Source organism: Schistocerca gregaria, chromosome 4 (genome assembly GCF_023897955.1).
Source record: "Schistocerca gregaria isolate iqSchGreg1 chromosome 4, iqSchGreg1.2, whole genome shotgun sequence".
Classification (NCBI taxonomy): domain Eukaryota; kingdom Metazoa; phylum Arthropoda; class Insecta; order Orthoptera; family Acrididae; genus Schistocerca; species Schistocerca gregaria.
In genome coordinates, this window is record NC_064923.1 from 305112962 (window position 1) to 305401319 (window position 288358).

A 288358-nucleotide genomic window follows, 5' to 3' on the forward strand; every position below is an offset into this window, starting at 1 on the left:
CAAATATAATAAAGTTCAAAAGGCAAAGAGTAATATTGTTCCATATTGAGCGTTATATTCTTGAAATCAATACATGCGTTGTATTGCATACTTTCTAAAGTATCGTGCGTTCTTCCTCAGCATGCAAACTATCTCCATACCAAATTTCATTGCAACAGTTCGTTCAATCGTGAAAGCGTAACCGAGTTCCTTTCTCATTTAAAATATTAGTATGAATGAATTCATTAATTTCTGTCAGTAACGACCCTATTCAGACCTGAGTATTAAACGCGCAAACAAAATTTGCATTCGGCGCAGTGTCTGATGGGAGCAGCTGCATGTGGCAAATGCCTTTACAGTCGCTCTCAGCAGCCACCGCGCCGAGTGTCAACTTAGTTTCCTGATATAGTAGGCAGTGTATGCTTATCATATCGCATCACCATAGGTACAAATGGTACATCTACATATATATCTGTACTCTGCCAACCATGGTGAAGTGCATGGCATGGGCACGTCCGATTTCACTAGTGATTAGGGTTTCTTTCCGTTCCATGCTGTAATTAATCTATTCTTGCACTTACAATCCCCATGTGACCGACGAGTAGGGGATTACAGCATATTCCTAGGAATCATCATTCCTTGAGTAAGCTTTCTCGGGACAGTTTACGTCTATCTTCAAGAGCCTGCCACTTCGGTTTCCGCGTCTGTGGCACACTGCCTCATGGGTGAAACAAACCTGTGACCATTCGCTCTGCCCTTCTCTGTATACATTCAATGTTCCCTGCTAGTCCTATTTAGTGTGGTTCCAACACACTTCAGCAACACTCCAGAGTGGGTCGCACGAGTGATTTGTAAGCTATCTCCTTTCTAGGATGATTTCATTTTCCCAGCGCTTTACCAATAAATCGAAGTCTACCACCTGCTTTACCCACGACTAAGCATCTGTGATCATTTAATTTCGTATGCCTACAAAGTGTTATACCAAGGTAGTTGGCCCATTCCGGCTGTGACTCACTGATATTAGAGCCACAAAATGCTACTGTTTTCATTTTTTAAGTGACCCGTTTTACATTGTCCAACATTTAAAGCATTTACAAAAAATTGCCAGTCTTTGCCTCACTTTGAAATCGAACTGACTGAATATTAATGTAGCTCCTTTCAGACAGTGTTTCACTATAGTTAACAGCGTCATCTGCAATAAAGTCTGAGGTTACTGTTAGTATTGCCCACGAGGTCAATAATATACCACATGAACAGCAAGGGTCCCAACAAATTTTCTTGCGGAAACCCTGAAGTTACTTCTACATCTGATGATAACTCTTCATCCAAGATAACATTCTGCGTCTTTCCTACCAAATATCTGCCCCAGTCAGAAATTTCGTTTGATATCCCTTATGATCGTACTTTTGACAATAAACGTAGATGTGTTACCGAGTCATACGATTTTAGGAAATCAAGAAATAGTCTATCTATCTGGCTGCCTTGATCCATGGCTTTCACATTATCATGTGAGAAAAGGTTGATTTGAGTTATGCAGGCTCGATGTTTCACAAATCCGCTCTGGTTAGCACGGAGGAGGTCACTGTGTTCTACGGACCTCATTATGTGTCAGCTCTACAACTAATCGGTGTCAAGTATTTTGGACGATAGTTCTGTTGGTCACTTCTACTACACCTCCCGAAAACGAGTTTAAGTTGTGCTTTTTTCCAACTATTTGACACGCTTTTTTCTTCGAGGGCTCTATGATATAAATAGAAGAGGGTCTTACCCAGTGTAGAATCTGATAGGGATTGCATCGGGGACTGTAGATTCGATCAGTTTTAACGATTTCATCTGTTTCTCAACACAGCTGACACTAAAACTTATCTCATTCATCATTAAATTGGGCCAGTTCTCCCTTTATCAAGGAAAATTTGAGAACGGAGTTCAGTGTTTCAGCTTCTGCTTTGCTACTCTCATTTTCAGCTCCTGCCTCATTCCTGAGTGACTGGACATAACTTTGGTGCCACCAACAGCCCTTACACACGATCAGAATTTGTTTGGGGTTTTCTTCTACTCTAGTCACTGAATGCTCCGCGCATTGCACTCTTGGTAGCAAAGCGTGTTTCAGTCAGAATCTCTCTGCCTGTAGCCCTACGCGTTGTTTTACACCTATTGAACAATAGTATCCCTTTATTTGGAAGCTTCTTTACAGTGCCTGTGTACCATGGGGATCTCTCCCATAACGAACTGTTCTACTGGGAGCATATATGACTAGTGCATGGTCAACTGTTCCTTTAAGTATGAGTCATAGTTCCTCCACATGCAGTCACAATCGTCAGCCAAACAAGCTTTGTCTGTTATAAAATTTGAGTATCACATGCATAGCTGCAACATAAATGCTGACACTTTGAAGAAGCTCTTGGCCTACAAAAAATATATAAATATATAAAAATATATATGTATCTTCCTGGATCGCTGGAAAATTTTGTTGCGACTATCTCACTACCCGCGAAAGAACTCAGTTTTCCAGGAATCAGGATGTGCGAACATTTATAGAAACATGACAAGTGACTTGCTAAAGATCAGAATTGGGAACTCTGAAGCAGAAGAAGTGAAAAACTTCTCGTAACCTACAAGATGAGTGTGTAACGGAAATACAGAATTCTCATTTCTTTACTCTTTCCCAAAATCTATTTCCATAATATTTTTATGGTGAACTGTCTTCCTCTGTTTTACTTTAGTTACAGTTAAATTTCACCCAGTGTACTCGTATACTGCACTTACTGTGTAACATCTATACCCTATGATTTTTTTGTCGCAAAATCTTTGTGCATACTGTAACTTGTATGATAACCTGTGGCACAATTTGGTCTACGTAAATAGTCATTTGTATCACCACATCTGTGTGATGGAAATAGATATAGTCGTGTGTGTGTGTGTGTGTGTGTGTGTGTGTGTGTGTGTGTGTGTGTGTGTGTGTGTGTGTGTGTGTGTGTGTGTATGTCTGTACTATCTGTATGTTCAAAGATCAGGAAATGCTTAAATATTGCCTTGCATTCGTCGAAATATACATTTCATCGAAAGCAGTCAACAGCGCAAAAAAGTAAGCAGCATTTATGATGTTAATAACACAAAGCTAATTCAATTATCCTCTCAGAAAGCCGCGTTATCTGTAGGGCATCCCCACCCGAAGGAACTATTACCACAATCACCGCAGATCACATGCACAGATAACGTAACTATAGATGTGAACAGCCGTGTGAAGGTGAAACTGTCGATTAGAAACCGGCAAATGGTTCAAATAGCTCTGAGCACTATGGGACTTAACATCTGAAGTCATCAGCCCCCTAGAGCTTAGAACTACTTAAACCTAACTAACCAAAGGACATCACACACATCCATGCCCGAGGCAGGATTCGGACCTGCGACCGTAGCGGTCGCACGGTTCCAGACTGAAGCGCCTAGAATCGCTCGGCCACACCAGCCGGCCTCGAAACCTGTCTGTTCCTAATGAATACATGGTTGCTACTCTCACCTATTGTAAGGGTTAAGCTACATTCTCACACAGTAGCGTTCACACCATGCGAGTTTTCAACAACGTAATGTATCACAAGTTGACTGAAGAATTGAGGTAGACAGAGACAGCGTTTTTCAACAAAGTACCTCTATAGCTATGAAATATTCACACAGGGACGAGGAAGATGTTTTTAGATCTGTGTGGGTGTCAGAGTATTTTATGAAGCGGCAATGTGGACGCTGTAAAAGTGTGCTGTGAATGAATTGGCTTAGTAAGTTGTGAAATTTCGAGTTTTTGACAAACGCATTTGAGGCGGCCAGTTACAGCTTCCAAGGGATGTAGGATGGAACAGTAGAGACTGGTTGTGGTAAACAAAGATTATAATATCCAAAAGACATTATCGACGACATTAGGTGTACTGGAGATCTACAGATAAAAATTTAGCACAGTATAGTAAGAGGAGATCAAAACACCAATGGGAAGAACGTTTACTGAAGGAAAGCAGAAACATTCTGTAACTGATAGTAATCAACCTAGTCGAGATCTGCAAACTTGAATTAATGTACAGATATGGGTTGGAATGGCAAGGAAATCCATTCTGAAGAAGAGAAATTTGTTAACATCGGGTATAGATGTAAGTGTCAGGAAGTCGTTTCTGAAAGTATTTGTATGGAGTGTAGCCATGTATGGAAGTGAAACATGGACGATAAATAGTTAAGACAAGAAGAGAATAGAAGCTTTCGAAATGTGGTGCTACAGAAGAGTGCTGAAGATTAGATGGATAGATCACATAACTAATGAGGAGGTGTTGAATAGGATTGGGGACAAGAGAAGTTTGTGGCACAATTTGACTAGAAGAAGGGATCGATTGGTAGGACATGTTCTGAGGCATCAAGGGAACACCAATTTAGTATTGGAGGGCAGCGTGGAGGGTAAAAATCGTAGACGGAGACCAAGAGATGAATACACAAAGCAGATTCAGAAGGATGTAGGTTGGAGTAGGTACTGGGAGATGAAGAAGCTTGCACAGGATATAGTAGCATGGAGAGGTGCATCAAACCAGTCTCACAACAACAACAACAACAACAATGTCTTGGAATAATGGCAACGTTGTAAGGCGGCAGAGGTGAATAGACTGTAAGTAATAATTAGAGACCTTTAAGTTTCAAATATACCTCTTGTCTTCATCTGATTCCCAAGTGCAGATAAAAACATGAAAATTTGTATTGATAGCCTATTTGTAATGGAAACATTAACATTTTTAATAACCTGTAAGCATTTTAAAAAAAAATTGGTATATAGATTTAAGTGGAAGTATTTGAACTTCTGAAATGCTTGATAATTAATTACGTCACGAACGTTTAAATATACCGGGTATCTCTCTTACTAGTCGCCCGGAACATTTTCTCTTGTGTTTCCGCACGTGTTTCCAGTTTAGTTTTTGAAATGTGTAGCTGGAGTCAGCCATTCAGGTCCTTTACACGACGCTCAGTGTCGACGGAAAGCGTCGGTTTGTCTTCCGTTAAAAACTTAGCAGCGCCATTGCATGCCAATAGCAGCCAGCACGGGCCAGGGCGATGCCGTCTCCGCTGGAGTACTGATTATTCTTCGTCTTTTATTGTCCCTCTTAATTCTTTTTGATAAGACAAATATCGCACTAGACTAATTTGGGACAGCTCTATCGAATGAGCACGTAAGTTTTCGCTTTTAAAATAATTTTGTTTTTAATGCGAATTAAACCGACGCTCTCCTGCGACACTGGGCGTTGTATGAAAGAGTTGGTGAGCAGTATTTGTGTGGGCCGACTCCAACTACCCGTAGCAAAATCGGAATTTCAAATGTCTGTGGAGACACCAGGGAGAATGCGCCTGACGACTCTCAGGAGTGACACATTTTTTATTTATAAAGTAGTCACGTAATCGGTTTCGGCAAATCTGCAGATGTGATAAAATCCGCTACAAAGCTTCGTACAGATATATAGTAAAAAACAGTTAGGCACCTAGAACAAACTCAAGCTGACTACAATAGTCCAATGCATCTATGTCATATGGTCAGTCCTTTCTACCGCGTGCCAATATGATTAACATTTTTGAAATATTACACTTGCATACATTTTGCTTTACTTTCCCCTAAGAAACCACAATATCGCGTTCGGCGTGCCGTAGAATTCTAAAGCATTTTGATGCTGACATTAGCTCCGAAAACTCGGCGTTCACTTTCTTGCGATTTTAAGTTTACACGTTTAAAACAATCAATAACACGATCAAAATCTTGGCAACTATTTTCTTTTGCCCGGTCAGTGCTAGAAAAATTTCAAAAATCACGCAAAGAAACTGTAGGAACAAAATTATCGCCGTTTTATTAATTTCAATAACACGATAAAAATCTTGGCAATTACTTTCTTTTTCCCGGTCAGTCCTAGAAAAATTTCGAAAATCAGGGAAAGAAACTTCAGAAACAAAATTATCGCCGTTTTAGGAATTCACAATGATGCTACATAGAATGCACATAAAAGAAGCTCGTTGTACTGCCGTGGTAATTAGGTGGAAACCCTTACCTGCCAGGCGATCATGTCTGCGCTGAGTACTCCTCGGGCTGTGATGCTGGGATGCAGTGACAGCTGCAGTAGGAAGTTTGCTGCCACTTTATAAAGCTGCCGGCGGTGCTGTTAGCGCCGCTGACGTGGACGCTGAGGAGTGGGTAGCAAGAGGAGCTCTGCATGGACAGCGCATCGGGTCCTTCGCGGAAATGAGGTCTTCCCCATACTGTGCAGGTAGCTGCAGAATTTCCTGTGTCTCAGGTTTGTACACGTGATTTTGACAGCAATGCGCCCCTGAGATTACACATAGCAAGTTGATACAGCACTCAGAGATGTGTCACAATGCTTTCAGAGGTGCCAGACTTATGGTACCCTCTTTTCTGTGACATATTTTCCACTATATTTAATTTCGTGTTTTATTTTGCACATAAAGAAATGAATTCTGTTGAAAATGTGAAAACATTTAGATTTGAAACTTCCTGGCAGATTAAAACCGTGTGCCGAACCGAGACTCAACCTCGGGACCTTTGCCTTTCGCGGGCAAGTGCTCTACTATCTGAGATACCCAAGCTCGACACGCGTCCTGTCCTCACAACTTTACTTCTGCCAGTACCTCGTCTCCTAACTACCAAACTTTACAGAAGCTCTCCTGCGAACCTTGCAGAACTAGCACTCCTGAAAGAAAGGATATTGCGGAGACATGGCTTAGCCACAGCCTGGGTGATGTTTCCAGAATGAGATTTTTGATCTGCTGTGGAGAGTGCGCAGATATGAAACTTCCTGGCAGATTAAAACTGTGCGCCGGAGCGAGACTCGAACTCGGGACCTTCGATTTCGCGGGCAAGTGCTCTACTGGCAGAAGTAAAGTTGTGAGGACGGGGCGTGAGTCGTGCTTGAGTAGCTCAGCTGGTAGAGCACTTGCCCGTGAAAGGCAAAGGTCCCGAGTTTGAGTCTCGGTCTGGTACACAGTTTTAATCTGCCAGGAAGTTTCAGATTAGCGCACACTCCTTACAGAGTGAAAATCTCATTCTGGAAACATTTGGATTTATTTGATAATAGGCTACGAGACAGCGCACAATCAGAGGTAACATACCATCTATTTGGTTGGTGCATACGTTGGTAGCGTTTTCCATAAGCTTCATAAACATAACATATACTCATAAGAGAGACTTTAGTAACCAATAATATATTCTCTTTCACTGTTTACAACAGTCTGCCAACGTTGGTATAATTTTTTTATTCCGCGACTATAGAAGTCACGTGGTTTTGAGCCGAGGAACTCGTAGAGCCATGTTCGGAGCGTATGTACATCCGGAAGGGAAGTTCTTGAAAGTTGTTAGACAGAGCGGAATAGCTGAAAATGTAACGGCATAAGATAAGGTTAATAAGGTGGAGTAACTCCCCAGATTGCGGGCGGGCGTTGTTGTGGACTAGCATCAACTCACGCAGTCTTCCTGGTCGTTGCTATTGGACTGGACTCAGTTGTTGAGAATAAAGGTCAGCAGTGAAGGTACGCCTCGAGCAAGCATTTCATAATACACCACACCACCGCTGTTCCACCATATGCATAACATTATCTTCTATGGATACGCGCACGTCTTTGTACTGGGAACTGCTGCTTTGTTTCCTTTCTTTTCCTTATGTTAGCATAAAGAAACAATGTACTGTCACCAATACCGATGCAAGATGTGACTGGTCGGTATTGTTCACGAGCCAATTGATGACGAGCAAGCAGAGATGCACATATGACCACCCACTGAGTTTTGTGAACTTGACTTAGAGCATCAGTCGCAGGTTCGAATCCTGCCTCGGGCATGGATGTGTGTGATGTCCTTAGGTTAGTTAGGTTTAAGTAGTTCTAAGTTCTAGGGGACTCATGACCATAGATGTTAAGTCCCATAGTGTTGAGAGCCATTTGAACCATTTTGAACTTAGCATATGCGTACCCATGCATCCAATTTTTGAAACTTCGCCGTTGCATGCAAATCTCGCTCGGTGATGGAATGATCACAGTTCATCACATATGTCAGCTCTCGAGTACGCTGACGTGGAACATTGTCGTTTAACGCGTTTAAGTGATCTTCGTCAAGTCCCGAAGGTCATCTTGAACATGGAAAGTCTCTAATGTCAAAACGATTCTCCTTAAAGCGAGAAAACCATTTTCTGATGTTATCGAATCAGGCTCAAACGTTGCAGACTGCCTCCGCCGTTGTCAACCTTCTATTGAACACAAACGGAAGAATAAGTCGGAAATGTTCGATTTCTACGCTTCGCATTCCATTTCCTAGCTTTTACAGCTCCACTCACTATCTCCAAATGATAAAATGGCAATATGTAAACACTGAATTATAAATAAAAAATGACAATCCATAAATAAACTCTTAGCAACCGGAATACCAACATGCAAAACAGAATCGCTACAAACGTGATATTACTGCAAAAGTGGGTTGCGCCCTCTGAAAAATGGAGAATACTTACTCTTTTAATTTGTTCACATGAAGAGGGAAAGAACTGTAATGAATTTGGACTAATACGATCTGACATTTTGTGGAGATAGCGAGTGCGATTGCCAGAATATATTGTTTTGGGAGGACATCTTGATATATTTTTAAATGATAGAATTACGTCCCACTGTGGACGAGTTTTTAACTGTGATTGTGAGTAATAAATGTTAGACTGACTTTAAGAATTGAAAGTATTAAATTTCAGGTAGGTGTCCAGCGTGTTTCTTGCAATTGCCCGAATCTCAGTTTTTATGTTGAAAGATCTATTTCTACGCAAGTTGTGGGGATGAATAAACGATGATGGGTTAAATACAGCCTGTAGCACGGTCGTCACTTTTGAAGAATTCGTTTGATTGCGTAATGTCATTTCATAAGTGCAGCTAATTAATAACCCATTCATTATCGAATCAGAGCGTCGCAACGGCAGAAATACGGACTCACTATCACTTATCACGACGCAAATCGGAAGAGTGTACGCTTTTGATAATTTGGTATGATTAGCGCACCCGCCAGGTTAGCTGAGGACAGTCTGCCTTCGGCAAGGAAACAGAGCCGACGCGTCCGTGTTTACAGTGTGCTGACCGCTAGCTAGCCTAGCCTCGTTTAAATTTTGCTTACGTGCCGGCTTACCGTATAGGATACATGGCAAACCGTAACAGTAAATCTGCGCTCCGATTTACTTTCTGCAACGATTATGCCCGACCCAAAGCACCCGAGGTGGAGCGTTTTCTGCTAGATTCTGACGACGGATATTATCGGCATACATTTGTCCATCGTGAGCAGCAAGGTCTGTGTCAAAATCATCAATGACGGCGTGGCCGGCCGGCGTGGCCGAGAGATTCTACGCACTACACCGCTACGGTCGCAGGTTCGAATCGTGCCTCGGGCATGGATGTGTGTGATGTCAGGTTAGTTAGGTTTAAGTAGTTCTAGGGGACTGATGACCTCAGAAGTTGTCCCATAGTGCTCAGGGCCACTTTTGGCTCGGCGTGCGAACGCATCCTACGTGAGACCAAACAGGGGCTCCGCTTCTGTCAAGCTGATGGCAATGCGGGGGCGGTAGCCGTCGACCACGCGGGCTTAGGTAAGCGTACGATACGCTTTTCCGAACTGCCATTTGCTGCTGAGGAAGTCGTCGCGGCACTCCGACCATATGGCACAGTCACGGCCATACTGTGGAGAAGTGGACATAATTGTGGACGTATCCTATCGTAAACGCCGTCCGACAGGTCACCATTGATCTCTGAAGCGACGTCCCGTCCTAATTACAGATCGGCGGATGCCGTGCAATGTTTATATATACGACGGCCAGCCTCGGACGTGTTCTGGGTGCGGCAAAGAAGGCCACCTGAGATCCGAATGCTTACAACGGCATATTAAGCAACTTACAGCTGCCGAAAGACCACCCACGTCCTACTGCTTCGAAACGCCGCCTGGACGCCACAGACGAGCCCGTCGGAGAGCGCCTCGGACGGCCCACCCCGCCTCGACCGGCAATCGACTCCACTCCGTCGATGCCGACGCGATCAACTGCCGACCCTACCCTCGGCAACACGATGGAGATCGACTCGGTCATCATCCCTACAGCGGCCTTCCTGCCAGAGCGAGGCGACTCCATTCCGTCGTGGGATACGGAGGTTCGCATAAGGGAACAACGTTGGTTGGTTGGTTTGTGGGATTGAAGGGACCAGGCTGCGACGGTCATCGGTGCCTTAAGGGAACAACGTTCTCCGAAAAGTCGTAAGAGAAAGCGCCGCACCATTTCCGGCCAAGAGTAGACGTTGCAAGTCGAGAATGACGCAACCGTTCACCAGCAAGACGCCCCCAAATCCGCTACTGCCGACGATGACGTTATGAGCGCGGAGACATCCACTGGTGTGCCTGCGCCCGTCTCCCCGACGCCCCATGAGGGCGCTGAAATACTTGATGGACGTATCACAGCCGACACTACACCACGAACCATTAAATCATCTTCCGCAGTCATAATGGACGATACACGGGTGCCCGCCGCCACGGCATTGCACGAGGAGGAGATCGAGGAGCAGGATCTGTTACAGGACCCGGCGCCATCGGAGCCAATCCACTAATCACACGCTCCCCAGAATCCCCTGCGGGCGAGCGGGATAACGTTCCACTGCGACGCCCACGCCCTTGCGCTGACGCCATAGTGGACCAGCCTCCAGCAGTCCGCCACCAGGCCTACCGGATAGCAACCATCAACAACAACATCCGTTATGGGGTGAAAATCCGCCTTATGCAGGAGATTTTGGTCTTGCAGTTATGACAGGTAACCTGCTGGAAGACATGAAGCGTGGAAGGTTGCGGATTGTTCATAATGATTTTTACGTATTATAAAGCCATCATGGTGCCTTCCATTACTATCAAAGGTGCTGTGGAAGCTGAGACGGAAACACCCGTAGCATAATGCTGCTCACGCCGGCCTTTATCTGCGACGCGCTGCACGTTTCGAGCAGACGTTTACCAGGATTACGAGGTATCCGGAAACGACCCATCTGTTGTAACAAGAACGTTATTGATTCGATTAGGGGACACGTCTATATTGATCCACTGTGCTATTTCGATGATCTAGTTCATAGTGCAATCGTAACTGGCGACGTTGTTGGGTTAACATGGAAGCACGTAGATGTCGTCTGCGATCACTTCGAACCGGAAACAAAACTAAAATTCATGAAGTGGCGTCACATCACCTCTCCTTTGGAGAAGAAGTTCAACGCCGCACACTCAGAAGGTGAAGCCGGGGCGACGGTCTTCTGGAACTCCGAAGAGGTTATTCAATTCGAAGTCCTTCCTCATGGTGCAACGATCAACTCTAACATATATTGTGGTACCCTCAGGAAATTGGCGAAAAGACTACAGCGTATTCGTCGCCACAAAAATGCAAACCGAGTTCTTCTTCTCCACGACAACGCAAGCTTCACACATTTTTACACACCCGAGATGAGGTCAGAAAACTTCATTGGACTTCATTAGACTTCATTCAACCTACAGCACGGATATCGCACCTCCCCCTTTTATCTGTTTCAACCATTGAAGGATGAACTCCACGAGAACCAGTATGTGAATGACGGGCAGGTTACTGATGCACCAAGACGTTGGATACGACGTCTACCTGTAGGATGGTATCAAGCGGGCATACAGGCCTTCCCAGTAAGGTGGCGAAAGGCCGTCGTCCTGAGCAGAGATTTTGTGTTGTGCAGCCAAAAGAGTGGGGAATAATACGATGTATTGAAATCCTGATTAAAACCAACCTGCTTTCAGAAAAAGAAGTGTTGCATTACTTACAGAACACCCATCATACCATCAGCCCTTTGTTCGACCCGCTTATATCAACGAATTTTCCAATTGCAACAAGCATCGCCACTAGCATGATTCCCCATACGTCTCTGCTCCGCTTGTAGCTTTAGTTACCGCGTCACGTACTCACAATGCCACCTTGCTGACTCAGTCACGCGGTGGCAGTGGTCATAATCTTTTGTCGAATCGCTATATAATGCACCATGCTTGTCCACAGATGTGTCATTGATGTAAGATATAAAATCACTTATATCTGGGATATCAACTAGTACTTATACGGAACTGCCCGACAGGATTAGAGCTGCGCTCTAGAGAAACAGTAGTTCGGTAGTTTTGTTGCAGTAGTAAATTGTGGGATTACCATTAGTACTGGTAGCACTGATAGAGAAAGAAAAGAAAATGGAGTACGGGAGAGGAACTGAAAGCTGACGACTTCTCCTGTTTTTTTGTCTGTTTGTTTAGCACATAGTTAGAACCGCACACCATTTGGTGTTCGTTCAGTGTGTATTTTATATCCGTACAAAATACAAATTGCATTTTATGACTAACAAAAATTGTCTGCTTCTCGCGTATCTTCTGCGCTTTTATGTAACCAAAGCATTAACGTTCAATGCAAGTACGGTTTACACGCACAAACACGAAAATCTATATAATTATTGCTGTTATTTTGTATTCAATTGACCGTTCTTCATTATGATAAAAGGCAAGAGCTTCCTATTATTACTGATAACTGTGGGAGTTGTTAAGCTGCAAATCGATTTACATAATCTCGGCAAATTACTGACATGATGGTTGATATGTTTTTTTTATCTTTTTTGAGGAAATTGCGTTTTCTAGCGTTATATGATAAATCTCTATATTTTGATTGATTTTTTTTACAGTAACATCCTTCTGTTTCACGTTACAAATCAACAATTTTGGAGCCGGCCTCTGTGGCCGAGCGGTTCTAGGGGCTTCAGTCTAAACTGCGCTGCTGCTTCGGTCGCAGGTTCGAATCCTGCCTCGGATATGGATGTGTGTGATGTCCTTAGGTTAGTTAGGTTTAAGTAGTTCTAAGTCTGACTGATGACCTCAGATGTCAAGTCCCATAGTGCTTAAAGCCATTTGAACAATTTTCGAATAAAACCTCAATTAAATATTGACAATTTCAATTTCTCTGTAAATACTGTTTATTATTTAATTTTCAAGTAACATATGGGAGGATAACGATGTAGAACAAAAATTTTCCGTAGGTTACGTGGCCCTTTTATACATCCTCAATTTCTAGACAGTTCACCGCTTCTGGATTCAAGAAAATATCGTGGGATACTACCGCATACGCAAACGAAGCGATCGAAATGAGGTAATCTCTGATAGGTGGGGAACACACCTAACGTAAAGGTAACTCGGTTACGATCGTAACTGACGAAGACTTCTATGAAAACTACCATAGTCTACATTAGCCTACAACTCTAGGCAGGATTTAGCAACTTACAGTGAGATGCGAAATAATACAAAGATATTTCGAAGTATGAGTAATTAAGCAAATCTTGAATATCGACGTTGTAGAGACTTTCAAATAGTGGGTGACGTTTCGAAGAGCTATTTTGAGGTAGGCAGTGGTGAGTTCTGTTTTCAGAGTTCTTAATGATACGTTACTCATCGTAGTCAGCCACTGGACATTCACTACTGGATAATGAAATAGTAGGGAAAGCAGATACCAGACTCATTGGAAGAATCTTAAGGAAATGTAACTCATCCACGAAGGGAGTGCCTTATAATGGCCTTGTTCGACCCATTCTTGACTATTGCTCGTCTATCTAAGATCCCTACCAGATAGGACTGACGAAGGAGATAGAGAAGATCCAATGAAGCGTGGCACGTTTTGTCATGGTATCGTTTAGTCGGCACGAGAGCATTACGGAGACTCCTTGGCAGACATTGCAAGACATGCATTGTGCATCACGAAGAGATATACTACTACTAAAAATTTCGAGAGAGCACTTTCCCGGAAGAGTTGGACAACATATTAATTCCCCCTACATACGTCCCCCGTAGTGCCCTTGAGAAGAAAATTCAAGAAATTAGAGCAATTACAGAGGCTTACCGACAATAATTTTTTCCATGCGCTATTCGCGAATGGAACAGGATTGGAGAGCTTAGTTAATGGTACAAAAATTACTCTCCGCCACACACCAGTAGGTGGCTTTCGAAATGTGATGTAGATGTAGATGTAGAAGGACATCCGTAAATTTTCCCTTGTATTGCATACGGCCATCAGATATACGCATCTATGTCTTCCTTGCATGTTTTCTAATGTTGTCTACCCAACTTACATTTGTTCGTCATCTCGCTACTTTCTTATTCTTGCGACCGAGACAAGAATTACGTGTTCCATCTACTACAACCCGTTCGGCTGCCTACATGCCGCGCACACGCCAAGTTCGTTTTCATGAGGTTCAGAAATACCCCTTTCCTCCCGAGAGATTTCTGATCGAATTATTTGTTTTCGTCTCTCTCTTAGTAAATGGATCTCTCTCTATTGATCGATACGCAACCATTGTGTTTTGACTGATTTTCGTAGTAAATCTCAATCTGAAACGTAGAAATTCTAAACAAACACCGATTAAAGGCTTTATTCCTCACAGACTGAGTTTGTGTTTCAAAACATTACTTACGCAAGTCCTCTCATTAACCATGTACTTTATTTCAGTGGGATGGCTTGCGTACCTCTGCTGAACAGATAGCAATACCATAGGCGCAACCATAACAGAACGACATTTTTTTAGAGAACCTCATGAACCCTCACGAGGACGAGTATCTTGTCACAAAAGTAAACCGTCGATCTTTTGTAACAAGTTGCTGGTTCCGATGACGCTTCTTATCCCTAGGATTCGTGGTACCGAAAACACACATGAATGTATGTGCAGGGCCTTTAAGGCCCTGCCCTAATTTAAAATTTTCCTCTTTTCATATAATCATTCTTTGGAGTTAAATTTATTTCTGTCAAATTTATTGTCATATTGAAAGATTCCTAAGATACAGTAACAGGATCTTGTGGGCCTGATTAACATTTTATTAATTTAAAAAAGAACTCTAAGAGAGAATTTTTATTAGTTACATCCATTTACATACAATATATATACAATTAATTTTATTAATTCACTTATAAGTTGCTGTTTACATTTTATAACATTTATTACAACCAATTTCTTCAATTAAAACATACTCATTATTCACAATATTATTTATATAGGCAATATTTTGACAAAAAGTTATTATTCATTGTTCACATAAAATTGCATTTTTCTTAGTTTTCAACATGTGGCAAACAAGAAGCACAAAGAACGCCACTATGATTCTTACAAATGTTGGTTTTACACTTAATGCATGTCATAGCACTTTTCTTGTGTTTATTATATGGACAATAATTGCATCTTCTTCTTTTTCCTGAAACAGGTAGTTGGTTCGGCAATATGACATCTTTTTCAACACCACATCTTTGCATGGCATCAAAGAGTTTCTTTGGAAGATTAGGGATCTGAATATGAAGTTCCATAGGTTGTCTTACCATTTCCTCTTCTGAATCTCTTAGGAAAAAACGCCTTTTATCACTTCTTCCACTATGGTATGTAAGATGTTAGGCGGAAAATCAAATTTCACTTTTCATTGCTGCGACGTCCATCATATTCATCCATAATGCAAATGGCCATCTTCTTGTTTGTCTCTTGCAAGTGTAATAACGAATTTTCTGGTCCATTTGATCTACTCCAACCTTCGTAGAGTTATAGAACTTTATTATATCTGGTTTCTTTTTTGCATGAGTTTCATCAATGTTTTTGTGATGCATTGTGCTAATGAGAACTACAGACTTTCTTTTTGGCAACATAACTCACCAATGTAATGTCACCTCTAAATGCAAAGAAAGAGGAATAAATCGCTCTTGAGGCAGATGGTTTCATCTCATTAGGAATTTCTGGTTAATTTTGCTTGTTCCCACCACTGTAATTTGCTTCTGAAGCGTCTCTTGTGCCAGCTGCACACTACTAAAGAAGTTGTCAACAGTAATATTTTTTGACGATCCTTCAATGCTTTTAGCAAGATCTTTCACCACATACAGTCAAAGAGTTTTATGAATAGGTTCATGTGTCTTCCTTCCTGTGTAAACAATTCCGTCTAAAGCATATGCAGATGTAGCATCACATAACCAAAATATTTTTATGCCATACTTGGCTGGTTTGGAGGGCATATACAGGGTGAAGCTGCATCTTCCACGGGATGGGACTAGTTCTTCACCTGTGAGCGAATCATTGGGAATCATTCTATTTCTACACTTGTCAAGAAATAGTTCCCATACATAGCGGACAGCCGCAAGTTTCTAATGTGCAGATCGACCTTCAAGGGTACGCCTGTCATCAAATCTAATCATTCTCCTTATATCCTCGATTATATTTACTGACATGGTGGCCTTACATTTAGGATTTGCCTTTTCATCCAAGAATAATTCTCTAATAGGGACATCCCAACTCTTCTCAACACCAGAAAGCAGTAAAAGACCAAGAAAACCATTTCAGCAAGCGAAACGTTTTTCTAGGTTTTACCACGTAAAGCAGCCACTCTTCTGCCTTCAATATTTGCGCATTTGATGATTTCCTCTAGTTTTTCCTTGGACATGAAATAGTCCCAGGTATTCTTAGGTTTACAGATTTTCAAACCACGGGCAAGACCAGGTGCCTTCTTTACGATATTAGTGACAGGCGTACGAAAAGTTGTAGGAGGATCTAACTTCCAGATCGTTCCATTCCTTCTGTGTGGTCTTCTTTTCCTTTTTGTGGTGGTTCTTCATTTATAGACTCTGATAAAAAGTATTATCGGAAGGACTGTCATCTTCCTCAATATTCACATTTGCAGGTTCATGGGCTGATTCTTCACTACTTGCATCTTCAAAAACATTTCCTTCCTTGCAAGAATCATCTTCTTCAAACCACTGAGCCACAACACTTTCAAATTTAGCTGCATTTGCACGTACTGACTCTCTTGCTTTGCGTGTCGAAGACATAGCAAAAGGCGTGTCTCTCAAACAGCAGCTTGTGCAGCACTAAACGATTCATACCCGTAACAATATGGGCCTTGCACCAACAAATAAAGTACAGTAACAATGAGGCTGACAAGAGCAGCACAGGATAACAATGCTATGCAATAATAAAACATGTGATAGCAAAAAAATCAATAATATACTGACATCGCCAATATATGAAAGTAGTGTGTATTATTTTTTAGTTATACTATTACTACTACAGCTACTGCTGCTGTTGGCACTGCTGTTGCTGGAAACACCACTACAGTTATTGTTGAATTAATAACTGCTCCCAAACAAATGTTGAAGACAATATAGGCTAAAGAACATTTATAAATGTGTGAGGGCTTCTGAAGCCCTGCTTATGCATTCAAGGTGTATGGGTAAAACGTATTGAATTATACAAAAACGTAAAGAGGTATCTCGTTCACACTTGATAGGAGGAATGTCACAATGTTAGTGAAAAAGTACTGGAAAGCAGTTTGAAATCAAACAAATAATTACAGAATTTTTTTAAAAACGAAGACATACAAGGGCCTCGGAAGCCCTGTATATGCATCCTAGGGTTAAGAGTTGAAATCAGTAAACTGCTGGTATGTCGATCCACTGAGATCAAGACATTTGTTAACAAAAAGTATTTCTTTAAAATAGATCGTGATCTCCATGTTGATAATGTTAAAGTTCATTGGACTTAAAGGAAACGTTATTTGATAAAACACACATCTCCAGGACTTTTATACCGTAGTCTCAAAAAGAAAACAATAGACGTGGGGAATGGGAATCTTTGACACATAAAGTATTAACATGTGTGACGAAAGGTAGAGGATTATCAGAATTATCAATGTAAGAGCTCTTCTCCACAATGTCAGACGCACATACGTTGTTTCGTATTTATGGGTTTTGTTCGCTTCGTAGGTGGGAGATAATTTTACTTTGTTTTTCCCTGCTGAATGTTTCTCATTAATGCTTTTCCGGAGTGTGATTTTTTCCTGATTAACATTACATGTCGATTGCCTTTGGGTCATGCATACTAAATGAGGAAATTTTCACAGCAATCAGCGCGCTATCCAGTGCATCTCTGAAAATAATTTCAGTAGTTTTTTATTAGTTCGTATTGGTGAAGCACAGCACATGAAAATAACATGTACAGCTCTGTCGTCTTAATGTCTTATGAATATTAATACAAATATTAAAAAGGAAAACATCCTAATAGTCTGAAAAATTGTATTTATTGGTCACGAATCAGCTTTCTGCTTCTCAGGACATCTTCAGGTAACAATTGAATGGTGTAAACACAGATAAACATGATTTAGACTTATTCAGATATTATTTGTACAGAAGATACAAAAATGACAAACTGTTTACGTAGGAAAAAACTAAAAAAGGGGTAAATTAATATAACACGAGGCAGCTCTGTAATACTCTTTAATACGATCCGTTACTTATCCCTAACACTCGAGCAATACTCAAGAATGGCTCGCACTTGTGCTCTATGCGGGGTCTCCTTTATAAGTGAGCCACACTTTTATAAGTTTCTCCCAATAAACGGAAGTTACCATTCACCGCTCCTTTTAGACGGAAAGTAACGCGCGAACGTTATAAACTACAGTGTTTAGTAGCTATAAGTTGTCTTTTACCGGTTTGAAGCTAACTTTTAGCTGATCAGCGAAAAGCCCAGGCTGTCACAGTCTCCATATGTCTTCAGAAATCGGAATGACAAGTGTAAGCATTCATGGCAATGCCTGTGTTTCAAAAGAGCGATATCCCTCATGAAATACTATCGAATGTCGAAGGTACTCAGAGAGCTATCCTTTTTAACAGAGATATAAGGGAACACGATGTTTTGCCTTTCAGCGAAAAGCCTTGGTTCTAAAACAACGAAATTTTTGTTTGTTGCTGCTGTGATAAACAACTAACACTCAAATGTCAGAGGAAGTTGCTGACGTCGAAGCACTTGTGAGAAGCATAAAATATAAAGCAGTAATCCTGAAAGAAAATATAAATTAACAGCAGTAAAATATCTCGAATAAACAGGAATGTACGTTGAAATTTCAGTAAGGGACGTGGGTACATCTGTCGAAGTGTAGGAACGTTAGTACAAATTCAAGAGAAAATTTCATTATTCGAAAAATTTACTGCAGCAAACTGAGGGGGTGTTAAATTTCTGCTACCGAAAAAAAATCTAGCGATATCATAGCGAGTGATGAGAAAAGCTTTTCTGTGGAACTATTTTGAACGGAAGGTTTGGATACGATTCGTGATAGGCTGGTATTTAACCTGTTACAGTGGGACAGACACTGTATAATCCCTAAAATTCAAACTGAAACTAGTGCAAAATATAAGTACGAGAAGAACATTTACATTTTTGTTAAAACTGATACACAGACTGCCTCTTTCGATATTTAAGCCAGCCACTGAATACGAAGAGAGGACCACGAATTAAAGTGGCTCTAGCTGTGCGACTTGGCATGATGCTACCGACATTAAAATCGTTTTGGGAGGACAGCGTTTGAAAACCACATCCGATACTTTTTTTTACCTGCCTGCCGATAGAAAGGGGTTTTATTTTTACAGTTACTTAATTCATTTGTGATGTATAGCTGTCTCAATCCCAACCACTTGATATAACAGAGGGTGTCATTGTATACAGCGTTTTGGAAAGGGGGGAGGCGGTTGTTGCATGTGTCTCGTGGTGGCAGTGTGCAGGAGGTAGAGCGATCAGGACTTGAGTGTGGGCATCCAGGGCTGCCGTTAAGTAATACAACAGGAAATTAGGTACAGTAAAGAGGACGTATTTCAACGTACGGTGTACAAGGGGCGCACCTAGGGTCGGAAGTTACTAGGCTTAGGCCAGTCTAGAAGGTCGAACAATTAATTGAAATGGGCAACGGAAGGGGAAGCAGTTCATGTTAACTTATGTTGTTGGCCGGTCATGAAAAGCAGAGCCAGACGCTCTGCCTTCCCAAAGGACGACTGTTGCTCTCGAGGTCTGGATTACAAGACAGCGAGGCAACTGTGTTCCGCTCCGCAGATCACTCCAGCGTCCACAGACGTGATCTGTATCCCACGCACACTATTGGCTAAAACCAATGGCGTGAATTCGCTAGCAGTTTCGGCAGAGGGCTCAGGGCGTCTCTTGTCTGCACCTTTCACTAGACAGAACTGCCTCAGTTTTGCAAGGCAGGCGACTTGTGGTTCAAATGGCTCTGAGCACTATGCGACTTAGCATCTGTGGTCATCAGTCGCCTAGAACTTAGAACTAATTAAACCTAACTAACCTAAGGACATCACACATATCCATGCCCGAGGCAGGATTCGAACCTGCGTCCGTAGCAGTCGCGCTGTTCCGGACTGAGCGCCTAGAACCGTGAGACCACCGCGGCCGGCTGCAGGCGACTTGTGTCACTTAGGCACAGCGTAAGATGCTCTGGGAGTAAACATGTAAAGATTTGACTGAGCCTTTGAAATAAATTTTTTAAACCAATTCCCTAAAATATTCCTTGACTGGGTGCCACCATGTACAAGGACCACCGAGAGCGATTGTTTCAGGATAGTCCACCATAGCGTGATGGTTGTCTGGGCGTTCTTTGAAACGTCACCTGATCCTGATGTAGTTAAAAAGTCCTTCTTTAATGCGGCGCCTTTTCAACTGGACCACGGTTTCTTTTGTGATTGCCCACTGAGGGCATCGGTCGTTGCGCTCAATAAAAGCTGGTTTCCTGACTATTTTCCTCCTGTTAGCTTCTCTCCCTAGTCTTTTTCTGCTCATGTGTATCTCGTAACATTCGACCAGTATCCTTTTCTCTCGGACTTAAGACTCCTTCAATGGTAGAACGTGAAAGTCTTCCCAAATAATCGTATATCCACTCTCCATAATTTTTTCCCGCTGATTGAAAAACAGAGTTAAAAGGTAACACACGACAGTTTGCAATGTTTTACAATATCTGATATTTAACTGGTTTTCGGCTGTTAGACCGTAATAAAATACAAAGATACAATTATGTCGCTGTGAATTTTGTGAGATAAAACATACTAAACCAGATGCATCCAAACAGTCCATCAACTCGCTGTCATAGATGGAAATTGGTTCAAATGGCTCTGAGCACTATGGGACTTAACTCCTGAGGTCATCAGCCCCCTAGAACTACTTAAACTTAACTAACCTAAGACTATCACACACGTCCATCCCCGAGGCAGGATTCGAACTTGCGACCGTAGCGGTCGCGTGGTTCCGGACTGAAGCGCCTAGAACCGCTCGGCCACACCGGCCGGCAGATGGAAATTATTAATGTTCGATATAAGACTAAAATGAAAAGAATTATTACGATAAAATGTGAAGTACATACTATTTACTTATGGAAAAATATATGACCAATTTAATTAATAATCTGCTTGACAAATTACAACAACTGTTCAGCGAGGAAAAATCTAACAAAATACAGTAAATCTCGGTGACGTGTTTCAATTGAACGACTGAGCAACATAAAATTTTCTGAAACAAGTATAATATTACAAGCTAGACACATGATGACCAGACTGGTAAAAGAGGGTACTGTTACACACAGTGTAAAATTATACGGCAAAAGAAAGCACAGTAACAGAAATAAAGCAAAATATGGAGCATGTACAGGTAAGTAGGAGGGATGGGTTTATTTGCAGTATCTGGGGTTAGAAGTAAAAAAGGGAACTGTGGCTTATCATTCAGTGGCGAGTTTTTCCAGACAGCCATATGTTTATTAATTACTTTTATTTCAAGGTGATTCACCTTTCTGCCGCTTGGATGTCCCGTAGGACTTCATGTTACATCTTGTAACTGTGGGCTCCATTAAGTAGTTGGTCCGGAAAGACAGAGAACCGTTTTCTGTCTCTAACAGATGTGGTGTTGTATCAAACAGGTGGATACTGCCCTACCAGACTGTCCTCTGTAGCATTTACTGCAGTTACAAATCTTTTTTTTTTTAACATTTCACTCTTTCCCATAGCTTTTGTACTGTCCTTACGATTCGGAAAAACGTCTCCAGTAGTGTTGAGCAAATGAACTAGTGTTTAAAACTTCCTAGATTTATGCTTTCTGCTCACATTCTAAGAGATTTTTCCTAAATATTCAACTGCCTTCCATTTATTAAGGTCCTGAGGTAGTGGATCGACTACAAGATAAAGAAGAGTGGAGATCTATTGTTTCTGTTTCTTATGCGTTATGGAGTTCACGACGGCAGGAGTTTGATGATATTTGTTTAAGGGTGTTTAATAAAGTTTGAAAGTTGCCATCACTCAAAGCTTGTTACTGGTTTATGTATTATATGTTGATGATGCGCTTACCGGTAGATACCATTGTAGAATGTTACACAAGTGCTCTGTGTCTTTCATTCATAATGTATACAATACTATGCAGTAAACCAACGAAATAGTTAGTTCACTGAAAATCTGGGTGTTTCTACGGAAGTGCGTCTGAAAAACTTTGGAAAAAGAGATAACCAACTCATAGGAGTTGATCAAATGCTCCAATGGTTGTCCCTTTCTACATGAATTTTGCTGCCCATCAATGTAGCCACTGTCAGCACATCCAGTCCATACCCGGTGCACGTGAACACTGACAGCGAGGATGAAAAAGTGAGGAATGTTCCTTTAAGCACAGATGTATCCGCTCACCAAACCGCCCGAGGTGCCGCTGTGGTTAGCACACTAGTCTCGCATTCGTTAGCACGACGGTTCAAATCCTCATCCAGCCAACCTGATTTAGGTTTTCTGTGATTTTCCTAAATCGCTCCAGGCAAATGCCAGGGTGGTTCCTTTGGAAGGGGACGAACGACTTCCCTCCTCATCCTTCCTCAATCTGATGGGACCGATGACCTCGCTGTTTGGTCCCACTCCCCCCAAATCAACCAACCAACCAATCCACTCACCAAGACGTTTCCGAAAGCTTCTCCTCGAAGTAAACACACGACTGCACTTTCCTCTTACTTTCATGCAAATGAAAGTCAAATATTGATGCTCTCTCTAAAATGACTCCGGACTGTTTTTTATTTATTTTATTCTTCTAGTTCCGCAGGACCAAATTGAGCAGCAACTCTCCAAGGTCTTTAATCGTCGCATTACAGGAAATTACAATAAAAAGTAATAACAAAATGTTTATGAATCCAAAAAGTGACAATGTAACACATGAATCAGCTTAATTTTTCAAGCAATCCTTGACAGAGTAGAAGGAGTAACTCATGAGGAAACCATCTAGTTTCGATTTAAAAACGCATGAAACACTGCTAAAATTTTTGAATTCTTGTGGTAGCTTTTTGAAAATGGATGCACTCCTCTCTGCACGCGAATCAAGGAAGTACGATACAAATGCAGATTGGATTTGTGCATAGTATTACCTAGGTGAAGGGGTTCTAATTCTTGGGAATAAGCTGATATTGCTAACATGAAACGACAGTAAAGAATATTATAACGATTTTTCCCCTCTAGGAGAGTGGTTGAACTTGAATTCATAATTTCATCTCCGGACGTTTTTCTTATTTGCTTCCCTGAAACTCTTCATCCTCTCATAATGCTCCTTCTTCCATTTTTCAGTCCATTTTCTTCCAGGTTGGCGCCATGTTCTTATTTTATTCCAGCACTCAGTGCGTTCTTCGAGATTTTTATGTTGATCTGCTGCAGATACCTCTGGACTTCTTTCAACCACTCTGTGCCGCATTTACTCTTTGTTATAATACTGAAAAGTTTCCTTGCTGTTCTGGAGTCTTCCATCCTGTAGATATGTGAATAAAATTTGTCTATGCGTTTTCTGATTTCTTCTGTTACTTTGTTGGTCTTTATATAGAACTCGTTTTGTGGTCTCTTCATCCAAATGCCTTTTTTCTTGATTGCCCCGTAAACATTCCTGAAAATTTTTCTTTCCTGCTTTTCTATTCAACTAATTTTGGAATGACCACCAATCACCAGTGTTTCAGCTGCATAGATTGCCTCTGGAAGAATCACTCTTCTATTGAGCCTCAATTTTCCATCTGTCAAAATGCACTTCTTGTAATGCGTCGGCGTTAGCTTATAGGCCTTCTCTGGCTTGGTGATTCTTTGTTCATTGGCGATTCGGTTTAATCCTGAGGTATTTAGAACGGCACACTGTGAAACGTCCCCTTAAAAAAATTTATACATGAGTGTGCTTAAACTGACACACAATATTTTTTTGCGCAACGCAATCTGATTTTCAAAAATCCCTACAAAAGAATGGCCCTGACTAACATTAACCTATTTGTTTCACATATCACTTACTTCACAAAATCTTGGTTACTCGAACTACTGCAATACAGAGAGCACCACTACTGCCAGCTAAATAAAAGATTCAAACTACGGAAGGCACTAACTACTGATAGGGATAGTTAGCAAATGAAAGATTTTAATAGAGAACAAACAATGTATTTACCTTAATATCATCAAAAGTCATAATATATATAGCAGTTCATGACATCCAGTCTTACAAATTTCAAAACTCCGCCATCTCTCTCCCCACATCCACCACTGCTGGCGGCTCACCTCCAACTGCGCAACGCTACGCGCTGTTAGCATCCAGCTGCCGCTGCCCAACACTACAATGGCAGACAACAATGCAAACCAGCCGCAGACTGCACACAGCACAGCCAGTGATTTTCATGCAGAGCGCTACGTGGCGGCGGCGTTACCAATAAAAGAACCTAAACAGCCTACTTACAACACTTGTGCAATTTTACCATGTTTTGTGATAAAGGGGATTTATTTTCTGGCTGTCTTTCCATAGATTTGGTTTTTTCATATCTGTAGTCCGGTTTTCTGTGAAATTTCATGTAGTTTTTCCACTGTGTGAATCGCTTCTGTTTTGTTATTGGTGATAGTTGCAATATCGTCAGCGAAAGCAAGGCACTTGATTTTAACTCTGTTCTCTTTATTGATACCAATTTGGATGTCCTTTACATGAGATTCCCATACCATGATGATCTTTTCAAGAACAATATTGAAAAGCATTGGGGACAGTCCGTCCCCCTGTCGGACTCCAGTTTTGATTTCGAAGGGTTCTGATATTTCGCCCATGGATTTCACTTTGGATGTTGTTCCTGTAAGTGTCTGTTCTATGATTTTTTTTGTGTCTTTCAGTCGATCCCAAATTCTTCCGTGATTTTAAACAGGGTTTTACGGTCAACTGAATAGTATGCTTTCCTGAAGTCGATGCTCGTAATTACCCTGTTTCTGCATTTTCTCATTTGTAACATCGTCTTTAAGCATCAGATCTGTTCCGCACATGATCGTCCTTTTCTGAATCTGGCCTGGTATTCGCCACTTAGTAGATCTGCTTGGGATTCTATCCTGTTTAAAAGTACTTTGGAAAGGATTTTGTAAGCGACTGGGAGCAGGGGAATTACTCTGTAATTGTTAATTGTCATGTCGCCATTTTTGTGTAGCGGGTGAATTAGAGTGCATTTCCAATCCTTTGGTATTTGCTCCACCATCCACATGTCTGATATTATATGATGTAGTTTCTGTATAAGTATAGGATCGTTTAGTTTCCAGAACTCACCAATGATCCCATCTTCTTCTGGTGCTTTGTTACTTTTCAAATGTTCGACCATTTCCATAATTTCTTCGAGATCCGGGGCAAGTGAGTCTGGATGTGTGAATACTAGAGAAGAGAAGACATGTTTTTCTTGGGGTGGTTCGCAACTGAGGAGGGAACTGAAGTATTGGGCTAAGATTTTGTAGTTATTTTTCGTGTTAGTTTCCAAATAGCGGTCGGGTTTTTTGAACCACAAGCTAGGCGCTTGGTATCCCTGCAAGTTTTCTCTGAAAGTTTTCATAGAAATTTCTTCTATTATTTTTGTTGAAATATTGCTGGATTTTGCAGTGACTGTTGTTGCCATATCCCCGTTTTTCTTTTCTAATTATTTTCAGGTCTGTTTTTGGGTTTTGAGAAAGTCCTCCCAGTTTTCTTCAGTTTTGTGACTGCTAAATTTTTTCCACAAAGTTATTCGCTTGTCGATTGCAGGTTGCGTTTCACCGGATATGTTTCCTGGTGCGAGGAGGTTGTCATAATTTTATGGCTTCCTGAATATTCTCTGTTAGTTTCTTCTAGTCTGTTGATTTTTCATGATTTATTTGCTTGATGATTTTTTCTTTTCTGAGTTTCAGATATTCCGGATCTGGTTTGGTACTTTTGAGTGGACTTTTTAGCATTCTTTTGAAATGGAATTTTGTCTTTATTTGGAGAAGATGATCTGATTCAAAGACACCTTTGCGGGTTCTGACGTTTAGAATTTCTTTTATGTTTTCCTTGGAAATTGCGACATGGCCACTTTGGTATTCACCCCCTCTAAGACTGGGTGATATCCATGTGGTTAATTCATGAGTAGTTTTTTGAAATTGGGTACTCTTGATTTTAAGTCCGAAGTTTCTGCTGAAGAGGGTTTATTAGCTGATTTTACTGAATGCTGGGAGACTCTCACTGGGAGACGTGAATTCAATAACTGAGTCGAATATGGAAGGGTGTACGGCGAATCCAGTTCCGAAAAGTGGTAGTGTGTCTCTTACATTTATGGCAGCTTTCCCCTTGTAGAGCCTGTAATTCTCTGTGTTAAAGTGTCCTTCATGCATGAATCTTGTCTCTTCCAGTGCAGTGATTCTCAGGGTAAATTTTCCCATTGCCTTGATGAGTTGCTTTAATTTGCCTGTTTTAGTGAGGGTGTTCAGATTAATTGTGCCAATAAAGTTTTTACGTTTCGTTTTGAGAGTGTGAGGAGTCTTTGTGAAGCTCCAGTTCTTCTCCACACGGTGTCCCTGACCCCCGAGAATCCGATGGTCAGGTGAATCCAGTCTATCGATTGGTGCCTGGGGTAGTGACTCTGTGGTCTTTTCCATCATGCGTTCAAGTTGAATTTTGGTTTTTGTGGTCATCTCTGTTCTGATCACAGATATACGACTCGATTTTTGAGTTCGAGAAGATTTTTGTGCAGCTGCCTCACCACTGGCCGCCAGATGCTGAACATACACCATTGGGGTATGAGTTCTTTTTTTTTTTTTTTTTTTTTTTTGTCTTTGGTCCGCCCTGGGTACCGTTCTCAAAGTAAAAATTTCAGCATTAAGTCTCTGGACAAAACCTGAACGTGGGCTGTCCATGACTGTTTACATTTGAGCACCTTGAAATGTGAACTGTTCGCTCTCCCTAATCATATGCCCATTCTGTGAAATTAATACATCAGGTTTTTTTAATTGTGTGTTGAAAACTGTAAAAACTGAGTCTTAATGTGATTTAGCGCTAGTTTATTTTCTGCAGGCCATGAACGTATATCTTGAATTGCACTTTTTGGAACAGTGCCAACGTTACACGCAACTATCAAGCTAGTGTGATCAGCAAGAACAGAAATATTTTAGAATCACCCATAATATCTGAGGGTATATCATTTATATAAATAAGGAACAGGGGTCGCTATAGCACTGATCCATGGGGCGATCTCCATTTAACTGTGCCCCTCTCGTACCCCACCATTGTCATTCTCAGTATTGTCTGTTATGAAAGTAAGAGGTGAACCAGTTGTGACCTACTCCGCGTATTCCATAATGGTCCAATTTCTGGAGCATCATTTTGTAATCAACACAATCAAACGCCTTAGTTAAATCACAACAGATGCCTAGCGTTCGAAACCTATTGTTTAATCCATCCAGTACCTCACAGAGAAAAGAGAATGTAGCATCTTCAGTTGTTAAACCACTTCTAGAACCAACTGCACATTTGATAGCAAAATAAGTGAAAGAAATTATCAGTCATTAACCTTTGGGATCACATTCTGTTACTCTGTTTTAACTGGTCGAGAACGTACGTAGACTCTACTTAAGTAGAGAGTGTGCCACTCATACGGGGCCTCAAGGAAGTTCTTATAAAGTTGTTAATAAAAGATGATGCGTAGCTAAATTTGTACATGACATAGTATTATGACTGAGAAATAAAGGTACATGACAAGAGTTGATGAAAGTGATCTCTCTCACCTCTATAGACAATTTAATACGGCGCTGCATGTTCGTGAATGTTGCTGTCAGACTACTGGATTTCAAGGCGGATGTTCTGCAGTAACTAGTCGACGTTTCAGCAGCTGTGAAGTGTGGGAACATGAAGGTTCCGTGATCTGTGTGTGGGTTTCCCGTGTCAGTGTAGCATGGCTTACCGTTTGTGTTGTTCTGTGCGACTTTGTTGTTCTGGTGCTGTTTGATTCTGTCTGATAATCCGTGGGAGAGCGTGTGCTTCTACTGAAACAGTACTGGACAAGTGGTTCCTTTTAAACATGTCAGCGACTTGAGACCTTAACTTTCCCGGCGAATTAAATGCTCAAATAACTTACGGATTTGCTGCCGGGTGACGTCGTCGAACACCGCCGATATTTCGACAGGAGCACACCCTGCCATTCTCAAGGCAAAAATGCAAGGAAGAAGAAATGTGCTAGCAAATTTAATAACTCGGTTCACAGAGGCGAAACAAGGAAGATACCACACACAGATAAAGTGTCAACACAAACAAAGATAACCAACATCAGAAACATCGATAGTTAACTATTAATCAACAGGTGAGGTAGCACTAATTCTGTTAGTGTTGCAATGGGAAGCCAGTTGGCACCTATTGTGGCCAATTTGTTAATGGAGGACTTTGAGAAACGTGCATTGGAGTCAGTGACCTTGAAACCTGCGTGTTTTTTCAGACATGTAGACGATATTTATGTTGTTTGGCCTCATGGTAGTGAGAATTTAAACCGGTTTTTGGAACATCTGAATTCAATCCACCCGAATATTCAGTTCACTATGGAGGTGGAAAAGAATGGATGCCTTCCCTTCCTTGACGTGTTGGTCAAAAGGAAGACTGCTGGTACGTTGGGACATTCTGTTTATAGGAAGCCTACCCATACTGACTTGTATCTGCAAGTTGATAGTTGTCACCATCCAGCTCAGCGTGAAGGAGTACTTCGCACCTTGGTTCACAGGGCCCACGATATCTCAGACCCTGAAAGTTTGCCAGCTGAGCTATCACATCTCGAAGTCACCTTTCGTCAGAATGGTTATAGTGAGAGGCAGATCAAACGTGCGTTGCGCCATCAGCCTTCTGTGCAAGGGGTGAGTGACGATAGCAACGAAGTGGCACCTAAGTCTACGGCCTTTTTGCCTTACGCAGGAAGCATTTCCAACAGGATTGGCCGTATTTTGTGGAAATGTGAAATGTGTTTTTCGACCATCTTCTAAGATTAAGGCCCTGTTGGCGTCAGTAAAAGATGATCTTGGTTTGCTTAAGGCTGGGGTTTATCGTATTCCTTGCAGTTGTGGCATGTCATATATTGGTCAGAATCAGGACTGTGGAAGACCGGTCTATTGAACATAAGCGTCACACACGTTTACAACAGCCAAGCAAATCCGGTATTGCAGAACATTGCCTTGACAACGGTCATCCTATGGAATACAACAACACGGAGATTTTGGCTTGCACGTCCAGCTATTGGGATAAAGAAGCTGTTGAAAGCAGGCTATCAAGCAACCTTATTAACAGATATGGTGGATTTTGTTTAATTGCTGCTTGGAATCCGGCTCTGTCTCTCATCAAAAAACAGAGGGACAGAATTGGTGCTAAATGGTTCAAATGGCTCTGAGCACTATGGGACTTAACATCTGTGGTCATCAGTCCCCTAGAACATAGAACTACTTAAACCTAACCAACCCAAGGACATCACACACATCCATGCCCGAGGCAGGATTCGAACCTGCGACCGTAGTAGTCGGAATTAGTGCTACCTCACCTGTTGATTAATAGTAACTATTTATATTTCTGATGTTGGTTATCTTTGTTTGTGTTGACACTTGTTCTGTGTGTGGTATCTTCCTCGGTTCGCCTCTGTGAACCAAGGTATTAATTTTGTTAGCACATTTCTTCTTCCTTGCATTTGTGCCTTGAGAATGGCACGGTGTGCTGCTGTCGAAATATCGGCGGTGTTCGACGACGTCACCCGGCAGCAAACCCGTAAGTTATTTGAATATGTCAGCGACTGTTTCTAGAAAGTTCCGGTGGTCGACGTAAACCATCTAAACACTGCATTCGAGGCTTGGTAATGAAGGTGGAGATAAAGGTTGTAAGGTGCAATATTTTTCGTTTTTCTTATTCTAGGTTTGACGACAACTGTGTAAGTTGAAATGGCAATTTTAATGTCGCGATAATAGCACACAAATACACGCTTTTACACAGTTTTCAATGTGACAACAGAAAACAGTTGTCAGGATGACGCATCTCGTCAACATCAAAAAGTGAAATATTCCTAAACACAAGAATATTAAATATTAACTCCCACAAGGTTAAATTATCCTAAATATGAAAAATTCAAAGTTTAACTAAAAGTTTCTTCACAATATTGTTCCTACACTCACGTTATGATGTTGGTCAGTACTTCGAAAATCGTTCGATTCCGGTTCAAACTTCGGTTCTATTTTTAGGGTGACAATCAAGTCTATGGTGGATGGTTAGTTATGTGATAAATTGAGCAAAAGATTACCCAAGGTCGCTCGAGTTTACAGTGGACGCAAGTTGGTGAACCCACAAGTTCACACCTCTGCACGTAGTATTTACCTTAAGCCTCAATGATCTGTCGTTTGCTAGGCCGTTCTCTTCCGCTGAAATTCCTGTAAAACTAATTATACGTTTGCTGAATTTTCCAGTGGAAACTTTCCCTATGTTTCTCGTTAGGTGAGAGAACATGTATTCATCCCTAGGAATAGAATGTGGCGCATGGTTGGAGCGGAGTGCATATTATAATGCCCTCTCAGTTCTCGCAAGAACAATTAACTAATGGTCTGGTTTGTTTCTCCACAGATGGAGCTAAACGATGCTACAGCTAATTTCTAGCTGGATATCAGACGCTGTGAACGCAGTGTTCACACAAATTACTCCTGTGTGTCGTACAGAGCATTATGCCCTCCATTCTGCACTTCACGCCAGTTCAGAGAAGAGTCCTCGAAAATTTCCGTCTTGTCTTACTCATAGCCGAACTGTCTCCCCACCTGGGTTCTTTTGTTCTTCACGTCATGGGTTTTTTCGGCCAATACGAGCGTTCCTCTTATTTTGTGGAAACTCTCTCTACAAATTGCAAGGTCCCTACCATTAAACTGCGTCGAAACTTTGGCTCTTTTCTCCTTCCTAGCGTATTTCCGTTTTCTGCCCATTCCAGACGCCTAAATACGTAAATTGACTCTCTCACGTGTGCGCCACTCGCTGGACATGTGATCGAAAATGCGTCACTCCTCTTGTTTCGTATCCATTTTAAATTCGGAAACGCATTATTCTATAAGATTTCTTTCCTGTCCTCCATAATATGGGTCATTATACTCGCTCTCCTCATCTGCATCTCCTGGTCAGTCGTTAACTTTCTGCCTGGGACACCCCTTTAAGTGGTTTCTTTGGTACTCCTGTAGCGCAGCCTTGCCTCTGCATCATCCTTCTGAATTCCAAACTAAAACAACTCTCGCTGCTTGTTTCACATTCCACTCAAACATGCACTACAGGATCGGTGTATTAGTTACCATCGATTGAATGTCGTCCCTTTTTGAATTACATACTGCTAGGCAAATTTGCTCGTTACCTCCAAATTAAGTTAGGTGCCATATTCACCTTCCTATTGCAATGTATAAAGCTCTCATGTAAGGTGCGAATCTGGCCATTTATTCTGCCACCTTACAGGGTGACACTGTTAGACCTGCTTGGCGGGGATCACTCGCAATTATCGGAATAAAGTGTGACTGAAGTAAAGACACGATTGTTGGCATCACCCACAAATTCTCTTCAACGTTCAAAGGACGAATACGGACTATGGCGTTGCCCAAGTCACTGAAATGCTAAGAAAGCAGGCCTGTATTCCCACTAAGAAAGCAGGCCTGTATTCCCACAAGCTTACAGTTCTTCATGAACTGATACGGACTGATCATGGCAAACACCTAACCCACTGCCAAGTTTTCAGCGATTCATCACTGAAAGCCCAAAAATATTGCAGTACGTGTGGTACAGAGATGAAGTGTGGTTCCACTTATCAGCATACAGAAACTCACAAAACATACGTTTATGCAGTAGTGTTAACTGGCATGTAGTCATTGAGGAATCGTTTCATTCACAGAAGGTGGGTGAGTTCTATGAATTATCACAGCATGGCATCATAGGGCCAATTTTTTTTTATACTGTCACCAGCGAAGTGTACTGGGATTTGTTTCGTGAATTTGTGAACCAGCTTAATCACACTCCACTGGTACCAGCAAGATGCGGCAATGTGACATACATCTAAAGAAGCAATTTCGGTTAACAACTGCAGAGTTTGGTGTGGGACACTGTGAAATATTCCCGCTTCAGCCCCTACAGTTTCATGAGGTTCTTGTAGGTGGCAACACTATACATAGTCTTCAAAATGGCGTCAGTAACAGAGGTGCAATCCAAGCATTGAGCTATCATTGAGCTTTGTTTGTCAGAAAACCAGAGCATCACAGATATTCACAGGGGCTTGCAGAATGTCTGATGAGGCATGAGAGTGAACAACATCCCAGGAACCTGTCCAACCTCTTGCGTCCCAGGGGACCACACACAGCTGTGACTCAAGCAATGTTGGAGGGTGCAGACACTCTCATTCGATATGATTCACGGATCACAAACACCTCGCTGCACAACTGGCTATCCACCAGCTGGGGAACTCAAAGGTGTGGGCCCGCCGGTTCCCTCACCATCTAACAGAACATGAAGCTCAACGAAGGACCATCTATGGGGAATTTCTTTCGCGTTACTAGGCGGATCTTGACAATTTTTTGTCGAACGTCGTCATTGGCAATGAAAAAGTTTCATCACTCCGAGGAAAAAGCTCAAAGCCGTACGATCAGTCGGTAAAGTCATGGTGATGGTCTCCTGGGACTACGAAGTGGTTATTCTGTTTGAAGTCATCCGTCATGGTGCAACGATCAGCTCTGATATGTGTAGCGCTAGCCTCAGGAAACTGAAGAAGCTTCTATGTGTTCGTCTCCACAAAAATGTAAAGGAACTTTTCCTTTTTCATGACAAATCTGCGCACCCGAGAGGAGCTCATAAAATTTCATTAGACTGTCGTTCTACATCCAGCCTACATCAGCACCTTCTACTTCCATCTGTCTGGTACTCTGCGGGAAGTAATACATCGATGATGTGGACGTTATTGATGTAGCAGAACGTAGGCTCCGACATCGACCAGACCCTCCCACCAATGTGGCGTAACAGACTCGCATTCAACGGAGATTATGTTGAAAAACAGGGATTTGTAGCTAACAGTGTGGGGAATAATACTGTGCATTGGAATCCCGTATAAAACCGACCTGCTTTCAGAAAAAAGAAGCAATGCATGTTGTTACTTATGGAAAGCTCCTCATACATCTTAACTTATTCTAACGTACAAGGGTCACTCCAAAAGAAATGCATACTATTTTTTTAAAAATCCATCTTTTATTCTACATATTTGAAAGTTTTAGAGTGGGTAGATACATCCTTTAGGAACAATAGTTTCAATTCTCCACATAATTCCCATCCATCTCAACTGCCTTACGCCATCTTGGAACCAGCGCCTGTATACCCACATGGTAAAATTCTGGACCAACCTGTTGGAGCCACTATTTGGCAGTGTGCACAAGGGCGTCATCATCTTCAAACCTTGTTTCACGAAGAGAGTCTTTCAGTTTACCAAAGAGATGATAGTCACCTGGAGCCGGGTGTTTCAGTGTTGTCCATCCGAGTTTTGTGATCGCTTCCATGGTTTTTTGACTGACATGTGGCCGTGCATTGTCGTGCAACGGCAAAACATCCTGCTTTTGCCGATGTGGTCGAACACGACTCAGTCGAGCTTGATGTTTCTTCGGTGTCGTCACATATGCATCAGAATTTATGGTGGTTCCACTTGGCATGATGTCCACAAGCAAGAGTCCTTTGGAATCGAAAAACACCGTAGCCATAACTTTTCCAACATAAAGCGTGGTTTTGAACTTTTTTTTCTTGGGTGAATTTGCCACTCCACTGATTGCCTCGTCGTCTCTGGTGAAAAATGACGGAGCCATGTTTCATCACCTGTCACAATTCTTCCAAGAAATTCATCTCCACCATTCTCGTACTGTTCCAAAAGTTCGCTGCATACCGTTTTTCTTGTTTCTTTGTGAGCCACTGTCATCATCCTGGGAACCCACCTGGCACAAACTTTTTTAGCGCCAACACTTTCAATATTCTGCAAACACTTCCTTCCCTTATCCCAACGTAGCGTGACAATTCGTTCACTGTGATGCGTCTGTCAGCAGTCACCAATTCATTAACTCTCTGCACATTGTCTGGAGTGTGTGCAGTACGAGGCGTGCCGCTGCGAGGACAATCCTCAATATTGCCGTGCCCGCTTTCATCATGTAACCTGCTTGCCCATCGACTAACTGTACTGCGATAGACAGCAGCATCTCCATACACCTTTTTCAATCTCTTTCGGATGTTTCCCACTGTCTCGTTTTCACAGCACAGGAATTCTATGACAGCACGTTGCTTCTGACGAACGTCAAGTGTAGCAGGCATCTCGAAGACATACTGTGACGGCGCCACTCACGGGAACAGGCTGAACTAAGTTTGAAACCAAGCGGGAAGGATGTAGCTACACACTATACAACTTTCACACATGCATAATGAAAACTCTATTTTTACAAAAATAGTGTGCATTTCTTTTGGAGTGACCCTTGAAAATTTGGGTTTTACTACTGCGTTTCTTGGTGGGCTAGAACTGTAACCAATAGGGAAATTTATAGTTTAGATACAAGATTTAATAAATTTTGACCCTGGTTTTTGTTAGTTATTTAGGATTATAACTTGTTTTAGGCGTTATGCGTTCATGGAAGTTTTTAGATGGGGGATTGTGTCTCTGGAAAATACGAATTTGCTTTCATATATATCACATGAAACTATGGGTAACTGAAAACTGCTTGTCCCAGTAGTTCCAAAGTGAAATCACCTAGTTAAAAGACTTGAATGTTTACTTTTTGCCTATTCTTCTTCTATTTGTTGGTTGTTATCATATCAAAGGTTAAATTTGTGAAAAATTTTAAAACTATGTTTTTTCATGTTGTTACGATTGAATGGGTTAAAGGTAATGTGCACAATAACAAACTACGCATCATCGACGAAGTACGCGAAAACATCCGCCGTCGAGTCCACTCATGCTCAATATTCTGGCAACAATATTCACGAACATGTAGCGCCATGTTGAACTGTGTATGCAGGTATGGAGGATCATTTTAACACTTTTTCCCTTGGTACTTTACGAATGGGACATCCGTCACTATTCCAGTCCTACCTACGTGATGTTGAGTTGGTCAGTGGAGGAAGCAACACATGGAATCCCCAGTGCTCTATAACTGGTTTCCACCGGGTACTTCTTTCGATAAGTGTACTAATTGAGTTGCTGAGAGAAGGCTTGTGACGGGGAAGCACGCTTCTGTTTCGTGACTAGATTGTTGTAATTGGTGTCTAATGCTCGACAGGAAGATTCTTCACGGTCACTTTCGTCATCGTTGCTCACTGAACATCAATAGTACTTTCAAAAATTACACAGGGGAAGAATTTTTTTTTTCTGCGGCGTAAGTTTAGGGAGTCCATTTAGATAAATGTGATAATGAAGTACGTAGCCTGTATTATTATTGTATTTGAATAGACTCTGGTCCTCATGATAAACCGTCCTTTAACAGATACTAGTTTTTTTTTTTACAAATCTAGCGTCATCAACGTGTCTTTTTCGAAGTGAGATTACTGTACTCAATGTGGCCTCTGACTGCATTTCGCCTAGTGCCTATGCCTTGATAACTATGGCAGGAATCCGACAGATGGCACCTCATGCGCATTTGGCAAACTACGTTAATTACCTCTGCTTCTCATAGAGAGCGCCGTGACTATCAGCCATTTCACAGATGAGCTTACGTTGTTCGCCGCTCAGCCGTTATTATTTTGTGCAGATAAGCTTTCTGTGTACCCATTCGTTACAATTTTTCTACAAACGTGATACTGTGTCAGTTACTTCATGCAGCTGTCCTGTTTTGGTGTTTTCGTTCCAGGAAGTATCACAGAAGTCTTGTGTTAATAATCCCGATCATTTCTGCTACATATGTGATAAATACTCTCAAGAAAAGCGATGACGGAATATATATGGTTTAGTAAAATAAAGCTATCATGCATATTTTGGAAAAGTACTTGTACAACAAGGTAAATGTTGGGTCCCACACAACGTTTATAAAACTTGCGTGGAGTTAATTCGATACTGGAGTCATGGAGGACTAAAAGGCTTCCGTCTGGAATACCGAGGACATGGACAGAGCCAAGAAACAACCTCGAGGATTGCTACTTTTATGGTGTGAATGTTAAAGGTATGAATCGATACAAAAAGCGCTCCTTGGTTTATCAAAACATACAATCCGCTACGCCACCAGTCTGGCATAGTGAAGATATGCCAAAACCGGTATTTACTTCCTTATTAGACGGTTTATGTGATGATGTCGGAATTAAAGACAGAGTAAAAGCAATAGTGAAGGCGAATTCAAAGAGTGCAATGCTATTCTGCAAGGCTTTCCTCACGGCTAGTTTCGAGATTTAAATTTATCTAAGAAATTAGCCGAGCTTCTTGGTTCAAATGGTTCAAATGGCTCTGAACACTATGGGACTTAACATCTGTGGTCATCAGTCCTCTAGAACGTATAACTACTTAAACCTAACTAAACGAAGATTGGAGCAGGAAAGACTGGCCGTCGAGAACGAACCTGAATATGGGAAAAGATAACATCGTTCTCGAACCATTGAGAGAGAATTATTCTTGCGCCATTACTCATTAAACTTAGGCTTATAAAACAATTTGTTAAAGCTTTAGATAGGAATGGCGATTGCTTAAAATATATTTGACGATGATTCATTGGCCTCCGTATAGACAAGTTAAAAGCAGGAGTTTTTGATAAGCGACAAATTCGTACCCTTATAAACAACAATGGTTTCGCAAAACCAAATGACTCAAGTTGAATTGGAAGCATGGACAATATTTGTATTAGTTGTCGAAATTATTTTGAGGAATTCCAAAGCTGAAGAATATTCCGAAATAGTAGACAAAATGCTCAAGAATTTCCAAAATCTAGCAACTAATAAGAGTGTCAGAAGCATTTTAGATAAATTTCTTAACAACTTCGGCGATTACAACGAAGAAAAAGGGGAACAATTCCACCAAGAATCAAGATTATGGACGGAAGTTATTAAGGCCATTTGGATCGCCATATGATGGCAGACTACTGCTGGAACCTGAAGAGAGACTGTCTGGACCAAAAGCACCGAAGAAAATCCCATAAAACGGTTTTCTTAATTCTTATTTAAATATTTTGGTTGTTATGGTTAATTTTATTGAAACTTCCTGGCAGATTAAAACTGTATGCCCGACCGAGACTCGAACTCGGGACCTTTGCCTTTCGCGGGCAAGTGCTCTACCATTTTTTTAAAATTTTTTTATCTCGATTTGTTCGGTTTTGCTTGTTGCATCTGCTCGGGGCGGACGTCGTAAGACATCCATTTATGTTCGTTGTTGATCGACTGACTCAGTTTTTTTTATTACAGATGGCACATAATCCTCTGACCAAACACGCTGAACTACCGTGCCGGCAGTCTATCTGAGCTACCGAAGCCCGACTCACGCCCGGTCCTCACAGCTTTACTTCTGCCAGTATCTTGTCTCCTACCTTCCAAACTTTACAGAAGCTCTCCTGCGAACCTTGCAGAACTAGCACTCCTGAAAGAAAGGATATTGCGGAGACATGGTTTAGCCACAGCTTGGAGGATGTTTCCAGGTTCCGAGTTCGAGTCTCGGTTGGGCACACAGTTTTAATCTGCCAGGAAGTTTCATATCAGCGCACACTCCGTTGCAGAGTGAAAATCTCATTCTGGTTAAATTTATTATTCTTTGTATCATTTATAACACTTTGTTTGTCTGAAATCATCTGATAACTTTAAAATAAACGTTTAAAAAAATAGTCTCCACTTTTTTGTAAATTAATATCCGGTATAAATGGACTGCCTATATCACAAAAAGTCAATTCAACACAAATATTATTATTTTCGTGTGAAGCAAATCAAAATTACCTAACACTACTAATAAATCTCATTCTACAGGATCAGTGTTACCCCGTGTTATCAGGACAAGACTTCATTATATCCGGACCACATTTTGTTTTATAACGTGTTAGGCTGCAGTTCAAAGGTAATTAAGATTTGCGAAACATTAACTTTAACTAAAAACTCTTTACACTACGAATAGTACCTCTTGAAGCGGAATTCACACACTAATTTGCCAGTAACAAGCACATGTCCCTTATCGAGTAACTGAGCGATAACGGCGAAAACACCAAACAGAGTTGTTGCTAAATGCAATGAATAGATTATCATGAGGGCCAATCTTTAGTAATTCGTGCTCGCTAATTCCTTCTTTCTTTCACAGAAAATATTACTTCTTTCTTCTTGAAATGCTGTACCCAAATTTTTCATATTTCACTTGTTCATAAAATGTTCATCATAAGAACCTGTATCAAATAAACATATTGTCGCAGATGACGCTGAGTAGCACAGTGGCGTAGTGATTATGATACTAAACTGTTTCATGTTGGCTCGTGAGTTCAAATTTTGCCGGCACGGTAGCTTAGCGTGTTCGGTCAGTAATACAAAAACTGAGCTAATCGATCAACAACGAACTTAAGCGGATGTCTTACAACGTCCACCCCGAGCAGATGAAACGAACAACATGAGATTTTAAAAACAACTCACCTAGACTGTACGATTTTAATTTCTGTATTAGGTTCCAGTTCATTTTAGGAGTATCCACAAATGTCAAGAATCATTGCACTGGAATGTTTTGTAGCTGTATATATACTGTATGTATTCTGGCCGGAATCAGTTCGCTCTGCCCTCTTGTATGTGCAAGTTCTGAATAAACCTTCGTTAAGTGAAGTTAGTGTTCGTCATTCATCTTCTTCTACGTGTTGTTGTTGTTTCTGTTGTGGCCTTCAGCCCAGAGTCTGGTTTGATACAGCTCTCCGTGCTACTCTATCCTGTACAAGCTTCTTCAAGTAACTACTGCACTTTACATCCTTCTGAATCTGCATAGTGTATTCATCTCTTGACCTCGCGCTACAATTTTTACCCTCCATGCTACCCTCCAATTCTATTTTGGTGATCTCCTGATGCCTCAGAATATGTCCTTCCAAGCGATCCCTTCTTCTGTTCAAGTTGTGCCACAAATCCCTCTTCTCCCCAATTATGGTCAGTACCTCCTCATTACTTACGTGATCTACCCATCTCATCTTCAGAATTCTTCTGTAGCATCACTGAGCCGTGTGGAGGTCGCATTCTTGCTGTTCTTAACTTGACGTGTTGTAATAGCAGTAGTGAAGTCTCGTTTCCTTCTTGTGTTATTGGCGGCACTGAGTTTGCTAGTGTTGTTTGTTCAAGATTGACAGCAGCAGCGGTTATCGATAGCCAGTACTGTGGTACTGTCTTTGGTGCCATGGCTAGTATTTCTGAGTCATCGTGTGTGTCAGGCAGTTTGGCTTAGAACGGAGCAGCTAAGAGGTCCGCAGACCGGGACCACTGGTGGCGTGCAGGCACTGTCGGACCGAGCGGCTGTAGCCGACGACCGAACCCAGGACATCTGAAGTTGAGTGAACCTTATCCGGTAGTGAAACCTCCACTGTTCGAGATCTCCCTGTTGTTTGGTGTTGCTGCTTCCAGGGTCGGTGAGACCTACCGCAACAAGTGCAGTCTGTCAGGCTGGCGGAGGGTATTAGCCGGCTTCTGCTGCTTGATTTTAGTTTGGTTTTGGTGTTATTATTGCTGAAGAACAACCAGCAGTATCTTACTGCCTAGTGGCCGCTAACTGGAGGTTAGTGTATTTTGTGGCAGTGTACTTTTCTTCGTCTTGCCGATGCTGTCTGGCATGGGGTGTAATTTGACAGCTTCCTTGATTGGGGTATGGGAAATTGTTTTCCTGGCCTGTGCTATAGTGGTTCCTTCTACCTTTTTGTGTTTTAAACACCGGATTCTGGAGATGTAGTGCTGTCACTTGGCTCATGCCTGAATTATTCCATCGTTGTACTGGTTATCTGGCATTAGGCTGATTTGCTAAGAAAGTTAATCAGCATTTGAACCGTCTCTAGTTTGAGTAGCCCTCCTTAGGTGAACATTACTCTTGGCTGCCTGTCTCACCGCTTACACAGTTGTGATCACCTTCCTCAGGTCGATCCAGGAAGCACTGTCTGTGAATCACTCCGACTTACTTGGTCAAGTTGTTATAATAGTTTAAATTTTACCCTAATTCTGTAACGTGTAGTTGCCTTCCTCACTTGTAATTCAGGCCTTCATCCGTTGATTGTTTGTAACACTCCTTGTGGGTTTCAGCCGACAAAAAATTTTCAATTCTGTCTTAATAAGGCCTTCAGCCATCAGTATAGCCTGTTGCAGTTTGTTAAGACGTTTTAGTATTTGTTAACATGTAACTGCCTTCCTTATTTGTAATTCAGGCCTTCAGCAGTAGTGTGTTCTGAAATTGCTTGTGGCCTTCAGGCGACGAATAATTTTGAATTTTTCTTAATAATCTCTTCAGCTATTGATTGTGTGTGACATTGCTTGTGGCCTTCAGCCGACAAATAATTTGCAATTCTTTCTTAATGACGCTTTCAGCCATTACTATAGCTTGTAACAGTTTCTGATTACTTAAGAAGAAAATGTCTTAGCATTTGTTAATGTGTAACTGCCTTCCTCGCTTGTAATTCAGGCCTTCAGTTGTTGAGTATTCTGAAGGTTCCTGTGATCATCAGCCGGTAAAAAAAAAAAAAAAAAAAAAAAAAAAAAAATTGAATTCTATCTTAGTAAGGCCTACAACCGTCAGTGTAGTAAAATGTTTAACATGATTCTTGAAAGTTATTTCGTCAAATAAAGTGGATGTGTTTACTGTAGCCAACCGTAGCTGATTATGGCCCCATCTACAATCGTTGCCTTATGCTGCCTCTCCCTGACTACCAGATTACAACTGGTGGTAGCAGAGCGTGGCTAAGATTGTGATATTGCCGTTTCAATAACCGTTGGTTCAATTGGAATTTTGTCAGATTATAACCACATTTCGAAAGCTTCTATTATCTTCTTATGTAAACTATTTATGGTCCATGTATGACGTCCATACAAGGCTACACGCCATACAAATAAGCCTTCCTATGTGGCCGAGCGGTTCTAGGTTCTTTAGTCTGGGACCGCACGACCGCTACGGTCGAGGGTTCGAATCCTGCCTCGGGCATAGATGTGTGTGATGTCCTTAGGTTAGTTAGGTTTAAGTAGTTCTAAGTTCTAGGGGACTGATGAGTTCAGAAGTTAAGTCCCATAGTGCTCAGAGCCATTTGAACCACTTTTTTGCGTTTTTTTTGAATAGGAACTCCCATCTTTTATTACATATTCGTGTAGTACTTAAAGAAATATGAATATTTTAGTTGGACCACTTTTTTCGCTTTGTAATAGCTGACGATGTAAGAGTCACAAACATATGGCTCACAATTTTAGACGAACAGTTGGTAACAGGAAGGTTTTTTAAATCAAAATACAGAACGTAGTTACGGTTGAACATTTTATTTCGGTTATTCCAGTGCGATACATGTACCTTTCTGAACTTACTATTTCTGAGAACGCATGCTGTTACAGCGTGATTACCTGTAAATACAACAATACTGCAACAAATGCTCAAAATGATGTCCGTCAACCTCAACGCATTTGGTAATATGTGTAACCACATTCCTCTTAACGGCGAGTAGTTCGCCTTACGTAATGTTCGCACATGCATTGACAATGCGGTGACGCATGTTGTCAGGCGTTGTCTGTGGATCAGGATAGCAAATATCCTTAAACTTTCCCCACAGAAAGAGTTCCGGGGACGTCAGATCCGGTGAACTTGCGGGCCATGGTATGGTGCTTCGACGACCAATCCACCTGTCATGAAATATGCTATTCAATACCGCTTCAACCGCACGCGAGCTATGTGCCGGACATCCATCATGTTGGAAGTACATCGCCATTCTGCCATGCAGTGAAACATCTTGTAGTAACATCGCTAGAACATTACGTAGGAAATCAGCATACACTGCACCATTTAGATTGCCATCGATAAAATGGGGGCCAATTATCCTTCCTCCCTTAATGCTGCACCGTACATTAACCCGCCAAGTTCGCTGATGTTCCACCTGTGGCAGCCATCACGCATTTTCCGTTGCCCAATAGTGCATATTATGTCGGTTTACTGTTGCTGAATGACGCTTCGTCGCTAAATAGAACGTGGGCAAAAAATCTGTCATGATCCCGCAATTTCTCTTGTGCCCAGTAGCAGAACTGTACACGACGTTCAAAGTCGTCGCCATGCAGTCCGTGGTGCACAGAAATATGCTACGGGTGCAATCGATGTTGATGTAGTATTCTCAACACCGACATTTTTGAGATTTCTTATTCTCGCGCAGTTTGTCTGCTACCGATGTGCGGATTAGCCGCGACAGCAGCTAAAACACCTACTTGGGCATCATCATTTGTTGCAGGTCGTGGTTGACGTTTCACATGAGGCTGAACACTTCCAATTTCCTTAAATAACGTAACTATCCGGCGAACGGTCCGGACACTTGGATGATGTCGTCCAGGATACCGAGCAGCATACATAGTACACGTTCGTTGGGCATTTTGATCACAACAGCCATACATCAACACGATTTCGACCTTTTTCGCAATTGGTAAATAGTCCATTTCAACTCGGGTAATGTATCACGAAGCAAATACCGTCAGCACTGGGGGAATGTTGCGTGATACCACGTACTTATACGTTTGTGACTTTACAGCTCCATTTATCACAAACCGAAAAAAAAACTGGTCCCACTAAAACATTCATATTTCTTTACGTACTACACGAATATGTAATAAATAATGGGGGTTTCTACTTTTTTAAAAAACGCAATTGATATCAGTTTGACCTATGGCAGCGCCATCTAGCGGGCCAAGCATACCGCCATCTTGTTTTCCCCTTCAAGCTAGACAAGTTTCGTTCTTTGTAGTTTTTTCGTTTGATGTTTTTCGTGAGATATTTGCAATGGACTACCCTTCATCAACATAAATGAAGAGATAAATGCAATATACAAAAAATTTTAACAAAACGGAAGGACAGCAGAAACTGCACTGAAGTCCCCAGATACTGTCATGAGGAAAATAAGGACAGTGTTTCTGCACATACATAATGTCCAAATAATGTCCAAAAAATTAGATTTGAAGAAAAATTCCACTTTCGGTGATTTACACTCATACAAACTAGATGTCATTGGATAATTGCCCAACAGATGCAACAGAGTCCTACTAAGCATAACTAAGTAAAAAGTAGTTTAGCACATTACAAAATAGACAGGAGGGAGGAACTGATGTAAAAACTGAAGTAGAAAAACGAAACAAAATTAATAGATCGGGCACTGTCAGATAAATTACAGGATAGTCAAGAGATGCGAACACAATAACAAAGAGATGTAAAAATAGTTGTTATAAAATTTTAAAAAAAAAGTTGTAGAAGATATGGTTAGAGTATTAAAAAAAGTTGAAGTACATTTAAAGTACAGGCTAACAACAAAATTGCAAACACCGTAACAGAAATGTGATCATACTGACAGTGAAGGCACGAGACATAGAAAAAGAAGAAATCTAAACGAATTATATCATCTTAAGGAACTGTTAAAAAGATATACTAGCTCTCCTTTTTTAATTTTACATGTATTACTGTTCTTTTGATTATTCGGTGAGCACACTTTTAAGGAAGGTAACTTAACAACAGATTACGTGCGACGCAGGAATAAATCATCTATCTAGAATCGATTACGCCCGACACAGAAATAAACCATCTACCTATTCTTTGTGACACGTCTGCGATTAATTGCTATCGACTTGGCAATTGCACATGATGTTCATAAATTTAGTTTATTGGTTCCCAGAAATGAATGTTCCTAACTATGCATTCCACAGCCACATTTATATAATCCACGCCGATAATTTTTCATTCCGAAGAAGTCACCATTTTATTGCTCTCGAACCTTCCATCGACACCAGTTTCAACTTTTGCTGCAATCTGCTATAGGTCGTTTATTCAGGTAAATTCTAATCAGTACCGGTAACATTAGCTCTAATCACACTAGGAAGACTCGCTCCTTCTGTTTGATTTTTATACAGATAAGACTGTTCATTAATAACTGCTGCACTCCTTAATATAGTTCTACTTCTCATCTTTAGCTTTTACCGCGACCAAATTCTGTCATTGGACAGGCCCCTCTTGCCCCAGACTCCTCCTTATCAGTGTTGCCAACACTCCAAAACGAAATAAGCTAAACGTGCCCACAGAAAGACCAGAAAGAAGCTAAAATAAAACAAGAATTATTATTGTCCACTTCTATTTTTGTAGTAATATTACTGTGTAAGGGATTTAAGGAATTGGGGGCTTTATGAAAATGGAGAAAGGTAGATGTTGTGCAATAACTTCAACTGTATTAAATCACTTCAGGAAACAACTGTTACACAGGATTTTGTAATATATTTTAAATGCGTATACGTTGGTTCATTTAATAAGCCTTAACAGCTGGACAGAAAATGCATAGATATTCAACACTGTAAAGCTTCCGGAAACATAAGACTGAAGATTTAGAGATGTATCCCAATACCCCGTTAGAGAAAAGATTTCAGGAGGCACTTGTACTTTGAATGCGGACATAAAAATTTAAGATTTTATTTCTACGATATGCCTACAAAATCTCTAAGGTCTGTTTAAAATACGATATTTTGATGGAAAAAACTGTTGAAATAAAGATTCTCATGTGAATTCCTTTCGCATAAATTTTTTTACTCGCAATAAAAATATAATTAACGTTTCTTCTAGGTACTTTACAGGCAAATTCTTCACAGCACCTACACTGTAATACTAGATTATTTCTTACACTTAGCAAACTACTGTACTAAATACAACTTCGCTTTTCCTCGGTTCCGTCGCTAGCACATTGTTTATTTTAACTGTGAAGCCTATGTTCTGATTCATCCGGCATAAGTCAGTCTGTTTTGCTTACGATAGCTTCCTTCGTTATTGTGAAGTTGCGATACTTTGTTGATGTCAGCAATGCTTTTGCTATGTTTTTGGTCTTCTTTATTACGTGTGTGCTGACGCGTCTGGAACACACTCCAACGAAGTTAGAGTTTGCTTTGTAGTGATTTTTAATTTAATCTAATAGTACATTTGCATCAAATATTAAAGCGTGTTTTGAAATTTTAGTTCGGTGCAAGTAATTTCCCTTTAACCAAAGTGGATTTTACAGTTTTCCTATAATCAATAAAAATGTTACATAAGAAGTCAAATGGTTGTGAAACAAGCCATACTTACGGAACCCAGTGAAATTAGTCATTTGGTACCTAAATGGTATTAATAAGAAGCCAGAATTAGGCCTAAAAAGCTGATTTGGTAACACTGCTCGTTGTGTTCGGATAACTTTAGGGATTTTTTTTTTTTTTGCTTGGTATTGGCAAATTTCGAGAATTCAGTGTGGAAACGCTGCGCTTATGCGGAAAAATCTTCTCGAACCGTGTACGATTGTAGCGCCCTCCGTGATGCCGCGGAGGAGGGAGGCCGGCAGGTCGACAGTGCTCGGCTGCAGGCCCTCCTCTTCCCCAATATGGCTGCCGCAGCCGACGACAGCGATGACGGGAGCGTCATGGAGTTTGACGACGACCATCGGCGCCCGGTCGCTGAGCGTCGGAAGCGGCAGTTAGCCTCGTCCGATTCCGAGGCTAAGCAGCCTGCTGAACGCGGGCTAACGAAGAAGAAGAAGGCTGTTACTGACGCGGAGGGGTTCCAGGTGCCGCGCAAAGCGGCACCCCGCCGTCAGTTCACCACGTCGCTGACGGATGTGCCCGTCAGCAACGCATTTGCCGCTATCGATGGCACAGCAGACACCCCCCCAAATCCTCCTCCCCCCCCCCCACCCTCAGCCACACCCCCCCGCTCCGCCTCCCATCTATATCCAGCACAAAGGGCCCTACAAAGAGCTCGCTGACATCCTGACCACACACACAGACTACCCCTTCCGCATAAAGTGGTCAGGAAGTGACAACTATAGACTGTCTGTTCAGTCCCCCTCAGACCTGGCCAAGACGCTCATTATACTGAGCAAACTAAAAATAGGTTTTTCCACCCCCCCCCCCCCCCCCCACCAGGACACGCCGCCTCCGCGTCGTCGTCAGAGGGCTTCCCATGGAGTACTCTGACGATGACCTGAGGAAGGCACTCACCTCATTAAATATCACCCCCAGCATCATATCACGCATCATCTCCCCTAGAACCCGTCGCCCCACTCCACTCTTCTTCGTCTCCGCCCCTGACACGCCGGAGAACCGCCACCTCCTATCCCTCACGCTCCTCGATCACGCCAGCGTGACGATCGAGAAACCGCGCTCCAGGAGGATGACCCTGGTGTGCTATCGCTGCCAGGGACTGGCGCACTTCGCAATTGACTGCACCCGCGAGGTGCGTTGCGTGAAGTGTGCCGGTGGACACGCCTCCTCGGAGTGCTCTAAACCCCGAGACGCCCCCCCCCCCCCCCCACCTGTGCCCGCTGTGGCGGGAATCACACGGGCAGCTACATGGGCTGCCCGAAAATCAAACAATTCAGGGAAAATCAAGCAAGGGCTGCAAGGCCGTCGGCGGCGACCCGCGGGGGCACCAGTTATTCTGGTGCCCTGGTGGGATCGGCGCCGCGGACCTACTCCCAACGTGCGTCTCGCTCCCATCCCGCCCCTCTGGGCTCCTACCCACCCCCCCCTCCTCTCCATCCCCATCCCACCCCCCCCCCCCCAGCAGCCTTCCCACACCTCCCCACCCGGCAGGCGTTAAGCACTGCCCCCCCCTCCCCACAGCGGGTGTCACGCTCCTCTGTTCCTTCCCCATCCATCCAGCAGGTGTCAAGCACTGCTGCCCCCCTCCCCACCCCGGTACAATCTCAGCAGCACCCTATCCCAACCCCACCCTCTCTTCCCAACCACTTCAGCGACCTCATCAACAATGTTGTTGAGGCGCTGACCTTAGCTATCTCAACCACTTTCCACTCCCTCCTACAAACCATCCCGCACCAACTTGCCACTGCCCTCTCCCAATCCATGCCCCCCACCACCACCACCACTCCCGTTCCAACCAGTCATGGCTGTTAGACATCACGGACTGACAGCCATGATCTGGAACGCCAACGGCCTCCACAAACAACAGGGCGAGTTCCGACAATTCCTCCTTGATGAGAGGGTTGATATCTGCCTTGTTGCTGAGACGCACCTCAAACCTGGTGTTTTTGTCCGTGTAGCAAACTACTCCTGCTACAGGACAGACAGGCCCACCGCCTATGGCGGCACGGCGGTGTACGTACGTAACTCCCTCCGCCACCACCCCATTCCCCTCCCCCAACTTAACACCGTGGAAGCCACTGGCGTTGTTGTCCACACGGTGAGGGGTCCCATCACGTTCGTGGCTCTTTATAGACCACCTCGAGGCCTTCTTGAAACACCAGACTACGAGGCATTGCTGTCGCTCGGCAACGACGTCTTCGTTGGCGGTGACTTCAATGCCAAACATGCTGCCTGGAATAGTAGAATAACAAACACATCTGGTCGTCGCCTTCTCCGGGTCGCTGAGCGGCACCACGCCCGCACCATCGGCCCGCATGACCCCACCATATACCCCACTGGAGGACGTCTCCCAGATGTCTTGGACATCGCAGTGGTGAAAGGTCTACCCCACCACATCACTGCAGCCACCCGCATCGCTCTAGCCTCTGACCACCGGTCGGTCATCTACTCCATCGATCTCGTTGGAGTCCCGACCGCGCCGAGTGAAGGCCTGAACAACCGCGGAATTGACTGGCAGTCCTACCAGCGACGGGTCGAAGCAGGCCTACCCACAATCCCTGCTGCCGATCAAACTGACGCAGATCGCACCCTCATTCACCTCACCACCATAGCCCTAGATGCTGCAGTAGCAGCGACCCCTCACCGTCCACCCCGGCCCCCAGACCATCTGCGTCCGCTCCCCCCCAACATCCTTGCTCTCATCACAGAGAAAAACCGGATCATCCGAGAATGGCAGCTCACTCGGAATCCGGCAACCAAGCGCCTCATCAATAGATTACAGCGCCAAATCAAGGCTGCGGTGCAAGACCACCGCAATCAGGCATGGGAGAACAAAATCTCTGCCATTGACCTGAGTGACCCATCCGCTTGGCGGCTCACAAAAAGCCTTCTGAGACGAGAGCAAAGGATTCCCTCCCTCCAGGTCGGCAATGATTTTGTGTCCGAACCAGACGCCAAGGCAAATGCCTTGGCTGATGTCTTCGCACGCAACTTCACCCCGGTCAACGACCCCATTGACCCCGACCACATCCGCCTGGTAACGGCACGCCTCCCACAATTCCTTGCCGTTCAAGACCCTGAGGATGAAATCAACCCCATCAATGAAGAAGAGGTTGAACTGCAATTGCGGTACCTCAAATCCAAGAAAGCTGGCGGCCCCGATAAGCTGACGAATGCCCTCCTCAAGCAGCTACCCCCAGCTTCTATTCCCATCCTGACGGCTACCTTCAACAACATCCTCACAACCAGGCAATATCCCACTGCCTGGAAACATGCTGAGGTGGTCGCCATCCCCAAGGCTGGGAAGGATCTTCGTTCCCCTGCCAGCTACCGCCCCATCAGCCTCTTGCCCGCCATTTCCAAGGTGTTCGAGAGGCTGTACCTTAAACGACTGCTCATCCATATTGCTCGAGAACGAGTCCTCCCTGATGAGCAGTTTGGCTTCAGGCAGGGACACGCAACCACCCACCAACTCCTGCGCCTTGTAGAAGAGGCACTGGACGCCATAGAACGTAGGGAGTACTTCGGGGCCATACTCCTCGACGTGTCCAGAGCGTTTGACTCGGTCTGGCACGAAGGGCTGCTCTACAAACTATTTTCCCTTGGCTTTCCAGTGTCTCACGTAAGGCTAATAGCCACATACCTGGAAGGTCGCACCTTCCACGTTAGGATCCCTGATGGGAAATCTACACGATGACGCATTAGGGCAGGAGTACCACAAGGCAGCGTACTTGGACCGCTACTCTACTCCCTCTTCACAGCCGATCTGCCCTCTGCGCCGAGGGTACATTTAGCTCTCTACGCAGATGATACTGCACTCTTCTCTCGTTCTCGGAGTGCGGCAGGTCTACAACAGCGGCTCCAGGGGGCTACAGAATCCTTAACCGATTGGGCTAGGACCTGGCGTCTGGCATTTAATCCCTCCAAGACCCAAGCCCTTATCATCTGCCGACGCCATATTCCCATTCGGCTCCCTCAGGTGACGGTCCTTGGTACCCCAGTCCCCTGGACTCGTACTGCGAAGTACTTGGGTGTTACCCTGGACCAGCGCCTTACCTGGCGCCCCCACATCGACGACGTGCGTCGTAAAGCAATGGGGCGGCTCTGCCTGCTCTATCCTCTCATCAATCCAACCTCTACACTCCCCACACACCTTGCTGTTAGATTGTACACCTCCCTTGTTCGTCCCATCCTTGAATATGCGGCGGTGGTGTGGGGCAATGCTGCCCCCACCCACCTCCGCCGACTCCAAACCGTCCAGAATCGGGCTCTCCGGCGTGCCCTCCACCTCCCTTTCGACTTCCCAACCCAAGAACTCCACAACCTGGCCGACGTGCCGCTCCTTCGCACCCGCATCCTATCTGCAGCCAATTCCTTCTACCAACAAACACGTCACTCTCCTAATCCCTTAAGCCTCTCCCTGGGTACCCGTGTTCATCGTCTGGCCACCACTCGATGGCCAGACCTTCTTTTCCGCCCCCCATGAATTCACATCATCGATCATCCACCATCATGTCATGTAATTCACAGTCACAAGCACGCCACCCCCCCCCCCCTTCCACCCACTCGGCCCCCCAATGATGGCCTAATCACGACAGGCCCTTCCTCTTTCCACTTCTCAAGCTGTCACTCTCTGACTACTTTCTCTTCCCCCCCCCCACAAACCATCACTTCAAAACTGTCTGCCATCATCAAGACGCCGCTACGAGGACGAGGCGGCCAGGATAATGGCCTTTCGATTTCACTCACTCTAACTATTCCTCCTACTATCCTTTATTCTATAACTTAGTATAATAGTATTCCTGGCTAGTCAATGGGCCGTTCCTTTTCCGCCATCTTCTACTGTTCCTTTCTCTGTCCTGTCTTCTTTCAAAAAAAAAAAAAAAAAAAAAAACAGCACAACAGTCAAAAGCAACAACAATAAATCACGACATCATATCTCCCAACGTCACGCCAGAAGGAGAAGCACATTACAGGTGCTAGAACTTCAATAACAGCTAAGGGTTAAACCTCCACCATGTGCGCGGCGGCGGCATTTGCCGTGTGTGTGTGTGGGGGGGGGGGGGGGGAGGAGCGCTTCAACAATCCCTAATGACGTGCTGTAAGTGTACGGCAACAATGCATCATTACACTATATTTTGTTAGGAGGCACAGGCGGTATCAGTGTGAGCAAGTAAGTCTGAATGAACAAGAACGAAATGACAGACCATCTCTGTGAAGGATCGACAGTCACAAGAGGGGCCTCTAGTATTCGAAGGCCAGCGTATCACAACGGATATGATAGCAAGAAATGTGAAAATCAGTTTTCAGTATCTTGGGTCACATTTTGTAGATGAGAAACGTTGGTGACCGTTGCGTTTTTTCGACTGCTCACACTCACTCAGAAAGCCACTGGGCCGAGGCAGCAACGCAAACTTGCAGCTGTGTTACGCCAAGCAACACGTGCAGTTGCCTAATTAGCGAGTAGTCGGGTATGACCCCGAGAAAAAGGATCATAGCAAGCAGTGCCGAAGATGGCGAAACACATCCATCACCGGACAAGCTCATACTATTTCTTGGCTCTGCCCTGGTGTCGTTACAATCGTACACGGTTCGAGAAGATTTTTCCGCATAAGCGCAGCGTTTCCACACTGAATTCTCGAAATTTGCCAATACCAAGCAAAAAAAAAAAAAAAAAATCCCTAAAGTTATCCGAACCGGCAATTTTCCCAAATATCTCAAACCTACCTACTGATATCAGTGTTGGAGCTTCAATAGGTGGAATGATGTGTTCAGGACAGTAAAATTATTATGTACATCAAGAAATGATAGAACATAAACTACAATAAAATAACTAAGTAAGTAAAAACAATATCCTGTAGGGCCGCCTCATTTTCTTTCTCCGTGCTTTTCTCATTGTTCTGTTGATTTCCCATCAGCCCGCCTGGAATTTCGCGATAGCCACGAACTAGTTGGTGGAAAGGTAAGGGCTGGGTTAGCTAATAAACACATAATAAGAGAGTTAAGAATCAGTTAAAACCTTACCGACCATTCTATTGAATGAGTTAGTTTTTGAGCCACATACACAATTAAATATTACGCATACGTAAGGTTGCACATCACCTCCAGAATTGCAGTAATAACAGGCATCACGCCCAGAAGCAATGGGCGTAACTACTGGCATCAGATGACGGAATAATTACACGCAGCGGTAACAATGGATTACTAAGCCAGCACACACACAATGCTTGTCAGCCGTCAGTGCTCTAGGATATGCAAGCAACATTACTGAGCTACCTGGAAAACATGAAATAAATATAGGAAGAGGCTCAGAACAAATGAATGCAAACAGTTTGAAGGAACCGTTTCAGATGTCCACAATTAAACAAAATTTAACTATTTGAACTTCAGCTGGTTATATGCTGATTAAGGAGCCGACTAAAAATAACAATTTAAGTGTATCAAAAGCTCTGACCAGTGTCCCCTTAATATTACTTAACAACTATCAGGACAAATATTACAAATACACTGGTGTCCAAAATTAAAGCAACACACCGCTACGTCCCTGCCCTGTGTCGAATTCTCGATATAATAATATAAACTATCAATAGATGCCCGTAAAATCGTGTTGTGCATGGGAGGTGACATTTCGGCCAAGGGGAAACCTCGCCAACGATGACAGCAGGGCACCTATCAAACAGGGTAGTGCTTCCCGGGTAGACTCACATCCACAATCGCTGTGTACAGTATGGTATAGGAAAGACACCTACCAGACTCTGAGCGGTGGAGGGCCATAGGAAGAATGGGAGCAGGACAGTTGAAAACTCATGTGGACAGATGGTTTAATGTGAATCGTTCTGTTGTTTCTCGAAAGTGGCGACAGTTCGAAAACCAGGGCAGAGCCGACCATTCGTGATATGAGAAAGAGAGGACCGTTATTTGGCTATAAGGGCACAACGGTACCGCCTTAGCAGTGCACGGAAACTGACATCTAACCCCGCAGCGTCCACTGTACGTGTTGTACCGAAGCAAACGGTGTACAGTAGGCTTCGGCAAAGTGACCTTTATTGTGGGAGACCTGCTGTATGTCTGCCTCTGACGCGTCACCACAGAAGGGAACGTGTAGTGCGGTGTTATCAATATGCCAAATGGACCGTCGAACGGTAGCCAAAGTTCTCTCAGATGAGTCCCGATTTGATATGGAGAATTACTCTCTGCGGATTCGCTTCTGGAGGGGACGTGGAACACAATTTAGGACACAAACATTGTGTAAAGAGACCGGTATCGAGGGGGATCCCTAACGGTGTGGGAAGGGATTATGTTGAACACTCTAACACCTCTTCATGAAATTGTACGAGTGAATCGCAAGGTTTAATTGTTGTCGAGTATCGTGACGAGATCTTGGGACCTCATGTGCGGTTGTTGCAATGTACTGTGGGCCCAGACTTCGTACTGATGGACGATGATGCTCAAACTAATATAGCACGGGCGGTTGATGTTTTCATGGAAACCAAAGGTATCGCATGCATGGCCTGGCCTGCTCACTCTCCCGATTTAAATCCTACAGAGCACGTGTGGTATGCCGTAGGGAGACGGGTTGCCTGACCAATCACTCTCCTCAGCTCTGCAGGAAGAACAGCCTCAACACGGGATTGATGACATCATTCAAAGCATACCCCGTCGCTGTCAGGTCTGTATTGCTGCCAATGATGGTCACACCTCTTACTGAGCACGTTAACCAGTTGTCGGAATGTGTGTGCAAATCCCGTAATCTGGAAAAAACGAAGAACATTTTTGTGTACCGTTATGTATGTTGCAGTTATTTACGTTCTGCGTTCTTTACATTGTTTCTATTTTACTATCATCAGTTATACTGTTTTGAGGCAAAATAAACTTAAGTTTGCAAAATTTCCGTTTATTGCTTTAATTTTGGACACCAGTGTATTATAATAATCTCATTCCTGGACGTACGGTGCCAGACAACGAGATTGCGATAAGGCTGGTAGGTTTCCCCATACCATTCGGACAGATCAAGTCAGATCCACAGGATGTTCACGAACCGGGTGAGATGCCACGTCCCACTGCTGTTTTACAGCATTCGTGGCTCCTCGCAAGATGCCCAGTAAACTTTTCCGACCGCTGTGCCTGAGGCCAGAGCACCCTCTCACCTCGATGCGCTTCAAGGCCTGCATCGTCCATTTGCCACTCAAGGCCACTAGGAGAGCACCATAGCTCACGCCGTCTCAACCAGCGCTATCCCGCCTTGTTTACATGGAGGCCATTCAGTAAGAGAGGCCTAACGAGCACTTCCTACCCACCATCGTGCCCTCAATCAAACCAAAGAGTTGACCATTGTCAGTATATGAGACGGTATGGAGTCTAGGATCAAATAGCTTACTGGAAATAACTGCTTAACCGACGCTTAGGGACGCCTGCCGTTATTTCACTGGTCTATCTCCCTCTGATGTGTCATACGAATCTTTTTCCTCGCAGCTTCCCAGTTCGTTCAGATGGTTTGGGGATTGGTATTCTCCGGTAACAGACCATTTGTTGACCGCAAACTGTATGGCAGGGAATTGACAGGAAAAGTGAACATCAATTTAGCAAGCGTTGTGCCATGACTCTCACGCACTGCCGTGTTGAACGTGATGTTAACCAAGTCAAGAGTCCCATATCATCTAATTCCGATTCACTCTTTCAACAAACGACGGCTATGGGCGGTATGGTATGATGGAAATATGTCAGACTGACCTCCCGAAACAAAGTCTTTTAAATTCCCTAGGTACAAATTCTGGCGCTTTATCAGTAACAACAGCTTTAATAACGCCAAAGGTTGAAAATATCTTACTTAGATACGTTATGTCTACGCCACACTAACGCACTAGATAGGGCGTTTTTCAACAGTTCAAACACTGCCTGTTGGTTCTCTGCCAATTTGAACAATAACACCGTTCGTCTCAATTGATTTAACGTTTCAGTTACCAGGGCGATATTGGTTATGAGCTTTCTATATAAATTAATCATATCGATGAACCGTGCTACTGCCTTTTTATCCTTAGGTAGCAAAAAGAATGGACTGCCCGTATAGTCTCAGGATCTACTCTGACACCTGCAGCTGTCACAATGTGCTCCAGCAAGAATATCTCCCTAGGAGGCAAATCCACTTTCTCGGGTTTCACAATTAAGCCTGTTGAATATAATCATCGTGTTCGTTGAAGAAACGACAGTAAATAACAACGTCGTCCAAACAATTATAAACATAATTAAGTTTCACATAACCCAGAAGTGAATCCAACAATCTAGACAGCAATGCGATATCCCTCCCAACAGGAAAGGAACTCGGTTGTACTCGAACAGGTTCCAGTCCTTATTGAAAGCTGTCACCACCTCCAATTCATCCGTCAAGGGCACCTGGTAATACGCCTGATTTAGGTCCAAGGGGGTAAATCATTTCTCCCCAGTGATACAAAAAAAACAGTTATGTAGACCAGATAAGGCAACAGATTTTATTACGACCTTTTTATTTGTTGTTGTTGTGGTCTTCAGTCCTGAGACTGGTTTGATGCAGCTCTCCATGCTACTCTATCCTGTGCAAGCTTCTTCATCTCCCAGAACCCACTGCAACCCACATCCGTCTGAATCTGCTTAGTGTAGTCATCTGTTGGTCTCCCTCTACGATTTTTACCCTCTACGCTGCCCTCCAATACTAAATTGGTGATCCCTTGAGGCCTCAGAACGTGTCCTACCAACCAATCCCTCCTTCTGGTCAAGTTGTGCCACAAACTTCTCTTCTCCCCAATCCTATTCAATACTTCCTCATTAGTTATGTAATCTACCCATCTAATCTTCAGCATTCTCCTGTAGCACCACATTTCGAAAGCTTCTATTCTCTTCTTGTCCAAACTATTTATCGTCCATGTTTCACTTCCATACTCCACTCCATACAAATACTTTCAGAAATGACTTCCTGACACTTAAATCTATACTCGATGTTAACAAATTTCTCTTCTTCCGAAACGCTTTCCTTGCCATTGCCAGTCTACATTTTATATCCTCTCTACTTCGACCATCATCAGTTATTTTACTCCATAAATAGCAAAACTTCTTTACTACTTTAAGTGTCTCATTTGCTAATCTAATTCCCTCAGCATCACCCGACTTAATTCGACTACATTCAATTAACCTCGTTTTGCTCTTGTTGATGTTCACCTTATATCCTCCTTTCAAGACACTATCAATTCATTTCAACTGCTCTTCCAATTCCTTTGCTGTCTCTGACAGAATTACGATGTCATCGGCGAACCTCAAAGTTTTTATTTCTTCTCCATGGATTTTAATACCTACTCAAAATTTTTCTTTTGTTTCCTTTACTCCTTGCTCAATATACAGATTGAATAACATCGGGGAGAGACTACAACCTTGTCTCACTCCCTTCGCAACCACTGCCTCCCTTTCATGTCCCTCGACTCTTACAACTGCCATCTGGTTTCTGTACAAATTCTAAATAGCCTTTCGCTCCCTGTATTTTACCCCTGCCACCTTCACAACTTGAAAGAGAGTATTCCAGTCAACATTGTCAAAAACTTTCTCTAAGTCTACAAATGCTAGAAACGTAGGTTCGCCCTTCCTTAATCTAGCTTCTAAGATAAGTGATAGGGTCAGTATTGCCTCACGTGTTCCAACATTTCTACGGAATCCAAACTAATCTTCCGCTAGGTCGGCTTCTACTAGTTTTTCCATTCGTCTGTAAAGAATTCGCGTTATTATTTTGCAGCTGTGACTTATTAAACTGATAGTTCGGTGATTTTCACATCTGTCAACACCTGCTTTCTTCGGGATTGGAATTATTATATTCTTCTTGAAGTCTGAGGGTATTTCGCCTGTCTCATACATCTTTCTCACCAGATGGTAGAGTTTTGTCAGGACTGGCTCTCCCAAAGCCGTCAGTAGTTCCAGTGGAATGTTGTCTACTCCGGGGGCCTTGTTTCGACTGAGGTCTTTCAGTGCTCTGTCAAACTCTACACGCAGTATCGTATCTCCCATTTCGTCTTCATCTACATCCTCTTCCATTTCCATAATATTGTCCTCAAGTACATCGCCCTTGTACAGACCCTCTATATACTCCTTCCACCTTTCTGCTTTCCCTTCTTTCCTTAGAACTGGGTTTCCATCTGAGCTCTTGATGTTCATACAAGTGGTTCTCTTATCTCCAAAGGTCTCTTTAATTTTCCTGTAGGCAGGAGAGAGTGAGATAAGCCTCTACATCCTTGCATTTGTACTCCAGCCATCCCTGCTTAGCCATTTTGCACTTCCTGTCGATCTCATTTATGATACGTCTGTATTCCTTTTTGCCTGCTTCATTTACTGCATTTTTATATTTTCTCCTTTCATCAATTAAATTCAATATTTCTTCTGTTACCCAAGGATTTCTACTAGCCTTCGTCTTTTTACCTACTTGATCCTCTGCTGCCTTCACTACTTCATCCCTCAAAGCTACCCATTCTTCTTCCACTGTATTTCTTTCCCCCATTCCTGTCAATTGGTCCCTTATGCTCTCCCTGAAACTCTGTACAACCTCTGGTTTAGTCAGTTTATCCATGTCCCATCTCCTTAAATTCCCACCTTTTTGCAGTTTCTTCAGTTTTAATCTACAGGTCATAACCAATAGATTGTGGTCATAGTCCACATCTGCCCCTGGAAATGTCTTACAATTTAAAACCTGGCTCCTAAATCTCTGTCTTACCATTATATAATCTATCTGATACCTTTTAGTATCTCCAGGCTTCTTCCATGTATACAGCCGTCTTTTATGATTCTTGAACCAAGTGTTAGCTATGATTAAGTTGCGCCATAATCACCTACTACGTTTCCTTCTCTCCCGTTTCCTACTACCGAATTGCAGTCACCCATGACTATTAAATTTTCATCTCCCTTCACTATCTGAATAATTTCTGTTATTTGATCATACATTTCTTCAATTTCATCGTCACTACCTACTGTAGTAGGTGTGGGCTTCGTATCTATCTTGGCCACAATAATGCGTTCACTATGCTGTTTGTAGTAGCTTACCCGCATTCCTATTTTCCTGTTCATTATTAAACTTACTCCTGCATTACCCCTATTTGATTTTGTGTTTATAACCCTGTACTCACCTGGCCAGAAGTCTTGTTCCTCCTGCCACCGAACTTCACTAATTCCCACTATATCTAACTTTAACCTAACCATTTCCCTTTTTAAATTTTCTAACCTACCTGCCCGATTAAGGGATCTGAAATTCCACGCTCCGATCCTTAGAACACCAGTTTTATTTCTCCTGATAACGACATTCTCTTGAGTAGTCCCCGCCCGGAGATCCGAATGGGGGACTATTTTACCTCCGCCGTTGGACAAGCAGCTGCAGCAGCAAGTCGTATAACCCTAGCTTACTTATTTGTTAGATAGTTTAATTAATTTCTTTGCGTGTTTTTGGGTACTTGCATTGTTTAATTCATATATTTCGGGCGTATTATAGTATTTGAGGGTTGTAGCATCGCGCCTTAGTACCTGAACAGTGCAAATTCACGTAGTCGTCTGTCTTATGTTTTTGTTTTGAACAGCCAGTGTCGGTTGGTCACAGTCAGTGTGCTCCCTGCCGCCGTTGGACAAGCAGCTGCAGCAGCAAGTCGTATAACCCTAGCTTACTTATTTGTTAGATAGTTTAATTAATTTCTTTGCGTGTTTTTGGGTACTTGCATTGTTTAATTCATATATTTCGGGCGTATTATAGTATTTGACAGTTGTAGCATCGCGCTTTAGTGTTTACTTCGTAGATTCTTATTTAAATTGCGTGTGAGTTTCGTATAGGAGGTGCAATTTCGGGTTTTAGTTACTGTAATCGTAAATTCAGCAGATTGTAGCGCAGTCGTTAGGCATTTGTACAGGTTAGTTGATACATTCTTTGCGTGTTCCGCTTGCGTTATCTAGGACTGGGACTCGTGTTTCGGTAACTGTTGTTAAACATCGATTAGAATGGACAGGGACTGCGATTGCTGTGTTCGGATGAGGGCTGTCTTCGCATCCCTTCGCTCACAGCTGCAATCGGCGCTGACTTCGGTCACGCAGCTTGAGGCTGTTGCCAATGGGCACCACTGTGGGGAGCCGGACTCGGGTATCACAGGGATGTCAACCTCGTCCCGTCTGTCCCCAGATCGGTCTGCCACTGTGGTTGCCCCGGTTGCTGCCCGCAGTGGGGCTGAGCCCTCGCCTGTGGTTGATTGGGAGGTCGTTCCAAGGCGTGGCAGGCAGCGAAAGGCGTCCCCGGAGGCTGATCAGAAAGCCTCCCCGGTGCGTCTGACAAACCGGTTTCAGGCACTGTCTCTGGCTGAGCCAGATGCAGCTGCCTGCCCTGTTTCAGAGGATCATTCTCAGCCTTCAAGGTCCGGGCAATCGCAGAGGGTGGGCTTACTGGTAGTTGGGAGCTCCAATGTTAGGCGCGTAATGGGGCCCCTTAGGGATACGGTGGCTAAGGAGGGGAAGAAATCCAGTGTGCACTCCGTGTGCATTCCGGGAGGAGTCATTCCTGATGTGGAAAGGGTCTTTCCGGATGCCATGAAGAGCACAGGGTGCAGCCAGCTGCAGGTGGTGGCACATGTCGGCACTAATGACGTGTGTCGCTTTGGATCTGAGAAAATTCTCTCTGGATTCCAGCGGCTATCTGATTTGGTGAAGGCTGCCGGTCTTGCTTACGAGATGAAGGCAGAGCTCACCATCTGCAGCATCGTTGACAGAACCGACTGCGGACCTTTGGTGCAGAGCCGGGTGGAGGGTCTGAATCAGAGGCTCAGACGGTTTTGCGACCGTATTGGCTGCAGATTCCTAGACCTGCGCCATAGGGTGGTGGGGTTTCGGGTTCCGCTGAATAGGTCAGGAGTTCACTACACTCAGCTGGCGGCTACACGGGTAGCGGAGGCTGTGTGGCGGGGACTGGGCGGTTTTTTAGGTTAGAAGGCCTCGGGAAAGTGCGGGATGGACTGCAATGTCAAAGGGTGCTTAGCAATTACAGGACGTGCTTGGATCAAGGAACAGTCGGAATTTTAGTTGTAAATTGTTGTAGTTGCGCTGGAAAAGTCCCTGAGCTTCAAGCGCTAATAGAAAGCACAGAAGCTGATATCGTTATAGGTACAGAAAGCTGGCTAAAGCCTGAAATAAGTTCTGCAGAAATTTCTACGAAGTCTCAGACGGTGTTCAGGAAAGATAGATTAGGCAGAATTGGTGGTGGAGTGTTTGTGTCTGTCAGTAGTGGTTTATCTTGTAGTGAAGTCGAAGTAGATACTCCGTGCGAATTGGTGTGGGTGGAGGTTATACTTAACAGCCGAATTAAGTTAATAATTGGCTCCTTCTACCGACCCCCAGACTCCGATGATACAGTTGCCGCGCAGTTCAGAGAAAGTTTGAGTCTCGTAACAAATATATACCCCACTCATACGGTTATAGTTGGTGGGGACTTCAACCTACCCTCGGTATGTTGGCAAAAATACTTGTTCAAAACCGGTGGTAGGCAGAAAACGTCTTCCTAGATTGTCCTAAATGAATTCTCCGAAAATTATTTCGAGCAGTTAGTCCACGAACCCACGCGAATTGTAAATGGTTGCGAAAACACACTTGACCTCTTGGCCACAAACAATCCAGAGCTGATAAAGAGCATCATGACTGATACAGGGATTAGTGATCACAAGGTCATTGTAGCTAGGCTCAATACCATTTCTTCCAAATCCATCAGAAACAAACGCAAAATAATTTTATTTAAAAAAGCGGATAAAGTGCCACTAGAAGCCTTCCTAAAAGACAATTTCCATTCCTTCCGAACTGACTATGCGAATGTAGACGAGATGTGGCTCGAATTCAAAGATATAGTAGCAACAGCAATTGAGATATTCATACCTCATAAATTGGTAAGAGATGGAACGGATCCCCCGTGGTACACAAAAAAAGGTCCGAACGCTGTTGCAGAGACAACGGAAAAAGCATGATAAGTTCAGAAGAACGCGAAATCCCGAAGATGGGCTAAAATTTACAGACGCGCGAAATTTGGCACGTACTTCGATGCGAGATTCCTTTAATTTGTCTCGAAATTTGGTAGAAAATCCGAAGAAATTCTGGTCGTATGTAAAGTACACAAGCGGCAAGACGCAGTCAGTACCTTCGCTGCGCAGTGCCGATGGTACTGTTATCGACGACTGTGCCGCTAAAGCGGAGTTATTGAACGCAGTTTTCCGAAATTCCTTCACCAGGGAAGACGAATGGAAAATTCCAGAATTTGAAACACGAACATCTGCTAGCATGAGTTTCTTAGAAGTAGATACCTTAGGGGTTGCGAAGCAACTCAAATCGCTTGATACGGGTAAGTCTTCAGGTCCAGATTGTATACCGATTAGGTTCCTTTCAGATTACGCTGATACTATAGCTCCCTACTTAGCACTCATATACAACCGCTCGCTCACCGATAGATCTGTACCTACAGATTGGAAAATTGCGCAGGTCGCACCAGTGTTCAAGAAGGGTAGTAGGAGTAATCCATTTAACTACAGACCTATATCATTGACGTCGGTTTGCAGTAGGGTTTTGGAGCATATACTGTATTCAAACATTATGAATCACCTCGAAGGGAACGATCTATTGACACGTAATCAGCATGGCTTCAGAAAACATCGCTCTTGTGCAACGCAGCTAGCTCTTTATTCGCACGAAGTAATGGCCGCTATCGACACGGGATCTCAAGTTGATTCCGTATTTCTAGATTTCCGGAAAGCTTTTGACACCGTTCCTCACAAGCGACTTCTAATCAAGCTGCGGAGCTATGGGGTATCGTCTCAGTTGTGCGACTGGATTCGTGATTTCCTGTCAGGAAGGTCGCAGTTCGTAGTAATAGACGGCAAATCATCGAGTAAAATTGAATTGATATCAGGTGTTCCCCAGGGAAGCGTCCTGGGACCTCTACTGTTCCTGATCTATATAAATGATCTGGGTGACAATCTGAGCAGTTCTCTTAGACTGTTCGCAGATGATGCTGTAATTTACCGTCTAGTAAGGTCATCCGAAGACCAGTATCAGCTGCAAAGCGATTTAGAAAAGATTGCTGTATGGTGTGTCAGGTGGCAGTTGACGCTAAATAACGAAAAGTGTGAGATGATCCACATGAGTTCCAAAAGAAATCCGTTGGAATTCGATTACTCGATAAATAGTACAATTCTCAAGGCTGTCAATTCAACTAAGTACCTGGGTGTTAAAATTACGAACAACTGCAGTTGGAAGGACCACATAGATAATATTGTCGGGAAGGCGAGCCAAAGGTTGCGTTTCATTGGCAGGACACTTAGTAGATGCAACAAGTCCACTAAAGAGACAGCTTACACTACACTCGTTTGTCCTCTGTTAGAATATTGCTGCGCGGTGTGGGATCCTTACCAGGTGGGATTGACGGAGGACATCGAGAGGGTGCAAAGAAGGGCAGCTCGTTTTGTATTATCGCGTTATAGGGGAGAGAGTGTGGCAGATATGATACACGAGTTGGGATGGAAGTCATTACAGCATAGACGTTTTTCGTCGCGGCGAGACCTTTTTACGAAATTTCAGTCACCAACTTTCTCTTCCGAATGCGAAAATATTTTGTTGAGCCCAACCTACATAGGTAGGAATGATCATCAAAATAAAATAAGAGAAATCAGAGCTCGAACAGAAAGGTTTAGGTGTTCGTTTTTCCCGCTCGCTGTTCGGGAGTGGAATAGTAGAGAGATAGTATGATTGTGGTTCGATGAACTCTCTGCCAAGCACTTAAATGTGAATTGCAGAGTAGTCATGTAGATGTAGATGTAGAATATTTTACCCAAGAGGACGCCATCATCATTTAATCATACAGTAAAGCTGCATGCCCTCGGGAAGAACTACGGCCGTAGTTTCCCCTTGCTTTCAGCCGTTCGCAGTACCAGCACAGCAAGGCCGTTTTGGTTAATGTTACAAGGCCAGATCAGTCAATCATCCAGACTGTTGCCCCTGCAACTACTGAAAAGGCTGCTGCCCCTCTTCAGGAACCACACGTTGGTCTGGCCTCTCAACAGATATCCATCCGCTGTGGTTGCACCTACGGTACAGCTATCTGTATCGCTGAGGCATGCAAGCCTCCCCCCCAACGGCAAGATACATGGTTCATTTAGTAAACGGTAATCTGAAACAGGTCGATATCCCTTACCCTCTCGCTACCGTCGCAGGTTCCAATCCTGCCTCGGGCCTGGGTGTGTCATGTCCTGAGGTTAGTTAGGTTTAAGTAGTTCTAAGTTCTAGGGGACTTATGACCTCAGAAGTTAAGTCCCATAGTGCTCAGAGTCATTTGAACCATAGTGCTCAGAGTCATTTGAACCTTACCCTCAGACTTCTTAAACAAGAAAATTACGTCGCATGTGGAGAAGCGGATGCCCTAATGACTTCTTCAGCTGATAGATAATTTTTCTTAATTCCAGCGTTTTGGGTGGCGGTTGTTACATGGGAACCTCATCAATCACCTGGATAATATATTCCAATTTATTTATTGCCCCCAGCCCATCCATCAGAAGTTCAGGGAAATCGACAAACACCTTCAACTATGCATCTACTTGCTGTTCCTCCAGGTGACCAATCTTGAACAATGATTCTTCTGTTGTCCCACTATTTATCTGCCCAACTGACCCATGCTTAAATATTCTAAATCTTTTACCGAGCATGGAAACTAAATGAAAAAACTCTTCTTTTGTACGTAAGGATGCACCCTGTCTTACTCAAAAAATCTCACCCCAACAAGCCCTGCGTGGACAACACCTTCATGACCCTGGATGCCGAGCTTAAGTCTCAGCTTGCCAGCTACAGAGAACCTTTCACCATTTACAGATCTGCAAACCACAGTTAAATGGGGGAGTTTACACACACACACACACACACCACACACACACACACACACACACGCACACACACACACACATACACACACACGCGCGCGCGCGCGCTCACACACACCACAAGCTCTTATAGCACTTAAAATCTCACCGTAAGCTCTTATACCATTTAAAATCTAACAGTGACATATTGCTCCCTGGAGTAATTTCCAAACAAACTGGATCATGGTTATGACAAGCACACAAAATGGTAAAAACACACGGTATACTGCATACATTTCTTGGCTTCTTTCGTTAGCACATGGACATTATTTGCTTGGATTCCTTCTTTCTGGTGTCACCATTGCCGACTTTTGTCGCTTGGCTCCCTATAATCTCGCACCAAGTTGTCGAACCTTTTGCACCAGTAGCGTAGTCTTTGCTCAGTGACTCCCCTCCTTCGATCCCAGGTTGACGAATTTCAGTGCCATTAAGTAACCAGCGCTATTGATACTTTTCTCGTCACTGCATCTAATGGCTTGAATCTAAATCCTGATAACTTTCAACTTTGGGAACAAATACGAGATCGATCTTCTTGGGCATTGTTTCTAGAATGCGACTGACCGTCTCCGACTCCGCCTATTCTAAACACAATGCCAAAACCGATAATCTAATATATTCTATAGATCGAGGTGAAAAATGTCAGCCGGCTGGGGTGGCCGAGCGGTTCTAGGCGCTACAGTCCGATGCGGTCGCAGGTTCCAATCCTGCATCGGGCATGGATGTGTGACATGTCCTGAGGTTAGTTAGGTTTCAGTAGTTCTAAGTTGTAGGGGACTGATGACCTCAGAAGTTAAGTCCCACAATGCTCAGAGCCACTTTTTTTAAAAAATGTCATGAGAGCGCTATGCACACGTACAGGTGGGGTCGTATCCAGTGCACAAGGTATACAGGGGCAGAGCATTCGCAGAGCCATGATTTCCACTCAGGTGATTCATTTGAAACGGTTTCCAATGTGATTATGGGGCTAGATGCATGGGACATTCCATTTCGGAAATGGTTAGGGAATTCAATATTCCGAGATCCACAGAGTCAATTGTGTATCGATATCGAGAATATCAAATTTCAGGCATTAGTTCTCACGATAGACTACTTCACTTCACTTAACGATCGAAACCAGTGGCGTTTTACGTAGAGTTGTCACTGCTAACACACAAGCAACACAACATGAAATAACCACAGAAACCAAAATGGGACGTACGGCGAATGTTTCCTTTACGATAGTACGGCGAAATGTGACGTTAATGGGCTATGACAGCAGACCACCAACAAGAGTGCCTTTGCTAAAGGCAAGACATCTCCTGCAGATCCTCTCCTATGCTCGTGACCATACTGGTTGTAACCTAGACGATTGGAAATCCGTGGCTTGGTCAGATAATCCCAGGTACAGTTGGTAAGAGCTGAATAGCAGTGGAAAAACGGGCTTTCTGGCTAAGAAAAGTCTGCTAGTATCAACAAAATAATGGTTCAAATGGCTCTGAGCACTGTGGGACTTAACATCTATGGTCATCAGTCCCCTAGAACTTAGAAATACTTAAACCTAACTAACCTAAGGACAGCACACAACACCCAGTCATCACGAGGCAGAGAAAATCCCTGATCACGCCGGGAATCGAACCCAGGAACCCGGGCGTGGGAAGCGAGAAAGCTACCACACGACCACGAGCTGCGGACGAGTATCAACCACAGGCTTTAATTTGAGGAACAGATTTCTGAGAATGTACGTCTGGAATACAGCATTGTGTGGTAGGAAAACCTGAACAGAAGAGAAATCTAAGCATTTGAGATGTGGTGCTACAGACGAAAGTTGAACATTAAGTGGGCTGATAAGATAAGAAATGATGAGATTCTGCGCAGAATCGAAGAGGAATACGTGATCCCCCCCCAAAAAAAAGAGCTGATTGTGGGCTAGCACAGTGGCTGGCGGTGGTTCCATAATGGTGTGGGTTGTGTTTACACTGAACTCAATGTGCCATGACACCGAGCTACAACTGTTCGTGACTAATTTGAAGAACATTCTGAAAAATTCGACCTTATGATTTGGATATCAAGGTCACCCGATATTAATACCATCGAACATTTGTGGTGCACAGTCGAGAGGAATTAAAGACACATAACGTTTATCCACACGACACGTGGCCTGTAAATGAAAAAGTGTCATCATGATCTCTCCTTTGACAAAAGATTCCGAAATAGTTCCCCATTCGGATCTGCGGGACGGGACTGCCAAACGGGAGGTAAACATGAGAAAAAGATTGAATAACCAACGAAAGGATAACCTTCTACGAGTCGGGGCGTGGAACTTCAGAATCTTGAACGTGGTAGGGAAGTTAGAAAATCTGAAAAGGGAAATGCAAAGCTTCAATATAGATATAGTAGGGGTCAGGGAAGTGAAATGGAAAGAATACAAGTATTTCTGGTCACATGAGTATAGGCTAATATCAACAGCAGCAGAAAACGGTGTAGCGAGTAGGATTTGTTATGAATAGGAAGGTAGATCAGAAAATATTTTAATGTAAACAGTTCAGTGATAGGGTTGTTCTTGTCAGAATCGACGGCAAACCAACAGTAACAACTATAGTTTAGGTATAAATGTCGATTTTACTGTGAACAGTTCAGTGGTAGGATTGTTCTTCTCAGAATCCACAGCAAACTAACACCGACAACTGTATTTTACGTACACGTGCTGACGTACAAGCTGAAGATAAAGAGATAGAGAAAGTATATAAGGATATTGAATAATAATACAGTATACAGAGGGAGACAAAAATATAACAGAAATGGGGGACTAGAATGCAGTTGCAGGGCAAGGAGTAAATGAAACGTTTATAGGAGAATATAGGCCTGGGACAAGAAATGAAAGAGGAGAAAGACTAATTGAGTTCTGAAACAAATTTCACTTAGTAATAGCGAATACTCTGTTCAAGAATCACAAGAGGAGGAGGTACACTTCGAAAAGCTCTGGTGATACGGGAAGATTCCCTTACAATACATCATCGTCAGACAAAGATTCCGAAATCAGATACTGGATTGTAAGGGGTACTCAGGACCAGATACAGGCACACATCACAATATAGTAGTGATAAAGAGTAGGCTGAAGTTTAAGAAATTAGTCAGAAAGAATCAATACGCAAAGAAGTCGGATACAGAAGTACTAAGGAATTACGAGATATGTTTGAAGTTCTCTAAGCATACAGATACAGCAAAAGTAATATCTGAGTAGGCAGTACAGTTGAAAAGGAACGGACATCTCTAAAAACACAAATCACAGAAGTTGGAAAGAGAATCATAGGTACAAAGAAGTTAACTGCGAAGGAACCGTGGGTAACAGAAGAAATACTTCAATTGATCGATGAAAAAAAGAAGTACAAAAATGTTCCGGGAAAATCAGGAATACAAGTCGCTAAGAAATGAAATAAACGGGGAACTGCAGGGAAGTTAAGATGAAATGGCCGCATTAAAAATGTGAAGAAATAGAAAAAGAAATTATTGTCCGAAGGAATGACTCAGCATGTGGGAAAGTCAAAATAATCTTAAAAGCAAGGTTGGTAACATTAAGAATGCAACGGAAACTGCGCTATTAAAAACAGAGGAGGGAAAGGATAGGTGGAAAGAGTGAAGGTCTCTATGAGGGGATCGATTTGTCTGATGTGATAGAAGAAGAAACATGAGTCAATTTACAAGAGATAGATGATCAAGTATTAGGATAAGAATTTAAGACTTAAGTTCAACTAAGGCAGAAGGGATGGATAATATTCCCATCAGAACTTCTAAAATTGTTCTTGGAAGTGGCAACAGAACGACTATTCACGTTAATGTGTAGAATGTATGAGTCTGGCGACATACCATCAGACTTTCAGAAAAATACATCGACACAATTCCGAAGACGGCAACAGCTGACCAGTGTGAGAATTATCGACAGTTAACTTAACAGTTGATGAATCCAAATTGCTGCCAAGAATAATAAACAGAAGAAAAGAAATTTGGAAAGAAATTTGAGAATGTGTTAGAGGACGATCAGTTTGGCTTTTAAGAAACGTAAAGGCACCAGAGAAGCTATTCTGACGTTGTAGTTGATAATGGAAGCATGACCAAAGAAATATCGAGACACGTTTATAGAATTTGTCGACCTGGAAAAGGCGTTCGACATTGTAAAATGGTGGAAGACGTTCGCAGTTCTGAGAAAAATAGGGGTAAGCTTCAGGGAAGGACGGGTAATATACAATATGTACAAGAACGAAGAGGGAATAATAAGAGTGGACGACCAAGAATGATGGACTCGGATTATAATTGTGTAAGACAGGGGTGTAGTTTTACGCCCCTACTATTCAATCTGTTCATCGAAGAAGCAATAGCGGAAATAAAAAAAAAGTTTCAGGAGTGGAATTGAAAGGATATCAATTATAAGATTCACTGATGACATTTCAATCCAGAGTGAAAGTGAAGAATAATTAAACCATATGGTGAATGGAACGAATAATCTTACGTGCACAGAATATGGATTGAGAGTAAATCGAAGAAAGACGAACGTAAAGAGAAGCAGCAAAATGAGAACAGAGAGAAACTTAACATCAGGATTGATGGTCACGAAGAAGATGAAGTGAACGAATTCTACTATCTAGGCAACAAAATAGCCAATGACGGACGGAGCAAGGAGTACGTCAGAAGCAGACATTCCTGGTCAAGAGAAATCTACTAGTATCAAACATAGGCCTTAATTTGAGAATGAAATGTATGAGAATGTACATTTGGAGACACAGCGTTATATGATAGTTAAACATGGTCTAACTATTCATGGTGGTGTCTGTTTGTACTATATCGTGTCTCCCTACCACTTTCGCGCAACGACGCTCTGAGCGTGTTTTTTAGGGAATTAACTAGTTTGAACCTGGGACCTGTTGCTGGTAAGGAGACACCAGACCACACATGACATGTAGAATTCAGAAGAGTTCAGTGAGACTAGCGATGATATAACCAAATACTAAATGATCTCAGCGTCAGCTCCACTGCACTCCCTGTAAAAGAATCTTAATACTAACTAAATTTAGTGGAAAGGGTTCAGGCTTTCCTATTTTTAGTTAGCTGGAAAATAACGTCGAAAAAGCAGTTAAGTTTACCATTGGAAATTTTATTCTACTCACAAAACATCGTTTATAAATTGCACTATTGATAAAAGGAAATGTTTTAATACAGGATGGTAAAAACCAACTGCGTTCAACAAAAATGTGAACGAATATTCCCTAAATGGGTTTCCAAGTTCTGCAATCGATCGAAGGATGACCTATGCCATATCACATCTATAATCTAGGTTTAATTTAAGTTTCACAAAAGAGAAAACTATCAAAATGGTCTACAGTGACCCTCAATTATCTTTAATTACTTATCTAACTTGTCGTAAATTAAAGTGGCTGATGTGGCTTCTCAATAACTATATAAAAGAAAAATCATCGCGTTTCAGATCTGTTCTTGAAGTGGCAAATGTGAACACCTTGAGTTTTAATTAACGATCGACACTAGTATTACGCAAAAAAAAGAAAAGGGGTGTAACAGATGAGTCTTCTGCAGTTCTGAGTGAAGCCTTATGCGCTCAAAAATGCGGCATCGCGTGCGTTCATTACCTTGTCGGTGTTTAGGCAGTGTCAGGGCGGCAGCGGCCGGCGCACCAGCCATCCAGCTCGTCGTCTCGGAACTAACCCTCTAACTTCTCCTTACTACAATTTACCGAAATTAGTTAAAAAAAAACTATCTGGCTATGTTTTCATCTGACCAATCAGGGTCTCAATGTTAACCTTAAGCTCCGCCTACAAAAATTCTGTCAATCTAATGAGAAACGTTATACTTTTCGTGGTGGGGCAATGTTTTTAAAGTTTGCAACGTAACAGACGCTAAAAAGTGTCACGCTAAAACCTGCAGCTGGTGTTGTCCTTTTGGCGTTATCGTGAGATCTGTACTGTTCTTCTGGAGGGCTTGTGTAGTCGTACAGGTAGTCTGGTGGCGTGGGTGTCCAGCCCCTCCCTTATCGTAGGGCCTTCTAGCTTAACACGGTTCTGCTCTCGACTTCTGTCCTCGTTTCTCCCCTCGGAACTGCGTCTGCCTCACGGTGGGAAGGTACGACATGCATTTAGGCATTCTTGTGTTAGTCTGTGTTATTCCATTTGCTCACTCGTTACTCGTATTACTTTGGTTAATTTAATGTCACAATTTATTCGGAGCTATGTGACATACTACTGGATTTGCTTATCATGTCAGGGTTTTCATGTAAGGTGTTGAATTTGCCTGACACCTTACATATCACCACCCTTCGAACTTAATTTTTGCACTGAATTTAGGCAATGATTGAATCATTGTCTAAGTCAGTCAAAAATTTTCTAATTTATCTAAATTTTGTTGCATACTGTTCAGCCAGGTTATTCTGTTCTATGCTAGTTTGTATTACTAATTTATATTTTTATATTCTTCCACATTATAATTAAAAATGACAAGAGAAGAATATTTTTATGCTATTATTAATTTTTAATTAGTTTCTTTCTTTATTTAAGTGTGAAGTTTGTTTTTTAAGAAGTTTGTTATCGAAAGTGAGGAGTCTTTCACATCGATTTTCTTATAAATATTGTTTTTATAAATGTAGTAATTAAGTAAAATCTATTCCTAACACATTTTCTAAATATCATGTACCAGTAAAATGTTTTTGTTTCTAGACACGCATTTCAACATTGTTACACTAACAAATAAGAAATTATTTCTTAGAATTGCTTTGGCAAAGAAATATACACTCCTGGAAATTGAAATAAGAACACCGTGAATTCATTGTCCCAGGAAGGGGAAACTTTATTGACACATTCCTGGGGTCAGATACATCACATGATCACACTGACAGAACCACAGGCACATAGACACAGGCAACAGAGCATGCACAATGTCGGCACTAGTACAGTGTATATCCACCTTTCGCAGCAATGCAGGCTGCTATTCTCCCATGGAGACGATCGTAGAGATGCTGGATGTAGTCCTGTGGAACAGCTTGCCATGCCATTTCCACCTGGCGCCTCAGTTGGACCAGCGTTCGTGCTGGACGTGCAGACCGCGTGGGACGACGCTTCATCCAGTCCCAAACATGCTCAATGGGGGACAGATCCGGAGATCTTGCTGGCCAGGGTAGTTGACTTACACCTTCTAGAGCACGTTGGGTGGCACGGGATACATGCGGACGTGCATTGTCCTGTTGGAACAGCAAGTTCCCTTGCCGGTCTAGGAATCGTAGAACGATGGGTTCGATGACGGTTTGGATGTACCGTGCACTATTCAGTGTCCCCTCGACGATCACCAGAGGTGTACGGCCAGTGTAGCAGATCGCTCCCCACACCATGATGCCGGGTGTTGGCCCTGTGTGCCTCGGTCGTATGCAGTCCTGATTGTGGCGCTCACCTGCACGGCGCCAAACACGCATACGACCATCATTGGCACCAAGGCAGAAGCGACTCTCATCGCTGAAGACGACACGTCTCCATTCGTCCCTCCATTCACGCCTGTCGCGACACCACTGGAGGCGGGCTGCACGATGTTGGGGCGTGAGCGGAAGACGGCCTAACGGTGTGCGGGACCGTAGCCCAGCTTCATGGATACGGTTGCGAATGGTCCTCGCCGTTACCCCAGGAGCAACAGTGTCCCTAATTTGCTGGGAAGTGGCGGTGCGGTCCCCTACGGCACTGCGTAGGATCCTACGGTCTTTTCGTGCATCCGTGCGTCGCTGCGGTCCAGTCCCAGGTCGACGGGCACGTGCACCTTCCGCCGACCACTGGCGACAACATCGATGTACTGTGGAGACCTCACGCCCCACGTGTTGAGCAATTCGGCGGTACGTCCACCCGGCCTCCCGCATGCCCACTATACGCCCTCGCTCAAAGTCCGTCAACTGCACATGCGGTTCACGTCCACGCTGTCGCGGCATGCTACCAGTGTTAAAGATTGCGATGGAGCTCCGTATGCCACGGCAAACTGGCTGACACTGACGGCGGCGGTGCACAAATGCTGTGCAGCTAGCGCCATTCGACGGCCAACACCGCGGTTCCTGGTGTGTCCGCTGTGCCGTGCGTGTGATCATTGCTTGTACAGCCCTCTCGCAGTGTCCGGAGCAAGTATGGTGGGTCTGAGACACCGGTGTCAATGTGTTCTTTTTTCCATTTCCAGGAGTGTACATACAGAAGTATTGAGATATTATCCTAACAAATTTTACAAATGCAAAAAAAAAAAAAAAAAATTGCCTTGACAAAGAAATATACATACACAAATATTGAGATATTATTCTAATAAATGGTACAAATGCTTAAAAAAAGGGAAACATCCAACAAGATAATTTTTTATTCTTTGTTTTTATAAGGAGAAAATAAGTAAAATATAGTTATTCTTTTATTTTTATGAGAAGAAAATAAGTGGCATATTGTTCTTTTATATACTGTCCATTTCAGAACTAATGACTTATTTTTATCGACAGTCTATTTTTTACTTAAGTCCATAGTCAATGACTGTTGTTTTGTAGTTTATTAGCTGTCTGGTGTGCTTAACTTATTATGTTTTTCACGCATTTCTTTTGCACAATTCCTACATCACATAATTAGATTTCACACATTCACATAATCCTATCAATGTTCAAGCATGAGGTTGGCGAATGTTTTTGCACGAAGGTGATGGACTTGAGCGAGACTGATGTGGGCAAGTATTTGATGTACAGCTTCGTTCGTCGTTTCTTGTTGGCTTTGCAAGTGTGTTGCTGTTGTGGCGGTCCCATAATGGAATGGAGCTGTGAGTGCAGAATCTCGTGGTTTACTGGCTTTGTATGCGTGAAAGTCATCGTTATGTGTCGCTGAATGCGGTCGTTTTTCGTTGTAATACTTCGCAGACGACTAGTTTACAATAGGATAGGGAGTTGGGAAGGTATGTCGTCTATTTTTCACCCATCTTCTTTCTTGGTCTCAATCTTGCGAATCTTCAACTTCTGTTCTTCCCGCTTTTTCTCTGCTTCTTAATTGCTTCTTGGTTCTTCTCTAGGCAGGATATGGAAATATTTATTGATAACTAGTCGCTTTGAAGTTCTCCTCCTAGTAACAGTTTGGTAAATTGTTTGGTCGCGTCATTTTTAATTTGTGGAAGTTCTTCTTCAGTTTCGTGCATCAGCGTGCTCTTTAATAGCAGTAGTGTGACTTTTACGCATATTTTTTTGCCAGTGGTGGCTTGCCCAAGCGGTCTTCTCGTCCGGCCGTTTTTTGCTCGCTCCGTTCATTCGGGGCTCGGAGACCCTTCCGGCGTTCGCCGTCCTAGCGCCATCCCGCCGCGTCTCAGCAGGGGTCTGTCACTGTGCGGCTCGGTGTTCCATCCCAGCAGGATTCCTCCTAGCGGGCAAATTTATTGCCCACTTTCTCTACAAGGGCATTCTGTTAGTTTCGCTGTCTCTTCCCTTCTCAGGACGCTCCTGCTATGTAGGAATCGTGTCTTGCTAATTACGTCCTTTTCTTTCTTGATACATCTCGCATTGCAACTTGTGGGTCGTTGCATCTCTTCCATGCTGGAGTTTTTACAATGGTTCTTACAAAAAGTTTTACTTATAATCACCTAACATATATCTAGTATCTACATGTTATACGCCTTCTTAAAAAGCTTTACAAATTTCGGCGCCCTTTCCATGTTACAATTCTAAGATATTTGGAGTCTTAACGTCTACTCAAGAATCTTCAAATTCGTTTTTTATTTTTGTTTAGTGTCGTGGTGTATAGCATTTTAATATTTCATACTGTTAGACTATCTACGCTTTATCCCTTCACCTTAATCTATGGTACTATTGGTGTTATTATTGAAACTACTTTATTTTTCCCACCTTCCTCTTTCTTCATTCTTCTTTCTCCTGACGATCATATCTGCAACATAATCTTGAAATAGTGTGCTGATTATTTACCAGTAATAAAATTAATCTTCAAACTTTTTTATATGGCTCACATGGTGAAGTCCTAAGGTTTTGCCTGTTTTTGGGTTCATTAGTTCCACAGCATTATCATGAGCAATTCGGCTAATTATGACAGGTCCTTTGTATGCAGCGTAAAACTTACGTATTTTGTGTTTCTGTTTGCTGGAGAGATGGTGTGTTTTTACAAATACTTTCTGGCCTACTGAGAATGTTCTTTTAATTGCTGTTCTATCTCCTCTTTCTTTTCTTTTAATGACTGCCTTTCTGATGTTGGAGAGTGCTGTTGCTATGATTTGTTTGTGCTGTCTACGTGGTACAATAGGAAATCTAACATTTTCTCTGGTTATGTTTGGGGGTTAAATATTTTTAAGTACAGTAACTGGAGGTAGTAGTGTAGTGCTATGTGGCATTTCATTTATTACTTCTTGAAAATCTTTAAGGTATATATCCCAAGTGTTGTGTCTTTTGCCTGCATATAATCGACATAAAGTACCTATGTCCTTCATAGATCGTTCTGCTGGATTTATGCTAGGGTTGTACTTAGATATGTAGTCGGGTTTTATTTTGTGTTGTTTTAACGTGTTCTTCCATTGCACTGATTTCTACTGTGGGCCATTATCGGAAATTATTCGTTCCACTCGACCTACTTGTCTGAGAAAATCTTGTCTAAATGCTTTACTTATTGCAAGACCTGTTGCCCGTTTTAATGGTGTCAAAGTAACATATTTAGAAGTAAGTTACAAAACGACAAATATGAAAATATATCCATTTTTTGTGCGTGGGAGGGGCCCCATCAAATCTGTTGCAGCTATTTGTTTTAATCTTTTAGGGATTATTGGAAACATAGGTGGTTTGGTTTGGAAAGTGACGTGTTTAGCCCTCATACATTTTTTGCATTTGACTAATACTGTTCTAATTCGTCTTTCCATATTAGGAAAATGGCTTGTTTGTTTTATTTTTAAAAAGCATTTCTTTGGTCCAAAGTGGCCACTACTTAAATGTGTATACCATATGTACTTATTAATAAGTTCATCTGGGATATAAATTAGCCATTCATTCGTTGCAACATTTCGTCTAAAAAATAAAACATTGTTTTTTTTTACGAGATAGTGCTGTCGAATGTCTGGAAAATCCTTACTTCTCTACTTGTGTTTGATTCCTAGTATTTCGGGATCCTTGTCCTGTTCTTTGCCTATGTTTTTCAATGCTGTCGTAATGTAGTTTTCGAAAGGTACTTGTTTCATATAGTACATTGTAAACTGGTCTTCTGCTGCTTCCAAACCTATGTTTTTGGATGCTCCTTGTGGACATCGTGATAAAGCATCTGCTAATACATTCGCTGGTCCTGGTATGTGTGTAATAGTGAAGTCAAATTCTTGTAGTATTAACATCCATCTGGCTAACCTCCCATGAGTTAGTTTGGCGGATAACAGAAATTCTAATGCTTTGTGGTCAGTATATACTTTTGTTTTTCTTCCGAATAGGAAATATCGAAAACGTTGGAAGCCCCATACAATGGCCAATGCTTCCAGCTCCGTGACTGAATAGTTTTTCTCGCTTTTTGTGAGTACCCGACTGGCAAAGGCAATTGTTCTATATGATCTTAGCCCTGCCTGTTCGTATTCTTGGAATAACACAACTCCTAACCCTGTTTTCGCGCTATCAGTGGCCACGCAAAAATTTTGTGTTAGATCAGGATGTGCTAAAATCGGTGCTGTTGTTAGTGCGTTTTTCACTTTTAAAAATTCTTCATTGGCTTGTTGATCCCATACCCATGGGGTGTTTTTTCCAGTCAATGCACATAGGCGTGGTGTTGCGAGAGAGTCGATCCAAATAAAGTTTTTATAGAATCCAGTGAGTCCTAGAAACCCTCTGAGAGTTTTCTTATTATATGGAGTACAGAATTCTTTGATAGCCGTTACTTTTTCTGGGTCGGGCATTACCCCTTTCTCGGAAATTATGTGTCCTAGAAATTTGACCTCTCGCCTTCCAAATTTGGATTTTGTTATATTTACTGTGACCCCATGCTCTTTCATGATCTGTAAAAACTGATTTAATGTGTCGTTGTGATGTTCCCAAGAGGGTTCTGCTATAATCACGTCATCAACACAACAAGTAATTTTTTGTAAAATTTCAGGACTGAGTATAGTATTAAATCCCCTAATAAACGCTGCTGATGATATTTTTAAACCAAATGGCAATCGTTTAAATTGGTAACATCTACCGAATATAATAAATGCTGTAAATTTTCTACATTCTGGGGCAAATTCTATTTGCCAGAAACTACTCCGTAAATCAATTGATGAAAATATCTTAGCACCGTGGAAGTTTTGTATCAATTCCTCTAATTTTTCTGGGCGATCTGTCTCAGTGATTATGATTGTGTTGATCTGCCTGGAATCAAGCACTAACCTGATGCTCCCATTTCGTTTTTGTACAATATGGAGCGGGCTGTTATATGTGGAGATAGCTGGTTCAATAATATCGTTATCTAACATTTTGGATATCTCCTGGAATACTTTATTCCTGTAGCTTAATGGGATTGTATAGGGTGGCACTCTAAATGGTTTGTGCTGTTTTACTTCAAACTTGTACTGAAAGTGCTTAATACTGCCAGTCTTAGGTAAAAATACCTCTGCTTTATCTCGTAAAATATCCTCTAATTCTCTTTTACTGTGTTCCGAAATACCTTGAACTTTTTGTAATTTTTCGTCGATCTCTTTATGGACTTCTAATATGAGTTGAGGCGATTCCGCCTTTTGTGCATACCATTCTAATTCTTCATCCTCTTTATCTCGCATCATTCTTAATTGTTTGTTTATAACTGGTATCTCTTCTAATTTTAGCTTTTGTTCAAAGAGAAGTGTGACATTCCCGAATGTTACGCTACCTTTCCCCATATCTATTATCGCTCGTCTCTCATTTAAAAAATCTACAGTTAGTTTAGGTATAATCACGAAGTTGGCTTCGATCTTTTGACCTTGGCACGAAAGAGTTAACCTTGTTTGTCTCGTAACTTCCGCAGCATTGGTTCTAATAGGACCTCTTACTTTAATCTTACGTGTTTTCAGAACTGGTAATTCCTCATTGGCATTACGCTGCATGAATAAATTTTCTGATATCGCACTCAGTTCACTTCCGCTATCAATTACAATATTGACTGGGATATGCTTTACCATAGCCTTCAGAATTGGTTGAATTTGAAAGGGTTGGTTCTGTTCTTCTTCTTCTTGCATCAACGAATCCTCCACTGAATCATACATGAGTCTTTTTAGGAATTTCCCTTGTGAATTCGAACTTTCCGTAGGATAAGCTTCGACTGATACTTCTCTCTCTTTTATTTCCTCTTCTCTATTTCTTCCTTCATTTACGCTTTCTTCTACATCCTCTACTATTTCCTCATCCTCGTCTATCTTCTCCTTCTCCGTCGCTACTTCCACATAATCGCATCTAAATGCACTAATTGTCGCTTCATAACTTCCTTCATTACATACGTTGGGTTGTGTGCCCACTCGTAACTTATTTTCAACTTCTGTCGACTGCGCATTATCCTCATTGAATTCGCTTTCCCTGGTTTTCATCTCAAATAGCTCTACAATACTCATTACTTCGTTCTTTCCTCGTACATTCGTTGTGCATTCCTCTGGTAATTCATCTTCCTCGTCAGTATTCTCCCAATTAATTTCGTCCCAACACGATATTCTTATTTTCTTGTCTTCGTTTTCATCTGGTCCTTGCGGATTTGTTTCTTCCTTCATCTCTTCTCGTGATAAGATTTTTACTTCTCTGTTCAAGGTGCTGCAATTGTCCTGGGTCGGTGCGTCATTCTCTTTGGCATGGGCGCTTAGCTGTCAACTCGAACGTTTATTGGGGTTTGGTGGTTTTACCTCCACGTCATCTATCTGTATTCGCTTTTCTTGTTCAGCTTGTTGATAGTGGTTTCTTTGTTGATAATTCGTCGGTCTATTGGTTCTCCAGTAGCCGTTCCGGTTGTCGTTATTCTCTCTGTAATAGTTGTTGCCGTTCCTGGGTGAATTATAGTTATTGCCATATTCTCTTCTAAATCCCTAACCGGTTCTTCGCTGAAATCTATTGTCGTTTCTTGGTGAGAAGTTATCACGTGGTTCGTAATTATTGTTTCTTCGTACTGTGTCTTGTGGATTCCACTGCTTTTTGCTTTCGTTTTCACGTGCGCTTCGTCTTTTTCTTGCGTCGTCTTCCGAAAATATGAACTCTAGTTCCCTTAGAATACCTTTAAATGCTTCGACGTCATTGCCTCCGCGACCTACTAATGATTGCTGGTATTTCAATGGTAGCTTCATCACGCATAGTTTAATCAACTCTCCGTCACTGTATGGTACATCTAAGCATTGGTTTTTGTTTGCCATTACTTCGAAAAATTTCACGGGACTCTTCTCTCCTGAATTTTCAAAATATGGGTTCTGTAATAATTCGTACTTCACTCTGTTCTGTGCTTCGCTGGACCAATACCGTGAGAGAAACTTCTCTCTGAAATCTTCGTACGATCGGCATGTGGCTGCAACATTCTGCATGGTTTCTGCGACTGTTCCTGACATGTGTGAACATATAAAGTCTAATTTGTGTGGTAACGTCCAGTGTTCTGGTAATCCTACTCGGAATTGATCAATAAACGTTCGTGGGTGTAATGAGTTTCCTTCTCGAAAGTGTTGAAATTTTCTGACTGTGTGGAAATGATCGTTGTCGTACTTCGTCATAGTTCCATATGAAATTCGCGATTCTTCGCCACTTTTGTTTCTGATCATTTCTCTCGTCGTTCTTTCTCGTTGTGGTAGATCCACTGGATATTGTCCACTGTGACTTCCGCCTACCCGCGGTGCAGGCTGTCTGATTTCATGTATGTTACTTTCCGCCTGTGGTTGGAATCGAAAATGCGTAATATCTTCGTTAATTTCTTGTTTCTCCGGTGCTGTTACTGATACGGAGGTGGTTGCAGACTCAGTGCTTGTTCGATCCTGTTCACTACGCTCTTCAATAATTTGCAACAACTCTCTTCGCAATTTCTGAAATTGTCGCTTCGTTTGCGCTTCTAATTTGACTATGCGGTTATCATATCTTTTCAGCGATACTTTTGTGATACGTTTGTGTAACACACTGTTTTCAACAATTTCACGCGCTGTACCTGCTGCTTGTCTAGTAATTACGTTTGTCTGTTTCTTTAGTTTCTTGACTTCCGCCTGGGTGTTGTTACGTAATGTTTTGATCTCGTCCTCAGTGTCATTACGCAATGTTTGTACGTCCGCTTGTACCTTGTCAATGTCTGTTCTCAATTGATTGCGACCTATTATTAAGTTTCCTATCACTTCTCGAGATTCTTTTGGCTCGTCTTCAATACGACTTAGGTGTAACTGAATTTTTTTGTTTTGTGCTTTAATCTCACACATTTGTCTCGTGGTTTCTGCATTCTGAATTTGAATTTGGTTCGTAATTTCTTTAGTCTGCCTTGTCATGGTTTCCGTAATTTGTTGTAATAATTCTGCCAGATTGGTGGGTCCTATTGCGTTTTCTTCCGACGTCCTATGCTCTGTGTTTTCCCCCATGTGTTGGTCCGCAACCGATGGCATTGAACTGTCTTGTGACACGTTTCTGCTCGCATTCCTTGTACTCTGTGGTGAGGGAGCTCTGATTACTTGTACTATGGGTTCTACGTATTCAAGACGCAAGTTAGAATCCTCATCGGCTGTCTCTCTACTTTCTTGCTCCTCTGTCGTATGTTGACCTAGATTTTCTGTGCCTTGACGTACATTATCCTCGTTATGGTTCGTTATCTGTCCTACATCTCGTGATACTGCATCGTCTGTTGTACTGTCCTCTATTCTCTGTCGATTTTCATGCTGGGTCTCTACCTCAATTCGGTCAAGGTCTCGATTTGCCATTGCTAATCTTTCCGAATCCCTTATTTTCTGTTTTAAAAGCAATTCACGCGCCCTACTTCGCGTCAACACGCGCTCATACGATCTCACGCGTTTCATAAACTTTTTGTTCACACGACTTGACACTACCAAGACTGACAATCCATTCACTTACTTGTTGGGTCAGAACCAACTTGTCAACGATGTATCCGCCACCTGTGCGCTTGCATTGGAGAGAAAACTTAATTCTAACAATTTTCAAAATTCATAACTTAATTATGCTATTGTTTCTGGTAGACTAATTTCTATTTAATACTTCTACTATCTATCGCGCTACTGTTTTCGACTATGTATATAAAAAAAATATTTTTTTTACAAAAATTTTTCAACAAGAAATTTTTCTGACCTAGTTAGGCATGTGGTCGACCTTCAATGGTAGTATTTTACCAAACTGGCAGGGTCGCCATTTTCTAAACATTCATGGTGGTGTCTGTTTGTACTATATCGTGTCTCCCTACCACTTTCGCGCAACGACGCTCTGAGCGTGTTTTTTAGGGAATTAACTAGTTTGAACCTGGGACCTGTTGCTGGTAAGGAGACGCCAGACCACACATGACATGTAGAATTCAGAAGAGTTCAGTGAGACTAGCGATGATATAACCAAATACTAAAAGATCTCAGCGTCAGCTCCACTGCACTCCTTGTAAAAGAATCTTAATACTAACTAAATTTAGTGGAAAGGGTTCAAGGCTTTCCTATTTTTACTTAGCTGGTAAAATAACGTCGAAAAAGCAGTTAAGTTTACCATTGGAAATTTTATTCTACTCACAAAACATCGTTTATAAATTGCACTATTGATAAAAGGAAATGTTTTAATACAGGATGGTAAAAACCAACTGCGTTCAACAAAAATGTGAACGAATATTCCCTAAATGGGTTTCCAATTTCTGCAATCGATCGAAGGATGTCCTATGCCATATCACATCTATAATCTAGGTTTAATTTAAGTTTCACAAAAGATAAAACTATCAAAATGGTCTACAGTGACCCTCAATTATCTTTAATTACTTATCTAACTTGTCGTAAATTAAAGTGGCTGATGTGGCTTCTCAATAACTATATAAAAGAAAAATCATCGCGCTTCAGATCTGTTCTTCAAGTGGCAAATGTGAACACCTTGAGTTTTAATAAACGATCGACACTAGTATTACGCAAAATTTTTCAACAAGAAATTTTTCTGACCCAGTTAGGCATGTGGTCGACCTTCAATCATAGTATTTTACCATCCTGGCAGGGTCGCCATTTTCTAAACATTCATGGTGGTGTCTGTTTGTACTATATCGTGTCTCCCTACCACTTTCGCGCAACGACGCTCTGAGCGTGTTTTTTAGGGAAGTAACTAGTTTGAACCTGGGACCTGTTGCTGGTAAGGAGACGCCAGACCACACATGACATGTAGAATTCAGAAGAGTTCAGTGAGACTAGCGATGATATAACCAAATACTAAAAGATCTCAGCGTCAGCTCCACTGCACTCCCTGTAAAAGAATCTTAATACTAACTAAATTTAGTGGAAAGGGTTCAAGGCTTTCCTATTTTTACTTAGCTGGTAAAATAACGTCGAAAAAGCAGTTAAGTTTACCATTGGAAATTTTATTCTACTCACAAAACATCGTTTATAAATTGCACTATTGATAAAAGGAAATGTTTTAATACAGGATGGTAAAAACCAACTGCGTTCAACAAAAATGTGAACGAATATTCCCTAAATGGGTTTCCAAGTTCTGCAATCGATCGAAGGATGTCCTATGCCATATCACATCTATAATCTAGGTTTAATTTAAGTTTCACAAAAGATAAAACTATCAAAATGGTCTACAGTGACCCTCAATTATCTTTAATTACTTATCTAACTTGTCGTAAATTAAAGTGGCTGATGTGGCTTCTCAATAACTATATAAAAGAAAAATCATCGCGCTTCAGATCTGTTCTTCAAGTGGCAAATGTGAACACCTTGAGTTTTAATAAACGATCGACACTAGTATTACGCAAAATTTTTCAACAAGAAATTTTTCTGACCCAGTTAGGCATGTGGTCGACCTTCAATCATAGTATTTTACCATCCTGGCAGGGTCGCCATTTTCTAAACATTCATGGTGGTGTCTGTTTGTACTATATCGTGTCTCCCTACCACTTTCGCGCAACGACGCTCTGAGCGTGTTTTTTAGGGAAGTAACTAGTTTGAACCTGGGACCTGTTGCTGGTAAGGAGACGCCAGACCACACATGACATGTAGAATTCAGAAGAGTTCAGTGAGACTAGCGATGATATAACCAAATACTAAAAGATCTCAGCGTCAGCTCCACTGCACTCCCTGTAAAAGAATCTTAATACTAACTAAATTTAGTGGAAAGGGTTCAAGGCTTTCCTATTTTTACTTAGCTGGTAAAATAACGTCGAAAAAGCAGTTAAGTTTACCATTGGAAATTTTATTCTACTCACAAAACATCGTTTATAAATTGCACTATTGATAAAAGGAAATGTTTTAATACAGGATGGTAAAAACCAACTGCGTTCAACAAAAATGTGAACGAATATTCCCTAAATGGGTTTCCAAGTTCTGCAATCGATCGAAGGATGTCCTATGCCATATCACATCTATAATCTAGGTTTAATTTAAGTTTCACAAAAGATAAAACTATCAAAATGGTCTACAGTGACCCTCAATTATCTTTAATTACTTATCTAACTTGTCGTAAATTAAAGTGGCTGATGTGGCTTCTCAATAACTATATAAAAGGAAAATCTTCGCGTTTCAGATCTGTTCTTCAAGTGGCAAATGTGAACACCTTGAGTTTTAATTAACGATCGACACTAGTATTACGCAAAAAAAAGAAAAGGGGTGTAACAGATGAGTCTTCTGCAGTTCTGAGTGAAGCCTTATGCGCTCAAAAATGCGGCATCGCGTGCGTTCATTACCTTGTCGGTGTTTAGGCAGTGTCAGGGCGGCAGCGGCCGGCGCACCAGCCATCCAGCTCGCCGTCTCGGAACTAACCCACTAACTTCTCCTTACTACAATTTACCGAAGTTAGTTAAAAAAAACTATCTGGCTATGTTTTCATCTGACCAGTCAGGGTCTCAATGTTAACCTTAAGCTCCGCCTACAAAAGTTCTGTCTATCCAATGAGAAACGTTATACTTTTCGTGGTGGGGCAATGTTTTTAACGTTTGCAACGTAACAGAGACGCTAAAAAGTCTCACGCTAAAACCTGCAGCTGGTGTTGTCCTTTTGGCGTTATCGTGAGATCTGTACTGTTCTTCTGGAGGGCTTGTGTAGTCGTACAGGTAGTCCGGTGGCGTGGGTGTCCAGCCCCTCCCTTATCGTAGGGCCTTCTAGCTTAACACGGTTCTGCTCTCGACTTCTGTCCTCGTTTCTCCCCTCGGAACTGCGTCTGCCTCACGGAGGGAAGGTACGACATGCATTTAGGCATTCTTGTGCTAGTCTGTGGTATTCCATTTGCTCACTCGTTACTCGTATTACTTTGGTTAATTTAATGTCACAATTTATTCGGAGCTATATGACATACTACTGGATATGCTTATCATGTCAGGGTTTTCACGTAAGGTGTTGAATTTGCCTGACACCTTAAAATGGATTGTGGGAAAACTGGAATAGAAGAGAATTTAAGCATTTGAGATGTGATGTTACAGACGAATGTTGAAAATTAGGTGTACTAATAAGGTGAGGATTGAGGAGGTTCTGCTTAGATAAGGAATATGTGGTGTGTTAAGACACCAAGGAATGACTTCCATGGTATCTATTCAAAACACGTGACGTCACGCCACCGCGCGGAAAGTCGCCAAAACGGAATTTTCGCTGTAGTAAGTAGTGAGCCAGGGTGTAAATCGGACATCCAACAAACCTGTGGTCTCTCTTGAAACTGACCTCCGTAAGTGGGGATGAAACGTTGGGTTTTAAAGAGAAAATCCTTCGAACGGTGCATAATAGCCCGGAATATTTTATTAATTGTGACAATTCCGGCCGTAAAAGTTTACATTCAACAATTACAACTGTAATGTCATGATAGCCACAAGCTAGGTGATTATGTGATGAGGACTTGATTAGCTAGTAAATACATGATAGTTTATAAGGACATTTAGTACATACAAAATACCCCAGAGAATAAATAGGATCTTAATTAGACCTTTACTTGGTAATCCCCACAATTGACATAAACATTAGTTACGACTTCTCGTTTAAGCCTCGAAATGCTCAAGTAACTTTAAAGTCCAGTAAATTAATACAGGTACACGCAAACCTGTTTTTACACTGACAAAAATTTAATACCGACCAAAGTAAACTGCAAGACAGTAACAGAGTTATGGTCCAGTAAAAAGCTTACACAACAATATATTACATGAATTACCTTCCGAGACACTTAGATAATTAAATTTTATACATCAGGAGGGCTACATGTTGACTGCAGAATTACAGTAATACCAGACTTAGGCATCTCACCCAGCACCAGCAGGTGTAGCTGCTGGCGTTAGGTGACGGAATAATTACGCGTAGGGGTAACGAAGGACCACTAATGTGGTATCGTTGTACAATCGATATCACACAGCGGCCCGTTGTCATAGAAGATTCGGAAGCTGGCAGCACAAGCGCATGGGCCGTCCACCAGCGGTCACCACTGCAGTGGCCTCCGAACAACCCCGATCGGCGCTAGGCCGATGCCCCCAGTGTGGCACGGCCACCAGGCCACCAGGCCACGAGCCTCGACCGCATATAGAGGCGCCGGCTGCAGCGGAAGTTCCAGTTACTCCCAGTTACTCGCCGGTTGCTTTCCAGTTATATTTCCAGATCCAGCTAGTCCACGACGACGCCAGCGGAGCCACTTAGCAGTACAGCGTTTACCTCTCCTCATAGATGTCAACTCACAGCTACGACAGCTTACGGAACTTTAGCTTCAGAGAGACACAACAAACTTTTATACAGAGACTTACAATGGTGCATGTCAACGCCATCACTAGGCAAAGACTTGGTACTGCACCATATGCGGATTGTAAAGTAATAAAATAAAAATTACCCTAGTGGCCATTAAAATTGTTAGACCACGAAATAGACGTGCTACAGGCTCGAAATTTAACCGACACGAAGAAGATACTGTGCTATGCAAATGATTAGCTTTTCAGACCACTCACACAAGGCTGGCGCCGGTGGCGACACCTACGACGTGCTGACATGAGGAAAATTTCCAACCGATTTCTCATACACAAACAGCACTTGACCGGAGTTGCCTGGTGAAACTTTGTTGTGATACCTCGTGTAAGGAGGATAAATGCGTACAATCACGTTTGCGACTTTGATAAAGGTCGGATTGTAGCTTATCGCGATTGTGGTTTATCGTATCGCGACATTGCTACTCGCGTTGGTCGAAATCCAATGACTGTTAGCAGAATATGGAATCGGTGAGTTCAGGAGGGTAATACGGAACACCGTGCTGGTTCCCAACGGCCTCGTATCACTACCAGTCGAGTTTACAGGCATCTTATCCGCATGGTTGTAACGGATCGTGCAGCCATGTCTCGACCCCTGAGTCAACAGATGGGGACGTTTACAAGACAATCATCTGCACGAACAGTTTTACGACGTTTGCAGCAGCATGGACTTTCAGCTCGGAGACCATGGCTGCGGTTACCCTTGACGCTGCATTACAGACAGGAGCGCCTGCGAAGGTGTACTCAACGACGAACCTGATTACACGAACGGCAAAACGTTATTATTTGGGTGAATCCAGGTTCTGTTTACAGCATCATGGTTGTCGCATCCGTGTTTCTCGAAATCGCGGTGAACGCACATTGGAAACGTGTATTCGTCATCGCCATACTGGCGTGATGGTATAGGGTGCCATTGGTTACACGTGTCGTTCACCTCTTGTTCGCATTGACGGCACTCTGAACAGTGGACGTTACATTTCAGATGTGTTACGACCCGTGGTTCTACCCTTCATTCGATCCCTGCGAAACCCTACATTTCAGCAGGATAATGCACGACCACATGTTACAGGTCCTGTACGGGCCTTTCTGGATACAGAAAATGTTCGACTGCTGCCCTGGCCAGCACATTCTCCAGACCTCTACCCAATTAAAAACGTCTGGTCAATGGTTGCCGAGCAACTGGCTCGTCACAATACGGCAGTCACTACTCTTGATGAACTGTGGTATCGTGTTGAAGCTGCATTGGCAACTGTACACGTACACGCCATCCAAGCACTGTTAGACTCAATGCCCAGATGTATCAAGGCCGTTATTACGGCCAGAGGTGGTTGTTCAAGGTACTGATTTCCCAGGATCTATGCACCCACATTGCGTGAAAATGTAATCACATGTCAGTTCTAGTACAACATATTTGTCCAATGAATACCCGTTTATCATCTGCAATTTTAATGGCCAGTAATGTATCTGTGACTCTTTTTCTTTGCTATCAGTGTAATGTAATAGAATGAATATGCGCCGTGACTGATATAAAAAATACACACACGTTAATGCAATGGCTCAGGATAAAATAGAAATAACTAATATAGGAATATTATCAACAGTGTAATATGTTGTTTAATTTAGCCCGACGTGTATCAGCACTCAGTAAACTAGCTCAGTTCTCAGGGTAGTTACGTTATCGTCGATAATTAATTGTCCTTTTCTTATGTACCCAACACTACAGATATTATTCCACCCTCGTGAGAAGTCGTGTGCTTATTGCACAAGAGAATATTTGCAAATCCTGTTCGATGTTCACTGCTACAATACGTAACTTAACATCATGGTTTCGTCTCCATTCCCCAATATAAAAAGAGTAGCATCTACAAATGAAATCCTATAATGGAACTGGAATCCTGTGTGACCAGACCTTTTCTGCCTGGGATGTTATCTCGTTATATAAAGAAAATCTGTAAGTAAAATTGTTAAGTTATTACTAGCTGCCTACGGTCTCGCGGGATCTGAAATAAGGTTAAATGTCCTAACCGGTGGCACGTCTCGTAGATGAGCTAAAAGAAAAATGTTAAAGATTTTTCTAAGAAGGCGCCTAACAATGAAAACTCTTTGTTAGGCCCATATCTACTTAAGACAATCCAGGTATCAGACTACCAATCGATTGACCACATACACAAATACTTTTGACAAAACAACCATTATATTTTTCGGGTTTTAAGTACAACTTACATAATCAGCTGTTACAGCAAGATGAGCTTTAAACAAGAACGTCCTCTTACGTCCGAATCCAAGCAGATAATATAAGTGAAAGGCAAAGGAAAGATAATTCATGCTTATAAGCGCAAGAGTCCATGGAATAGCATGTCCATTGCAGTTCTACCTCATCTTGTTTGGCATACTTGTCGATTATTTATAAAATTTATCGTAATATTTAGTTTACATTATTTTAAAACCCAAGTACAGCCAGTAGGAACAGTACAATATCTTGAATATATGAGCAGAATGTTCGTTATATAGCGATTTTGGTGCGATGTTTATTCATTCCATGTTTGATTTATGCTTAGGTTGCCGTGCACCTTTCTGAAAAGAGATATATTTTGTACATATGTCTGGCACTCGGACACATACGGTTTGGTGCTGACGCTAAGTGCCATAGCAACTAATCATGACAAAGGTAACGCTCGTCAGCATTAATACAAGGCCTACACTTATTAAGCTTCCTGGGGAACAAAAAAGGAATGTAAGCAAAGGCTCAGAACAAATGAATATTCTTAGCTTAGCAAGAATCCGTTGAGATTTCCACAAATGAACAAAATTTAACCACTATAAACTTCAGCTACTATGGTGCGGATTAAGGAAACGTCTCAAAATAACCATTTAAAGTATCAAAGGCTCCGACAAGTGTCTCACACACTTGAATATAACTTAACAAGCGTCAGGATAAATATTATCACAGCCCATATATCTACAATCAACTTCTTCTTCCCTATTTTCTCACAGTGGCACACAACGACAGTGCGAAGAGACTGGTAGGTTTCCCCATGGAAATTTGTCAGAGCGCACAAATCAAAAAAGGTCGCCGCAACACGCAGACTAAGGCCATTAGATCCACAGGGTGTTCACAATCCAGGTGAGATGTCACGTCACACAACAGCCTTGCTCCTCGCAACATGTCCAGTAATAGTTCCCGTCCGCTGTGCCCTAGCCCAGCGCACCCTTTCGCAGCGATGTGCTTCAGAGCGTGCGCCATTCGTTCACCACTCAAGTCGGTACCGAGTGCACAACTAACACAAAATGCACGCCGGAGTTCACGCCGTCTCAACGTTCGCCATCCCGCCTCGTTTATATGGAGGTCACTCACCAAGCGAGCCCTAACGAGCATTCTATCCTCTCTATCGTACCCTCTGGTCGCAAACAAGAAGATGACCACTATCGATATATGAAACAAAGATAATATTCACCCAAGATAAATTGAACTGGCGTGCCATAGCTCAGCTCGACATCTCTGTCCAATATACTAATGTGAATGTGTAAAATCTGTGCCTATGTTTTTTACTTGCTCCTCTTGAAGCCACTTAACCGACGAATTGTCATTACTTTGTATGCAATTACAACAAATAATACGAATGCAGACGCGCTTTTGAGAGATGCTCAATATTCGAAACAGAAGGTATTCAAAAAGAGAGAGATTACAATATAAAACCCGCCAAATACAAGTTTCACCTAAAACGATATCTCCTCAGCAATCGATACGGCTATGAAAGTCGATAAATATCCCAAAACGGTCGAAACTGGACATGTACATGTCATAGTTATGTGTTGCAGAGCTATCACCACGGTGAGCCTAACGTCTTCCACAAAAGGAAAGGTGTATCGATTGATCTAAAAAGAGGACATACAGTGAGTGTCCTCCCACCCCCCCCCCCCTCCAAAAAAAATTGCTTATAAGTGCGGAAGAAAACCAAGTCTGTGGAGGCTGTCTCTGTCTACCTCCCCAGCGAGGCGTACCAAGCGGCGGCTTCTGTTGCTTGGGCCTTAAACCGTCTTCTCCTTATATGCCGTACATTTTCTTTCTTTACTTTGATGGAGAAACAGTTGCGTGCCAGGTAATTCCATAATTATGAGGTGACTTCTGTCGTGAAGCGTTTCTGGGGCAGCTACAATGTAGATTTCTATACCAAAGGTTTTCGGCCAAGTCATCTGTCGTTGGGAAAAATGTGTCAAATTGAAGGTTGAATATGTGGAGAATGTCAAGGATCTACCACTAGGGCTAATACTTACAGTCACGCAAGGTCTGCTGAGAATTCTAGAGATAATAAGCAGTCCATTTCGTACATTTTTATACCGTCTCGAATAACATTCCTCTCTTACATCTTCCGCAGATTTCAATAAGTACGTAGGTATATAATCGGCTCCTGTAGCCTTTTTGGAGCTAAGAAAATATGGTGTTGTGTCAAATTCTGAGCAAATCACTTATTTCCTCGACTTCCACCTCCTCTCCTTGTATCACACTTTGGGAAGTTCCTTCAGTGCACTCCTGCCCTCAGTCTGCCTTTTTTCTTTTATTGTCTAGTAACGTTGTTGGCTTCTGGACGTAAACGTGACAGAACACAGGGTATGTAAAACTATGAGAGCCACAGGTAATAAGTAATTCTTTTCGTGGAAGAAATAGAACCTAAGAATAAATGTTAAATATAAAAATAGGAAGGAATATTCAGCTCGTAAATTTAGAATGGAATACGAGTTAATTAACTTTCTGTCTGCGAATTGGATCTAACTATGCATGCTACAGAATCTTTAAACCATGTTAGTCAGAAACTGTTAGACAAAATAATATGAATAATATTTCGTTAGCATGAACGCTTTTCGTATTCTTACTCGAGAGCTGGGCGCATTTAATTCACTCTTCACCAAAATGTAACGGTCATTTCTGTGAAAACCATAATGCATACACTGGTGACGTGATTGATCGCAAGAATAATTCTGAATTCGAATGTAAATTAACTTCACGAGATTTGTTATTAAATTATCTGTAGATACAACACAACATATTGGCATTATTCCTCGATAAGTATCAGAACAAGTTCACATAAAATATAGTAGAATGAATAGTGGCAGATAATTCAGTTCCGTTTATAATTTACTGTAAAGACGCCAGAAAGCAGACGGGAGACAGCGATTCTAAAACGAGGGCGCTTTTCTCTCTGGAAAGTATACGTATAGCGTTTCCTACTAACTACGAGAACACTGCAAATACCACAAACTTATTTCTCACAAATCTTGCTCTATGGAAGAGGGTTCAAAACAAGTGAAAATATGTCTCGGTTTATCCCTCGATTGTCAACCATTCCCGAAAAAACAGTATTCAATGTTTTCGAGGTATTTTTCATGTACTTTATGTGCCTTTTACCGGACGATATCCTCACGCGAAATGGCGCGCAATGGTTGGCGTCATGGGTCATAATTTTGTGCCCCGTGTTCGAAAGCCGATTATTACTTTTATTTTCGTTTTTCATATACATACCCATGTCCGTGGCTAATCACTAAGCGATTGTTTTCAAATGTGTATTGATATAACGTTGTCATTATTCGTCTACTAATGGAATGTCTGTCGGACGAATGAATCTTTTAAAAAATGAGACAATCATTTCAAATTGTTTTTGATGAAATTCCTGTAGTGTACCTTTCTTCATAACCAATTGCAAGCGCCAGTTTTTGAAAAATTAATGATTTACTTCGAAATTACATCCAACGCGCGGAATCTTCACCATTATTAACGAGATTTCTTTCCCGAGTCAGATTCATACAAAGATATATTAGAGTGGCAAACGTGTCTTCGCGCGATGCTTGTAGTTTTCGGAATATCCTTGTTCCGAATTTTCCTAAGATCGGCACCATCCAACGGAACGCTCCAAATCTTACTGAAGAACAAAGGTATGAATAAAACATAAGAATTAATATAGAAGTTGACACGAGAATGGAATATCAGAAAATGAGAGTTTAAAAGATTGTAGCCCCTCAACATACCATATATATGTCTAATAAACGTATGACTATTATTGTGAAATCCATCTGTAATAGACTGAGGAACAAAGAATCTTGTACACTTGCCTAATACCCGTGCACGCAGAAGTGCCGCAAGACGCCGTGGCGTGGACTCGACTAATAACTGAAGTGGAGCTGGAGGGAACTGACACCATGAATCCTACACGGCTGGGTGGAGATCTCTTCGGAACAACACGTTGCACGGCAACCCAGATATGTTCAATAACGTTCGTGTCTGGGGAGTTTCGTGGCCAACGGAAGTGTTTAAACTCGGACTCTTTGTGAGCTTATGATGCTCTTCCGCTATATATTGTATATATTCATCTATACTGGCACTTTCGGTTATAGTTGCAAAATACTCGAATTGAAAAATACTCGAACTGACCGATAATCCAACGCATCTATTGTTCTTTGTTTCAAGAAAGAAGTGCCAGTCTGGTTGAAGTACTTCTCTAAGTGTTGTAGCACTTTCCGCAGTCCTAGTAATCTTTGCGAGTTCTTTTCTGGTGTAGATCCATATATAGAACTGGTTTCGACAGATTAAGGTGTATGCCAAGATATCTATAGTATGGTAATAATCGCAGTACGGATTCTGCTTCAATTTAATCTTGTGCAATTTTCCACCAGTGGGGTCCCTCTCGTTTAGTATGTCATATCACGTGGACGCTATTTTGGAGTGTTGTTAGTAGTTTTCCAGACGTTTTTCCAGTTGACAGTTGGCTGTTTCTCTTCCACGGTGTTTGACTCATGGTGTCTCGTGAGGTGGTGACAGGTCCTCTGGCGTTAAGCTGCTGTGGAGTATCTTGAATATAGATAGTAAGTCCGGACGTAATCGAGTTGAGCGCTGATGAGATCAACGTCGACTGGAACCTTTTTGCACGTTGGGGCTTCCACTGAGCCCCCACTTCGTCTCAGGACGTTTGCAGATGAAAGCCACATAAAACACCTCAAAAATATCTTAGAAAGTTTGACTGTCGTTTTTCAGAAACCGTCGAGAATGTACGAATACGTGTTCGCTTATTCTGAATGCTCTTCGGTTAAGCGAAGTTCCTGGTAAATTGGGTGATGGCGCTCGCCATTTTCTCTTCGAATGCAGTTTTCCAATTTTATTATTTACGTGATGCTGCATTCTACATTTAAGGCGTTTTTTTCATTTGCACCTCAAAGGTTAACATCTTTAAATTTTATTTCTCCAATATTAAGATCAATGTTTGTATATCTCAGTATCATTACGTGTTTCTCCTACCCATTCTGATGCAATCTATGTAGTTCCGTTTATTTTCACTCTTAAGCAAACTATTCCGCTGTGCCTTCCAACATCGTTCTTAAAATTCTTATTTTTTCTTTTTCCATGCACAGTCTGAACTATTTCCTGAGATGTCCGTGGCGTCTTCACTTCTGCTGCGCAACATCAACTGTACCCGGTCCGTCACTGTTATAGTCTTATTCCTCTCCTGTTCTGCTGAACCGCTCTCGATGCTTTTGTTTAGGCCATCGATCAAAAAACTATAAAATTTACCCCGCGCTTCATGCTGTTCTAAGTTTTCAGAATAATCCATTTACTTAATGGTTTTAAATTTGAACCTACTGTTCATCACTACTAGGCTACTGTCTGAGACTACATATGCAGTTCAGAATTTGATTTCTAAATCATTGTCTAATCACGAAGCATTTTACTTAATATCTCCAAGATCACCTCCTATTGTGATTTTGGGAGAAAGTGATCACTACAACCAGTTGTAAATTATGGCAGAACTCTAGAAGTCTCTTTCCCATAGTTTTTCTCCAGCTCACAGACTCCACTAATCTTACGTTACAGTCCATCTCCTATGGTACCAGTCGCCCATGGGTATAAGTTTTTCATTTCACTTCACATATTTTATCAGTATATCTATTTAGAATTATGTGCTCTCTACTACCGTATAATCAGCTTCAGAATAGGACATGTAAATTTGTACAGTGGTGGCTGGTATTGGCATGATTGGTTCGGTTATTCTCGCAATCGTTAACACAACAATAAAGGAGAACGGAGTTAAAGTGAGACATTTCTTAATTTAATTTAACAGTGACGAGCTCAATAACTAATCTCGTACAGCTGAAATCGGTTGGAAATGGAAGTCGATCATATCCCTGAAGTCGGAATGAAGTGTCCTATCACCATACGAATGTATTTTCAGCAAAGAGTGGTACATGGAGCGACTAATGACTCGCTCTATACCATTTGTAGGATTCGCGGAGAGGTTGTATGAAATGTTTTGAGCTTATGGCTTCTCACCTTTTGTGTTAGTACACACAGATAGCCTGCAATTATAGATCAATAAAAAAAACTGAAATTAGCAATTGGCTAGAGCCTCCCGTTGGTTAGATCGCTCGTCTGGTGCTAGTCTTTTTAGTTGATGCCACTTTGGCGACTTCCGCGTCGACGAGGATGAAATGAAGAAAACAACACAGCACTCACTCCCCGATCGCAGAAAATCTCCCACTCGGCCGGGACTCGAACCCACATAGCATTCTGTAGCGCTGACCACTCAGCTGCCATAAATGAAATGAAAATAACTGAAAGCACAGTGTCCAAAAAAGTTCGAGCTCGTGTCGGCCACATTCTGCTCTCTCACGACACAAATATTCGTCGCAAAGCCCGCTACACCGAAGACGTATGAGAAAGTTATTAGAATGCCAAATATTGACATTATTTCTCGGACACTTCGCCGCATCCCTATTCCGAACTAAATGTTAAATAGTGAATTCTATTTTGATAACCATCTTTCTCGTTTGATAAATAAAATATGGACATTTATTTAAATTACTTGCATATTAATTGAAGCCGTTACTGCTGTAATATTACATTCATGATATGTTTGATAAACAGAATTTGGCATTTTGCGGTTTAATAACATTAACATGCGTCTAGTACCGAGTGAATAAAATATCAGAATTACTTCTGGGATCAGTATACTACACAACACCTGTCGTGTCGTCGATGTTGCTGTCTACATACTAACGGCGCAGGTACTGTAAGAGAACAGTTAAAAGGGGACATGACACACTTATGATGCCAGAATTCCAGGAAATGGTACCTATGAGAGATGATTATATCGGTTAATAACTCCTTTTAATCTTTTGTAAACGATGCGTTGACTGGGTGTTGTTGGCGATACCGGTAACGTAAACCCGATTTCTTTAGTTAAGATCTGAAACACACTTTTAGCTTGTTCGGAAGTTCAATATTTTATCAATGGGCTTTATGCAACTGGGTAGCTTGTTCCAGAGGTGGACACCAGGTACAGAAAACAAATTGCAAATATTTTTCCTTTTTGGATGGCCACAGTTATAGTACAAGGTAAATGATAATTTGTGTTGCAATTATGATGGGATGACAGGTACTTGATTTCTGATGTGAGGTATTGAGGCGCCTGTACAGGGAGGAGCCGATGTACTTTACATAATATATGAGACACATACACGGTCAAACAAATGGATGCTGCAGGCCCAACGCACAAGTGCATACATGGTTAGTTCAAATCGTCGCAGCTTTCATTACTTGTGCCATCTTACATTAACCCGCAATACTGGAGCTTTGGCAGAACGAGTGTTAAAAATGTTCAAATGTGTGTGAATTCCTAAGCGACCAAATTGCTGTGGTCATCGGTCACTAAACCTGCACGCTACTTAAACTAACTTATGCTAAGAACAACACACGCCCATGCCCGGGGGAGAAGACGATCCTCCGGCGGGAGGGGCCACGCAATTCGTCATATGGCGCCTCTAAAGCGCACGCACTGTGCATCTGAACGTTGAGCGTTGAGCGTGCCGAGTTTCTGACGTCATAGCGTGGAATAGCACGTTCGGGGGTCTTTCCGCACGTGCAGAGCAATATCTGGCATGTCAGATATTCTGAACGTGCGTCTGAGCGTTGACCAATCAGATGGCACGACGCCAACTACGTCACACGCACGCCGTCTCCCTTCAGTACAGAGTTGTGAGGTACCATATTGGCATTCATTTCAAACCTATATGTATATATGCCGTTTCTGAACACCAGCAAATTGAGAATAACTGGAAAACCCATTGTTAGTTGTGTGATTCGTTCCAATAAAATACAGAGAAACTTCATATTCGTGCAAAAGAATGATTGTAACTTGCGTATTATGAGAATAGGCTATTTGAAGGCAGCGACACACTGAAGATCAACCCAAAACGCATTGTTCTTGGTACAATTTGTAATAATTAAATTTCAGTTAGTAACATAATTATCTACCATTAACGTTTTTAGCAAGGGGTAACAGAATATAATTAATTACAAGGAGCATCTTGTAGGTTTAGCGCCGGTACGATAGCTCAGCATGTTCGGTCAGAGAGCCGGTTGGCCTCTAATAAAAAACCGAGTGGAAGGATCAACAACCGAACTTGAGCAGGATGTCTTGCGACGTCCGCAACGACCAAACACAACGTTCAATAACGAACAAGATGAAAAAAAAGAGAGCTGCTCGCCCTCTGTAATAAAAAAAAACTGAGTAAATGAATCAATGATCAACTTGAACGGATGTCTTGTGACGTCCGCCCAGAACAAACGCAACGAACAATACCGAACAAGAGGGAAAAAAAGCGTAATGAGTAGCGTCACAGTCCAATAATGAGTCTTGGGTGGGGCGGTGGTTCGCGTCTTTACACTTCCGAATTTTTTCCTAAAATTCGAGTTTTTATTAGGTTCTGGTGCTTTATTATTAGTTTAATATAAGTATATACTACAATATTTGATGTAGTGTAAATATAAAATCACCTTTTTTGAGGGGTGACTTTGTTCGATTGACTTAATCTACAGGACAGCTTGCGCTACTTGTATTAAGATATTTTGCTCCTTTTTCTTTTACGCTTCGTAATTCACTTGTTGCAAAGATCCTCCTACTGGGTAAGAACAGTGATCAAGTAAGACTGACCTTTGAGTTTTACTAAAATGTGGGAATGATGAAATAATGTATGCGGAGAAGTATTCCAAATTTGTTCCGCACTATTTGTAATGAAACTTTTATAAGCCAGTGTCCTAATTAATTGGACATGGTACTTTCCTTTTCGTGGACGATGGAGGAAACGTGCGTTTCAATGAAGCTAATTTGGGAATTTTAAGCGCGCCCGTTGAGTAAACAGTGTAATTTACGAACTAGAAACATCCCTCAATTGCCGCTGGAGTGCGTTGCGATCGTGTGTACCACGTTCGGGCCCACGTACCGTATGCACAAGTCGCATCGTTCCTGAGCGTTCAGCAGCACGTTGAACTTGGCACGCTCAACGTTAACGTTCGATAGCACGGTCCGTACGCCGACGCTTAACCACGCGGGCACTCCGTAAGTGGGCACTGATCAGCCAAAACATGATGACCACTGCCCACTCCGAAGTTAGGTGCGCCTGGTGGTGTTGTGGGCGCGCCACGCGGTAACAAAAGTATGTAAGTGGAGCGGACACGGACGGGGGATCAGCCTAGAGAAGATATGGGCGGCAAATGGGGAAATCCATTGAGATAAGCGACACTGACTAAGGGCAGATTATTATTACGCAGAGCCTGTGAACGAAGATCTCGAAAACGGCGAAGCTAGCCGAATGTTCACGTACTACTGAAGTGAGAATCCACAGAAAGAAGGACAATGAAACTACCACTCGGCGCTAAATAGTGGGACGTTCACGATTGTTCTGGTAAAAGCCTGAAGAATCTTTTGTACCTTCTTAAATTCTCATAAGACTAAACGACATAATAGGACACAGAGAAAACTGATACTTACAAGGAACCCCTTGAGTGCGAGGTCGCAAAGGCCAATTGTGTTTACGGCATTGGACGCCCCACATATTGCCTACCATGCGACTACAGTATTGGCTACTAATGGCAACAGAGGGAGAGACTGAAGGTGACCACAGTATGAGGCTACAGAGCGTAGCTGAACTGCGTAGTCGACGAGTAACTCACAACAGTGCTACAGTGCTAGTGGTGTTGATACAAAGCAAAGCAATGGCAACGATGAATAAAGCAAACAAAAGTTGCCCGGGTTAACATATCGTCAGACAGAAATACAAGGAGTTTCGCAGAGTGAGAAAGGAGCGACAGATGAAATATTAGGGTTTCTGCAAGACGAGTCAGTGGAATATGTGGTGTCGTTTACGTTCGACTGTGCGGACGACGTACATGTAGAACACAGTGACGGCGGTAAGTGCTTAGCAAGTGAAACTTACACTGAAACAGGTGTCGACCCGCGTAGTTCATCATCCTCGACGGACAGGGAGGCACAAGTTCCGTTTCCAGTGAAACGTAGTGAAGGACAATCGTTGTTCAAGGAGCAGGTTCATTCAAATGGTTCAAATGGCTCTGAGCACTATGGGACTTAAATTCTGAAGTCATCAATCCCCTAGAACTTAGAACTGCTTAAACCCAACTAACCTAAGGACATCACACACATCTATACCCGAGGCAGGATTCGAACGGTAGCGCGGTTCCAGACTGTAGCGCCTAGAACCGCTCGGCCACCCTGGCCGGCTCAAGGAGCAGGTGCTAAACATAATTATAGTCCGCAGCATAGTGAAATAAAAAATTACTGACAGATTCCGAGTAAGTCTGCAGCAATTTGACCTCTTAGCGCGTAAGAAAAACTATGTGTGTTCAAGGGAGGACAAGGAATGTACACTTGTTACAAAAACTGGTATTTGCAAGTTTCATGGATGCTCGATCCACCTTACAGGACGGGCATGATAGTGACCTGTTACGTTATGTACATAGATTAAAGTGATTTTAAGTGAAGCAGTTGATGGTTCCGTAACTTCTAACAGTGATACAGAATTGGAAGAAGTAAGGTAACGAAATTTCAAACATAGCGCTAACTTGACGATGCACAACAGTGTGTGTGGGATAAACAAACTTATTCCATCGTACAGTAAGGAATTTCTTCATTTGGAAGAGGATAGCATGTGAAAGGGATGTTGGAAATTAGAGGTACCAATAGAGTTGTTTCAAGATCAATTAACGTCAATGCCTTAACGCATTGGTATGCAATTACGCCTAATGTTAATCTGGACGGTAAAACGGCTGCGAGAAGTTGGAGGTACTCTTCCCTCTACGATTCTTTCTCTTGTGCAAGATCTTGCAAAAACATTAGGGGATATTTATGTCACAGCAAGCAAGAGTCGAAAACGGGCGTATACAACTACAACTATGATATGAGCACTGCATTTGTTCAATGGCGGATGAAAATAGCTTGTTGGTTCATTCCTGGTCTGCGTATAAAAGTCATACTCCTTCCGAGCAAACTATCCATCCTGAAAAATTTCTGACATTGCCATTCATACCACCTGGACCAACTGGACAAATTCAGCCTGAAACATATTATCACTCTTTCAGGAGATAAGCGTTATAGGATAGTCAGATTTACGGTAAGCTCCACGCCAGACTGTTTCGCATTCAGCTGCATACCAACACTTTCCATCTGTTACACCAATATGATCCTATATGCGTTCTTTAAGAGTGGATACGAAGCTGAACGTACTGCACGTTTTGTAACTCCAAAAGGGTTTGCCTTCGACATTGATGGTGAAAACTTTTGCGATCACTGAAGCGTACCATTTTGCATTACGCGTTTATGATGGTGCAAGTTAATGGTTTGTTTTGAACATTTCTTGAATGTCGACTAACGCCATTTTGTGAATTGTGATACACACGTCCTATAGAATGATTCAAATGGCTCTCAGCACTATGGGACTCAATATCTGAGGTCATCAGTCCCCTAGAACTTAGAACTATTTAAACCAAACCAGCCTAAGGACATCGCACACATCCACGCCCGAGGCAGGATTCAAACCTGCGACCATAGCGGTCGCACGTTTCCAGACTGTAGCGCCTAGAACCGCTCGGCCACTCCGCCCGGCATCCTATAGAAGGTTGATCTCCAGGACAATCATTTTCTGTCGCCCTCCTGCTGAACATGGTGAATCATTAGCAGCTAATATTTTTTCTCTCGTAATAATTAACACTTTCTAATGAACCTTACTAAAGACTGAACTTGAGACCTTGCCGTCAAAACGTACTTTATTAGTGTCATAAAACAATAAAAATATTTAATATTTGATTTGAAATCGGATATCGTACCTTAAATATAACGTGACATGGCGTTCATTGCCTGTTTTAGGTCATATCGACTTTAGGTAAGCAATCGTAAAGTTCTTACGAAAAAGCAGAATTCCTTCTGCTCTGTGGACAAGTTACTTAGTTATTCTATATTTATATACATACTGCACAAGCCACCTGTCAGTAAATATATGCCCTTCAGATCATATCCAGGCCCCGCGGAGTAGCTGCTAGGTTTGAGGCGCCACGTCACGGATTGCGCGGCCCATCCCGCCGGAGGTTCGAGTCCTCCCTAGGACATGGGTGTGTGTGTTGTTCTTAGCATAAGTTAGTTTAAGTAGTGTGATCTCTTAGGAAGTCAACCGCATTTGAACATCATGTCCAGAAAACGGAGCGGAACATGTTATTTGTGCATCGATTACACGCATTTGAGAAATGTTACCTGCTTCCTACTGAAAATATCACATATGCACCAAAGTCTTACCTGTTTTAGAAATGACCTCTAAAAAATAATTATGGAAATAAGTGCGAGAATTTTACAGAGGTGCTCAATGAAGTCCAGAGGCAGATGGTATGAGAAGGGTTGGGAAACATCACTTCATACCAAATATATCTCACGATATGACCGTGACGAGAAAATCAGAGAAATCAAAGCCCATACACATTGTTACCAACTATCGTTGTTCACCCGCAACATTTGTGAATGGAACTGAGTACGGGAGGGATGATATGGTCTAAAAGTACTCCCTCGCCATACACGGTAAAATGTAGATGTAGAAGAAGTAAGTAACTTACCCATCGAGCAGAAGGTGTTCTACTTCTTCGTAAGAAAACTGCATGTCTGTAAATTCGTAGGCTAGCACGGCTGGTGTCATTTTGAATAAAATAATTTTAGGTGTTGGGTCACATCGTTATAATCTACTAAATCTACTAAACCGCCGACGTTTCGACCGACTTGCTGTGGTCCTTTTCAGGGCCGTTCACAGTGGACCAGGTTTGAAGAGGACCGCAGAAAGTCCGTCGAAACAGCGGCAGTTTTGTTGCTTTAGCAGTTTATAATAGCAAGGCCCAGTACCTAAAATTATTTTATTCAAAATGTCACGTCGTTTGCCTGAGTCAATATGAGTTAAAGAAAACAAATAATGAGAAGTTTCTCTCACTGTTATCCAAGGAGACAATGAAAAAGGCTAATCAAGAAGTTCGAACGGTGGATGCAATTCGCATACTCACAAACATGTCATTTCGTGATAAGCGTGTGGAAGAAATGATACATTGAGACTTGAGTCTAATGTTGGCAGACGCGCTAATGCTTTCGCGAGCGACCGTGTGTGGCCGCACGCCTGTCAACCAGTAGTTCGCCCTCCGTCTCTCTGCTAACATCGCTCGTTTGTTACGGGAGCGCACGCTACAAGAAGGGCCCATTTACTGTGTGTCATCGTTAGTTTCTTTTGTGTTCGTGGAACAACAAAAGTGGTGAGAGAAAATGCGTGAGGTGCAGTTAAAATCCTCGAAACGAAAATTGGTCAAATTTCTACGCTTCAGCCCGCAGTGGGAAGAAATTTCCTTATTGAAGCAGTGTCTCGTTTGTAAAGCCATTTTATCGTCATGGAAGAAGTACAACGTGAAGCAACATTTCCCACTCCTTCACGAGAAATATTGTTATCACTTTGGATACTGAGGAAAGGAAGGCCAAACTCCTCAAGCTTAAACAGGTCAGAGACAACTAGGTATGTTCATATGGATATATGTCATGTCCTGAAAAAATTAGTATTATATATAAAGCTTTATGTGATATTGCTTTCGATTTCACCTCTTCCTTGTAAAGTATTTAAGAAAGAAAACCTTGCTTGTCATCCAAAAAGGCGCAGTGAGAGTGAGCTATCACATAGACCTTAAAACAGCCAGAACAGTTCGTCCCTTGAACGATGGAGAATTTGTTAAAGACTGTTTTGTTGCTTCTGAAACAATCTCGTGTCCAGCGATTCTGTGTTTTTGAAACAGTTCCTGATTCATGGACAACAGTTTGCAGATGCATCGAGAAATTATAAACGGCTTAAAAATGCACCTGAAAGAAAAGACTAAGGATTTGGTTTTTGCTTTTTTTATTTTAGCTTTAACTCAAAGCAAAGAAACGGACGTTGCTCAGCTTGCTGTATTTGTGATGCGATGGAGGAACTCCTTGATTTAGTCCCAAACCACGATACAACTACAGCCGACGACATAATTATTTTCTTGCTGGGAAAACGTTACCAACAGATGGAGCCCGTGCATTGTTTGATCAAAGGCTTTAACACGAAAACCGCGTCCGGCCATCCTGATTTAGGTTTTCCGTGATTTCCCTAAGTCGCTCAAGGCAAATGCCGGCTGGTTCCTTTTAAAGGGCACTGCCGACTTCCTTCCCCGTCCTTCCCTAATCCGATGAGACCGATGACCTCGCTGTTTGGTCTCTTCCCCCAAACAATCGAACCCCAATTTTTAATACGAAACAAGGTGAAAGTCGTTGATATGGGCGTCCGTCAAAAAATATCAGCGGTACACTGGTCTTACATAGCGTTAATCTGCTTGCAGAATGGGCCAAAATAAGAAAAAGAACACGACTGTTTTAAGATCTAATAATTGCCATGTAAAGCCTTACGTAACGAGATGCCGCATAAAAGCATGCGCATTAGCGTTAGTTAATTCATCTGCTTTTCTCCAAGACAGAATTGTTATAAGCTAAATGTTATGACTACTTAATTCTATGGAACTTTTGTATAACACAAGACAGTCTACACTTCTGCAAGTACTATGCGCGTGTCACATCAGCATTGTATTGCTATAACAACTACGATAATGAAAGGAATACTTCCGACAATCTGATGTGACTTCAAAAGTCGTATATCGTCGACAGTCTTCTGTCCTGTTCTTGAGGAACAGAATGCGTGCTGTGCGCGTGTCATGCCCGCATGGCAATACACTTACCCCAGGAGCTCGGGGGCAGATTCGCCTGCAGCACACACGCCCAGCTAGCGAGATCATGGACTGTTACTCCCAATTATTTTGTGGTTGTTAGTCTTTCCTGTGATTGACCGTCAGTCCCGTAACCGAACAACAGTAAGTCTTTCCACCTGCTTATGCGTAAACCTCACCTTTGCGTTGATTGTCAGTTGCCAGTTCTTGCGCCGCATGTTGATCATCTGCACGTCTTCCCGCATTTCGGCATATCTTCCTCCAGTTTCAACTACCTTGCACGTAGAAACATAATTTGCAAGCGCTTCCATCAGATTTTGTTATATATAGGATGTTTAAAAGCGTCTCATATTCTTACAGGATAGAAATTGGTCAAACCTAGAGGAAAACCATTTTATAAAATGGAACGTGGGCCGATCTTGCACGAGTGTTGCTCCACATTTCGCGTGCACGTGCGCCATACGTAAGGCGCTTGTTAGCGGATAGTCTCAGTTTCTAGCAAATATCGCCTGCTAGTGGAATGTGTCTGTAGGTGGCATCACGAGGTACGGTGAGGAGGGGGGGTGGGGCGTTGGACAAAAATATGGAACCACCACGTGAAATGCTTGAAAGAAAGTGCAGTTGCTGCCCAGGTCTGCAGGTTTCAGTATTGTATTTAATTACGAACGGCACCTATGCAATGTCCTCAAGACTTTGCAGTGTTCTGTGTACTTTCAAGCGCATTACACTGAGTTGAGCGGTTCTAGGCGCTACAGTCTGGAGCCGCGCGACCGCTACGGTCGCAGGTTCGAACCCTGCCTCGGGCATGGATGTGTGTGATGTCCTTAGGTTAGTTACGTTTAAGTAGTTCTAAGTTCTAGGGGACTGATGGCCTCAGAAGTTGAGTCCCATAGTGCTCAGAGCCATTTTTATGGCACGCGGAATGGTAGCTGGAACAAGGTGCATGAAACATTCTGTTTCAGAAATCGTTAGGGGATTCAATATTCAGAGATCCAAAATGTCAAGAGTCAAGTGTGTGCCGAATACCAAACTTCAGGCATTAACTCTCACCACGGTCAACGCAGTGGCCGAGAGCCTTCACTTACGACCAAGAGCAGTGGCGTTTGGGTAGAGTTGTCAGCGCAAAAAGACAAGCAACAATGCGTGAAATAAACACAGAAATCAATGCGAGACGTATGGCGAACTGGCCGGCCGGAGTGGCCGTGCGGTACTAGGCGCTACAGTCTGGAACCGAGCGACCGATACGGTCGCAGGTTCGAATCCTGCCTCGAGCATGGATGTGTGTGATGTCCTTAGGTTAGTTAGGTTTAATTAGTTCTACGTTGTAGGCGACTGATGACCTCAGAAGTTATGTCACATAGTGCTCAGAGCCATTTGAACCATTTTTATGGCGAACTTATTTGCTATGAGAGTGCTGCGAAATTTGGTGTAAATAGGCAATGGGAGCCGACGACCGGAGCGAGTGCCTTTCCTAACAGCACGACATCACCTGCAGCGTCTCATTTAGGCTTATGGCCATATCGATTCTACCCTAGATGACTGGGCAACCGTGGTGTAATAAGATGAGTCCAGATGTAAGTAGGTAAGTGTTGATGGTACGATTCGATTATGGCGCGGACCCCACAAAGTCTTGGACCAAGCTGACAGGCTTCAAAGTAGTGTGGGCTATTTTTACGTGTAGTGGACTGAATCGTCTGGTCCACCTGAACCGGTCATTTACTGGTAATGGCTACGTTCGGCTACTTAGAAACCATCTGCAGGCATTCATGAACTTCAAGTTCCAAAACAATGATGAAATGTTTGTGGATGATAATGCTTTATGTCACCTGGACACAGTTGTTCACGTTTAGTTTGAAGAACGTTCTGTACAATTCGGGCGAATGATTTCGCCACGTACATCGTTCGATATGAGCCCTACCAAACATTTATGGGATGTAATTGATAGGTCAGTTCGTGCACAAAATTCTGCAACGGCAATACTTTCGAAATATAGCTACAGCATGGCTCAATATTTCGGCAGGGAACCTCCAAAGACTTGTTAAGTCCATGACACGATATTAGGAGGTATCACAAGACTACTGTCATCTCAGTGTACGTTGGAGGTAAATAAATTCGAAAGGGGGCAAATTGTGAGGGCAATTGTAGGTGGTCTTATGCGGTGTGCTTCCGTAATCAAGGTAGCCAAAGTGTGCTCTACTTGGAAACACACCATATCGAATATTTATACCGTATAGGGGGAAAGTGGAGCAACACCACGTGGACTATAGTTTGTGTTTTGGGTGATCGTGACAGACGGTCATTGGATAGGATTGTCACGAAAAATGATATCACGATAACTGCAAAAGTCACTGCAGAACTGATTGTCGCACTCGCGGACACTATCAGCACCAAAACAACAATGACGGATCTCCATAAGCATGGAATTGCTTGGCGAGCTGGAATTCCAAAACCACTCATTAGTAATGAAAAGTCCATAACAGGGAAAGGTGTTGGCGAAGCCATAAAACATGGACTATTGAGCAATCATTGAATCTTTAAAGTTAGTACCACCATTAGACTGTTTTTTATTTGCAGTGTTACATTTACACGATCATGATTTCGGCTTTAAAGTGCCATTATCAAGTGTTTTAATGTTATGCAGTGCCTAATATGACATACTAATGGTTTAGGTGGCTCTGCGCACTATGGGCCTTAACATTGGAGGTCATCAGTCCCCTAGAACTTAGAACTACTTAAACCTAACTAACCAAAGAACATCACACACATCCATGCCCGAGGCAGGATTCGAACCTGCGACCGTAGCAGTCCGCGGTTCCGGACGGAAGCGCCTAGAACCGCTGGGTCACCAAGGGTGGCAAGATGGCACGCTGTTGTATGTAAAATACACTATTAGACACATTGTCTAAGGGTCAATATTTCTGGTAAAAGCCTACTGCTTTTTTTATCACTGAGTATACCATCTTGAATGAAAGTCAAGTATACTCATTGATAAAACAAAGCAGTAGGCTTTTACTAGAAATATTGACCCTAAGAAAATGTGTCTAGTAGTGTATTTTAAATACGACAGTATGCCATCTTAGGCACTGTCTAACATTAAAACACTTGATAACGGCACTTTAAAGCCGAAATCATGATCTTGTAAATGTAACACTGCAAATAAAAAGCATTCTAATGGCGGTACTGACTTTAAAGAAATATATTATGACTGTGGCCCCACGTTATGAAAAAATTATTCAATCAAAGAATATCATTTGGTCGGATTAATAGTGTTTGCAACATCTGAGCGAGTTTATGTTACAGAGTGTAACCTGGTGAGGGTTAGGATTGATTTGGCTGGCCGTGTCGTGTTATTGCGTGGGCCCCATTTTTACTCTGCAACGTCGTTTTACTGCCAAGGCAAATGAGACAATTTTCGCTGATCAGGTTCATACCATGGTACAATTGTCTGTTCCGCGTTGGTGAAGCTGTAGTTCAAGTCGACGGGTGCCTCTATCACGCAGCTCGCATCACAATTACCAGAGCTCAATATTATCGATACTTTGTATTCTACCTTAGAGAGAAGTGTGCATGGTCGCTGTCCACCTCAATCATCGTTACCTCGAGTTGTGATTATTTTTGAGGAAGAGAAGTATAAGATTGCCTTGAAAACCATACGGAAACTGTATTTTCTGTTTAGAGACGACTGGAAACTATTTTGAATGCCAAAGGGTTTCTACACGGTGTTAGACATGGTAATGTTTTTCGTGTTTCCATATTTTTTGTCCTCCTCCGGTAGGTCTCTGTCGTTGAGTCACAGCCAGTGATGTGACAGAGCGCCCAATATTCGGATACGGATGCTATGGTTTGAGGACAAAGTGAAATTTCTGCATTCGTTTCCTGGTGCGGCCCCTGGTCCTCGACTATTAGTCGAATGGACCTGCTTTTGACGCCTGTCTTGTGTATTCCGGGATGGGGCATTCAACCTCCAACTACTAACAATTTGGTGAGGTCGTAGCTCGTTAAGTGCATTCGCCTTTTAAATACGTTGCTGATGCGTGGATATATTTGGAAACCAAGCAAAATCGACATCGTTTCTCGCGTTCCATATTCATTCAAGTTACTGAGTGGAGCTTCATGCAATTGCAGTCATTCGATCTGACCAGAGACCGTGATAGTATCCGATACTAGTTCTTACATTCGTGGTTTCAAGTGACTTATACCCCTTATACCCGTTGTCTCTTACGCGTAAAATGACGATCCGCAAGTTTGTAATATTACTTGAATTTCCCTTTGAGCGACGATGTAAATAAGAGGTGTTGAAAATATTTGGCATGAAAAATTATCCATGAAAGCTACCGCATGTTGGAGTCCCTCTTGATCATTACATCAAGGGCGATCGAAAATTTCCTGTAGAAGGCCGAATATCCCAGAATCGGTATGCCAATCCGCTACAGTTGTCTATAAAACGAGGAATCCCCCAGAAATACATCTCAAACTTAAAACCAAAACCAGACAGCTATCAACAAACTGGTATCAACAGGACGTGACAAAATATGCACTGCGAGAATAGGCATGGCAGTTCAACACATCGGGTCATGAAAATACAGTGCAATCCACTCAATATTTGCAGACCATCTTATAAAGGAATATCGCAGGCCAAGAACAATAGAAAAAGATACAAACATCTTCAGTATGAAGAAAATTTCCTCAAACACGATGCAGTAACACATAATAAACAGTTACTTACTGAAACTTCCTGGCAGATTAAAACTGTGTGCCCGACCGAGACTCGAACTCGGGACCTTTGCCTTTCGCGGAGAATGGAAATTCTGGGAACATCCCTCAGGCTGTGGCTAAGCCATGTCTCCACGATATCCTTTCTTTCAGGAGCGCTATTTCTGCAAAGTTCGCAGAAGAGCTTCTTTAAAGTTTAGGAAGGTAGGAGACAAGATACTGGCAGAAGTAAAGCTGTGAGTACCGGGCGTGAGTCGTGCTTCGGCAGCTCAGATGGTAGAGCACTTGCCCGCGAAAGGCAAAGGTCCCGAGTCCGAGTCTCGGTCGGGCACACAGTTTTAATCTCCCAAGAAGTTTCATATCAGCGCACACTACGCTGCAGAGTGAAAATCTCATTCTGGAAATCTCATTCTGAGTTACTTACTGACCAGATAAAATCTAGAAACTAGACACTATATAACATAATCAAAAAATCACATTAATAAAAAGTACCTGTCACTCTGCTCCCCTGTCACCTTCAGTTTACCTCCTCCTCCACACACATTTTCCTCCATGTCATTACTAACTCATCCTCCATTACCCTACTTGGCATTCACTGTTTTCTCATCTCTCCAAATTCCTCACTTTCCCTAATCACAATTTTGATCTTCAGTGCTGTTACTACTCCATTTCTTTTACACATTAAATAAATACGTATCCACATGATTAAATAGCATAAAACACATACAACGAAAACAGAGAAAGAGAACATTTTTATATCAAAAGAAAACCTGGCCGTTAAGTTGGTCACACTACTCACGCCACACTCATAAATGTTTAGTCAGTACTGGAACTATACAGTACTGTATTTCACATCAAGAAATGTATACTTCCGCAAACATTGTGGGATTACACAGAAAAGAACAGTGCCAAACGACAGCGTTCCCTGAAGTGAGTAAAAACGCAACAGCCATTCCATAAGTAAAATCAACATATTCTGAAACGTACTGTTTCTCGATGCAGAAAGCAAGAGAGATCGTAAATATCCTTCGTTACCGACCACGGATGGTGTTTTATGTTAAAAACGAAACGCGTTTGGCGAAAAAAAAGCAAAAAAGGAAAACGCCTTTCTTATAGCTGCATGGACGAATTTGAAATACATCCCGTAATTATATAGCAACTACAGACAATATCGACACACAAATGAAGAAATGATTTACGATACAATTCGTTACTTTCGTCTTTTGTCAGTTTACTCTCAATCCATATTTCGTACTCAAACTGTTCATTTAATTTAACAGTTCCGGTCATTCGAATTCGCTACTACGGCGAGTGGCGACCAACTGTCCTTGCCACGAGTCAGCAAGCTTGTTGCGTCTTTCGGCTGTTTGGCGCCATTGCGTCTCTCGAGGCAGTGGAACCGGCGTCAGCTGGAACCTCTTCCATTAGCGACAGCCCACTAAACAACCAATGAAGAGAGCAGCCGAAGTGCCTTACATGGAAGTCCGAAGTCGAGTGTACGCCTTTTCGGTGTGCCTCACGGATGTTTGCTGTCTTGCTTGTCACTTCAAGCTTGTGGCGTGCGTCATGTAGACGCACAGGATCTCTGCAATTTTTATTACGTTCATCGTTTTGCCGATACGTTCTGAATCCTGTCATAAGCTAATGTGAAACGGGGAAATTCTAAAATACTATTAACTAATTAGATGATGAAGTGAAATTGTCCTACTCAAAATCATTATTTCACCTCATTTATTATACACTCCTGGAAATTGAAATAAGAACACCGTGAATTCATTGTCCCAGGAAGGGGAAACTTTATTGACACATTCCTGGGGTCAGATACATCACATGATCACACTGACAGAACCACAGGCACATAGACACAGGCAACAGAGCATGCACAATGTCGGCACTAGTACAGTGTATATCCACCTTTCGCAGCAATGCAGGCTGCTATTCTCCCATGGAGACGATCGTAGAGATGCTGGATGTAGTCCTGTGGAACGGCTTGCCATGCCATTTCCACCTGGCACCTCAGTTGGACCAGCGTTCGTGCTGGACGTGCAGACCGCGTGAGACGACGCTTCATCCAGTCCCGAACATACTCAATGGGGGACAGATCCGCAGATCTTGCTGGCCAGGGTAGTTGACTTACACCTTCTAGAGCACGTTGGGTGGCACGGGATACATGCGGACGTGCATTGTCCTGTTGGAACAGCAAGTTCCCTTGCCGGTCTAGGAATGGTAGAACGATGCGTTCGATGACGGTTTGGATGTACCGTGCACTATTCAGTGTCCCCTCGACGATCACAAGAGGTGTATGGCCAGTATAGGAGATCGCTCCCCACACCATGATGCCGGGTGTTGGCCCTGTGTGCCTTGGTCGTATGCAGTCCTGATTGTGGCGCTCACCTGCACGGCGGCAAACACGCATACGACCATCATTGGCACCAAGGCAGAAGCGACTCTCATCGCTGAAGACGACACGTCTCCATTCGTTCCTCCATTCACGCCTGTCGCGACACCACTGGAGGCGGGCTGCACGATGTTGGGGCGTGAGCGGAAGACGGCATTAAGGTGTGCGGGACCGTAGCCCAGCTTCATGGAGACGGTTGCGAATGGTCCTCGCCGATACCCCAGGAGCAACAGTGTCCCTAATTTGCTGGGAGGTGGCGGTGCGGTCCCCTACGGCACTGCGTAGGATCCTACGTTCTAGGCGTGCATCCGTGCGTCGCTGCGGTCCGGTCCCAGGTCGACGGGCACGTGCACCTTCCGCCGACCACTGGCGACAACATCGATGTACTGTGGAGACCTCACGCCCCACGTGTTGAGAAATTCGGTGGTACGTCCACCCGGCCTCCCGCATGCCCACTATACGCCCTCGCTCGAAGTCCGTCAACTGCACATACGGTTCACGTCCACGCTGTCGCGGCATGGTACCAGTGTTAAAGACTGCGATGGAGCTCCGTATGCCACGGCAAACTGGCTGACAATGACGGCGGCGGTGCACAAATGCTGCGCAGCTAGCGCCATTCGACGGCCCACACCGCGGTTCCTGGTGTGTCCGCTGTGCCGTGCGTGTGATCAGCCTCTCGCAGTGTCCGGAGCAAGTATGGTGAGTCTGACACACCGGTGTCAATGTGTTCTTTTTTCCATTTCCAGGAGTGTATAACCTCTCTCTCTCCTTTTACAATGTTTTTTTAACAGTTAAAAATGTGATTAAGAACATCTGATATTATAAATAATTTCAGATTTACTGAAGATGTAGAAGTTAATTACAAGTGAATAAAATAAGTTAAGAGCTGTAACCGTCATCATTTGTTTCCGTCTTTCCATACATTTGCAGAAATCCTCGTTGTAACTTACGCCATGCCATATATTTAGTGATGAATAAGAAGTACTTCTAATTGTCGTCACTGTTTACTGGACAACAATTTCAGTTTAACAATACTTCATTTCGCCCTCATATTCATCACAGTCTTTGCGGCACTACTTTCAGTCTGCCGAGCCTCATTACGGAACATTTCTTATGAAAATTACGAAGGCCTGTAAGAGAATCCGCATATGGAACAATGCCGCTCAAATCTGACACAACTTCCTACGTAATTCATTATTACATTTATCTTACGCTGGTTTCTATAAGTGAATCGTAACCCTCAACCCTCCTCCACCCCTCACGCCTCTATCCCCCTTCCCTCCCCCTCGAACTCCAAGCACAAAACCAAGCAAAATTTTTATCGCCTGAGCATCTGAAATTTAGTAAGCGGTAAACTGTTTTTTTTTTTTTTTCATTATTTCGTGAGCTACAAGCGAGAACAAGTTTATCAGAAGTTGTTAAGTGCTCTCATTATCAACCACTGAATAAGTAGAGTCTGGGTAATTTGGGTATACTTTTACGATAGATTAGTTGGTATCTCAGCGATTATGAAATGCGTCCTGAACTACATACATTAAAAAAGTTTTGAATCACTTCGGTTCCGAGAGTTCCGGAACCTGTACAGAAAAATGGAGTAGAGATCAACATAAACACAAATTACGCCCTTTTTATTCCACAAGAAAACCACATATTGCATGTTATATCACCATACAGCGAGACCTTCAGAGGTGGTGGTCCCAATTGCTGTACATATCCGTACCTTTAGTATCCAGTAGCACGTCCTCTTGCGTTTATGTATGCCTGTATTCGTCGTGGCATACTATCCACAAGTTCATCAAGGCACTGTTGGTCCAGATTGTCCCATTCCTCAATGGCGATCCTGTGTAGATCCCTCAGAGTGGTTGGTCGGTCACGTCGTTCATAAAAAGCTCTTTTCAGTCTATCCCACGCATATTCGATAGTGTTCATATCCGGAGAACATGCTTGCCACTCTAGTCGAGCGATGTCGTTATCCTGAAGGAAGTCATTCACAAGATGTACACGATGGGGGTAGGAATTGTCGTCCATGAAGACGAATGCGTTGCCAGTATGCTGCCGATATGGTTGCACTATCGGTGGAACGATGGCATTCACGTATTTTACAATCGTTATGGCGCCTTCTATAATCACCAGCGTACGTCGGCCCCACATAATGCCACCCCAAAAAAGAAGAGAATCACCACCTTGCTGCACTCACTGGATAGTGGGTCTAAGGCCTTCAGCCTGACCGGGTTTCCCCCAAACACGTCTCCTACGATTGTCTGGTTGAAGGCATATGAGACACTCATCGGTGAAGAGAACGCGATGCCAATCGTGAGCGGTCCATTCGGCATGTGGTTGGGCCCATCTGCACCCCGGAGCATGGTGTCATGGTTGCAAAGATGGGCCTCGCCATGCAGCCTATTGCCCACAGTTTGAGTCGTAACACGACGTCAAGTGGCTGCTAGAAAATCATTATTCAACATGGTGGCGTTGCTGTCATGGTTCCTCCGAGCCACAATCCGTAGGTAGCGGTCATCCATTGCAGTAGTAGCCCTTTGTCGGCCTGAGAAAGGCATGTCATCGACAGTTCCTGTCTCTCCATGTCTCCTTCATGTCCGAACAACATCGCTTTGGTTCACTCCCTTGTTGAGAACCGTTCCTTGCACAAAGTAACAATGCGGACGCGATCGAACCCCGGTATTGACTGTCCAGGCACGGTTGAACTACAGACAAATGAGTCGTGTACCTCCTTCCTTTTGGAATGACTGGAACTGATTGGCTTTCGGACCCTCTCCGTCTAGCAGGCACTGCTCATGCATGGTTGTTTACATCTTTGGGAGAGTTTAGTGATATCTCTGAACAGTCAGACGGGCTGTGTCTGTGATACAATACTCACAGTCAATTTCTATCTTCAGGAGTTCTAGGAACCGAGTTCATGCAAAGTCGTTTTGATGCGTATATGTGTCGCACAATGATATAATTTTGCACGTACATTCAGTGGTACATACAGGTACTTTTGAAAGTTTTATTTTGAAACATTTTGCCTTATACTAAAATTATACTTCATGAAGAACGAAAACTTAGAAAGAACTACTTTCCTTTCTTTATTTCATTGGGGTGGCAGGTAGAAAATGTTTCTGATAGGTTTGTAGTTTGGAATTGTCTATAATGTTTGTTGGAAGTAGCTAAGTGCACTCATTCTCAAATGGTGAGTGAATGTAATCAGGGTAATCTGCGCGCCATGTTACTTGCCTTTTTATGTTAAACATTTAACCAAAGATCATACCTCGTAATGAGAGTATCACATGATTATAAATTTTTAAAATTGGTCAATAATCGTTTGAAATACTGGAAGCTGTTATGTGGTCAATGAAACGGGGCCCGTGCACTCTGGACTGTGTGCCATTTTAACTATTTTGGTGCAATTAACGTGGATATACCTTCTTCGTTGTCTTGCCACGTTTTACCATTCATCAGTACTTACCTCGTTTCTGACACACAATATTCAGTATAAATTATTTTCACTCAAGATGTTGTCTACCTGCCCTGGGAACACGCCTCTATACTCGACTCTCGCCTCGTAGCCTGTGACTTCTTGTAAACGCACATATAAAGAATACCCATCATTTCCGAAAATATCTGGCATCCTGGTCGATATGTTAAAACAGGTCAATAGAATGCGTTCCATAAGTATTAACATTAACAAGAAACATTGGACCAACTATCAGTCTCCTTCAACTGAATATCAAAAGCCTTAGCAGGGCAAGGTGTGGCTACTCGTCAAAATTTTTGCTGGACAACAATATCGATGTCGTCGCCATACAGGAAACTCGTGTTTCCAGCGAAGAAATATTCCGAATCCGAGGTCGAATTCCTGGATAATCTGCACTTGGTTTAACTTACCACGAGATGTATGGAATTGCTACGTATGTCCGTAACAACATGAATGAAGCTTCACCGATTTCTGTAAGTGTGGAGGCAGATATACATACAGTTGTCATACAATTGCTATTACTATTAAAAATGTTTACAAACCACCCAAAACAACATGGCCCCATTTTGTCATACACACAGCAAAACATCCTGCAATTTACATAGAAGACTTCAACAGTCACCACGAACTTTGGAAGTACTATCAAAATTATGAAAATGGGAGCATACTTGCAGAATGGGTCGAAGAGAATAATCTTCATCTAGTGTTTGATGCCAAAGATCAAGGCACTTTCAGGTCAGCTGCTCGGGACAAGGATTCAAATCCTGACTTATGCTTTGTTAGCTGCAACGAAACTGGCTTTCCCATCAACACCACAAGGAAAGTGGTAGATGCCTTTCCTCACAGTCAACACAGACCTGTAATAATACAAATTGGCTGCACGGCTCCTGCCATACGATGAACGCCGCATTCTCGATGGAATTTCCAGAAAGCTGACTGGATGAAGTTTTCAACGGAACTGGATAAGGCCATTCGATGGATACCTCCATCACATAATAACTATCAACGTTTCATTGGTGCAGTAACAGCAACAGCTCAGAAGTGTATGCCAAGAGGATACCGAAAAGAATATGTTCCAAGATGGAATGATGAAAGTGAAACACTGTACCAAACTTCCAGCAAAGTGGTGACCCAGAGATAGCTACGGAACTATTGTCCAGCTTGGACATGTCTCGGAGGCAGAAATGGGCAGAAACAGTCGAAAATACGGACTTTACCCACTCGAGCAGGATAGCATGGAGTCTTCTGAGAAAACTGGAAGGAAGTGCACCAGAATGCAGAAAAAATTCCCATGTAACACCAGACCAAATTGCTTCCCACATCATTACTACCTCAAGAGTACCTCCTGACAAGAAACATACAAGACGTATCAGACGACAGCTACGTGACATGAAAAAGAAGGCATCTCCCTCGTCTGAGTATACCCATCCCTTCGCAGTTTCAGACATTGACTCTGGTCTGAAGGACCTCAAACCTCTTAAGGCGCCTGGATTCGATGGTATCCATCCAGAATTCCTGATCCATATGGGAGGAAACATGTTCCGGGAAAATCAGGGATACAGAAATACAAGTCGCTGAGGAATGAAATAAATAGGAAGTGAGGGAAGCTAAGGCGAAATGGCTGCAGGAAAAATGTGAAGACATCGAAAAAGATATGATTGCTGGAAGGACAGACTCAGCTTACAGGAAAGTCAAAACAACCTTTGGTGACATTAAAATCAACGGTGGTAACATTAAGAGTGCAACGGGAATTCCACTGTTAAATGCAGAGGAGAGAGCAGATAGGTGGAAAGAATACATTGAAAGCCTCTACGAGGGTGAAGATCTGTCTGATATGATAGAAGAAGAAACAGGAGTCTATTTAGAAGAGATAGGGGATCCAGTATTAGAATCGGAATTTAAAAGAGCTTTGGAGGACTTACGGTCAAATAAGAGAGAAGGGATAGATAACATTCCATCAGAATTTCTAAAATCATTAGAGGAAGTTGCAACAAAACGACTATTCACGTTGGTGTGTGGAATATATGAGTCTGGCGACATACCATCTGACTTTCGGAAAAGCATCATCCACCCAATTCCGAAGACGGCAAGAGCTGACGAGTGCGAGAATTGTCGTACAATCAGCTTAACAGCTCATGCATCGAAGCTGCTTACAAGAATAATATAACGAAGAATGGAAAAGAAAATTGAGAATGCGCTAGGTGACGATCAGTTTGGCTTTAGGAAAAGTAAAGGAACGAGAGAGGCAATTCTGACGTTACGGCTAATAATGGAAGCAAGGCTAAAGAAAAATCAAGACACATTCATAGGATTTGTCGACCTGGAAAAAGCGTTCGACAATATAAAATGGTGCAAGCTGTTCAAGATTCTGAAAAAAGTAGGGGTAAGCTATAGGGAGAGACGGGTCATATACAATATGTACAACAACCAAGAGGGAATAATAAGAGTGGACAATGAAGAACGAAGTGCTCGTATTAAGAAGGGAGTAAGACAAGGCTGTAGCCTTTCGCCCCTACTCTTCAATCTGTACATCGAGGAAGCAATGATGGAAATAAAAGAAAAGTTCAGGAGTGGAATTAAAATACAAGGTGAAAGGATATCAATGATACGATTCGCTGATTACATTGCTGTCCTGAGTGAAAGTGAAGAAGAATTAAATGAACTGCTGAACGGAATGAACAGTCTAATGAGTACACAGTATGGTTTGAGAGTAAATCGGAGAAAGACGAAGGTAATGAGAAGTAGTAGAAATGAGAACAGCGAGAAACTTAACATCAGGACTGATGGTCACGAAGTCAATGAAGTTAAGGACTCCTGCTACCTAGGCAGTAAAATAACCAATGACGGATGGAGCAAGGAGGACATCAAAAGCAGACTCGCTATGGCAAAAAAGGCATTTCTGGCCAAGAGAAGTGTACTAATATCAAATACCGGCCTTAATTTGAGGAAGAAATTTGTGAGGATGTACGTCTGGAGTACAGCATTGTATGGTAGTGAAACATGGACTGTGGGAAAACCGGAACAGAAGGGAATCGAAGCATTTGAGATGTGGTGCTATAGACGAATGTTGAAAATTAGGTGCCTGATAAGGTAAGGAATGAGGAGGTTCTACGCAGAATCGGAGAGGAAAGGAATATGTGGAAAACACTGATAAGGAGAAGGGACAGGATTATAGGACATCTGCTAAGACATGTGGGAATGACTTCCGTGGTACTAGAGGGAGCTGTAGAGGGCAAAAACTGTAGACGAAGACAGAGATTGGATTACGTCAAGCAAATAATTGAGGACGTAGGTTGCAAGTGCTACTCTGAGATGAAGAGGTTGGCACAGGAAAGGAATTCGTGGTGGGCCGCATCAAACCAGTCAGTAGACTAATGAAAAAAAAAAAAAAAAAAGATGAAAAGCTAAGAAATGGCTGGCAGAAATCTTCACTGACATCCTGTTGACTGGTCAACTTCCATTGCTCTGAAACCTGGCAAACCCAGCAACAAGGTAGAAATCTCCCCATTGCCCTACTTAGCTGCTGCTACAAGTTTTTTGAAATGCTAATATATAACAGAAGAAGTAGCGCTATCCTAGAGAACGTTCCAGTCGATCGACACTGTGTGGAGGAAAGGCGTTATCAACAAATTTCTCCCTATCATACCCTGCAGAACAATGCCTCAACTGAAACTTCCTGGCACATTAAAACTGTGTGCCGGACCGAGACTCGAACTCGCGACCTTTGCCTTTTGCGGGCAAGTGCTCTACCAACTGAGCTACCCAAGCACGACTCACGCCCCGTCCTCACAGCTTTACTTCTGCCAGTACCTCGTCTCCTACCTTCCAAACTTTACAGAGGCTCTCCTGCGAACCTTGCAGAACTAGAACTCCTGAAAGAAAGGATATTGCGGAGACATGGCTTTGCCACAGCCTGGGGGATGTTTCCAGAATGAGATTTTCACTTCGCTGCAGAGTGAAAATCTCATTCTAATGCCACGACTGATTAACTGCATGCTAAGTGATCGGAAGTCCCAGGTAAGCACTGGATGCAACATAAGTAAAGAGAAGAAGCTGAACACCGGAGTACCTCAAGGATCGGTTCTCTCACCCTTACTGTTCAACCTATATTTATCTGATCTACCTGACACTTCGTCCAGAAAACACTGCCATGCCGATGATCTGGCTCTAGCCCTAAAACACCAGGAAATGAAGACAACAGAAGAGATTCTAGCCAATGGCCTGTCTGCATTAGACAATTACTTCAAAATCTGGAGACTCCAACCCGTTGTGAGTAAAACAGAAGTGCGTTGCTGCCATCTAAATAACCGGTTGGCGAACGTAAAACTGGGAGTAAGTTTCAGAGGCAGAATTCTTTGTCATAATTGGAACCCAAAATATCTTGATGTCATCCTGGAACGTGCACTATGCTTCAAACAACACCTTCTTAACATAGCTCATAAGTTGAGGACTCGAAACAACATCCTCCATAAATTATGCGGAACTACCTGGGGATCCTCAGCAACCACCCTGCTATCTTCAGCTCTGGGCTTGGTGTACTCAAGTGCTGAGTATTGTGCACCTGTTTGGACGAACAGTCATCATACAAGGCTTGTTGATACCCAGCTTAATACGACAATGCTCATAATATCTGGCGCAATCGGACCTACTCCAGTTTATTGGCTTCCACTGTTAACCTGTATTATGCCTCTTGATCTACGCAGATGTACTGCCCTTATGAGAGAATTACACAAGATCTCCAGGAATTCTAACCTACCCGTGCATAGCGACCTGCCCCCTTTAAATCGCAAGAGACTGAATTCACAACATCCAACTCTGTGCGATGCAGCTGACATGGTTGCTAAGGATTTCAAACCTCTTGCGGAATGGAAAGGTCGGTGGGAAGCAGTGACAGATGTGCACCTGCATAACATCTTCTCAGGTGCTAAACTTCCAAGTGGATTCGACCAACCACCCAAGACCTGGACTACTCTCAGCAGGATCTGTACCAGCCATGGCCGAAGCAGGGATGGTCTAAGTGGAAGAAGCTGCCTGATCCGGCCTGTGACTACGGGGCTTCAAACCAGACTGTTCACCACATTGTCAGTGAATGCAGGATTCGAGCCTATCACGGCGCCAAAGGGGACTTCCTGCTACCAACTCCAGATGCAGTGCGCTGGATTGAAGGACTGGATATTCAGCTGTAAAGACAAACTTAAGTTTCTTGTGTGTCAATATGTATATATGTATATGTAATTTAATTTCAAGATATGTGTGTATTAGCCATACGTTAAATAAATAAATAAATAATGTGTCTGCTGTCCTAGCGTGCTGGCAGTGTTCAGTTTTCCTGCAGTATCAGTCACAGCAAGATGCTGTCTCCAGAAAAGAGAAGAGCAACCCTATTTATTTGTTTCCTCTCTCAGAGTCCGATTTGTTTCCCTCTTTACCCGGTGTGGGTGAGCAAATGTGAGAATGGGAGTATTCTGAAGCTGCATCCAGTTCCAACAGAGCGGTGGGGCCTTAGCGCCGACTTAACTCGTAGCCAAGCAGTGCAGAAAATAGAAAGGTTTGGCCAGTGACACGGGCTGGGAGTATGTTTTTGCACGTTACAGGCGCACAGTCCGTAACAGGAACTCCCCGGTTCCTAAGCACGGCATGGACACTCTTGAACAAGGGATCCTTGGGGAACTATTGCGCGGAGGCTGGCAAGTGTTGGAAGGCTTCTTGAGGGGTTCCTTTGTTATAATGGACGAATGTATTCTGTTAGCTTAGTCGAAATTGGTATTACAGTTAATTCGTTTCATTTTTTGCAGATGTTAAGTAAATATTCTGCGATCGTTTATTATTTTTAATTTTCTTGCGTAAGTTTGGATGCTGGACGTAGCTCTGAGTGATTCTCTTTGTGTCATTAGGTAATCCGCTAAATCAATGCTCTCCCGGGTACGATGTTCAGATATCCTGGGCGGCTATATTCACAATGTATTTCTGTGCTTTTGTTGTTGACGTGCTGAGTTCCAAGCACTGTATTTTCGCGAGTCGGGGCTGCAGTCACTCTCTGAGTCTCGGGATTGTGCCATAACGTAAAGTTGTTGGGACCCTGAATGTGTCGGTGCAAGAATAAATTGAATGTTCTCTACCCCCGTGTCCCACATTGTTTCTTCATTCTTTAACATACGGCTGTGTCTGCTTTATTTCATAAAGAAGCATTCATTAAGAAATCATGACAGAATAACGATTTTATTGCGACCATATATTGTCAGATTGTATCCTGTCATCATTTTCACGCTTATGTGACGACTTATGATTAATGAACAGACGCAATTAGTATTTAAAGAATCTCCAGGTAATTTATCGCACCCCATAAGGCATAGCCTCTTTTCCCAAAACCCTGCTATATGAGATCGCAAAGTAAAAGTATAACTCTTACCCTTGGATGTACCTCGAGTTAAAAAAAGGATGATTTTGTGTAGGGCAATTGGAAAGTAATCAGAAAGCTCGCATTGCTCATGACGTCGTCTGTCCCCTCCACATGCCTATCATGTTGTTGTTGTTGTTGTTGTTGTTGTTGTTGTTGTGGTCTTCAGTCCTGAGACTGGTTTGATGCAGCTCTCCATGCTACTCTATCCTGTGCAAGCTTCTTCATCTCCCAGTACCTACTGCAACCTACATCCTTCTGAATCTGCTTAGTGTATTCACTCCATACAAATACTTTCAGAAACGACTTCCTAAAACTTAAATCTATACTCGATGTTAGCAAATTTCTCTTCTTCAGAAACGGTTTCCTTGCCATTGCCAGTCTGCATTTGATATCGTCTCTACTCCGATCATCATAAGTTATTTTGCTCCCCAGATAGCAAAACTCCTTTACTACTTTAAGTGTCTCATTTCCTAATCTAATACCCTCAGCACCTCCCTACTTAATTCGACTACATTCCATTATCCTCGTTTTCCTTTTGTTGATGTTCATCTTATATCCTCCTTTCAAGACGCCGTCCATTCCGTTCAACTGCTCTTCCAAGTCCTTTGCAGTCTCTGACAGAATTACAATGTCATCGGCGAACCTCAAACTTTTTATTTCTTCTCCATGGATTTTAATACCTACTCCGAATTTTTCTTTTGTTTCCTTTACTGCTTGCTCAATATACAGATTGAATAACATCGGGGAGAGGCTACAACCCTGTCTCACTCCACTCCCAACCACGGCTTTCCTTTCATGCCCCTCGACTCTTATAACTGCCATCTGGTTTCTATACAAATTATAAATAGCCTTTCGCTGCCTGTATTTTACCCCTGCCACGTTCAGAATTTGAAGGAGAGTATTTCAGTCAACATTGTCAAAAGCTTTCTCTAAGTCTACAAATGCTAGAAACGTAGGTTTGCCTTTCTTTAATCTATTTTCTAAGATAAGTCGTAAGGTCAGTATTGCCCCGCGTGTTCCAACATTTCTACGGAGTCCAAACTGATCTTCCCCGAGGTCGGCTTCTACCAGTCTTTCCATTCGTCTGTAAAGAATTCGAGTTACTATTTTGCAGCCGTGGCTTATTAAACTGACAGTTCGGTAATTTTCACATCTGTCAATACCCGCTTTCTTTGGAATTGGAATTATTATATTCTTCTTGAAGTCTGAGGGTATTTCGCCTATCTCATACATCTTGCTCACGAGATGGTAGAGTTTTGTTAGGCCTGGCTCTTCCTTCTCAATCCTTCCCTAATCCGATGAGATGGGTGACCTGGGTGTTTGGTCCTCTCCCTACAACCAACCAAGCAAATGTGACTACTGCAAAAATTGAAACATTCAGTTTTCTTTACAGACTAATGAAATGCAGCCGAGAAGAGAAAAAAAGACCTCTGATGCGATTTCTTGGAGCAGTGCTTTGCAAGGCGAAGTATGTTTTAGTGCTTCTGCCGAATTTGGAAAACAGGGGAGAGATACCGGCAGAATTAAATATGCGAAGGCGTGTCATGGTTAGTGCGGTGAATCTCATACAGTTTGGCTGTAGAAGCTGACCGGTGCGGACGCACGCTGAGTTTCCGCCTGTGATGCGTGCAGCCTTCCTTGTTTCCTTTCCGGACTTTGACCCCTCTCGATTTTGCACAGGAACATGACCAACCGCTTTAGCAAGGCAACACTTCGATTCGCCTTTAATAATGAATACGCAAGCCCAAAAGCGTTGGAGGAAGTACGCCTCCTCCGTCATGAAGCAAACATACCACCGTCAGACGTACTGGCAGTACACCTTTCAATAATTAGTAGTGTCGTATATGCCAAGGTCGGTAACAATGCGGCGTGTGGCAAGATACTGAAATCTGCTCAACATGGCCTCCGATTTTCTAACGCTGACGGCAGCGTCTGTACTGTCACGGTGGTGGCGCATGCGGCCTTGGGCGTTCGTACAAGAACCGTGTTTGAACTGCCTTTCGAGCTATAGGCGGGTGACGTATTAACGGGCTTCCGTACCTAACGTGTGGTTCGCGGCCACACCGCAGAACACTGGACGCAGAACCCGTTTTAAATTGGCGCGTCAGATCGCGATTGATCTTCGTTGTCATGTGCAGACCTAATTAACCATCAGCGGGTGTAAAACAAATTATAGTATTTCTAATAAGATAATGTGAAAATTGTCTCTTATTCGTGATTAATGAGATAGCTCCCCATAAAACATAGGTATGAAGCTGAGTATCTTGATGCAGTTTTGTCTGTGATAGTTAAGTCACTATCACGTTAACGTTTCCCACAAATACGTTTAGACTAAAATCGGGTTGCAATGTCAGAAGCCATTTAAAAAACCTTCATAAAGAAAGTTCATTCACTCATTTATGATTAGTATGTGTTGAAAAAAAGTGTGTTAACTCGAGATATACTTGTATATGATGATTAGTTAGCGCCAACACATTTTATGTGTTTAACATGGGATCATAATAAAGTTTTAATTATCTCCATGTAAAAAGAAAACTCCAACAATGAAACTTTGGATGATGTCAGTCCTTCTCTACATTTCCTACACTGAATGAAATACATTATTCTCGACAATGTATGACTTTGCAGAAATTGCAAGTGCAAATATCTCCATTTCGATTGCTCAGGAAACGTTCTACATCGAAAACGTTCTACCTCGAAAATCACCTTCCATCATCTGGAAACGCCTGACACGCCATGATTTCATCATCCGAGGAAAGGGGAAGAAGCTACTGTATGAAGTCTAAAGAAGCAGCATCTGTAAACAGTGTCCTGTGTGGAATGAGCCGGAGCATTGTCATAGAGAAAATATACCTCCTTCGACCGTTTCCCGCGATACTTCTTATTGAAAGCCTCATTAGGAAATTTCGATAGTATGCTCCTGAGGCGGTTTGTCTCTTACTAGCATGATGTGTCAGCACCAGCCCGCGGCAGTCCCATGAAACATGCGAATTTTTCTTCATTAGCGATACTATGTGTTTACACTGGGCTGGACCAACACAGATGAAACATTTCCGCTGCTGCCTCCGTTAGGGGGACTTTTTGAATGAACGTGTGGTGGGGGACCTTTATCATGTTCCAAATGTCGTGCAAGAGGTTGAAAATTGATCCATTCTTACATGCATTTTTTCCACTCACATCTCGTTTGTGATAGACTCGTCATCAAGTAACAGGTGACACTGTGTTCTCGCGATTCCTGGATCTTCACGGGGAAACGGTCTGCCACTTTCTTCATCCTGACTCAAATTTGTTTGGTCACAATGGGAATGTTTGTGTGACCTAACAATTGATTCGTACGGTGGTGCACTGTTGCCACGCAATTCCATAAAGTCAACGTGGATTATTCCAGAATCGTTGCTGCAAAAAACGGTTTATCGCTCGATACTGCACTAAGTCAAAGGGTTTGGCCTTTTGTTTGGATGCTGCAGCAGTTTTCTGCGGTACTATGGCACACGGATTGCAATGTGTACCAGGACTGCTGACATGTATCAGCAAAACGAAACAGAAAATTCAGTACGTTACCCTATTCCTCCTCCTTCTTATTCTTCTTCTATTCCTAGGCTAAATCCTGTTTAGATCAGTACCCCTCAGTCTATCCTGAGGTTGTCGCTGCATCTTTTTCTTGGACGGCCAATATTTCTTTTACCAGCTGGTGATTTATTACTTAACATTTTTACAATTTTACATTCATCCATCCTGTCAATGTGTTCGTTCCATTTACGGTTTCTCTTATGCACCCATTCCTTAATTGAGTCCACTTTACGTCCTTTTCTAATCTTTTAACTCCTCTCTCTATTTCTCCATCTTCCCTCCAATCCTTCATAAGGCTCCCGTTTTCGTAGTTTCTGGTCATGTCTCACCTGCGTTTCTTATAACTGGCCCCATTATTGATTTTTAAATTTTTGCCTTCATACATTTTTGCTATATGTTTGTTTTTCCTAATGGTATCATTTAAACGCCGTATCACTTCATTTGCGTTTGGATCTTGTTCTCTTACTTCCGACATTTCAACTGCTGGGCAGTTCAGCACCAAGGTATTTAAATGTCATCCCCTACTAAATAATTTTTCGTTCCACTTCCAGTTTGTATTTAGTTGATTCTGCAATGTGGTCATACATTTGGTTTTTAGAATGAGTATGACTATATTTAAGATTTTAGTTGCCGCGTTAAATATATGTCAAATTTTCTGCAGGTAATTTCATGAATTCCGAATAGTACTACGCTATTCCTCTCTCTATATAGTTGGTGCGTTATGGATGCTACACGAAAGGAATTTGGCATCCCGCTAAACATCCGACGACAACAGCCGAGGTACTCTTTTGTATGTGGTGACCGCTCGACGACACGTGTTACTTTCCTTTTTTGCAGTTGTTTATTATCTGACGTGTGATTTAACTGCACGAGTGAATCAGAAGCATGACATACGCACGACTTCTCGAGGAGACAGTTGTTGCAACATTGGGTACCTCCAGTCTTCGATGTATACAAGGCTAGGGCAGGATCTTTGTTATATTGCAAAGCACACGCTCGCTACAGTTGGATAACCGTTTCTCTGAACCTTTTTGCGGGAAACCGTCTCAGATCTCCTGTGTGATTCTCTTCCGCTATAATGGAATATTACCTATAAATTAAAGAAAAAAATCTATGAAATCTTATCGAACGTAACTGCTAAGGTCATCAGTCCCTAAGGTTACACACTACTTAACCTAAATTATCCTAAGGACAAACACACACACCCATGCCCGAGGGAGGACTCGAACCTCCGTCGGGACCAGCCGCACAGTCCGTGACCTAGAAATTCAAGACGACGTCAGTATTTAAACGTTGCCATGAGAGACGTTTTGCAACACGCAACAATAGACGTCCAAGCGCAAAACACAGAACCTCGTCCAGTTTACCTGCTCCTGTCCTAGATTCAATTGCCAGCAACCTAGTTAATCCTGCCAAGAGTTATTAATATTCCTGAACATAAACTGACGGAAACGAGTACAGTCAGGTGTGGGAGAAAGACTACTGATTTATTGCGTGATTGGTTCAAGTACGATGACACGGGGGGAGATTAGATAAATGTAATAAGACTGTGGAGTTAAAGAATGAATGTGAGATTAGCGGCTGTAATGTCTTGTAAAAATTCCGTGTCTGAACCAGCTGTGGTGCCACAAGAAGTAAATGCGCGCTGCACTGCCATGAATGAGTGTGCGAAAAGCTACCTGGGTGATATTGAATTAGGCGTATTATCCCTGTTGAAGTTAATGGCTACTCTATGATAGCAGTGGAACCTCTGGCAGGTGTTGTCATGGAAAGGCATGTAAAACGTAATGCATGTGGTAATGAATTTTGTGTTATGTGGAGTATAGTTGTAGATGTCAATTTTTTGGCAAATAGAGTGAATGATGCACTGGAGACTGTTGGTAATGTCAATAATGTTGCAAATTCTGTTGATTGTTTTTAAGGCGTGAACTACAAATGATTGTAGATAATGATGCCTGCCGGAGTGGCCGTGCTGTTCTAGGCGCTACAGTCTGGAACCGACCGACCGCTACGGTCGCAGGTTCGGATCCTGCCTCGGGCATGGATGTTTGTGATGACCTTAGGTTAGTTAGGTTTAATTAGTTCTAAGTTCTAGGCGACTGATGACCTCAGTAGTTAAGTCGCATAGTGCTCAGAGCCATTTGAACCATTTTTTGAGATAATGATATAAACAGAAAAGCTTGGTAGAATACGAGGATAAGCGATTTTAATGCTAAACAATGAGAGATTCATGAATTTTGTTTTGCTAAGCAAGCAGGGATGTGAGTGTGAGTAGCTCTGAATATCAGGATTTTTTTTCAGTGTGATATATGCTAGGGATGAGGATGTTGACAGATTAAAAGAAAAACGGATGCTTAACACAAAGGAAGGTAAATCAACCTCGTGTAAGACCATTAACGGTACTACGTCTCATAAATACTGAAGTAGGGGACGTAAGTGAGGCTGCGTTAGTCGGTATCGGTAATACCATATGTACGTTATGTGTCAGCATAGTTTTGAGGATGTATTTAGTGGGAAAATGTAAGGCGTACCTTTGTTGGAAAGACAGAATACCGGAGATGTACCAAAACAATGAAGAAGCCATCAGGTAAACGGGAAGAAAGAGTTTTCTGATATTATTTTATTAGTTTTGTCTGTATATTTTTTATGTTATGATTCAACGTAGTATTGGCTATGTGTGATTTAATAGCAGCACTGAAAGGAGACGTATTAGTGTGGAGAAAACGCTTCATCTTTTGCAATAAGACTGAAATAATCACCACACAACGCTGTATAAGTAAGCACGTCAACTTTAGGTACAATCTTGGTTTTTGACTTTCACCTGTTTACGGTGGAACAGTGTTGATGATTAATAAAAACCATATCAGCTGTATTATTGCACATTTATTTTGTTACGACCGGTTTCATTCGCCGAACAGCCTCTGATTGCCGAGTTGCGCTAAAGACATGACACAGCTGGTCTGTTTGTTGTTAAGTAGTGTTAAAGCCCAAGTGGAAAAACACGGATCATAAACGTTCTGCCGACAGCATGGCGAGCAGACACGGCATGAAGCGTACAGTATCATCATGGATTGTACACTCCTGGAAATTGAAATAAGAACACCGTGAATTCATTGTCCCGGGAAGGGGAAACTTTATTGACACATTCCTGGGGTCAGATACATCACATGATCACACTGACAGAACCACAGGCACGTAGACACAGGCAACAGAGCATGCACAATGTCGGCACTAGTACAGTGTATATACACCTTTCGCAGCAATGCAGGCTGCTATTCTCCCATGGAGACGATCGTAGAGATGGTGGATGTAGTCCTGTGGAACGGCTTGCCATGCTATTTCCACCTGGAGCCTCAGTTGAACCAGCGTTCGTGCTGGACGTGCAGACCGCGTGAGACGACGCTTCATCCAGTCCAAACATGCTCAATGGGGGACAGATCCGGAGATCTTGCTGGCCAGGGTACTTGACTTACACCTTCTAGAGCACGTTGGGTGCCATGGGATACATGCGGACGTGCATTGTCCTGTTGGAACAGCAAGTTCCCTTGCCGGTCTAGGAATGGTAGAACGATGGGTTCGATGACGGTTTGGATGTACCGTGCACTATTCAGTGTCCCCTCGACGATCACCAGAGGTGTACGGAAGGTGTCGGAGATCGCTCCCCACACCATGATGCCGGGTGTTGGCCCTGTGTGCCTCGGTCGTATGCAGTCCTGATTGTGGCGCTCACCTGCACGGCGCCAAACACACATACGACCATCATTGGCACCAAGGCAGAAGCGACTCTCATCGCTGAAGACGACACGTCTCCATTCGTCCCTCCATTCACGCCTGTCGCGACACCACTGGAGGCGGGCTGCACGATGTTGGGGCGTGAGCGGAAGACGGCCTAACGGTGTGCGGGACCGTAGCCCAGCTTCATGGAGACGGTTGCGAATGGTCCTCGCCGATACCCCAGGAGCAACAGTGTCCCTAATTTGCTGGGAAGTGGCGGTGCGGTCCCCTACGGCACTGTGTAGGATCCTACGGCCTTGGCGTGCATCCGTGCGTCGCTGCGGTCCGGTCCCAGGTCGACGGGCACGTGCACCTTCCGCCGACCACTGGCGACAACATCGATGTACTGTGGAGACCTCATGCAGCACGTGTTGAGCAATTCGGCGGTACGTCCACCCGGCCTCCCGCATGCCCACTATACGCCCTCGCTCAAAGTCCGTCAACTGCACATACGGTTCACGTCCACACTGTCGCGGCATGCTACCAGTGTTAAAGACTGCGATGGAGCTCCGTATGCCACGGCAAACTGGCTGACACTGACGGCGGCGGTGCACAAATGCTGCGCAGCTAGCGCCATTCGACGGCCAACACCGCGGTTCCTGGAGTGTCCGCTGTACCGTGCTTGTACAGCCCTCTCGCAGTGTCCGGAGCAAGTATGGTGAGTCTGACACACCGGTGTCAATGTGTTCTTTTTTCCATTTCCAGGAGTGTATATTAAACCGGGGACTCAGAAAGGACGGAGAGCCAGAAAGGATGGAGAGCCTTCGTCCCGGCGTAGCCCTCAGTGGTTCACAATGTCACAACAGTTCACAGCAGTCCACCCACCCCACTGGCGCCGTACACCGCACCCAGGGTTTATTGTGCGGTGTGGGCCCCAGTGGACCCCCTCCGGAAACGTCTCATACAAGACGAGTATATCTTCAAGTCATAGCTGGTAGAGACTGGGGGAATTCTGATGGCACAACGATCTGTCACGGACAGCCTTCGTCCTCATGTGTTACCTGTCATATGGCGTTACTGTGGTGCTATTCTACTACAGGACAAAGCACGTCCACATATGACACGTGCCTTTATATCTATGTGACACTGAGGTACTCCTGTTGCCAACGAGATCCCTAGATCTGTGTTAGGTAGGATGTGTGTGATCCCAGTTCAAACGTTCATAGGAACGCACATAGAAAAAAAATCCCTTATCATTTAGCTACAATATAGCAGGCAGCAACTGGAAGCAGTTAATTCCATAAATTATCTGAGAGTACGCATTAGGAATGATTTAAAATGGAATGATCATATAAAGTTGATCGTCGATAAAGCAGATGACAGACTGAGATTCATTGGAAGAACCCTAAGGAAATGCAATCCGAAAACAAAGGAAGTAGGTTACAGTACGCTTGTTCGCCCACTGCTTGAATACTGCCCCACAGTGTGGGTCCGTACCAGATAGGGTTGGTATAAGAGATAGGGAATATACAACGGAGAGCAGCGCGCTTCATTACAGGATCATTCAGTAATCGCGAAAGCGTTACAGAGATGATAGATAAGCTCCAGTGGAAGACTCCGCGGGAGAGACACTCAGTAGCTCGGAACGGGCTTTTGTTGAAGTTTCGTAAACATACCTTCACCGAGGAGTCTAGCAGTATATTGTACTCTCCTACGTATATCTCGCGAAGAGACCATGAGGATAAAATCAGAGAGATTAGAACCCACACAGTGGCATACCGACAATCCTTTCCATGAACAGTACGAGACTGGAATAGAAGGGAGAACAGATAGAGGTACTCAAGGTACCCTCCGCCACACACCGTCAGGTGGCTTGCAGAGTATGGATGTAGATGTAGATTCCAATGCCAGTATCAAGGACAGCAAGGGCCATTTACAAGTACAATAGTTGTGGGCCAACAGGCCTCAGGAGACGAAACAACGGTTTTATGACACCATGCCGAACCGATGCAGTATGTGTGTATCCACGCCTGAGGGGTTGAAGTGAATACTGATAAGTGTGCTCATACCGCCAATTTCTTAGTAAATTTGACTCGATATTGCAATTACTGGTATAACATGAGATACCCTCACAACTGTTGACTCGTGAATATTCATTTCGTTTCCTGCTCTCCTTCTGGGTGCTTCACCTTCTATTGTCAGGTATGCATAAACAGCAGTGTTGACACGAAGGGATGCGACAGGTGCTGGTAAACGCTTCTCTTTCGTACACGTGATCTGACACAAAATTTTTCACAAACGAACAACATTACAATGCGACTACTGAATGAGAAACACATTACGTAATCCTTCCTTACACATAAGATGTATATAGAGCTACTCATACGTACTTTGTGCAATTCGGCTTAAATGTTAATCATTTACATATCCAAGCATGTAGTACAGTTGACATTTGTTGCATGCCATCTTCAGTATGCTGTAATTTTAATGATAACCTGTGTATATTAGCAGTTTTGTCTTATAGCAGGGTGATATGGACTTCTGTTACGAATACTGTTCAAAAATTGAGAGTTAGAGAATTTGGAGGTATGTAGATTGAAAACTTCTTGAACAGAGTTGTAAATAGAGAAATGGACCAGGGAAAGGAATAGGTTACAACGCTTAATTACGAACTCGATGGAAATGAATGTATGACAGATGAATGTATGGTAAATAAAACACGGCAAAATGAAGAGGAGGACTTTAGCCATCAATACAAGTGTCATGGCTGGAGATGTTAATGATAGAGGCCTTTACTTAGTATAGTATCAGATGATGACTAGGCATAACCTTACAATCATCTTAATTTAAGCTGTTATGAGAATGTGTTGATTGTTGAGGAAGTCCAATATGGTTCCATATTCTGTCTACTCTTCAGAATTAGTGGACCTTCAGAAATCTCTCAGATATCACCATTACCTTCCATCCCCTCTTGCGGAACAGTAAGCCTTTGTGCAAGTATCATTTTTTTCAGTGCCTGCGTAGAAATGTACCTAGACATACTGGATGACGAAACTTGCTGACAGATTAAAACTGTGTACCACACCAAGACTCGAACTCGGGAACTTTGCCTTTCGCTGACAAGTGGTCTACCAACACAGTTATGCAAGCACAACTGACGAGCCGTATTCAAAGCTTTACTTCTGAGAATACCTCATCTCCTAACTCCCAAACTTCACTGAAGCTCTCCTGTGAACCTTGCAAGACCAGCACTCCTGGAAGAAAGGATGTTGCGACGATATTGCCACAGCCTGGGGGAGAGTTTCTAGAATGAATTTTCTCCCTGAGGCGGAGTTTGCACTGATATGAAACTTCCTGGCAGATTGCGCGCAAAAGAAAAATTTTTGGTAAATTCTATGGGACCAAACTACTGAGATCATCGGTCCCTAGTCTTACACACTACTTAATCTAACTTCAACTAACTGACACTAAGGGCAACATACACACACCCATCCCCAAGGGAGGACTCGAACCTCCGACGGCGGGAGATTCGCGAACTGTGACAAGGTGCCCCAGACCGCACGGCTTCCCGCGGGGTGACTGAAAAAGACCAAGATCCCGAGTTCGGGTCTCGGTCCGGCACACAGATTTAATCTGCCAGAAGTTTCATACCAGCGCACACTCCGCTGCATAATTGAAATTCATTCTGGAAACAATGGATAAGGCTTCGTGCATATTTTCCATCTATAATCAAAGGAGTATATGACAACACTTACGATACGACCCAACGGATGTTTGCAAGTGTAACGCAGGTATCATTATGGGTGGAGCCAATTGTCAGAAAAGACTGGAGGTTAAGGTCAGAGGATGAGGAGCAGATTAGAGTTTAACGTCCCTTTGACAACGAGATCATTAGAGACGGAGCACAAGATTTGACTAGGGAAGGATGGGGAGGGGAATCGGCCGTGCCCTTTCAAAGCAACCACCCTGGCATCTGCTTACAGTGATGTAGGGAAATCACGGAAAATCTAAATCAGGATGGCCCTGACGCTGGTTTGAAGCGTCGTTCTCCCGAATGCGAGTCCAGTATTCCGAGTACCGTGCCACTTCCCTCGGTTTGCAGTCAGAACGGAGCATTTTCACTACCTGTTAGCAAAAGAATAAAAAAATGGCTCTGAGCACTATGAGACTTAACATCTGAGGTCATCAATCCCCTAGAACTTAGAACTACTTAAAACTAACTAACCTAAGGACATCACACACATTCATGCCCGAGACGTAGTCGCCCACCGTGGTTCCAGACTGAAGCGCTTAGAACCGCTCGGCCGGCTAACAGAAACCAAAATATCCGTAAAAGATTTGTAAGTTACTGACAATAATTACTTTGGTATTGATATGGAATAATTTGTCTTGACACCTAAATCTCGCAAAAATTTAAAATTTCTTAATTAATGTGTGTTAAAATTTATTAAATGTAATTACTTTGAATATTTCACCAGTTATCCAGTTCACGCTGCGAAATTGACTACATTAACGTGAGAGAATAGTGTTTCAGTTGCCTCAGATTTGTACAGGTTACTGGAGAAAATACGGATTTCTTCCATATCGCCTTTCTTGAAAAATTTCCAGCGCAGCAAAGTGGCTAACTCGCAGCAAGAGTTCTTTTCTGTCAAGCGCCTGTGGTTCTTCCAAAGAATAAACTTGATCTCTGTTCACGTTAAACTTTCCTGGAGGGAAAAAAAGTATCCACAGAAATGATCGTATTACCACAGTATCATACATAAAGTCGCAACACTCTCGAGCGCGAAAGTTGTTCCCATGTGACAGCTGGAGCGACAGTAGCACTCCAAGCGGTGAGAAAGCAGATAGTTCGCAGCGTCCAGGTATTTGTAAATTACCAAGAGACATAAATTATCGTGAAACAAATTTAAAAGCAGCAAATCTCACTGATGAAGTAACAAACTACTTACTCTTGAAGAAATACTTTCGAATATTTGTGTAATTGCAGCTTTCTGTACTAAAAGCAAGAGAATACTGAAACCTTCCTCCAACCTCACCATGTTATCCACATCTCTCCCTCTATCCTTCACCGCATTAACAATCCCCTTCCCCTTGCCCGAGGTGGAGTCGCTACTGGCCACCTCAAGCATCACCCTGTCTGGCCGGAACCTCTCCTCAATGACTCAACTGAAGACCTCATCAGCATCTTTTTTCCCTCCTTCACCATCACCTGTGTCACTGTCTATATCCGTTCTGCAGCCCCTCTCCACTACAACTTAATTTCCCATGTTCACTGTACTTTCTACACCTATGTCATTGCCGCTGACCTCAACACCCACAGCCGTGACCCTGCCACCCTACAAGTCCTGCAGGTAACTCCACCCCCAATGTTATCCTCGCTTCCCCCAACCTCCTTGGTCGTATCACTGTGGACGTACTCGATCCCACTTCCTGAATCCCATAGGCTCTACCGCTCCTTCCTCCGAGCCTGTGACTGGTGTACCCGTATCCTCTATTGGCAATTAAAGCGACACACGTGGAGCCTCCTTACAGCAAAGAAAATCTGGGACTGGCACCAGACATCTACATGCCTCAACTACATCCTCCATGTCAAATCCTCCACTGGTCAGCCTTCCACCACATTACTGGTAGCAATCCCATCCCGCATTACCCTATCCTTTCACCCTGACAACCTTAGTAATGCTAACCATTTTGCCTCACACTTCTCCAAGGTCTTCTCAGTTCCTGATGATCCCAATTCTGATTACTACCTCTTCCCCGCCGTCCTTGACTGCACTGGTATTTCTGCTCTACCACTCGCCCCTAGCTTCCAGTACTTGGATCATTTAACCCCTCAGGCATCAACACTCCAACACTCCCATCACCACATATGACATCACACGTGTCCTCCACTCTAAACGCAACACCACCCCTGGTCATGCTGGCATCACCTACCGCCACCTCAAGGAATTCCCCCCCCCCCCCCGCCATTGATACCCTGTACAATGTCCCCCTTTCCAGTGGCTTTCACCCCAATCTGTGGAAGACTTCCCATGTCATGCAGTTCCCTAAACCCAAGAAACTTCCTGATACCTCTTCCTATTGGCCCATATGCCTCACCTCCATGTTCAATAAGATCTTCGAGACCATCCTCTCCCCCGTATTCACCGTCACCTTAACCAACAACACCTCCTTCCCCTTACCTGTTGTGGTTTCCAGACTTCCTTTTCAGCTATCGACCAGCTTCTTAACCTTACCAATCTTCTTTCCGTCCAACTCAACTGCTGTCGCTCTGCTATCTTTGTTTCCTTTGACCTACAGAACACCTATGGTCGTGTCCGGCATCCTGGGCTCGTCTTCAAACTCCAGACCTATGCTCTCCCTATCAATTTCGTCCATCTTGTTGTTTCCTTCCTATCCCGTCGTCCCTCCTATGCCACTACCCACAATTCCAACTCCTATACCTTCTATTCCTTTGCCGGTGTGCCCCAAGGCTCCGTCGTTTCCCTCTCCTGTATTTCCTGTACACTGCTGATATGCCCAAACCTCCACCACCTGTTAATCTCCTCCAATTTGCTGATGACATTGCCTTCGTAGCCCTTTATCCTGCCCTTCAAAGGTCTCAGTGTAGCCTCCAAACCCACCTTGACCAGTTCATCACTTTGTGCAATCAGTGGTTCCTTCGTATCAACCCCTCCAAGACCCAGGCAATCATCATAGGCCACACCACCCACTCCTTATGTATCCGTGATTTCTACCTAACCGTTTATGGAGATCCTATCCACCTCACTAGTACCTTTAAATAAATGACCTCACCCTTGACCGCCACCTCACCCTGTCTCCTCATCTCCTTACCATTCAACACAAAGCTCGCAACAGACTACACTTCCTGAAATTCCTGTCCAGCCAGACTACATCCTTCCACCATCATTCACACCTACGAGACCTTGATTCACCACATCCTTTGTAATGCCAGCTCTGTTTGTATTTCCACCCCTCTCAGGTTCTATAACACCCTCCAAATCCTTCTGTATCTGCCTTCTGTCCCCCATGCACATCCTCTATGAACTCATCCACTTCCCAAGCCTTCCCCTTTTCTGTGAACACATCCGCACCCTGTATATTGCCTGCTTTCTCCATTCCCCCCCCCCCCCCCCCAACCCCTGGTGTCTCTCTTCCTCTCCACCCCCAGCCTGTTGCTGTGTATTTGCTATTGTGTCCCACCCTCTCTCCATCTCTACACCCAACACAACCACTCCCAGATGATGAACTTCTCCCTGACGTCTACCCCCAGCTGATGGTGGGCAGAACGGTACTGGGCGCTTCAGTCTGGAACCGCGTGACCGCTGCAGCTGCAGGTTCGAATCCTGCCTCAGGCATGCATGTGTGTGATGTCCTTAGGTTAGTTAGGTTTACGTAGTTCTAATTTCTAGGGGACTGATGACCTGCGATGTTAAGTCCCATAGTGCTCAGAGCCATTTGAACTATTTGATGTCTATCCCTCCTACCAACTTAACCCACCTTCCTCCTGCCTCCTCCTTAGGGATCCTTCTCCTCCCCCTCCCTTCTCCTGAGTGGGTTTCCCCCTCCTACACCCCCTCCCTCTCCCATGCTCCCCCTCAATGTCTCTGCACTCTTTCCTGCCCTGTCTTCCTTCTTCATCTCCCAACCTGCCCATCTCCTACATGGGGGGCACCTAGCCCTTCTCCTTTTTCTTCTTTGTCCCGCCTCCCCTCCCCCCTTTTCCTTCCTCTCCAACCTCCAGTCTCTTGGCAGTTCCCTACAAGTGGTATTTTTTTATTCTTTGTGAGTGTTTCATCATTTCCAGTGGTTTTATTTTTAAGTGTCTCGCTCTGAGTGAATTTTATACTGTGTCCAACTTTTGCTTTGTATCCAGTAATTTTACGCACCAACGAATTGCCAGCTGTATTCTTTTAACTTTATGTCGATTTTTTAATTGTCCTCCAATGTCCTCATGCCAATATGGGGGAGCTGAATGAAATGAAAGGAAAAAAAGCAAGAGAATACAGATACAAAGTCCATGCTTGAGTAGCATAAATTTCTTTTGTTGTCTACTGCTTTTTTAGGGAGATTTCTTGACACACAAAAATTTTTCGTGCAGTCTAATGACTCGACCATTCCTGCAATTCACTCGACTTTCTAGTACGGGAATAGTTTTTTAAATGTAATTACTTTTTCTTCAAAAGCGAATATGTTGAAGATTCTTGCCGTTTGTGGTTCAGATGTAGCAGCTATTGTGAAAATGGTTTCATCTGTGTAGGGAAAGAGTTTTATTTCCTTTACCATATTATTAACACGTCTGTGCGGCTTTTCTTTCAGATTCAGGTGTGTTGACTTATTTTGTCTGTTATATAGTTTGGATTTTACATTCTGTACAGGTTACCTACGATCCGCATTCATTAATTTAGATGAAAGCGCAGCGAACAGAACCACATTTTTGGGTAGACATACGACAACTTTCTGCAGAAGGGCAGGTCTTCTGGTGTTTACTAGCAATTTTTTGTTATTAAACGAGCACGACATTCTTCAGTAAATATCTTTACGTTACAAGAGAATGGAAAATAAACTGTTTTGTAAGATGCCGTTTTATATCTCCCAGTGTCCTTAGGAAACTAGAGAATCACTTACAAATCAATATAAACTATAGTATTCACACTCATGCGATATTGCATTAAGAAGTGTCACTTTTTGGCCGCTTGGTGTGCTGTTGACGCAGTGGGTAACAAAAAACGGTGTGTCACGACTGCTACGTTAGACAGCGGTATAACTTGCTTGAGGGAAGGAGACATCGTATCTCCTTTATACTTTTCCGACCAGCTGATTAATATGTTTTTAACACGACAATCACAACAATATCACTTTATGACATTACATTTTCTCTTATGAAGCAGCTAACGGAATATAAAAAGAATTAATTTTTCGAAGAAGCGGAACAACGATTATAGTTTCTGATTGATGAAGGGTAAATAATTTAGCTTCATACAATTTACAAAAAGATAAAAATGAAAAAAGGACTTGAAATATTCCGCTTATTCCTATGCTTTGAAAAAGTTGTAAATTAGTTTACATTCGTTCTCAGATTTTTGATAAAGTTAGTTTGTTCAGGAAAACTGAAGGTGTCTAATTGTGGTTTCGTTATTAACTGGATAATACTTTGAACGTAGCTGCTAAGGTTCAGTGACGGTGTCAGAATTATATTATAACAAATAAGCCCCCGGTCGCAAATATTAAGTCAAAATTGACCAGGTTTCGACGCTTTCATAACTCGACAACTACATAGATGACTGCTCCAGTAAAAAATTAAACATATGCTATAGCTCCAACAACGTCAAAGGAGAAACCTGATACATTAGTGCGTCAGCAACAAAGACATCGCTGCTACTCGAAACCATAGTTTATAACAGGTTTAATTATCTACTTAAAAATTTGAAGTATTCTACTAGCAATGAACATATAATTTTAAGATGGCAGTCATGAAGACATAAGCCTATAGCAACGAAAAATATAATCAAACATAGATGCGCCTTTCACTGAAGAGCCAAAGAAACTGGCACATCTTCCTAAGATCGTATAGCGCCCCCACGAGCAAACAGAAGTGACGCAACACAACGTGACATGGACTCGACTAATGTCTGAAGTAGCGCTGGAGGGAAATGACACCATGAATTCTGCAGGGCTGTAACAAATCCGTAAGACTACGAGGGGTCGGAGATCTCGTCTGAACAGCACGTTGCAAGGCATCCCAGATATGCCGAATAATGTTCATGTCTGGGGAGTTTGGTAGCCAGAGGAGGTGTTTAAACTCAGAAGAGTATTCCTGCACCACTCTGTAACAATTCTGGACTTACGGGTTGTCGCACTGTCCTGCTGAAATTGCCCAAGTCTGTCGGAATGCACAGTGGACATGAATGGATGCAGGTTATCAGAAACGTACGTGTCACCTGTCAGAGTCGTATCTGGAAGTATCAGGGGTCCCATATCACTCAAAGTGCACACGCTCCACACCATTACAGAGCTTGAACAGTCCCCTGCTGACATGCAGAGTCCATGGATTCATGAGGTTGTCTCAATACCCGTACACGTCCATCTGCTCGATACATTTTCAAACGAGACTCGTCCGACCAGGCAACATGTTTCCAGTGATCAACAGCCCAATGTCGGTGCTGAAGGGACCAGACGAGGAGTAAAGCTTTGTGTCGTGCAGTCATCAAGAGTACACGAGTGTGCCTTCGGCTCCGAAAGCCCATACCGATGATGTTTCGTTGAATGGTTCGCACGCTGACACATGTTGATGGCTCAGCACTGAAATTAGCAGCAATTTGAGAAAGTTTTGCACTTCCGTCATGTTGGATGATTCTCTTCAGTCGTCGTTGGTCCCGTTTTTGCTCGACCATTTACCGGCCGCAGCGGTGTCGGAGATGTAATGTTTTACTGGATTTCTGATATTCACGGTACACTCGTGAAATGGTTGTATGGGAAAATCCCCACTTCATCGCTACCGCAGAGATGCTGTGTTCTGTCGGACGTGCGCCGACTGTAACACCACGTTCTAACTCACATGTTGTTAACCAGCCATTGTAGCAGCAGTAACCGATGTAACAACTGCGCCAGATATTGCTTTCTTATATAGGCATTGCCGACCGCAACGCCGTATTCTGCCTGTTACATATCTCTGTATTTGAATACGCATGCCTATACCAGTTTCTTTGGCGCTTCAGTGTGCAATGATATATACTACGCTGCGGGTCCAGATCAATACAAATCATATAATTAATTTAATGATTCATCATATGAAAAGTGGAGATTGTTGTTTCTCCTGATGCGTCTGGTAGATTTGGAGAGCGCTGATGTCTGTTATTCAGGCCTAACGGGATTATCACGTCATTGTATTCGATACTGACGTGGACATTCAATGCTAGTCGAAACCTGAGGCTGTACCATCCTGCGGCATCTATGATTATACAGTGAAATAAATCAATCGTAGTTAAAACCGTAGACAGTCTCTTTCTGGACGCTCTAGAGTAAAGTTATATTTTATTATAAGAGCTGAGATTTTTAATACGTGGCTTAATACTGTGTATCTCTGGTGAGAAGTAAACCCAGCTGAAGTGAATGGGAAAGTAATTAATATTCATTCAGTTATCTATATTACCTGATGTGTCTATGGACAAGTTTATTATCAAACGTACTTACTGTGAAAGTTTTGAGCAACCGAGTAAATATATAGCAGATCTGAAAGAAAGTCTTTTGCTAGTGTGAAGTATTAATAGTGAGGAATGATATCTCTGGCGTTAAAACATTTCGCAGTGATACACTTGCAAAACAATATTTGAACTTTTCAAAGAACGTTGTGAGCTATTACCTGAAAATGGATGAAAGATATTTGTTCCAGTTATTGATATGAAAACCTTAACTTGCAAATATAACTGGTAACACAAAAAGCAGCGATTCACAGACTTATTGCTAAATTAGCATCACTTCAAGTGAAGATTATCGAAAAGAATCTTTCCTTTCTCATCATAATCTCCTTATAATGAGCCGAACCTGCAGACCTTTACAAAATTAACGATGTACAACCAAAAGGAATTAATTCTCAGAATCGGTGGTGGAGGCATGATTGCAGAAGGTTATTTTATAGTCTATATACGTCCAGGAGAGACCCGTTTCACCGGAAAGTATCAAACTTCCCGACGACACTAATGATTTCCTGAGATGTTAACATTTGGAATTAATGCCCAGTAGAGAACGTGTTGTTATATACGTCATACGAAGTATTGCAGCTACGTGATGTGAATGTCATGTACAGCAAAACAATGTGCTATGTGATAAAATATCCACTTGAACAAAAGGAAGCTTCTGTTTGTGTATGACAAGCATTCAGAAATATTAGTAGTAACCGCGGTAAAGAAGCTGATTTGATTTCCAGCGTCCAGTAAACACAAGAAATATAAAGAAAACTTCAACACGTGTTTTATAAAGATGAACTCGCTGAGTCTTTGTTTGTGGTCACACCAGACTGCTGAATTATATTATTTAGTTCTAATATTATTCTACTAGAAAATGAAATAATATACTGACACGTAAGCAACCCGACAATAAAAATTTTGAGAAAATATGCCATAAAAAGAGTCCATCAGACTGGTTTTAGTTTAGATTGTTAGTGCTGCGGTTGTTATAGAGTGTATTTATGGATTGTCATTTTTTCTGTTTGAAGTACTAGTTTTGTGCTTCACATTATTTATTGGAATTTGAGAATTATAAAGCTAGTCCGTCCGTTAGACGGTAGATAATGACGTTTTAAATGTGAAAAATAGAAGCGCATGTTGTGTTGAACATTTTGGCATCAGCGGTTGTACAAGTTGAGGAAGACAGCTTGAACGTTGTAAACTGTAATCACGATGCGACGTTTTCATCAAGGTCCGTGGTTCAAGAATTTGATGTGTGGGCAATGCTTGCTCGAAGAAAAAATATTTACATCACTGACTGCTTGTCAATGGTTGGATTGTGGTAGACATTGACCACTATTATCCAGTATCGTTGCTGGTGATGGGAAATGACGCATATACAGCGTGATCAAAAAGTCAGTATAAATTTGAAAACTTAATAAACCACGGAATAATGTAAACAGAGAGGTAAAAATCGGTAGACGATGTTTATGCAGGATGGCGCTCCACCCCATATTGCTAGACGCGTGAAAGATCTCTAGTGCGAGTCGTTTGGTGATGATCCTGTGCTCAGCCGCCACTTTCGTCATGCTTGGCCTCCTAGGTCCCCAGACCTCAGCCCGTGTGGTTATTGGCTTTGGGGTTACCTGAAGTCGCAAGTGTATCGTGATCGACCGACATCTCTAGGGATGCTGAAAAACAACATCGGACGCCAATGCTTCACCATAACTCCGGACATGCTTTACAGTGCTGTTTACAACATTGTTCCTCGACTGCAGCTATTGTTGAGGAATGATGGTGGGAATATTGAGCATTTCCTGTAAAGAACATCATATTTGCTTTGTCTTACTTTTTATGCTAATTATTGCTATTTTGATCAGATGAAGCGCCATCTGTAGGACATTTTTGAACTTTTGGAATTTTTTTTGGTTCTAATACAACCCCATGTTATTCCAAGCATGTGTGTCGATTTGTACCTCTCTATCTACATTATTCCGTGATTTATTCAGTTTTCAAATTTATACTTACTTTTTGATCACTCGGTAATTCAACTCACGAGAAAGAAAGGAATAACTCACTCCTGAAAAAGAGGGTTCCCCACACAAAAGCCCCTGTGCATCCACCATAGGCAGCGCTGTACACGAATTGCTTTTCAAGATTGTATGTATCACTGGTGATAATTATTACCAATAAATCAGACAGCTTGTATTCGAAACTCCAGAAAAAACACCGTGAAGACCAGAGTCTACTTTTGGAAGATAACGCCTGCCCACTCTCCGCTAATCTGACAACGCAAGCTGTGACAATTAGTTTAGGAAATCATTACTCACTTCGTTTGAACTCTGCGCTCTCAGAATTTAACCTTTTACGTTATTATTATAGTATTCATTAAGAAAATTGTTTCCAAATGAAAAACAACTTCACTCCTGTACCGACGACGTCTGTGACTCCAAATCAGAAGATATGTACAGATGTGGAATCGAAACATGTTCCAGCGTTGTCGAACTGTTAAGGATAATGTATGGAAATTTGTCATTGATGACTGATTTCTCTCTTACGTTCAATAAATGACACGAACTTATAAGTTACACTCATGTAGGGTATAGATTTCATTTTGGTTCAGGTCATGATATACAACTGGAATTATTCAGTTCCTAGCACGTACCTGAAGTTGTGTATTTTTTTAATCAGAGGAAAAATGTGACGTCTGTTGTCCGTATGTAGCATTATCAATGAGTAAAGTAGTGGTTACTGCACTACAAAGTCGATTAACGGGTTTACTGACGTATGAGTTAGCAAACATTCAATTAATGGTAACCAGTCTCTGGCAGCAGACTACAGGCATACTATCGGAGACACGTGGCCGATCTTGCAGGTTTCGATTTCCTGCACTGTGTCAAAATAAGCCCCATCGCGTGCTGTAGAAATCGGTCACGGCCGATATCCATTTACCTCACTGCCCAACTGATGTGGTCCTACGTCTCTAACGATTTCGTGGTCGAACTGTCGTCACATCGGATGCTACTTTCTTTACATCTTTTCTACTAGGAAACTTATTTCACCCGCTTGGATATGGGTTACCTACTCTGTCTTTGGTATCAAACTGATGTTGGCTTTCAGAGTACACAGGATGCCCAGGAATGAATCGAAAGAAAACGAGGACGCATATCTTGGCAACTATTGACTTTATCCTATACAGCTTGTATATTTCCAACTACGGAAAAAGAGATCGAAAAGCAAAGAAGATAACATATATAGATTTAATGAATTTGGTAGATCTACTTCAGAAGTAAATCCAACAATAGAATGGTGTGGGATGAGGCTCACCGATGTGACTTATGTACGTAACACTAAAAATTTTGAAATATGTGAAAAATACATTGATAAGCTTCTTAATTATCCATAAACAATCCATAAGCTCGACAACTCAGACAGTTATAAAAATCTGGAAGAACATTTACCCCAACTTCTGAAGAATAAGAAGAAGTTATTCAAACCTTGCAATGCTAGTCGAGAAGACTATTACAGCAGAAGTTTTAGAACTTTTGAAACGTCTTCTACAAAAAAAAAAAAAAAAAAAAAAAAAGAGCTCAAGTTAATGTATAAGGAAACATGTAAAACAGAAACACTCCCAGAGAGTGGCAGATGGTGTTGATATATGCAGCATATAAGATAGTCAATGAACAAAATGTTAACGACTACAGGAGAACTTCTTCGTAACCGGTTGTATGTAACATAGTTTCCAATAGTGGAGATTAATTTAGGTAACAAGGTAGTCTTAGTTTCGGCAGATCATGTTCTGAACAAATATTGACGTCGATCATCTGTCATAGATTACTGAATTCAAAAGATGTTTGATTTCCAAAAGATCCATTGACTCCTTTGACGAAAACAATAGATAAAATAAAACTGTGTGAGTAGAAGCAAGTTGATGCACCTTTCAAGTTTCTAGAATATTTCGCCCCAGAGGGCCGCACGAATAGCCGAAACACTCTCTGAAGATGTACACGTGGTGGATGAGCAGCAGCTCACGTGGTGGTGCAATAGCCCAGTGGTTAAATGCGCTGACTGGCAACTTGTAGGCTCTGGTCCATTTCCTGTAGCTGTCATAATTTTTCATTTTAATTTATTCCACGCAACGTTTGACGATTAATTATAAAATTTAAATATTTTTAACAGTTCAGTTTATATATTACAATTAGTATTTGCAATTTAGTTACAATTTCGAAAAGGCAATAGATCACAACATTGTTGCACAGTAGTAAAACTTTACACGAGCTGACGCTGAGAGAAACTTAGATTTCAATCTATTAAACAGAACATTCAGTAAAATCATCCAAATCGGATATTAACGATCCTGTCGGCTATACACTCTCTGTGCTCTATAGCAGTCTTCATCATATAGATGCGTGATTGAACGGTTAATAAAAATTTTCGGAGTAATGGAAGGCACGTTCTTCCACAACGAAATCAAGGTCCCGACTCCTCGAAGCCGCAGTCTGTTGGCTGCAAAAGGCCGAACAACGCTTTTTCTGATTTCCTAAGACGATTTGCGGCCATTGATCGTTACTGGTTCCTTCGTGTAATTATGTGTTTCCCCTGCTCGACCAATAATAAGCCTGTAGTTAATTTTAGTTCTGATGGCTGTGAGCACTATGGGACTTAACATCTGAGGTCATCAGTCCCCTACACTCAGAACTACCTAAACCTAAATAACCTAAGGACATCACATACATCCACTTCCGAGGCAGGATTCGAACCTGCGACCGTAGCAGCAGCGCGGTTACGGACTGTTGCGCCTGGAACCGCTCGGCCACAGCGGCCGGCAGTTTATTTTATTACACAGCAAAATTTTAAGCTCAAAGAAGTGCCAGAAAAAAATGCAAGCAAGAATATGTATACATGTCTTAAGGACAAATATAAAAATATTCTTACTTCTCGCTGTAAATATCGATTGTTTCACAAAATGCCTTTCACAGATCGTGTGATCCACTGCCTGGTTGCACAACATTGTGCAAATATACATACTTAATTACTTCCAGTTTTAATGTTCATTCTTCGTGTGCACTCTTCGCTCACTCCATCACACATTCGGACATTATAATAACTACATGTTATTACTTGAAACTAACTCAACCTGAAATTAATGTTCCGAAATATTTAGGAAAGCGCAAGACGCATTTTTGTTCTTAAAAGCTGTTTTATTACTATATGGCAGTAAGGTATTTAGCTAAATCACTTTTAATAGGTAACGATGTCATATTATTGTAGACCACACAAAATGGATCTGTAGGATGAAGTATGGTTTAGCAACGATACATTCTCGTACAGCGTGATGCCTAATAGCGTACGAATTAAACTAGAACTAGTTCCGTCTAGCAGCATTTCCGCTGACTTCAGTGTACTGCAAGATGATCAGTACTACCTCCTAACGGGTGATTAATGTCACTACACTACACTGTGACCAGAGACGTGCGGGTGTATTGATTTTGCATCGTTAGCGACGTAGCCGTATATGGCTCGCAGTCTGCGGTTGCGCAGGTAGGCGGCTGACGTCGTCTCTGTTACTCGGATGACGTAGCAGGCGCCTGAGCGAGTGATAACGAGGGACGCCCGGCGCGACCGTATATAAGGCCGCCTGCGCGCCCTGCTGGACAGATTCTTGCCAGCTCTGCTTCCGCCATCAGGCGGCTGACCTGTCTCGTATTACTCGTCCCACGATTTCACTGCTGGTGTCATGGCATCCACTAAGGTATGTAGTTCTTACTGTGTGCGTTAAACATTATTCTTTATGTTACAAGACAAGATGCTATCTATGCTTTCAAAGTTCTGGAAATTTGTGTCAGAGTTTCAGTTGTGCCCAAATATACTAGAAACGTGCATCTTTAACCACTTTTTTTTCTTTCGCACAAAAGTGGAAAGAACTACTAACTTCAACGTTCTGTACAAAATGTTGCTCATTCAGTGACATGTCATGAAGGATGCCCTTTCATTTCGTACTTCAGTGAAGCTTCACCGTATACGAAAAGACCTGGAGAAATCTGTTATACTATATTTCATACTTAAAATAAAGGTCCAGTCAATGTAAATATGAAATCTACGCTGGTACTGAATATGGAAATTTGAATTATAAATTATAAATATCGTGTAAAGCGACTGTACTAGACGTTTTACATGTATTGATGCGATGGTAATTACATTCCCTGTCTTTAGTTATAACATAAAGGTTCATGAGACTGTGTCATGAGTGATTAGACTTAGTAACACACATTCCAAGAAGATCTTATATGCAAATTAATTGGTAAGAGCTTATTCATTTCTTTTCAAGTAAGGACCGTTATTATTTTGTGTTAATATTGAACCACTGTGTGACAAAGAGGAAAATAGATTACAGGAGGAAAAGAGGGAAACTAACAAGTTTTTGTATGTTAGTGTTCTCTGTGCAAAGGGTTTTGTCAAATGTAATAATGTTTGAAGACAAATGTCCTATGCTGGTGTCACTGTTCCACTGAAAGTATTGGACAATCCAATATACACCTTCGTAATGCTAGATACGAACCAGGAAGATTGGTTAATGAAATCCGGCTGAGGATGTCAACTGGGATTCGATTATTAAATATGTGTCCATAGACATTAGGTTCTTTTGTAATCCTACTCTCAGGAGTCTGTTATTGTAGGGGATACAAAATAAAGAACTGTGGGAGGAGCAGGCGAGGAAAGCATCTAGTGTAAATCTCAATGAAGAATAGATAAGGGTTTGTAAGACATTACTAACTATTGAGAAATAGTTAATTTGACACCAAAAAGAGGAGTAAGAGAGAAAATTTGTAGAATATGAAACAGATACTTTTAAAGACGTTACATGTAGGAAATATCCCTAGATGAATGTGCGGAAGGTAAATTGCAAGAGATGGAAGTTGATGCATAGGGTACTTAATGAAACAAAATTTTGTAGTTGTTGTGTGCATAGTTCCGCGCAGTCAGCGCGTACACAACTTTTCCAATAGAGGCGCCCCGCTAAGCACAACAGCGCAGGCGCAGCCCTCGTCCGTCTCTGCACTACGAGATGGCGCTGCCTTAGAGACGGACCAAACTCTGCTTCCGCCGATCTGCGTATTAATATGTAACGCAGCCAATGAGATTGCTGCTAACGTAGAACCTTGTCTCCTCATGGATCACACTCGCACAGTGATATCTGAACGCGCGAGGTATTATAACGAGTGTACAGACCTCTGATTAGTCAGTCTGCATTAGTCTGTAGTCAAGTTTCAGTCTGCGCCTAATAAGATTATCATATTCCGGTACATAGCCATGAAGAGAAATGCATAGACACTTTGTCAAGTATTAGAGATATGTGAGAATAAGATTAACGTACCAAGACCAAAGGAACTTTAGACTGTCAATTGTAAACGGCATCCAGAATCAAGTTACGTAATGTCTATCCTTTTTATTATTTTAATAAATATGTGTGAAAATTAATCAAGCTCTGTTTAAAGTAGGCCACAGTCAATCTGCTACTGTAAGCGTGCAAGTGGTATTTCTATCGTCTGACCTAACGGCAGAAGATAAACACGCCACAATAAGACCACGAGACATATTACTGACACTCGCCTACTTCGTTAGAGCGAAAAGTCAAATAATCTGATGGTGTGTGTAACGAAGGTCTTACAGTACGCACACCACACTAGTACAAATTTAATCTCAGTGGTATGTACGTATCCAGGGGTGAATAATGTCGTGACCAAAATACCTGTGTAGATAGGCCACTGCCTCCATGGCGAGAGTAGAATTCTTTCGACAATCTGAGTTTCATGTATAAAACTCAATCCTTTAGTTTATGTTATATCGTTTCTTGAAACATGACTAATGAAATACTTCAGATCCTTGAATCAGCTATAGGCTTATCGGAGTAATGATAGTGAGACATTTTTTTTTTCATACTGTGCTTAGCATAATTTGACGTAAGTCCCTAGAAAGGCAAGTATTGAAAGGGTTCTGTAAATTAATTCGTCTGATTCATTTTTGCGATTAAATTCTCATCGCCTGTGTAGCAGGTGACTCCATCACATAGTAATCTCTGAACAACGCGTTCTCTACAGCAGGCAGGGCCTGCTTTATTGATGAGTAACCAGTGGCTGCTGTCTGCCTACAGATGTGTGCACTGCTCTTCACGGTGGCCGTGCTGGTGATGGTCTGTGAGTCGCTGCCTGCCAGACAACGCCGCCAGGTGCTGCTTGTCCCTCTCGTACCGTCGCACGACAGACGCTTCCCAGAACCCTCTGGCGGCCTGCTGCGGGAGTCCAGGGACGTGTCCGCTGCAGACTACGAGGATAACGAAGGCAGTCCTGCAGGCGGTGCAGACATGGAGGCAGCTGCGACGCTCGTCTTCCGCCCGCTGTTCGTCTACCGTCCGCGTGGAGGCCGCTAGTACATCTGTCTGCCAGCTGGTGTCGCCATCACTGCCGCAGCCTTTACGTCCCCGCACTGTTCATTTCATTCAACTTATTTATTTATTTATTTATTCTCATAATCATGAATATCGTACAAAACACTTTTATGTACAAATTGATTTCTACATGATTTTTATACTTTTTACCTATTTGTAAAATAAATCGCATGTTTTTTATATTTTTTTTTCTTGACAAAGTCATTCAACGCATTTTGATTTTATCCGTACTGGATGAGAGGTCATGGTTGTGAATGTTGAATGTTAAAAAATATACCGACTCAACCACTTGTTTATTGTGTAAAACACTAATATTGACGCGTTTCGGAAGTCAAGCTTCCATCATAAGAATAATAAAAAGTAAAAGAACCTGTTAAAACTCACTAAAATGGAACATGCACCAGGCACAATAACATCGATAATAAAATTAAAACATCGTGGCTACTTCCTTTGTTGCAGCCGTATCTTCCAAGGTGCATCTCCACGTAATCGTCAAAATATAAAAAACTCTAAAATGGTGTCGCCTATGGTGTTCAACATCTAACCACATGGCTCTGTCCTCTATCATCGTAAACTGCCCGTGCGTCTTCGTTGATAACACGCACCACGTAGCCAAACACGACACTGAAACGCGAGTGGGCTCACCCGCTAGTAAACTAGTCACAGAGAAGTCTATACAAACAGATAACGTATACATGTTCCAAGGACCTCATGAAATGATGGTATCCTGACAATTGCTAAAAATGTAGTTACTAAAATAAATCAGTGAAATGTTTGAAAAAGTTATCACCAGCTAGCTGTTCATTCAGTGTGTTCTGATTATCCACGCTATGTATCGTAATTTCCAGCTGTTCTAGTAGATCGAGCTTTTTGCCTTTGTACTGTCTACGTAAAATAAAGAGATCCTGATCTATTTACAACTTGGGGTGTCCCGTTTCCATAATAGCTCACTTTTCGAAATTATTAAGCCGGAAAGCATCGCTACGTTCTTTGTAACGTACTTTAAAGGACCTACCAGTTTGGCCTACATGGGTTGCTTGAAAGTGTTACACTGAATTTTATAGACCCCAGCTCTGTCATATTTATCGCTTTCCTGCTGTAAATTATTTCTTAGTTTAAACCGCACCGGATTAGTGGTCTGAAAAGCGGTATCAACTTCAAAAGGTTTGAAAATGTTAGCCACTTTTTGCTTAATATCACTGAAGTATGGCATTGTGACTCTCGTAATATTATTTGCGGTATTCTTCCTTGCATTCGCGCGGTGTTTCTGTCGTATTAATTATTGACAACGTTTTGGTGAAATCCGTCAGCTCTGGCTAGTTGTTTCACGATGTTCAGCTCAGTCATTCTGTCTTCTTCATCCATAGGGACTCTAAAGGCTCTATCTATCAAAGATCTAAAAGCAGAAAGTTTCTGGCTATTAGGAGGCGGGAATTATTTTTTACCCAGTACACACGAAATTAAAAAAAAATAGTGAAAACATTTTATTTGTAACATAAAAAACCAAATCTATGAATACAGAAGCAGAATATAGCGTTTAGCTTTTGTGTAATAGTATCGCCATAGTCTGTGTGCCCATAAATACTGTCAGGAATGTAAGTCAGAGTAGGCAGATATTTGACCGATATACTTTATCTGGGTGTTTTATACTGTAATGATATATGTTGTAAAAACTAGGCTTACAACGATATTTCTACAAAAAAAAGTAGCAGTTCATCACAACAATACTGCAAGAGCAAGTAAATTTGAACATTATGACAACATGTGTTACACATCACAAACTTATTGATGAATAGCCTGATTTGAAATATTGCCTGAACAGTTCCCACAACATTCTTCACATAGTTAAATACAACATCACCTCAGTCATATTCGTAACAACAGGACGCGTCCAATATTGTATGCAGCAATAAAATACTAGAGATACTAAGAACAAATAGAATGAAGTGATCCACCAGCAACCGATCGTTTCTGCACTAATCAAGGTGAGTCAGTAAAAATATCGAGGTAACAAGGACAAGCTAGTGAAAAGATAACAGTAAGGTTACGTGCATCTTATCGAATCTGTTGTGAAACACGTATATCACAGAAGACATGCACCAACTTAAAGAAAATTTTAAAACTAGAATAAAAATGAACGGGTTTGCTAAGGTCCACTGATGATACAGCCTTTCAGTCTGACTATTAAGAAGACTTCAGTGAAGTTTTGATCGACATGCTCAACATACACAGCACGTTATGTGTATTAAAAGGACAAAGACTCTACTTGTGATGAGAGGCAGTAGTGGAAAGAATATTAGTCGATTTCCTTAAAAACCTGGTTGAATTGGAAACGTGGCCGATGGGAAAACCAGAGAACAAGAAACTGGAAATAGCTGATATATAATTAAAATTTAAGTGTACATATATACTTCAGAATGAAGAAGTAATGTAAAGAAGACAGGAAAAGAAGACTGAAACAAGAAGAACGTTCAGGTGCGTAGATTATGAGTGAAGCCATCTAGGAATATTAAGGAACCTCACACTCAAGAAGAGAAGGAAGGGAAAATTAGAGTGCCAGACAGAATAAGTAAAATAGATTAATGAATATGTTTTAGTAAAGTTAACAATGTCACCACTAAATAGAGGCTTTGGAAACTGCATGAATGCAGTGGAAAGACTGTTGAATTGAAACAGGTAAAATAAACTCTGATGATTTTGTCTAGTGGGAGAAGGAAACTGTACACATTTACTGCAATACTACTCCCAAAAAAAACGGCTCTGAGCACTATGGGACTTAACTGCTGTGGTCATCAGTCCCCTAGAACTTAGAACTACTTAAACCTAACTAACCTAAGGACATCACACACATCCATGTCCGAGGCAGGATTCGAACCTGCGACCGCAGCAGTCGCGCGGTTCCGGACTGAGCGCCTTAACCGCTAGACCACCGCGGCCGGCAATACTACTCCCATTCCACAGCTAGATGATAGGCGATCTGTCTGAAAGAAGTATTACATAACTGTTTCAGTACTCGGTATTAAGAGACACTATGTGCCCATGCCCGATCTCATATAAGTTAGGACATCGCTTGTACGTATGCTCATCAAATGAAACACAGGTAAACCGAAAGCGTTCTAGTCGAGAAATTCAAACTTGCAAATACACCACGTAGAAGGTGCGCTGGCGTTGGGCTGGCCAGTTCGAGGTTTCCTCCTCCCTGCCATCCGTCACTGCTTCTGAATCTTGTCACGCGTAGCTCTTGGTGCCTCTGCACACGCATTGGCGACTAAATGAAAAAGCATTACTGTATGCGGTAAAATAATACACCAGACGAAGAATTTATTAGACGAAGTTTCGTATGGAGATAAGGAATTGGAAATGTAACAATTTAATTTTGGGTCATGTCTTCTGACTGCTTTCATGCCAGTGCCCTACTATTGCCTCTCTTGTGGCAACCTACCGATCTCATAACAGCGCTTGTACAGCCAACGTCCTCAATCATTTGTTGAATGTGTTCCAGTCTCTGTTCTCCTCTACAGTTTTTACCCTCTACAGTCCCTTTAATTACCACGGAAGTTATTCATTGATTTAATTGATGTCTTTACAAATGTCCTACCATGCTGTCCCTTTTTCTTGACATTGTTTTCCATTTGTTCTTCTACTCAACGATTCTCTACAGGACCTCCTCATTTCTTACTGATCCACCTAATTTTCAGCATCTTTCTCTAGCGCCACATCCCAGACATTTCCAAGTTGGTTCTATTCAGATTACCAAATAGTTCATAATTCACTCCCATACGATGCATTCTTAGAAAATTAATCCCCAAAGTAAGACCGATATTTGATACATGTAGAGATATTTTGGTTAGGAATGCCCTCTTTGCCTGTGGTAGTCTGCTTTTTATGTCATCCTTGCTTCAACCATAATCTGTTATTTTACTTCCAAGGTAGCAGAATTACTTCTCTTCGTCAAATTTTTGATATCAAATCTATGGCGCAGTGGTGTTACTCATAGCATTATGATATGGAGAGCCGTTGAGTGTAACTGCAGGTTACAGCCAGTAGTGAAAGACGGAACTCTACGGCACGACAATACTCCGCAGACTCCTGCGTCCTCTTGTGTTACCTCTCACACTACAGTAGCCTAATGCCATTTCCAAACAGGACAATGCACATCCATACATGGCAGCCACTTCTGTAAGCTGTCAGCGAGATGATGAGGTACTCTCGTGGCCAGAAAGATCCCAATATTTCATCTGAGAGAACATGTGTGGGATTATTTCAGATGTCAATTCTGTCCCACAGCCAATATCTATGAAATCAAGGATCAGTTACAACAGTCTTAAACCATCTTGCCTCAGCACAAGATATAAAGGCTTTTTGCTTTTTAACATGCTTTCAAACCGAATCAATCCACGTCTCGAAGCCAGATGGGATGCAACATCATACTGACAAGTGGTCTATTCGAAGTACACTACTGGCCATTAAAATTGCAACACCAAGAAGAAATGCAGATGATAAACGGGTATTCATTGGACAAATATATTATACTAGAACTGAAATGTGATTACATTAACACGCAATTTGGATGCACAGATCCTGAGAAATCAGTACCCAGAACAACCACCTCTGGCAGTAATAAAGGCCTTGATACGCCTGGGCATTGAGTCAAACAAAACTTGGATGGCGTGTAGAGGTACAGCTGCCCATGAAGCTTCAATACGATACCACAGTTCATCAAGAGTAGTGACTTCCATTGTGTCACTCTTTGCATTTATAAACTTTTATGTAATTAATAATGGCAATAGTTACTTCCTTATGATGCTTTCTTGTTCTGCGGCCTTCTCTGATTTCGTTTGACAATCTTCGTACTTCATGGAACCCGCTTGCTAAATGAGATAACCTATGCTTTGACATGCCAGATACTTCATGGAAAGTGGCAACACAAACAGATAGTACTTCGTCCCTTTTTGTATTCTGAGTGTCTACTACTCTGCGCTGAGGTGAAAAAATTTTAAGAAATTTTAACAGCATTTTGTCTTGATTCATTTTGTTATGATGTCACGTAATGAGGAAAATGCAAAATATCTTCATAGCAGAGTTCAGCAACTTTGTGTTCTTTCATTCCTTTGGCTTTTGAAGGTGAAACCTCAATCTATGATTGCATTTAATGATTGACTCTTTTTTACACCTTTTGCTATGAGTTTCAGATCTATGTCAGCTGTCTATGAATCGAGATTTTCTTCATCGAAACATTATTTAATCGGTATGCCTTTTTCAGAATCATAAGAATCATTATTCATTTTGTTTCTGCTGGCAATACTTCTTTGTTGACGTACGTATGGGTGTCAAGTGATTGTCTAAAAGCAAGCTCCAGTAGTACCGACGATAATGAAGTTTGGTTGCAGTACCATTCCCGACAGTAAATATGGTTACCACAATGAGTAACATCACTTCAAACAACCCGTGTACTCTATTATTATAATTGCTTGCAGCTGTGAGAATGCGTATATTGTGTTTCGCTTAAACATTGTGATCTGGAGTGTTCATACATAGCAGTAGTCGACATTGGCTAAAACGTGGTTCAGGGGTTGATGTAAAAGTCAACATTATGTCATGACCAAGCCTAACTCAATTCTGAAATTTGTTCCATTTACAGAGTTTTGAAAAAAAGCTCCTTACTGACGCAATAAACAACCCTTATTAAAGACAATGTTACTGCTAGCGGTGGTGACTCTGTGAACTAAATTTCGTACCTTGTATACTTGCAAAACACCTACATATTTCATCATGTATTCTTCCTCCTCTGCAGTATATGCCCAATAAGTGAATTTTCGTTATTTCCTGTCCTTGCTGGTATGTTAGCGCCATACATCGTATACGACCATGAATATGCAAGTGTCATTTGACAATGGGCCTGTGCTCGAAATTGGGCAATAGATACAAATAAAAAACATTATTGAAGTAAAACGACCTCATTGGAACCACGAAGGCTTGTTACATATACTTCAGACCAGTGGACCCAAGTATAAGGAAAACAAAGTTGTTCTCCCAGTTGAAACAAGTTGTTCGACAGTAAGGGCGAAGAATAAATGTTTAAGACATCTTCAATGCTGTGCAGGTTATCTTGGCTCTGACGTCTTTTCTCACACGTGTTGGTTGCTACGTACATTGAACTTAATATATTGCATTTTCATAGACAAGATTCAGCAAGAAACAAATTTTAAATTGGGTGTTTGCCAAGGACGTGTAATAGATCAGGAATTGGAAATTTTTGGAAATTTGTGGTAAGGTCTTATGGGACCAAACTGCTGAGGTCATCGGTCCCTAAGCTTACACACTATTTAATCTAAATTAAACAAACTTACGCTAAGGCCGACACACACACCCATGCCCGAGGGAGGACTCGAACCTCCGCCGGGGGGAGCCGCGCGGACCGTGACAAGGCGCCTAGACCGCGCGGCTACCCCGTGTGGCTAATAGATCAGCTTAAGTTGTCAAAAATATGAAGGGTTGACCAGAAAGTAATGCATTGCATTTTTTCTTCAGTAATTCCTTACTGAGCATAATGAGAATTACGCACACAAAAGAATGGTGCTTTATCTACACACCCTATTTTCCCACACAATCTCCATCCCGTTCTATGGCCTTTATCCAGTGCAGAACAAGGGCATGTATGCCCTGTCGGTACCAATGCTTATACTGGGGGTGAAGCCAATGCTTCACTGTGTAAATCATCTCATCGTCCTCGGAAGGTTTCCTACGAATGGCACCCTTTAATGGGCTAAACCGAGTGGAAGTCCAAATGGGCTACGTCAGGTGTGTCAGGTGTGACAACCGTAGATGATCTCCCCAATCGCTGCAAATCGTGGAGCTCCGCCTCACTCTTCGTGCCCAACGACTAACTGTACCTCTGCAGACAGCAAATTGTCCATAGACTTTGCACAAGCGTATGTGAGTATTCCCCACAGTTTCTACGTGTGTATGAGAAATTCAATGACGGCACGTTGCTTGTAACGTACATCACCTACAGACGCCATTTTGAAACTGTCCTGCAGCTACGATATCTGTCGGAAGTGACGTAAACTTGGCGCGCTCACTCAGGAGACTTCAAATAATACATACATACGTAACGTTTCGGATTCGTAGCATTGTTTTCGGATGAGAAAAAAAATGCTGTGCATTACTTTCTGGCCAACCCTCGTATACACTGGCTGGCTATAAGTAAAGTGCAGCTACTCATAGAGGACCAGTGTATGCTGTCCTATCGTATGGCAGGAAAACGTGGTAGGTTTTCTAATCTGTTAATGTGAAATAGAGATATTCTGGAAAAAAATATTACTTCTAATTTTGACCCCTGGTGAATGTCTCACGCTGTGAGTGCAAGGAATGCGTAGAGAAAGTTTTCCATATGCAATGGATTAGGAATGGGAAGTGGTCGGAAAACGTCAAACAATCTGGAAAAATATAATGTTGATTTTACTATTAACCACCGCTTACTCACTTTGTTCGACATGATCACTACATTCGATGGCAGGGTGCTGCACAGCACCAGAATTATACCTGGTGCCGTGGCTAAAATTGGAACTAATTTTCTCTGGTGTAAATCGGTTCCGCATGTATTAGCTTGTCTACCAAGAGTCGCTGCCATACAATAGTTATAGCCCACACTGAACCTCCGTTAGTAAGTACACTTTAATTGTAACCAGCCAGTAATCTATTTATCACCTACACAAGCATGCACTTTCAAACTGTTCACTTACAACGTTGTAGCTGGATCGGTGTAAGGAAACAGAAAGCTAATTATTATTTCTAATGTACTAACTGCTGATAAAAAGAGGATTAGGTCCATAAAGAATGGAAATAAGCCGATAGAACCCAATTATAACATTGATGACCATAAAGAGGGCTTCTGTGGGTACCGTTACCGACTGTACGGTTCCGCTTAGTGATTTCCCACGACTTACGTAACTGTGAATAAATGATGTAGTAAAACAAAGCAGTTGTGCAAGTGGTAATTAACTGTGATTCGTTCGATAAACTAGTGGTCTATACTGTGTACAATACAGTAATGGAAGATACAACAGAAAGGTATTAATCTGTGCGATAATCGCTGCTGTTTACGGTTTTAAAAGACTGTTGACTATCGACGGGCAGAACGCAAGTGGAATTAATTAGTGAATTACTGTCGAAGTAACCATACACCACTCTGACAGGCGACGGTGGGATGAGCATACGAGCTTTACTCATCCCCTACGGTTAAAGTTTCTGCTGCAGGCTGCAGATAATACACCAGATAGAGATAAGCAGTTACTTTAAGCTGTAGTTTTGCATCATGTGTGTGGATGCGATTTCCAAGAACCTTTTTAAGAGAGAGCAGCACAATTGACATCTATATGGTGGAGAGAAGATACAGGAAGAAAATCCTTAAGGAAGGGGTCATAAGACAACGAAGTCATTAGAGAAGTAGCACGAGATCAGATTGGGGATGGAGAGAGAGAGAAAAAAAACCATCCCTCGTTTTCTCTTTAAGTGGTTCTGAGAAATCACAGGAAAACTAAATAATAATTGTGGGAAGGGATTTGAACCTTCGTCCTCCAGAACGGGAAACCAGTGCGCCACCTTGTTCGGTGAAGGGAACGAAGGGAAACAGTGGTGGATTATAGAGGCAATTAGAGTTGTTGTCCCTCTATCGTAAGTTGACTTTCAAACTGATGAAAGAATCGTTCTGTTACACGAGCGATGTTCTTTACGTAAACGATTTGGTTAAATATTCCGGTCTTCACGAATACGAAACGCATACGAGCTTATAGTCATTTACGTGTTCGAAAGGCGATGCCCATTTATGAACTTTGAATGGCATTCCTCCGATCGCCAACGACGTAACGTCCTAAGAGGGAAGGGAGGGGGAACCAGCACCTGCCCAGAGGTCTTCTGTAGAAACGGTACACCACTGCCACTGAACTCACCCTCGGTCATCCTCGGCTACAAGGTGAACTGTTAACTTTGCCGAAGTCCTAATGAATGCTGTTAAATGTGATTCCCTACGTAACTTTCAAAACAAGTCTCTTACGCATTCAGCCATACAAAATCGTTCATGGGAACCAATAGGAAACAAATGGAGATACATGAACACAAGAACGGTGCAAACAGGCCGATGGAGGCGTTTCCATAGATTCTCGGTTGCGTTTAAATCGGAAGATTTTGTTGATCAGTGCGCTGGAGTAATCTCTTCCTGGTGCTCTTTGAACCACGCACGAACACTGCAGGCTATGTGACACGTTGCGTTGTCCTACTGGTAGATGCCACCGTACTAAGGAAATAGACTGCTTATAGGAGTGGACATGGTCTGCGAAGTATACATGCATACTTTTGTTGACCCATTGTGCCTTGCAGGGTGAGGCGATCACCCAGGAAATCCCACGAAAACATTCTCCAGACCAAAAGGCATGCGAGGCGTTTGCGTCATGAAGTTTTTGCGCCGTACAGGCCAAGCCCATCTGTCCGATAGAACACAAACCGCGTTTAATCTGAAAATGACACCTGTCGTCACTCAGTGGACGTCTAGTTGCGATACTGGCGTGCAAATTCCAACCTTTGGAGCCGGTGAGCAGCAGTCACCATGGATGCAAGAACTAGCGCATTAAGCGGAGTCCTATACGCAGCAACGTTCACTGAACGATCGTTGAGGAGAATTTCGGTCGCCCTGAGCAGTCGTTTCCTCAACAGTTACTCATTCATTTGTCCGTTTATGCCTCCCACGATTTGAATAGCGCCATTTTGCCAAGCACGGTATACTTTAATGACGGCGTCACGCGTACTGTTTACAAACTTTGCCATTTCAGAAATGTTTCAACTCTTGGTCCGGAAGCCAATGATCATTCCCTTTTGTACGTCAGATAAATCGCTCCGTTTTCGCATAGCGAAAACCACTACGGATACGCTTTGTAGAGCTTTCACTGCTAGTGTGAGTGGTTACTTTGCGTTGATGTCGAGCATAGAAGGGTGTTACATCAATGTACGTGGACCGTGCATGAAATCAGAGGAATAGCGACGTTGTGAATTCTTTGTCGCATTTTTCTGACGATGGTAAGGGAGGCTGTCAAGACGAAGCTGCCCGAGGGTCTGTTTTTGCTCCGCGACAAAGGCCCAGCTAATTCCGCACAGGACACAGCCACACATGTTTATACTTAGGACTAACAAATTTTACCTCACCCGCAAGTATTTCCCTGACATGGCACGCAGTTATTTCTTCGTCTTTCTTCGGATCATGAAACCACTGTGTACCAGGCATTTCAAGAATTTGGTGATACTGGAAGTTGAGCGTTTCCTGAACTGCCAGACTTCGATAACCAAGGTCACCACTAAGGCAGCTATCGTTGGGAAATATTTGTCGCACTCAAAGCTTAGTATACGAGTACAGAGAAGGTGTTACGCTTACACCGAAAATAAAAACTTTATGACTACACCTTGTATGGAAAAAATGTTCAAATGTGTGTGAAATCTAAGCTTACACACCACTTAACCTAAATTATCCTAAGGACAAACACACACACCCATGCCCAAGACAGGACTCGAACCTCAACCGGGACCAGCCTCACAGCCCATGACTGCAGCGCCTAAGACCGCTCGGATAATTCCGCGCGGCCCTTGTATGGAGAAACAATAACATTCACTGCAGATTAGTACCGTGTTCCTTGACTTTAGAAAAGCATTTGACACCGTCCCCCAATGCCGTTTAGTGAAAAAAAAAAAGAAATACGGTGTTACCGAATATCTAACCAGATTTACGACTGGATTCAAGACTTCCTTGCGCATGGACGTCGACACATTGCACTTAACGGAACACAGTCGACAGATTTAAAGGTAATTTCCGGAGTATCTCAGGGCGGTATGATAGGACCTTTACTGTCTACAGTGTATATTAAATGATCTAGTAGCAAACGCCGGAAGCTGTTCACATATGGTGGAGTTGCCTATGAGAAAGAAGCAACGGCAGAAGATAGCAACCGGTTTGCAGAATGATCCGCAGTTGACTGATGAGTGATGCAGGCTCTGGAAGTTAGTTAGTTGACTTGGTTGAGGGACCAAACAGCGAGGTCTTAACATCTGAGGTCATCAGTCTCCCAGAACTACTTAAACCTAACTAACCTAAGGAAATCACACAAATCCATGCCCGAGGCAGGATTCGAAGCTACGACCGTAGCGGTCGCGCGGTTCCAAACAGCGAAATCGTCGGTCCCGTCGGATTAGGGGAGGACGGGGATGGAAGACGGCCGTGCTCTTTCAGAGGAACCATCCCAGAATTCGCCTGATGCGATTTAGGGAAATCACGGAGAACCTAAATCAGGATGGGCGGACGCGGGTTTGAACCATCGTCCTTCCGAATGTGAGTCCATTGTGTTAACCACTGCACCACTTCGCTCGGTCTCTGGCAGTGAACCCTAAACGTAAATACGTATAACATACTGCACATAAGTACGAAAAGAAATCCACTATTGAGAAAAACGCTATTGATGACAGATTAGGGGAAACAGTTGAACCTTTGCGCACCGCGGTGTTCATGTCTTTGCGTTAGGAGTACGTGGTTTGCGTGCGTTGAGATCGAAGGCGGGAGGGCAGTGACAGTGAGACTGGGAAGGTGAAACAGATCGCTCGGGGTGAGGTGGCCGAATTAGAAACCGACTAAGAGGCGAGTAATGAGCCGGCAGTTCATGGCAAGTTCGGCAGCTAACAGTCACCAACTGTGAGCGTAGCAGCGATACCAATAAGAGACACTCGGCCGGGTTTCTACATTGCGAACCATTATTACGTCGGTTGCGGCCGGCTGCAAACCTTTGACGTGTGCGGCGCGTATCGAGGCAAGGAGCGTGCTGTGTACTTCAGCGATCGACCGGACCTGGAGGGGGCCGTCGGATGTCCGCTGTGTTGAAGTTGTGTGTCGGCTCCACGCTGTCTTTCCTGTATCGTTGTACTGATATCTCTGGTGAGCTTCCGATTTGGGTCATCGGCGGTAACCATAGATCTAAGTGCCATTTCCTGAACCAGTACTGTGACTGTCTAATTCAGTACTTTTCTGGCTGTTGGATCGATGTTAGCGTCCTTTCTACCACAAGAACCTGACGCCGGTATTACGTACCATCAGTATCTACCGCAAAATATTGGAGTAACATCTAGAGCTACCTTAAGTGGAATGACCATGTAAAACAAACAGTAGGAGATGCAGACGCCAGACTGTGATTCATAGGAAGAATGTTAACGAAATGTAACCCATCCACGATAGAATTGGCTTAAAATGCGCTTGGTTGACTGTTTCATCAACTGAACCGTGCGTGGCTCGTGTTGATGCCGTTTCTTGCTTGACAGCTTCTCTTTATGGAACTGTCGTATCGTTCTTATTCGATTTACTCGCGTCAATAAGTTGCTGGCTTGCCTGCCTGTGAGTGGCAGCAGCAGCTCGTATCGATAAGAGCACTGTCGTATTATCTTTGAGGCTAACGTTAGTATTTCCGGCTCGTCGTGTGTCGGGAGTTGAGTGGTACGGAGCGCCAGTGAGGTCCGGTCAACCAGTGCTCACCGACTGTTGGCGACACACATGGACTGTCCAACGGAAGGAGACTGCAGTGGGAACGTCCGTTGGTTGGTCGGTCGGTCGGTCGTCTCATCGGGCGACGTGTATTTGGTCTTTTGACGATGTCTGGGACTCGACAGTTGGTCATCTTGCCGGACGTGGGTCGGCTCCTTTCCAGTGCAGAGATGTCGGGTGGCCATTAGGGCAAGTTTTACCTCTGCATTGTTGGGTCCGAGCCAGTGTGCCCGGGTCGCCGTGTCTCCGAGTTCCGAACGGACAGGGAGTTGAGTCGAGATCGAGTTGCAGTGATGTCCGGAGAGCCAAGACTCGCCTGACGGTTGCCGACACACATGACTTCAACTGGTTCGACCTTGGTTGGTTCTCTCATTGGACGACGTGTATTTGGTCGCCAACCGCTTATCGGTTCTCTGTGTGTCTCTACTTGAGATTCGTCCTTATTGTTGCACGGTGATTGCTTTTAGGATTGTTCGGGTTCTTGTGGAAGTGTTTTCACGCAACTGTGTCTAGCTTCTGTGATTTAGATTGAGCAGTTACGTTAATGTTGCCTGCGCACTGGAGTTGTCAGTCGGTCAGTTGGAACAGACTCCGGCACGGCGTGTAGTTCGGCAGCCTTTGGTGTTGTTCATATTTTTGAGTGGTTATTGCGCCTTGGCTGTATTTAGACGCCAATATTTGAAGACGTAGTGCTGCTAGTATCTTCTTCACTCAAATTTTCCGTTGTCGTGCCATTGGTCTGGCGGAAGGGGATTGATTAGGTGGTTGGTCGGTCCTTCAGCCATCCCTGGGTAGGGTTTCCATCCGATTATTTAAGCTTACGTTTGGGTGCCTGTCTTACCTAACCTTACGTCAGAGATAACTCCTTAGGTCGACTCAGCACCACTGCTCTGTTGTTTTTGATTGTGATTTTTTTTTAGCTTTAAGTACTGTGCGGGGCCTTCAGCCGTCTAATAATTTAGTTTGTTTTAGTGTTAAAGCTTTCAGCCGTCTTTAATTAAAACTTTAAAGACTCTTGCTTAAACCTTTTTTTTTTTTTAAAAAAAAGGGCGATTTTGCTCCATTGGAAACCCTTATTATCCAGGCCTTAAGCCTTGAATTGTTCTATGTTCAGTATGTGGCCTTCAGTCGAGCTTTTATGTCAAGTATTTTTAAAATAAGGCCTTAAGCCATCTTCACTTAAAATTTGAAATTTAACTTTTTCAAATTTCTTCTGTATTGGAAGAAGCCACAGTATTTACGTAAAAAAAAAAAAAAAAAAAAAAAAAAAACTTGTAACCAAGACCTTCAGCCGTGTGTATTCCTTCAGGCAATTTTAATAACTTGTGTTCGGGCCTTCAGCCGTATTGTTTTCTAATCTTTCTAAGGGCCTGTGTGATCAAGTGTTTTAGGAAAATAAAGTTTGTGTATTTTCTGCAGCTAACAGCAACTGATTTTGGCCGCTTTCCATAACCATAACGTGATCCGCTCTGTCCTGCGAACCCACATTTCATCAATGATAGGACCCTTACTGGGTCAGTCTGATAGGAATTACAGAAAAGAAACAGGGATTAGCGGCGCGTTTCGTCACGGGCTCGTTTAGTCGGCGCGAGAGCGTTCCGGAGATGATCAACGAGCTCCAGCGGTAGGCGCTACAGGATAGGCGTTGTGCACGACGGAGAGGTTTACTATTGAAATTTCGAGAGAATACTTTCCGGAAAGAGTCACAGTACATATTACTTCGTCCCACACACATCTCTCGAAATGACCATAACGAGAAAATTCGAGAAATTAGGGCTAATAAAGAGGCTTCATTCTACCCCCGCGCCATGCGCGAGTGGAACAGGGATGGGAGGAGGATCAGTTAATGGTATTAGAGGTACCATCCGCCAGACACCGCCAGCTGGCTTGCGGAGTACTGCTGTAGATGTAGACGTTGCTTATACTGAAGTACTTTCAAATCGTTGTAGTCTGACTTACGATGTTCTCGAAATTGTCCATGGTTCTTTCCCCAGCAGCGTTGTCTGAACAGAATACGACGTTACGTTACAAAACACTGGCCTCAAATTGTTCATTGTCTTAAAATTTCTACTTCGCTGTTTTACGTATTGTTAACTCCGTGAAAGTTTGCTCAGCTGGTCCAGTTTCATTGTTCTACTTTTCCGGTATTTGAGTAGATGCGACGCAATTAGCACTGCGATTATGTCTTAAGTCTGTGATAGTTACACCGAGGTACCCGTCAGCAGCGCTGTGGACCAATGTGTTGTGAACTGCGCGTTGAAGACTGCCTGCTAAACATGTTTATGTGAGACGTGAATCACTGATACTCCGACGTGGAACTTGTTTACCGGTCGCCAGCCGACTGCGCGGTGCTCCCCATCACTGCGAGCAAGGTCGCGAGGCGGCGTTGGTCACCCCAGTACCACCAGCCGACATCACCGTAAACACCTGCCCTCCATTGTAGTTACACCTTCTTAGAGGCAATTCGAGCTCAGTGAGCTGGTTGCAACAGTACAGTGAATTAAACCTCTCTGTGTACTTAATTATAGCAGCAGCTATGCTCATCACCTAAATTAACAGAGTTCGAAGTTAGGCGACTGAAATGAGGAAAACACAATCACAAACACACACACACACACACACACACACACACACACACACACACAGGTACACTTACCTGGTTAGCGACTAAAGTCCACAGCACCGAAGTTTTGCTAAGTCATAACTCAGGTAATTCAAATACTGCAGCTGTTACTAATGCTGAAGAGGAGAAATCTAATTTATTTACTCTAGACATTGATGCCTTAATTTATTAAGGCGGATACCAAAACGTAATTCAGAAAATAATGTGTCGATAGAATTATCCCGGGTTCGAAACCCGCTACCGTTTGAAGTTAATCAGCATTGGCGGCCGAAGACTTACGGCATGAGATGTCACCCTCATTCTGCCAGCGGACTTGTCGAAGAGGGTGGAGGAGCAGACAGAGGTTCAGGGCACTATTTTGTCGTTGGGGTGGGAATCTGCTCCTAAAGGAGGAAGAATATGCAATGATCAATATCATGAGGATGCAGAAGGCAATGGAAACCCCTGCATTAAAGACACATAACGTGTATCCACAGGATATGTGGCCTGTAATTAAAAAAAATGTCGTGATGATCTCTCCATTGCCAAAAGATCCCGGAATAGCCCCCAGTCGGATCTCCAGGAGGGGCCAACGAAATAATAACTTTCTAGGAGTCAGGGGGTGGAATGTAACAACTTGAACGTGGTAGGGAAACTAGAAAAACTGAAAAGGGAAATGCAAAGGCTCAATCTAGGTGCAGTGGGGATCAAATGAAACAGAAATAAGACAGGAATTTCTGGCCGGATGACTAGGGGGTAATATCAACAGCAGCAGGAAATTGTATTACGGGAGTAGGATTCGTTATGAATAGGAAATTAGAGCAGAGAGTGAATTACTGTGAACAGTTCAGTGATATGGTTGTTCTTCTCAGAATCGACAGCAAACCAACACCGACAACGGTGGTACAGATATACACGCCGACGTCGCAAGCTGAAGATGAAGAAGTAGAGAAAGTATAGAAGGATATTGGAAGGGTAACACAGTACATAAGGGGACACAAGTAATGAGCGAGGTGAAAGACCAACTGAGTTTTATAATAAATTTCGGGAAGTAATAGCGAGTAGTCTGTTCAAGAATCACAAGAGCAAGAGGTATAGTTGAAAAAGGCTGAATGATACCTGAAGATTTCCGTTGGATCAGTAGCTATTGATTGCTTCAAATTACATTCTACTTACATGCACATGTGCAGCACAAACCATGCTGAGTGCAGATATAGACTCAGATCGCAATTTAGTAGTGATAAAAATTAGGCTGAAGTTTAAGGGATTAGTTAGGATCGATCAATATGCAAAGAAGTCGGATGCGGAAGAACTAAGGAATGACGAGACGCGCCTGAAGTTGTCTAGGGCTGTAGATGAGGCAATAAGGAATAGCTCAGTAAGGAGAGCAGTTGAAAAGGAATGGACATCTCTAAAAAGGGCAATCACAGAAGTTGGAAAGAAAACATAGGTACAAAGAAGATAGCTATGAAGAAACCATGCATAACAGAAGAAATACTTCAGTAGACCGAGGAAAGAAGGAAATACAGAGACGTTCAGCGAAATTGAAGAATACGGAAATGCAGAGATACAACTCTCTGAAGAATGAATTAAATAGGAAGTGCATGGAAGCTAAGACGAAAGGGCTGCATGAAAAATTTGAAGCAATCGAAAAAGAAATGACTGTCTTAAGGACTGACCCAACATATAGGAAAGTCAGGATGACCTTCGGTAACGTTAAGAGTGCAATGGGAATTCCCCTAGTAAATGCAGAGGGAAAGAGTACATTGGAAAGAGCACATTGAAGGCCCCTATGAGGGGAAGATGCGTATGATGTGATAGAAGAAGAAACAGGAGTCGGTTTAGAAAAGATAGGGGATCCAGTATGAGAATTTAGGAGAGCTTTGGAGGACTTAAGGGTAAGGCAGAGGGGATAGATAACATTCCATCAGAATTTCTAAAATCTTTGGGGGGAAGTGGCAACAAAACGACTATTCACGTTAATGCGTAAAATGTATGGGTCTGGTTGCATATCATGCACACAATTCCGAAGTTTGCAAGAGCTGACAAGTCCAAGACTTATCACACAGTCAGCTCACCAGCTCGTGCATCGAAGCTGCTGACAAGAATAATATATAGAAGAATGGTAGACAAAATTATGAATGTGTTAGATTGTTATCAGTTGGGCTTCAGGAGAGGCAAAGGCATCAAGAGGCAATTCTAACACTGAGGTGGATAATGAAAGTAAGACTAAAGAAAAATCAAGACAAGTTTATGGGATTTGTCGACATGGAAAAATCATTCTACAATGTAAAATGGTGTAGGATGTTAGAAATCCTGAGGAAAGTAAGGGTAAGCTATAGGTAGAGACGGGTAAAATATAATATGTACAAGAGTCAGGAGAGAATAATGAGAGTGGACAACCAAGAACGCAGTGCTCGGATTAAAAAGGGTGTAAGGATGTAGTTTTTCGTCCCTTCTGTTTAGGAGCAACGATGAAAATAAAAGAAAGTTTTAGGAGCGAAATTAAAATTCAGTGTGAAAAGATAACAATAATAAGATTCGCTGGTGGATTAGCTATCCTGAGTGAAAGTGAAGAAGAATTATATGAGTGCTGAATGTAATGGACAACCTAAAGAGTACAGAATATGGACTGAGTACTACGCAGACAGCAAAATAACCAATGACGGACGGAGCAGAACAGGGTTGGTCAAAAGGGCATTCCTGGCCAAGAGAAGTTTACTGCTACCAAACATAGGACTTAATTTCAGGAAGAAATTTCTGAGAATGTACGTTGGGAGCACGGCATTTAATGGAAGTGAAACATAGACTGAGGGAAAACCAGAACAAAAGAGAATCGAAACATTTGAGATGTGGTGTTAGAGACGAATATTGAAAGTGAGGTGGACTGATAAGGCAAAGTATGAGGAGGTTCTGCACAGAATCGGAGAGAAAAGTAGTATGTGGAAAAAGATGACAAGGAGAAAGGATAGGATGATAGGACATCTGTTAAGACATCAGGGAATGATTTCGTTGGTAATAGAGAGAGATGTAGACGGCAAAAACTGTAAAGATAGAGATTGGAATCCATCCAGCAAATAATTGAGGGCGTAGGTTGTAAGTGCTACTCTGAGATAAAGAGGTTGGCACAGGAGAGGAATTCGTGGCCGGTCGTATAAACCAATCAGAACACTGATGACTAGAAAAAGAAGGTCATCATTAGTGACAGAGAACTAGATCAGCTTCGAAAATGATGTGGGTTTGAAGTCATCTGTATTGTTTTTGGACTCAGTTCGTCATTCGTCTAGAGAAACCCCAGAGATAATGAATCGAGGTGTCTGGACATAACGTAAAAAGTAAGAGACTTCACACCTTCAATGAAGTGGCTAGAAAACGACTGATTCATGTCACGTTCATGAGGAATTCGGTGTACAGGAATCGGTGACTTAAATCTCCCAGTATTTGCAACAACGGAGATAGAATCTTATTGATTTCTTTAGAGAGCACAACGGCAATCGACGGCCAAGTCCAGGCGTCGTAGCCCTTTACGGTCTTCGGACATTTGGATCAGTGAATGAAATTTTCACTCTGCAGCGGAGTGTGCGCCAATATGAAACTTCTTGGCAGGTTAAACCTGAGTGCCGGACCGAGACTCGAACTTGGGACGTAAGCCTTTTGCAGGCAAGTGCTCTACCAACTGAGCTACCCAAGCACGACTCACGACCCGTCCTCACAGCTTTAATTCCGCCAGTACTTCGTCTCCTACCTTCCAAACTTCGCAGAAGCTCTCCTGCATATCTTGCAGAACTAGCACTCCTGAAAGAAAGAATATTGCGGAGATATGGCTTAGGCATAGCGTAGGTGATGTATCCAGAATGAAATTTTCACTCTGCAGCGGAGAGTACGCTGATATGAAACTTCCTGGCAGATTAAAGCTGTGTGCCGGACCGAGACTCGAACTCGGGACCTTTTACAAGGTATGCAGAAGAGCTTCTGAGTTGTTTCGAAGGTAGGAGGCGATCACTGGCGGAATTAAATCTGTGAGGACGGGTCATGAGTCGTGTTTGGGTAGCTCAGTTGGTAGAGCACTTGCCTGCGAAAGGCAAAGGTCCCGATTTCGAGTCTCGGTCCGGAACACAGTTTTAATCTGCCAGTAAGTTTCATTTGGATGAGTGCTCTGGAAACTGAAATTGTCATTTGAATTTGTCACACTCATTTCTTCTAATTTTTATTATTATTGTCTTTCTCCATCTCATTTTCAGTCTATATTCTGGACTCATTAGACTGTACACTTCATTCAAACGATGCTGTACCTCTCCCTCACTTCGACTGAGGATAGCGATTTCATCAGCAAATCTTATCGATGATGTTTTTGCACCCAGAAATTTAACCACACTTTTGAACTTGCGTCAGTATCATAAGAGACGAAATGTCGCTGACAGATTTGTGACTGAGGCGAGTCAAACGACTAGTTCAAGTGGGAAGTCACTGAGCGCTCGTGACTGGCCCACCCTACTGTTACTGCTCCTTTGCTGACACCGCAGTACTCCCCATCTGCCTTTGTTCTGACGGGTTCGCCTCTCTTGACGACTGGTTGTCAACTACGTATTACGTAGGCGTATCGCTATAATCAGCTAGTGTCTTCAGAAGAAGTAATCAGACGCACAAAAACAAAGGTATGCAGTACAGTTGAAAAATATATAACTGGAATTAATATTGTACAGTAAGATGATATTTACTGTCCAAACAAACCCATTCTAAAAGCTGGCCATTGTGGCCGAGCGGTTCTAGGCGCTTCAGTCCGGAACAACGCTGCTCGGGCATGGATGTGTGTGATGTCTTTAGGTTAGTTAGGTTTATGAAGTTCTAAATTCTAGGGGACTGATGACGTCAGATGTTAAGTCCCATAGTGCTCAGAGCCATTTTTTTCATTATAAAAGAGAGAACTGGTACCTGATGCAAACAGCAAGTAAAAACGACGTTCCTGATACAAATATATGAAATGAGAATAAGTATATTTTTCTGCAACATTTTTCTGTGTGTAAAAGTCGAAGTCAGGGACTTTATAAACAATGCCTTTAAAAAGAGTAGAACACTTTAATGCGTTTTGATATTAGAGGGGGCGCGATGCATGTTAAACAGAAGTCGAATGTACCAGAGCGATAGACGCCTCATTTAACTTTTGGGACGATAACGACGATATGTAGTTGACAAACAAAATATGAAAATAAAAAAATATAATTCTTTTATACATGCCTCTTGCCATTCAAACTACAACTTGGAGAAGGTAGAATGCAACGAACGTCAAACTGAACTATATACTTGTATATATTATTGTTTTTTGGTACATATTTCGACGATGCAATTCTGGCTTTATTATAGTGGGAAACGTTTTGAAATATTCTGGAGATGGATGATCACTACAGACCGAAGTCAATAGTGTAAAGACAATTTGTGAAATTATAGGCTGCAAATAAAGAAACATGATCAAATATTACGCAGCCATTTTCTCATTCACCTATCGGGTTAGAATGTTGTTTGTTTTTGTGAGAAGATTGTTTCGCCGCTTCTGTAAGAATGAAGAATGTGTACCAAAACACAGGTGTCGTACTTCAACAACAGCAGTTTAGGGGCTTATCGAAACTACGATTTAACATTTCGCGATACTGCTGTTCACACGACTGTGTTTAGAGGACAATACTTTATGGCCCAGTTTGACTATCGGCAGAGGGGACAGTCACATGGACTATGTGACCGCTCGGGACCTAGCAGACACGTCAAATGCCCTGAATGAGGAAATAGGCTTGTTTATAGAGGACAAGTACCCATATGAACAGTGTGACTTTGCTATGCCCGAAACACCACCCCCAGTCAGTCGGCATCCTTCGTTCTGGATATGACGCCTGGTCACAGCATATTACAACAGTGTATAAAATAAAGTGGAATGCTATTTTACATTGTATAAAAAAAGAAAATTCAGTCAGGCCCTGCAAGGAGCAATTAGGTAAGAACATAGCTGTTATGTACAACTTCATACACAGTGGTAAGGAGTGATGGGCTACAGAATGCTACAGTAACGGTCGTCATAGGAAAGCTGGACAGGAGCAGAAATGATTAGTGATAATGTTAATACAGTAACAGAATTTTACTTAACTTGTATTTCTCCAAGCGTACTAAGAATCGTTACAAATAATAAAGCAAGAAATAGAGTCCAGCTATCAATGCTGACAAGGAAGAGGCTCGCTGTACTAAGCAGGAACGATGGTATCGTAGCGAAGAGGCTGCATGTGCAAACGGGCTGAGTGCCATCTTGTGGTGGGGCGGCAGTGGGCGCTTGCACTCCAGAGTCACTGGGGGCATGGCCCGGCTGCATCTCACCGCTGGGTCTGCCAGATCCTGCGGTGACTGCTATCGGCGTCAGATGGAAACTTGGATTCCGTTGCCAAGTGTGACACCTATGGGATGGTATCAATACGTGATACCATGGTAACAAAATGTCAGGCACTCATTTCTCACTATACGTAAACTGACAAATTTACAAAGCCACGTAATATTTAAATTTATTTAGGGTCAAAGAAGTAACCTCGACCTACACATTGCTCTACTGTTTCTACTGCTGTCTGACAGCTAACACACTGTCTACCAACAACATTACCATTTGTGTGGCTTCACTTGTCGCGGCAACAGAGGCAGGCGAGGCGGACGGAATGTGGTGTGCCCAACTACAGCACTGGAGACGGAAGTAGCAATGTATCGTCTTTTCAGACGAGTCCCTATTATGTGCAGGGCACCACGATGGCCTTATCAGCGGGTGGTGGCTCCAAGGAGAATGGACGCTGCAGACTTCATTCTTTGTCGTCGAAAGGGCCTAGCACCTGGCGTGATGGTAATGTGTACTATTGGATGCTCAATATGGTTCGCGTTGTTGAACAACAACTGTTACATTTTTGAAGTGTAATGGTTGGTGATCGCGTCTTTTCTTCGTGGTCTCCATGACGTTATCTTTCAACAAAGTGCCTTTCATGTTGTCCTAACCCACCTTGATAAGAGTCACTACATTCTGCAGATCTCTTATCCACTGTAAACCTGTCTCGTCACAGGTTGTCTAAAAACTGGCACGGCGCTGTTTCCCCAAAAAAATGGTTCAAATGGCTCTGAGCACTATGGGACTCAACTGCTGTGTCATTAGTCCCCTAGAACTTAGGACTACTTAAACCTTACTAACCTAAGGACATCACACACATCCATGCCCGAGGCAGGATTCGAACCTGCGACCGTAGCAGTCGCACGGTGCCGGACTGCGCGCCCAGAACCGCGAGACCACCGCGGACGGCGCACTGTTTCCCAGCCGCTGCCATTGATGGTCCCTATCATCAAACTGACCCGCAACGTGGAATAATGAACAATATTTTGCCTTGATATTTTTACTTTCTTTTTACTTTTTTTCCAGCGTTGGACTGACCTCCTGGCACAATACTGGCCTTCTCAGCTAAGCTGCTTCACACATCGTTAAAGTGCAAGCTGTGTAAAAAGTTCTTTGTGCGCAGTAGAATGTTTTACTGAAACTTGCCTAAAAAATATATTTTTCCAAAATACCATAAATTATGAAACAACAGAAGATGAAAGATTACATCGGTACATTTACTGGCTCTTGTAGATGAAATCTGATGTCTTTGTAAATTTTTTGTAAAATTATTATATTGCTTACCGCTAACGTACTCATTCATGTATTATTGAAAAGTACTGTTTACCAACCACCGAATCATATTTCTAAACAAAAGCTTTCTGCTGAAATAAAAATGGATATCAACATAGGAATTCAGAGTCGAACTGTCATTCCCATCATATGCACATGTAGAAAAAATTTCATGATTCAAAACATTCTGCACTGATGGACCCAGGAGGTCAACCGAACAGAACGTTATGACCATTATCCATGTTCTGCATTAAGTAAGGCGAACGTTCTACAAACCATATGATGTATCAATTACTTATTTTATTTTTCGGTATTTGTTTTCAATTTTTTATACTTGTGCATGACAGCTATAATTAGTGATTGCAAATACAAAGATGAGGTTCATGATTATTTAATAGTAGTATATGTAGAGTATCACGCTACAAACGTTCACAAAATTACAACTGTGTCTTTAAAATATGAGTTCATCCCGGAATATGTTTCCTTATATGTCACTCGACAATAAGGAAACATCTACGATTGTACTATTATATCATATCTGTACTACCAGTAATGCCACATTAACTTCTTTCTTACTTGTGACTACTCTTCTAGTAGCACGCGTTCATAAATACTAGGAAGAGTTACGATCCCAGAATCAGCTCAGTTACATTAGTGAGAAGGGGGACGAGAGGTTCAAAGACCTATTGCAGCGCATGACTGTGATGAAAATAGAACATCGCTCGAATGAAGAACAACGGATGGGCTGAATTTGTCGTGGGTAACCAGTTGTATCCGGACTGACCTGCTGTTAAGTGTGCTAATCGAAGTGCTGACTAGAGGCTTCTGACGTGGAACAAAGCTCTGGTCCGGTGATCACACTGCTATAATGAGCACTTAATACTCATCAGGGAGCTTCCACGAAGACTCTGCAAGTCATGTTACCGAACAGTTGACAAAGTTTTCGCGAAACAACAACAGCAGTTTTCTTCTTATGATCTGAAATTCATTTCGTGTAATAAAGTAGACCGAACTTAGGATTTTCATCAAGAAAATTTGAAACTCAACTATTGTCATAAATTAACGAAGTCTCATGACTGTTTTTGTGAGTCAATACACTCGTAAGAGCAACACGCGTGAAACTACGGAATATTTTCGTATTAAATAAGATTTAGTTATGCAGCACAGTGGACATTACAAAATAGTAGATAAGTAATCGAATAAATCCATCGTAAAACTTATAATCGGTCTTTTATTTAAACCTAATGGACATGTACAGGGGCGACTTATAATGGATCAGGGATCAAATCTTCTCCATGCCATCCAGATTTAGATTTTCCGTCATTTTATTTATATTGAGGCTTGAATAGTTTTTCTGGAAAGGATACGACTGATTTCGAAATGCCAAACCTTGTTGTGTTCGAGCTTCAGATACAATTCTAATGCTGTCGTCGTCGACAGAGTATACAAGCAAAATTTACTTCCTGTTCCCAGTGTTCATGTGCTATTAATATAGTTGCAGAAGTAATCACATTATTGATATTAGTCATGTTTTGTTCTTGTTATCGTGATCTCTTTTCTAAGGAGTGCTACTGTATCTAATACGTTCCATTCTGGTTCAGTTGTAAGGAACTCTGTTGCACTTAGAATATTTCATTTTGGATTTAGATTGCGATCATGATTGTTGTTCTGATTATTTAAAAAAAAGAAAAATAATCTGAAGGCTGTACATAAATGGATAAAACTGGAAAATAATATCTATATGTTGGTGGGATGTACTGTCTGGAAGTTCATTTCTGAAGACAGCAGTCAGCCTGCTCAAGAGAAATAAACTAATAAAGAAAATAGATAAAAATTGATGGTTGAATCGGCTTCACTGTTTCAACATATAAAGCTCTTTTGATTAAAAGCTCTTTTGTTTAAGATAGTATGATACGTCATTTAATGAACAAAGCATGAAATCCATACAGTAAACCGTTTTTCTTATGAACGGCATACTTTTTAGCCTTTTTCTCTCTCAAAAGGATCAGTTTGCAATTATATCATTTCAAAACTGGAAACTAGAGCTTAATTGTATTACTATTAAAAAAACATATTAAAAAATTAAAACAATAAAATAACTGCTGAAAGCTTTGTCTTACTAGAAAAATGTTTACACAATGTACCTCGTCCAAAGTATAAAACCAGTGCCTACGTAAGTTAATGTGAACAGAACATATGCCCTACAATACAGAAGAATTGCGCAAACGCAGTGCCCATTTCTATGCTCATTTGATTTGCATGTAGAGCCCCCATTTGGTGAAAATAATCGTTTCATCTTTGCTTTGAACCAAAAAACAAGAACTCCCTGTTGTGTATGCCAAGAAAGGTTCTGAAGAAATGAGTATAAGAATTAAGTACCTACTTCACTGAGTCTTTCTCATAACTGTCAGAATAAGTTTAGGGACTACCTGAAACAAAACACGACCAGTGCTGAGAATTGCAAATATGAATGCCACGTTAGACAATGTTCATTGATGGTCATGAAATTGGTCAAGAGGAAAATGGAAACGTAACAGAATGAAATAGTGAAGCTTATTGTGTCGTCTAATCAATCGATTACTGAAAATAATGTCAGTACCTTCTACAGAAGTAACCAAACCTCTGTCAGAACCGAACCTTTTATCACCTCATGAACCTACTATTGAAAGAAGTATTCGCTCTGTTGTACCTTTGCACGATGTAACCTAGGAGCCGGCCGCTGCGGCCGAGCGGTTCTAGGCACTTCAGTCTGGAACCGCGCGACTGCTACGGTCGCAGGTTCGAATCCTGCCTCGGCCATGGAATGTGTGTGATGTCCTTAGGTTAGGTTTAAATAGTTCTAAGTTCAATGGGACTGATGACCTCAGATGTTAAGTCCCACAGTGCGCAGAGCCATTTGAACCATTTTTGTATCCTAGGGACGCATGCTATAGCGTCACGCTTGAGGGCGCAGCGTGCCCCACTTGCTCGATATAAGAGAACTGGGTGTGCAGTTTCGGTCAGTGTGTGTTCTTTTCATAGCGGGTTTAAATCGAACCAGATACAAAACTATATACAACCGTGATTCAAGTACTTTGGTGGAGACATGCAACGTTTTCCTTTGCTTTGAATGTGAAGCCCAATATCCTTGTCTGGTTTCTGTCAAATTTACGCGCATAGATTATATGCTCCCACATCCCGACCTGTGAAGGAGACACATCTGACGCGAGACCTCAGAAACTTTGGGCCAGTGGGAGACCGATGGCAACTCCACATTAAACGCTAGCACTGCGAGAAGAGCACCGAAGAAGTTGTAATTCGGTGAGAAACATTTTAAGATAAAACGTTTTCAGCTTTTGTGTCCACCACAGCGAGTCACTTTGTGCTTCAGTGACTGATCGTTGCAAGATTGACCGTAGGTAACACTTTTTTGGTTGTTCATACAATACAGGCTCTCACGGCTTCTTTGTCGAAACTTACGAGTTGAGAGCCGTGGTTGATGTATAAAACTGCTTCCTGACGTTTCGTCTCCAGTTGCGGGAGACAACTCTCGAGGTAAAACGGCCAGTGCTACGGAAATTTTTTTTCTTTATTGCATTATTGCCCATATGGGCAGGGGAGGGTAGGCAGCAGCACACTCCCCCATTTAAAAAAAGCATGAAAACGAAACATATAAAACATGATAAAAAGAGGAACATAAAAATATAGTAAGGGGAGACAGTGAGTGTTAAAGTATACACTTACACAGAGGCGTTCATTGTGTGACATTTAAAAAAGTCCTCATAAAGAAAAAACAGAAAGTTGGTGGTTCATGGAGCACGTAAAATACACTGAAGTGACATGCACAAGTTAAAAGTTGGCCACAGAATTAAAACACTCCAGAATGTAGAAGTTTTAAAACCACTGCGCGAGATGGAGCACACATGACGATAAATAAAACTGCCAGGAGGGGACTGCCGAGGGAGGGGAAACTTGAGAGGGGGGATAAAGTGGTGAGAGGAAGGGGCAGCGGGGAAGGGAAGCTGGAGGGGGTGAAATGAAAAGAAAGTGGGTTGGGGGGCATGAAGGGGCAGGAGACGGGAGCGTGGAAGATGGAAGGAAAAAAAGGAGAGAGCCAGAGACACACAGGGGTGCTCTGGAAAAAAAGGGGGGCGGAGGAGGAGGATAAAGCCACTTAGGCGAAGGAAAGAGGAGAGGAAAGGGAGCCCTGAGGACTGGGAGGGAGAAGATGGGGTTAGAGGTGTTAGGAGGGGTAGATATCAGGGCAAAGTTCGAGATGGGTATGTGCTGGAAGTTGCATTGGGAAAGGGGGTGGAGGGATGGAGATGGAGAGAGGGGAGAGATGGCGCAGCAATGGGCTGGAGATAGAGAGGTTAGAAGACGTCAGGGGGCGGGGGGAATAGGGCTGTGGACTATGTACAGGGTGCAGATGTGTTCGAGAAAAAGGCGAAGATATGGGAAGGGAATGAAGTTTTAGAGGAGCTGCGTAGGGGATGGGAGGTGGGTACAGAAAGCAAGGCGCAGTGCTTGGTATTCAAGGATTTGGAGGGCCTTATAGAATCTGGGAGGGGGAGAGATCCACGTGATGCTGGCATAATAAAGAATGGGGTGGATCAAGTCCACATGTCTGGCTAGACAGGAGTTTTATGAGGTGGAGTGTATTGTGGGTGTTGGATGGGGTGGGGAGATGGGGAGTCCTGGTCAGGTTATGGTCGAGGGTGGAGTCGATAGGATGGCCATAAATGGTGCAGTAAAAATCATGGAGCCAGAAGGAGTGAGTGCAACGACCCATAACGATTGGCTGGGTCTTAGAAGGGTTGATGTGAAGGAGCCACTGGTTGCACCAGCCAATGAACTGGTCGAGGTGTATTTGAATGGTACGCTGGGATCGTTGAAGGGTGGTATGAAGGACAAGGAAGGCGGTGTCATCAGCAAATTGGAGCAGGTGAACAGGAAGGGGTGGTCTGAGCATATCTGCAGTACACATGAGATAGAGGACAGGGGAAAGGACAGAACCTTGGGATACTCTGGCAGTGGAAGAGAAAGTACGGGAGTCACATAGGGGGTGTGGCATGGATAGTTCCGATGCCTCAGCGTAGGTGCAAGATCGTAGGTTGGCACTATGAGAGCGGACGAACTACGCCAATCACAGTGCCCTCTAGCCGACGCTGCGGAACTCATCAAGCGCTGCTTTATTTTCTGACAATTGATCAAGAGCAGACGACTAAGCAACTTACCTTCTACTTCATAGGGGGCTAGCCATTACTGACTTTGCCTTTGTTACTTCAATGATAGTTTGTCCAACTACTAGTAGTTGATAGCTCTGCTGCATGGACAATGGCTTCGTACCTATGTGCTCACCGTTACCAAAAGTTACGTGTATGCCATTGACTGATGTTCTCCATTAAATGTGCTTTTACTTTACATGCAGTACCAAAGTGCTTTACCTTACCTGCTCCTACTCGCTTCCTTCACACGAGCAGACCCACACGCCACCTTCCAGGTGGGATACAAAAGAACTGGCGAGGAGTATGGGATGTTTTTTCGTCTACCTATGTTTTCTCTGTACTGCTTTGTCTTTCTTGACATATATCCTCGTGGCTGAGTGAATGTGTGCTTCCATCCTTCGCTATAAGACATTATTTCGTGTCAACGATGGCTTCGCCACAGGAGCAGGCTTCGCTGTCCGATATTGTACGGTTTCAGACTCAGCAAATGACGCAGCTGCTTGCTGCTGTAAATGGACTGGTCACACTACAAACTGTAGCTACTAAGGCGCCTCCGACACCTCCACCTGTACCACAGACGACGCCTACGGAACTACCATTTCTTGCTTTCAATCCGTACGTTGAACGCTGGCCAGAATAAATCCCCCCAGTTTGAGGCACACTTCGCCGCATACAACATACCAGGTACAGAGCGGCTTCGTTTTTTTCATTGCCAACATGAGTGCTGTGTTATACCGTGCGCTCCGAAAATTGTATCCCACCACCCGCCCAGTGACTAAAATTTACACAGAAGTGACCGATACATTGAACTCACACTTCCGTGATGGTGTAAATGTGATAGCTACACGCTACAAATTCATTCATCTCCAGCATGGTCCTACTCAGTCCAATAAATCTTGATAGCGGACCTTCAGGGACTAACCTCCGATTATGACTGTAATTGCTCATATGGACCCTCTAATGCGGATATCACGATTAGAGACGCTATTGCGCAGAATGTGGTGGACCACTGCATCCGCGAGCAAATCTTATGATTTAAAGACCCGTCTTTGCAGGAAGTAGTGCGTTGCTAGACTGACAGTATACATTAGATATGGCTAATTCCGCATCTGACGTGACCCTGGGTGTGTGTACCGTTAGCACGTGCCCTCCCTCCTGGCCCTGGTACAGAGCGCCACACCGCGCCGCTCATGCCCAAGTAAACACTTTTCCAACCTGGCCCCTACTAAGAAACTGAAATCATGTCCGAACTGTTTCGTGCCCAGCCACGAGACAGTTGCCCATCCCGTCAAGCACAGTGTTAGTTTTGTAATAAGAAATGACATGTGCAAGTCGTGTCTAGTAAGAGAAACTCTAATTAACAGCCAGTTTCCCATTCGCGTGACTCGCTTGGGAATCACTGCAACGGAAACCGCCGTGATCACGATTCACATCAGCCTATGGACGTTTATGCCATTTTTTCAAGGCCTTCTGCTTCACGTGCTTCTACAGCCCGTTTTGTGAATAAACAAATTTTGTCAGACACTTCCTTTCGCATTCAGCGCGATGCGAGGAAACTTTTTGTGACTTTGAACCTTTTTGGACGTTCTGCTCGCATGCAGCTGGACACTGGTGCGTCTGTTTCTGTACTGAACAGATCAACGTATGACTTGCTTGGTTCACCCTCGCTTCATCGTTCACATTCCACGCTGACTGAATTTACTTGACAGGAAATCTCAGTGCTCGGTGAGTGTAGTTTGCAAGCCATGTATGGTGCAATGACACGTACAATGTCTTTCCATGTCCTCTGCTCTAGTGATGCTACGAACATTTTTGGCACGGACACGTTTGGACTATTTGGCCTCTCAGTTCAGGACAATGTACTTTCTTTCGATGCCCTCTGCTCTAGTGATGCCACGAACATTTTTGGCACGAACACGTTTGAACTATTTGGGCTCTCAATTCAGGACAATGTACTTTGCATCAACACTAGTGACCTTGCAGACAGTGTTGCCGCACTATGCGATAACTTTACTCCACTCTTTTCTGATGGCCTTGGTTGTGCCACGGACTTTGCAGCGCATGCTGTAGTTAAGGACAATGCCACGCCTATTTTCCGGCGCGCACGCCCGTTACCGCACGCGCTGCCCGACACCGTAGCTGCTGATCTTAAGCATTTGCAAGACAGTGGTGTCATTGAACAGGCTTCTGCTTCGCAATGGGCTTCGCCTACAGTGTGTGTGAAGAAACCAAACGGTCATCTCCGTATTTGTGCTGACTTTGCAGTAAATCCCCAGACAGTGGTCGCTACGTTTCGTTTACCACGCCCTGAAGACATTTTTGACAAGCTTGGTGCGCGGAAATTCTTTTCCACGATTGACTTGCGGGGCGCATACTTTCAAATTCCTCTCGACGAACAGTCGCAGTTTTTTTTTGAGATCAACACCGATCTTGGAGTGTTCAATTTTTGCGAATTCCGTTTGGTAGTGCTTCGGCTCCTGCTATTTTTCAGACTTACTTGCTGCAATTGTGTGCCATTGTCGCTGGTTGTTCCAATTATCTGGACGATATAGTTGTCAGGTCGATTACCTGACGAACATCTGCAGAATTTGCGTACCTTATTTAGTGTAATTTTGCAGGCAGGACTCAAGTGTAACAGGGACAAGTGCAAATTTTTTCAAACTGAGATTCAGTATTTAGGACATATGATTAACGGACAGGGTATCCACCCCTTACCATCACATCACCGTGTGATAAGAGACTTGCAGGACTTTAATCTGTGTTGGGAAAAATGATATATTATATTCGGTTTATACCTAATGCACTGCAGATTGCAGCGTCTTTGCATCACCTTAGTCGTAAGAAAGTTCCTTTTTGTTTGGTCTTTGGAATGTGACGCTGCTTTCCACAAGCTTAAATCTGCTTTGTTGAGTGATCGCTGTTTGCTTCCTTTCGATACCTACAAACCAGTTGTTTTGGCTGTCGATACTTCTTCTTACGGCATCGGAGCGGTTCTCTCGCACCACATTAATTCTATCGATCGCCAGATCGCTTTTGCGTCTAAGTAGCTCCATTTTGCCTAGCAAAACTTATATCAAATCGGGAAAGAAGCTTTATCTATTTTATATGGAGTGACAAAATTTCATGATTTTTTTTACGGTCGCAAGCTCTATTTGGTCACCTACCATAAGCCTTTGATGTCGTTTCACCCGTCAAAGCCAGTTCCAGCCCGTTCTGCACAAAAGTTGAGATGTTGGTCTTTGTTTTTGCTTAACTAAAATTACGAAATTTTGTTTCCGGCTATGGCCCAGCATGGTAATGCCGATGCTTTGTCTCATCTATCTATCGGTCCTGATGATGAGTTTGATTCTTCCGAATTGTCATGCATGTTTATTCATTCTCAAGATAAGGAATTAGCTGATGGTTTTCCGGTGGATTTTCGTGGCATTGCTTGAGTGACGGGCAACGAAGCTTCTTTGCATATTGTTTTATGGTTTCTTCGTACTCAATGGCCTCCATCTGCTGTGCAGATTAGTGATCCCCTTGTTCGACGTTACTTTGCTCAATGTCACAACTTGTCTGTACACCACAGTGTTATTTTGTTATGAACTGACAATGATCAGTCTCGTGCGGGTGTACCTCGTTCGTTTCAGGCGGAAATCCTCCAATTACTGCACGCTGGTCATTCGGGTATAGTGAGGACAAAGCAATTAGTGCGTCGCCACTGCACTTGGGTCGACATAGATAAACAAATTGAGAATCTTCTTTGTAATAGCTGCTCTTGCGCGGACCATCAATGTGCTCCACGACAGCGCTTCTTTGCATGGCCGACTTCTACTGCTCGTTGGCAGTGCGTTCATATTGACTTTGTCGGTCCTTTCTGGGAGACTGGCAGGTTGATAGCCTTACAGCAACTTTCCTTTTGTTCTTATGTCTTCTACTACATCTGCCAGCACTATTCGGACTTTGACGTCTATTTTTGGCCTTAAGGGTCTTCCTGAAGTTATTGTCTCCGACAATGGCCCCCAATTTTTGTCCTCGGAGTTTGAAGCGTTTTGTGCTGCTAATGGTTTCGCCATCTGACATCCTTTCCACCCCCAGTCGGCCGGCGGGGCTGAACGCTTTGTGCGTATGTTTAAGTGGCAGAGGAGCAGGTTGCACGCCGTGGACTTTCCTTGCTTCCTGTCGCTCCCAGCCGCGCGGCGCCCGTTCCCCTGTGGAACTGTTACATAGCCTCACCCATCGGTGTCTCTTGCAGCTGTGGAACCCACCGCTGCACGCTACCGCTGCTTCGCCTCGTTTTGGCTTCGTACCGCATGCTTTGGTGTTCTATCGCGTTTTCTCTAGCAGGCAGCGCTGGGAGCTGGGGCGCATTCTTCGCCAGCCTGGCCACGCCTTATTTGTCATTTCTGGTCCCTCTGGCACTGTCAAGCGACATCGGAACCAGATCCGTTTGTGCCGTCTTTGGTATTCTACCCCTGGTTCTTCTCCGGCGGAATTGGAGGCTTCGCGGCTTCCGCTGCCTCAGCCCACGTCTCCACCGACGCCGCCTCCGCCACGGCCCCACCTCCAGCCGCTATCGCCACCGTGTTCCTCCGCGGTGCCGGAGCCGATGGATGCTGAGTGTGCCGTCATGCCACGCCGCCGTCGCTACTGGATGTTGTTGCTCCGCCTCCTCATCCGAGCATACCCAGTGTCAGTGCGCGTCCCGGGCAGGTTTTGAACGGGGCGTTTCCCTGGCCCCCTCGCGAGCCATTCGGGGATGTATGTGGGCAGCACGCCCCGGAAGTTCTGCTGTCTGCCTCCTCAGTTGCGCCGCCCCTCCACCCACCATTGGAAGCCCTATTCCAGAACAGTGCGCTGTTTCAGGGGGGAGGGGCGTGGCGTCGATAGTTTTGATGCCACAGCATAGGTGCACGCCCGTAGGCTGGCACTACGAGAGCGGACGAACTACGCTGACCACAGCACCCTCTAGTCGACGCTGTGGAGCTCAAAGAGCGCTGCTCTGCTTTCTGACAGTTGATCAAGAGCAACTTCTACTTCATAGGGGGCTGGACTTAGCCTTTGTTACTTCATTGATAGTTTGTGCAACTGTTAATAACTGTTAGCTTTGCTACAGGGACAATGACTTTGCACCTACGTGCTCATCTTTACCAAAAGTTATGTATATGTCATTGGCTTATATTCTCTATTAAATGTGCTTTTACTTTACATGCAGTACCGCAGTGTTGTACCTCTCCTGCTCCTACTCGCCACCTTCATTCGGCCTGTTTTGCAGATCACAGGAGCAGACCCTCGCACCGCCTTCCAGGTGGGATACAAAAGGAGGGACGACAAGAGAGGAAGGAAGCAACGAGACAGAAGAAATTGACGGGAGGAGTGTAAGTCTGGAATTTATAGAGGAGCCCATGATCTCAGACATGTTCGTAGGCATCCTGGAGGTTGAGGGAAACACAGAAAGTGAAGCAATGGTAATTAGATTGGAGAGAAAGAAGATTGGTAAGGTTAAGGAGCTGGTAGTCAGCTGACAAGGAGGACCAGAAACCACACTGGATAAGAGGAAGGAGATGGTGTTTGCTAAGGTGGTGATGAATAGGGTGGGAGAGGATGGACCCAAAGACCTTACTGAACACGGAGATGAGGCAGATGGGATAATGGGAAGAGGTGGCAGAGGAGGGTTTGTTGGGTTTAGAGAACAGCAGGATATGAGAAGTCTTCCACAGGTCAGGGTAAAGGCTGGGGAGAGGAGGACGTTATACAGGGTCGCAAGGACAGCCAGGAAGGAGGGGGGAGCGATTCCTTGATGTGACTATAGGTGACACCATCGTGACCAGAAGTGTTGTTGCTTTTGGATTGGTTACAATGGCTCTGAGCACTATGGGACTTAACATCTATGATCATCAGTCCCCTAGAACTTAGAACTACTTAAACCTAACTAACCTAAGGACATCACACAACACCCAGTCATCACGAGGCAGAGAAAATCCCTGACCCCGCCGGGAATCGAACGCGGGAACCCGGGCGCGGGAAGCGAGAACGCTACGGCAGGACCACGAGCTGCGGACTGTTGCGTTTGGAACAGAGGATGAGTTTGACGCCCTGAGCAGTAATGGGAGTGTTTATGTCTGAGGGGGGTAACTGATCCAAGTACCAGAAACAGGAGCGCGGGGCGGCACGGAGGTATCGGTGAATTCAAGGATTGTGGAGAAGAAGGAGTAATCAAAATGAGGATCGCCGAGAGTGAAGAAGACCTCCGAGCAGCGGGAAGCAAAATGGTTGGCGTTATTGAGGTTGTAAGGCAAGAGGTGGCTGTCGTGGAGAAGGACTATGGAGGCTTGAGGGGCTGTCGCATTTATAGAGCGTATAGAGGTCACCACCGTAAGTCACATGACGCCGACTATTTGACTATCTTTGGATGGCATCATCATACCGGATTAAAAGTAATAGATTGTAATTATATTTTATGTAGCTTTAAACCTTCTTCTTGAAATCTTTGTAGTGTTTACGAATAGTCATTTCTTCTCTATACACATGTGCTTGATAATACAATGACCTTGCAAAAACGCTTGCCTCACTGAATTTTATTTCATGGTTTCCATCTAGAAAGACATGTTCTGCTATGGCCAATTTTGCGGTATGTCCCAGACGACAGTTTCTTTTCTGGTTGCTGTGCGGGTGTTCTCACTTCTTTTCGTGGTTCCAATATTCCTTCTCCACAGTTACACGGAATTTGATATACGCCAGGTGTTGCCAACGGGTTGTGAATCTTTCGCCGTCCTTAAATATTCATATTTCAACCCAATACTTGACCAAAGCTTTACCAGTGCGACCTGTAATTTTATAAGTGAACGAGAGAAAAATTTTTACAGATGGCGGCCGTTGTTGCTCAGTTCCTCTGTTTTCCCCTAGTCTTTGATGAAGTGTTCGATCAATTTCCTTACTTGCGTAAACAATGTTCCTGAATGCAGACTGTAAGCCATTTAATTCATGCTGGAAATAAATTGGGTCACAGATTTTGTTGGCTTTGTCCACCAAGGTTTTAATGACACCTCTTTTTGTCTCGTTTGATAGTTTCATTCCTTGTGGAGGTATCGATCTGTGTGTGTGTCCTTTCTTTAAACCTTATGGCCCAGACCCCTGGGCACCTGTTTAACTACGGATACATCAAAAAATTAAGTCGACCATTGCTCTCTTTTTCCATCGTAAACTATGTATTTCGGTTAGTACCATTGAGATGGACCAGAAGAAATCCAGCTCCTTTTCACTGTGAGTCCGTCATACATCCACCACGACCAGAAGTTTTAACCAAAGGTTTCCTTGATTTTTTTTTCTATTATAATAGTTATAGCTCTCCTGCCAGAGCGTTAAAAAAATTTAAACTTTGGTTTTTCAGGAGTTATGTGTAGACGTTAGGTATCTATAATGATAAAAGTTATTGTTTAAAATTAACATGGATTTAAAAATTTCTGTACCCAGAATTATGATACATTATCTTGCATTTAGAGCTTTTTAGATGTGCATTACCGGTTTGCGTTTGGTATAAAGGCTTCTCCAACATTTTAAGTTGTCACGCATCGACAATTTAAAGGCATGGAAGTACTGTAAAATGGCATGACCTTAGCAGGTAGTATGCACTTCAGCATTGTCAGTGACGGAGGCTAGCTGCTTAGTGTAGGTTGGCTACGTTAATGCACGTTTTGTAAATTCTTTTAGAGCCTGTGGAACACGCTATTCTAAATCTTACATACCTCCGGTAAACCCGACGGCAATAAACTTGTATAAATTTTATTGTTTTCCTTACAGAGCATCGTTGGCCTCGGATCAAATGAAATAAAGTTTTCTTTAAAGCGCGCCATTGGCCTCTTATCAAATGATATAATGTCTTTTATTTTTTGATAAATGGGCTTCTAAGGTCCCGGGTTCGATTCCCGGCTGGGTCGGAGATTTTTCTCCGCTCAGGGATTTGGTGTTGTGTTGTCTTAATCATCATCATTTCATCCCCATTGACACGCAGGTAGCCGCAGTGGCGTCAACTCGAAAGAACTGGACCAGGAGAACGGTCTACCCGACGGGAGGCCCTAGCCACACGACATTTCATTTTTCATTGGCAGTTTACCCCCCCCCCCCCCCCCCCTCCCAGATGCTCCATCTCTGCCTCTTCGATAACCAGTTAAGGTAACCTATAAAAGTAGAATTTGTAATCAAAAGGATACAGCTGACTTAGCGTGCCTCAGTAGTCATGCCATAAAAACCTTATACAGGTTAGCCGTTGGAACTCAACGAATCGTCCGCGGCTAACCGACCGCTTTCCACGAAAAGTGGCCGAGGCTGCTCCTCAGTTAAGTAAAGTAGCTTGACATGGCACCACGGTACGTTAGCTTTTTGTGTTTGAGTGTGCCTTATTCTGGTGTAATAGTTTATTTTAAGCTTCTGAAGAAGGCTAGAATACTCTACCTAAAACGCGGGTAAAGACCAGTAACATTTTGCAACTGAGGCGCATTTTTGCCATATTAATTTATCACAGTTGCTGACAGGGCTGCAAAATGTTAAAAAACGTTACGTAATAAATTTGGAGTAAAACAGTTGTATGCAGTATCGAGAGTTCAACAAAATATCGTTTTTACAACAACAGAACAGGTCAAATACAGATCATATTCAGCCTCGCCCTACAGAGAGCAATCAGGAAAGAACGCAACAACTTAAATCGTCGTTCACTCTGCCGGCATAATACCTGATAATTGAAAAACTTACGAAGCCAGTTAATACTTAAAGTTATTTAAACTTATTTAGTTTTCCCGAGATAAAAATGGCTCTGAGCACTATGCGACTTAACGTCTGAGGTCATCAGTCCCCTAGAACTTAGAACTACTTAAACCTAACTAACCTAAGGACACCACACACATCCATGCCCGAGTCAGGATTCCAACCTGCGATCGTAGCAGTCTCGCGGTTCCGGAGTGAAGCGTCTAGAACGGCTCCGCCACCGTAACCGGCAATCCTCCCTCCTCCCTCACGTGGCACGAGCGCGACATGTAATATACGAGGACTCTCTGAACGCTGGGAAAACTGTGTCATTGGCACGGCACATTAACACACGTCCATTCACCCTGCCCCTTCATCCCAGCGGCTTTTTTAAAAATCTATTTTCCTTACCTCTTCCAGTCTGTGTAGAGCCTCCTCATATCTTATCACTCTACTAATTTCAACATCCTTCACCATCATCATGTCTCAAATCCTTCGATTGCCTTTTCTTTGGGTTTTCCCACAACCAATGGATTGACTACGGTACAAACGCACTTCCTCGGAAATTTATTACTGAAATTAAGGCTGACATTTGATACTATAAGACTTCTCTTGGTCAGGAATGCCCTCTTTTCTGCCTGCTATTTGTGTCTCCCTAGCTTCGTCCGTCAATTGTTATTTTGCTTCCAAGGTAACAGAGTTCATTTATTTTGTCTGCTTCATTTTCCCCAGTTTTCATGTTAATTTTGTCACTAATCTAATTTCTGCTACTCCTCTTTGCTTTCGTCTTTCTTCTGTTTACTCTTACTCACTATTTTTACTCACTTGGGTGCTCATTCCATTCAACTGGTAATGGAACTCTTTACTTTCACTGAACTAAGCAACATCATCTGTGAATCTTGTCACTGCTAACCTTTCTATCTCAGTTTCCCGCTCTTAAACCTTTCTTTTATTTCCTTCACTACCTCTTCGATGTATAGATTGAACAGTGGGGTCAAAGACGACATCCCCATCTTCCGCTATCCCTATCTAACTCTCCGTTCTTGATCTTCCATTCATGCTGTTCCCCTTGTGGTAACTGCACATATTTACGAGTGTCTTACCCGTCTTTTCTTACAGTTATACCATTTTACATTGTTGAAAAATTTTTCTGGGTTGACAAATCCTAGGAACAAGTCTTCATTTTTCTTAAGTCTTGGTTCCATTGCCAATCTCAAAGTCAGAACACGCTCTCTGATGTATTTACAATTCTGAAACCCAAACTGATCGTTGTTCAACGGATCCTAGATTTTGTTTTCCATTCTTTTGTATATTCATATCAGCATCATGAATGCATTACCTGTTAAGCTGACTGTGCGATAGTTCTTGCACTTATCTGTTCTTGCTATCTTTGGGATTGCGTGGATGACATTTTTCTCGCTTGAATAGTTGCTTGGTTGACACTTTGCACCGCAAATTTTATCTCTTCTGCCTTAGATCGGAATCGTCCAACGCTCTATTACTGAATTACTCTAATACAGGTTCCACATTGTCCCCAATTTTTTGCGCTGTCTCATTATCAGGCAAGTCCATCCCTCCCTAATTCCCTAATGATTTTGCGATACTCTTTCCACCTACTCGTTCTCTCCTCCATACTCTTCATTTAGTCACTCTTGCTTTTAATTCGATCGAAGATTGTTTTGAAATTCTGTATGCACATTTTACCTACAGCCATTTGCTCTTGACTTACCTGCACTTCCTATCTATTTCGTTCTTAAATGACTTATATTCCAGTAGTCCAGCACTCCGTTTAATATTTTTGTACCTCCTTCTTTGGGCGATCAATTTAAGCATTTCGTCCCTTACCCAAGATTTATTCGCGGTTACCTTTCTTCTACATGTGTTTGACTGTCCAACTTCTGTGATATTCCATTTTAAAGACGTCCATTCTTTAAGTACTAAGCAGTCTACTGCGGAATTCATTATCGCAGTTTACACAGTCTCAGAGAACTTCAAACGCCTCTCACCATTCCTCAGTGCTTCGATATACCACTTCTTTGCACACTGATTCTTCCAGGTGAATCTCTTAAATTTCAGTCTACACTTTATCATCACTAAATTGTGATCGGAGCCTGGGTACTCCTTGCAGTCCAGTTCCTGATTCCGGAATCTCTGCCTGACCATAATTTAATCAGTCTGGAGTCTTGCCGTATCTCCAGACCTTTGCCAAGTACATCTTCTCCTATTGCGATTTTTGAACTGTGTACTGTTACTGGATGAAATTTGCTGCAGAACTCAATTAGACCTTCTCTTCTCCCATTCCTACTGCCAAGTGTATATTATCTTGTAACCCTTTCTATTCCTTCCTCTATGATAATTATATCATCATCTCCTTTCGCATACTGAATTACCATTTCAATATACTCATGTACTTCCTCTGTGTCTTCATTCCTCACTTATGACACCAGCATATACGAGTGTAGCTGAACTATTATTGTAGGCGTTGGTTTGCTGTCAATTCTGGTGAGAATAACACTAAACTGGAGACAGTAAATCACTGTCGGTCCTATTTTCCTATACATAATTAATCTTACTGCCGTTATGCCATTTTCTGCTGTTTTGATCTTACCGCATAATTGTCCTATTCTTAACGAATTCTACTCCCGTCATTCTATTACCTGCTTCTTTTGATATCACCCCATATTTGTCTGACCATATGATCTGTTTCTTTCGTATCTCTTCTCTGGTGGGTACTATATCTAGACTGAGCTTCTGCATTTCCCTTTTCATATTTTCTGTCCTTCCTACCACATTTAAACTTTCAGTGCTCCACACCCCGTTATTTATGATTATCTAGTACTTGTCATGTTCTATACCTATGTCAGTTTTGCCCTGTGTCAGTGAAGGCCAAGCCTTGCTCCTGAATTGGTAAACTGCTCAAAATACACATCGGCTGTGGAATCGTATTCTTATTGCTGTTAATAAGATTAGTAGTTGGAAAAATTGCAGAATGTGTCTGGAAGCTCTGTTATAGTCGGATTACTTCCTTGGGTGGCGAAAAATTACCCTGCTAATTTAACTTGATGTTTTCATTATACTAGAGCTCAATGTTCATAACGAGCTTCATTTATGGAATGCCAGAAGTATGACATTTTTGTTTATAAACCTAGAAAGCAGAAAATACAATGCAGAAAATACAACTAATATCGTATTTTAAATTAAAATTTAAGTGTCTTAGTGTTCATTAGGGCAACTTGAGAGTGATGAACAGTGTGGTAATATTTTTGCTGTAAAGTGAGAGCTCCGTTAGCCTACACTTCTAATCTCGCAAGAGACCAGCTTTTTACTTCTTCTATGGCAGAGCTAGAGCTACGAACATCCACAAGAAAATCAATAACGGAATCTTGCAAAATTTCTTTCATGGTAAGACTTCTTGCTACATTCGGTAACCAGTAGCTGTAAAGTTAGGAAACATATGATACTGAAGAATTTATAATTTGGTAAATCCTCCAGTTTCCTGCTTCTGTCTACCAATATATAGATTGTTGGTAAAATGGTGGAACTGAATAACTTGTTAACTAGGTTTGTTTGTGAGTCTACATCCATTGCTATGTTTTCATGCATGTATGGTAGTATTGTAGTCATACTTTAGAACGACACAGCCCTGAAGAAGCTGTTAAGAGATCTTACTATTGACGATTTGGGCACGCTTGTGTTATGGATCCTTTTTGTTTAATTAACGTAGACATTTGTCCTAAGGATATTCTGATAAGTCGTAATTCTTTGTATTTAAATAGGACATATTTCGTAGCTATTTTCTTTAGTTTATTGAACAAAACAACTGAAATTAAGAGATAAATGAATTACCAACAACAGACTATGTAACACAGCTCCTATTACAGGATGATGTGGGTGTAGCGACGACTTATTAAATAAAGTTTTGATGAGAAACCTAAATCCGGAAATATATCGTTTGGACATGAAATAAGTTTCAAACTTCCTGCTTCATGCTACGTACATCGGCGAGACAGTGGGTTCTGACATATTTCTTCCACAAGGGCTACTGTAATGGGCAGTGTTTCAAGTGCTCGTCTTTGGGTTTTTTACGTGAAAAACGGCGTACACGTCAAAATCGAGTATGCAGCACATCTGTGGAGCTCCACTGTCAGCCCTCCTAGTTGATAACGTACCTGCCAATGTAGTCGGAAGAGAGTGGTATGCGATGCGATGTCATAATTAAAACAGGGACTGAAGACGGCATCTTTTTCTTAGTTTGTGTGCCTGCCATGATTACAAAATTAATTCGAATGTAAACACTGGGTATCTGAGATAGTTATAAATGGTGATGTGGTCGAACAATAAACGAGTGTATTAAACAGACCGTAATCCACATGTAGGGAGTCAGAATTCTCATCCAGCGTGGCGCACCCTCCTTTAGCACAAATCATGACCCAGGCAAGTCGGGAGATTGGTGCTCTGTTGAAATTATGCTACTTTGATATGCTTAATGTCTGGTTCAATTTAAAGCAATTATATTTAACAAACTAGAATAGGTCCTGTTCACTTTTAGTAGTACCCAGTGCAGAATGTGGGGTTGCTCTGTGTTTCCAAATTCACATTAAACATGGTATCCTTCCACTATCGACTGAGACAAAGTTGGCTTATGTTGAGACACAACAAGAAGTAGAAACGCTGCTCCCAGTAACGTTTCTCAGGTTAGATACTTTATTTCAGTTAATGAAACGATCGTCTTGTAAGTGTCATAGGTCAGATATTTCTAATTTTTTTTAAATTTGTTCGTTAAGCTGCTGAATACATTGTTTCTAGATTAGAATTTGAACTCAGAGCTTCCATCTGATCTATTCAGGACGATACAGATCCATCGTTTTGTTTTTTCTCCAAGATTTGAAACTACTCAAGATTTACGCAAAAGACTCATACCTGTGATCGAATCCTGGTCTAGTACAAAAGAGTTCATCACTTTAAACTGGAAACTGCTAACTGGAGGTGAAAACGTATTTCGATTTTTAACATCTTTTCGTGGGTGGTCAACGATAACAACTCCCAATAAGAGAGAGAACTTCTCATCAAATGATATCGGGGTCAAATATGCCACTTCTAGCAACTGATGAAGAGGAATTTGATACATGTCACCAACATTGGCGAGATGTGCAGGATTCGACTCCCAGTCAGCACAAAGCTTTCTGTCACACTATTTCTAGTTCAAAAATGTGCACGATTCTAAATAATCAAAGGTACCGATGTTTACCACTTAATCGTGGATACAAAACGCTGATACGTACTGGGTTCGAAACCCAGTAAGGTAAAAATAATTAACCATACAAACAAATCGCTCGTGGTGAATAATTGGGTAATATTTAACTGTGCTGAATTACCAATTATGTCTGTTGTTGGGTACGATTCCAGTTCTAAGTTTAAAAATGTACAAATTTTGTAACATGTGAGTGAATTAACAGGAATAGCAGTTGCTAGATACGAATCGGGATCTAGTACAAAACGTTTCCTCATGTAATTTCAAATTAAAACATGCTAACTAATACAGATCAAAAATAAGGTTTACGCATCTCTTAACTCTAGTTAGAAGTGACGAAAATTTGCTTAGTTAGCGTGAGATATAGGTGCTACGTTTGAATCCATATCCAGAACAAAACAGTTTGCCGTATCACGTAAAGTTCAGACAGTTGCACAGCTAGATACTCATGAGTAATTTAGGTATTTAATGGCACTGTTTGCTAGATCATTATGGAGGTGGGTGATATTCCAACTTCAGACAGAACCAGTAGCCAACATGAGGGCAGTGAAGTTGTTGTTGTTGTGGTCTTCAGTCCTGAGACTGGTTTGATGCAGCTCTCCATGCTACTCAATTCTGTGCAAGCTTCTTCATCTCCCAGTACCTACTACAACCTACATCCTTCTGAATATACTAGGGTATTCATCTCTTGGTCTTCCTCTACGATTTTTACCCTCCACGCTGCCCTCCAATACTAAAATGGTGATTCCTTGGTACCTCAAAACATGTCCTACCAACCGATCCCTTCTTCTACTCAAGTTGTGCCACAAACTTCTCTTCTCCCCAATCCTATTCAATACTTCCTCGTTATTTATGTGATCTACCCATCTAGTCTTCAGCATTCTTCTGTAGCACCACATTTCAAAATCTTCTATTCTCTTCTTGTCCAAACTATTTATCGTCCATGTTTCACTTTCAAACATGGCTACACTCCATACAAATACTTTCAGAAACAACTTCCTGACACTTAAATCAATACTCTGTTGTTGTTGTTGTTGTCTTCAGTCCTGAGACTGGTTTGATGCAGCTCTCCATGCTACTCTATCCTGTGCAAGCTGCTTCATCTCCCAGTACGTACTGCAACCTACATCCTTCTGAATCTGCTTAGTGTACTCATCTCTCGGTCTCCCTCTACGATTTTTACCCTCCACGCTGCCCTCCAATGCTAAATTTGTGATCCCCTGATGCCTCAAAACATGTCCTACCAACCGATCCCTTCTTCTAGTCAAGTTGTGCCACAAACTTCTCTTCTCCCCAATCCTATTCAATACCTCCTCATTAGTTACGTGATCTATCCACCTTATCTTCAGTATTCTTCTGTAGCACCACATTTCGAAAGCTTCTATTCTCTTCTTGTCCAAACTAGTTATCGTCCATGTTTCACTTCCATACATGGCTACACTCCAAACAAATACTTTCAGAAACGACTTCCTGATACATAAATCTATATTCGATGTTAACAAATTTCTCTTCTTCAGAAACGCTTTCCTTGCCATTGCCAGTCTACATTTTATATCCTCTCTACTTCGACCATCATCAGTTATTTTACTTCCTAAATAGCAAAACTCCTTTACTACTTTAAGTGTCTCATTTCCTAATCTAATTCCCTCAGCATCACCCGATTTAATTTGACTACATTCCATTATCCTCGTTTTGCTTTTGTTAATGTACATCTTATATCCTCCTTTCAAGACACTGTCCATTCCGTTCAACTGCTCTTCCAAGTCCTTTGCCGTCTCTGACAGAATTACAATGTCATCGGCGAACCTCAAAGTTTTTACTTCGTCTCCATGAATTTTAATACCTACTCCAAATTTTTCTTTTGTTTCCTTTACTGCTTGCTCAATATACAGATTGAATAACATCGGGGAGAGGCTACAACCCTGTCTCACTCCTTTCCCAACCACTGCTTCCCTTTCATGCCCCTCGACTCTTATTACTGCCATCTGGTTTCTGTACAAATTATAAATAGCCTTTCGCTCCCTGTATTTTACCCCTGCCACCTTTAGAATTTGAAAAAGAGTATTCCAGTCAACATTGTCAAAAGCTTTCTCTAAGTCTACAAATGCTAGAAAAGTAGGTTTGCCTTTTCTTAATCTTTCTTCTAAGATAAGTCGTAAGGTCAGTATTGCCTCACGTGTTCCAACATTTCGACGGAATCCAAACTGATCCTCCCCGAGGTCTGCATCTACCAGTTTTTCCATTCGTCTGTAAAGAATTCGCGTTAGTATTTTGCAGCCGTGGCTTATTAAACTGATAGTTCGGTAATTTTCACATCTGTCAGCACCTGCTTTCTTTGGGATTGGAATACTCTATGTTAATCAGTACTCTATGTTAACAAATTTCTCATCTTCAGAAACGCTTTCCTTGCCATTGCCAGTCTACATTTTATATCGTCTCTACTTCGACCATCATCAGTTATTTTGTCTTCCAAATAGCAAAATTCCTTTACTACTTTAAGTGTCTCATTTCCTAATCTAATTCAACACCCGACTTAATTCGACTACATTCCATTATCCTCGTTTTGCTTTTGTTGATGTTCATCTTATCCCACCCTTTCAAGACACTATCCAATCCATTCAACTGCTCTTCCAAGTCCTTTGCTGTCTCTGACAGAATTACAATGTCATCGGCGAACCTCAAAGTTTTTATTTCTTCTCTATGGATTTTAATACCTACTCCAAATTTTTCTTTTGTTTCCTTCACTGCTTGCTCAGTATACAGATTGAATAACATCGGGGAGAGGGTACAGCCCTGTCTCACTCCCTTCCCAACCACTGCTTCCCTTTCATGCCACTTGACTCTTATAACTGCCATCTGGTTTATATAAAAATTGTAAATAGCCTTTCGCTCCCTGTATTTTACCCCTGCCACCTTCAGAGACGTAGATTTGCCTTTCCTTAATCTAGCTTCTAAGATAAGTCGCAGGGCCAGTATTGCCTCACGTGTTCCAACATTTGTGCGGAATCCAAAGTGATCTTCCCCGAGTTCGGCTTCTACTAGTTTTATATTTGTCTGTAAAGGATCCGCGTTAGTATTTTGTAGCTGTGACTTATTAAACTGATAGTTCGGTAATTTTCACATTTGTCAACACCTTCTTTCTTTGGGATTGGAATTATTATATTCTTCTTGAAGCCTGAGGGTATTTCGCCTGTTTCATACATCCTGCTAACCAGATGGTAGAGTTTCGTCAGGACTGGCTCTCCCAAGGCTGTCAGTAGTTCTAATGGAATGTTGTCTACTCCCAGGGCCTTGTTTCGACTCAGGTCATTCAGTGCTCTGTCAAACTCTTCATGCAGTATTATATCTCCCATTTCATTTTCATCTACATCCTCTTCCATTTCCATAATACTGTGCACAAGTATATCGCCCTTGTATAGACCCTCTATATACTCCTTCCACCTTTCTGCTTTCCCTGCTTTGCTTAGAACTGGGTTTCCATCTGAGCTTTTGATATTCATACAAGTGGTTCTCTTTTCTCTGAAGGTCTCTTTAATTTTCCTGAAGGCAGGATCTATCTTAACCCTAGTGAGATAAGCCTCTACATCCTTACATTTATCCTCTAGCCGTACCTCCTTAGCCATTTTGCACTTACTGCCGATCTCATTTTTGCGACGTTGGTAATCATTTTTGCCTGCTTCATTTACTGCATTTTTATATTTTCTCCTTTCAGCAATTAAATTCAGTATTTCTTCTGTCACCCAAGGATTTCTACTAGCCCTCGTCTTTTTACCTACTTGATCCTTTGCTGCCTTCACTACTTCACCCTCAAAGGTGCCCATTCTTCTTCTACTGTATTTCTTTCCCCTATTCCTGTCAGTTGTTCCCTTATGCTCTCCCTGAAACTCTGCACAACCTCTGGTTCTTTTAGTTTATCCATGTCCCATCTCCTTAAATTCCCACCTTTTTGCAGTTTCTTCAGTTTTAATCTACAGGTCATAACCAATAGATTGTGATCAGAGTCCACATATGCCCCTGGAAATGTCTTACAATTTAAAACCTGGTTCCTAAATCTCTGTCTTACCATTATATAATCTATCTGATACCTTGTAGTATCTTCAGGCTTCTTCCATGTTTACAGCCTTCTTTTATGATTCTTGAACCAAGTGTTACCTATGATTAAGTTGTGCTCTGTGCAAAATTCTACCAGGCGGCTTCCTCTTTCATTTCTTTGCCCCAGTCCATAATCACCTACTACGTTTCCTTCTCTCCATTTTCCTACTACCGAATTCCAGTCACCCATGACTATTAAATTTTCATCTCCGTTCACTATCTGAATAATTTATTTTATTCGATCATACATTTCTTCAATTTCTTCGTCATCTGCAGAACTAGTTGGCATATAAAGTTGTTATACTGTAGTTGGTGTGGGCTTCGTATCTATCTTGGCCACAATAATGCGTTCACTGTGCTGTTTGTAGTAGCTTATCCGCATTCCTATTTTCCTATTTATTATTAAACCTACTCCTGCATTACCTCTATTTGATTTTGTGTTTATAACCCTGTAGTCACCTGACCAGAAGTCTTGTTCCTCCTTCCATCGAACTTCATTAATTGCCACTATATCTAACTTTATTCTACACATTTCCCTTTTTAATTTTTCTGTCCTACCTGCCCGAATAATGGATCTGACATTCCATGCTCCAAGCCATAGGACGCCAGTTTTCTTTCTCCTGGTAACGACATCCTCTTGAGTAGTCCCCGCACGGAGATCCGAATGGAGGACTATTTTACCTCCGGAATATTTTACCCAAGAGGACGGCATCATCATTTAATCATACAGTAAAGCTGCATGCCCTCGGGAAAAATTACGGCTGTAGTTTCCCCTTGCTTTCAGCCGTTCGCAGTACCAGCACAGCAAGGCCGTTTTGGTTATTGTTACAAGGCCAGATCAGTCAATCATCCAGACTGTTGCCCCTGCAACTACTGAAAAGGCTGCTGCCCCTCTTCAGGAACCACACGTTTGTCTGGCCTCTCAACAAATACCCTTCCGTTGTGGTTGCACCTACGGTACGGCTATCTGTATCGCTGAGGCACGCAAGTCTCCCCACCAACGGCAAGGTCCATGGTTCATGGGGGGGGGGGGGGCAGTGAAGTACACTGTTGATGTAGAGGTTTCCACAGGGCACTTTAATGTGTTTACAGCGGTTAGTTCATTAACCACTTCACGCAGAACCACTCACGAAGCCGTTTACGGTTAATGGGTGATTGGAAGACCTGTTAGAGAGTAAGATAGTTCACATTATTAAAGACATTTGAGCGCACAGATATTCTTGCAGAATCTCTCACAAGTAAGACTTGACTTCAGTGGCGTTGTCCATAAATGATTAGGTTGTGGGTAGTAGAGTTTATGATCTCGGTTATTCGATCCACTGATTATTACTTAGTGTAAAGTCAGCAGATTTAATGTGGACGTATTCCACAACTCGTGAAGAAACAGACAGAAACACTTATGTTTGTACAGCGTGTTATGCAACACAGTACCAGATTAGTTGTATTTTTCAGTGTTTCATTTACTTGGAAAATACAAAACACATTCTCCTTGGAGACTGACAGCCATCTACAGACATTCGCCATGATGAATAATCAGGCACTTTATAGCATCCACGCTCCTATTTTATAGTCGATGAAATATTTTTTATTTTTTTTTTTAAACGTGATATCGTGAGAGACAAGTGTGTTGTTAGAGAAAGAGTTTGGTTTTTCTGGTGCAGAGACGGTGTAACACTATCTTCGCAAGCCACAGAAAAAGACTGAAAGTGATATCTTTTAGCTATAAGAACAATTATTATCATCCCTGATTTTTTGTCGCAGTCTTTTCTTCTTGTTCGTATAGCATATGGCTAGCAAGAAGCACTTAAATATGACGCCTACGATAAGGTCTGGTATTGTTACTATTATGTAAACTACCTATTGTAAATTATTGGAGAAAGATAGAGAATAATGTTATTCAAGCTCATTTCATACTTTCTGTAAGAATATTACTAATCTTGATCCTCTGCATTCCATCTTTGCTTTCTTTACAGACGAGCTGCAACGCCGCCATTAGCGGTAATATATTTATATGATTTTATTGGCAAGAGTTATAGTTTTATTTCAGACTGATTATGATGAGAACAATTATTTAATGCTGATTAATGTTTATTTCAAATCGAATTCAGTTAGTTATTTTCATGTAATCGGAACAGATCGATTATGTTATACACCGATGTTCATTTATCTGCCGCCATTTCATGAAAGCTTTACGCGGCGAATTTAAAAATGGTTCAAATGGCTCTGAGCACTATGGGACTTAACTTCTGAGGACATCAGTCCCCTAGAACCTAGAACTACTTAAACCTAACTAGCATCACACACATCCACCATGCCTGAGGCCGGATTCGAACCTGCGACCGTAGCGGTCGCGCGGTTCCAGACTGTAGCGCCTAGAACCGCTCCGCCACTTCGGCCGGCGGCGAGTTTAAATTGCCAAATAATTCAGACATATATATTGTAAAAAGGATCCACGTAAGGGTAATTTGATTGTATACCAAAATCTATGCTACGAGGAACCATTTTAACTTCTTGCATTCTTTGCTGGTGCCGGAGCATAAAACTTTCTCAGCTAAAGCTCAGAAATCGCCGTTTCCAGTGTTGCGTGTCTCCGTGTTATAAAAGTGACGTGATATTCAAGAGTGAACTAAGTTTGTATGAAAGTAGTCAACGAACCTAACTGAATAATTTTAAACAGATGCACTTCTTTACAGACAAAATATGCAAACGGTCATGTGTTTCAATTCAGTTCACATTCATGCTCATGTCATATTCTAGCCGGGTAGTGCACTAATGGAATGACAATTTAGAACTGTAGACATGTTTAAATATTTATGTTGGACGCTGCTAAATTTACCCATTCACAACACGGTTAAAAGACAGCATAACTTGACGAATAAAACGAAGAAACATGAAGATTTGTCACCTTCAACGTCAAAGAATTGGACAAGAATATGGCAGAAAATATTTTATGGCCTACAAAACGTAGCAACCCCAGTATCACATTAAATGATTGAATTGTATCAGGATGACCGAACAGAGATTTGAACTCCTCTCCTCCATAATGCCAGTCCAGACAATACGTAAGCTATTCAGAACACAACTGTCAACTGTCTAAATGTGCTTGTGTGATTTATAGGAAAAACATTTCCATAGCATCCAACATGAGACACAACTTAGTGCACTACGTTTCAGCTTAGATTTGTGATTTTTTTTGCGATAGGGGCGAATCATTTTTCAGATTTTGTCTATCTAAAGAGCAATGATTTTAATACTTGCTGGTGAATACCAAACACTTTTAAAAAAGCTTTATTTCAGTGCCATAACCGTATTCGGGTCACCATGGCGAATTACAGATGACTAATGTCCCCAATTACATTAACATTTTGCCGGCTGCGGTGGCCGTGGCAGTTCAGTCCGGAACCGCGTGACTGCTACGGTCACAGGCTCGAATCCTGCTTGGAGCATGGATGTGTGTGATGTCCTTAGGTTAGTTAGGTTTACGTAGTTCTAAGTTTTAGGGGACTGATGACCTCAGATGTTGAGTCCCATAGTGCTCAGAGCCAGAGCCACATTAACAATTTCGACTCCAGCATGTCGTCCGCTCCTGCACTGCGCAAGAATGTCTGAATATTTAGCACCACTTAGTAAGTCCTTCCGATAGTTGCGATGTACTGCTGTGCCTGCATTTGATAAGACGTAAGGTGGAACGGTAGTATTCACTTACGTGTGTTCTCACGGATGGCTCTTTACCTTGCTTAGTCCTCATGATTTTTGAGGATAATGTACAAGTATTACTCGGTGAACAGTTCAGATATTCTTAATACATCAGTATCACACAAAAATACTTCTTAGAGTTTAAGAGGAAAATGTTTTCACTTATGTACTTTACATTCGACACTTTTGTTTACAGTCCAAAGAGCGCCCATTACGTAAATATATGATTATTTTCCTATTAACCAAAGATCTAAACTAATCAAAGAAAGTGAGTGGGAGCTAGAATGTACGTTAATAAGGGGAAAATGTTTTTACTCTAGAAATGAACTTATTAGTTATGGAGTATGGGGCTGATCGTTTTTAAGGAAGGCTTTTCCAACAAATGGCATTGAAGATTTTAGCAAAACATTACAGAGTCATTAGAATGCACACTGCATAATGTTTTGTTAACATTTCCGCTGCCCGTTGTTGAAAATAAAACTCATTATAATAATTTGTTATTTACATTTTTGCTTGGCGGGAAATAAATATACTTGCTTAATATATGTTATTTGCACTGGAAGCATATATATATATATATAAGGCGGTAACCAGCATCAAGAATATCCTGAAGTGTTTGTGAGCCTTAGTGATTCCTTTAGAATGTTTGTGATGTTTACGTTTGTAACAACTTGAGCAAGGCGAAGCTCCGTCCATTGGGAAATATTTGAGACGATCAAATAGGATACAAGCGATCTGTAATATCTGTATTCAGAAAAAAAAACGCTTTATTGATCAAGACCGAAATTTATTGTTTATATTGATTGCTAGTTTCGGCTACAGTTGCTAGCCATCTTCACATCACTGGATGATAAAATTGGGTAGTTTGTACCATCACCAACCGTTAGGACACATTGTCATAAATTTTGTGCAGCTTGCGCAAATTAATTGCGATCTTGACCAATAAATAATTTTTTACTGAATCCAACAAATAGCAAAATATGTAAGCGTTTATAACTATTTCACCTCGTATCTAATCAAGTGCAGGAGACAAGTATGTTTTTACCATTGAAACAACATGTGAAGTTCCTCTAAATATTGAAATATTCTCGTGTAATGGAGGAGCGGAAAGTACACTGTTGATGAATACATAATACAATTGGAGATGTTAGCCATCTGAGGATGAGCATTAAAGCACAAATACTGCTACGGCATTGAAATAAAGCTTTTTTTTAAAATTGTTTCTGCCTGGCTGCGTTATTTGCCAACAACTCTTAACGGCCACGGAGTTCGCGAGATCCAGCGAGCATAAAATTCCAGGAAGGTTGATCTTATAACAAACAAGAAAGAATCAAGAGGGAGCTGAAAAACTCATCCACACACGCACACGAGCACGAATATAAACACAGGCAGTAACACGCGCACTGAGAGAACCTTGCCTCGCGTCTGCCCTCGCCATCTTGTTTACGAGGTAGCCGGAGGCCACCGCCGCGTTCTACAACGCGTGGCGCCGACGCGTCTTCCTGCGACCGCAGCTACATTGGAAACGATGGAGTCCACGTACGCCTGCACGTTAGCAATGATCCGCTAAGCAGACTTCGAAGCGAGCCATCTCGTCTCCTAGGAAGGTTGACGTAACTGCCACGTATTTGCGTAAGAATTCCTCGGCAGCGCGTGTGACGACGCATTCATGCCTCTAGTGGCTGAACAGCGCGTGATTCACAGGGTCATGGGTTTTGTCACTGTCTTTTCCTAGTGTAACTAGTGATCACGAACGTACTACAGTAATTTTTATCTACGACGTCTGTTCGAGAATTAAGGTCCATTAGGTCGCGAAATGGAAACAGCAGTGAAAATCCGATGAAGCTTTTCTCAGATGTGTTGGGCAGTGTCTCTAGCATGCCAGTCGATCATGTCACATCGCTCATTTCAGTTCTGAGGGCACACTGAACACGTAAAGATGCCTAGGACTGTAGGTTCTCCCGACATGGATAGGTGCCTTCCGTGAGATTTCGCCTGATTTCATGCAGCCCACATTACGTAACAGTCATGCATTTCCACCTTCAAGATAATTCTCAGCCGTACGCTGCAGTACAATCAGGAAGCACATGTAGCGTTCTCGTTTGGATGTGTTTTATCACCCACCGTTTGTCCCACACTTGGCTTCCTCTGATGATCATCACGGTTCACATGAACCGGTGACTATAAAGACAAGAGTTTGACACAGACAACGAACTGCAGATCAGCGTAGAGGTGGTGGAAAGCACAGGCGGCATCGTCCTGTGACGAGGCTATAAGGAAGTTAGTACAACGCTAGGACAAATGTCTAAGCCGAAGTGGCGATTATCTAGAGAAGAAGTTGGGAGGGGTAGCAAACTGTTGCAAATTATTTGATTTTCACCGTCGTTTCCATAACGCGACCAATCGGACATGACTTTCCGAATAGTTCTCGTACATTTCCTAGATTTCTTAATTGAAGGGGAACACAATATCATTAACGTACACGTAGGGTATATGGACAGAATGAAACTAAATGGTATACATGTAAATTAAATTCCTTTTAAATTCTATACAGCATTAACATTAACTGATTTGCATAAATGGCGAATTGATACACTGAAGCGCCAAAGAAACTTGTATAGGTATGCGTATTCAAATACAGAGATATGTAAACAGAATACGATGCTGCAGTCGGCAGCGCCTATACAAAACAAAAAGTGCCTGGCGCAGTTCTCAGATTGGTTACTGCTGCTACAATGGTAGATTATCGAGATTTACGTGAGTTTGAACGTGGTGTTATAGTCGGTGCTCAAGCGTTGGGGCAAAGAATCTCCGAGGTAGCGATGAAGTAGCCATTTGCCTGTACGATCATTGGACGAGTTTACTGTGAATATCAGGAGTCCGGCGAAACATCAAATCTTCGATATCGCTGCAGCAGGAAAATATCCCTCAAGAACGGGACCAACAAGAATCGTTTAATGAGACAGAAATACAACCCTTCTGCAAAATGCTGCAGATTTCAGTGTTGGACCATCACAAGTGTCAACGCACGAATAATTCAGCGAAACATCATCGATATGGGCTTTCGGACTTCATGACTGCACTACACAAACCTTTACGCCTTCGACATTCGACTCTTGATGACTGGAAACATGTTACCTGGTCGACCGGGTCTCGTTTCCAATTTTATCAAGTGGATGGACGTGTACGAGTATAGAGCCAACCTCATGAATCCATGGACCCTGTATGTCAGCAGGAGACTGTTGAAGCTGGTGGAGGTCCTGTAATAATGGGGAGAGTCTGCAGTTGGGGTAGTATGGTAGGCTACCCCTGATACGTCTACATTCGACTCTGACAAGTGACACATACGTAAGCATCCTGTCCGATCACCTGTATCCATTCATGTCCATTGTGCATTCCTATGGACTTGGGCAATTCCAGCAGAACAATGCGTCTACATTCGACTCTGACAAGTGACACATACGTAAGCATCCTGTCCGATCACCTGTATCCATTCATGTCCATTGTGCATTCCTATGGACTTGGGCAATTCCAGCAGGACAATGCGACACCCCACACGACCAGAATTTCTACAAAGGGCCTCCAGGAACACTCTTCTGAGTTTAAACACATCCACTAGCCACCAAGTTTCTCACTCATGAACATTATTGAGCATATCTGTGATGCGTTGCAACATGCTGTTCAGAAGAGATCTCCAGCCTCTCGTAATCTTAAGGATTTATGGACAGCCCTGCAGGATTGAGGGTGTCAGTTCCCTCCAGCATTACCGCGACTCCATGCCACGTCATGTTGCACATCTGCGTTGCACCAGTTTCTTTGGCTCTTCAGTGTGTGTTTGATAGACTGTTGTAGTAATCCCTCTCTTCTTGTTAGAACAATGTGTATTAGAGACTGACATGTAAACCAACCACTGTTCCTTGGATTCATGATATCAGGTTATGTCTGGATAAGTGCAACTGCATAAAATAATGCTATTTTCATTTTGTCAGCTCCGGTTTCCCTCATTTTACTACGTGTTCTTCAGTGGCAAGGCATGGTTTCATCCACATGTGTGCTTGAGAAGGTCTGCTACTGCCAATTCCACGAAAATAGTGGAAAGGTGAGTGTACGGTTTGTATGATGAGCTGGCTAGAATTCTTAGAGTTGTTGGGACGTTAGTTTCACTAGAAGAACAGCAAGCACACATGTGGTAGGGAACCAAGACTCACTACCACTCAAGACGTCTCAATTACTTGCAATCAGTAATATAATATTACTAAAAATTGCTTTTAATTCCACTAATATTTGTTTATAATTAGCCAGATTTTTGGTTATTTAGTCAGATATGACATAATGTGCGAAAACCATTTTCCAATAAACCAATTAGAAAAAATATATTAGTGAAACAAACAGCAATCTGTATCCTCTTAAAATTAAGTAATAACATTGCGCCTACAGTTAACACTATAGTTTCACTGGCACTCGTCGAGAGACATTGCTTTATTCACGTCTTTCCATCCCGACGTATATTATATTTTCTCATAACAGTTTCGACTAATTTAATGAAGAAAGCATATGCAGCGAGTATAATCACAAGTCTCTGTAGTCCAAAACTATGGAAGAGAAAAAGGAGAGAGCGAGAACTGCTAGGGTTACAACAGGTAGCAGCTGCGCATATTGCCTCTCCACTCTTTGAGGGATCAGTATCAGCAGTACACTAGTGACCCCCAAAAATATCTCAGCTATATATAGTCAGCGAATGCTGTTGCATAGCAATTATCTCCAGGTTAACAGTGGCTGGGCTCCGTCTGGATACTTAATGTACTATCGTAGGAGGCGACTTGGAAGTAGAGGTGGCGTCGTTCGACGAAAGGCAGTGAACAGACATCTACCCTGTAACGTCATGTATCCCTTACACTGTAGCTAATTCATTGATACTGCCTCGCCCAATGAGTGAAAACAGTTTGGCTACTAAGTTTTTCTCGGCGGGGTCCTTTCATAAAAATTTATCGGTTCGCTTGCTGCGTCAAATTCCGATGAAATAATTGTAAACTGTTGGTCACTCATTTCGCCACACTTTGACGACCACGCACTTCTTGTACAGTGAAAATATTTTGGAATCACTGATGGAACAGCCATATGTTCGCCACTGTCACCAGCAGTATTTAACTTTTTCGTGGAAGATTTCTAAGAACGAGCATTGAGCAGTCATCCTTTCAGCCATCTTGCTTCTTCAAATATGTTGACGATAAAATTTTAATCAGGCCGCATGGCAGTGAAGCGCTGCAGAATTTCGTTGACCATTTGAATGGTAAACACACCAACATACGTGGAGATGGAGAAGGACGAAAAGTTACCTTCCTTAGACTTATTGGTCGAACGGAAATCAGATGAACGACTCGGCCATTGTGTATACAGAAAACCGTTGTGTACAGATCTGTATCTCAAAGGGGGTAGCATTCACCATTCGTCTCAGAAGCACCACATTAAGACACAGAGCCACAACTATTTTGGACATGCACCACTTTGGTTGCGAGGTCAAGCATCTGAAGACTGTGATCAGAAGGAAATGGTATTCTGTCTGACATTAAGACAACACTGTTGAAAAAACCAAGATGTGACTCTATTGAGTCAAGGTAAGAGAACCAGCACATTGCACGGCCTGAATTCCACAGTGCAATAACTAACAAGATAGGTAAAATCCTAAACAGGCAAGGCCTGAGACTATCAGGAAATTATAACGTTCCTTGCGAATGTGGTAGAAGTTACGATGGTCAGTCTACAAGTTGATTGCTGCACTGAGCGTCGACATCAGCTTAAATGCAAGGATTTAGATAAATCAGACGCAGCTTCTTTTTCTTTTATTGTTATTTCGTACCCCTGTGGCATGTAGGCAGGGGTGAGGTGGCAGTGGCACAGTTCGTCACTCTTCAGCCAAGAGACTGTGTAAAATAAAATGTTACATTCATAAAAGACAAGATAAAAGATGGAGTTTATACATAAGAATGGGAAACAATGGGAGTTAAGATGTACAAAAAAGGAGTAGTGTCATGAGGTATGTTTACACACAATCAAAATAAAATTAAAGTTACACTTGATGAAGACATAGCACATAAAAATTGGTGGCACAATGAGCATAATTAAAAACTTCATTCACAGTTAGGAGAGCCACACAGCATGATGACAATGAACACACACTGCAAAGTTGCTGGATTAAAATTGGAAGGCCCTGCTAAGGGAGAGGAGTTCAGAGAGGAGGCAGGAATGGGTGGAAGGGGGAGTGAGTGGCACACCAAGGGGTAGGAGATTAGATAGATGAGTAGGGAGCAGCCCAGGAGGGAGCACAAGTATTAGGAAAGGAGAAATGAGAAGGACAGGGGACAGGAAGAAGGAAACAATGGAGGGGGAGCCCTATGGAGGAGGGGAGGGGAAAAGGAGGGTCAGAGTTGAAAAGATAAATATTTAAGTATAGCACATCACCTGGGATGGGGTGACGGAAATTCTTTTGGGAGTGGAGGTGGAGATTGAGAGAGGATGGGACACATCAGTGAAGCCATGACACAGGCTGTGAGAGGAAAGGAGACTCCAAGGGGTGAGGGGGATAAAGGCGGTGGTTGCTGTAGAGGCTACAGATGTGTTTAGGGAAAATGAGGAGATGTGGGAAGTGGATGTGGTCATAGAGGATCATCATAGGGGAGGTAGACAGATACAGAAAGTGAGTGCATGGTATTCAAGGAGTTGGAGGGCTTTATGGAAAAAAGGAGGCTTTATAGAATTATGGAGATCCAGGTGACACTGGTAAAACAAAGGATGGCATGGATTAAGGATTTATAGGTACAAAGGATGGTGGAAGGATGCAATCCACAGGTCCAGCCAGATAGGAGCTTCAGGTGGTACAGCCTACTGTGGGCTTTGTGTTGGATGGTAAGTAGATGGGGAGTTCAGGTGAGGTGATGGTCAAGGGTGAGGCCAACTGATTTCAGTGTGAGGGTAAGTTGGTCATCGATGGTAGAAATCATGGAGCTGGACAGAGGGGGTGGCATATCCTATGATCATTGCCTGGGTTGTTGAAGGATTGATCTGAAGGAGCTACTGGTTGCACCAAGTGGTAAACACATCTAGTTGGGTTTGGCGCTAGTGCTGGGACTGTTGGAGGGTAGGATAGAGGGCAATGAAGGCGGTGTCATCAGCATACTGAAGGAAATTGATGGGTGTGGGTGGTTTGGGAAAATCAGCAGTGTAAGGAGATATAGGAGAAACGAAAGGACAGAGACCTGTATTAGGCTACTAGATATGGGAATTGGTTTTATGAATGATGACATAGAAATGACAGTTGGTGAGGAAGGAGACAACGAGATAGATGATTTTAATAGGAAGGGAGTAGGTTTGCAGCTTGACAAGTCCAGAATGCCATACACACTCATAGGCGCTCTAGAGGTCAAGGGAATCAAAACTAGCAGAGCAACCGGAGAGAAGGTTAAGGAGCTGGTCATCAGTGGAGATGGAGGTCCGGGAGGAGAGAGGAAGTAGCGCTGAGCTAGGTGTTGATGTATATGGTGGCCGAGGATGGACTAAAAGACATTAATGAACATGGAGGTGAGGCAGCTGGGCTGATAAGAGGAGGTGTCAGAAGGTTTGTTAGATTTAAGGAACAACAGGATTCAGGAGGATGGAGAATATGGCAAGGTTGGCAAGGAAGTAGAGAGGAAATTCCTTGAGGTGGCAGTACGTGATGCAATCATGACCACAGGCAGTATTGTGTTTGGAGCAGAGGATGAGTTTAATGTCTTGTGTTCAATAATGAGGTCAGTAACTGGTCCAAGTACTGGAAGCTGGGAGCAAATGATGGGGCAGTGGTATCAGTGTGGTCAAGGACAATGGGGAAGAGGGAGCATTCAAAGTGAGGGTCATCAGGTATGGAGAAGAGTTCAGAGAAGTGGGAGGCATAATGGTTAGCTTTACTGATGTTGTCAGGGAAGTGGTTCTTGTCATGGAGGAGGGTTAACATGGGGCGGAAAGGCTATCGGTAAGGTGCTGAAAGACAGACCAGTACTTGGAGGAGGTGACAGGGAAGTAGGCATTGATTCGTGTGCAAGTACAGCGCCAGTCCCTGCGTTTCTTTGCTGTCAGGAGGTTTCAAATGAGTACTTACTGATGACGAAGGAGTGTGTCCTGGTTATTAGTGGAAAGGAAGGAATGGTAGAACAGGTGGGATTCATGGAGAAAGTTATGGCCTGTAAAGGAAAGGTAGGATGTTGGGAATGGTTAGGTTTCGTGGGAATGTGGACAGTCACAGCGTCAGAGACAGTCTCCTGGAGGGAGGATGAGGCGTGAGATATGTCATCAGGATGGTGGAAGGGGAGGGGTGGGTTCCAACCTGGGTGTCGATGGATTCCTGGTAGGCGTTACAGTTAGCAAGGCAGTAGTCATGAACGATCTTGGGAGGGGTGACAGGGCAATGACCAAGCAGAAGGCAAGGCGCAAATGTGATGGTGAGAAGGACTTTTGTGGCAATATGCCTAAGGAGATTGGGGAAAGCGAGGATAACGCTGGGAGTGGCGTTACTTTTGGGTCAGGTATGCTGAAGGAGGGAGACAAGGTCACCTTGGTAGGTGGAAGGAACTGGTGCCACCTGGGGATTTCAGGGTCATGGCTAAGAATGTTAAGGTCTGTGGCAATCATGTTGATGGAGAAGGTGCAGTTAGTACGGGGCAAGAAGTCATAGGGGATGGGAACAGCAGGATGGACTAATATGGTAGCACATGTGGCGGTGAGGGTGGAGAAAGAGACGCTGAGGATGAGGTATTCAGTAGGATCATTGAGCAGGGGTTTCTGGCTGGATAGGGATATTCTTAAGTTGGCTAATACCAACCCCTCCTCGCCCTAAGGGGCAGGGATTATTTCTATGGTGAAGGACACAGGGAGAGATGTGGACAATGTGGTGAGGTTGGAGGAAGGTTTCATTGAGGATGAAGGTGTCAACCTTGTGCTGAGACAACAGGGTATGCATGAATAGGGACTTGTTTGCAGGGAAGGAGCGGGTATTTCGATAAAGGAGGTGATACTCTTGTCATGCCAGGATGGCGAGAGAGGAAGGCAAAGGAGGGGCAGGAGCGAGAAAGGCTTAGACGGGGTTATAGAGGCAGGTAAAGACCAAGTGGGCTTGGTTGTGAGAGTAGGTGCCGTAGGTGTTAAGGTGGAAAATGGAACAGTTGGAAATGGAGATCTGCTGGAGGGTGTGCAGGCGTTGAAAGGGGTGGATGGTTTGAAGGACGTTGGTAAGGTATCGGATGATGTCTTCAGCGGTGGTGGGTGGGCAGATGGAACTGTTGGGGTGGCGCATTTGGTCAATGGGACGGAAACGGACGGTGAGCTCCGGTTTGGTGGGCTGGATTGTTGCCATACATTTAGAGTAATAGGTGGGGTGGGCTTCGTTATATGTATTGCAGGAACGAGGGGAGGCAAGGTTGGGACAGTGTTTGAGGAATTGAGATGGTTTGCAGTGAGGCGAGCCGGGAGAATTTTTGTAGGCGGAAGTGTCTAATATAGTGAAATAGAAAAGATAAGATAAACTTCTCATGGTTGGGGTTCACAGTCATATAATATTTCTTAAAAAATTTGATAGGCGCCGTTGACTGTGTAAAATATTTATGGTTACTATTACAATTTCGGCCTTATGGCCATTTTTAAGTAAGACTGCAAAAGTTACATTCTGTCAGAATATAAAACTATACCCATGTCAGATAGTTTTATATTCTGACAGAATGTAACTTTTTCAGTGTTACTTGAAAATGGCCATAAGGCTGAAATTGCAATAGTAACAATAAATTTTTATACAGTCAACGGCGACTATCATGTCTTATAAGAAAGAAAAGATAAGGTTCAAGTTACACTGACAATAAAATATTTCTTGGTATATCTCTAAAGATTTTATTACATATCTTCTTTCAGTACCCCACTGATAACAACCTTCCCCTACAGAAGAGGGAGGAAAGAAGGCAAAATTTGTAGGGAAGGAAGAAACTGGAATATGCCTCACAAATGAAAAAAAAAAAAAAATGAAATGATCCTGTGGCATTCATTGTTGGCTGGGATGTCCCATTCGGGTTCGCCGCCAAGTGCAAGTCTTATTTCAGTCGGCGCCACATTGGGCGACTTGCGGCTGATGATGAGGACAACACCCAGGGCCCGAATGGAGCAAATCTCCAACCCAGCCGGGAATCGAGCCCGGGCCCAGCGCATGGGGGGCAAGTACGTTACCACCCAGCTAAGCACTAACAAATAACTGAGGATGTTGTGTGTAAGTGAAGCCCTGAGGCGAAGAGGTTGGCACAGGGGAGAAATTACCTATCCTCCCCACCCCATCCCCTTTTAACAATGTAAGTTGTTGGCAAGGAAACTGGAGATGATGCTACCCAAGTCAATGCCTTCTCCGTCTTAGTAAAACGTCTGGTCGAAAGTGAAGTAACTACAAAAACGTAACAGTTTTATAGATTCCACAGTCCACGAAATTTCAGAAATTCACATCATTTTAAGTTAGATTGACAACAACATCTGTAATTAAGTTAATGGTATGAAAAGGTTAGATGTGGGTGAGTAATGCGCTCTGCTCACGCGCTTCTATTGACTTCCTAGTTGTTTTGGATAAAGGGCAAAATTGCTGAATAGGTATCTATATCCTTAAAAGTAACGGAAATGCATGTGTACCAATATGTCTTATACCGGTATCTACGAAGGCTGTTCGGAAAGTAAGGAACAGTCATGAAATTGAACCCATAGTGAAAATCGAAACTGGTTTATTTGCAAAAGTTAGTTACACCTTCCATCTACTACTTTACATAGCCGCTGCTCCGACGTTGACGTCATACCAATTTTCCAATATCCTCGTCAAAGAAGGCAGCCTCCTGCGTTTTCTGACAATTTTCTACGCCTGTAGGTGGAGTAGAGATGAAAATCAGAGAGCGCCAAGTCCGGTGAATGATCAAACACTCTGCATCGAAAACACTGCAGGAGCTTCCTCATTGCCGTTGCAGTCTGCGGCCAAGAACTGTCATGAAGAAGGAATTGCATGACAGCTACAGTATGTGGAGATGCATGAAACCAGGAGAAATCTGCCGGCGTGCACCCATGCTTGGCGGGAGATACTGTTTCCTAGGCATCTTTATGCGCTCAGTGTGTGCTGAGAACTGAGAAGAGTAACGTGACGTTACGCCTGTACAAAGCTCCATAGGATTTGCGCTGTGGTTTCCATTTCGCTGCGATCGTTCCTTACTTTCCGGATAGCCCTCGTACGTATTCAAATTTTTACGAAGTGACTTCAAGAAATAAGTGACACATCGTTGTATCAGTCAAAATAATTTTTACAAAACGCATGTGAACAATTATATGCCATAATTTTCCAACATAATGAACAAGTATTAGTAAACAACGATCGGAACGTTCTGCTAACCATTCAACAAGACGACGAGAGAAGTGCCACCCTCGGTCACACATCCATTCGAAAATCGCCGTGTGAACGTCTTCATAGTCGGAAAACCTGCGAATCAGTTCCTCGATCGTCTGGATATGGTCGTCTGATCTATGACGATTAGCTTCCTTCCCGATCAACACCACCCATGTCTGTGTGGCCTTCGTCAAATTGGCACCTCTTCACTGCGACAGCCGTCCGGAGCGACCGAGTGGTTCTAGACATTACAGTTTGGAACCGCGCGACCGCTACGGTAGCTGGTTCGAATCCTGCCTCGGGCCTGGATGTGTGTGATGTCCTTAGGTTAGTTAGGTTTAAGTAGTTATAGGTTCCAGGGGACTGAAGACCACAGCAGTTAAGTCCCATAGTGCTCAGAGCCATTTGAACCATTTTTCAGTGAGGCCAAGTACGACATTGCGTTTGATTCATTCACCATCAGAATTTCACGCTGCACCTGTGTACGGTGCATCTGTGTACAATTCAGTCGCTTGGCCCACAAGAGTAGTGTTGCCCTGCGTGCCTCAACGTGGGAGTACGTTTCCAGTAGCCGCGCCATTTCATCCCCACACTGTGATGAAACTGTGATCGGTACCACAGCAGAACTGTGACTACAGGAATCCCAGAAAGTGTACTTTCTTCCCGCAATTCACGACTCATGTTGTCCATTGGTCTAAGCTCAAGACGAAATGCATAACTCACTTTAAGTCTATGCCTATCTTTCGTTAGTTAAATGTAATGTGTATATCGTGCTGTGTCGTTAAGTACTGAGCTTTACAACTCTGTTATATTGTACAATCATCTGTGTTTTTTGAGCTGTTTTGCATTACTACACTAGACAGGACTGCCTCTAACATTTATTTCTAATGCATGTATTTCATATAACTCGTTTCCATTAACACTTGATGCATGAAATCACGTAAAATCGAACTCAAGTGCTGTTGAGTGCCAAATCAATTGAACGAGTTGCCAACGACTCCTAAATACACTCCTGGAAATGGAAAAAAGAACACTTTGACACCGGTGTGTCAGACCCACCATACTTGCTCTGCACACTGCGAGAGGGCTGTACAAGCAATGATCACACGCACGGCACAGCGGACACACCAGGAACCGCGGTGTTGGCCGTCGAATGACGCTAGCTGCGAGGCATTTGTGCACCGCCGCCGTCAGTGTCAGCCAGTTTGCCGTGGCATATGGAGCTCCATCGCAGTCTTTAACACTGGTAGCATGCAGCGACAGCGTGGACGTGAACCGTATGTGCAGTTGACGGACTTTGAGCGAGGGCGTATAGTGGGCATGTGGGAGGCCGCGTGGACGTACCGCCGAATTGCTCAACACGTGGGGCGTGAGGTCTCCACAGTACATCGATGTTGTCGCCAGTGGTCGGCGGAAGGTGCACGTGCCCGTCGACCTGGGACCGGACCGCAGCGACGCACGGATGCACGCCAAGACCGTAGGATCCTACGCAGTGCCGTAGGGGACCACACCGACACTTCCCAGCAAATTAGGGACACTGTTGCTCCTGGGGTATCGGCGAGGAGCATTCGCAACCGTCTCCATGAAGCTGGGCTACGGTCCCGCACACCGTTAGGCCGTCTTCCGCTCACGCCCCAACATCGTGCAGCCCGCCTCCAGTGGTGTCGCGACAGGCGTGAATGGAGGGACGAATGGAGACGTGTCGTCTTCAGCAATGAGAGTCGCTTCTGCCTTGGTGCCAATGATGGTCGTATGCGTGTTTGGCGCCGTGCAGGTGAGCGCCACAATCAGGACTGCATACGACCGAGGCACACAGGGCCAACACCCGGCGTCATGGTGTGGGGAGCGATCTCCTACACTGGCCGTACACCTCTGGTGATCGAGGAGGGGACACTGAATAGTGCACGGTACATCCAAACCGTCATCGAACCCATCGTTCTACCATTCCTAGACCGGCAAGGGAACTTGCTGTTCCAACAGGACAATGCACGTCCGCATGTATCCCGTGCCACCCAACGTGCTCTAGAAGGTGTAAGTCAACTACCCTGGCCAGCAAGATCTCCGGATCTGTCCCCTATTGAGCATATTTGGGACTGGATGAAGCGTCGTCTCAAGCGGTCTGCACGTCCAGCACGAACGCTGGTCCAATTGAGGCGCCAGGTGGAAATGGCATGGCAAGCCGTTCCACAGGACTACATCCAGCATCTCTACAATCGTCTCCATGGGAGAATAGCAGCCAGCATTGCTGCGAAAGGTGGATATACACTGTACTAGTGGCGACATTGTGCATGCTCTGTTGCCTGTGGCTTTATGCCTGTGGTTCTGACAGTGTGATCATGTGATGTATCTGACCCCAGGAATGTGTCAATAAAGTTTCCCCTTTCTGGGACAAAGAATTCACGGTGTTCTTATTTCAATTTCCAGGAGTGTACCAACAAACATAATTTAAAGTAATAGCTTTTGTGATTTAAAACTGAATTTCTTTGTGAGCATTCCATTGCTGTATCACAATCAGGGTTATTTTCATACATCACACGCAAGATAAATTCAGTAACTACGCCGCACAATGTCGAGGAGCCACTGCGTATAGCGTCGGTGGGAATTTTCGCTTGATGAGATTGTTGTCTTCGTGGAAGTCTACCTGTTAGCATCAACGCGCTAACTGACGAGTGGGGCTGCCGAGACGCCTTACTTGGGAAGCGGCGTTGAGAAGAATCTTTTTCGGGACGCCCTGCGAATATTTGCTGCCTCGCTTGTCACCACAGTCTTAAGGTAGCTGGGAAATGCGTCATCTGGACGCTCAGAGCAGCCTGCTGACGTTATTCTCGGTGTCGACCAGATGTATTCCTTGTATCGCTTTAAACTGCTTTCACCAAATAAGGCAAATTAAAACCATTTATTAAAATTAAAACAGTCCGGTACGTTACAAATAAAAGGAAGTATTGCAAAAATAAAATTTTAACAAATATTTCTGGCTCTAAAGCGAAATACAAACTGGCAGATTTAATTAATTAAAAGGGATAAAACACAAAGATTAAAAAGAAGAGTAAAGTACTAAGTAGTTACCTCGCACCAAACAATCAAGAACATGTGAATTGCAGTGACGGATTAAATGTAAAGCGTGTTTTAAGATTTCGACAAATATTCTGAGATTAGGATACATAACGATGAATATTTTTTCTCTCCTCTGAAATATGCTTCATACAAGGTGGCACAAATCTATCAAATTCTAAGCGTGTACGCACCCCGACCTGTATTTTCTGCATGAAATATAATTTATTATTTGAAAAATAAATTACTGGAAACTGTCTTTGATATTCATAAGCCGACACTCGGTGAATTGTCTTATGGGTGACACATTCATACCATAGATATATCATCACTTTTAAAGTGAGTTACAGGAAGTCTAAATTGCATCTATTAATGTGTTTAATCGTCATCATGCAGTACTTATGATGTGATACTGTCAAAATTAGCATTTTTACTCTATGCAGGTAACATGTAAGTACCCGAATAAATCACAATACAACGATAAATTGGATACTTCTTTGGGTTCGATACTTTACTCACAGTTCAGTTATTAAGCTTTAATGCAGTATCTGTAGAGAGTGAAGTAGCATGATGCATCCACGTAGACCGAAGTACTTATGTACAGGTGAGTGTTCCACCTCATCAAATGCTTGCGGAAGAGACCCAATAAATTATTTTTATTATCTCTTAAGCACTGTTCTACAGGTGCGAATTGAAGTAATTATATCTGTATCAATACTAAACAGAAAATACCTGAGCAACAGTACCAATGTCGCTGTTATGCGCTGGGTTCCTTGTTTGACAAAAAAAAGGTCGCTTTCACTTTCTTCAACGTTTTTGACAACACTGATGACCACTTTTCTCTTCGCTTCCAGTACTTAAAGGTAGTGCGTTAGTCATATTTTAACACTGATACACAGCAGTACAGATAATTTTACTGATGAAGGGTTCCAAAAGCTACGGATGCATAAATTCTATGAAGTGGTTGCTGTCGTCAGGAAATAGCTCAACAGATCTTCATGCTTCCCTTCCATTTCATTTCCTACAACCTCAGACCATTTGTTACTGGTGTTAGTATTCACTCTGTATATTTTTGGTGTGAGCTGTAAGATAAGAGCGTATTTTTCTGGCCAGTCACTCCAGACAGCTTCAGCGACTGCGCCAGAAAATAAGATTCGCAATCCTTGATTCAAAGTTCAGTCGCTGATGTGAAACGACTATGTTTTTCGTTTAGAACAAATTTCGCAAACACCTAATTCTACACTCCTGGAAATGGAAAAAAGAACACATTGACACCGGTGTGTCAGACCCACCATACTTGCTCCAGACACTGCGAGAGGGCTGTACAAGCAATGATCACACGCACGGCACAGCGGACACACCAGGAACCGCGGTGTTGGCCGTCGAATGGCGCTAGCTGCGCAGCATTTGTGCACCGCCGCCGTCAGTGTCAGCCAGTTTGCCGTGGCATACGGAGCTCCATCGCAGTCTTTAACACTGGTAGCATGCCGCGACAGCGTGGATGTGAACCGTATGTGCAGTTGACGGACTTTGAGCGAGGGCGTATAGTGGGCATGCGGGAGGCCGGGTGGACGTACCGCCGAATTGCTCAACACGTGGGGCGTGAGGTCTCCACAGTACATCGATGTTGTCGCCAGTGGTCGGCGGAAGGTGCACGTGCCCGTCGACCTGGGACCGGACCGCAGCGACGTACGGATGCACGCCAAGACCGTAGGATCCTACGCAGTGCCGTAGGGGACCGCACCGCCACTTTTCAGCAAATTAGGGACACTGTTGCTCCGGGGGTATCGGCGAGGACCATTCGCAACCGTCTCCATGAAGCTGGGCTACGGTCCCGCACACCGTTAGGCCGTCTTCCGCTCACGCCCCAACATCGTGCAGCCCGCCTCCAGTGGTGTCGCGACAGGCGTGAATGGAGGGACGAATGGAGACGTGTCGTCTTCAGCGATGAGAGTCGCTTCTGCCTTGGTGCCAATGATGGTCGTATGCGTGTTTGGCGCCGTACAGGTGAGCGCCACAATCAGGACTGCATACGACCGAGGCACACAGGGCCAACACCCGGCATCATGGTGTGGGGAGCGATCTCCTACACTGGCCGTACACCTCTGGTGATCGTCGAGGGGACACTGAATAGTGCATGGTACATCCAAACCGTCATCGAACCCATTGTTCTACCATTCCTAGACCGGCAAGGCAACTTGCTGTTCCAACAGGACAATGCACGTCCGCATGTATCCCGTGCCACCCAACGTGCTCTAGAAGGTGTAAGTCAACAACCCTGGCCAGCAAGATCTCCGGATCTGTCCCCCATTGAGCATGTTTGGGACTGGATGAAGCGTCGTCTCACGCGGTCTGCACGTCCAGCACGAACACTGGTCCAACTGAGGCGCCAGGTGGATATGGCATGGCAAGCCGTTCCACAGGACTACATCCAGCGTCTCTACGATCGTCTCCATGGGAGAATAGCAGCCAGCATTGCTGCGAAAGGTGGATATACACTGTACTAGTGCCGACATTGTGCATGCTCTGTTGCCTGTGTCTATGTGCCTGTGGTTCTGTCAGTGTGATCATGTGATGTATCTGACCCCAGGAATGTGTCAATAAAGTTTCCCCTTTCTGGGACAATGAATTCACGGTGTTCTTATTTCAATTTCCAGGAGTGTATCTTAATCCAGTGTGCTGCCTTTGAATGAACGTCATAACAAGTGCTCCTTTATTAGCGCAACCCCGCTAAACGGCCATCCAGAGCAACCCTGGAAGCGTCGTAGGTGGCAGAAAAACAAGGAATGCGCCGCGTTACGTGTTTCACGGCTGTTCGTTACAGTGCGCGCACTGTGGCCACTAAATGCGCAATCGGCTGGGGGAGCGTGAGAAGAGCAGCAGTGGGGGGGGATCGCTCAGAGCACTGTAGGAGAGACGCCGAGATCTGAGGGGCAGTGCCGCCTGAAGTGAAGCCTACGCTCACATTTTTTAAATATTAAAAGGCTCTGAGCACTATGGGACTCAACTGCTAGGGTCATTAGTCCCCTAGAACTGAGATCTACTTAAACCTAATTATCTAAGGACATCACACATATCCATGCCCGAGGCAGGATTCGAACCTGCGACAGTAGCAGTCGCACGGTTCCGGACTGCGCGCCTAGAACCGCGAGGCCACCGCGGCCGGCAAATACTAAAAGGGGCTCCTTCATGCGCACACTTGCACGGTACCCATTCAGGAAGATGTACTGCCATCTCTGCTTTCGTTAGTATCTCAAAAGAATTCCTCCAAAAATGCAGCAATTTATTTTCGTCTGTCTTGCTTCTTTTGCCAAAAGGGAGCGGAGTTTATACTGTCTCCCTCACTAACATGTTGTGCAGACACGATTGCGAGAGAATTCTGAAACAGTGGTTTCTTAAGTATATTAAGTGAGCAACTGAGGGAAAGTAGTCATTAGCGTATGAAAAAGCACATCCTCGGTACAAGAAAAATGTAATATCTTCCCATATGTTGTCCCGAAACCCACAGAATTTCTCATTTCACCAGTTATCAGTGTTGTTGTTAATCAAAATATCCACGGGTGTACTGCCGGTCTATAGTGTCCAACGGGCATAATATTTCGGCGATCAAACATGTCGCCATCATCAGGTGAACTGACGGACTGAGCTCCTGTGAACGTGCCGGCAATGAGATCCGTACGCTATGTCTGCTCAGGAGTTCACCCTGAGCAGACATAGCGTACGGATCTCGGTGCCGGAGATTGGTGACAGGTAGAAACCTCCACCCAAGTCTAAAGGAAAATTAAGTATCATGAAACTACATATTATGTAATATGCACAAAACGCAGTCATAGCGACCTATATTTTCCATTACACACTTCTCCAAATCTCGCGCTGTGTCGTACTTTCACGTAACTATCACAATAAGTATGTCCATTAACAAAATAAAGGGGTCATCACTATGAAGCTGGTATATAAAGCTGTAAGTACAGCAAAAATGAAATTTTTTTACTAAACAATTTCTGCTAAACAGTTTGAGAAAGATCGCAGGGTGCGTGCCCCGGTTCTGTCATCACTGACCTGCCGAAAGTTGGGAAATACTTATTGGCCTCCCGAACAAACGAGTGAACTGGCGCAGCGCTTTGGACGAAAACTGCTCGCTGCGCATTGGCCACCGTATCAAGCACGGGCTACACCTCCTGCTCTCAGGCGTCTGGTATACTCAGCGCTTATTGAGAAATGCCACATATTTACGCTCAGTGGAGAACAAAATGCAAGAGACAAGACGAGCGGATTACGTTCTAGATGAGGAGCAAACCAAATCTTGCGTTCCTTATCGTATAGCATGACAGATGAGGTTTTCATTGTGGTTGGTGCTATCTTAAAAAAGAGCTGGAAAACGTACTGCTCACCTTGATTTGTGATCGCAGAGCTCTGCGCCGTCGGTTGTCGGCTGTGTCTGGCTCGTAAATCAAAGTGTCTGCTAACGAAAAAGGTCGCCCGTCAATTTGCTATGTTAGCCGTATTAAAAAGGAACACTTCCTGTCTTGTCCATGCCGTCGTCACGTTGTACTGTCTGCCGCATACAGAAATAAAAACACCAGTATTCGTGAAGGTTGAAATGGACGGTGCGCTCTCTGGTCAGTGAGGACATCGCCTTTAAAACTTCCACTAGTAATAGCAAGACACAAATCTACAACAGTCGTCGACATAGGACAAAAATTATTTCATCACTGTCGCTTCCTACTAAATTCCTAAGGTCATTTTCATAAGATCATTCATTCTATTCTGAAACATTGTTGTCAGAACATTTGAAATACAAGGTTTTTTGATGAATAAATGAATAAATAAATATGTAAATAATGATTTGCGACCGAATCAGGTAATGGTGTAGAAAGTACACGTGCAGCTCTTTTTTTTAAATGCTACCCGCTCATTCACAAAATCGAAGAAACTTGCTTCATAGTGAGTGTGGTCTTGTATATATGTAATGTCAAATTTTACAAAAATTAAGTTTGTGAGAATTTACCAACATCTTTCAGAAAGGGGAAAGTTGAATAAAAAAAATACAGACAGCAGCACGAGAGAAAAACTGTCAAATGTCCAGGACAAACAAAAGCATTGTGTTTAGCATCAGCGAAGGGATTTTAACCTGGTCGCAAAACAAGGCAGATGTTTATCACATTTATGACAGTTTTCGAGATGAAGTGATACTATGTATGGATGTGTAAGGTTACGATATGCTGAGGATTTTAACCGCAGATATATTAACAGACATTTCATTATAACAAATCGAACAAGCATCGACGTGATACAGATAAATATTTAATAAGCCGTTCATCTTGGCATATTTTCATGGTATGCAATGTATTATATGAAAAAAACCAAATACGCAAATTTTTAATGACCAATTTGATGTTTCCTGTCATTTTATTACAACAAACCGTACTGAAATAGGCGCGCTTTCAAGATACCTTCAATGTACTGATGCTATGAGACAGTATACCTTCGGATTACATGAATTACAATAAGAAATTCACCAAATGTGGGCTTCATCTGCAGACAGTTTAATCCAATGTGGCGTCTCGTAACTTCCGCTTGTGATGTAAAAGATATCTTACATATCGTCAGCCACATTCCTCTCCCAAAACTAAAAATCTGAAATGTATTATTTAGTCTTTCACTCTTCGGACTGCTGTGGAACGTGACTTTTCATGCAGCAACACCACAGAACTCGAGCAGCACTACGTCCATGGACGCTTTCAATCGTGGTTTGCTGATGGTCGTGTACATCCTTTAGGTTGTACGTTATTCAGTATCGTTTCGCAATGCTCTGGAGAATACATAACTGTTTTTCTCTCCTTCCTTCTTCCTCTCTCTCTCTCTCTCTCTCTGTCTCTATCTCTCTCTCTGTTCTTCCCTCCCTCACACACTCTCTCTATCACTCTCTCTGTCACACACACACATACACACACCCACACACACACCCACACACTCACACACATTGCCCTTAATTTTGCCAGTGACTTATTGAGTCTCATTTTCTTTATGTTTTATCTATGTAATGGTCTATTCTGTAGGAACGCTGTGACCTTATGTTATGGCCATGGAAGACATTTTTACATTGTGTGAAGAATAATAATTAAATATATTGTATAGTAATAACAATATTGTGATTGCTTTAGACGCTAATTTCAAGTGACTAGTGAAGGTGAAGGAAATGCTTACTACTTCTTGTTTTGAACTGTCCTGGTATTCGTATTTCACACGAAAGAAAACACAATTTACGATGGTTAAACAGAGGAGCAGTGGTGAGAACACACTAATTAGTAAGTATTCCAGTAAAATGGAATTAGAAATTATTCGTTCACTGATGAAAATACGATCTTTCAATGTCCCCATGAATTTCTTTATTCCACTAACACCATTTATTGTCCCAAGTCCACAGTGAGTGGAAACTTTGCTGTTGGGTTTAGTAAGACACAGTATTTTTATAGGTTTAGTAATCTTTCGAGAGTGTGGAAATATCATGCGAAACATGAGAGATGGATCCACTATCATAATGAACGTACTGATGAGTCAACAGTGAGTGCACCCTTATCTGAAATTAAAAAGAAAAAAAAAAGTATTTTAATTAAATTATATTCAGAAGGCCCATAGCCACTTACATTACCTGTAGGATCAGTACTATTCTCACACTTATGACGCTTCAATTCATCACAGTTTTAAGTAGTGCATTTTCAAGGAGCGACGAAAAAATATACCGAAATGCCACGGCCTTATACGGTTAGAAGTTGGAGTCGGCGGAGACAGGTGTTTGACGTCGTCCGTTCTGTTGATGCGGCATCCAGGCGTGCGCGCAGGTGACAATGAGTGACGCGCGGTGCAGTGGTATATAAAGGAGAACACACACCCTCACTGACATAGACTTCTTGCCAGCCGCAGATCCAGCTTCAGCTGACTGACTTATCGCTCTCTCACTCTCTTTGCCAGGAATCATGAGTGCCATTAAGGTATGTGCACAACTTCTTTGATTTTTCATTAATATTGACGTCATGTAGGCAGCTCGAAATCTACAAACTTATATTTTGTCTTAAATACTAAAATAAAATTACGTGTACTACTTACGTGAGTGCGTGGTCATCCTTCACATGCTTAGCACTGTGATATGTGCATTGGCTTACGCAAACATACAGTTATCTGTACTTATAATGTTACCAGATGTAACGTACCTACTACATGTAATGTAACTTATACGTACAAAATATTGTTGTAACAGCTCGTCATAGATGTTTGCATAGGCTAGCACGATGCATTATTAAGAAAAAGGTACTGTCACTGACGCACAAAATTTAAGGCTAGCGTTCGATAGACGCGGGATTTAGAACTAATTAATCGATTGAATAACTCCTACGCCTTTTTCAATAGTGCATTTGGAAAAAAAGCGTTTAGCTAATGAGAAAATGTAATTAGCAGTAAATCTTGTTGGAGAAAAATTTACAAAATGGGGAAATGTGTTAAATGGATCTTAGTTTTGTTTACTGAGGTGCATCGAACCAGAAATAATTAAAATCATTCTCTTTTTTAAATTTCGCTGCTCTGTCATCTTCATCACAGATACCATATGTCAGAGAAACGTTACGAGTGACAGAGCGGCGTTGCCTCATTTTGTCTGCAGCTGGTAGAATTTTGACAAAATCAACCAAAAGTAACAAGTGAAAGGGGCCTTGTAAACACTTGTGACGTGAACGCTTGCCTTTGAGATAGAACTGGGGGTGCCTAAATTCACTAATGCATACTACGGCATACTATGTCGAAGGTAACGTAAGAAAACGTATCCCAAGTGCGCCATAATCATCATTCCACAGTCAAGATATTTGAACAGCAATGACAGAAGTGTACATTTAACTAAAGTTTCTTTTAATAGTTCAGATCAGCAGTGAGGAAGCAATGCTAATAAAAGTACAACTACGGCGGTATTCACTTATCTAGCTTCCCAGTCTTTATAGCTGTTGCAGATGACATCATAAATATAAAATTAAAGAGAATTTGATGTCAAATATACAACTTGTGGCAGCATTCTCACTTCATCCAACGTTTTCTTTCATTCTTCCATGTCATGTCGTTTTGTAATACATTACCAATCAGCAAGTGTTAAGTACTTCGTTTATTGCACAACCAGGGATAATGCTGAATTTATATGACTCACGAAGATTTAATTACTGGTGGCAGAGCGAAATAAGTTTTCCAATAGTGCCTAACACATGTAATCATAAACGCTGTAACAGAAAGTTAATTCTGTGTATTTAAGACTTCAGCGAGTAACCAGTGACTGTTCTGTTTGTGCAGATGTGTGTGGTGCTCTTCACTATGGCTGTGCTGCTGATGGTCTGTGAGTCATTGCCCGCCAGGGACCGTCGCCAGGCGCTGGTGGTTTCACTCATGGCGTCGCGAGACAGACCCTTCCCAGAACCCTCCGGTGGTCTCCTGCGTGAGTCCAGGGACGTGTCTGCTGCCGACTACGAGGATGTTGAGGGCAGTCCTGCAGGTGGTGCCGACATGGAGACAGCCGCTATGCTCGTCTTCCGCCCGCTGTTCGTCTACCGACGGCGTGGCGGAAACTAGTCTGCCTGCCTTGTACTGGATGCCGCCGTCACTGCCAAAAGTCTCGAAAATGCATAATTTCATCCATTCCGCTAATTTATTTATTACATGTGCATGGAAATCATACAAAACATCATCACAATTTTTATCAATAATTTATTTTATACTTTTTGTTCATTGCGAAGACTGTGATATTCAAATAATTTTTTTTTATTGATTGTATCTTCGTTTACTAGCCAAATTCTTGTACCATCCATACAAAGAAACTAAGGTATTCTATCATGCAACGACATTCACTTTCCTCTGAGCAACCCGACCAGTGAATAACAAGGCTACTTGCCAACATGCCACAACTACTTTGCTCAAATCATTACCGAATCACACGTACAAGTCACGTTGTGCGGTAACTGTATTTTCGTACGTGTTTGCCTGTGCTTCTTGCTTGCTTGCTTGTTTTGTGCTCATGCACTAGTACAGCACTGTAATGTTATCTATACTTTTCCCCTACTGGATGATATGGATGAGAGAATTTCGTCATGTGGTTGCTAACAAGGATCATGAATTTTAATTATTCACAAAGGACTAGTGCATGCATAGGATAATGTGACACACACACAAAAGCAACTCACTCTGTAACGGTTGCCATAACCGCTCTCACTAGGAATGTCGATACTTTTAAAATTTTTCACGAATCCGATACATCGATATTATAAAAAATTGTCATTATCGGCCCTCGGTATATCAAAAAAATGCTTCGATTCTCTTCTGATCCGGTTTTTCTACAGTCCATATTTCGCTGCCATACAGTGCAGTGTTTATTAATAGATATTCTGTACATCAGCAAGCTAGCAGCTTGCCTGTCTCCCTTAGAGCAAGAACTGAAAGGAAACTAATGCACGTTCACACTTGGCGACAACAACTTTGCTATCAGTGGTAACTGTATGTAAGTGGCATAATAGAAGGTGTCCGATGGGTCCGTCGTTCGGTTTCGTCACGTATCGGATTTGTCAGGAACACTTCATGTAGTCTTCCCTATTTTTTATTTCTGCCAACGCCAGTGTATGGCGCAGCTAAGCGTCGCAATTTTTAATTGGTGCTGCTAGCGCCGATTACTTCAGTATTTCCCCTCACTCCTTTCCGGGCACCACAAAGACCAACCTTACCATTTAGAGTTTTGTTCATCATGTTCAGCAACTGTTACCGAAGAATGCTCGTGTGAAGAAATAGCACTAGCAGCGGTAAAAATTGTTTTCTAACGCCACTGGTGTGTTATTCCTTCCATTCACCCTCCACTTCCCCTACCCCAGTGCAGTCGAGCTTCTTCTTTTGTGCCACATACACTTGCTTCACACACTCAAAGTGAAAAATTGGACTTGATGAAAGCTCAAAAGGTAGCAAGACTTCTTCACATAGTGAAAGTAAAAGTAGGTTCTACAACAATTTCGAAAGAACAACTTCCAATGTCGACGAAAATTGTTGAAAAATATAATATAAAATATTAGTTAGGTCATTAAGTCATGATGGAGTGCACCCCTCAAAAGAAGCTCATGGAGCATGAGTACAGTGTCCCAATACGCTGACACGTGAGTATACCATGTAGTACCGTTAGCAAATCAGTTCACCTATGCAATATTGTAGCTCCACACACCGCAACACCTGGACCACAAAAACGAACATTTTCTATAATGTAGGACATATCATCATGTGGCGGAATGTGGGAACACGTAATGCACCCAAGTACGTTGTCGAATATGATTGTTTTGGTGGTCCAGGTTAAAACATCCCAGCTCCTCCACCAAATTATAACATTTCAGCTCCTCAACACCAAATTAAAACATTTCAGCTCCTCAACACCAAATTAAAACGTTGCATTAGGAGGTGTCTGCTTCGTGCAAAAGGTCTTGAGTTCATATTGACGACAACAAGTAATTCTTTATTACAGACGTTTATTTACAAACAGAACTGACAGACTTCACAGACTCAACAACTGACTCTCAGAGCTAACCACACTGCATATCCGAACTGGCAACTGACAACTCCTAGGTGTATTAATATCTTTCCAAACAATGAGAGCCTTTGACAATGTTTTGTTTACAATACGATAGCATTTCACGACTTAAAACTAAATTAGACATTACAGAATTTTAGTACAGATTAAAGTAAGTAAAAGGATCAGTACATACAAATTCTTACAAGCATAATTTCCAAATAGATTTTATAACATTTTTCTACCAGCTTCTGGATAACCTTCACCTGATTTGTACCGATGTTTCCAGAAATACCTTGACATTTGATTCTGGATATTTCTTGAGTGATTTAGAACAACTATTTATATGTGAAATGATTTAAATCGTGTTTCAAAACGTAAATAAATCTTTTTAGCAATATTTCTTGATACAAATCGTCTTTCGAAATTAGGTTATGAAACAGTTTTCACAAGTTTTCGTATTTTTGCGATCATAATATAGAATTTCTCCATAGAAAGTTCCAGAAGTGTGCATTAAACGTTCATTTACAGACTTTCTCTTTAGCTGGTGAGTTTTTAAAAGTATCTTGTCCATATTATACGAAACAATTTAGCTCAAAACTGATAATTTATACAATTAATCAGAGCTACAGCAAACAGTGAGTCTTTCTTTTACAAAATGAAATATAATTACAAAATTGAATGAAAATAGGTTACTAACACTAATATATATTTACATTAATTCTACTTTTGTTCTTTCTGTGCAAAATGTCCTAATATTGACACAGTACAATATTTTAACATCACCAAAGTTTCCCTTTACATTTTGCATATCTGTATCGACATCCCCTAAAAGTCTACAGTATCGAATACTTCAATATGTCCCAATATGTCCTGTAATGTTACAAGGTACTGTGCTGGGTCTAGGCACACCACTGCAAAGCGCGGCTAAATAGTCAAATATTCTTGCATGTCTGTAGTAGTGGACGACATGCTGCTCATAAAAATATCAATGTAACGGGAAGTATTAGCCACCTGAAAGTGGCCGAAACCGCTTATGGTATTGAAATGAAGTGTACTTTATCCCTGATAGGCGCAGTTGAACTCTGTGAGTTTAAAGGGTGTAGAATAATAACCGCTGCCTGTGAGAACAGAAGGTGATTTTATTTAACTCACTACCAGTTTCGGCTTATAATATCATAGTTATTTTTATCGAGAAATTATCTCAATGCATAGAAATTGCTGGGAGTGTCTTTTAGCTTCCGGCTGATAGAATACGTTGCAGTATTTCTTTAGTTAACTAAAAGAGTTAACTAGGCTTATGACACATTGGTTGCGAAACTACCTTTGATTCAAATTGGATCACGAAAAGGCATTGTAGGTCATCAGTCTGACAACAGCAAATCAGAAGATTTAAATTGCTTACTGAGCTGGGCTTGAAATTTTTGGATGGGTTCAGTCTGTATTTCAGATATGTTACTTTATGAAAAAATTCCCTTGTTTTCTTGATGTATTCAGATTCATACATAACAACGACTGATTTCCCTTCGTCAGATTTCATTACCATCGTTTTGTTTTCAGATAGTTTTCTGTTACCGAGCAGTTTGGAGACAGTATTTACATAATGCTTCAGGATCTCGGGTGGAGTATCGAGCGTAAAGGAGGCGTTATTTTCGTGAATCGCTACTGAGGAAATTTAGAGAACCAGCATTTGAGGCTGACTGCAGTACAGTTTTACTGCCACCAACTTATATTTCGCGGAAAGAACACAAAGATAAGATAAGAGAGATTAGGGCTCGTACAGAGGGATATAGGCAGCCATTTTTCCCTCGTTCTGTTTGGGAGTGGAACAGGGAGTGAAGATGCTAGTTGTGGTACGAGGTACCCTCCTCCACGCACCATATGGTAGATTGCGGAGTATGTATGTAGATGTAGATATTTTACTCTGGCTTTATCGCTGGTGGGCCGCGATCGCAAATAAGTGCGCTACGCCAGATCAATTTACTTGAGATTGGTGACAGGTAGAAACCTCCACCCAAATCTAAAGAAAAATGTTAGCCATATCTTATATGAAACAACATATTATGTAATATGCACCAAATGCAAAATCATAGCGTCCTATATTTTCCATTACACACTTCTCTAAATCTCGCACTGTGTCGTACTTTCACGTAAATATCATAATAAGTATGACCACTAACAAAATAGAGGGCTCATCACCATGAAGCTATAAGTACAGCAAAAATGAAATTTTTTTACTAAACAATTTCTGTTAAACAGTTTGAGAAAGATCGCAGCGTGCACGCCCCGGTTCTGTCATCACCGACCTGCCGAAAGTTGGGAAATAGTTATTGGCCTCCCGAACAAACTAGTGAACTGGCGCAGCGCTTTGGACGAAAACTGCTCGCTGCGCATTGGCCACCGTATCCAGCATGAGGTACACCTTCTTCTCTCAGGCGTCTGGTATACTCAGCGCTTATTGAGAAATGCCACATATTTACGCTCAGTGGAGAACAAAATGCAAGAGACAAGACGAGCGGATTACGTTCTAGATACGGAGCAAACCAAATCTTGCGTTCCTAATCGTATAGTATGTCAGATGAGGTTTCCATTGTGGTTGGTGCTATCTTAAAAAAGAGCTGGAAAACGTACTGCTCACCTTGATTTGTGATCGCAGAGCTCTGCGCCGTCGGTTGTCGGCTGTGTCTGGCTCGTAAATCAAAGTGTCTGCTAACGAAAAAGGGCGCGCGTAAAGTTGCTATGTTAGCAGTATTAAAAAGGAACACTACCTGTCTTGTCCAGACTGTCGTCACGTTGTACTGTCTGTAGCATACATAAATAAAAACTTCAGTTTTCATGAAGGTTAAGAAGGAAGGTGCGCTCATGGTTAGTGAGGTCATCTGTAATGTCGAATGTTACAAGACAGGAAGGGTAAAGATGAAATAAAAAATTCAGACAGCAGCACGAGAGAAAGACTGTCTAATGTCCAACAATACAAAGGTTTTGTGTTTCGTCGCAAAATAAGGTAGATATTTATCACATTTATGTTTCGAGATGAAGTGATACTCTGTATGGGTACCGCACGGGTTAGCACACTGGACTCGCATTCGGGAGAACGACGCTTCAGTCCCGCGTCCTGATTTAGGTTTTCAGTGATTTCCCTAAATCGCCAGGATCGTTCCTTTGAAACGGCACGGCCGACGTCCTTCCCCATCCTTCCCTAATTCGATAAGACCGATGACCTCGGTGTCAGGTCTCCTCCCTCAGACAACCCAACCCAACGATATCCTGAAGACTTTAACCTCCGATATATTAACTGACATTTAATTATAACAAATCGAACTAGCATCGACAAGTTATAGATAAATCTTTAACACGCCGTTCATTTGGCATATTTTCGTAGTACGCAATGTATTATACGAAAAAAACCAAATACGCAAGCGCTTTAATGACCAATTTGATGTTTCCTGTCATCTTATTACAATAAATCTTACTGAAATAGACGCGTTTTCAAGAAACCTTCAATGTGCTGATGCTATGAAACAACATACCTTCAGAGTACATTAATTATAATAAGAAACTCACCAAATGTGGGCTTCATCTGCAATCAATGTAATCCAATATGGTGTTTCCTAACTTCCGCTTGTCACGTAAAAGCGATCTTACGTCTCGTCAGCCACATTCCTCTCCACAAACTAAAAATATGACATGTATTATTCAGTCTTTCACACTTCGGAATGCTGTGGAACGTGAGTTTTCATGTAGTAACGTCACAGAATTCGAGAAGCACCACGTCCATGGACGCTTTCAAACCCGTTTCGGTGATGGTCGTGTGCATCCTTAAGGTTATAGATCATTCTGTAACGTTTCGCAATGCTCAGGAGAATACATAACTGTTTTTGTCTTCTTCCCCTCTCTCTCTCTCTCTCTCTCTGTCTCTCTCTCTCTCTCACACTGTGTCTGTCACACACACACACACACACACACACACACACACACACACACACACACACACGCGCGCGCGCGCACATTGCCGTTAATTTTGCCAGTGACTTATTTAGTATCATTTTCTTTCTGTTTTATCCATTTAATGGGCTATTCGGTGACCTTGTGTTATGTCCATGGAAGACATTGTTACATTGCGTGAATAATAATAATAATAATAATAATTAAATATACTGTATAGAAATAATAATATTGCTATTGCTTTAGACGCTATTTTCAAATTGCTAGTGAAGGTGAAGGAAATGGTGACTACTTATTGTTTTGAACTGTCCTGGTATTCGTATTTCACGATTTGGGCACACGAAAGGAAACGCAATATACGATGGTTAAACAGAGCAGCAATGGTGAGTGCTGATTAATAAGGCAGTATTCCAGACTTTCAATGAGAAACACAGTAAAATGGAATGACAAATTATTCGTTCACTGATGAACGTACGATCTCTCAATGTCCTCATGAATTTCTTTATTCTACCAACAGTATTTCTTGTCCCAAGTCAACATTGAGTGGAAACTTTGGGGCTGAGTTCAGTAAAACACAGTATTTTGACAGGGTGAGTAATATTTCGAGAATGTGGAAATATCATGGGAAACATGAGAGATGGATCCACTAATATCGTAATGTATGTACTGATGAGTCAACAGTAAGTGTACTTTTATCTGAAATAAAAAAAAAAATTATATGAACTAAATTATATTCGGAAAGCCCATAGTCACCTACAGTACCTGTAGGATCAATATTATTCTCACATTTATGACACTATAATTCATCACAGTTTTAAGCAGTGTATTTTAAAGAAGCGACGAAAAAATATACCGAAATACCACGGCCTTATACGGTTAGAAGTTGGAGTCGGCGGAGACAGGTGTTTGACGTCGTCCGTTCTGTTGATGCGGCATCCAGGCGTGCGGGCAGGTGATAATGAGTGACGCGCGGTGCAGTGGTATATAAAGGAGAACAGACACCCTCACTGACATAGACCTCTTGCCAGCCGCAGATCCAGCTTCAGCTGACTGACTTATCGCTCTCTCAATCTCTTTGCTAGGAATCATGAGTTTTATTAAGGTATGTATTTTTCACTGTGCACAACTTCTTTCATCGTTCATAAATATTTACGTCATGTAGGCAGCTCTAACTCTACAGACTAATTATATTTTGTCTTAAATACTAAAATAAAACTACGTGTACTACTTATGTGAAAGTATGGTCATCCTTCACATGCTAGAAATCTTAGCAGCGTGACATGTGAACTGGCTTACGCAAACATACAGTTATCTGTACTTACAATGTTACCAGATGTAACGTACCTACTACATGTAATGTAACTTGTAATTACAAATTAAGTTGTAACAGCTTGTCATACATGTTTACATAAGCTAGCAGGACGCATTATTAAGAAAAAGGCACAAAATTTGACCTTGGCGTTCGATAGGCGCGGGATTTAGAGCTTAGGCGGGCACATATAACATGAATAATTAATTACTCGATTGAGTAATTCCTACAACTTTTTTGAGTAGATTATTTGGAAAGTAGCGTGTAGCTAATGAGAAAAAGTCATTAGTAATAAATCTTGTTGTAGGAAAATTTACAAAATGGGGAAATGTTTTCAATGGCTTTTAGTTTTGTTTACTGAGGTGCATCGAACCACAAATAAAAAAACTCAATCTTTTTTAAATTTCGTTTCTCTGTCATTTTCATCACTAATATTGTATGTCGTAGAAACGTTACGAGTGACAAACGTCGTTGTCTCGTTTTGTCTGCAGCTGGTAGAATTTTGATAAAGTCAGCAAAAAGTAACAAGAAAAGGGGCCTTGTAAATACTTGTGACGTGAACGCTGGTTGTTGAGATAGGACTGGGGGTGCCTAGCTGCACTAATGCATACTTCAGCATACAATGTTAAAGGTAACATAAGAAAATGTATCTCAAGTGGGCCATAATCATTACTCCACAGTCAAGATATTTGAACAGCAATGGCAGAAGTGTACATTTAACTAAAGTTTTTTTTTTAAGTTCATCTCAGCAGTGAGGAGCAATGCTAATAAAATTACAACTACGGCGGTATTCACTTATGTAGCTACCCAGTCTTTACAGCTATTGCAGATGAGATCAGCAATCTAAAGTAAAAGAGAAATTGTGGCAGCATTTTCACATTATCGAACGTTATCTTTCTTCCTTTCATGATATGTAGTTTTGTAATAGATTACCAATCAGCAAGTGTTAAGTACTTCGTTTATTGCACAACCAGGGATAATGCTGAATATATATGACTCACGAAGATTTAATTACTTTCGGCAGAGCGAAATAAGTTTTCCAATAGTGCCTAACACATGTAATCATAAACGCTGCAACAGAAAGTTAATTCTGTGTATTTAAGACTTCAGCGAGTAACCAGTGACTGTTCTGTTTGTGCAGATGTGTGTGGTGCTCTTCACGATGGCTGTGCTGCTGATGTTGTGTGAGTCATTGCCCGCCAGGGACCGTCGCCAGGCGCTGGTGGTTTCACTCATGGCGTCGCGAGACAGACGCTTCCCAGAGCCCTCCGGTGGTCTCCTGCGTGAGTCCAGGGACGTGTCTGCTGCCGACTACGAGGATGTTGAGGGCAGTCGTGCAAGGGGTGCCGACATGGAGACAGCCGCTACGCTCGTCTTCCGCCCGCTGTTCGTCTACCGACGGCGTGGCGGAAACTAGTCTGCCTGCCTTGTACTGGATGCCGCCGTCACTGCCAAAAGTCTCGAAAATGCATAATTTCATCTATTGCGCTAATTTATTTATTACATCTCCATGGAAATCATACACAACATCATCACAATTTTTATCAAAAATTTATTTTATACTTTTTGTTCATTGCGAAGACTGTGATACTCAATAAATTGTTTTATTGATTTTATCTTGACTTACTTGCCAATTTCTTGTACCTTCCAGACAAAGAAATTAAGGTATTTTATTATCCACTTTCCTCTGAGCAACCCAACCAGTGAATAACTAGGCTACATACCAACACGCCATAACCACTTTGCTCAAATCAGCACTGATTCACTCTTACAAGTCATGTTGCGCGGTAACTGTCTTTTCATACGTACTTACTTGCCTGTGATTCTTGCTTGCTTTTTTGGTGCTTATTTACTACTGTAGCACTGCGATGATATCTATACTTTTCCCCTATTGGATGATATGGATGTGAGAATTTGGTCGTGTGATTGCTAACAACGATCATGGATTTTAATTATTAAGAAAGGACTAGTGCACGCATAGGATAACGTGACATACACGAAAGCAACTCACTCAGTAACGGTCGCCGTAACCGCTATCATCATTCAGATCTACTGGGTTATAAAGAGGGGGGAAGGCTAGCAGATTTGGCAGTATTTAATAACGTAATTATTTAATAATGTGATAAGGGGTTCTTACTCCCTTATAATTATGGATCTGAGCTTGATAACAAACGATTGGGATACGAGAGGCAATTGTCTGAAAACTTCAGCACTGACTTCACGTGACCGAACTTTATTGCAAATTCGGATGACATTATTGAACATAATCTGGAATCAGTGATCCGCACTATTATCGGTGCTGACAAGTAATGAAATAATTGATTGGTCTCATACCATCAACCTGTCAGTTGTTACATTATAGCCGGCCGTTGTGGCCGAGCGGTTCTAGGCGCTTCACTCTTGGACTGCGCGACCGCTACGGTCGCTGGTTCGAATCCTGCCTCGGGCATGGATGTGTGTGATACCCTTAGGTTAGTTAGGTGTAAGTAGTTCTAGGTTCTAGGGGACTGATGACGTCAGAAGTTAAGTCCCATAATGCTCAGAGACATTTGAAGCATTTGAACTAAGCAAAATGCCGCTATTGCGTACAGTAATGCAAAAGCACGATCGCCCAGAGCTGGGAAGCCACCCACAGAGATGCCTGAGCACATAATTTTCAACTGTGGTCGTGAGACGAGCCAGAGAGCGAACGTTGCTTCGCGAAAGGTATCTACTGTGATATTTATGACGGTCTCCTGGACGTAACAAATAGTGCGATATTGTCCTTAGAACGCTGTATCGTCAGCGCGAATGGTAATGCAAGGTCTGAAAATACAACCCCCCCCCCCCCCCCCCCCAAGGCCGCAATTCTCGTAAGGAGTTCTTGTGGTAGAGTGTTCCACTCTTCTACCAGCGTGGTCGGCAACTGCTGGACTGCCATTGGTCGACCTGCACCACAACACATCCTACACGTGCTCGACAGAATCTAAGTCTGGCGAATCGGCAGGCCAATCCAGTAGAATGTTACAATGAATTCCCTTCGGCCTACCTATAGTGTAACAACTGACAGGTTGATGGTAGGAGCCGGCCGCGGTGGTCGTGCGGTTCTAGGCGCTGCAGTCCGGAACCGCGGGACTGCTACGGTCGCAGGTTCGAATCCTGCCTCGGGCATGGATGTATGTGATGTCCTTAGGTTAGTTAGGTTTAAGTAGTTATTAGTTCTAGGGGACTGATGATCTAAGATGTTAAGTCCCATCGGACCATTGATTCCACATTATGTTCAACTAAGCCATCTCAATTTGCAATAAAATTTGGTTACGTGAAGTCAGTGCTGAAGTTTTCAGACAATTACCTCTCGTATCCCAATTGATTCTTATCAAGCTCAGATCCATAATTATAAAAGAGTAAGACCCCCTTATTATTTTATTGAAAAATTACGTTATTAAATAGTGCCAAATCTACCCGTGCGGTTCTAGGCGCTACAGACTGGGACCGAGCGTCCGCTACGGTCGTAGGTTCGAATCCTGCCTCGGGCATGGATGTGTGTGACGTGCTTAGGTTAGTTAGGTTTAATTAGTTCTAAGTTCTAGGCGACTGATGACCTCAGAAGTTAAGTCCCATAGTGATCAGAGCCATTTTTTGCCAAATCTGCTAGCATCCCCACTCTTACCCAGTAGCTCTGTATGATGCAAGCGGCTATGACAACTGTTACTGAGTGATTTGCTTTTGTGTGTGTGCCACGTTACCCTATGCGTGCACTAGTCCTTTGTGAATAATTAAAATTCATGATGGTTGTTAGCAATCACACGACGAAATTCTCACATCCATATCATCCAGTAGGGAAAAAGTATAGATAACATTACAGTGCTGTAGATGTGAATGAGCACCAACTAACAAGCAAACAAGCAAGAAGCACAAGCAAACACGTACGAATAGACATTTACCGCACAACGTGACTTGTAAGTATGATTCGGTAAAGTAGTTGTGGCATGTTGGCAAGTAGCCTTGTTATTCATTGGGTGGGTTCCTCAGAGGAAAGTGGTTGTTGTTACGTGATAAAATATCTTAGTTTATTTGTATGGCAAGTACAAGAATATGACAAGTAAACCAAGATACAGGCAATAAAAAACTTTTGCAATGATTAAAAAGTATAAAATAAATTTTTGATAAAAATTGTGAAGATGCTTTGTATGATTTCCATGGAGATGTAAGAAATAAATTAGCGGAATGGATGAAATTCTCCATTTTCGAGACCATTGGCAGTTACTGCGGCATCCATTGGCAGGCAGGCAGACTAGTTTCCGCCACGCCGTCGGTAGACGAACAGCGGGCGGAAGACGAGCGTAGCGGCTGTCTCCATGTCGGCACCACCTGCAGGACTGCCCTCAACATCCTCGTAGTCGGCAGCAGACACGTCCCTGGACTCACGCAGGAGACCACCGGAGGGTTCTGGGAAGGGTCTGTCTCGCGACGCTATGAGTGAAACCACCAGCGCCTGGCGACGGTCCCTGGCGGGCAATGACTCACACAACATCAGCAGCATAGCCATAGTGAAGAGCACCACACACATCTGCAAAAAAAGAACAGTTACTGGTTACTCGCTGAAATCTTCAATATACAGAAAGAACACACTGTTACAGCGCTTATATGCCGGCCGCGGTGGTCTCGCAGTTAAGGCGCTCAGTCCGGAACCGCGCGACTGCTACGGTCGCAGGTTCGAATCCTGCCTCGGGCATGGATGTGTGTGATGTCCTTAGGTTAGTTAGGTTTAAGTAATTCTAAGTTCTAGGGGACTGATGACCAAAGATGTTAAGTCCCATAGTGCTCAGAGCCATTTGAACCATTTGAACAGCGCTTATGATTACATGTATTAGGCACTATTGGAAAACTTATTTCGCTCTGCTACCAGTAATTAAATATTCGTGAGTCATATAAATGCAGGACTGTCCCTGGTTGTGCAATAAACGAATTACTTCACAGATGCTGATTGGTAATCTATTACGAAACGATGTGACATGAAAGAAAGAAAGAAAACGTTGGATGAAGTGAGAATGCTCCCCAAGTTGTATATTTGACATCAAATTCTCTTTAATTTTATATTTATGATGTCATCTGCAACAGCTATAAAGACTGAGTAGCTACATAAGTGAATACCGCCGTAGTTGTACTTTTATTAGCATTGCTTCCTCACTGCTGATGTGAACTATTAAAAAAAAACTTTAGTTAAATGTACACTTCTGTCATTGCTGATCAAATATCTTGACTGTGGAGTAATGATTATGGCCTACTTGGGATACGTTTTCTTGTGTTACATTCGACATAGTATGCCGTAGTATGCATTAGTGAATTTAGGCACCCCCAGTCCTATCTCAACGGCAAGCGTTCACGTCACAAGTGTTTACTTGTAACTTTTGGCTGATTTTGTCAAAATTCTACCAGCTGCAGACAAAATGAGGCAAAGTCGTTCTGTCACTCGTAACGTTTCTACGACATGTAGTATGTGTGATAAAGATGGCAGAGCAGCGAAATTTAAAAAAAGAGAATGATTTTAATTATTTGTGGTTCGATGCACCTCAGTAAACAGAACTAACGGCCATTTAAAACATTTCCCCATTTCGTAAATTTTCCTACAACAAGTTTTATTACTAATGACATTACTCAATCGAGTAATTAATTATTCATGTTATATGTGCTCACCTAAGTTCTAAATCCCACGGCTATCGAACGCTAACGTTAAATTTTGTGCTTCAGTGACAGTACCTTTTTCTTAATAATGCATCCTGCTAGCTTATGTAAACATGTATGACTAGCTGTTACAACTATATTTTCTACGTATAAGTTACATTACGTGTAGTTGGTACGTTACATCTGGTAACATTATAGTACAGATAACTGTGTGTTTGTGTAAGCCAGTTTACATGTCACGGTGCCAAGATTTCTAGCATGTGAAGGATGACCATACACTCACATAACTAGTACACGTAGTTTTATTTTAGTATTTAAGACAAAATATAATTAGTCTGTAGAGTTCGAGCTGCCTACATGACGCAAATATTAATGAAAAATGAAAGATGTTGGCCGGCTGGGGTGGCCGAGCGGTTCTAGGTGCTAAAGTCCCGAACAGCGTGACCGCTACGGTCGCAGGTTCGAATCCTGCTTCGGGCATGGATGTGTGTGATTTTCTTAGGTTAGTTAGGTTTAAGTACTAAGTTCTAGAGGGCTGATGACCTCAAAAGTTAAGTGCATAGTGATTAGAGCCATTTGAGCCATTTGATTTTGGAAGAAGGTGTGCATAGTGAGAAATACATACCTTAATGGCACTTATGATTCCTGGCAAAGAGAGTGAGAGAGCGATTCTCTTCTGGTCCGGTTTTCCCACAGTGCATATTTCGCTGCCATAAAGTGCAGTGCTTATTAATATATATTCTGTACATCAACAAGCTAGCAGCTTGCCTGTCCCCCTTAGAGCAAGAATTGAAAGGAAACCAATGCACGTTCACGCTAGGAGAGAACAACATTGCTATCAGTGGTAACTGAATGTAAGTGGCACAATAAAAGGTGTCCGGTGTGTCCTTCGTTCGGTTTCGTCACGTATCGGGTTTCTCTGGAACACCTCAAGTAGTCTTCCCTATATTTTGTTTCTGCCAAAGCCAGTGCATGGTGCTGCTAAGCATTGCAGTTTTTAATTGGTGACACTAGAGCCGATTACTTCAGCATTTCCTCTCACTCGTGTCCTGGCACCACAAAGACCAATCTTACCATTTAGAGTTTTGTTCATCATGTTCAGCAACTGTATCCGAAGAATGCCCGTGTGAAGAAATAGTACTAGTTGCGGTGTGTTATTTCTTCCATTCACCCCCCCCCCCCCCTCTCCCACATTCCCTCACCCACAGTGCAGTCGGGCTTCTTCTGTTGTGCCACGTACACTTGCTTCACACATTCCAAGTGAAAGATTGGACGTGATGAAAGCTCAAATGTACGTTCTACAACAATTTCGAAAGAACAACTTCCAATGTTGATGGAAAACTGTGAAAAATATTCTTCTCATTCTGAAGGTGGCAGGGGTAAAATACAGGAAGCGAAAGGCTATTTACAATTTGTACAGAAAGCAAATGGCAGTTATAAGACTCGAGGGACACGAAAGGGAAGCAGTGGTTGGGAAGGGAGTCAGACTGCGTTGTAGCTCCTCCCCGATGTTATTCAATCTGTATATTGAGTAAGCAGTAAAGGAAACAAAAGAAAAGTTCGGAGTAGGCATTAAAATCCATGGAGAAGAAATAAATCTTTGAGGTTCGCTGATGACATTGTAATTCTGTCAGAGACAGCAAACGACTTGGAAGAGCAGTTGAACGGAATCGACAGTGTCTTGAAAGGATGGTATAAGATGAAAATCAACAAAAGCAAAACGAGGATAATGTAGTCGAATTAACGGGGGTGATGCTGAGTGAATTAGATTAGGAAATGAGACACTTAAAGTAGTAAAGAAGTTTTGCTATTTGGGGAGCAAAATAACTGATGGTGGTCGAAGTAGAAAGGGTATAAAATGTAGGCTGGAAATGGCAAGGAAAGCGTTTCTGAAGAAGAGAAATTTGTTAACATCGATTATAGGTTTAAGTATCAGGAAGTCGTTTCTGAAAGTATTTGTATGGAGTGTAGCCATGTATGGAAGTGAAACATGGACGATAAATAGTTTGGATAGGAAGAGAATAGAAGCTTTCGAATTGTGGTGGAACATAAGAATGCTGAAGATTAGATGGGTAGATCACGTAACTAATGAGGAGGTATTGAACAGAATATTGGAGAAGAGGAGTTTTTGGCACAACTTGACCAGAAGAAGGGATCGGTTGGTAGGATATGTTCTGAGGCATCAAGGGATCGCCAGTTTAGTTTGGAATGCAGTGTGGATGGTAAAAATCGTAGAGGGAGACCAAGAGGTGAATACACTAAGCAGATTCAGAAGGATGTAGGTTGCAGTAGGTACTGGGAGATGCAGAAGCTTGCACAGGATAGAGTAGCATGGAGAGCTGCATCAAACCAGTCTCAGGACTGAAGACCACAACAACAACAACATAATATAAAATAAAAATATCGGCACTAGATATTGCCATTTTGATATCGATACATCGGGGAAAAATATCGCCGAAACATATCTATACTTTTTGAGAATATATGGATATTTAGTCTCAGCCGGACCTCACTCCGAAATCTCCTCCGCCTGCACAGTTCAATGCGGTTGCTCATTGACATAGATAAAAACTAGGTCATGATGGAATGCACCCCTCAATAGAAGCACATGGAGAAGGAGTAGAGTGAGTATATCGTGCGCAACAGTTTGCAGATCAATACACCGATGCAATATTGTAGCTCCACACACCGTAACACCTGGACCACAAAAACGATCATTTTCTACAACGTACGACATATCTTCATGAGGCGGAGGGTGGGGACACATAATGCACCCAAGTACGTTGTCAATTATGATTGTTTGGTGGTCCATTAGTTGTGCTGTGACTAGGCACACCACTGCAAAGTGCCGCTAAATAATCAAATACTCTTGCATTTGTGTAGTAGTCGACGACATGCTGCTGATGAAAACATCAATGTAACGGGAAATATTAGCCACCTGAAGGTGGACATGACAGCCCGAAACCGTTTATGGCATTGAAATGAAGTGTATTTTATCCCTAAAAGGCGCAGTTCAATTGTGTAAATGTGCGTTAAAAGGGTGTAGAATAATAACCGCTCCCAGTCAGAACATATGGTGATTTTATTTAACACACGACCTGTTTCAGCCTATAATATCATAGTTATTCTTAATCAAGGAATTATTTCGTAAGTATAGAAATTGCTGAGAGTGTCTTTTAGCTTCCGGTTGATAAAGTATGCTGAAATTTTTCTTGAGTTAACTAGGCTTATGAAACTTTGGTTGTGAAAGTAACTTTGATGCTAATGGGATTACGAAAGGGCATTGTAGGTCATCATTCTGATAACAGGAAATCAGAAGATTTAAGTTACTTACTTGAAATTTTTGGATGGGTTCAGTCTGTATTTCAGATATGTTGTTTTATGAGAAAATTGCAAGGTTTTGTTGATGCATTCTGATTCATACATAACATAACGGCTGAGTTCTCTTTGTTAGATTTCATTACCAGCATTTTGTTTGCAGATTGTTTTCTGTTACCGAGCAGTTTGTAGACAGTATTTACATAATACATAATTAGCCTGGCGACTAACATATGGCTAACGTGTAAGAAACGAAATATTTTTCTAAGACAATATGATAAAATTAGTGTGAAAATACTACAGTATATTGCAGCACATGTCGCTTATCCACTTCGATACGTTTCATCTGTGTCTATTACCGAAGCGCAAGTCGCCGAAGTGGCGTTAAATCGAAAGACTTGCACCCGGCGAATGGTCTACCCGACGGGAGGCCCTAGTCACACAACATTTACATTTATTTAGTTGTGTCTATTTAGTTATCACTACATTATCTATTTTTGAGTTAAACAGTGATCTCCAGCATTCAGTATAGAAAAATGTACATGAATGTAAAACACCTGAAGGTGAGTGCAAGCACGAAACCGGTCGCGTGTTGAATAAATTCACCTATTATGTCTTGTAGCGGTTATTGTTCTACACCCTATTGAAATAAACGTTTTCTTAAACTGTATTTTTGCCTGTTCACATTCTTTATAATCACTCCTAAACGACTGAGGAATTCACGAGAACCTGCATGGATCAAGTTATTTTAACGCTGATGTAATGTAAGACGAGTAAGGACCAAAAAAGGAAGGAAATGAGGAAAGCACACGTGCACAAACACAAGAAATAACATACACACTGCGAGAATCCTGCCTTGCTTCTGCAAGCTACAGGCTATTTACCAGACAGGCGGCGATCGCCGCCTTCTTCTAGAGCGCGTGGCGCCAACACAATTTCGTGCGATATGCAGAACTGAATGCGATCGCCTGCACGTTAGCGATCACCCGCTAAACTGGCTCCCACACAAGTCAGCTTAAAACGTGCCACGTATTAGCGTATCTCGGGGTCCGGATGGACCACAAGTTGCTCCTCCACTGTAGCGCGGAGTGTGCCGCCAACAAGGGGCAAAAGCTGACCAGGGCTTTGTGCCCACTATTCCGCAGTAGGGAACGTAACCTGCATACCAAACTCCGCATCTACCTAACAGTTATCCTGCCTGCCCTCACGTATGGCTCTACTGCATGGTCCATGATCAAAGACTCCTCGTCAGAGCGTGGGACACCGCCCGTCACGTCTGTTGTCACACAGCAGCACATGACTCACTTGACACTTTAAACAACGCTTATAACTCGGCGGCAATGCAAAATTAACTCGCTTTCTTGTACGGTGTGTGGCGGAGGGCTCTTTGTTTACTGGTGTCATTTGCCTATGAGCTAGAGACGTGAAAGCTTCAGCATAGCTCAGAACTCGATGACATTGCTATTTTTACACTCTTTCTCGTCCCGTGCATGGTGGAGGGTACTTTGTGTACCAGTGCCATTTCCCCTTTTCCCCGTTTCAGTCGTGAATGTATCGCAGGAAAAACGATTGCTGGCAAGGCTCCTCAAGAGCTCGACTCTCTCTAATCTTTACCATCACGGTCGCACCACGAGTTTAACGTAGGAGCAAGAAACATACCGGTTAACTCAGGTGAAGAGAAACTGAAACAAACCTGAAGTTTAACGAACGTCTCTGTTGTAGCCTCATCAAACTGTAGAGGAGGAGGAGATTAGTGTTTAACGTCCCATCGACAATTAGATCATTAGAGACTGAGCACAAGCTCGGATTAGGGAAAGATGGGGTAGGAAATTCGCCGTGCCCTTTCAAAGGAACCATCCAAGCGTTTGCCAGATGTGATTTAGGAAAATCACGGAAAACCGGCCGGACGCTTGTTTGAACCGTCGTTCTCCCGAATAGCGAGTCCAGTGTGCTAACCACCGCGTCACCTCATTCGGCCATCAAAATGTTTGAAATCTCATCTTCCCTCTTTTCTATGTTCAACTAGATAGACTTGTCACTACACTCCCTACATAAGTCAGTTACTCGAAACAAACTGAAGAGCCAAAGGAACTGTTACACCTGCCTAATATCGTGTAGTGCCACCTGTCATAGTCCTCTCTAGATGTATGAGGGGTCCCGTATCACTCCAACTGCCACACGTCTCACACCATTACAGGGCCTCCACCCTCTTGAATAGTCCCCTGGTGACATGCAGGGTCCATGGCTTCATGAGGTTGTCTCCATACCCGTACACGTCCAACCGCTCGATACACTTTGTAACGAGACTCATCCGAACAGGCAACTTGTTTTCAGTCATCAACAGTCCAATGTCGGTGTTTAAGGGACGAGGCGAGGAGTAAAGCTTTGTGTCGTGCTGTCATCAAGGGTACAAGAGTGGGTCTGCGGCTCCGGAACCCCATATCGATGATGTTTCCTTGAATGGTTCGCATGCTGACTCTTGTGTGTACGGTGTTAGCACTCTGTATGGGGCTAGGATACATTGCTTCGCGCTCTTTATTCCCATCTAAAATGTTTTATATCAGAACTTTACTTTTATTTAAATAATTATTTGATTTATACTTTACTGACTCCTTAACTGAGGAGGCATTTGATGACACTAACGAGCATATTGTCTACATGAACAGAATAAAAGTAACAGCAGACATGTAAACTAAATTCCTTCAAAATTCTGTATTGCAGAAACACAAACTGATTCTAATGTAACGGAGACTTAATATACTTGGAACTTTAACGAATGACTCTATCGCTTCTTAGTAGAACAACGTCAAACTAAAGGGTGGAAAGCAAACAACTCCCGTTTCAATAAATTAAAAATGTTTATATTATATTCGTGTAAGTGCAGCTGAAAAAATAAAATTTTCCTTTTGTCAGCTCCAGCTTGTCTCAATTTACTGGGACTTCTTCAGTAAGAGTTGCTGTCTGCTATATGTGTGCTTGCTACGGTATTCTACTACCCACTCCACTTGAATGGTGGAAAGGTAAGTACATAGTTTGTGGCTGGGCCGAGTAGAATTCTTAGAGAAGCTGGGAAGTGACTGCTTTCGATGGAAGAACAGCGGGCGCATATGTGGGAGACATCAGTTCGCACTCTCACTGAAGATGTCTCAAAAATCGTCGTGAAACACACCTGGCAAAACGAAAAATTGATTTTGTTATGTAATACATAGAGAAAGATAACCCAAAAATTATTAATGTACACTTCTGGACATTAAAATTGCTACACCACGAAGATGACGTGCTACAGACGCGAAATTTAATCGACAGGAAGAAGATGCTGTGATATACAAATGATTAGCTTTTCAGAGCATTCACACAACGTTGGCGCCGGTGGCGACACCTACAACGAGCGGACACAAACAGCAGTTGACCGGCGTTGCCTGCTGAAATGTTGTTGTGATGCCTCGTGTAAGGAGGAGAAATGCGTACCATCATGTTTCCGACTATGATAAAGGTCGGATTGTAGCCTATCGCCATTGCGGTTTATCGTATCGCGATATTGCTGCTCGCGTTGGTCGAGATCCAGTGACTGTCAGCAGAATATCGAATCGGTGGGTTCAGGAGGGTAATACGGAACGCCGTGCTGGACCCCAACGGCCTCGTATCACTAGCAGTCGAGATGACAGGCATCTTATCCGCATGGCTGTAACGCATCGTACAGCCACGTCTCGATCCCTGAGTTAACAGATGCGTACGTTTGCAAGACAAAAACCATCTGCACGAACAGTTCGACGACGTTTGTAGCAGCATGGACTCTCAGCTGGGAGACCATGGCTGCGGTTACCATTGACGCTGCATCACAGACAGGAGGGCCTGCGATGGTGTACTCAACGACGAACCTGGGTACAAGAATGGCAAAACTTCATTTTTCCGGATGAATTCAGGTTCTGTTTACAGCATCATGATGGTCGCATCCGTGTTTGGCGACATCGCGGTGAACGCACATTGGATGCGTGTATTCATCATCGCCATACTGGCGGGGTGATGATATGGGGTGCCACTGGTTACACGCCTCGGTCACCTCTTGTTCGCATTGACGGCACTTTGAACAGTGGACGCTACATTTCAAATGTGTTACGACCCGTGGCTCTACCCTTCATTCGATCCCTGCGAAACTCAACATTTCAGCAGGATAATGCACGACCGCATGTTGCAGGTCCTGTACGGGCCTTCCTGGATATAGATAATGTTCGACTGCTGCCCTGGCCAGCACATTCTCCAGATCTCTCACCAATTGAAAACGTCTGGTCAATGGTGGCCGCGCAACTGGCTCGTCACAATACGCCAGTGACTATTCTTGATGAACTGGGGTATCGTGTTGAAGTTGCATGGGCAGCTGTACCTGTACACGCCATCCAAGCTCTCACTCAATGCCCAGTGGTATCAAGGCCGTTTTTACGGCCAGAGGTGGTTGTTCTGGGTACTGATTTCTCAGGATCTATGCACCCAAACTGCGTGAAAATGTAATCACATCTCAATTCTAGTATAATATATTTGTCCAATGAATATCCGTTTATCATCTACGTTTCTTCTTGGTGTAGCAATTTTAATGGCCAGTAGTGTAATATGTCTAGCAACTCAGGTAGAATAAACATGAACATTAAAATCTGCATTTAGTGACACTAATATTTGTTTATAATTATCGTGACAATGACGTAATTTACCGGAGACGGTTATTAACAAAAAAATTACTGAAACAAATACTAATTTTTTAACCTCTGCATATGCGATTAACGTTTTAATGGTGCAAATCTTTGCCTCACAAATTCCTTTACATTTAATTATGTCTAATGAGTGACTGGAAAGCGCTTATGTATGGAATGTAGTGACAAGTTTTTCTAGTTGAACAGAGAAAAGAGGGAGGGCGAGATCTTATTAGATAACAATGGCGAATTACTGTACATTGTTTCTCCGCTCATTGGTGGATCATCATCAATGTGATGCAAGTGACCAGGAAAACGATCTCAGCTTTACCTGGGTAGCGGATGCTATTAACTCTGAGTTATCTCGGAGTTTACGGTGGTTGTGCACAGGCCAAATACTTAGTTCATTCTCTTAGTGCGCGATGTGAAACCGATATAGGGTGACAGGATGAAACACGTACGTCAATCTCTTTTATTAAAACTGTAGAACGCTTTTGTCTGAAAATACTTAATGGAGATGGTCTGAACTGTCCGAAACGGGCCACGTATAATATTTACTGCCTGTTTTAATACAGGAGACTTGATAAGAAATATAAAAATTCTTTAGATTCCGATGAATATGATGCAACATTTTATCGAGAGGTTCAGGCACTAGTTTATTAAAATATTGGTTTTGTGGACAGAGGATAGGAAACTTTTCCTACCTCTGGAGTTTTACAAGTAGGGATAGATTTTTGCCTGTTTAAAAAACCGCTGTTTTTTGTAAACTACTAAAATTAACGTTTAGATTTACTATTTCTACCTCTTTATTAGTATATTTTGCTGGCGTTTACGTTTTTTCTTCAGAAGGTAAACATCTGTGGGTGTTAATATCGTTATAAAAATTATTCCTCAAAAATAATTCCATCTATTCATCTCTCCTCACAATGAAACGTAGTAGGTGAAAATGATTTTTTATATCATCTTCGATTTCAAGCAAAAAAATAGCAGCATCTCTTAAAGTTGTTCATAATGGCATTTTGTATCTCGTGACTCGAGCTTTCCATGCTGTAGGAGCTACAGTAACTACATCTGTCTATTTCAAATTATTTCTTTCATCTTGTGTTAACAAAATGGAAATCAAAATTAATGATAAGAAATGTTTCACTAGACCGTTAGTTAAATGCATAGATTATTAAGCACTGCTGACCCGTTTCAGTCGTATGCCAATGAATACGACACCTGATCCCCGTAATCGTACTACAAGAATCGCATGTCATGCCCAAATGTACTGATGTAGAAAATTAAAGCAACAAACGCATATTTTACAATGATGCATTTATTTGGCCACAGTACGGTACAAACAAGTGACAGTAAAGTAAAAACAATGTAAAGAATACGGAACGTAAAGGATTGCAAGAAGCATAACTGTAGACAAAAATGTTATTTGTTTTTCCCCAGATTAACGTAATTGCACACACATTCTGACAACTGCTTAATGTGCTCAGGACGGGGTGTGACCACCTCTGGCCTGACAACAAGGAAGCATACTGTGAATGATGTTCTAATGGCTCTGATCACTATGGGACTTAACTGCTGTGGTCATCAGTCCCTTAGAACGTAGAACTACTTAAACCTAACTAACCTAAGGACATCACACACATACATGCCCGAGGAAGGATTCGAGCATTCGACCGTAGCGGTCGCGCGGTTCCAGACTGTCGCGCCTAGAACCGCTCGGCCACTCAGGCCGGCCGTGAATGATGTCACCAGTCTCATGTTGAGGCAGTAGCTCCTATTGTACCTGCAGAGCTGCTCGAAAATCTTGGGGAGTGGTTGGTAGGTGCTAACGTGATGCAGGCCGTCTCCCTAGTGCATCCCACACATATTCCATGAGGTTCAAATCGGGAGAGCCAGCAGCCCACGCCATGCATGCAGTATCTTCCGTTTCCAAGAAAACATGAAACACGTGCTCTATGAGGGCGAGCATTATTGTCCATCGATACGAAGTCAGGGCACAATGTATCTCTCAACAACCGCACATGAAATAAAACGATGGTAAATATTAATTATTTATGTAATATTTAATGATGTAATTCGACATATGGGTCGCAACAGTGCAGTCAGTAGACTTTGGTCTCACTTTCGTCCCCTGCAACCCCCTCCCCACCACCCCGTCAAAAAAAAAAAAAGAAAGATAAAAATAAAAAAACCTCTTTTCGAAGTGGATGGCAAGGCAGGTGGAAATGAGGTCTTCTTCATATTGGTAAAACGCCTGGTGAGAAGTGAAATAATTGTAAATAATTGTAGCAATTTCACACTTTCTAGAACTCCTGAAATATTAAGAATTTACATTTTATGTTCTACAATACTTCTTTGCTTGTATATGATGTTTCATCGATATGAACATCTGTAAAGAAGTTAACTGTATGGAAACGTCAACTTTTGTTGAGAGGCACGCTTTGCTACTCCACCTCTTCTTGACATCCGGCTGCTAATTAGGTGTTTACGTAAATTTAATCCGTAAAATTAACAGTAGGCTATTTGCCCCAATATGCAACAATGTAGCATTTTCTGAGATGTTACAGCCAACAGTTTTCTGACATTTTTGTATTCACACTTTTAACATTGGTTTGTTAAATGTTTTGTTTATATTGTGCAGCTTCCTTAATTGATAAACTTTTTAACTATGTCGTATTGTACAACACTATGTTTATGGAAGTGTTTTACATTACCACACCAGCAATACTCATAAGAATCCATTTTTCCGTGATAATATATATTCCGTATGGCTCGCATTTGTTACCACTAGTTGCAAGGAATCACGTAAAAATACACGTGAGTAGTGTTGAGAGACAAAGAAATTGAAGCTAGAGTGGGAAGTTCTGAAATGCCAATGCACATAATTTGAAATGAAGTTATATTTGTGGCTGAACACAAAATGTATAAATAAACAATCGTTTGTTTTGCACACAGTCGCAGTGGTTTTCAGACATAATGGATAACATAAAATATTGTAACTAGGTCGTGCTGCGTCGAGAAACCATTGCGTATCACGTGGGTGAGAAACAGCACTTGACGGAACTGTTGTCTTTGTGGAACCTTATTCGTTAGCACCAACCCACTAACTGAGTGTGGTGCCATTGGAACGCCATACTTGGAAAGCGGCGCTGCGAAAAATCTTTTTCGGGATGCCTTGCGGATATTTACTGCGTCGGTTGTCACCACAGTCTGAAGGCATGTGAGAAGTGCGTCAGCCAGACGCTCAGAACCGCCTCTTGATGTTATTCTCAGTGTCAAACAGATACATTCTTTGTAGCGCTGTAAATTGGTTTCCCTAGGTAAGACCATCTAAAATCGCATATTAAAATTAATACAATCGCTTGCCTTTTAGAACAAAGGAAAAGCAGTAAAAATGAAACTTAGTAAGTATTTGCAGCAGTAAAATTCATTTTAAGCAAGATGAAAAATATCGTGCTGGTTTATGAAAGTAGTTAATTGAATCGAACGAAACGAATGGGTTAAAGAAAGGTTCACAGCACACTAAGTATTCAGCTTGTATGAGGAACACATGAAAGAAAATGACAAACAAAATTTAAAGAGTGTATCAAGAGTTCGATTTATTTTCTCGGCTTCGGAAATGTAACCATAAAATATTGCTTTCTCACTTCTGAAAGCCGCTTCAGGTGAGGAAGGATAAATCAACAGACCTGTGTACGCACGCGATTCTCGACTTTTACTTTCTTCAGAATTTTAATTCCTTCTTCTAAAAATATATTGCTGAAAGCCGACTTCGATATTCACACTCCGACACTCGGTTAACGGACTTGTCGGTGAAACATTCATAGTAGAGATATTTTCCTTACATTTTCATTGGATTACAAGAACCCTACATTGCGCTTATTATTGCCTCTAGTAACCATTTTGCGGTATAGATCACTTGATACTCATGGTGAAATTTCGGTCTGCTTGTTAAATATAAGTGTTTAAACAGATCGTAAGACACCGATATACTTGATGCTTCGGTCATCTAAGGCAAAAAAAGCCTTTTTCAGAATTCGAGACTATGTTTGTAGCTCAGTTACTAGGCTAGAATGATGAATCCATAGAGTGCAATGTACTTGTGTACAGGTGTGTGTCTGTTTCTACTGACCTATTAAAATCTTTTATCAGCACTTAAAAGTACGTTGAAGCACTGTTCTGCAGGATGAATTCGAACTTTTCCAGCATAATGTCAGAAGTTGTTCAGGGATATTTTCTGAATAGACTGGTATAATGGACCCGTTGTTCCATGTCACGCGTTACATGGTAACATCACTTTGTTTGGTTTCTTACCCTCCTGTACCCCATCAGTTCAAGAAGTTTCCAGGCTGGATCAACAAATGGTGATTGAATTGCTTCAGGTATTCAACATAGTCTCCCACCCTCCGTCCCTGCCTTGAGTCAACGCACAGAACTTTCGCAAGACCAAGTGAAACTGTCAGTAAGTTCCCTTGTCGGGTCGTTCTTCTAGAATGATGTGAATATCTGTTGTATCACCAAAACGTTGTCCCTGCATGTGCCTTTCTGTAGTTTTTTGGTAGGTTTGCATTGATAACACCAAGTTTCGTCACCCATGACGTTTTTTTCCAGTGGAGAACTGTCCGCTGTTTGCATTCCACGAAAGGCGCGTCAGGCGTCCACGTGTCGCTATTTTTTTTCAAGAGTTATAGTGTGTAGGACAAACTTCGCATACACTTTTCTTTTCTTCACAACATTCTGTGATTTAAAGATGTTACTCCGTTGCAATTTTTGATACAACCATCTACCGTCCCACTTCCAATACATAACACGGCCTGCTCGCAACTGATTATCGAATAAACACCTGAAGCATTTATACGCAAGAAATAAATCAGTCTCGGAAGATTTTCGACGAACGGTCTATATTTGTATCTGTACTACACTGAAAATATGTACAAAAATGGTTCAAATTGCTATGAGCACTATGGGACTTAACATTGAGGTCATCAGTCCCCTAGAAGTTAGAACTACTTAAACCTAGCTAACCTAAGGACATCACACACATCCATGTCCGAGGCAGGATTCAAACCTGCGACCGTAGCGGTCATGCGGTTCCAGACTGAAGCGCCTTCCGGCGAAAATACACTCCTGGAAATGGAAAAAAGAACACAATGACACCGGTGTGTCAGACCCACCATACTTGCTCCGGACACTGCGAGAGGGTTGTACAAGCAATGATCACACGCACGGCACAGCGGACACACCAGGAACCGCGGTGTTGGCCGTCGAATGGCGCTAGCTGCGCAGTATTTGTGCACCGCCGCCGTCAGTGTCAGCCAGTTTGCCGTGGCATACGGAACTCCATCACAATCTTTAACACTGGTAACATGCCGCGACAGCGTGGACGTGAACCGTATGTGCAGTTGACGGACTTTGAGCGAGGGCGTATAGTGGGTATGCAGGAGGCCGGGTGGACGTACCGCCGAATTGCTCAACACGTGGGGCGTGAGGTCTCCACAGTACATCGATGTTGTCGCCAGTGGTCGGCGGAAGGTGCACGTGCCCGTCGACCTGGGACCGGACCGCAGCGACGCACGGATGCACGCCAAGACCGTAGGATCCTACGCAGTGCCGTAGGGGACCGCACCGCCACTTCCCAGCAAATTAGGGACACTGTTGCTCCTGGGGTATCGGCGAGGACCTTTCGCAACCGTCTCCATGAAGCTGGGCTACGGTCCCGCACACTGTTAGGCCGTCTTCCGCTCACGCCCCAACATCGTGCAGCCCGCCTCCAGTGGTGTCGCGACAGGCGTGAATGGAGGGACGAATGGAGACGTGTCGTCTTCAGCGATGAGAGTCGCTTCTGCCTTGGTGCCAATGATAGCCGTATGCGTGTTTGGCGCCGTGCAGGTGAGCGCCACAATCAGGACCGCATACGACCGAGACACACAGGGCCAACAACCGGCATCGTGGTGTGGGGAGCGATCTCCTACACTGGCCGTACACCTCTGGTAATCGTCGAGGGGACACTGAATAGTGCACGGTACATCCAAACCGTCATCGAACCCATCGTTCTACCATTCCTAGACCGGCAAGGGAACTTGCTGTTCCAACAGGACAATGTACGTCCGCATGTATCCCGTGCCACCCAACGTGCTCTAGAAGGTGTAAGTCAACTACCCTGGCCAGCAAGATCTCCGAATCTGTCCCCCATTGAGCATGTTTGGGACTGGATGAAGCGTCGTCTCACGCGGTCTGCACGTCCAGCACGAACGCTGGTCCAACTGAGGCGCCAGGTGGAAATGGCATGGCAAGCTGTTCCACAGGACTACATCCAGCATCTCTACGATCGTCTCCATGGGAGAATAGCAGCCTGCATTGCTGCGAAAGGTGGGTATACACTGTACTAGTGCCGACATTGTGCATGCTCTGTTGCCTGTGTCTATGTGCCTGTGGTTCTGTCAGTGTGATCATGTGATGTATCTGACGCCAGGAATGTGTCAATAAAGTTTCCCCTTCCTGGGACAATGAATTCACGGTGTTCTTATTTCAATTTCCAGGAGTGTATGTACAGTATAGTGCGAATGTAAGTGGTATGCTCTGTGTCTTGGTTGAAAAAACAAAGTTCCATTCGCATTTTACTCTATGTCCTTAATCTTGCATTCACGATTCTAGGCGCTTCATTCCGGAACCGCGCTGCTGCTACTGCCGCAGGTTCAAATCCTGCTTCGGGCATGGATGTGTTTGATGTCCTTAGGTTAGCTAGGCTTAAGTAGTTCTAAGTCTAGCGGATTAATGATCTCAGATGTTAAGTCCCATTGAACATAGAGCCATTTGAACCATTTTGTTGCATTCAATACTGACGCCGAGAGGGATTAGCCGAGCGGTGTAAGGCACTGCAGTCACGGACTGTGCGGCTGGTCCCGGTGGAGGTTCCAGTCCTCCCTCGGGCATGGGTGTGTGTGTGTTCGTCTTTAGGTTAATTTCGGTTAAGTAGTGTGTAAGCTTAAGGACTGATGCCCTTAGCAGTTAAGTCCCATAAGATTTCACATACCTTTGAACATTTTTCAGTACTGACAGGTCCCATAGCTTCCATTTTCTGGCATTGTTAGCTGTATGTTAAAACTTATTATACCAATATGGACGTTTTTGCTGACGAAGATTTTCAAAAGTTTCAGATTCAAAAGTTGCCGTCGCTACGGAAACAGCTCACTACAGCGCCTTTGTGCCACTCTCCCATTTCATTCGCTACTACCCTACACCTTTCGCGAGTGCAGATAGAATCCATCCTGTATATTTTCCATGTGCTCTGTAAGATAACAGCGCATTTTTTTTCCGTCAGTCATTTCACGCTGCCTCAGTGACCGCGCCAGAAAATACAAGCTGCCATTTTGATTTAAAGTTTAATCGCCGATGTGATAAGAATGTGATTTTATTTGGAACAAATTTCGGAAATACCTTTTACAGTGTGCTGCCTATGAATGAACGTCACACCAAGCACGTCTTTATTAGCAACAGCCCGCTAAACAGTCTCCTGGCGCTGCCGTGGAAGAGTTGTATGCAGCAGAAAAATACGGCAGCCACCTTGTGTTGCCGCTAGGTCTGTCCCCGGCTGTTTGTCATCTTACGCTCTCAAGCGCCTGGTAGACGGAGGGCTGGTTGAGGGGTGGTTCGTACTTACGCTCTACGGATAATGAGATGTAACAGACAACATGAGCGGATTTCGTTCTACATAAAGTGAAAACCAAAATCGTAAGCCGTCTTCGCACAGAGCGTGCTTATCGTACTGAAGCATGCCAGACGTGGTTTCCTTCGGGCTGGTGTTCACTTAGAAACGTATGGGTACGTGACACAGAATGTAATCTTCCTCGTGATTTGCGACTGTAGAGCTCTCCAGGGGCAGTTGTCGGTTGTACATGGCTCTTAACGAAAAAAGACAAGGTAAAATGGAAGGTCTTATGTTTGATCAGTGAGAATATCATCTTTTAAAACCTTCATTAGGAACAGTGCGATATAACTTCACAATGGTCTCCAACATAAAGAATATTTCAGCATTTTCACTTTTTAGGAAAACCCCAAGTATGTAAAATACAAAACTTTTGGAGGAAGAAATAAAAAAAATAAATACTGAACTGCAAGCGATTCAGCAGTGACGTGGATAGTACGCTTGCAGCTCATTGCCACATATCACTGGTGTCTTCACACAATCGAGTAAACTCACGCCTGAGAAAGGGCGATGGCCATAACATCGAAAATTGCATAACATACTTGTATACAGGGTGTTACAAAAAGGTACGGCCAAACTTTCAGGAAACATTCCTCACACACAAAGAAAGAAAATATTTTATGTGGACATGTGTCCGGAAACGCTTACTTTCCATATTAGAGCTCATTTTATCCATTAAGCGTAGGTGGAAGAACATGGGGCCCAATCAAGACATCACCAACAATGCCTGCCCAAACGTTCACAGAAAATCTGTGGTGATGACGTGATTGCACAATTGCGTGCGGATTCTCGTCAGCCCACACATGTTGATTGTGAAAATTTACAATTTGTACACGTTGGAATGAAGCCTCATACGTTAAGAGAACAATTGCACTGAAATGAGGATTGACACATTGTTGGATGAACCATTCGCAGAAGTGCACCCGTGGAGGCCAATCAGCTGGTAATAGTGCCTGCACACGCTGTACATGGTACGGTGACAACTGGTTCCTCCGTGGCACTCTCCATATAGTGACGCGATCAACGTTACCTTGTACAGCAGCAACTTCTCTGACGCTGACATTAGGGTCATCGTCAACTGCACGAAGAATTGCCTCGTCCATTGCAGGTGTCCTCGTCGTTCTAGGCCTTCCCCAGTCGTGAGTCACAAGCTGGAATGTTCCGTGCTCCCTAAGACGCCGATCAATGGCTTCGAACGTCTTCGTTCTGGAAATCTGTCTCGATACAAACGTACCGCGCCTCGGCTATTGCCCCGTGCTAATCCATACATCAAATGGGCATCTGCCAACTCCGCATTTGTGAACGTTGCACCGACTGCAAAACCACGTTCGTGTTTTGCTACGTACTGACGTGCTTGATGCTAGTACCGTAGAGCAATGAGTCGCATGTCAACACAAGCACCGAAGTCAACATTATCTTCCTTCAATTGGACCAAACGGCGGTGAATCGAGGAAGTACAGTACACACTGACGAAACTAAAATGAGTTCTAACATGGAAATTAAGCGTTTCCGCACATATGTCCACATAACATTCTTTATTTGTGTGTAAGGAATGTTTCCTGAAATATTGGCCGTACCTTTTTGAAGCACCCTGTATAATGAATAAGGATGTGTCAGACTCTTTTAGAAAGCCGGCCGCTGTGGCCGATCGGTTCTAGGCCCTTTAGTGCGGAACCGCCCTGCTGCTATGGTCGTAGGTTCGAATCCTGCCTCGGGCATGGATGTGTTTGATGTCCTTAGGTTAGTTAGGTTGAAGTAGTTCTAAGTCTAGAGGACTGATGACCTCAGATGTTAGGTGAAGGCGATCAAAAAAAGGTTTGAACATAGCAGGACACATATCAATGTTACAATGATATTCAAAACACCACTTCTCTGCCCACTACACTATTTATTACTACGATGTTTCACTGTACTGAAATACTTTTAATGAGAGCGATTAACACATGTTGATGCATAGCTTAACCGTAAACATATCTTTCAAGTTATTTACATCAAGCATAGAATTAATAGTAATAACCACAATAATAATAATGAAAAGGCAGACTACAGCAGGGTGAATTTCATAGTCTCAAGAATATAATTTCTTTAGGTAACCTAAACTGATTGTAAGTTATTTTTGTAGATTATTTTTTGTGGTATTTTGATATATTGTTTGAGAGCTTTCAGATGTCAGTTAGAGAAATTAAACAAATAAATTGCAACTGTTGCCGCCGTCCGAGGTGGCCGAGCGGTTCTAGGCGCTACAGTCTGGAACCGCGATACCACTGATTTGAATCCTGCCTCGGGCATGGATGTGTGTAATGTTCTTAGGTAAGTTAGGTTTATGTAGTTCTAAGTTCTAGGGGACTAATGACCTCAGAAGTTAAGTCCCATAATGCCGTTTTTGTAACTGTTGCCCCAGTGTATAGCTTTTTTCCTAAAATACGTATTTCACATATACTACAAGAAAGTGAACTAATGGTATGAGTTGTTGAATTTTTTAGTTAATGTGCATGATTTGCACAATATTTATTAATTAAACTGTACACATAATAAAATTAAATGGCACGCACATCATTTTATTCCCTTATTGTGCTTCAGACGACACCTCAAATTTTTGTTAATGTGTCGATGGTTGAAAACCTTAAAATAAAAATGAATATTGAAGATTGCCCGTGAACTGAGTGCCCAATGTATGTAGATGTTTGATTGTAAAAGTACCCTATTGAAAATTAATTGTCTAGGAGAGTCTTGCGCTTCTCTGACTATCACGTGCAATGTTCATATTTTGTTGGTATCGAGAACAGCATGCTGTAAACATAGTCACATGCGCATTGCAAGTAGACGCACGGGGCGAATGGGACACTAGGTTAGTGTGAGTTACAAGTTAGTAGTGAACTGGGCGGTGGCGGACGATGTGAGAGTGTGTATAAAGTGTTGGGACAAACAAGATTTAGGATGGAATGACGAGTGTATAAGAACGTGCTAATATTACAAGTAGAATAATGAAACAACCACGGAACAGATGCCAATGTTCGACAAAATGTCTAACATGATTCACTGAAGTTGTGCAATCGTATTACTCGGTGTAATTAGTTGGTGACTTTGCTGCAGCGTTTATCCGACATAGCGCGAGCCCGCTGTGGGTGTTTAAGCACCGACTTGTAGGAAAGAATTTAGTATGACATTCGTATCTCTCCGATATTCGAGTGGTAAATGCGGAAACGTGAATTATGGCGACATTATTACCAAAAGTATCCAAACAGGACCAGCTTTCTTGGCTGTCGGAGGACAAACACAGACAAATATACATCGGAGAATGAAGAACGTGTGTAGGGACCACACCTGTCGAAAACCACTACTGTGGAATGGTGCGCCAAGGAGGCTATTGCTTCATGATAACGTGTGTTCCCATATCACAAGTGTCGCAACGCAGAGATTACCCGAATGCAAATGTGAAAACCTCGAGTACCCGCCATATAGTCCAGAACTTTCTCCAAGCAATTATCAGGCTTTTGGTTTCTTATAAAAGGCCTTGAAGGCTTGACGACTCCTGTGGATGTGCAGCAGACACTTACGGACTTCTCCACGCAGCAGCACACGCTGTTTTAGCAAACCAGTATTTTTGACCTGGCTGGTGCGTAAGTAGGATGACTGCACCAATGCTCACGGTGGTTTTGTCTGATTCACTGTCTGATTCTGGTCTGGGCGGTACGACCTACGAACGGAAACTTTTTGATACCCCTAAGAGTTCTCTATATTACCAGTTGGTACTACGAAAGGATCTTGCATGTAAAACGATGTGTATTATTAGCTTGCTTGGAAAACTTTCTTCAAGCGTAGAAGATAGATCACGATACACTTCTTAACATGCAGAGAATGAGATTCAGTGCTCAATAATAAATACTGCATCTCGCAGATTCGGTCACCAACGTTTTCTTTTGTTGTCAGACTGGATCTTATAGAAAAAATGCCATTGCACAAAAAAAGACATTTACAGCTCACAAAGACTAACAGAAAGCTCAAATAACACAGCGTAAACATTCAAAAGTGATGATATTAATTAACTGTACACGAATTGCAGTAATAGTTTCACGTCGAAGGTGTATAACACCAAAAATGATTTGTCTCTTTTTCTTTCTCATATGTAGTCTCATTTTATGTCTATTCTGTTTGTAACTTTATACGATTTTCCTGAATGCTATGTTGCATCAAGGGATTAATACATACTCTTCATCGTCATTTTCCATTCTTAACTTGTTTCCAGAATTGCTGTGCAATGATGGCCCTTGATATTGTTGTTGTTGTTGTCTTCAGTCCCGAGACTGGTTTGATGCAGCTCTCAATGCTACCCTATCCTGTGCAAGCTTCTTCATCTCCCAGTACCTACTATAACCTACATCATTTCTGAATCTGCTTGCTGTATTCATCTCTTGGTCTCCCTCTACTATTTTTACCCTCCACGCTGCCCTCCAAGCCTAAATTTGTGATCCCTCGATGTCTCAGAACATGTCCTACCAACCGGTCCCTTCTTCTTGTAAAGTTGTGCCACAAACTCCTCCCCAATTCTATTCAATACCTCCTCATTAGTTATGTGATCTACCCATCTAATCTTCACCATTCTTCTGTAGCACCACATTTTGAAAGGTTGTATTCTCTTCTTGTCCAAACTATTTATCGTCCATGTTTCACTTCCATACATGGCTACACTCCATACAAATACTTTCAGAAACGACTTCCTGACACTTAAACCTATAATCGATGTTAACAAATTTCTCTTCTTCAGAAATGCTTTCCTTGCATTGCCAGTCTACATTTTATATCCTTTCTACTTCGACCACCATCAGTTATTTTGCTCCCCAAATAGCAAAACTCCTTTGCTACTTTAAGTGTCTCATTTCCTAATCTAATTCACTCAGCATCACCCGCGTTAACTCGACTACATTCCGTTATCCTCTTTTTGCTTTTGTTGATGTTCATCTTATATCCTCCTTTCAAGACACTGTCCATTCCGTTCAGCTGCTCTTCCAAGTCCTTTGCTGTCTCTGACAGAATTACAATGTCATCGGCGAACCTGAAAGTTTTTATTTCTTCTCTATGAATTTTAATACCTAGTCCGAATTTTTCTTTTGTTTCATTTACTGCTGGCTCAATATGCATATTCAATAACATCGGGAGGAGCTACAACCCAGTCTGACTGCTTTCACAACCACTGCTTCCCTTTCATGTCCCTCGACTCTTATAACTGCCATCTGGTTTCTGTACAAATTGTAAATAGCCTTTCGCTCCCTGTATTTTACCACTGACACCTTTAGAATTTGAAAGAGAGTATTCCAGTCAACATTGTCTCTAAGTGTAGAGATGCTTGAAACATAGGTTTGCCTTTTCCTAATCTAGCTTCTAAGCTAACCCGTAGGGTCAGTATTGCCTCACGTGTTCCAACATTTCTACGGAATCCAGAGTGATCTGCCCCGAGGTCGGCTTCTACCAGTTTTTCCATTCGTCTGTAAAGAATTCGCGTTAGTATTTTGCAACCATGACTTATTAAACTGATAGTTCGGTAATTTTCACACCTGTCAGCACCTGCTTTCTTTGGGATTGGAATTATTATATTCTTCTTGACGTCTGAGTGTATTTGGTCTGTCTCATACATTTTGCTCACCAGATGGTAGAGTTTAGTCAGTACTGGCTCTCCCAAGGTTGTCACTAGTTCTAATGGAATGTTGTCTACTCCCGGGGCCTTGTTTCGACCTAGGTATTTCAGTGCTCTGTCAAACTCTTCACGCAGTATCATTTCTCCCATTTCATCTTCATCTACATCCTCTTACATTTCCATAATATTGCCCTCAAGTACATGGCCCTTTTATAGACCCTCATCTGCAATAACAAATAGCTGCTAAATTTATTTGTAACACTACGCTTGAAATTGATGCGAAAATAGTGTCAGATGTGGAATAAAATAATGTCAAATGTTCAGTAAGCTAGGGAATGTCTTTTGTTTAGTGTGCTACTGTTTTGGATTATGTAACATGATGGCGCTTCTCTGGTTCTATGAGTCGCGTCTTCTGGCATATCGACAAGGGCATAGAAGGCTGTGAGACGACGCCATTCAACAGTCCGCTGACAAGGACCGAAGTTCGTAATGATCCAAGTTCAGGAGAATATAAGCGCCGCTTCTCCCCCTGCCTCGGCCGGACAGTAAAAGAGTAGGACACTAGTAGAAAGCACGACTTAGAAGAGAGTACTACGATAGTCGTTATTAGTTAACCACAAACTGTGTGACAAACCTGCATGAACAGGGTATATAGTGAAGGACACTAATTTGCACGTCGCACATCGCTGCGACAACTCGTTATAAATCCAAAGTTTAGTTTTATCAATCTTCTTTATTTCTAATAAAAACTATTAATGTTATTTGCCTGAATTGTTGTATAGCCATCCGAAAAGGCAGCATCATCTAGGCACTCTATAAGAGACGAGCGGGCAGGACCCCACATCGCTGGTCAGAGATGCTGTCTGCTCCTTCTGGTGACAATAGTAATACCTCGTGCCTTTGAGCCGGTTATAGAAGTTCGTAATGAGCCAAGTTCAGTGTTGTTGACCGCGGAGTGCACGAGGTGAGGGCCAACAGCAGCGGAGACAGCTCGGTGTCCTATGGCACAGAGTACCGACTTGGCATTTAGAACAGTGGCTCGCTGGGGTTGAGCGTGCAGTAGTACTTGTGATTTCCGAAATGTTGAACACGGTACTTTATTGCGTGATCCCCGATGTGATTAGCATGACTCTGGAGAGCTAATGGTTCGATTAGGTACTGTAAGCTGATGTTTTGTGAAATTTGCTTTCACTTGCTTGCAGTGGTTGTACGAGTATTGTTTCAGTTCGCTGGAAACGGCTGGAACTTATGGACTGGTCGTTATTGATCAGGTTACGTTCCTTACATGTAATGACTGCAGTCTTTCAGGATCAGTTGATATTTAAATAAAGTCAAATATGATATGGTTGACATATTATTGTGTCTTGTATTTAATACTAAATTGTTTCAGGTAAAAATTGGAGCAGTGGTTAATTTTTTTTTTTTTTTTGGTTGCAATACGTGCCGATGACAATTGATTGTTTAACTATAAAGATGATGTGATCAGTCCACAAGTTTAATGGAACCAGATGAATGTTAATAGCAGCGAAGTTTGAGCAATATTGTTTGGGATCCATAAATGTAACTGTGAACTTCCTTAATCATTGTGTTTGTTTCATACATTGCTTCTGTTGCCTTGAAGCTGTAATGCTTTGGCTCTTGAACATAGTCTCTTAACTGCAATGTAGTTGCTGTTGTATTCTTAAGGGCCTGAGTTGTAATGCTTATGGCCCAAGATTTTACAAGTGTTAACGCGTTTAACTTATTAGCCATTTGAAGGCAGATTTAGGCAATGAAGTTTTGATTCGTTATTTATAGCAAAGGCTGTTAAATAATGATATCAGTTACTGTAACCCAACTCAATCACTGGGTCCGAAACATCTATCCTACTCTCCTGTATTGTAACGAATGTCAGAGAAAAAGTTTCCGATCTGGCCGATTCGTCGTTAACTGTCATTTGATTAGAACTAGTGGTACACGAACGACACATTTTTGATAATCCATCAATGTGCTGTTCGTCTTAAAATGGCACACTTCCATAATACGATAGTTATAATAAGAAAACAAACAAGTATGAAAATTCTTTAACCGCCAATATGGTATTTGCTGTCATTTCACTACAAGCAATCGTACCAAAAACGATTCGTTTTCACGATAACTTCAGTGTGCTTGTGCTTTTAAGCAGCACATACTCATGTAACATCATTTGTAACAAAGTACTCATCATTTTTTAGCATCATCTGCAAACGAAGTGATCTAAAATGTCGTCTCCTAAACCCTGATTGTGACGCAAAAGGTATCTTGCATCTCATTGGCCACTTGCACACAACACAGAAGTATTGCTTTATTCTTTCACGCTTCGGAATGAGGTGAAATTCCATGGACGTCAGGAAACTGGACCAGCTCCGGGTCCACCAACGTTTTCATGTTCCGTGGGACGACAGTTTTAGTCGTGTGCCATGGCGTACACTTCAGACCGTTAACCATTTTGTGTTCGTTGGCAATATTCCCCCTCCCACCCCTCCTCTCTCTGTCCCTCTCAGTCTCACACACCCACACACACACATGCATATGTACGCGCGCACGCGCTCACACACTGAATGATTATCTGACTTTAGCTGTACTTAATTTTTCCATAGACTTCTTTAATTGCATTTTATTTCTGTTTTCATCTGTTTTATCTATACCAACGCTGTGAACTTGTCTGATAATCGTGACAGACGTTGTATGTTCAACAACAACAATAACTAAACAAACAAATAACCTAAAACTGCCCACCTGTATCGTCTGAACATGATTCTGCAAAGCCACAAGACAAATTTTCATGGACTTTAGCAGTTATCTTGAGCGTGGCTTGTGGGATCATACAGGGTTTAGTTCCTCAAAATCAGATCACAAAAGAAGAAAAGTGAGGAAAGCTATCGTGATTTAAAGTTTTATCTAAAACCGTTATATGTGTCTGTTTCTCAATTTGAATATGCTAATCTTCAAAAGAACCACACGAATTTTCACTCAGTTTTCACGGTTTGTTTGAGTATAGCTTGGGGAACCGTATAGGCTTTACACTCCTGGAAATGGAAAAAAGAACACATTGACACCGGTGTGTCAGACCCACCATACTTGCTCCGGACACTGCGAGAGGGCTGTACAAGCAAGGATCACACGCACGGCACAGCGGACACACCAGGAACCGCGGTGTTGGCCGTCGAATGGCGCTAGCTGCGAAGCATTTGTGCACCGCCGCCGTCAGTGTCAGCCAGTTTGCCGTGGCATACGGAGCTCCATCGCAGTCTTTAACACTGGTAGCATTACGCGACAGCGTGGACGTGAACCGTATGTGCAGTTGACGGACTTTGAGCGAGGGCGTATAGTGGGCATGCGGAAGGCCGGGTGGACGTACCGCCGAATTGCTCAACACGTGTGGCGTGATGTCTCCACAGCACATCGATGTTGTCGCCAGTGGTCGGCGGAAGGTGCACGTGCCCGTCGACCTGGGACCGGACCGCAGCGACGCACGGATGCACGCCAAGACCGTAGGATCCTACGCAGTGCCGTAGGGGACCGCACCGCCACTTCCCAGCAAATTAGGGACACTGTTGCTCCTGGGGTATCGGCGAGGACCATTCGCAACCGTCTCCATGAAGCTGGGCTACGGTCCCGCACACCGCTAGGCCGTCTTCCGCTCACACCCCAACATCGTGCAGCCCGCCTCCAGTGGTGTCGCGACAGGCGTGAATGGAGGTACAAATGGAGACGTGTCGTCTTCAGCGATGAGAATCGCTTCTGCCTTGGTGCCAATGATGGTCGTATGCGTGTTTGGTGCAGTGCAGGTGAGCGCCACAATCAGGACTGCATACGACCGAGGCACACAGGGTCAACACCCGGCATCATGGTGTGGGGAGCGATCTCATACACTGGCCGTACACCTCTGGTGATCGTCGAGGGGACACTGAATAGTGCACGGTACATCCAAACCGTCATCGAACCCATCGTTCTACCATTCCTAGACCGGCAAGGGAACTTGCTGTTCCAACAGAAGAATGCACGTCCGCATGTATCCCGTGCCACCTAATGTGCTCTAGAAGGTGTAAGTCAACTACCCTGGCCAGCAAGATCTCCGGATCTGTCCCCCATTGAGCATGTTTGGGACTGGATGAAGCGTCGTCTCACGCGATCTGCACGTCCAGCATGAACGCTGGTCCAACTGAGGCGCCAGGTGGAAATGGCATGGCAAGCCGTTCCACAGGACTACATCCAGCATCTCTACGATCGTCTCCATGGGAGAATAGCAGCCTGCATTGCTGCGGAAGTTGGATATACACTGTACTAGTGCCGACATTGTGCATGCTCTGCTGCCTGTGTCTATGTGCCTGTGGTTCTGTCAGTGTGATCATGTGATGTATCTGACCCCAGGAATGTGTCAATAAAGTTTCCCCTTCCTGGGACAATGAATTCACGGTGTTCTTATTTCAATTTCCAGGAGTGTATTTCATCGAAATAGGGTCACGGAAGAAAATATATCTTAACTGAAAGTTTCATCTATACTAGTGTTATAAATGCGAAGTTAACTCTGTCTGCTATGTCTTCACGACTAACCCATTGAACCGATTGCGACGACATTTGGTACAGATGTAACTTGAATGCTGAGGAAGAACAGAGGGTACTTTACGAATGTGTTCAGTAGAAGATACTACCGATTTTAATAATATTACATGAATTATGAAAAAGTACGATTCAAAGCAACGAATTCAGTATATGCACTATCTTCAATTCAGACTGCTACACTGTTTGTTGCATAATGCACACGTTGTATAGTGTACGGCTACTTCAGCAACACGATGCATACAATCGCACTCCCACCCATCCCCCTCTATATGCCTGCTCGGAAGTAACACTGAGCATGCTGATGCATCGTGTTCTCAGATAATTAGGGAGGGCAGAACGGAGCGCACGTCACGAGCTAACCTTACCCGAACAGGCAGACTCATGGGAGCAGCTTATGTTATTGCACGTACAGCAACTTACTTACTAACCATCATTCACTGTAACAAAACTACTGATATGCGAGTGAAGGCATGGGTAACAGTTAGTTATGTGGATAAAAACAATAATTAAATAATTTCAAAAAGAAAAATGGCCTTGAACACTATGCGACTCAACTTCTGAGGTCATCAGTCGCCTAGAACTTAAAACTACTTAAACCTAACTAACCTAAGGACATCACACACATCCATGCCCGAGGCAGGATTCGAACCAGCGACCGTAGCGGTCGCGCGCTTCCAGACTGTAGTGTCTAGAACCGCTCGGCCGCCGAAAATGTAAAACTGCCAGTGTACTTATTGGGCTGTATTACTCTACGAAGCATCTCAGAAGTCCGCAGTTGACGGGAAATTTGTGGTTTAGGTTAGTAATATTCACTTTAACAAAGTCAGTATTCATTCGAGAAAATGAAATCATCATCTGAAAACGTTATAAGGGCACAATCCTATATTAGAGCAATGTTCGTTCTTGAATAGGCGTTTCTTACTCTTGATCGTAGCAGCAGCGGTGGATGGGTTTACTCCCAATCTACATGTACCACGGAGAGAAATTTCGTAAACTCTGTGGCTAAGTGATATGGGCCCTGGTCAGCTTCTCGCCTCACTATTCAACTAGTTCAGTATCACAAAAAATAATGAAAAAGGTGTACTGAAACCAGATACAGTTACGTCTAGACAATGAATTGATTGAACTTTAATTTAACAGTTAATGTCCTTGTTGTTATGGTCTTCAGTCCGAATATTTGTTTGCTGTAGCCATGCTACTTTACCCTGCTCAAGACTCTTCATCATCGAATTACTAGTGCAACTTACACCCTTCTGAATCTGCTTACTGTATTCATTTCTTGATCTTCCTCTAAGATCCCCCCCCCCCCCCCCCCCGTTTCTTGTCAGCTTGTGTCACAAATTTCTTTTCTCCTCAATAGTATTCAGTACCTCCTCATTTCTCACATGATCTTCTCATCTAATCTTCATCTTTCTTTGTAGCATCCATTTCAAAAGCTTCTTTTCTCTTTTGTCTGAACTGTTTATCGACCATGTTTTACTTCCATACATGGCTATACTGCATACAAATACTTTCAGAAAAAAACTTCGTAATACTTAAGTCTGTATTCGATGTTAACAAGTTTATTTTCTCAAGAAATACTTTTCTTGCCATTACCACTATACATTTTGTAGCCTCTCTACTTCGGCCATAATAAATTATTTTGCCAACCAAATAAAAATACTCATCTACTACCTTTAGTGTATCGTTTCCTAATATAATTCCCTAAGCACTACCTGGATGAACTCAGCTACATTGGATTATTCTTGGTTTGCTTTTGTTGATGTTCACCTTATAAACTCCTTTCAAGAAACCGTCCAGTCCGTTCAACTGCTCTTGTATGTCCTTTGCTGTCTCTGAGAGAATTACAATGTCACAGCCAATCCTTTAACTTTCCTACTCCAATTTTTTTCCTTTTTTTCCTATTACTGCTTGCTCACTGTAAAGATTGGTTAACATCGTCGATACCTTACAACCTTGTCCCACTCCCGTTTCAACCACTATTTCCCTTACATGCCCCTGGATTCTTATAACTGCCGTCTGGTTTTTGTGCAAGTTGTAAATAGCCTTTATCTTCTTGTACTACATCCCCGTTACCTACAGAATTTCCAAGAGAGTGCTCCAGTCAACATTGTCAAAAGATTTCTCTAGGTCTACAAATGGTATAAACGTAGGTTTGCCTTGCGTTAACGTATCTTGTGAGAAGTCATAGGGTCAACACCTACTATGTCTAAAGTTCATTCACAGTACGTAACATTCACACAGTTCCACACCTCCATTCAATTCATCCACTGCGTTTCTGATTCTGTCCGGTTGCCGTAAAATATTGTATATTGTGTCATTTCGTACAAAAACGAACGTGAATCAACAATTATTAATGTTCGTGACTACCTTTCGCACTGTGAGTCGCGATTTGTGCACACCGCGCCCATCTGCGACCCATTCTGCAGATTCCCTCAGACCAACAGCCGCGCATATAGTCGGCAGGCCTCAGTTCGCTTCTGTAGGTTAAGGCTAAACGGGCGTTTTTTAACCCGGATTTTGTGCCATAAATAACGCAAGAAATTTGGACCCAGTATCGTGGTATATGAGGTGGCTATGTGGAACGGAAATTAATCCACATTGTCGATGGACAAGAGCGTTCTGAAAGTCGTACTGCCGACGAAAGGGCCTGGGCCCATTTTGTTGAGTCAAAAGGCGCAGGTGGCAGCGGCTGCGTGTGCGTTAAATAAAGCAAAGTTGTGGCCAGTGGCTACTGGTAGCCACGATTGTTGAGAGTTTCTCCACATTGTATAACTGGTAGTTTTTCTTCAGCTTCTACACTATCTTGCACATTGGTATCTTCGTTAGCAAGTTTTTCGCATACTTTAGAAACGAAATACTTAAATGATTGTATTAACACACAAACATAATAAAAAAAGGCAATTTTGGGAAATTTTTCAACTTTTCGGGTGTATTTAGGAACTTTCTTTCGCGAGGGTGATCTATAGTTACTGGGTGTATCAAGTTTTTACTTTCAAGTTTTTATTTTCTGTCGGAAGCCATCTCTTCAATCATAGAAACATCACTCCCCACCACTATGAAAACTTCTCGTAAAACTTAAAAATGAGAGCTAATTTGAAGTTAAGGTTTCTAAAAGTTAATTTCTTGTGATCAGATCAACAAAATTACAAGATTTAATACGAACAACATTCGCTACCGTCTGACTCTGTACCAATGTCGCCTTTGCTGCATATTCTGCCCGATGCATATCGGCACAAGTCGGTAGTCTTCGTGAATATGACGTCATGCTTTCAACGGTTCCCAGCAGCAACGTTCAAGCAGATGCATTGTAACTGTTCGGTGAACGTGTGTCCAGCATGGCGACGAATGACGATGAAGATACTCCTGGCCCATCGGGATCACGTACACTTACGACTTCCCCAAGGGTTAAGGGGAAAAACACGACGTTTCATTAGATGCGGAGTTCTATGTGTAGTAAATGCTTATTTGTTCATTGTGTTCTTCTTACTGACCGGCAAATTATAATTAGGTCTCAATTTAATACACATGTAGACACGTGTACAAAATAATCGCTTTTCACGTTGTGGCCGGATCTGTCCCTGTACTTCTCAGCTACCGACACGCCTGCTTCAGTTGGAGCACAATGGACCGTGCTAGAAAGGAAACTATGTTAACAACAAATGCATCGTGTAGTCAGTGTACTCCCAAAGCTGAGCCATTTACCGCATAAAACGTTGCATTATTCAATGTAAGGTATAGCCAGGTGATAGCTGTAGGAAAACGGAGTGTTAACTTGTTGCGTCGAAAAACGCCCGTGTAGCCTTAGCCATACTCGGATAATGATAAATCCTCGCGTCACCTCTGATCTCTTGACCGGCAAGGATGAGTAACGGCAAGATTCGATAGGTGGCAACAATATCGACATCTGTGCCCTTACAACGTGACAGATGAATTCATTCTCCATCAATACTGCAATAATTCTTTTTGACTCAACAATACGTACCCAATTTTGTGAATTCAAAAAAATACGTTGCGATTGCAACACAGGTAGAAGGCCAGCATAGCAGTAATATAATATTTGCGAGATCAGCATTATTCTGTATGGTACACGACATGACCTTATACGGCTTTAAATTCGCTGTGGCGGAGGCAGATGTTTGACGTCACCTGTGCTGCTGAGGTAGCATCACAGACGCGCGAGCAGGTGCTAATGAGTGACGTCTGGTGGCGCCGTCGTATATAAGGGCGAGCAGGCGGAGTCACTGACAGACACACGTCTACCAGCTGCAGATCCAGCTTCACGTCGCTGACTTACCGTTCAATAGCTCGATTTGCCTGAAGTCATGGGTGCCGCTAAGGTACGTAGTTCTCGAAGTGCTCATCTTATTCCATGTTTCGGTAATATTTACATTACTTATGTAGCTGCTTCTACTATGGCAACGACTTATTAATCTCCTCATTATGTTTTAGTGAACATTTCATAGCCAAGATCACAGTCATTACTATTTATTGCTGATTACCGGTTTCAATAGTTTCATCTTCTGATCTTTAAAGACCTTCCATTAGGACTTTTTCTCCAAAGCAATTATATAGCGTTCTTCTGATCTCTAATCATTAGAAATTTCAGTAGTTATGTTTTATCTTATGGGCTGAAATGAAACTGCGTATGATACTGATAGTAGTATGTGTTCATTATTTTTGTATTATGTTCTGATACTGTTAGCAGTGTGACAGGTGGACTGACTCACAAACATGCGATTATATGTAATTACCATTTTAACACATACTATTTACCCATAAAATGAGATGTAATTTACTTTGGCAAAAGGCGAAAATGAATTGTATTTGTGATATTTACGAAGTTTAGAGAGATACATCATTAAGAAAAGAAACAAATGGTTGTGTTCGATAGCCATGGGGATTAGGTCTTACGTAAGTATACTTAACGCGAATAAGTTGTATCTAGATTAATTAATTTCTAGCATTTTTGTGTGGTAATGAAGTTGGAAATGGCATATAGCTACTGAAGAAATTTCATTTGTAGTACATCTTGTTAGAAGCTAGAGGAAACGTTTTAAGTGGTACCTCCTTTTGTTTACTAAGCTCTCTCAAATCCTAAATAATGAAAATTATCCTTGTTTTTTATATCTATAAATTCTATTAATCAGAGGTCCCCTAAGAAATAGAAAGGAAGCGAATAACAAATCTCGTTTTTCAGTTTATTAGTCTGGCAGTCGTACGATGAAGTCAGAGAAAAAGAGGCTTTTTAGCTACTTTTCGCTGTACCGTTGGCGCTCGTCTCTAAGAGGAATGGCGTATGTCTAAAGCTACCACATGCTAAAACAATACGTTGCACTACGTTGAATTGCTAACGTAAGGTAATGAGTGCAGTTATATAAGATTTTGGGAATAGTTCATCTCAGCAGAGAGAAAGCAATGCCAATTAAAGTACAGTCACAGCGGTATTCAAAAGTGGACGTATTCGTCATTAGTGACTGCCGGAGTTCCTTCTTCATACTATATTCCCGACACTGAGCCAGGATGAGGGCGATCCGTAGTGTAATAAACTGAGAAGAAAAACTTCAAAAAGCCAAGATTGCTAGTAAAGCATTTATTTCGATAACCGATTTCGGTAACCATCTTCGTATCATATGCTCTCCAAAGTATGTGAATTTATAGCATGACATCCGAAGATGGCAACGTACTCTTACCGAAATCGGTTATCGAAATAAATGCTTTACTAGCGATCTTGGGTGCCTGAAGTTTTTCTTCTGAGTTTTACATACTTTATAAAAAAATCTTCAAGTTTCAGTCTTCAGATCGCTCGTATTTATCGGTTTCGGTATAGTTGCTCATCTTCAGTTCATTTGTCATACTTATAACTTGTCAATATCGAACCATAGGTTCATTGTGACAATCTGAAGACAGGCAGCTGTCCCGAAGGCAGTTATTAGACAGCGCTATTCACATATCTAATCAGGCTTGTTCATTGTTAGATCATAATTGTAAAACTAAAGACGATTTACTGTAACATTATACAAATTTGCAATGTGACAGCATTCCTGCATCATCTAGTGTGTCGTTTTGAAATATATTAAACATCAGAAGCTGTGACCAAGCTCATGTATGGGGCTACCAGGGATAATTCTGTATTCCTGTGATTCATAAAGAATTAATTGCTTGCGTCACGGCTAAATTTCACAGTCGGTACCAACATGTGTATCATTTGCACTGTAATAGAGTACACAGAGTACGCGAAAGAACTTTACCCCCTTCTAAGCGCCGTGTACCGCAAGTCTGAAGAGGAACGGAAGGTTCCTAATGATTGAAATGGAGCACAGGTAGTTCCAGTTTTCAAGAAGGGTCGTCGAGCAGATGCGCAAAACTATATGTCGATATCTCTGGTATCGATCTGTTGTTGAATTTTAGAACATGTTTTTTGCTCGCGTATCATGTCAGTTCTGGAAACCTAGAATCTACTCTGTAGGAACCAACATGGATTTCGGAATCAGCGATCGTGTGAGACCCAACTCGCTTTATTTGTTCTTGAGACCCAGTAAATATTAGATACAGGCACCGAGGTAGATGCCATTTTCCTTGACTTCCGGAAGGCGTTCGATACAGTTCCGCACTGTCGCCTGATAAACAAAGTAAGAGCCTACGGAATATCAGACCAGCTGTGTGGCTGGATTAAAGAGTTTTTGGCAAACAGAACAAAGCATGTTGTTCTCAATAGAGAGACGTCTATAGACGTTAAAGTAACCTGTGGCGTACCACAGGGGAGTGTTATGAAACCATTGCTTTTGAAAATATATAAATGACCTAGAACATAGTGTCGGAAGTTTCATGCGGCTTCTCGCGGATGATGCTGTAGTATACAGAGGAGTTGCAGCATTAGAAAATTGGAGCGAAATGCAGGAGGATCTGCAGCGGATAGGCACTTGGTGCAGGGAGTGGCAACTGACCCTTAACATAGACGAATGTAATGTATTGCGAATACATAGAAAGAAGGATCCTTTATTGAATGATTATATCATAGCGGAACAAACACTGGTAGAAGTTACTTCTGTAAAATAGCTGGGACTATGCGTACGGAACGATATCAAGCGGAATGATCATGTAAAATTTATTGTTGGTAAGGTGGGTGCCAGGTTGAGATTCATTGGGGCAGTCGTTAGGAAATGAAGTCCATCAACAAAGAAGGTGGCTTACGAAACACTCGTTCGACCTATACGTGAGTATTGCTCATCAGTGTGGGATCCGTACCAGGTCGGGTTCACATACGAGAGAGGAAGATCCAGAGAAGAGCGGCGCGTTTCGTCACAGGGTTATTTGGTAAGCGTGATAGCATTACGGAGATGTTCAGCAAACTCAAGAGGCAGACTCTGCAAGAGAGGCGCTCTGCATCGCGGTGTAGCTTGCTGTCCAGGTTTCGGGAGGGTGAGATTCTGGATGAGGTATCGAATATATTGCTTCCCCCTACTTATACCTCCCGAGGAGATCAAGAATGTAAAGTTAGAGAGATTCGAGGCTGCACAGAGGCAGTCACTCTTCCCGCGAACCATACGCGACTGGAACAGGACAGGAAGGTAATGAGAGTAGCACGTAAAGTGCCCTAAGTAACACGGCGTTGGTTGGCATGGGGAGTATAAATGTAGATGTGGATGAACAGGAAGTGCTTTCTGTTACGTCATTGAGTAACCAGTGGCTGCTGTCTGCCTACAGATTTGTGCACTGCTTCTCACGGTGGCTGTGCTGGTGATAGTCTGCGAGTCGCTGCCCGCCAGAGACCGCCGCCAGGTGCTGCTTGTCCCGCTCATTGCGTCACGTGACAGGCGCTTCCCAGAACCCTCTGGCGGCCTGCTGCGGGAGTCCAGGGACGTGTCCGCTGCCGACTACGAGGATGTTCAGGGCAGTCCTGCAGGCGGTGCAGACATGGAGACAGCTGCTACGCTCGTCTTCCGGCCGCTGTTCGTCTACCGTCCGCGTGGCGGTCGCTAGTCTACCTCTCTGCCACTGAGTGCCGCCGTCACTGCCAAAAACTCTCCAAGACTGCATCATTTCATTCGCTTCACTAGTTTATTTATTTACATCTTCATGGACGCCTTGTACAATGTAGTCACAATTTTTATCAAAAATTTATATTTATACATGTTTTTTACACTTGTTTTTACATTGCTACGATTGTTAGAATCAAATAAATTTTTTTTATTGACCTCACCTTGGTTTAATTCTAAATCCCTGTACTCTCCACACACAGAAATCAATTAATAGAATATCGTTTAACAACAGTTCCTTTCTCTTGAATAACCCAACCAATGAAGAACAAGCCTAATTGTAAGAAAGACACAAATTAAAGCTCAGATGAGTAGCAAACTACTCTGACAACTAGTATACCGGAAAACTAGAAAATTGAGGCGCTTGATTAATTGTGTGAAATCATTGCATTAATTTGTGACAGGTTATGAAATACAGGATGTTGCTTTTATATAGCAGTATATGTGATAAAGCGAGGGGAGAACTATTGCTAACGAAAATGAAGCTATTACCCTTTCCCATATACAGTAACAGATGATACAAATAAAATATTCTCGGTTTCAGAACCGCAGAGTTGTATTAGAATATGCAGAGTTAACATTAATAAAATCGAAACACTGGAGGGACGAGTTCCTGACTGAAAATGGGGGATAAAAGATAGTATGAACATGCCTCCGGAAATGCATGTTTGCCATGCTAGATGGTGCTGACGAATGGTAGTTCCTTTGACCATGTGCCGTGTGTTTCTTGTGTTTTGCAGGCTGTGTGATTGATGCATCGTCTGTAAGCACCAGAATGATTCCGTATTCACGTCACGCACAAGCCGCAAAAAAATGGTTCAAATAGCTCTGAGCACTCTGGGACTTAACATCTGAGGTCATCAGTCCCCTAGACTTAGAACTACTGAAACCTAATTAACCTAAGGATATCACACACATCCATGTTCGAGGCAGGATCCTGCGACAGTAACAGTCACGTGGTTCCAGACTGAAGCGCCTAGAACAGCTCGGCCACCACGGCCGGCGCACAAGCCGAGTTGGTGTTTCGTTTATAGCCAAGCAGATGGAAACGGTCGAGAGGCAGTATGTCGTTTAGAATGCAGTCCTCCAAACCTGGCGTACCCATGTTCCGCCGCCTCTCTGCACGTTCATCTGTCTGAAAGGACCCATGAGAAAACAAACGGCTAAAAAGTGCTAGAAATGTTGTGTCGTGCGGTTAGTGTCGGTGAGCGTGCTTGTTTTGGTATAGCCGAGCTGCCTCTCGACCGTTTCCATCTATTTGGAAGTATAAGAGCTCCATATCGTCTGGTTCCCCACGTGAATAACAGACCATTCTACTGCTTACTGTACGCTGCGTCAGTCACATAGCCTCCAACACACATGGAACACACGGAACGTGGTCAGAGGAACTTCCATTCGTTAGCACCATTAACCGTGACAACGACGCGTTTCCGGACACTTGTTCAGGGGGACCTTCCTTACTCCATTTCCAGCCACGAATTCGCCCCGCAGCTTGTCGGTTTTATTACTGTTCACCCTGTATATCAACTTTCACAATCTCGAAAGTTAAGCTTATAGCTTTGCATTGACTCTTAAAAAACTTGAGGTTCTATAATGAAGTGATATGAAAATAATTAATTAATATGCAATAGTACAAATTTTTCCCCACTGAGTTCAGAATTCTTAGAATGTTTCTCTAAATGAGCGTCAAAGATTTTATTAATATTACAAGTAGCTTTCCTGATTACTGCACTCGTTAACAGAGGTTAGTACGTTTGGTAGTCCACATAAATAATGATGTAATTAGCTACTGACTACAGTTTCATTCATAATAATTTAGAACAGCTTATTTTGATATCGTTATTTGCGCATTTGGTCGATGTATTACTGGTCCATTTAAGAGAAATGCCGAATTACGTGAGCAAATAACTTAGAGGTGCGGAATGACTGCACAACATGTGTTACCACACTCTTCACGGCAATGGAACTGTATCAGAATAAACATAAAATATTTACAGTCAATAATAAGTTATTGAGGAGTACAAAATAAAGATTACTGTGAGAGACCTCTTGATGATGATGGCAGATGCGAACTAGAACTGATACTATAACGGGTTAGTGATTAAGCGTCTGTGCATCACAATGAGATTGGATTCTCTAATTTTCTGTCAGTTTTGCCGATTACTGAAGCATTCCGTAGCAGGCTAACTAAGAAAATGGTGTGACCATTGTTTCGGAATACTGCGTTAATCCGCTGAAGGAATTCATTTGCCTCAGAGATTTTTGCGAAAACGAGGTTCATGTGTTAGAGGTATAATGACAAAAACTGCTGAAAAATTCATGGTGGATTATACATATGGCAAACGAGAATCATCACAAATGCATTCAAATGGTCGATTTTCATTGAATGTGATCTTGGCTTTGTTCCATATTATCTGTATATACCAAGCTGTCAGAAGAATGGATAGTTAATATTGCAGATCTATAATAAATTTCGTTGTTCAGGTCTCAATATGTGTTCAAATAGTCTTATGCTAAGACTGTAACATCTGTGATTTGTGGAAGCATGGCATTCTCAAGCTTATGGATGCATAATTACCTGTTTCATTCTGACTTTCACGTGTAAGAACCTTCTAACACCTGCAGATCGATACAGCTGGAAATGATATAAGGGAGACCTTTAAAAGTATTTCCCAGATGCATAATATAGTAGGATCGGATTGCTGTTTGGGGAAACGATATAATTCATACTTAATATAATAAATGCTTTGAGTTCTGTTACTTCGAATTGTCATTTGTAACTCAGAATGAAAATGAGTGGACGATGAATAAAGAAATCACAATTTGAATGAATACTGTTTAGCAAAGATTGTCTATATTATTTGGTTTCCTAGCGAGTTATTCTTCCAAAAACAAGTAAATAACTACAAACTTAAATTCTGACCTCCGAAGGCCCAACGGCACCCACCGACCATACTTGTGGTTCTGAAATAAATGCCCAGCTCCAGAGAAACTGCGAGTGTCTCTGAAATAAATCACCTCAACATTGTTCGTATTCTGCATTCAAATAGCTTCGATCCATAAAACGTGTCCGTTCATCAGCAGATTAACCAGTGCGGTTCTAGAGGACACATGACATAAGTAATTCGATTCTGATGCAACGTCATGGCAATAACTTCTTTCTTCAAAGAACTCTCATTGCCGATGACAGCCACCTTTCCAAATCACGGAGAGGTGAATGTAAATAGTACGCATTGTTCGGCCGGTTGAGAATCTATGCTGACTAAGGTAGTTTGAACATCAGAGGCAGTGGAGTGTAAACATTTTGCGCGAGATTATTAGACAATACCTGATTAGACCTTACTATACTAAAGAAACGTTAACGGGTATAAGGCACTCTCAGTTCCTTGCCGAATTGCTACAAAGCCCTCCACGACGAAGTACCACATGAAATACGTAGACGTACGTGGTACCAGCATGATGGGTGCGCGGCTCATTACTCGCTTGTCAGTAGGAAAGTGCTCACTCCCCTCTTTCCTGGGTGCCAGATTAGACGCAAAGGCATTGTGTGTTTGGCTGACATTCGCCCGATTTGACGCCACTGTATTTTATTCTCTGGGGTAAACTTAGAGATGAAGTATACGCACGAGTTAGGACGATTCAAGATAATTGAAAACATCACGGTAAGAAATAATCAAAGTTCATCTGAATCAGTATAAATAAAATGTATATGGTGGAAGTTTATAAATAATTATATACTTGCACCAAATACATTTTATTCATATTCATGTAACTGAACTTTGATTGTTTATTAATTGTGTGTGCTTCTCAGAATGAGCCAGTCGAGCTTTTAGCGGGACTGGTAATAGGGACGTGGGATCTCACGGACCCACCATTACTTACAGGCTAGCACGCTTTTCGAGCACCCAAACACACCTAGCAGGACTCTGTTGTTGCTGTAGGTTGTGACTCGATTAAATACTTTCCAAATGTTTTCTTAATAAAATTCCTGTTGTTATTTTATGATTTGTTGATTAACTCTGTTCTTCATAAATAAAATGAATGTTAGCCTTACATACTTCATTCATTGCCCGTTTACAGACTGAAGAGTGTACACAAGCACTCTTAAAATGTATTCACAGCGTTTGGATTTGATTTATTGAATATGTCAGTTTAATGAAGTAGAGGAGAAGACAAAATATAGTTATATGTGGGAGGCATACATAAAAAGGTACAGCTGTCTATTTTGAGAGCTATGCAATTTCTACAAGAATTTCTAGACAATGTAGGAGCCCACTATATATCAGCATAGTCACAGTCCTATTATGCCTTTTGTACACAGTCCGTATGAGCCTGAACACGATGTTCCCTTCTCTCTCTCTAACGAGAATCAGCGTCGCAAAATGGGTGAACAGGTAAACAGCTGTGTTAACACTTGCTTCAGAATTGACGTCCACGAGGCGTACGGCGTATCGGTATTGCGTATTGATACTCGCGGGAATTCCACCCGCCATGTTTGTTTACTGTTGGGCGTCAGGAAGCACAGCTACACAGTGGTGCAGTCGTGCATACCATAAGGCACTCCCACGCCGCTTCTATATCCGAAAAGCAGTATTCATAAGCAATGAGGAAACTACATCTTCAGGAGGAACTACAACAAAAATTGTAATGCACCCATCTTTAAACAAAGTGTACTGCCCTACAGGGATGGTGCTGCTGCTGCTGCTGCTGATGATGATGATGTGTTCAGCTTATTACGCAGATCTGTCACTTCAATTTGAACATTCTACTGTCCTCCTTGGTTTAGCCATCCTTTTCGTTACTTCGTATGATGCATTTGTCTTGATACTGTCAATTAACTTCTAACTCGCGTTTGCTTATTCTTCTGGAGTACTCTGTATTGCCATGTTATTTATGATAATTCACCGTACATGCTGCTCTGGAAACTATTTATTAATATAATATATTTTGGAATGAGGAATATATTTGATCTGTGCTAATGGAGAAATATTTAGGGGTTTATTCTGTATAGAATAGCTCTGTTTTGCCACACTGTTTGTCGTGGTTCACATTACATACTGCACTGGGAACTATTTATTCGTGTATTTATTTTGTAAAGAGGAATATATTTATAAATATGGAGCAGCGGTGAGTTGCCGTTATTAGCCATATTATGAAAGGGGAAATAATCATTCATGGTACTTATTTATTTTCTGTAGGATCACTATGTAGTTTAATTTAGTATATCATATGCACACCCAAGTTCATAAAGAAGAATGCAAAAACGATTTTAATTTAATGTTATATTAAATGAGACACGAACGCTTGGGGTTAACTTCCATTCATTTATTGTTTATTTCAGCATGTAAATGAACAAATTAGATGAGTTTTAAATTCTGCTGTGCGACTAGTAACAAATAATATTTAGCGATGTTCCAATACATTGCAGAAAGGTTAGTGAGATGTCACGGTCAAAGTCACATGTCTGGTAATTACGTTTTCACAAGGAAGACAGTCTACATCTAATTGTCAGATTAATATCATAAAGTTAAAACTAACAGGCTCACAATGAAATAAAATTGCACTGTGACGAGATGAATGCATTCAGCTTTTATCACTTTAAGCTACTAGTGCCCCACCCATTGCATGTGTCATGCACCCACCAGCATGACTTAGCCTCATGAAGACTCGAGTGAAAGTGCCTCAAGTTGCTTACTAAAGTTCTGTCTCCCTCTCTCCTAAGCGAACATTCCCCATTTCTGCCACTTTACCTACACAAACTCCTACTTTTTTTCTTGGTTCCCTCTAAACGTCTTGTTGGGGGAAAACACAAGCTTTCTGATTAGTCTATCTGCTCTCGTAAGCTACAGATGGCATGACAATATTCGGGTAACGAGCGTTTCTTCCTGGAACGCAACCCTTGTGACCTCACTGGTCGTTGGACGGCCTTTGTGTTGCTCGCTAGGAAATTAATGGTTCTTTTGCTTGCCGGGAAACTATCACATTTCGCCCCCATGTTTCTATTGCTGCCAAAATGAAACAGAAAGTAGCAATACCCTAGCATTGAGCTTATTCGTCTGACCTTCACACTTAACCTGGCTGCGACCGATAAGATACGAAAATAAAGATGAGATACAAGCAGCGTACAGCCCTGCCATGTTGATCGTTTCTGAGGAGGAGTATCAATACCCGATCCTGATAAAGTTAAATTTATCTATCAAAAGTAGTAAAACAAAATTTGCCGGAATATATAGTCATGCCTTATGCATTCAGCAATCTAATATCAAGCGTTAGGAAGCAAGACATGAATTTTTAATGAATGTCTTCAAAAATGTACTTAATTTAAAAAATATTTATATGATCAAACTACGAGAGTTATTTCAACCATTTTTTATCCACATAAATATAATACCACTGTTAATAAGGGGAAAAAATTTCAGAGCTTTAGCTTAAGTAGTTTCTGTGATAATGAAGCACTGAAAAAAAGTAATATATCAGAAATCGCCCTTGAAAGTTGAAATAAAGGAAAACTCAGTATTGAAAGAAGAGACAGCTTAAAACGCTACAGCTGTGTAGTCTTTATGTTCGTGAGAACCAATCGGATGCTGAAGCTTTCTCCGTCTCAGGGATTTTTCCCACTCTTGTTGTGTTTTTGACCATAACCGCCGTCCGCTTCACGTCTGCTGTGCAGCGAGCTACCTTAGTTTAAGTATTAACTGTATTTTTCTTACTTGTCACTTCTTCTTCCGTGTGTTTTTGCTTTTAGGAGGCTTTAATTGTCTAGTGCTATTAATAGTGTTCCGTAGATTTCGTGTTGTTTTGAATACAGTCAGAGAGAGTCCCTTTAGTCAGCCATAGTGCCAGTAGTGTCAGTGTTTGGTTTGAATACAGTCCAGAGACAGGTAGTGCTATTTTCATTGTTTTCTACAAGTAGTGGTTAGCAATCACAGTTTAGTCAATAATCAGCCGCCTTTAGTGAATTAGCAGTCTAGTTAAAAGTTGATTAAGTCTCTCCAGTAAATTGATTCCTTAGGATGGATAGGATGTGTGACTGCTGTGTACGGACGCAGGAGGAGCTGGCCACTGTTCGCGAACAGCTGAGCGTGTTGATGGCCGCGGTCAGCCGTCTTCAGGCTGCTGCCTCGGAGCATAGCGGCAGTGGGGAGTCTGGTGCGTCGCAAGGAATACCCCAGGTGTTACATGCTTCAACCACTGTCCCTGCTGTCGAGACATCTTCGCGGGTACCGGGCGCGGTTGGGCCACCCTCTCCCCAAGGGGAGTGGCGGGTTCAGCGGCGTTCGCGGCGCACGAGGCGGAGGGTAAATGTGGAGGCTGGCCGTGTGGCATCGCCCGTTTTGCCTGTGAGTGGACATGTGGCCGCTCCTTCAGCAAGGTCGGAGCAGACACACGGGGGGAGGGGTTTATTAGTTATTGGGAGCTCCAACGTTAGGCGGGTGATGGAGCCCCTTATGGAAATAGCGGAAAGGTCGGGGAAAAAGGCCAGTGTTCACTCTGTCTGCTTGCCGGGAGGTCCCATCCGAGATGTGGAGGAGGCCCTACCGGTGGCGATAGAGAGCACTGGGTGCACCCGACTGCAAATTGTTGCTCATGTCGGCACCAATGACTCCTGCCGTCTGGGTTCAGAGGTCATCCTCAGTTCGTACAGGCGGTTGGCGAAATTGGTGAAGGCGGAAAGCCTCGCTCGCGGGGTGGAATCAGAGTTACCCATTTGTAGTATCGTTCCCAGAACCGATCGCGGTCCTCTGGTTTGGAGCCGAGTGGAAGGCTTAAACCAGAGGCTCAGACGATTCTGTAGAGAGCTGGGGTGCAAATTTCTCGACCTCCGCTATAGGGTGGAGAAATGTAGGGTCCCCCTGAATAGGTCAGGCGTGCACTACACGCCGGAAGCGGCTACAAGGGTAGCGGAGTACGTGTGGAATGCACATGGGGGTTTTTTAGGTTAGAGAATTCCCTCCCTAGACCCGACAAGATGCCTCCTAAGAAGCGGCAAGCTAGGAATAGGCAAAATGCAACAGGGAATAACAATATTAATGTGCTAATAGTAAACTGCAGGAGCGTCTATAGAAAGGTCCTAGAACTGCTCTCATTAATAAACGGTCACAACGCCCATATAGTACTAGGGACAGAAAGTTGACTGAAACCAGACGTAAACAGTAATGAAATCCTAAACTCAGATTGGAATGTATACCGCAGAAACAGGTTGGACAGTGAAGCGGGAGGCGTGTTTATAGCGATAAGAATTGCAATAGTATCGAAGGAAATTGACGGAGATCCGAATTGTGAAATGATTTGGGTGAAGGTCACGGTTAAAGCAGGCTCAGACATGGTAATTGGATGTCTCTATAGGCCCCCGGGCTCAGCAGCTGTTGTGGCTCAGCACCTGAAGAATAATTTGGAAAATATTTCGAGTAGATTTCCCCACCATGTTATAGTTCTGGGTGGAGATTTTAATTTTCCGGATATAGACTGGGAGACTCAAACGTTCATAACGGGTGGCAGGGACAAAGAATCCAGTGAAATATTTTTAAGTGCTTTATCTGAAAACTGCCTTGAGCAGTTAAACAGAGAACCGACTCGTGGCGATAACATATTGGACCTTCTAGTGACAAACAGACCCGAACTATTTGATTCAGTTAATGCAGAACAGGGATTCAGCGATCATAAAGCGGTTACTGCATCGGTGATTTCAGCCGTAAATAGAAATATTAAAAAAGGTAGGAAGATTTTTCTGTTTAGCAAAAGTGACAAAAAGCAAATTACAAAGTACCTGATGGCTCAACATAAAAGTTTTGTCTCAAGTACAGATAGTGTTGAGAATCAGTGGACAAAGTTCAACCATCGTATAATATGCGTTACATGAGTATGTGACAAGCAAGATCGTAAGAGATGGGAAAGAGCCACCGTGGTACAACAACCGAGTTAGAAAACTGCTGCGGAAGCAAAGGGAACTTCACAGCAAACATAAACATAGCCAAAGCCTTGCAGACAAACAAAAATTACGCGAAGCGAAATGTAGTGTGAGGAGGGCTATGAGAGAGGCGTTCAATGAATTCGAAAGTAAAGTTCTATGTACTGACTTGGCAGAAAATCCTAAGAAATTTTGGTCCTATGTCAAGGCGGTAGGTGGATCAAAACAAAATGTCCAGACACTCTGTGACCAATATGCTAATGAAACTGAGGATGACAGACTAAAGGCCGAAATACTAAATGTCTTCTTCCAAAGCTGTTTCACAGAGGAAGACTGCACTGTACTTCCTTCTCTAGATTGTCGCACAGTTGACAAAATGGTAGATATCGAAATAGATGACAGAGGGATAGAGAAACAATTAAAATCGCTCAAAAGAGGAAAGGCCGCTGGTCCTGATGGGATACCAGTTCGATTTTACACAGAGTACGCGAAGGAACTTGCCCCCCTTCTTGTAGCGGTGTATCGTAGGTCTCTAGAAGAGCGAAGCGTTCCAAAGGATTGGAAAAGGGCATAGGTCATCCCCGTTTTCAAGAAGGCACGTCGAACAGATGTGCAGAACTATAGACCTATATCTCTAACGTCGATCAGTTGTAGAATTTTGGAACACGTATTATGTTCGAGTATAATGTCTTTTCTGGAGACTAGAAATTACTCTGTAGGAATCAGCATGGGTTTCGAAAAAGACGGTCGTGTGAAACCTAGCTTGCGCTATTTGTCCACGAGACTCAGAGGGCCATAGACACGGGTTCACAGGTAGATGCCGTGTTTCCTGACTTCCGCAAGGCGTTTGACACAGTTCCCCACAGTCGTTTAATGAACAAAGTAAGAGCATACGGACTATCAGACTTCCCAAGTAAGAGTGATTTCAGGTGTGCTGCAGGAGAGTGTCATAGGACCGTTGCTATTCACAATATACATAAATGATCTGGTGGATGACATCGGAAGTTCACTGAGGCTTTTTGCAGATGATGCTGTGGAGTATCGAGAGGTTACAACAATGGAAAATTGTACTGAAATGCAGGAGGATCTGCAGCGAATTGACGCATGGTGCACGGAATGGCAATTGAATCTCAATGTAGACAAGTGTAATGTGCTGCGAATACATAGAAAGATAGATCCCTTACCATTTAGCTACATAATAGCAGGTCAGCAACTGGAAGCAGTTAATTCCATAAATTTCTGGGAGTACGCATTAAGAGTGATTTAAAATGGAATGATCATACAAAGTTGATCGTCGGTAAAGCAGATGCAGACTGAGATTCGAAGAATCCTCTGGAAATGCAATCCGAAAACAAAGGAAGTAGGTTACAGTAACGCTTTTTCGCCCACTGCTTGAATACTGCTCAGCAGTGTGGGATCCGCACCAGATAGGCTTGATAGAAGAGATAGAGAAGATCCAACGGAGAGCAGCGCTCTTCGTTACAGGATCATTTAGTAATCGCAAAAGCGTTACGGAGATGATAGATAAACTCCAGTGGAAGACTCTGCAGGAGAGACGCTCAGTAGCTCGGTACGGGCTTTTGTAAAAGTTTCGAGAACATACCTTCACCGAAGAGTCAAGCAGTATATTGCTCCCTACTACGTACATCTCGCGAAGAGTCTATGAGGATAAAATCAGAGAGATTAGAGCCCACACAGAAGCATACCGACAATCCTTCTTTCCACGAACAATACGAGACTGGAATAGAAGGGAGAACCGATGGAGATACTCAGAGTAGCCTCCGGCACACACCGTCAGGTTGCTTGCGCAGTATGGATGTAGATGTAGATGTAGATAATTTCTGCCTTAGAGACTCGCTGTCTATCTAGTTCTGGATGTACTGCTTTTGTATTATGACCAGACTCAATTCCAAATTGCTTCAGAACCTTTATTCTGCCTACATTTCTATCACTCAGGGTGTCACAGAGTCATTGAGCCCAGTCTTCAGTGTTCTCAAGCCAACAAATACGTTTTTGGGCATCCTGGTCCATGCAGAATTATTGAAAGTCTCATTTACATTTTGCGTTTTTTCTGTGGGGCATTTATTCAGAAGATCTGGATGTGCTAGATCTCTATATATTGGCTTCAGGGATGGAGTTTCTATAGGAGTATTCGGTTCGTGCTGCGTCAGATTTGCAGTTTTTACACCAGTGAACTGAATATAAGTTGTATAGTGGCTTCTCATCAGTTGATGTCTTGTGGAGAAACGTGGCTGATACTACTTTTCTCATCCTTCCAGGTTTTTTGTGTTCTTTCCAATGGCTTGGACATAGTACTCACTTAGCTGGTTCATAGTTTGTCAAAACGTCCTCTGATCCTCGGCCATCTTCAAACGTGTTGCTAGAAAAGTTCTGTCTGGTACCTATTCATTTCTTCACGTGAAAGACACATTCTAGTTTCGCGGGATTAGGTCGTCATAGGGCCTGTTGCCAATTACTGATAAATGAACTGGAATCATTAACACCAATCATTGTTCTTGAAAGATCTGGAAGATCATTCCTCCACTGGATTCCTCATAAGTTTTCTGACAGTTGCGTTCATGCAATAGTTTCTTTTAATTTATGTTACTCATTCCTGTAAATCCACGGCAATATTTTGTAAGTAGCCTGTTTATGTGTTTGTATGTTGGCAACGTGATAGACTGAGTTGTATCTGCCAGGTCTAATTCTGTAGGTCATAAATGAAACGATAAAGAGGGGCAAAGAGACAGTATGTTCAATTTCACTCAGCAGTTTCAGAATTAAATTGAGAAGTTTCACCTTCCCAATTACGTCATCTTAAGTAAAAATTTAATAAAGAAGATGAAACTTCTTAATATGTTTTTACTTAAATTTGAATAACTGAGAAGGTTAAACGTCTACGTTATTTAATTCTGAAACTGCTGAGTGAAACTGAAAGCAAGTGAACCGGCTTAAACTGCTGAGTGAAACTGAGTTTACTGTCCCTTTGCTTGTCTGTATCATTTCATATCTGACATGCAGAATTATTCCTGACAGATACAACTCAAACGCAATCTGACTGCTCAAATAATTAACACAAAACAATGGCCCTGAATTAGAAGAACTCCTAACAATAACCTATACATTTCATAAGACACTTACCTCACAGAAAATCTTCATTACACGAACTACAGCGATACAGGAAGCATCAATACAGCCAGCTAAATAAAAGATCCTAACTACTATAGGCTAAAGCTACAAATACGCATGTGGTTAGCAAAGTAAAGTTTTTGTTGTAGAGCAAACAATGTATTTAGGAAATTTTACCTTAATAATGTGTCATCCAGTTCAGAAAATATATAGTTGTTCGTGACATCCAGTTCGAGAAAATTATATAATCATCAATAATATAAAATCTCTATGGCAGACATGTCCAGACCGTCCGCTCGCGCAAACACTTCAGACCTCTAATCTCCGTCACAGGTAACTATAAACTTCCAACCTCCATCACTGCTGGCTATACACCTCCAACCTCCATAACTGTTGGCTATTCACTTCCAACTGCCAGTCCGACCAGACACAGAGTCTCTTCAGTGGGTGCACTACGCTGTCAGAGTTATTAATGCAGTCTATCGCACTGCCAACATACAAACACATAAACAGGCTACGTACAATTTTAATAATACTTCAATATCAAGAAACTTCCAAGTATCAACACTTATGGCAGCTCCACAAGAATTTCTATGTTGGTGATCCACTTTTCTACCATCATCCGTCAAATGCTACGCAAATGTCGTTGTTACCATCATTTTCTTCAACTGCTTGCACTATTGTACATTTCATTGATTCTTCTGCAATTAATTTTACAGTTTCCTCTTCAGCCCCTGTGTATGACGGAACATTAATAGGACGATATGATTGAGTCATAAGAGCCGTGGGGACTATATCGGCGCATCTCAGCCCATAAAAATATCCGGTATTCGTCACAGAAAGGTATTGTTTTCACGTTTTTCAGATGACCATAATACTTCATTACTCTCACTACTCCAACAAGAGACTGCCACACTAAGAACTAAACGGTTTCTTTCGATGACGTTTTCAGTCTTTTTTTTATCTCTCCACCACACAAACTACAGCATGCAACATAACTCAGTGAGCAATAAGTCCAAATATACACAAAGAATTGTGTAATGCTTGATACCATGCATTATAGCACAAACAGGAAGTGATACCACAGCAATCAATGCAGCCAACCTACGTAGCAGTATAAAATTCTTAAAACAAATGCCGGTACGGTTTCTGTTAAGTAGATAGCCAATTTCCTTCGGCATCCTTTCTACAACCTAAGCTTGTGCTCAGTCTCTAATGACTTGCTCTTCGACGGGTCACTAAACCCTACTCTTCCTTTCCTTCATCGAACGTGAATAGACTCTTAGCATAACACTGCCGAATCAATCTGGATATATTAAGAACCGGTAGCAGAATGAACGTCACTAAGTTGACACATTGGCAGATCACAGGACGTTGCCGGCATCACGATGACTTGTTACAGATGACGAAAAGCTGAGTTTCCGAAATAATAAAACGATTAAGGAGATGCTGTCGCACGCATCCGGTCCTGGCTAATGGCTCTAAGCACTATGGGACTTAACTTCTGAGGTCATCAGTCCCCCAGAACTTAACTTAAACCAAACTAACCTAAGGACATCACACACATCCATGCTCGAGGCAGGATTCAAACCTGCGACCGTAGCGGTCGGGCGGTTCCAGACTGTAGCGCCTAGAAACTCTCGATCACACCGGCCGGACAATCTGGTCCTCTTCGTAAATTTAATCCTCTTCGTAAATTTAAATCAGAGGATACGTTCGCGACTGTGGTTTGTGAACAAAGAACCGAGCGATTACGCTGGCAGTGGGTACGGGAGAGCTTAAGATCGTTCACTGTCAAACGAATAGGACGGTGTCAACAGCTACCTTGTACTTGCCGCTAACCAGGCTAGTCAGATGGAAAGGATGAAGTCCGCTCAGGAGCTAAATAAACTCGCGAGATAAAATGTTAGTCACATAAAATTCTCTCGAGTGTTCAGCCACGCCAAGTGCTTTAAAATCCACGAGCTTTCGGCCAAGTACTCCTCACCTTTGGGATGGTGAGAGTATTTCTTTTTTTTTTTTTTTTTTTTTTTTTTTTTTTTTTTTTTTTTTTTTTGCTGACAACATCCTTATATAGTCGTGCTGCCTTCTGTGACGTAACTGGTGCTCATTCAAGCACCATATAAGGTAATGTTTGCATTGCGCGCCCGTCGTGCCCGACTCAACCATTCGATGGCAGGATCCCAAGTCTTGCTTAGCTGCAGACGAGCAAATTTTTATCTTGTTCGCTTATTTTCACTACCGCAGAAAGTATTAGTTCGTTTGAAACACGATGTAGGCCCCAGAACGCCAGGAGCATATAAAGTACCGTGTCGGGCAGAGGCTGCATACGATTAAACAGCGCTGTGCAGAACGCGGGACATGCTTTCGCATTCGGTATCCTGAGAAACTGACATCATATTGCATTCGAATAGACATCTCATACTAAAGAGACTAATAGTTGGTGAGCTAGCGCAATAAAAGAAGCGATCGAGATAACAATTTGTAACAACACCCTCAAACCCTCAATAAGAACAGTGGCCTACCGCTAAGCAAGGCTTGCGACCCGGCCATCGAAAGGTTGAAGAGGGCGAGATACGAAAGCAGTGCCCTATATGAGGCTGACGCGAGCACCAGTGGTTTCACAAACGCCGCGCGGCTGTATAACTGTATAAGGCCGGTAGCAGCAACTGAGACAGTCACCACTTGACAATGGTCGACGAGTACTTTGTCACAAGCTCGTGGATTTTCAACCACTTGATACAGCTTCCTGGAAGCACGAGGGCATTTTATCAGCACATATCGCCGCGAAACCATGCGTTCGTAAAATATTAGTCATATCCCTAAGACGATCATTTTGGACCACTGTGCAACTGGTACGAGGCTGTCGTGTGACCCCCCACTGCTGACCTGTCTCTCGGCGTTATGCGGCTCTACATATCACTTCTTGCCGATTTCATACTCGACGGGAACTGTTGGTGTCAGTAAATAAAGATCCGATTCAACCGGTTTCCAAACGAAAACTGGCAGTCCGAAATATGTGGAGACTGTAGTTCAGGTCAGAGATGGCTCTGTGTGTGTGGTCACGTATCACGTTCAGTTTACCGTGAACATGAACCAGGATGTTTGTTTCGACATATATTAATGAAGGGAAAGCAATAAATTACATCGACCTGGATTCTACTTACTTTACTTCCCGTGTCTGGGCGAGAACATCTGTACTCTCATCCTCCAAAACTCTTCAGCTTTGATGACTTTGTCATTGCAAAGCAACAGATCTTCCGCGGTGCGATCAAACTCCTTCCGTGAGCATATGAGCAAATGTTCATCGTCTGTTTCTCCACATTCACTCTAGTCAACTTCAGAGTGGTCCCAGTTTACCATGTTTACTTTGCATATTATGACTCCTCTTCTTAATGCACTCAGTGCCCTCCATGTGCTATACTGTATCTGCCGTCCTTGTACGGTTTCCTCTTTGGGGTGCAGGGTTTCTATTTTTAGACCCCAAACATAAACACAGACGGCAGGTGTTAGGTCGGCCCTGTAGTGGTACTGTCCGTTGTATTAAACTCTTCCTCGACTTAAGATTAGCTGGAACTGATTGGTGGTCACACATAAAGCGCCTGCTTTTTCCTCTAATTCACTGGCCAATTTGCCTCTGATATTTGGTGGTGGCCGCAAGTGGGGAAATTTTATGGATGGTTATGGGTCTCAGACATCCTGTGACAATGCCGACAGTGTCACTCAAAGCGACGTCTACTTGTGTGTAGTGGCTAGATGCCTGCTATACTTGGGCCGCAAATTCTCCAGATTTCATAACAGATCCCCAATGCTGATGGCCAAATGACCTCAAGTTGCGCACCCCTATTGAACCAGCCAGTTTAATATTGCTTAATGCTTATATTTTTGCTTTTAGATCAATTCTGGGTTTTATAATTGACTATGTACAGCCTAGGAGGACGCCTATGTTTTTTGGTTTGGTGCATAATCTAGCCCCTCTCATTTCTGTTTCAAACTGCCCTGTGGTTTCTCTCCTTAGCTTGTGGAATGCGCGTAGTTGGGTCTTTTCTGGTTTAGATAGCAGGTGATTTTCTTCATAGTAGTTCACAAAGCTGTGAAAAGCCTGGGTCAGTCATCTTTCAACTTCTTCCGACGTTTTTCCTTGAGCATTAGTGGCAGTGTCTTATGCATATATGAATCTCTTTATTTCCGGGTGGTACGGCTGTGCACAATTTCCTTTCAAAACCGTTTTACTGTGCTGAGTCAGATTTAATATTTGACTAGGACGTGCTTTCTCTAGTCTGAATTCAGCTTGTTTGGGGATAAGGTTTCTATCGATTTCGGGTGCTATTCTTGACAGAATCGTACGTTCAGGTAACTTATATAGATGGTAGGTTAAGGAAGTAGGATGGACATATTTTGGCTGAGTCTACTCTTTACCAGGCTTTAGTAATGCTACATTTTGTGCTTTGCTACACAGTTTGGCGATCTGAAGATCATATATGACAAGTTGTAACTGTGTGAAGCACCGAGATTTCAACCCGGATTGCTGCCTTTCGCTGGAAGTTCAGTACTAATTAGGCCAAGCGAACACGATACCTCAGAACTTCATCTAGTCACGGGCTCCCCTCAGAGTTAGGAAGGAAACAGGAGGAGCCTCTGAGAAGTTGTTCTAAGGTGGCGTTTCAGACGTGATCGGCTATTAAATTTCCGAGAATTTGGGCTGATTCCACATTCTAATCTTGATGTCGGTTGGAACGGTGATCAATATATTTTAAAATTGATATAGTTTTAGTCTACTGTCACAGTTTTTTATTTTTCCTACTGGATACCTATTTCGGTACACAGTACCATTCTCAGGCCATCCTCTGGCACGCAGTCGTCATGCTCGCTTGCCAAGTAGGTGTGTTAGTTTCAACTGCAGACTAAGACATGTTATTTCTAAGGAAAATCCAGTCGTAAACGCAGAGGATGGATGGACGGAAAGAGAATATTGAGGGTCCTACGAGAAAGAAGAGTTCCATGATTATTTGTGGAAGATAAGGTCAGTGTCATTTTCTATGACATCAAGGGATCCAGAATTAGATTTTGAGCTTAGGAAGATTCGTGACCCAAACGTCGGAAGAAATACTTGATATTCATCATCAGAACTGGCAACCGTTCAGCTATTCACGTAAGTGTATAGACTCTGTGACACTGGGGACACACCGAAAGCTGCCTGTTAGCAAAATCTTTCGTATTTATCTTCATACGAGTTCTACACTGAGATGACAGAAGCATGAGACAGCGACACGTACATATAAAGATGTTCTTAGTATCGCGTAACAAGGCATAAAAGGAAAGTGCATTGGATGAGATTTCACTTCTATTCAAGTGATTCATGTGCAAAGCGTCCGACGCGATTATCGCTGCACAACGTAAATTAACAGATTTTGGATGTAGAATGGAAGCTGGAGCTAGACACCTGGGACATTTCATTTCGGGGATCGACAGGGAATTCAGTAGTCCGAGATCCACAGTTCCGAGTGTCTGTTGCAAATACCTCTCACCATGCACAACGCAGTGGCCGATGGCCTTCGCTTCATCCTTTATTGTATGATTATATGATAGCGGAACAAACACTGGTAGCAGTTACTTCTGTAAAATATCTGGGAGTATGCGTGCGGAACGATTTGAAGTGAAATGATCGTATAACATTATTTGTTGGTAAGGCGGAAACCTGGTTGAGATTCATTGGGAGGGTCCTTAGAAAATGTAGTCCATCAACAAAGGAGGTGGCTCACAAAACACTCGTTCGACCTGTACTTGAGTATTGCTCATCAGTGTGGGATCCGTACCAGACCGGGTTGACAGAGGAGATAGAGAAGATCTAAAGAAGAGCGGCGCGTTTCGTCACAGGGTTAATTGGTAGCAGTCATAGCGTTACGGAGATGTTTAGTAAACTCAAGTGGCAGACCCTGCAAGAGAGGCCCTCTGCATCGCGTTGTAGCTTGCCTGCCAGGTTTCGGCAGGGTGCGTTTCTGGATCAGGCATCGAATATATTGCTTCCCCCTATCTATACCTCCCGAGGAGATCACGAATGTAAAGTTAGAGAGATTCGAGCCCGCACGGAAGCAGTCGCTCTTCCCGCGAACCATACGCGACTGGAACAGAAAAGGAGGTAATGAGAGTACCACGTAAAGTGCCCGCCGCCACACACCGGTGGGGTGCTTGCGGAGTATAAATGTAGATGTAGATGTAGACCAGAGTAGTGGTGTTTCGTGGAGTTGTGATTGCTAACAGATATACGACACCACGTGAAATAAACACAGAAATCATTGTGGGACATACGACGAAGGTATCCGTTACGACAGAGCGGCGAAATTTAGCGTTAATGGGCTACAGCAACAGGCGACGATCGCGAGTGATTTTGCTAACAGCGCGACATCACCTACAGCGACTCTCCTGGGCTTGTGACCATATTGGTTGGACCCTAAACGATTGGGAAACCATGGTCTGGTCAAATGAGCCCCGATTTCAGTTTTTAAGAGCTGATGGTGCTGTACGAGTATGGTGCAGACCCCATGAAGCCATAGACCTAAGTTATCAACAAGTCACTGTGCAAGCTGGTGTTGGCTCCATAATCGTGTGCGCTGTGTTTACATGCAATGGATCGGGTCCCCTGATCAAATTAAGCCGATCATTGACTGGAAATGGTTATGCTCGACAGCTTGGAGACCATCGTAAGTCATTCATGGGCTTAGTGGTACCAAACGATGATGCAGTTCTTAGAGATGACTATGCGTCATGTCACCGGACCACAATTGTTTATGATTGGTTTGAACAACATTCTGGACAATTCGAGCGAATGATCTGCCCATCCAAATCTCCAGACATGAATCTTATCGATCTTTTATGGAACGTAATAAAGAGGTCAGTTCGTACACAAAATCCTTCATCCGCAACACTTTCGGAAGTATGAACGGCTGTGGAGGCAGAATGACTCAATATTTCTGCATGGGACTTCCAACGACATGCTGAGTCTATGCCTCGGCGTGTTGCTGTAATATGCCGGAAAAAAGAGGCACGACACGATATTACGAGTATCCCATGACTTTTGTCATCTCAGTGTAAGTGGTTGGCGACGTTCAAAAACTCGCTATACACGGTTTTCAATTGCTTGGGAGGCAGCAACATTGGCTGCATAATAAATGCATTTCGGTACATAGAGGTCGTGCGATACTGAGCAAAGCGGTAGCAAGAAGATTGGGATGCTGTTTGCTAAAATCGAGCAGGATCGGCGTCGGGAAGCGAAACATCACTCATCCACACTGGGCTGCCTGCTTGCAATCCGAGACTCGGCCTGTCTCGGCACCACGCGGTACGCCTCGACTTTGGTCCGGCCTTCTGGGAGGGGAGCTGGGAGGGAGAACTGTGTATCGAGGTTTACGCACCCACCCACTGATCCACAGATTATCGACTTGTTGATCGTACTACAGTTGTCCCTATCTCTCGTATTATATTTTAATGCCGTTCGCATAGTGATAATTCTTTACAGTGCGTTATATAAATTTTATATGGTAGATTTTTTTAAAAAATTTTAAAAAAAATCTACCATATAAAATCTATATAACGCACTGTAATGAATTATCACTATGCGAATGGCATTAAAATATAATAAGAGATAGGGACAACTGCAGTACGATCAACAAGTCGATAATCTGTGGATCAGTGGGTGGGTGAGAAAACCTCGCTACATATATATATATATATATATATATATATATATATATATATATATATATATATATATATATATATTGTTGTCTTCAGTCCTGAGACTGGTTTGCTGCAGCTCTCCATGCTACTCTATCCTGTGCAAGCTTCTTCATCTCCCAGTACCTACTGCAACCTACATCCTTCTGAATCTGCTTAGTGTAGTGTCTCCCTCTAAGATTTTTACCCTCCACGCTGCCCTCCAATGCTAAATTTGTGATCCCTTGATGCCTCAGAACATGTCCTACGAACCGGTCCCTCCTTCTTGTCAAGTTGTGCCACAAACTTCTCTTCTCCCCAATCCTATTCAATACCTCCTCATTAGTTACATGATCTATCCACCTTATCTTCAGCATTCTTCTGTAGCACCACATTTCGAAAGCTTCTATTCTCTTCTTGTCCAAACTAGTTACCGTCCATGTTTCACTTCCATACATGGCTACACCCCAAACAAATACTTTCAGAAACAACTTCCTGATACATAAATCTATATTCGATGTTAACAAATTTCTCTTCTTTAGAAACGCTTTCCTGGCCACTGCCAGTCTACATTTTATATTCCATTATCCTCGTTTTGCTTTTGTTGATGTTCATCTTATATCCTTCTTTCAAGACACTGTCCATATATATATAATTTCAATTTAATATACATTTACTTTTAAATGACTTACTAATATTGATGTAACACTGTGTTCAGTCTTGCTGTTGGCAAATATTTGCTGTGAATTCCCTTTGATAATGTGGATCTCTGAATTTTTATACCGTCCTTTTACTGATATTTCGTTAATGCGAGTATGTTGTCACTCTTTATTTTTTACGCATTGACCATAAGATATTGTAATAGAAAACTGAAACTGCTTGTGTAAATAAATTAAATGCAAAATATTTGATTTTCATCTCATAATGAACGCCGAAATTCATCTATTACAAGTATGAGCTACAAACATTTCTTTTGGCAGTACACGGAGAAAATTTGTTCCCCCGTTTGTTGCGGCCTACTTTGGCCACAAGGGCTTTCTTCAGTTCGGCAGAATCGTAGTGTAAGTGCTCTTTATCCCTCTGTATTTTTTCGAGGTATAAAGGAAATTCTCAGGTACACTGGCTATTTGCACAAAAGAGGCATTCTAGCCATCTATCGTCGCAATCCTTTACAAATGAACATGGATACAGAGCAGAAGGATGACAACTCTCAGTATCCATTATGCAGTTGCATATTTGACAGACAAAGCAAATTAGCTATGAAACGGCATTGCAACACCATACAGAAAGATACAAAGATTTAGTTGACGGCGAAGAGCTAAAAATTATAACATCGGCAGACGAGTCGTACGGGATTCATTGTTGTTTGTTAAACCTCCATTCATCCAACACGTGATGGAGTTTGTGGTACAGACCGTAAATTTTCTGAAGTCGCACGCATTATTACTTCGTCGGTTGCAATAGTTTAGAAACTATGGAAACGAACGAAGAGTTCGGAGATGTTCTATTATAAAGCAAACCACTTTTATTAAATGAGAGAACATGCCTGCAACAAATATTCTATTTAAGGTCTACTATTGCTGATTTTTATGAAGGAAAAACGAATGTAAGAACGAAAACCAGTAGATCTGGAATGGATTCCAGACCGCGTATTTTTAACAGGCTTGACTGCTGACTGCTCTCAGTGAGAGACTGCTGGGTGACAAGCAACGTACTTTTCATTTCATGGCGGAAGGGGATGCACTTAAAAAGAAAATCGCATTGTGGAAGGGACTACGTCTGACAAGGAACACCATCCATTTCCTTAAGATTATCCACGTTAAAGAAAAAGTGAAGTATGAACAACTCATTGAGGTGTTAAAAGGATAGCAGGATGAGCTTTCTAAACGTTCGTGGAGGTTTGCCCTCGTACACCATTTTTTGAGCTGTTTTCGAGACAGTTTGTCACTACAGTAGAAAGTGGCCCTGGGCCTGTGTAGATGGCACTAGTCGATGTGCTGCGTAATTCCTATTTAGATGGCAAACTCTACTACGTTAAAGATCTCCAACCGTTCTACATTATTTTACTGTGGAGGAGTTTTCACGTCTGCCTAATGGGGCTGCAGCCGTGATGTCAATGTTTCGGTGAACTTACATTTGTGAAAGGCGATTTTCTACTGTAAATCAAAATTAGTCACGATTACGTGGCAATTTGAGTGAAGAAAATCTGTAAAGCTATATATGTCTTTGTGTATGCTGACTGTTTCTCAGATGTTTTTATCTCCAACGCACCAAAAAAAAAAAAAAAAAAATAAAAAAAAAAAAAAAAAAAAAAAAATAAATTAAATAAGAATTCATTTTGTTTGTGATCTGTGTTATTGAGAAACGCGAGATATGAAACAAAACCGCATGCCACATGTGGCACTTTCACAGCCACTCTCACTCCCCCGCTCAGAGAGCGTGGCATGGAGAGGCGGCAGCGTTCAATTCGGAGAGAGAAAATTACACGCGTGCGTGAGAATCGCCTGTAAGCAGAGTCCTTGGCTATACCCGTTCTAATGTAGAGCCTGTTTCTTCAATGCCTATTTCTGTGCTTCATCATACCAGAAATCATCATTATCATTAGCTGATCTTCCCATCTCTTCTTACGATGCCCAATGTGCCTTTGTCTTGAGGTTTATATTTGTATTGTAGATATTAGTTCTTCTGGAATCTTCTGAATTCGCACATACCATTTCTTTCTGTACTAAGCTATTTTCTGAAACATGCATCCGAGACTTATTTCAATCCTTACCTCACTTTCATTTAGCCAATCTATGAGTTTGTAACCAGCTAGAGGGCTCAGCAGTCTCATATCTGCTGCTTCAGTTCTCTACCATGACTGGTGGATAGAGTCCAAGTCCCTGACCCACACGTTACTACTGGCACTACCATCATATCATAAATTCTTAATACTGCCTCTTTCCTAAGGTTTTTTTTTTTAGTTTTTTTTTTTTTTTTTTTTTTAGAGGAGTGGGCGTCTATTGTACCTAACAACTACAGGAGTTTTTGCATTTTTTATTCTTGATCGTTGTGTGTGATGTATGAGACTTCACATCCCAGATAATTTAAAGTATTTACTTGTTATACCGGCTTATCATCCATTTTTATATTTTCTCTTAAATGATCGTTACCGTGGAATGCCATTATCTTAGTTTTACTTTTAGATATTGTTGTATCATAATCATTTACCACCTTGTGCAAGAAACAAATTACTCTTTATAATTTATCTTCTGAGTTTTTACCAAGATTATTTGATAATCTGCAAATAGGAGTGTTGACATAACTTTACTGTAAAGCTTATAATGGTGAACTGCTTTATTCTGTCATGTCTTTATGATGTCGTCTATGTATACGTTAAATAATGTGGGTGACAAAGGAGACCCTTAACTCACTCCCTGACAGATTTTTCTCGCAAAAAGACTTTCTTTCTATACTTTGATTTTGTTGTGTATATACATACTTTGAATTACACTTATTAAATGTTGGGGCATACCATGCATTTGTAAAATTTCTCATAATTTCATTCTGTTGACGTTTTCAGAAGCTTTCTCACAGTCAATAAAGTCTATGTACGCGGGGTGACTGATGTAATCTTTATGTTTTTCAGTAATTCGGCGGACTGGAAGAACACTGTCTAGACGACATCTTCCTATCCGAAACCTATTCTGTTCTTCAGTAAGCAACGTTTATGAACGTAGCTTTACTCTATTTCTTATTAGTT